This window comes from Taurulus bubalis, assembly GCF_910589615.1.
Source record: "Taurulus bubalis genome assembly, chromosome: 2".
Classification (NCBI taxonomy): Eukaryota; Metazoa; Chordata; class Actinopteri; order Perciformes; family Cottidae; genus Taurulus; species Taurulus bubalis.
Window position 1 is genome coordinate 32,525,483 of NC_136590.1, and position 247,809 is coordinate 32,773,291.

General features: G+C 39.7%; 3 protein-coding genes across 3 annotated transcripts in view; 2 read left to right on the forward strand and 1 right to left on the reverse strand.

The window, feature by feature from the left end:
* Nucleotides 1–1,179, forward strand: part of tmem135 (transmembrane protein 135) — a gene marked incomplete at both ends in the record, with an annotated part of 6,136 nt that extends 4,957 nt beyond the window's left edge. Inside the window, one exon of the mRNA XM_079237423.1 lies at nucleotides 1,044–1,179. Within this exon, the coding sequence (XP_079093549.1) occupies nucleotides 1,044–1,179 (136 nt within the window). The remainder of the gene's footprint in view (nucleotides 1–1,043) is intronic.
* Nucleotides 1,180–5,637: 4,458 nt separating this feature from the next.
* Nucleotides 5,638–19,821, forward strand: ltn1 (listerin E3 ubiquitin protein ligase 1; the record flags this gene model as incomplete). The annotated part of the gene is made up of 32 exons (XM_079234737.1): nucleotides 5,638–5,679; nucleotides 5,921–6,127; nucleotides 6,314–6,412; nucleotides 6,701–6,931; nucleotides 7,006–7,058; nucleotides 7,170–7,350; nucleotides 8,305–8,478; nucleotides 8,718–8,908; nucleotides 9,857–10,001; nucleotides 10,100–10,357; nucleotides 10,491–10,802; nucleotides 10,950–11,165; nucleotides 11,317–11,358; nucleotides 11,461–11,650; nucleotides 11,804–12,043; nucleotides 12,132–12,285; nucleotides 12,435–12,585; nucleotides 12,762–12,972; nucleotides 13,072–13,216; nucleotides 13,961–14,074; nucleotides 14,189–14,316; nucleotides 14,404–14,539; nucleotides 14,664–14,808; nucleotides 15,058–15,271; nucleotides 15,542–15,779; nucleotides 16,905–16,985; nucleotides 17,101–17,287; nucleotides 17,483–17,648; nucleotides 17,740–17,960; nucleotides 18,072–18,266; nucleotides 18,598–18,765; nucleotides 19,118–19,821. 32 exons carry the CDS (start codon nucleotides 5,638–5,640, stop codon nucleotides 19,178–19,180), a joined length of 5,298 nt encoding a protein of 1,765 aa, XP_079090863.1. The 3' UTR covers nucleotides 19,181–19,821.
* Nucleotides 19,822–54,079: 34,258 nt separating this feature from the next.
* LOC306753337 (cell adhesion molecule 2-like) lies at nucleotides 54,080–243,362 on the reverse strand (the record flags this gene model as incomplete). The annotated part of the gene is made up of 11 exons (XM_079237209.1): nucleotides 54,080–54,198; nucleotides 55,573–55,695; nucleotides 69,092–69,205; nucleotides 73,022–73,200; nucleotides 73,308–73,398; nucleotides 73,781–73,942; nucleotides 84,602–84,739; nucleotides 88,761–88,913; nucleotides 102,360–102,509; nucleotides 112,711–112,737; nucleotides 243,302–243,362. The coding sequence occupies 11 exons, from the start codon at nucleotides 243,360–243,362 to the stop codon at nucleotides 54,080–54,082; spliced, it is 1,317 nt and encodes a 438-aa protein (XP_079093335.1).
* Nucleotides 243,363–247,809: the final 4,447 nt, after the last annotated feature.

Here is a 247,809-nt window from a genome sequence, read left to right on the forward strand (position 1 = left end):
TCTACACCTTTTTAATGTGGATTGTTAATCCATGTTAATAGTAAATGGTGTCCATTGAAGCAATACATTCCTCAATGCCTACATGTACCAGTATGCATTAGGCACGAACTACTGACTCCAGACCAAACATGGTGTAGCTGATTACTGGTTGCGTCATTCATTCATAGTAACACAAACGCAGGCTCTCAAATCTGCCTACACTGACATTCATTGCCGTAGTTTCTGTTGGCATTGGAGGGCAGTTTGAGCAAAAGGCGCCACGGGCCGCTCAGGTTCTGAAGGGTCCCGCTGAACGTATCCTCCCAGCCGCAGCTCCAGTCTCTATCTGCTGCATTCCTTCGGCCATAAGACATAGAGCACATCGGCAACTAGTGGTGTAACAGACAGTTGATCTCTGATTCATTTTTTGGTGAGAAACTTGAATGATACAGTTGTTTTAAGGAGATGTTTTCATGGCAATATTAAATAAATATTAGAGAGGGAATTATGACCTATTCAACTTTAAAGCACTTGCTCTAAGCAGCTTGTAATACATCATTAAAACTACAAATGCCAAGATCTTTTTTTACCGAATTATTATGACTGTGTTTTTATGCAAATAATCGCAAAGGATGATGATGATAATAATGCAAAAGGATGACATTTAGTATTTTCGATGAATTTCACTGACTTTGGGGTGGTTGACATGATTTTTTGGGATGGTGGTTAAAAAAGAAATATGGAGGCTTGTATACCAGTTGCTAAAATGGTCTGTATCTACCGATATAGCTCATTGTCATCCGACCCGTGACTCAAAACCATGATACAATCTGAACTGATCTGAGTTTTGTGATCACTTGCACCTTTATCAGCAACAAACGGTAGACTGTTTTCGTACTATACTATAGAATGAAATATGGTTCAAAGTCTGCTATTTTTACCTTGAACAATGTCATAAAATTCTGCCTTTTTAACAGTCAATATAGTCCAACTATTTTCACCTTTTTAAGGTAATCTGTAAGTGAGAGTTGTATTTTTCAATAATTTTCTGTTTCTGCTCCTAGATTTGCTCTGATGAACCGACAGTTGCTAGACGTGTTTGGGACTCAAGCCTCCCGGGACTTTAAAGGCTTTGCTCCCCGACTGGACCCTCGTTACACCACGATGCTTCCACCAGGAGCCGACATCCAGCTCGGTTGAGTTGGGACCAGGAAGTGGGAGGGCCTTTCAGGGTCCCCTCAACAGGAAATGGACATGTTATGATGTTATTTCTGAGTAAAGTCAGGATTTTTCTGACTGTTATTACAGCTCAGAAGGAGGGATGTGGTGTTATGAGATGGGATGGAGGATGGTAGGCCTAAGCAGGGCGTCATGAGGTTCAAGTGTGGTCCTGCACAAGCACATTTAGTGACTGGGCTTGTATGAAAACAGGTAATCGATACAATGAATATAATGCATATAGAGGTATTTATTATGAATTACTAATTATTATTAATACTTATTATATTGTGTCCAAATGAAACACTTAAGAACTAATAATAATAATACATATTATTTATATTTTGTCAATTTTCCCATTTGCTTTTGGCAGGCTGACATTACCGGTTCTGTAAAATATGGAAGATAGTAAGGTCGATAACCTTATTGTTATTTGGATTGTTGCGCTCACAACAGGGCGAAACTCATTAATCTTTTTTAATTAGGAACCATGATACCTGATTTTGACTGACTTAATAAGAGAAATAATTTGGCCTCATTACTCCTTGACAATTTCTGAATGTGTACTGTTTAAATTCGTGTAAGTGATGATATATGTAATTATGTAGCCTGATCAAATATTTTATTATATTGCAGACAATGGGAGATGTATTTACATTGTGATCTATGATGTGAAACACAGGGGGGGGAGAGTCCCCATTTTTTAAAACTTATTTTTAAATGTTAGTTACCAAACCTCATGATAGTGTTTTTTTTACTCATTTACTGTTGATTAAGTGATGAAAATACCAATTTCACCTTGAAGACACATAAATAAGGCGTAAATATAGCTATGTAAACATTTGTAAATCACAGACTTCATTACAAGAAACCAGGTAATTGGGTGAAGGCAGGAAATCAGAATGTGTTTACAACACATGCTGCAAATCACTTATCTGATTACTCTCAAGCCTGCATTTACATTTATATATGTTTATTAAAAATTTAAAATCCGAAACATGAAGTCATATTAAGTTGTACGACTTGAAGAGAGGTTGATGGTGCCATTTTTCCATATTGTGTCCATACGTCTTAATTTTTACTAATGGTCTGCTTTTAACTGCAAACTAACTCATTTTAGACATTATTTTAGTTTTTAATTTAGTCTGTCTTAAATTATTTTGTTTACGTGAATGTACAGCGACAATGAATGCTCTTTCCATTACTGCACTGCCCTACTGTCACAGGGATTCTTCCTGAGCCCTCAAAGTTTGCTACATTATTGTAATCAGGAACTTGGTTTCTTTTCCACCTCTGGTTTACAGTCAAATACACATGTGCTGCCTTTCTAATGCAGAAACTGTTTCAATGTCATGAGAAAGGGTTTGAGCGGAGAATTGGCTTCTAAGTTTAGAAACATGTTCATTTACCACTGTACTACACTGTAGCCAAGATGTTGTAATGTGATCAATTACAATGCAAGGGAGACTAAATACCACAAAATATCTTGCCACCACAGGTTTTTAAACAGTTATTGCATTATTTAACCTGATCAATCCTTTACATTTCATTTTCTGGAGTTGTTTGGGTCCGAAAAGACTCATCTATACAGATAAATATTGAATATTCACTAATACAGGCCAAACACTTTTCAAATTCATTATCTGGTTCATGTGTTCATAAAATATAGAAATATTATGTTGACTGTTTGCATTTTAATTAAGATTCCATGGTGAACCCATATGGCTTAAAATCCACATTGATAACAAATTAGTTTACTGAGGAATTTGGGGCCACATTGAAGTGTTTCCTGAAGATAATGAAGAATCTCTCTGCAAATAAAAAGCATACAGCTCAATCCACGTTTGTTTTTTAATTTTCGTTGCTGAGAGATGATGGTATCTAACAAAAAAGATGTTTTGAATTCTGAATATGTTAAGTTCTCTGAAAAGTATGCATTACACCTTTTACTAAGTGATGGTCTGAGTGTTTCTGCAGTTAATGGAATCGTGGAACAGTTCTGTGGTTTATGTAAAATTGCTGTGCTCATCACAAATCCAACTATTGCATTGCACACCATTCATCATGACTTAATTATGTGAAAGAATTATATAACTACACTGTAGAATTGTTGCATCTTTTTGTGCACATCTCATATATGTGGTAGTTTATTTGAACAAAGTTTTAGCTTCTTATTCTATTCCTCAAACCAACCCAGCTTTAGACACACCTGACCTCCATAACAGAAGCCATGATTGTTCAGTGCAAAATTCATGTTTAGACCAAGAGGTGCTTAAAAATAATGCAATGTTAACTAAACATATTGTATGGCATATTACAAATCTCAGCAAATGTTTTTGATTTTTGCAAAAATAGTGTATATTAAAATATTTTTCAATCCAACTGCAGGAGTTGTTAGTTTTCTGTGCTGAGTTTTATCTCATCTCATTTTAATGTGAAGGAAATGGATCGATGAAGATCATTACCAGAGAGCGAACCTTTCTCTAGCTTGTGAAACGTAAAAGTCATCCGGCCTCACTTGATCATGAAATTAAACAATATGCTGAACGTCACCGTCGCCACTTTTCTTCACTTTGAGGGGAACCACTGGGATCGTGCTAGAAGATAACTTCATCCAATTCTAAAAACGAACATTTACCGGGAGCAGGAGACGAGATGTTAACTGCTAAGCTTTCGTGGGTTCCACAATGTGATTCCTTATGATTTTGGAAACCTTGCCAACACCTAACCATGAAAGTTATGTTTGCAGTGGTCATATGTCAACTTTGTATACAAGCTATATCCACAATTAGTGGCCAAGTTTCCATTAAATGTTCTGTGTGAGGTCAAAAGCGGTACAATCCCTATTTATAGACTCCTGACCTTTCCTCTAGTGCCACATCCGTAATTAATTGATTTGCAGTATTCATAGCAACACAATATGCATTTAGTTTAATTAATTCTGTGTTTGTTTTTTTAAAGTAAAATTTGCTAATATTTGAGAATTAGTAAATAACAACTTGAGTTAGCTGCCTTGTTGACATATTTTAGTCTAAAGTTCCTTTGTTAAAGGGAACAGTGTGTGAGATGTAGTTAGGCATATAGTGGTGAGGTTGCAGTTTGCAAGCAACAACATACTCTGTTCATACTCTTCCCTTTTTTCCAAGCATGTTTATGCTTTTAAAAACATATTGAATTCAAACACACCATTGGATGATTAATATTGTGTTTTAAAGGCTTGCATAACCCAGCAAGTTGAGACTCAGGGTGCAGGGTGAGGGTGCTAATGTTGGTGGTGTCTCCATTGCATACTCCTCTGATTCTTGTCCTGAAAGAGAGAGACAGAGGGAGAGGGAGAAAAAGATGGAGGAGAAAAGATTTGACAGAGGAAATTGCCTCGGGAAGTCTTTGTTACCCAAACTTAAATAATGAAACGTCATTAGTTGTGATCATAAATAGTGTTTACATCACTAGTTAAGCCTCTTGCATCACTGTTCCTCAACCCAGCCAATATCACTGCTCCTCCACCATTGGTCCTCCTGAGCCTGCAGCACTCCTGACATGCAGCATTACTGCAGTATGATCACATATAATGATGATATTTATTACATTTTCAGGATTACTTATACCCTTTTAGTATAATTCCTTTTATCATATAGAAGTATAATACACATGTTGTATGCATGTCTCCTTATTCCTGTCTTATTTGAAACATTTATGTTTTCAATCTCACAAAGGTCAACTCGGCTGACCTGCAGCATCACTGGTGCTCCACAGGTATGTTACTAATATACACTAACACGATTCCCAACACATTACATTAATAATATACATGGTTAATATGATGATTTATATAATACAGTTGTATCATAGTTTTTGTGTTTAGTATTATTCCCCAGTTTGTCTAGGATGATACATTTTTCAAAATTGCTGGCCTATTGTAAATTTACCTTGTGTTTTCAATCTCTTCGCTCTCCCATATCCATCAATCAAAAATCAGCTGAGCAACAACATAACACAAACAGGTATTAGTCAACAGATTCACAAAGCCCAAAATAACTTGCATTCAACAGGGTTATGTGAGCAGTGGCACCAGACAGAGACAGTGCAGCATGTACTTGTGCCATGGAGGAGTTATGGGGCAGAAAGAGAAGTGATGGAAAATTGTATAAACAGAAATATCAGCAAGGAATACAGAGTACAGAAGTAAAGGAAAATGATTAATATAGCTGGTTGACTTCTTGAGAGACACTGGTGTAATACAAAAGATATAGTATGCAGACAGTAATGGTCTGGATCCAGAAGGAGGCAGCAATGCAGCAAAACAGATGCCGGATGCCGTAAAACACCGAATGAAGAAGAAAAGCGAGGACGTCCTCATTTCCGTCTCTCCCGACCAGTGGCTTCTCGCTGTCATTTAAAAAGATAAAGAACTGATACTTTTAAGATTAATGCGAATCCATGGGGGGTAAGAATAAACAGCGAACTAAAGGAAATGTTCGGGTAAGTACTAACGTTTTTAACGTTAACGTCACAGTGTTAAAGTCACGTTGAGGTTTACGAGTGCTAGCAAACAAACACGAGCACGAGATTCTGTGAACTTTACGTTAACGTCAGTTAAGGATACGTGTAGCTCTGTTGTCCCAACTTTTGTGATTTTAACGTGTCGGCCTGGCTAACGTTTCTACTACTTCGGGATGTTATTTGTTCGTTTTTAAACCACGCGTTTCTCTCCCGCTACTAGCCGTCCAGTAGTGGCCGAGCTGCTGCGACTCTGACCCGGGAGGGTGGCGTCATCCCGGGGTTCGTGGGCTTCGACACAACGGTCACCTCGGAGCTGAGTTATGTCCCCGCTGTTCACGGCGCGGAGGAGATAGACAACCTGGTGGATGCAGATTTCCGCCTGGTGCTCAGGAAACTCTCGAAGAGGGATATTGTTACCAGACTGAAAGTAAGTTTAAACTAACCATATGGTCTTCCAATCACATGTAACAAACACATGTAATAACACAACGAAGATGGCTTCAACCAGCCACTTAAAATACCATGAGACACAGTGTACATGAAAAACAATCTCCCATTGGGTGTGTTGAAATTTGCTCCCGGTGTTGGTTTTGATGCTGGGTTCTCTTCTCAGGCGGTGCAGGACTTTGGGTCCATGTGTCAGGAACGGGATGCTGAAGAGGTGAAAGGGGTCCTGCCATACTGGCCAAGGATTTACTGCAAGATATCAGTGGTGAGCTGGTCGTTCACCGCACACTCGTGATATACCTGTTTGTATCAATGTCTTTTAACGATTCTGAAAGCAGTGCATCTTAATCACTTAAATAAACACTCCCGACTACCATCAATCATTTTTTAATAATCCCATACTGCCTAGCAAATGAAAGTTAAGTATGGGGAATATCTCTGCTGGAGCCACACTCAAATTAAGGTGGACATTTCTAGTGTGGCTTTAATGTGTTCAAGTGTTTACGGTTTATCTACATAAGGTAACTTTTATCTGCATCAATATGACTATTAGGACCATGATCGCCGGATCAGGGAGGCCACCCAGCAGGCTTTTGAGCAGCTGGTGCTGAAAGTGCGTCGCAGTTTGGCCCCCTTTCTGAAGAGCTTGATGGGCCACTGGATTCTGTCCCAGTGTGACACTTACACACCTGCAGCTTCTGCTGCATGCCAGGCCTTCCAGGCTGCTTTCTCATCCAGCAAACAGCCGGAGGCTCTCAGCTTCTGCAAGGACGATATCCTCAATGTGAGTGATGCAAGGGAGTTTGTTATCAACTGAACAAAATGTACCATTAAATTGTTTTTATTCTTATATTGCAGGTACTTCAAGATATTTTGTTAAAGGAGACAGCAGACACACTGAGTGATCCACAGTAAGTTAAAGTCATTATAGTCTCCGTGTTCATTCCTCTCACTGTGAAGGCACAACAATGATACAATCTGTCAGATCCTTTGCTGAGGCACTGGTTCCCCTTGTTCTCTAGATGTGTGACAGAGGAGGAGAGAGAAAGTAAATATGTGCGCATGCTGACCAGCTCTCTATTGGGGGTGAAGAGACTGCTCTCCCTGCTGCTCCAGAGTGACCGGACAGCCCTGGAGGAAAGACTAGCACATCTTCTCAACTCTGGGAAGTTCTGGAAGTACAGCAAACACAAGACACCACAGGTACTGATATTCAATATGACTCATAAACTCGTTAACTTGGTATATGTACGGTTTCAATCAACTAAAATAAGGCTGCTTCAACTTGAGTTTCATATATTCATCATAAGACCTTGAGTGTTTTTTTCATTTTAATAGACGGTTGTATTTTGTAGATTGTAAGCGATAATATGTGATTTCCCAAAAATACCTACCCAAATGACATAACCCAAATTAAATTAGCTATCAGGCTCTATAATTCCAAATGCCCTGAGGGCATTCAATATCTGAATTGGTCTTGGGTTTCAGGACATTTTCCACTATATGTTCCTAAAGCCAGGACTGAATTGGGGAAAAATAGTGCTTAAGTATGTTACTCCCTCTGCTTGGAATCGGTTGTAAAATTACCTGAATCTTCGTGAGCTGGTCTCTCTGGATGCATTTAATGGAATTTTAAATGACTTGGATGCAGGCACATCTGGCAGTAGATGTTTCAATTGATTGCTCCCTCTGCAACTTTGTTAATTGTGATAATGCGCGTCTGGGCCAGGATATATTTTGAATCTCCATGTAGCTCTCGCCTGGTTAAATAAAGGTCGGGCTGTACCTGCATTTTTGACTTTTTGGTAATTTGTTTTGGCAGGTATTTGATTTGAAAATTTGGTGTATATATATATATATATATATAGCTATTTTATTTTATTTTTTTAACCATCTGGTTTACATTCATTCATGCAACTCACAAAACCTTTTGGAAAATACTTCTTATTCATGGACAAATAAAAATACAAACAACAATACGATAGAATAACAATAATACGTTTTAATTGAACTGAAAGACACGTATGCAGCATTGTGCTGTCATTTTTGCAGAGAAAAGAAAAATGTGAAATTACATCTGTTTGTCCTGCCAAATGGCACCTGATATACATGCAATAATCTGTTTTGAATGGATAATCACTGTGTGCTTCTCCACAGGTGCGAGGGGCGTTTTTCGAGATGATGTGTGCTCTGTGTGAGTTCACTCCAGGACTAGTCCAGGCTGAAGCCGTCCGACTCTGCCCCGCTGTTCTCCTCAGCATTGAAGACACAGATCCTGTAGTGCTGCCTCCTGTGTGGGAGGCTGTTCTTCATGTCGTCTCTACGATCCCAGTAAGATTATGTTGAAAGGATGACCTCACAGTATTGCTACTCTCATTATATTGTTGTGGTGTCCTGGAATGTTGTTTACCTTTTTTATAGGCAGTGCGAGGAGTAGTAACGAGGAGTTATGTGAACCAGTATTAGTAGAGTCACAAATGTGTAAATACCAAAATAGATGTTTCTTTTTTTGTTGCGCCAATTTATAGTTTAATGGTATCTAATCTTTGATTTTCCTGCTCCTATTACAGGATTGCTGGACACATGTGAATGCCAAGAAGGGCTTCTTACCTAAACTTTGGACTCTACTAAAAGAGGGTGGCAAAGGCATGGCTAAAGCCCTGCACCCTAATCTAATGCCCCTCCTCAGCAAACTGCCCCAGCAGGTCACTGATCCGAATTTGGACTTCTACACCACCTTCTTCTCTTCAGTCATACAAGGGTAATTTATTTTTGTGTGCTGCTACAATGTCTTTCAAAAGTATTCACCTTTTTGGAGTTGTTCCTACTTTGTTGCATTACAACCTGAAATTGAAATGTTCTACTGTGCATGCATATGTATTCACCCCCTTTGCTCCTAAATAAGATCTGGTGCGACCAATTACCCTCAGAAGTCACATAGTTAGTGAAATGTAATCCAAATGTAAGTCGTTTTTTTTTTTTTTCTAACCCAATCCTGTACATAAGTACTGCAGAACTCTGTCCCTGATCTTGGTTTTCGTGTATCAAATAGCTTAGAGGTGTAGACTCTAGTGTATGAGGTCATGTGACAGGTCTTATGACACTAAGATTGCACACAATGCAATAATTAACTAATTATGTGACTTCTGAAGGCAATTGGTAGCACCAGATCTTATTTAGATGCTTATATTACATGTTCACGCACCACTTTTTAGTTTATAAAATCATTTTTTATTTTATGTCTCAAATTTAGACTATTTTGCACCTATTCCATGCAATCAATTCAAAGGCCTGGTTATAATGCAACAAAATGGAAGGAAAAAAAACAAGTGGGGTTAATTCATTTTTTAGGCACTTTATATGCGATTGGGCAGGATTATTATTCAATATTGCTATTTATCAGATTTCAAGGGAACATTGTGAAAATATGCTCAATTCTGTTGGAAAAATCTGATTCTCTGCAAATCTTTCACTATAATGAAAGTACATCCATCATTTGAAATCTTACTTTTTATTGATTAAAACACTATTTCCATGACAGTGGAACACAGTTTATTGCACTGAGCTCAGCTGTACTTTTAAATCTTTTGTATGTGATTTTGCATATATTTGTCACATCTTCAGATTTATTGTTATAAAAGAATACACTTGCTCTTATAAGTTACAAATCATCATTACTCATTAATCATCTCTATAACCTTTGTCTCAGTCTGTCTAGTGAGCGTGCTGTGACAAGTCCATCGGAAAGTGCAGTTATAGTGACTTCGGTTGTTGAGTGCTTGAGGTACTGCATACTGCACAATACCGAAGAGGAGGAACAGAAAAACATACGAACCATGCTTATTTCACAGCAGGTGGGATCACAGTCACACAGTTTCACATACTTTTACACTACATGTCAGATCTACTGAAGTCCTTATCTGTCTCACATTGTTTCGTTGTCTTTTTGTAGCTCTTGCCACTTCTAGAAAAGGCTCTTGGAAACCCCTCTCTTCAAAATGGTCCTCTTTTCCTTTTGGTCACTGAAATGCTTGTTTCCTGGGAGAAAAAGGCAGGCCTACATAGTGAAGCTGAAGCAAATGAGAGCAGGGATGTCTTTCAAGTGCTTCTGGCAGACGTCTGGGAGGGGCTTGGTCTCCTGTTTATGGGTTATGCTGACAATGAGGATGCAGAGCCACAGGCTTTAGAAGGAGTCGCCACATTGTTGCAGGTGAGTTTGGTTTAAGGAATCTCAGCAGCTCAATATGGTTGTCGGAGCCATTCATGTCTTTGAAAGTGGCCAAAGTGAAACAGAAAACACAATGCCTAAATAAATCTTTTCTCGCTTTCTCTTATGTGTCCAGGTAATGCGCAACCCTGAGAGGGTACAAAGAAAGCACGTCCAGAAGAAGAAATCTGTCAAGGTCTCTTTCTCTAAGCCAGAGAACAATGAGAAAACTGGAATTGAGGGTGAAGGTGTTGAGAGGCCAGCTCAGTTGATGTCGGAGCTGGTGACTGAGAAGGCGTTTGGGTCCCTACAGACCCAGCATTTCGAGGACGTAGTGTGTCAGCTGGCCCAACTGTGTCTGGTGCATGTGAATGAGAAAAACTCGGAGAGACATCTTGTTTTCCTCTCCCTTCTCCTGCAATCGTTCCACACACCCAGGGTCTTCAGTGTAAGTCATATTTGACAATTACAGATACAAGTGTATTTCAGTGTCGGTCATTTTGAGCCATGTTGTAATGGCCAAATGTGTGAAAAATCTGTACACTTGAAAGAATGACATGGAATTTACTTTTCCCCTCAACCGTTCTTGCGTTAGACATTGGTTGAATTGGAAGACAAAATAACAGACGGCAAGCAGAGGGATGAGGTGACTATGAAGAATCCAGCAATGCAGTTCCTGATGGAGCGGACGGTGGTGTGGCTGGCTGAGAAGGAGGGCGGAGACACTGAGCACTTGGTCGAGATGGTCTTCAGCTCACTCTACTGCTGCAGCCAGCAGGAGACCACCCGCATCCTCAATCATATCACCACGGTAACCTAAGATGCAGATGCCAGACCTTATGACCTGATGTTAATTCAAATCTTTCACATGCAGCGTGTGGATCGCTCTCGTGTCATAGCTTTAACTTTAATGTTGCTGCTGTTTCTTTTTTGACATCAATGGTCTTCCCTCTGGTTTTTAGATGGATTTACAGTGGAGAATTATCCTGCAAATAATTCAGAGGGTATGTTTCTTCTGTAAACAGATCAAAGTGTTTTCTTTACCTATACTTTAAAATACACATCGAGGTAGTTCTAAACATCTCTCTTACTATCTGTCATGTCAGGCATGTACAGATCCTGAGACGCTCATGAGCTGTCATGATTGGCTAAAAGGCTCCGTTCTTGGCGAGCAACTCCTGGGATTGACAGAGGAGCTGTGCAAGGTGGAAGGCAGCTCTAACAGTTCGACGTCTTCTACCAGCAACCACAGTTGGACACTTATCAGCTTGGTCCTCTCTCAGCACCACAACAATGGTGAACACAAACACACATGCACCAGCAATTTTTTTTTTCTTTTTCAGTGGAAAAGTACTTTTTCCCTCGACTATTGATGCACATAATTTAGGGATTTTACTGTTAGTCACCAGATTTGACATTCATTGTTTTTATCTGTATTTACTTGTGCAGGGCCTGTGATAGGGGAGGTGTACATGGAGAAGATCTTAGAGAGGCTCCATGCCACTCTCTCTGAGACCAAGAGTTTGTCAGATGCAGGCGACATGGAGCCACTCATCTGCTTCATTTGTGATGTGTCCTCCACATTCTTCTCTTCTGTGCAAGACTGTCTTCTGCATCTCTCTGCTGAGGAACTATTGCTCACTGTCTTCCAGCTCACTGCCCAAGATCAAACACACACACACCTGTCTGGTAGGTACTTGCACAGTGTACAAACACATATTCTTTTCAGGGAAGTTGAATAACAATGTTATTTCTTTTTTTATATTTTTCTCCAAAGACTCCCTTTTAGATAAGCTGAGGAAAGTGTGTGTAGCTGGGGTCCAGTCATTGGTTCAACACTCTGAATGTGAGGTCAAGGAAGATGGTTTCCTGCACAGTGCAGCCCTTTGGGTGACAAAGCAACTACTCACTATTTCTCTGGATATTAAAAGGTAACAAAACACCCTCTGTAATTTTCAGTAATCCCTTCCCAAAATGTGGGCCTGTACATTGTGTCTGAATCCATGCAACTATATCTTGAGAATCTGTCCCAAGGCTTTGTCGTGGGTTCTAGCTAACTCTTCTCGGTGTTGCGTTTTAGTTTGCAGGTTCTAATAGTGGCTGTCCAGAGCCTAGTGGAGACAATCATCTCTGTCTGCGATAAAGATTCCCCCCTCCTCGTCCAGTTCTTTACACAACTGACGCCCAGCCAGACAGAATGGACAAGAATAAGACGGGCCTTACCTCCTCAGGTGAGCCAGCCAATCCATCATCCTTATTTCAGGAAAATCCATTCGTAATTCAGACACTACTATACGTTTGTGATGCAGACCTTGCTGTGGAAGGATTCTGCTTTTGTTAGATTCTCCACTCAACTCTTGACATTAATTCATGCATGCATTGTTCTCCTTTTTCCTGTTCTCTGCAGTGGATGAAAACCCCTTTACTGTCCAGCCGTCACCAAGGAGTTTGTGAAAAACCTTCAATGGAAATCTGGAAGTTGAGGGTATCAGCCAGGCCACCAGCCCACCTATGTGCCTGTGCCCTGTTGGGGAGCGTGGCCCAGACTGTTGCATTCACATCTTGTGATGAAAAGGAGCCAGAATGTGCTTCACACTTGCCAAACTTGATGTACACAGGTACACAAACACTCACAGGAATTTAACTAAATGTCTCTGTAACTGTCAATCTACAATGCTGTTTTAATATGTTTGTATGTGAATGTTTTCCTGTGGCAGTTTCAGAACTGTTGTATGCACTGCAGTGGTGTAAAGAGATAGAGGACGTCCCTGCCTATCACAGCCTGCTGACGGACTCGGGGCTCTTAGGAGGACTACAGAGCCAGGTTCCAATGAAAGATCTGCTGGGGACACTCTACTCAAGGTGACCTACACACAAGTTCAACACATGAAAATATTTTTGCGTAAACAGATCTTTCATGGAGCCTCTTCAAAAGAAAAATAACTTGTTAAAGAAATGTAATCAGACATGAAAATCCCTCACCTTTCGGCGAAATTCGCCATTTTGAAACCAAAATAGGTAACCTACGTGAAACGTGTAGATCCGAAGAGTTTTTGTTTTTGGGAGGGGGTGTCAACTGTCCACTGTTTCTGAGATTGGTAGTGGGACATGGGAAAAAAACTGAGGTCGTGATCATCTTAGCAATAGAAGATCTTTGACGTGTCGAGTCTTTGCCAATCAGCTTTAAGATGTCTACAGCGGCTTCATTCCCCTCCCACCAGTTTTTTTTTTTTAATAGCAAGCTAGTCAGCGTTGTGTGTGTGTGTGTGTATATATATATGTATATGTATATGTATGTATATATATATATATATATATATGTATATGTATATGTATATGTATATATATATATATATATATATATATGTATATGTATATGTGTGTGTGTGTGTATGTAAGCATGCTTTAAAATATGGAATATTTAAATTTTTCTTACGGGAGAGCATGCCCCCGGACCCACCTAGAGGGGTAATATCCTTATCACCTTTTTCACCACTGACCCGTTTTCATGCCTGTGTAATGCATTACATAGCTTCTGAAAAAAATTAACTTTTCTAATTATTTGAAACGATATCCACTGAATATATGTGTATTGTTACCCTGTAGGTCAGTGGAGGATGGAGGTCTCTGGTCTCTGACTCTAGAGAACTATATCCACACCAATAACTTGGCAGCCACACACAGTGCAACCCTGAGGAAACTTTACGGCAGTGCAGACAGGTTAATCATTTATTTATTAATGTCATAAATGCTTTTAAAAGCAGTGACTTCACACTCATATACATGGCCACTCTCACCACTTTTGTATATTGAAAATTGTCTGTGTTCGGTCAGTTTGTTCCCAGTGTCTCAGAGCAAACTGAGCACACTCCAGGTGCTATGCCCTACCATGACCAAAGAGGACCGAGAGACTCTGGTTACTCTGGCAACTGCTGGAATAATCAACTGGCAAGAAAATGACAGTGAGAATACACCACACACGCACAGGCACATGCGCATATGTACATTTTGGATTTGAACCAAACGAATAGTTTTGATGTGTGTCACAGATGTGTATGGGTGTCTTGCGGTGCTGCTGTGCTGCCTGAAAGCCGACACACACGTAGAGGACGAGGTTTTGCAGGCTATCCTGGCCACCGTGATGGAGTGGAGGAGCAGCAAGGAGGATTGGTTCCTCTTTAGCAGGTAATGTAGTCTCATACACACATTTAAACATTGCCTTTTATGTTTATTTCATCTCTTGAAACACGGTCCAAGTTTCTATACTTTCTACTGATCTATCTACATCTGTCACATCCTGGTGTTTCAGTGATCTGTCGAAAGCAACTGCAGAACAGTTGAACCTCGCTGTGGAGATGATGCGTTTCCTGTCCTGGCTGGTGACCAATTGTCCGAGAGTTCTTGGGGGCAGCCAGTGGGATTTCTTGCTCTGCTCTATGTTAGCCTGGTTGGAGGTGAGACATTGATCGTACATATTGTGTCTTGGGACTTTGGGGTCAGAAACCATTGTTGGCTACAGAGTTTAGCCACAGTGTGGATGCTGTGTGGTTGAACTCTTGACCTCAGGTGTTTGAATTGTTAGTGCTCTCTATGCTACTTTGCTGACCCCAAATTATTCTTTATTTTTTTTTTGTTTCTTATTCACGGTTTGCATCCGGTGTCCTTCTCAATCTTCGACTTCATTTGCTTGCTTCCAATTTCAGACTGCCAGCGAAAATGTGAGCAGCTTATGGAACCCATGGGTGCAGTTGTTTGTGTGTGAGAATGCTGCAGTGATAGTAAAGCTGAACCAGTTCTTCACATCATCTTCTCTTGATGTGCGGGAGAAACTGCCGTCCGAACTGATTGGGGAATGGACAGACTTCTTTGTGGAAGGAATCAACAACTTGCTGTTTACTTTCCCTGTCAATATCATAGGTGCGTGTGTGGATTTTATTTGACGAGGTTAACTTATGACACAATCGCTGAGAAGCAAACTTGGAAAAGTCAAGCACCAAAATGTACTAAATACTTGCGTTTCAATTGGCGTATCACTAGGTAATATAGTAGTTACTAAATTATGAATATTTATGCATGTTTGACTATGTCCATAATCTGTAATAGGCATGGAGTTAAGGGAAATGTATACAAGCACTTTATGTAACAGCCCTGAGTTCACAAGTCATAGTTCTTCTTGTCTCAATGCAGATGCCTTCACTGAACCGGATGACCCTGTTTTCCCATTGGCGGTACTGCAGTCAGTTGGCGCAGCTCTGACATATGTGCCGGTGCAGCAGCTGAAACAGAACTCCCTGCCACCACGGTTCATAGCGGACCAGAAGACAAACCTGCCAGAGCCCCTCCAGACGCTCCTCAACACTTTCTGCCCTCTGCTGCTGTTTAAAGCCAGGCCTCTGCAGATCACTGTCTACCACATGTTAGAAAAGTAAGGCTTGTATTATTAGTGGGTGTGTCGGTGCGCAAATGTGGGTAAATTCTCCTTAAATTAACAGGGGAAAAAATATTTCTGCCAAAAGCTGACTGTATTATGACTAAAGTGGTACACCTATCCTGAGATATTTAAGGCCTTGCAGGACTTTAGGAATGATCTAGAGTTGGGCGATCGTTTCTTTTTTATTGCCAGGGGGTTTTAGTGCTGGCGTGACTTAGCGTCTTATGGAGCTTTGAAATAATAGAACCTCTCTGCAAGCAATACAGTTAAAATTACATGTTAAACATTTATGAGACTGTGTGAACATTTTATTTAGAATTTTTAAACAGTCAAAAAATCGATTTCATAGCAATGGGTCCCCCATTCAAACAAAGACTCCCTTTTTAAGTCTGTATGTGAGTGCTTGGTGCGACGGTATCATAGCAGCGTCATGTTCTGTTATTATCTATCTTAATATCACAATCCAAATCATATCCATAAACAGTGATGTACCAAATGGTTTCATTCATAATTGTGACATTTGATTTATCAATAGTAAATTACAGATTACAGATACAAATTTAAAAACAAAAATGTCACTGCTGACAAACAGTCTCCATCTGTATTAACAGGGCGGTCTAGCAGAAATCTTACAGCACCACAATTACATTTATTAAACAATAATAATACAATCATAATTTTACGTTTTATAAAATATGACCGAACATTAAAAGCTTCATTTGAAAACCTCAATAGAAGTTTTGAATGTTAAAAAAATGACATTCGATACAGTCCCTTGTATAATGACTAGACGGCATATGGAGAACAGAGTGGGATATGGCAAACTGATTTGTAGTTAAGGATTTCAAATTCACTCGTGTTGATTAACGGCCCAGTGGGCAGACATGCTGCTCCATCAGAAGAATCTCTAAATGCACAGGAGGGCACCGATCCTAGAGAGGAGTAATTTAGATAAAAGTGCCTTTTTAATATCAGCGAATGAATAACACTGATCGGCCATCTCTTCAATCGTTGATAGACGATCCGATCGCCAATCAACACACGCCTAGAATCATCCCCTCATGCTGCCAAGAGATATACAAGAAAATTTAACATGGTTGCTTTTTGTTGTCAATTCAGGGTCATGCCTCAGCTCCCCGAGTGTGATGGAGAAGGAAACAACAACAAGTCTGATGATGATGATAGTGATGAGCCATGTCTGTAAGTAAACTGAGGAATATGTATATTTATGTCACGTGAGTTCTTACAGTACCAGACTTAATGAAAGTTATATTTTGAAATGATTCTCACAGTTCTGTTTCATTTCCGTGTTCAGTTCTCCTCCCGCATCTCTGATGGCCATCCTGACGACCTGTGAGGAACTGTGTGACAGTATACTGGCAGGGGTTCAAGTGGGAGAGTTTGCAGTGGTCCAGCCTCTCAGTGTGGAGTACTCGTGCATCCTGGGGTACTTGCTGGCCTGGAAGCTGCTCCTCACGTTTTTTAAGTCCTCACCCTCCCATGTGAGTCATAATAATTCCTCAGATTATCTAGATATTTAGTCTGTTGTGTTATCTTTTTAAATTAGAATATATATTTTTTCTTTTTGTGTGTTTTTGACTTGAGTGTATGAGGTTATAGGCTAGCAAACACATTTATAGGAATGTGTGCTTTGAAATATTGTCACAGTATTGACTGTTCTTCTGATTTCTTTCTAGTTGCGCGCCCATTATGCCCAGTTTCTTCGGAAAAGCTGCTCCCTTAACAAGCTCCTCCTTTACCTCTTCAAACTGATGCCTGAGAACCCCACCTATCCCGGCCAGGGGCCAGAGACGAAGGAGACCAAAACCTTCTTTACAGAGAGCCAGTCTCTGGCTGTTCACAGTAAATAGCACTCGTACATACACAACATATATAATAGCTGTGAAATGTAATCAAGCTTAGATTTTCATCTCTGCATTTCTTTTGCCCGCAGACAGCGAGAGTGTTGAGTGGGAGCTCCCTCACCTGGCATGCAGTGTATACTATAGCACAGTGCAGGACCTGCCTGCAATGGTGAGGCTTTGGTGGAACAGCCAGGAGAAGAGAGTGAGCGCAGTTGTGGAGAGGTTCACTATTAAGTACGTCAGCCCTGTTCTCTCAGCCCAGGAAATCTCATCTGTCTACTCAAGCACTCAAGTGTTTGAAAGCATGACTGTAAGTTAACAAATACATTGCTCTGTGTGCATCGACAACATTTACTAGCTTAGGTTACTCAATGAACAATGGCAAAGGCAAACGGTGTATGTATTTCTCTTAATGTCGCAGGTGAAGGCCCGCTCAGCAGCTCGGGAGGTCATCGCTACCTATTCTGTGGATGAGATCTTCATTGAGTTGGTGATTCAGCTACCACAAAACTGCCCTCTGGGTTCTATCACTGTAGAGAGTGGCAGGCGCGTGGGAGTTGCTGTACAGCAGTGGAGGAACTGGATGCTGCAGCTGAGCACCTACCTCACACATCAGGTAAACACAAACGCACAATAGATATAAAAGCAAGACGTTGATGTTGTAAGTAGTGTCTGTTCTTCAACCTGAAGGCCTGTAGCTAGGTTACATCCCTCCCAGTGAAGTTCTCTTGATCAATACAGGCCAAAGAGTAGGTGCGGGGTAATAAATTACACCAAAATGTTAAAAAGTACTGGTGATATAAGCGATAATTTCAGAATTTTGCAACACTGTTGTCTTTAATACTTAATCCCTGGGGGCCATACATATTCTTTCTTTTTTGGGAATTAGCGAAGAAAAAGACAATAAAACAAATCCGAAATATATAAATGTGTGTTTGTTTGTTCAGAATGGCAGCATAATGGAAGGCCTGGCTCTGTGGAAGAACAACGTGGATAAGCGTTTCGAGGGAATAGAGGATTGTATGATCTGCTTCTCTGTTATCCACGGCTCCAACTACTCCCTACCCAAGAAGGGTTGCCGCACCTGCAAAAAGAAATTCCACTCTGCATGTTTGGTGAGACGTGTGTGTATGTATGTATGTATGTATGTATGTATGTATGTATGTATGTATGTATGTAATCAATTAAGAGAGAGACAAATAGCACTGTTAACTAACTGTAGTTTCTCTGTATATAAGGTAGTATTATGGCGCACTGATGTTCTTTATACTGGGATCTAATTGAAGGCATAATTCATAAATCCACAGCCCCACTACCAGTTGTGTCATACGCTTTTCTGTCTTACTTCTCACAACTACCATATACAATATAATGCACAACGACATATAGTTTAAAGCAAATGTGCTTTCTGACATCGTTTTGTTGTGGTTGGTTACACAAATCTATTTTTTTCTCTTCTTTCTACAGTACAAATGGTTCACATCCAGCAACAAGTCCACCTGTCCACTGTGCAGAGAAACATTCTTCTAACGCAGTGTGTTTACCACGGCTTAAAGGTTGACGGATTGTTTGTGATTTCATATAGAAGGTTAATAAGGTCTAATTTATTAGATCACAATATTCTTCTCGGATGCTTTCTCTGACTGAAATGGCATTATCTTGTTTCATGTGCTCAGTGGAAGTCTGAACTTAAGTACAGTTAAAAACTAGTGATAATTATATTTCAGTGACTTTAATGTCCATTTTCAGTAGGTAGGGTTGTTAAGATGTCGAGAGTTTGTTTATATCAGTGCTTTACTGTGAGCAAATAATTTTCCAATAATGAGCTTTAATCTTTTTGCAGACTTTTCCTTTGAAGGTGTGGAGAAGAGAACCAAAGCTGGCCAAAATTAGGAATTTTACAAATATAAAAAAAGATGGTCGAAATATTGCAATGCCCAGAAAAGGTTTTAAAATGATTTCCTAATATTTAGGAGTGTAAAGAGATCATGTCGGATTTGTGAAATTCCTTATACCATTATGGCATTGCGAGATCACAGAATGAAAAGCAGGAAAGGGAACTTCTTTATGGAGGGTTTTAATTTCAAAATGTCAATGCTTCCCCCGTGCCTGTATACAGCTGTAAATGATGCTGGAAAATAAATAAAATACCTCTGGATGGATGCTATTAACAGATGAAATTTGTCTTTGATGCAGCACTTAAAACAGGGGTCAAACTAAATATGCACAGAGAAAAAGTGCAAGCCACGTTCCACACAGAAATTGATATTTAAAGAACAAATGTGTTATTGAACTGTATGCTGGAACCTTCCTGCATACAAATAATTTTTTATACTGATCTGAATGTGATTGATTACAGCGAGTGTCAAAGCTTCATTGAAGTGTGTACTACCATGAATAATTATTATGGCTCATTACAAATTGACTAGTTTGTACTGACTTTGTTTGACAACACTAAAGGCTGATCTGGCAGCCCTGCAGGATCTTACAGTATCGAGAACAGAACAAAGTACAGTGCTTAGATTTTCCTTACGACTGAGTTGTGCAATACCAAACAATGCATATGCAAGGTTATATGAATGTGGCACTAAGACCACTTCTGCATATTTGTACTTTATGCATACAGACCTTTACTCTTGAATCCACAGTGTTTTATACATCTGGCCCCAGGTGTTTTGTTATGATCATGAGCCATTAAATATCTTTGCCTAAGGTAGCCTCTAATTTAAGTTGATGATCAAACTGCACTATGTCCAGTTTCCCAGGCTTTATTCTTTTAAGTATCAAGTTTAATGATCACAAAGAAACAAGAAGTGTACACACAGTTTAAAGGAAAAACCTATTGGGACTATTAAAGATTTAAACTGGGACCAGCTCTCCCTCTTAGCTATGAATGATGTGACTGTATGGAGGAATGTAAGTCAACAAATGTGACTCTTATGACAGGCTTTCACTTTATCTTGCATAACTTTATTCAAAGTCAACTCTAATGAAGCCCAAGTGCTTCCATGAACTGTTATGTTAACCGGAGCCTCCAATTACAGTTATATGATATTTTCATATAACCGTTACTGTAAATTAACCTGTGCTAGTTTCCAGGAAAAGACTGTAATTAGCCTCAGCCTGTGACCGCTGGCACCAGTCTGCTACGCTCATTTATCTTGGGTCCACCACCTCCTCACGTTGAATAATTTATCTGTTTAATTGGAGGCTTGCTCTCATCACAGTTCTTCCTATGGAATTAATTATGACAGATTAAGCATGATCAATGAATTAATCCCTATCATTTGGTCTGTCGTCTGTGTGTGTGTGCGCATTTGTAATTCATTATTCCGATCAAAATATATCAATATATACAGCCTGCATCCATCATCATCTGCCCTTGACCTTTTTAATGGCCATTGATCTGTTTGCCAAGCATACATATTTATACTGAAATCCCCATCTCGCACAAGTTTGAGACACACACACACACACACACACACACACACACACACACACACACACACACACACACACACACACACACACACACACACACACGGACAGCATCAAATCTTACTGCTCATTATCTGCTTGATTAAGCAGTGCTGCAAATGTTGTGCAGTACAGTACAGCGCTGTGTGCAGCCTATTCTTTTCATAATGTTGGTCAATCTTCACCAGAAGATGGCAGCATAAGCACAAGACATGATTGAGGAATACAACTACTATTTGAGGCGCTGTCTACGTATTAAACTGAAAGAAAGGGGATCCTTTTTCTGGTGGATTAAATTACCTACAAAATCAGATCTTTACTGTTGCATGTTCTGTCTTGTTGCCTGTCAGACAAAGGGTTTTTCAGTTCATCAAAAATAATTAATGGGGATTTTTAAAAGGGAATTAATAAGGGGTCCCACAGGGATTATTAATGTGCCATCTTTATTTACTCAAATGAATTTGATGAATAAATTCAGTCCCAATGCAGTCTAAACATTGATGACCCAGGACCATCAGCATACAAATAGTTTTCTAGGGATGGGTGCTACCAACGTGGTTGAAGTCATGGAAACATGCCTTTTTAGCATTCTGAAGATAGCTGAAAACAGATCATTAATATAAATAAATACACTCAAGCATACGGTTTTAGATTCCCTTTAGACTGGAAACTACTTTGCTATTATAATAAACTGAATTTGTTCATTAATAAAGAAGTTAACCTTGATTTATGTGCTTTGCAGCACTGAGCGTTTTGATCTGATGATGAATATAAAATGTCTTTTGTTTTAAGAGACAAAGAATATCAGATTACCTGTCTCCTTCCTTCATACTGAAAGTGCTTGAGATGCCGTCCAAACATTAGCATACTCTTACACTGACCCACTTGCATAAAACTGCTGTGATGGTACGAGCTAATTAGCAGCCAACCTGCCTTCAACCAGTCACTTCACCGGCCTTTCTGGCCTTCGATCTTGATTGGTGGAGGCTTGGTTACTTCATAATTAGCTAGGCCTAGTTAGCGCTCATTTAGCTCTCCCTGACCCATTTGTGAGCCTATTAACATTCCAAGCCATTTGTAGGAGGCTGGTCCCATCCCAGTCACGCCACTCCTCAACACCGCAGGCTCTGGAAATGTCTTTGAATTAGTCTGTGTGTGTGTGTATATATATATATATATATATATATATATATATATATATATATATATATAGAACAAGTCAGTCATATATATATATATATATATATATATATATATATATATATGACTGACTTGTTCTATATATATATATATATATATATATATATATATATATATATATATATATATATATATTGTACACGTACATGTTCCTGTCAGTGTGACTGATATTTATTCTATTGAAATGAATCCCACTCATTTTATCTGCCTCTATGTCCCTCCCCTCCTGCACCTCTCTCTCTCTCTCTCGCTCTCTCTCTGCCTCTCTGCCATCTTACCCATCATATAGCAAATCACACACAGCATACAATCAATATCTGAATTTGTTGAATGCAATCCTGGGAATTTATCAGGTTTGTTTGTCCTAAACCAAAGCAGAGGACTTTAAAATTCTATTGGGGCTATTTTCTCAACTGCACTCAGAAGCAAAATGATCAATTTTATTAACATTTGCCATTTTCATATAATTAAGGTAGTAAACTATGATTATTGACCTCAAACTATGGCCTCCTAGACATGCATTTGTATTAGTCATTAAGCCTGGAGAAGGCCGCCTGGTGTGCCACAGTTTAAATCTAATGTTATTACCCTGTCATCACGTACAGGCCTTTTATGGTTTTCTATTACCACTGCTGGGTTATAGCAGCAATGGAGGACACCAAATACCAGGTGGCTGAGTGTGCTGGTTTCAAATGACTGGCTATGATTCAGAACTACAGTTAGCAGACTAAAAGAGAACATTATATATTGTAAGACTATAGAAATGAAAAAGAACAAGTCAGTAAAGAATAGAATGCATGCAATATCATTTTGTGACAATGCGTGGTAACAGTTAACACAATAATTGAAACAGTGTCTAATGTTATTCATAAATGGTATTAGTAGGCAATATTATATTCATGGCAATTTAAAAATACATGTTATATTTTGATATAAACGTTTTATCAAAACAACTGTAAAGAGGCTAAATCCATGCAATGTTTTAGAATCAAGTTTTTACAAGTGTATTATAAAGGAACACTGTAGCAAATGAGTACGTTTTCTTTATTGTATAATTACCTGGAAATAAGAATAAGAATTGTGTTTTCGTTACCTTAGAATAAGAATTGTGTTTTCGTTACCTTAGAATAAGCCGTTTATATCAACATATGGAGTGGGTGCTCTTCAAGAAGCTGGCCGCCGTGTGTTTCTACAGGAGCCTAGAGCAGACAAACCAAATAAAGAATAATTCACATTTTTGCATCGCCCACCGCCGTTCTCCTACAAGCTCGGCACACGAAAGAAGTTTCAGTTGGTTGCAATCTACAACCTCACCGCTAGATGCCACCAAATCCTAAACACTTAAGTCCAGTTGAACCAACCATGATGAAAGTTATCAGCCAAAAGGGCAATGCACGGCAAAGGACTATTTAAGTATTCTGAAGCTCTGCCTAAGTTCACAGTCAAGCACCAGCAGCACAAGTCTGCCTACAAATAGCACTGGCAGTGTACTTTTTGTCCTAACCGAAAAACCTCTGCATGTAGCTTCAGTCAACCGACCCAAAAGTGGGGCCTTAGTCTTCAGAAATAAAAGCACATGAGAAGTGTAAAAGGAATCGGAGCATGACCATAACCCTTTAGATGCAACTAGGACAAATACACAAGTGGTACTTCCTGAATATTTTAGGTTGTGTGTGTGTGCGTATGTGTGAACATGAGCTAAATAGATGCAAGGAATAGTGGCAGTTCGGCTTTACACTTCAGCCAATTGCTCACTCTTTAGCGTTATTGTCATTAAAGTAGAGATCTACTGTGACCTACCGAGAGTTCACATACAGACCTCAATCACATCCCATTCCCTATAGTTAGAAAAACCCACAGGCATGCCCATATATTGTACAAATGCTCTATATATTATATTGTGATAGAGTCTAAGAAAATGGACTTCTATTCCCTGTGGCAAAATTTGATTTACTGTTCTATTTAAATGGCCACACTCTTTCAGAGAGGTTGGTGTTACCATAGCCGAGCCTGGGGGTGTTTAGATACATCATGCTGCAAAGCATCCATTTAACATACAATGCAGAAGGCACACAGAGTGGAGGAAAGCCCTGCACTTAGCACAACAAAATCATACTCTACATTTAAATCAGACATTTGGGTCCTGTTTTGATATTTTCATCTTTCATGAGAACGTTTCACATTCTCTTTTTACAGACAGAATTTTGAACGGTTGTTGTTCAGCCAAACTGCAAACTATCGAAGTCGGCCGTTTGCGTTTACCGCTTTGGTCCAGACTGAAATGATAATAAGCAAATTATTTTTGAACATCACTGTTGTGAGCATGTTAGAATGCTGACAGTAGGATTTCACTCATAGCACTGCAGCTCGCATGGCTGTAGAATACAGGTGGGAAGTATTCAGATATTTTATTCAAGTAAAAGTAGCAATACTACAGTGTAAACAAGTAAAAGTCCAGCACTTTAGTAGCACTTAAATGGCACTTACTTATAGCACTTTGTAGTTTTGCTTTCTTGAAGAAATTGTACTTTCTGTTCTGAGTTTGTACTCATGGTTGAATGCACTTATTGTAAGTCGCTTTGGATAAAAGCGTCAGCTAAATGAAATGTAATGTAAGTTATTATACAAAAGTATTATACATAAATCATCAAAATTAAACTATGCAAAATTCCCCATTTCAGAATTATATAACTGAATAATAATTACTGATGCATCAATGTATAAATCATTAAATCACAACTATGTTGCAGCTGGGCGGTAGTTTGTATTACTTAATTTACTGCTGGGTTGCTTGATTAAATTTTTTGGTTGATTTATATATTGTATTGATATGCAAAGTAACTTGTAACTAATGCTGTCAGATAATGTCATAGAGTAACAAGTACCTGCTCATTGTACTTGAGTACAATGCTTGAGTAAATGTACAGCACTGCTGTTGACTCTTGGTCTTTTTTATCTAAAAAAAGTTTTTCCAGTATCAGTCAAATAAAAAGTCATGAGGCTCAAACAAAACTCAGTAATGTTAACACCCTGACATCAAGGTTGTCTTGATATCTTTGCCAACATCATTCAGAGAGACACCTTTTTTTAGTTACTGGACTACCTGTCCCTCTCTGCTTCAGCTGTAGTATTTACTGCAGTGAGTATATCAAGATCTGATACAGGCCGGTTCTGCTTGTCCGCATCAATCATCGGAATGGCTCGGCTGATAAACAAGTGGTATGGCCCTGTGCAGTGCCACAAACTAAGTGCCACAGCATCAGATCCTTGAAGCTTTTACACAATTAGGTAAATCCTAATTGCCAATTACTTTGATTTGTAATCCTAAAGGTATTTAATGAGCTCATTTAATGGTACCATGGAGCATGATAGAGAATGGTAATTGGTTTTCATAAGAAATGTAAAAATCAAGGTGTGCTTGTGAGGTGGGTGGAGCCATTTTTAGCTATTACGAGAACATTTTTGATAAAAGAAGTTCCGGAAAGAATCTCAAAATCCCAGCTGTAGATAAAAATTAAAAAAAGATACAGATGGAGTTTTGAAGTGAGATGTTTTGGTTGCTGGCAGCTCTCTTAATGATCATCCCCTGATGATGATGTTTTATGTACATCCATGTTCAAGGGTAAAATTAAAAAGGTAAAAAAAAAAGGCGTTTCACTGCCCATGCAGCTTTTTACAGATGTAAAAGTGGATGTCTCACTCTGCAGTTCTAACAAGGTCAAAACTGTCAGGAAAGAGTGAGGCCAGGGAACTAATATACTCCAGGAGAAAGAGCCATCCTTCATACACACAGCAGACGGAGGACTCAAGGAGGGAGAGGAAGGAGGAACAGTGTGAGGCCGAGAAAAGAATGGAGATGAGTGAGCAGAAGGGGAGAAGGGAAGATTAGGACCAATCAGATGGGGAAGACGGAGAGAGGAGGCAACCAGATAATGTAGAACTGGAACAGGGAGTGGGGGAGGAAGAGCGGAGAGGAAAAGATAGAAGCTGCCTGCCCTACCCTAAAGCAGTGTTGATATGACAGTTGTCTGAGGCCAAATCAGAGGCCAACTCATTCCACTGATGAATGCCTCTGGCTTTACCAACCTTCACACTGAGGGATGCATGCACAACTACTTTCTCGCTCTTTTTCTGTATCTATGAGAACAACTTTTTTTGTCACACTTCCGTTTTAGATAAGTCATATCTGAGCTATCATTATGAATTCCCAACAAAAGGATTATTATTGGCTGATCTGAAACAAAATTAATTGCCTACTCAGCCTTTATCTCTTTTATCTCCTTTATGTGGCATGAGCGTGACTGGGCAATTGCTGGGACCAGTCAGCAGCACTCGTGCACTCACATGCCCTGCTTATCATTTGTTGCATGTATTCAGCTAATGGCCAATAAATAAAACAAATTAAGCTTATGATAATGGAATGATATTTTAACATCAATTACACCCCCCCTGCACAACTAGGACACTTTAGTATTTCACTGAGCCGGGAGCAAAGGGAGGAGGAGAAAGAGAGATACCTGAAACCAACGCTGCCAGTGGGCTAATACTCACGTTACATTATCTGTCTACATTATCTCACTGTGCAATGGAGCCATATCAAGTCAAGCAAAATAACAAGGTAATCAATTAAGTTAACCATGCAATTAAGTTAATTAATTGCTTGTATGCCCAGGAGTTTCCTGGGGCTTGTGCTGTGGACCACATTACTACACTGGCCAGTGATTAGATTACAGAGTTAGTAATGCCATTTCAGGCTCAAGTGTAAGAGTTGCACAGTGAAGTCCCACTGGTTGCTGTAAGCCTCTTTCCCAAAATGAACAGCACAATGCATACGACTACATCAGAAACATACATATACAGAAGCTGTTTGTAGTGACAAAGGCTCCAAAGGATTGAGATCCATTGTTATATAGACTTAAATCTCTTTTTGATAGAATCTTAATAAAAGGAAAGATCATATTACGGCGGTGTACTTGTCTTCTGAGGAGGATGTAAAGCAACGTTGCTTTGGCATCGAACAGAGGAATGCAGTAGATACTTTGCTTGCTGTGCACAGATAAACAGTTGATAGAGACAACACAGCAGGCTTTTCCGGTCCAACAATCCAAGAAGAGACATCAGTGCTGAGATGTTGTTTATTTCAGATACCATTCCCTTTCACGAGTCTCTGTATGAACTGTTAGTCTGTCTTAAAAGGCAATGGTCACACCGTGATAACATGGGGAACTCCCTTATTTATTTATATGGCCAGCATACTGACACTCGCAGGTAAGAAAATATATTTTCAAATAGTCAAATTGTCAGTGCAGTGCATAACAACAAAGGAAGAAAACACCTCTTAGGGCCCAGTTTCACATCAGAGACATGACACATTTTTACTGCCTGATTATGTGACATTGTCATGGTTACCTATCTTCAGCCACACATCCAAGCTGCGTAACTGCAACTTTAATTGTTCTTTTGGTATTGGCATATATTCAGTTTATATTTCATGTTTTAAACAAGGATGGATGCATAGGTCTAAAGTCTGAAGCCACATTTGTGTCTCAACTAAACTAAATCAAGTTTGTACGTGAGCTTTTGATAATAAAAAAAGGGGAAAACAAAGTAGCACATTTTGATGGGATAGAATATTGGTACATTTATCATGCATTTTTATGGTTTGTACTTGTTATTGTTTGTTGCACTTTTGTCAAATTGTGAGGACACAAGCGAGCTCGGTAAGCATCCGTCTCAATGATATTGCTGAATATGCTAATCAGAACTTAATTGGTGTTTCATAATTACTAAAACCGAAGTAAACAATCACCTCAAATCCCTCATCTGTTTGTCAATTCATCTCACTGGCATTTTAATTGACGACAAACTAAGTTTAGGTGTGCAGTTCTTTAAGCAGAAACCAACAACGAACGACTGAGCACACTGGCTTCACTCCAAAACACGCTGATGATACGTTGCAACCGTGCAACATACTTTTACACAAAAATAGGTTGTGTCCTTATAGTTATCATTATGTTTGTTTTCACTTGCTCAAGAGAACAGAAAATTGCACCCTTTATAAAACATATTTATCTTTTCACATTTTTCAGTGGATATTTTCCCTTTGGCCAGTATTTTAACTTACCACGTAACACACACACACACACACACACACACACACACACACACACACACACACACACACACACACACACACACACACACACACACACACACACACACACACACACACACGATCTGTCGTCATTCAGATGTGTCCTCTTCTGTTTGACTGCCAGGAACCTTGTGTTGTTTCTCCATGCATTATTGTAGATAAGAGACCTTGTCATTACTGTAATGTGCTGTTTGAGCACCGTGCCTCCACACTAGACATCTTGGTTTGATTTCACCAGAACAGAATGTGTCCATGTCCCTCTGTTCCATTTTCGCTTGTATTATAATGAACATGCTGACAGTCAAATTAGCACGGTGTTACTGTCGTAGCATGCTTCAGCGACATGGCTGCACAGCTGTCCCACTGTGATAGCACACCACACTCTGTTAGAGGATCACAGCACAGCCAATAAAACACACAGGATGTGTGTTGTGAAGTAAGCTGAATGAACCTTTATTTGGATTCCATTCTTGATCTTTTCTCGTACTTTTATTCCATTTTAGGTTTTTTGTTTTTGAGAGCCTCTTTTCAAGAAGAGTGTTTCATTGCCTTATTTTAGCCAAAAAAAAGATTAGACACAAACAATTTGACAAGTACAGAACATTTACAGGGATATCAGTGAGGACCACAGTTACATTTGTTTTAACACAGATTTAAATGGTTGTTTTCATGTCAGGTGCCATGTTGGTGGTGTTCAATAACACACATCCATGAATGTTATTTTGCACTGAGAAAACAACATTGAGTCCTTTTGTGGATATATACGCACGCGCGCGCACACACACACACACACACACACACACACACACACACACACACACACACACACACACACACACACACACACACACACACACACACAATATATTTAAGTCCTTGTATTGTAAGTGAGGGAAGTGGGAAAAACAGCTAATTTTAATAGAGACTCCCTGAGTAAGCTGGGGGAGTTCACCCATCACTCTAACACATGGCTCCTATTTTTACACACATACACACACTATACAGGACAGACCATACACTTTAATAGGCTCCCATGGGTTATAATGCTATTGTAGATTTCCAATGCGCAGACACAAAGATGTATACATACAAACACAGACACACTCACACATGCATGAATGTATGAACACAACCACAATCAGGTATTCCTTGCTCAGTTCTGCTTATGTATTACAAACACACCACTGTACAGTATCTAGATTCTAAACAACATTCTGTCAAACAATTTCCATATAACTGAATATAATCCTATAGTCTGTGATATAGTGATGTGAATTTTATTTCAGCAGTAAGAGTCTATTCAAAGAGAGCTTATAGGACGAGTATTTAAAGTGAGACTATATAACTCTTTTCCTTTGGTTTAGTCTGAGATAAATCAGTTAATAGAGCGCTTGAATGCAAATGGTCCCAAATTTTCTCCTTTTTAGGCACTTTATCTTGTCAAGTCAGCATGCACTTAGTGAGGCAATAAAAAGCAAGTTTGTTGTTTGCGTCTCCTTCATCCTCATCTGATTTATTACAAAATATATTTTTATGGAGGAAAACTGCGCCGCTGTTGGTAAAAGTTAAACAAGGACACCCTGAAAGCATGATTTTATGAGGTTGGAATGACACAATTATGTTGTTGTTGGTATCTTAACCTTCAACTTTATTTTGTAACTATATTTTGGAGATATTGTACGCATTGTGCTGTATCCAACATATAAGCTACTTTTGTGCTGTATCCAACATAAAAGGTACTTTTGTTTCCAATGTCATTTTAGACAAGTGCCACTGTGACCTTGTAGAGAATGACTGAGACATCTCTGACATGAACTCTAGCACAATGTGCACTGCACAGGCCTTGACTACATACAGTATGTATTTCACAATAAGTCATTAAGATTGACTGACATGGATGAATAGGACATGGATGAATCAGACATGGATCTTGCTCTACAGTATTGTATTTAGAGATAAAAGACCATTGTAAATGCTACCAACTGATGCACTGAATGCATGGCACAATACAGGATGAATGACCATATTTGCCAAAGCACATGCAATATTTCAACATATACATAAATACATACTCATTAGACATTATTCTAAGATGACCAAACTAAGCATAATAGTCCACAATCAAATTATAATGAAGTAAATGCATGAATGGCAGGCCAATGGCTCTGTTGGATCAATCCCCAATTGAACTGGAGCATGTGTTCAGTGGACCGTTGTGCCTCGGACATCCCATTGATCAAAACTAGGTCTATTATAGAAAGTATCACTTTAAAGGAAGTGTCTTTTGTATTGCTGATGTTGTAAAAATAGTACAAAGAAGCACATCTGTCTATCAGTTAATTATCACACCATACAAAGTATTTTTCAACATTGCAAATGGTCAAAAATGGCTTTATTAAGATTATAAGTTTGAAAGGGGAATAACAGCTGGAAATAATAAAGATGTGTTTTATGTTGAAGAACTTTCCTTTATTGGTGCTTTCCTCAAAGGTCACTTGTGGTCACTGGTGGATTTTAAAGGTCAGTGCCCAGAAGGATAATGTCTGTTAATTATATTTTAATTAGTTTTATTATGATGTTTGAGTGTTAATATTTTCCGTTTTCCAGTGAGAACATATAACACACTCTTGTCCTCTCATATGTTGTGCTAAAGCAAAAGCTACCAATACATGGCTTTCAAAATACATCAGCGTGTTCCTAACTTTAATGATGATTTAAGTTGTTTATTTCATTGTGTGCCCTTGCAGAACAGAAAGGTACTCCACTGCCCGTGTGTTCAAACAAATCAACTGCTTGCTGTGTATTATCAGGTATGTGTACCCACCATTAGGAAGTGTACCCATTTATATGCTCTTTCTCCAGTGACAATGATGGTTTACTGTGCCTATACAGTACAGTTCTATGTGCTACTACGACTAAGTTTTAATAGCAATTTTTTAGAGAGCAAAATAAGGTATCTGATATGACATGTGTTTAAAGAAAAGTGACCCCCAGGTTGTTACTGAAATAACTATATAGCACAAGTACAGATATCAGTGATGAGAAATATCAAATATAAACCCCCCCAGTATTCAATTATGTCTCTCTCCAAGGTGCTGAAACAGTCAAACCCAGTTTGTCTCTCTTTATATATTCTTTTATACATTTACATTTCCTGTGGATTGGCTCCGAGTTTTCTCTTTATGTACAGACTTAAAGAGGAAATCATCTCGGTGTTGGCTGTGATCTTGTACCATACTTCAAGCTTTACTTAAACAATTAGCTTTAGGTGTTTTTTTTATAGATTAGAAGAGGTCACAATTTCCTTCACCTCATTTTTGTACAATATTGTTGACCCCCCTCAGTGACCCGCCCTTGACCCACTCTAATTTGCATGTCCCTCAGATAGATGGATAGATGAGGTAATCATTTTTCTCTTCAACTTCTTTTATAGTCATCGGGAGGGTTATAAAACACATCTAAGACTTGCCTGCAGTCTCGTCATTAGTATTCATCTGACTGAAAGAAGTTTGGACTGCACGATTAAATGACTTCTCAGACTTTTTTTTGTTTTTTTAACAGAGAGTGCCCTGGAGCCAAAGGTTAGCAACACCTGCTATGGAGCATGATCCACTGGGGTGCCATGAACAGGGGAGCTCCTCCAAGAGCACTTCAACATGTTTTCAGATCCGTTTTTTATAAGAAAAGAAGCAGCACATCTTAACGTCAACATGGAGAATTATTACCGAAGAAAATACATTTACAGCTAGATGCTGTAAGAGTGTAGAAAATTGAGATAGCAATTTCACACAATTAGTATTGGGTTTTTGCACCAATACGTCATTACCCATTAATTTGATCTCTTAAGTACTACTTAATTACTATAATTACTCACATGAGACCATGTTCAAGATGGTTGACAATGTTCTTATAGTTGTGGTATTGTTAGTGCCAGTGTTTTATAATATCAAGATGGCATCTGCCGTAAACTTAGTTAAAACATGTTCTTTTTAGTTTTTCATTTGTCCCACCATCTGCGACTGTCGAGAAATAAAAAAATAATTTCCTTTGGTGTAGTTAGTCACTTCCTTAACAGTGTTGTGACTATTAAATATGAGTTGGCTGTATCAGACTTTCTAAAGTGTGGACAACTAGACGTTTAACATGTAATAAAAGGTCAGTGTTTTTCCAGATGGGGTGCTTGTAACACAGAGATAAGAGACTATTGACATCCTCACATTTTGTATTCAGCTGCCTTATGTGCTCTAGAGTTTATTCTACCTGTAATGAAGGACACCTAACTGTTGCAATGTTTACTAAATGCCTAACTTAAAAGTAACATATTTGTTGTAAATAAACACAGCCTTATACATACCTATTGGTGTTGATTTACCACAACCTGATGTATAAAGAAATACACCCATTTCACTATTTCTTTATAAATGTGCAGATTGTGTTTACTACACAATTTTTCACTAAACGTAATGATGTCAATCCCCAAAAATGATAGAATGGAAGTAGCCAATGCGTTGAATAGGTAATTACTAGACTGTGCAAAAAATCCAGCTCACTCTGATACATTTCACTTATTTGTTGATACAATGGCAGCTTTCAAGAAGAAGAACACAGAGCCAAACTCTAATGCTAATTTGACTGTATGGCAGTTCAAAACTTGTATCGCTCACACAGTTAAACAAGCATGAAGAAAATAGGGCATATTGCAGGTCTATATATGCAGATTTATATACTTATTTCAACTAAAATGTTGCCCTTCTGGTCTCTATTGATTTTAAGTAATGATATGCTTTTTGATTTACAAATGTGGTTGTACTGACACATTTACATTTTGATACCTCCCCTGCTCTGTGCATTGTGCAAGTTGATGTATGGACTTCACAACAATTACAAGCCTTCTACTTTGACATCCCATTTGCACTTTTTTTTTACTTTTTTAAAAAAAATTCAAAACTTGACGTCAGGGTCACTGCAGTTGCTGTAAATGTATCTTTTTGTACTTCACCTCACGTTCCCTCAGTATGGACATGAAAGTATAATTTACTAAAATAAATATAATTTTACAACAGTCTTTATGAGCTAATCAGAGCAAAGCTGAATATTGTAGCTGATAAGCACACACTGTGAGCATGCACACTCAAAGGTGCAAAGACACACACACACGCACACACACACACACACACACACGCACACACGCACACACACACACACACACACACACACACACACACACACACACACACACACACACACACACACACACACACACACTTAAGTCGCTGATCTAAACTGGGCCAGACAGGGCCTTGGAGGGAGAACGAAGCAGGACAGAAAGTACAGCAGCCACACGGAGAGGTGGAGGAGCCGGAGGGCTGGTGCTGGTGTGACTGGGGAAAAGGGAAGAAATAGGAATAAGGTGAAGAGTTATGGGAAAGAGAGACGTGAGTAGGGACACATAGAGGAGAATGTTTCTTCAAGCCCTTTTTGCTTAAAAATACAAGTTTCTTTCCCATCTCACTCTTTTCAAATGAATGCATTTATTCTCCCATTACATTTCTAGATACACTGTCATTGACAGTGACAATGCTGTTCCAAAGTTACGGTAATTCTTCTCACGTAGTCAAATATTTCACCTAAGCATGAAGTCATGGGCGTCTAATTTCTGTTAAGACTGTCATGTGTGCCCTGCTGAAAGTGTCCAAACACTGTTCGGCCTGTACGGGTACTAAAATATATTCTCAAAATTAAGAACAAGAAAATATTCTCGCCATTATGTACCCTGTATCCATTTCCAAACTCAGTATCTGATATTCAAACGTCAGCACCGACCGTTTTTCTTTTCTTACCTCTAAATCTTGCATTACTTTGTCTTCTCACATGGCTCTGAGCTTTGAATTGCTAAATCAAAGTCATGACTAGGCTTATGGCTGCATAGGGCACACAAGTCCTCTTGCCTTATGATGCTGAAGCATGTCTGCTTTCTTATAACGTTTGCAGTTTGGCTTCTAAACCAGAAGTGTATTACCGAAGTCAAACAAAAGGTCCAGCGCTGGGCCCTTTTTGGCCCATCTTAATGGCACATCTTTAATAAATATTTACAGGTGGCACAATGGGATATTAAAAAACATGACATGCTAAGATGGGTTTATGCCCATGGAGATAGAGATCTATGGAGAGTTAGAAAAGGGAGAGAGGGGAGACGATGAATGCAGGGCAGTCATTTGTTTGGTGATGGCAGGCCAACAGATGACTTTGGCAAGGACATGTTTGATAGATGTTTGTTCCACAGTCTGTAAGCGACAATGCAACAACCTTAAGGACAATATGGATCGTATGGAAGAGCATTGTTGAGGAACATCTCTAAGGATGTTTACTTGCAATTAAGACTTCTGTATATGTATTTATGCATATGTTTTTTAAGGATTCAGTTGAGAGTTAGGGTTAACTACAATGGTTACGAATAGGAGATTTCAACAAGGTACAGGAGTTATGTCATCAACATGGATTCAGCCTGGTTATGTAAAGCAAATATATAAATAATCCACTCTAAATTTACATTTGTTTTGCTTTCCTCAAGTGGACTAGTAGTTGAGGCTTTTTTGGAAATATCGCCTCGCAAGAACAATCAATACAGATAAGACAGTTCAGTCATGCATGCTAATTATAGTGTAACATAAATATGACATGGAACATATTCTCGGCTGAAAATACAATTAAAACAGAACTGTATGGCAGAACCATATGGCAAGCAAGCCTCAGGGGGCTTTCCACCTCTCCTGCAATGTATCTTAAAGGAATTGAAAAAGCTCACAAAGAGAAATACCTAATTTGCATACAGGGATGGAGGTCTCAGGTCAATAACTATCCTAACTATATGTAAGAGCAGCTCTTCTCTTATGCTGTTGCCTAGAAACATCTTTTCAATACAACTAGTCAAAGACATAAGATGAATAGTTCCAGATTCTAAATACAAAGTGAGAATGCAAAAAATGTCGTTGTATTTGAAATAAACCCAGACAGCAACACAGATTTTGAATCACCTGAGCATCATGATTACATTACATATTAACCTGTACTTGTTATTCTCTGTTATTCTCAAGTCCAAAAAAAGAAACAAATATCAACACACACTACTTTCAATTACTTTTCAATTGTGGTTTTGGTTGATAAGATATTTAGTATTGCATCAAATATGCTGTATGTAGAGAACAATGTCAATGGTATTATAACATCATTGTAAGGGATACAGTCACATTTCAAGAAGATGCGCTGAATTTCTTTAATTTCCTTAATTCTCTCAAACACAAAATCAATCAAACAAAGAGATAGTATAATTACTGCATTTGCACATTTTACATATACAACATTGATTGAAAAGGAACATAATCACAATTCTATCTGTTATCATGAGTCTCTCTCTCTCTCTCTCTCTCTCTCTCTCTCTCTCTCTGTGTGTGTGTGTGTGTGTGTGTGTGTGTGTGTGTGTGTGTGTGTGTGTGTGTGTGTCTTTTCTTTATGATGTTGTGGGAACAAAAGTCAATTCACACACTATGGGGATTCAACTCCCATTAGGTGAAACCTAATAGTGTTATGGTTAACATGTTATAACTCCATATATAACTTATAACTCCAGGATAATTAAGTTAATGCAATGTCGTCTTAACTAACAAAACTGTCTCCCTGTGTGTGTGTGTGTGTGTGTGTGTGTGTGTGTGTGTGTGTGTGTGTGTGTGTGTGTGTGTGTGTGTGTGTGTGTGTGTGTATGTGTGTGTATACAGCTTGAGGGAAGTAAGGTAGAAGCAGGAAACTGAAGACTCTTCAAAAATATTCAGTTTTCAAGCAAAGATTTGGGCTTTTTATTCTAAAGTAGCCGCAGTGTCTGCGGAGTGTGGTATGGACTTCAGTGCCAGGCTCCTGCAAACAAACACAAAGTTTGTTGATGCAGCAGCTTTTCCATATACACGATCACTACTGCAACAACACACCAAACCCGATGTCAAACTAGACCTTTAATGAGACACTAAATGTGCAGAGGTTGGCAGAGTGTAACGTTAATGGTATGCGTGATTCAGAGTTTTCCCTGTATGCCTGTCTTCCATCAGCAGCCTTGACTCAGAACTGGGACTAAGGATTTTAAACTATGGATTACTGGGCAGAATAGCTCCACTAAGGGCGTGACTTTGGTTGGCTGATTTAAAATGAAAATAAAGTATCTCTATACCACCTCTTAAAACACCCCACTCACAGTGCTCAATAGTTTATTGCGCTCCATATTGTCGCATAATCGCAACCAGCTATTGCCATGGTTTTTTAGCTTTGTGGTGCCATGTGGTATTTAATGGCACTTATTATGACCCTGCAGGATTCATTAAAATTAAGATGCAGCTCTGATTATGTTTAACATCTGCTTCATATTATGTGATGCCCTCCTAGGTCATAAAGCCCTGGGGATATTCTCTCCCTAGACGCTATGAAGACATTTGACCATTAGAGATTGATTAATTAAGTCTTTGCTTCACAACATCCTGGTTTTAAAAAAAAAACTAATTTTCATAATTGAGGATTTTAATATCCTGTCTACAGTTTTGTGCTGACAGGTGATGCATGCTTGTTCGGGTTCAAAGTCCAGGCTCTCCCCCTAGAGTTGTCTTTTATCTCCTCTATCATTTCTCTTTCCTCTGGAGCCCATAACTAAAGCAGTTTGAGTCTGTGGGCCACCAGCCAATCAGCATTTATGATACTTATTAGGTCCCGCTTTCACCTGATGGCATCTTGATTTTCATCCTCAAAAACATATAGCGTAATTTCAATAAGACATATAATGTATATAGTGTCATCGTTTAGAAGGTTGCACATACATCTACTCAGTATTCTTTGATTCGGGTATGAAGGGGCTGAATGACAGAACCAGCAATTTAAGCAAATCTGAGGGGAATTTCCCTCCCCAATAGGTTCCCTCTTGCAGTGGACGTCTCAGCTTGGCCATTAATCAAGTCATATCAGTGAATTGTCTCAAAAGTTTGCTGAAGCTAAATGCAACTCATCCATCACATTACTGAAAGGCTTCATATGTAAGCAATGGAGACATTTTTCTTCTCTTTCCCTTGTCAACTGTGGATATGATATGATCTATATGCAAAGTCAGGTTCTCCCCTTCACTTGATTAGTTTGTGAGGTCCTCCAGAAAGGGAGCAGTGGATGAAAGACAGCGGGTAGAAAACAGTGAAAGGTACAAGAGGAATGAAGGCGAGGGACTGGGCAGAAACAGAGAAAGAGAAAGGTGCAGAGGAGGGGAGAGACATGGAAGGAAAGACGGATGGAGGGGTAAGAGGGATATTGGGTTACTTGCAGATAACATCGCTGTGTGATCGATTCATGTGGAGACTAAATTGGGCTCGTGGGCTGAGAGGGAATCAGTCTAAGTCCTGAGTGACAGGCAAAGAGAGTGCTTATCAATGACTAGTGAAGGGAAATTGGACACCTCCTGAATGGCCTTGTGATAAAGCTGCTCATTTGTGTGGGTTTCTTGAACATACACAGTGTAGGAATCGATAATTCTTTGACATCAATTCAAAACACACCATTGCGTTCTTTGTCTAATCTGTGTTAGGCTGACATAGATATTAGTCTGACCATTACAGCTGCACTTTAAAAAATGAACAGCAGACTTACAGGTCCATGGAGCCTCTGGGTAGAATACTTTTACCTTGAGATTGAAGTCAAGATGTTTAGTCCAACATCTGTAACAAAGGCTTTCAACAAAGCTGGACGGTCGTCAAAGGTAAATATAGGTCAAGTTAAAGGAGTAGTTATAGTATAGTTTAGCTTATTTTATCTTATTATGAAACCACTCTCTTGTTTCCAGTAAGTATAAAGCTAGCACTACAGCAGCTCATTAGATTGGCTTAGCATACACACACACACACACACACACACACACACACACACACACACACACACACACACACACACACACACACACACACACACACACACACACACACACACACACACACACACACACAGAAGAGAGTAAAACTACACGTTGTTTTATGGGGGATTATACACTTGACTATATCTTGGCCGAGCACAGTAACATCTTGTCATCACTGTGATGTTGCCAAACAACCAGCAGGGACTCCACGAAGATACTGTGCCCACAAAGAAATCGCCCGCCACATGTTGTTGTTTTACATTGCATATTTTTGTGTGGATTAAACAAATGAGATGTGTGTTAAATGGTAAGCTTTAGAGGTGCTCATAGACAGAATACCTTTCATGCTAGCTGCTTGCCCTGTTTCCAGTCTTTATGCTAAGCTAAGCTAACAAACTGCTGGCTCTGGCTCAAACTGGATATTTATGAGAGTGTTATTGATTTTCTCATCTCACTCTCGGCAGGGAAGTGAAAAGGTGTATTTCCTAAATGTTGAACTATCCCTTTAATAAGGTGGGCGGGTGGTATGACAAGGTGACCCACAATTCACGATGGTTCTTCGTTGTCTCTTGAGCTAGAGCTCTTGTCCCCAATTTCACCTTGCTCCCCCTCTCTGTCTGTGCTCACTGGCCAACTAAACTGACTTTAAAAGCTCAGACCAGATGGCTAAAAAAAACAAAAAACGAATGGCTGTGCCTGTGGAAGTGTGTGTGTGTGTGTGTGTGTGTGTGTGTGTGTGTGTGTGTGTGTGTGTGTGTGTGTGTGTGTGTGTGTGTGTGTGTGTGTGTGTGTGTGCATGTGCAGTGACACATTCAGGGTTAAGAGGGACATTAGTGAAAAGTGATTTTGACACCCCATCAGGGAAAGAAATTCCTTAGTCCTTCACCTCGTTCATTCATCTCCATCTCTTTATCTCTCCTTCACTTATTCAATCTTGCCATTGCGCTCTATATTTTGCATGAGCATGTATTTAGTTCTCAAACAGGGTTATTTTAAAGTGCTGTCTGACATGTCTTTGTGCTGTGAAGTGAAATCAGCACTGGGATGAACATAAAGGACATAAGCACCTTCCTGTACTGAAAGGAGGAAAATGTGCCCCTTTCATTTTGAGTGAATGAATTTGTTATTTCTTTTAACTGAAACAAAAAACAAAAAAAATATTAAATTAGCAAATGACTTACTTCTTAGATCAAATGTTTACTAATGCTGTGCATATTATATGTGAAAAGGTAGGTTTTGTAGAGTAAATTATGCTTCAACTCTTTCTGAAAAAAAAAAAAGACAGCAGTTGCGACATTGTGACAAGTCAAGGCCCTCCTCAGCAAACTCACCAAATAAAGTTATTGTTTTGACTGGAGGGTTAAATGCAGATTTTAATAAATAGAGTTTCCTCCCCAAATGTTGCTGAACAGCAGAAACTGCCTTTGCGTCTCACTTGTAAACATCTCTGGGACCTTAACGGTTATATCTGCGTTGGTATGCCCGTATGCGTTCATGTTGAAAGCCATGCATAGTATACAAAGTAGATTTTGGTGTGACTAGAAGTATAATGGAAATTGATTTATCCTGCTAGACAAATATACAGCATAGATAAATGATAGAAAGATGAGAAGATTCATAGTGCATACTTTTCCCAAGGGAATTCACTTCTCTTCTATGTCACAGACATATTAATCACCTCCGGGAGGGAGAGTGACAGCGTGATAGTTTCATGAATTAATAAAGCCCTTGCTATACAACAAAGCCTTCCGGTTAATCCAAATAAGGTCATAATTCAGATGCATTTGTTTAAAAAAAGACACACATGTACTACACGACACACGCGCTCCAAAAGCAGCTACCACCGCTCTGTTGGAGCATTTTTTATTGAGGATATAGCAAACTGTTAATACTTATTATTCAGAAACAGTGGGGAGGTGTCGAGCTCAGCAGTCTGCCCATTTTTTAATAAACAGCACACTGCTGGGCTAAATAATAGCATCATGAATGTGTGTGTGTCTATCAGTGCATGAAAGAAACACAGAAAACACAGAAAAAGGTCAAGTGAGAACAAAATAATTTGTGTTTTTACGATTGTAAATTAAGTTTTTCATCATTTCATTCTAGCTTTTTCTTCCTAGTAGTACTAGCAAAATTAAAGATGCGTTAATATTTTTCAACATGAATCCAATTATGCAATTTATTTGTTTTTCTTTAAATAGTTCCCGCAGACTGCAAGGTACGGGGGAGAATGGAAATACTGAACAAAAAAAATATTGGGATTGACTCATACCAGAATCATCCATAATTTAATTACATTTTTTTTTTTTTACAAAATTATGAATTAATTAAAAGACTCGGCAGAAAAAATCAGCACTATGGAATGAGTTGCTATTGGCACAATTTAACAAAGATTATAGGGATTCTATATTGCAACATCCAGCGTAGAAATGCAATTAATTTCTTACAAATTAAGGAATTACATTTTGTTTTTATCATATAGATTTCTAAATAGCACAAATAAGTTAATTAATTTCTCAATACTGTTTGTTATTACACATAGAGCAAACATTTTGACTTTTTGTATACTTCAAACTGAATTTCTTTGAGTTTCTTTGAGTATTTTTTGTCAATAATCTCCCTCTCTTGGAATTAAATTTGGAAATCAAAGATGAGCAGAGAGGAATATAACTAACAAGAGTTCATTTGATGGCGACTGTATGACACGACAGCTAAGAGTCCAGACGGTTCTTTTCAGGGTTTGACAGCGATTTCTCCCAATATGTTAACATTAGCAATGATTTTTCAGCAATGGCAACAGCATAAAAGCTGGACTTCCACTTCCTCACTCACGAGCAGGGGGTCTCACGACAGCATTTAGTCAACTCATAGAGGATGTGACATGATAATCCCTTCTGGTCCACAGCATCTGCTTAATACTGACCCATGTCCTGATGCACTGGCAGCAGCGCCTGCCATAACATCTGTTCAAAGGTGACCCTGACCCCCATGTAGTACCTTGGTGTAAAGTCATACTTTTCTCTCGACATAGATCATTACCTCTGGCCAAACCACTGGGGGCAGTGTGTGTGGATTGAGAAGCATGTGGAGTCAAAGCTCAGTGAAAAAACATCTGGTTCATCGTGACCCTTTTGCCCCCGACCTCTGATAGAACTACAACTTTTTCTACCCTTTTTTCATTTTAACAGTTGGGTGGTGTGTGCCTGCTGGTTTCAAAGCTTGAATAATGAATTATTGTTATAATATAATGAGTTTTGGCACCAGTAGAGGGACTCTAAATGAGCTATATTTAACATTCTGAACATGAATATAGATAGCAGCAAACAACTATTTGTTCTGTAAAGATGGAGAAGTCAATTCAAGGAAGAAGTCACTCTCCCTCTGTGTGTGTTGTCATCAGAGCTTTCCCTTGCTTTTGTTGACACAGCCAGGCCGGCCGCGCATGCTTTTAGTGCATGTTGGTGCATGTGAGCGTGTCCCACCAGCTTGCTCACAGCCGCCACTCTGCACTGCACTCATACAGCGGCTACAGCTGACAATGTCTTCCTGACAGACAGCGTTGTCGCAAAAAAAAAAACGTGACACCCTCCGTTCATTTACCCCTCAGGTTAACACCGTTCGCTCTGTCAGCACTTTTGCAGTTGTTTGAACTGTTAGCTTTGTTTGCAACGTTAGCTGTGAGCCGCCGGCTCGCTTTCACAATGTTGAGAGATGTTGAGAAGCAATTTAAGTTCTCCTAATTTTGTACTTTGCACCTTCAAAAAAGTGTTTGAAGGTATAGGTCAGAATTTAAAAATCCTATGACATGAGGTCACAAATTTGTATTCACATGACACAAAAAGTGGTTTATCTATAGCTCCTGTGTCAATACTAGTTTTTCAGTTATTTCTTGTTCAAGTCAGAATTTAAAGAAAGAACTAACACAGCCAGTGTGGAATTATATATGATAACAAGGTAGGCAAAGTTCATATCATATGCTTGATTTCACTGAAAAGGATAACTTTGATGGTGTGCCCCTGCTTCTGACACGCACAGAAACCCACAAGGTGAAAACACTACATCCACACCACACCACACTGTGGCGGCTTGTAATAAAATAACACAACTCTTCAGCTATTTAATGAGGTACCACCATTCAGCCCACCCGAGCACATACACATTCTAACTGCCACAAAACTCTCATTTAACACTGTGCTTTCTCATCATTTGGAGCTGTGCCCTTTAAATGCACAGTCTGGAATGGACAAACCTGAGGCCTTTTATATCCTCCATTAGTTGTGCAGCGGAAATAAATTAGCAGTATCACTGCAACCACGGCAGCATCCAGCCAAAGACCGACTAATGATTTGCAATCCTCTATAAAGCTCACATTCCACCATGATATAGTCGTACCACCCGGGTATCTCACATAGAATGAGCTTCGTAGGCATTTGGACAGACAGTGATTGAACAAAATAATACAGTTTTTGGTGCTCTGCGCTGTCATTACTTTAGATGTGAAGCAGCACAGCTGCTTTTAGTTTCATGTCCACACTGTCAGCTTTGATGAATATGTTCTCCCACAGGAATTGAGCAGTTGGAAAACTTCTGCCACATTTGGTCAACTTTATAAATTACCAGTGCTCCAAAATCTGTGCAGATTATAATGATAAAATGATCAGATGATAGAATAAAAACAATGATGATTTAAAATACATTTATATGCTTTGATCTTTTACAATCTTGCTCAAATGTTTTTAAAGACGTCCATGCATTTAATTGATGCTATGACCATATAGATTGAGACAGGAAACACAGAAAGGTATTCACTCAATGTTATTTACTCAGTGGTAGAGCAGGGTTGTCCTTTAGAGGAGCTAGCTTTACTTGTCCATGTCGATGTATCCTTGGGCCTCCCGGTGTGTGAATGTGTGTGAATGTTAGTTAGAGTCCTGATGGGCAGCTGACTCCTTGCATCAACGCATCAGCATATGAATGGGTGAAGCGCTGGTTAAAGCACTTTGAGTGATCGGAAGACTAGAAAAACAAATTCATACTATGGTATGCCAGATTTAGTCATACTATGGTATGTATTAAAATTATTATAGTATAGGATGCCAAAAATGTCAATATAATTCATAGCATAGTATGTCATAAAAAAATGCCAAAGCAGAGACTTATACTATTAGTCTTTCATGAAAAAATGTTGGTAAAAAAATTATAAACAAATTATCGTATAGTACATAATAAAAGTAGCGATTAAAAGTCATAGTATAGTATGTCAATAAATGTAAGTATATATAGTATAATATACCATAAAATAATAATACAAATGTATAGTATAGTATGCCACAAAAATGTCACAGAATTATATGGAGCAAAATATCCTGACAATAAAAAATAAAAAAGCAATAATATAGTATGTCAAAAAAGTCATCAAAGTAAAAAAGTAGGTCTTCATGTTTTATAGTATATATATATAAAACAGTCATAGTATAATTCAATTCAATTTATTTTCGATAGCCCAAAATCGCAAATAAAAAATTTGCCTCAATCTGTACACATACAACATCATCTGTCCCGGTGTAACAGGTCATAGTATACCCCCAGTCCGGACTATTCCTATAATTCATATCCCTCAAGCCAGATTATACCCCCATGATATCAGTAGTGTTGAGTGATATACACAAGAATTACCTAATTTTTCAAAATGTTATTGGGGGTTCAGCTTTGTCAGGTAAATTAAGTGAGAAAGCTAACTGACTTAAATCTTAAAACTCTAAAACATAGACGTATTACTTAAAACCGAAAAAATATTAGACTTCCACAAAGATCAAAGATTCCTACGTCCTGAAACTTCAACTTCTAAGACTAGCACGTCCTTGCTACAATATAAATGTTCAAACACTGATAAAAACATCAGAACATCCACAAAGATCAAAGATTACTACCACACATCTCATGCCGTGTTCACACCGGACGCGGCGCGAATTATCGTGCTGCGTCCACCGTGGCAGTTTACTCGCGTGAGTGAAACGAGGGGGTTCACACCAAACGCGAAAAATTGCGTCGCGAAGGAGGCGTGGCTTAGCTTTGTCGCTTGTCTCTGTGACAAGCTCTGTGAGAGACAAGCGATGAAGCTTTCATTTCCGCTATCGACCATGGAATGAATAACCACTAGTTCTGCTTTATACTTGTTGTGGAAGTCCCAAACATGTCGGAACATGAAACGCCCTCGTATTTGGGTTCAAAACATCATCCGTAGCCGCACACAGCTCGGTGAATTTCACCGACTCCTCCAGGAACTGCGTCTCGCGTATCTCCGTAAAACGATACCGATTATGCCATCCACCATGGAAGTAACCACTAGTTCTGCTTTATACTTTTTGTGTAAATTCCACATATGTCGGAACATCAAACTCCATGGTGTCTGGGTTTATAATATTATCCGTAGTCCCACAACAGCGTCTCAATGAAGCCGCTGTCAGCGCTGGTTCTTTCGGAGCAGCAGCAGTTTCATTCAGAAACGGCAGGACGGAGGTGATGACGGGCGGAGCTTCTCAACGCTGATTCTCAACGCTGATTCTCAACGCTGATTCTCAACGCTGATTGGCTGCCGCAACTTTGCGTCACGCGATTTCTCCGCCAGAGTTGGGAGAATTCAACTCACGCGAATTCGCGCTGCGTCCTTCGCTTTGTTCGGCCCAGGTCAAGCGCTCTGTTTGCGCCGCCTCAAACGCGTCTATCTCGCCGCCCCGCGAATAAATCGTCAATTCACGTCGCGGTGCGTCTGTGGATTGACTTACAATCTGGTCGCGCCGCAAATTCGCTGGTTGCGTTGCACTGATCCGCAGAGCAATACACAAATTACAAGTTACACCGGGACCTCACATCGGCGCAGGAAAAACTCCCCCAAAAAAACCTTGGTTTGACAATGGTCGCAGAGATGTGGATGGAGTGATTGATGGTCGGCATGGTGACATTACACCTGCTTGCAGAGAAGAGACACGCAACCTTTAAACGACTGCGTTTCTGGAATGTATTTTATTTTGCTTTCACAGCACATGAAAGAGGTCTGTATTCACCGCATGTCTCCCTGACATTGGGTGATTGTAAAAAGTCTTAACTCAAGGTCACTTGGCCTGATCACCTCTGGTCTTTGGTCTGAACTTCAGAAAAGTCCAAGAGCTTCTTGTTTGAGGAACTCAGTGTGTTCGTGGGCTCATGTGGGGAAAATTCCTTCAAAGTAAAGCTTGTAGACATCAAAGCTTTTAGTGCAAAAACTCTCTCTGACGGCATCTTGCAGCACAGCAAACCGGCCATAGTATGTGTGTGTGTGTGTGTGTGTGTGTGTGTGTGTGAGGTTGTGGCTACACATGGTCAGCACAATTACAGAACATCAAAGACAACTAACATTTCTGCTGTCCTCCCGGTTCGATCCCTCTAAAGTGAATCGCCCTGCAGAGTAAACTTGGATCTGGCAACACAGGATATTGCAAAGGAGGGATGAAGAGGGAAATGAAGATGAGTTATGGGGTCTGTGTGGAGGGCAGGTGATATAATGGAGGAAAGCGATTAAGGGAAAGATTGGGATTGATGGAGGGATGGAACGAAATGGCTCTGACTGGAGGCCTGAAAGGAGGCAACCAGAGATGTGGGCAAGTGAATCCACATCATAAAGAAGAGGAAGGTATTTGCATATGGAGTGGCTGATATCTTCAAGACAGCTGCAGCTCTCACAGCTGGCAGACCGACAGCACTGGGCAGGTGTGAAGCTCGGCACATTCAGAAAGTGACACTTAACGAGGGATGTGTGTGTGCTCGTGTGTGTGGAGGGGGCACCATTCATCTTAAACAGCCCTTTGTGAAGCAGCCTTCAAAGATGGAGACAAACTGTATAAGTTATTTCTCTTTTTCCAGCACATTTATCTGCATCGTTCTTTCTAATTGCTGTTCCCTTTAAAAAAACCTTTCTCTTCGTTCTCTACTAAAGATAAACCAAAGTGCACCAAAGTGCTTTATTAAGATGCACGTTATTAAGAGTATGTGAAAACCTGATCTCAGTGCTTATTTCAGTGTCTTTTGAGTTCAGCTTTGTATCAAAATGTTGTACATGATCTTGTTTAATTGCTTGGCCAAGAGTTGGGATATTCCTCATTCTCACACAGTCTTACACTGACAAGCCTAAATGAATGCATCAATCAATATAGCAAATCAGCACGATTAAGGGGAATATGTCTTGTCATCTTCCTTTAAGTGAATATAACATTAATCTATCCTGATTTTTTGCTCTGGGTCATTTTTAATCATTTATCAGCAAATCACTCTGTGACCACAACAATTTGATCACAATATTATTTGACAAATGCAATATTTATCCCAGAAAGTAAATTAACCTAGAGCAAGAAAAGAAAAAAAGGTCTGAAAGCTTGTGTTTGGAGAAAGTCTAAACTTTAGGTATAGGGCTAAAGCTAGGGCTTTTGGTTTTCTCAGCAATTAGTTTGACATATCTTATTCATGCTATTGCTTTTGTTTTTTAAATGCTTAGGTAATATGGTTATGTGATATTACTGTACCATTTACTTTAACATTGCACTTTTACAGTGATATTCTAACAGTTACCTACTCTAATGCTTATAAAATATATTGCTGTGAAAGCAATGCATTCTGGGAGTCGTAACACTTGCTCCTATGATCCCGGTCAAGTGTTTCTTTTCACAGTAAATTTCTGCTGACAAATTACATGACATTTTGATTGCAATAAGTTACTGTATTTCTCCGATAAAGTTGAGATACTGTCACTTGTCCAGTATATTTTGATACAGTGGAGATGCTGTAAATTCCAGCCGGTAGTTTATCGTAATTTTACAGCAACAGGTTTTTCAACATTTAAGGTGTGCTTGGCCAAGAGGCATCATGTTGACAGTGTTGAATATAGGTGGGTTTGTGTTTGTGAGGGCTCAGTGGACTGTGTTACATCCTATTCATTCACTGCATTGCTTCAAATCTATTGTTGCCTGTCATCTCACCTGTCGTCGCCATCTGTCCTGTTATTTTTCTGCACCATCTCACAAAACTTGAATACTACAAACAGAGAACTTTCAGCTAATTTCAGAAAGTTGGGACATCATTTCCCTCAGGGAATGCAAACACTTGGCTACACAGTCTGCTTGGCATTATTTATGTCTAATATCCTTCAACTTCTCCATCCCAGTTCTCCAAACTGCTCTGATAGATTGAGTAGTAATTGAGTTTTTCCCTTACCCCTCACTTTTCATCAGCAGAAGAATCACACCTCAGCTGCAGAAATGCAACCCTCTCCTGGCTGCAGTTATTCCTGACAGGTGGGCTGATTGCAGCTGCTTTCTTCAGTCTAACAAGACGTCTTATTGACATTACTTATTCCCTCCCCCCCCCTCAGTCATCATCTTCTGACTCACTGAAACAGAAACCTCTCCCATCTGGTTCATTTCCACCTTCTCTTCGTCTCTCCCCTTTCATATTTTCATGTACCTCTTTATGTGCTCCATCTTTCCTCACATGTATGCACATCCACTCTTCGGATGCTGTTCGAGCAGAAATGATGGAAGTCACATGGTCATGATTTAGAGAATTTTCACACCTTTGCACACAATTTGCACACCGTAAATCTGACCACAAGTACTGAAGTGAATACATACAGACCCTATTATTGCACTAGATGTTTAGGGGATTTACTGTGATACATTTAAAACATGTAAAGCTGTAAGAAAATTAGATTGTAGATATGAGTGATGGTTAAGTCATGAAGTGAACATGGACTGAAACTTTCCCTTTTTTCCTTCAAGCTCCACACATTTCAGAGACCATTTTTTTTCAGCAACACTTTAATGTAATTCATCATAGGTTTTCTTTTTTTTTTTTCTTGCCTTGCTTTACAAGGGCAGATGTTTTTACTGTATATCCCAGGTAAAGCTGCTGAAGCCGGAGTATTACTAGTCGATGAATATAGGAAAGTACTGCTCAGACAACTAAAGGACTCCATTTGACAAACTGAATAATAACACCACCACCACCATCCAGACAGGGGACCTAAACATAACATGAATTATTCTTGTTAATGAAAATCCATAAACATGTGTCTGTGCATGTGTTTGCTTGTTTGTGTTTGCTTGTTTGAGTGTGTGTGCTTCCAAAGCAGCAGCATAGTGTATTATCACTGCTTATCTCTCAACTCAGAGATAGCAAGGTAAGAGGCTTCCAGAAGGAAAACAGTGATAAAAAAAACAACAACAACATAGAATCAGGCTCATACAGACACGTTTTGGCAACTATTTATTTAACAATTTTCATTTCATACATGAGAACGAACCTCTAAATTAAATGTAATAAATCCCACAGACAATGGGAGAAAAACACCTTCATTACTGTGCTATATAACGAATCAAGCCCTCTCAGTACAGCTTGATATGAAACCCCTTCTTCACCAAGGTACATCAGAAGCTAATTCAAAGTGTCTAGCTCTAATCCTGATCTTCACTGTGGAAATGTTGTATTTTGTGAGTGATAATGCGTTAAAACTCCTTACATCTGAGGACTGATATACATAAGGTTGTGTGTTGCTACATGGAAAACATTTTGATAGAGGGCAAAAGCATTGAACTGCTTACCATGAGCTAATATAAGATAACATTGTGTACAAACACAACTTCTATCATTCTTGAAACTTGTGAATATTTGCAGCATATTTATAAATGTCAGGATTTCAAGTCAGCGATCATATCAAAAATCTGTTTCCTAAGTCTAAAATCCCAATGACAGCAAGATGACAGAATTACTGAAGAATCACTGAATAACTTTATTAACATTGTGATCATTTTAAACTCAACAAACACATGGTGTCAGCATTCAGAGACTACAGTAGCAGAGTGAGAAGTCCCCATTTATAAACAGAAAAAAACTAAATGAAATAGATTCCTGAGATGCAAAACAAAAGAAAGACATATAATCATAAAAAAAGAAAAAAACATCTCTACATGTGATTGTGTCACTTGTTGTCGTCGCTGTGACAATTTGGAGACTAGGCTGATTGATTCTAGTTTCAATATTGCAGAGAAACAATGAAATGTGCTGAAACTGTACAGACACATGAAGGGTCAGAGGAGGAGAGATACGACTGGACCGGGCCCTGTCATGCTATTATCACTGCTGTTGTGAACAATACCTTTAAGTTAAAACACAATGTAAACCGATACAGTGAATGAAAAAATACAGATTATGACTCAAAGTGGCCATTACTTTCATATTCATCCCTTTTTTAATAAGGGCTTTAGAATTGGTATTTTTAAATTGATATGGGCATCTAATTTCCTGAAACGGGGGACAATTGCTTGCACAAACTTAAGCAAAAATTCATGCGTGTGTGCTCGACTGAATATGTTGTGACCAGGGTGTGCTCCTAGGGCAGTGCATTGTGGAGAAAAGCTGTAGCAGGATGAATACATAATGCAGAATCATCAGGGGGAGTTTGGACAAGCTTCAACAATCACCAATCACATAAGCTTGTCTCTGTTAAAAAAACAGACAGGCAGGAGGAGGGTAGAGAAGCAAACTGGTGGTGCAGCGCCCCAAATATGCATCCAAGGATCCTCTGATGTCCCTTTTTAAAGCTGAATTTAAATTTCAGGATCCACTGAAATCTTACTATATGATTGCACTTGAGCAACATCGACAGTAACTTGTAGAAGAATAAAATGTGTTTCTATTATTACTTCCTGTTGCCTAATACAGTGGAACACACACACGTACGATTAAAAGTCATGCATACATGATTTGTCACGCCAACATGAAAAATGTTCACACAATTGTGAGCAATTTCATGCCAAAGTTACTGCCTGATCTGCATCAATACGTAATGTCAGCTGCACCACTCCCACCGCCAGTCAAAGAAGTGGGTTTGTTAGGAGCCAGGAAATAAAGCAGAGGCAAATCAGTTAAATGGACTCGTGCCCAATGAACACGGCACAACAGCTATGTTAGCGCTCGTACTGTCTGGCCGCCAGGAAGAAATTAGAGGCCCATGATGGAGGGGATATTTAGCAAACTGGTATATGGAAAGCAAGGAGGCAACAAGTTTAAAGCTTAGTTTCAACCGACAAAGAAAAATAAATGTGAATAATAACCAACCCAATGATGTTGCTTCCTATGATAGTTGCTTCCATCATTGTAAAATAGTTCATGATGGTATGTGACAGGCTGTTAGATTAACAAATTAATTAAAAAAATCAGGTTTGGTCTAACCATCATAAAAAAAAGAAGCCAGATTAGCTCATTACTGCCATGTCAAAACAAATGTTTACATATGGTTTTCAGAAAGAAAAACAACAACAAAAATAAAACACATTTTACCCATTAATAAGAAATACCCATCAAATTAGTCCGAGTGCATAATTCAGGAAATGGTATCTGTTTAATTTCCAAACACCAACTGATCACTGCAGACCTGATTATTCATGAGTGTTCGTTTAATATAAAACAATCTGCTTCTCTGACTTCAGAATCAACAGATCCATTTGTCCGCTCTCTTATTTCTAAGATTGATACGCGGGCGTAAAGCAACAAAAAACAAAAGACTGACACCATATCATTGATGAAGACACAATGAAAATAACTAGATAAAAAAGTTAAAAAAATGAAGACATTACATCACTGTGATAAAAGTACAGAATGTGATACAGAAGCTTTCCAAAGAGCAGAGCCTTTAGTCTCGAGAGCTTTAGCCCGGAGCGTGGTGAAGGCGAACTTGGAGTGGTATATTGATTGAAGTGCTCTAAAATGACAAAATATGGAAACTGTGGCAAAGCTTTTGCATTTTAAAAACACATTTGAATGTAATATGCAGCCTAAAATCTACATCAGTGGTGATAGGTTTAATGATTCCCAACTTGTGATTCACGCCAGCAGTGCCGGAGACACATAGAGAAAGACCTTACTTGCTGACCTTATTTGCATAATGTTGTAAATTGGCCACTGAATTGGAGACAGCTGGGCCCACTATTTTATTGCCCTTGGTAATAATTTGCTTCCTCTTAGTAGATTAGTGCCTTGCCTTTTAAATCTTTAGTTTCAGAAGCCACATTGTTTATCGCTCTTTCACAGAGAGAGTAAATCAGCCAAATTCCTGCAAACTGATGAAAGACAAATGACATATATGAAGAGAAACCTTGTTCACAAGGTTATGTTTTTCTAAACATGTGTGAAACTTTAAATGCCTCCAACATGAAGGCAATGTATCCTTGAATGCTTTTCAATTCCAATTTGTATTTTAAGGATTTGGTGAAGACAGTTACACATTGTTTTCTATTTCTGTTTTGTTTTGTAATTTTTCTGTTTTTGTTAATCACATCTATTACAACACCGAATCCTTCCGATTTGTAGCACCCAAGAACACCCCACAAACACAAGAAGCCACTGCTCTCCAAAATTAAGTTACACACATACTTTCATTGTAGTTCTCTCTTAAATAACTTCAGTTCAAATAAATTAAAATATGAACCAAACAAAAACATGCTAATGTGGATTACCAAAGTTTAGTTTTCACCCATTATATACATGCCTTGTGCCAAAACAAAATACATTTGTTTAAAAGTTTTCCAATAAGGATTATGCAATGAAAAAGTAAAGCAAATAGATAACGTGGCTAATATACAAATTTGTAGGAATCCAGAATTTAACAGCAATTTTCACAATCAACCACATTTTAGCAGACACAATACACAGCAGGGAGATTTGAACCATTTAAACCAAAACTATTACAATATTTTTTAATAAAAACATTTTTTAGCTTACATTTTCAAAAAGATGCACTGAATTTCCCCCCCTAGAATGGAATCAAAGACAGCCGTGTCATCTTCCCACTACTCATTTGAATAGAAGAACCATTCCCAAGGCAATCTAATTGTTGGCAAAGGAACAGAGTTACTCATTCAGACATTTTTGTGCTTCTCTATTTGTCTTCAGTTTTTAGTTTTGGAAAGGAGCCCCCTGCAGATCTATGACCCGGCATTCACACACTATTTTAAATTTTTTCTTTTTTTGCTTGAAGACCCCATGAAATGGAAATCAAATATGTTCATGGCGAGCGACTCTGAAAAACTGAAAATAAGTAGAGCAGTTTGAGTTTTTGATATGTTGGTGAGACATACAATTTAACTGAACAGTTTGAAGCTTGTTAAACACAGATTTGGAGGAGAAAATATGAACAAAATAAATTGTTTTAGTCAAACTGTTGTTATCACTATTTGTATAATATGTGGATCTGATTGGATTTTTATCTATGAGCCAGGAACAAGAAGTGTTTCTACAATCCACTGTGAAAAGCTGCCAGGACCTCAAGAGGTAACCAACATAAGACAATTATAATGTAATTACTGTAAGATTGAGAAATAAATGAATTCAACAGTACATTTCTATATTCATACTGTAACTGTGTACTTATTTGACTAACTCTTAATGGTTCATTTTACATTTCACAGGGTCCTTAAGCCTTACAAATATTTGTGACAAACATAAAAAAAAATATTCAAAGAGAAAAGCTAAACTCATTTCAATACAATTTATACAGCTTTTAGAGCGAGGAGATTCATTCCTTCTGTACACCTGAATCCATTGTGTGAGTCACAAACTACTGTAAGCTGTCAAGAGGACACTGAAGGTGTTGGTGTTTCACTAAACTGCAGCCTCGACAGTGCAAGAATATACAGACAAAAGTACAGCAGATTTAGCAAATGGGTTTTATACAGTTGATTGAGTTTATTTGATGGAATGCTTCATCTAGCATCTGTGTGTATTATCTGTTTTAAACAATACCACACTACCCTTTATTACCCCTACCCTAATAATGAAAATCATATTACACACTTATCTGACAAACCTTGCTACAGTGTTACACAAAACCTTCTTCTTATCTTACAAGGGTCAACTGCTTAATTACAAGTCTATTTAGAGGGGATGGGGTTGGGGGAGGTGGATCTAAAAGTACCATATTCAGTGTGATAGACATGTATAAGGCGTAAACAGCAAAGATCATCATTAAAATAAAAAAGACGCAATGTATAATCAAAAGCTGTGAGCTAATCAATGAAATGATGGTCCAGTGAACCCATCTACAAAGCATTTACATTGCTACTGACAGACGATACATGAAGGCATTGACAGAAGTTCAATGGCGTCTGTATTTTTAGGCACCGTGTTGATGTGATATATGATATGTGTTTGTGAACGTGTGTGAACAAAGGGGATATCATGTGTTTGGATGCCTGCTAGGAGGGAAACAGGGAAGAAGATGCAGAAGGGCTCACTTAAGAAGCAGTCATGGTAGTTATACAGACTTCCAGGCATTCATGTCAAAGACGAGGAAAAATATGAGAAAGGGGACAACTTCGGCAGCAACAGCAAGCTGCCTGTGAAAACCGGCTGCCAAAAAAAGAAAGAAAGGAAGAAAGGACAATATGTAAAAGATAGAAAAAGGCAATAATAGGAAAACACTTAAGGAACTTCTCTGTCTGTGGACCGCCTGCGGGTTCTTTGTTGACACAGCGGGGGCAGTGGTCAACAGTGGAGAAGAAAAGGGGGAGACAGAGAGAGAAAGAGAAAAAGAGATACAGAGATCGAAAGAGGGGAAAGGAGAGAGCTGCACAGCTCCCTCTGCAGTCTAAATGAAGTACTCTTTCTTTTCTTCTGCGTGTGCATGGTTGCCCTCAGCGTTGATAATAGCTGTATCGGCGTCAGGCGCATCGTCCGCCCCTTTAGCCTCGTTTGTCAAGTACGTTCCTGAGGAAACAAAAAACAACTCTAGATCAAGAAAAACAAATATCGAGAGGCCCTGCATGGTATTTTACTGCCTCGGGCGAAAAACACATCTAATGACAACATCAGTAATGCTATATAATTCATATACATAATACATGATTAGAGGCCAGGAGAGCACAAAATGTGCAAATGTATCAGAGAGTAAGTGTGTAAAAAACCTGCATCGATAAAGAACTTTATTGTTCTCAATGATGGCAGATGAGGCTTCAATATGAGGGCAAATCAATATCAAAATCCGTCAAAAGCATCAATGAGATCCACACAAATGATTTCTGCGAGCGCTTTTACATCACTCTAAGAACAGTTTTATAATATAACATATAATAACCCAATGGGTCACATCAAAGAAACATGTCCATCAATGCTACCAATGTTTGCAGGACTTAAAGGGCACCTCCAAGGTTATTCAAAGGCGGTTTTCAAACTGAACCCTTTATTCTCACATTTTTGTATCCAAGTGAATAATGGGGACAACCCTTTTTGAAATTGTATTAAAAGAGAACACTATAACCGGCAGCTGTAAAACAAGCTGCGAGGGCAATTATGCAATGTTCTGTTACGTTACTTTTTTGACACCGACAGGATACGATTGTTTTCATAAGTGTCTGACAACGTTGTTTTCCCCTTACATTTTGCTAGACCCAGGTCTGTTTGTTATTGTGTCCAAATCCTGCTTAAGGAGAAGTCTCATTGTACAATTTTAATATCGGGAAGCAACAGGTCCCGCTCTTTACTGCATTTTTTTCCTTTTTGGGCTAATGTTCACAGCACCTACAGGAACACCACCAGTCACTTGAGCTTCGCGGCCTTGCAGCTCTTCAGCACTTTATTTGTGTACTCTGGCTCAAATAAATACAGGATGCCATTAAATCCACAGAGTCTAAATCATTTAAATATTCAGCCAGAACATTGAACATCTTTCAGATAACACTAAGCTACTCTTTCTGTACTCTCACGTTTCACCTGGCAAGATTTTAGAATGAGACTTCCCCTTGAGCAAGACTCTTTTTATAACGTCAGCCACTTGTGATAACAATCAGAGCCTGTCAGTGGCAGAAACAAGCTCTTATAGTGGATGTAAATGTCACTGGCAGCTTGCCGCAACTGGATTACATTGTAGCCTATGAGCGACTGCCATCTACAGTGTTCTCGCTCAAGACTCGACCAAATTCAGAAATTGTTGTCCCTATTAGTCAGTTAAACACAAACACATTGGAAAATAGGGTCTAGGTTGAAAGATACTGAAGTTACCCTTTAAGCCTTCAGTCACAGCAGGTATGTCACAGACTTTGATGTCTAATGGGAGAAGTAAGACATGCTCCACTGTGGTTTTACCTTTATGCCTGGCCAGGTATCTTCCCAGAACAATGATTAAACACAAGGTGACGAAGACCACCACGGCCACCACTCCTCCGATCAAGGCATGGTCAGTGCCGTGCTGCCCCAGAGCATTGGGATCTGAGGACAGACAGAGAAACAAAGAGAGCAGATGAAGGTGCCTGTTGGTGAGGCGATGGAGTGAGGGCAGAGGAACAGCAAGACAGACAATACAAAACAGAGCAAGGAGGAGAAAGAAGATTATTTCCACCTCGTTCCTGCTCTAATGAGCTGCTGTCATTCCTCCCTCCTTTCACATCATGCATTCGGAACAGAGCTGCCTAGCTCTCTGAGAATAATAAAATGTAGCGAGAGAGAGCATGAGAGACGGACACCACATTGACACAAAGAGCAGCTACAGGCAGACACGCATTCACCCTGAAAAATGAAGGAAAAAGAATGAAAGAGAAAAAATAAGTGAATAATTCAGGATCACCCCCACGGTGCTGCAGGAGTCCCCAACATGCAAACCAGGGCGGCAGTGGAATAGTAGTACACAGTAAATAAATCATCACACAAAAAATAAAAAGGAAAGATCAATCTTTTTTTGTGCCTTGGCGAGGAAGGATCGTTGATAGGAAAATGAATTGGGTGTTAGAGAGTTGCTACAGGTCCCTGGCTGTTGGAAAAACTGTGGAAATGATAGCAAAGTCATGAACAAATTCACGCTTCATGCAAAACCCATCAAAGGTTTCCCTCAATTTAAAAAAATAGCTTATTTCCTTTATTCACCTCAGCTCTCTTTTTCCCACAAAGCCTGGCTTGTAGGTTATTTAAGTTTAGAGTGAGGACATGGAACTGATGGTGTCCACTGTAGGCAAATGAAAAAAGTTGACAGTGACAGCGGTGGGGGATATGGGTAATGGGATATCCTGTATTATTCATATCAGTCCATGACACCTGAGAAATTAGCACTCATCTCATTATCCTCCTCCGAGTGCCAGGGCATGCCATATAGTGCCCTGTCACTCTGTGTATGTATGCGGGCTCATGATAGCTAAAATATGGCAATGTCAGAGCAGGGTAGCAGTGATAGAAAGGTGGTTTAGACATACAGCACACGTCTCATATAGACACTGTTTCTCTTCAGTATTCTCCTTTTCTTTCAGTGTCCGCCCATGTGGCCAAATTGAACAGCTGGCTTGCTCTCGCTCCATAACTCTCCATGGTCTGAGTGACCAGGCCGTCACACTTCACCGCCTCCCAGTGGACAAACACACACTCATACCAACACACACGCTGATACACACAGACGTGTGTGGCGTGGTTTCACTGTGCCACGGTTCTGCTTGGCCAGCGGAGCAGAGAGTAGAGGAATGTTCCCCTGGCACTGGCCAGCAGGCCGAGGACTCTGCGTTTAGTTACACACATGGTTGTGTCTCTTCACCTCTATCTGTCAGGACGGTGAGTGTTTTTTTTCTTTTTACCATCATACTGTCCTGCTTCTGCGCTTCAGTCCGGCTGTTACAACCCAGCAAGCACAAAGAAGCCATGGCAGTCGTATGTCTGCCTATAGAGTATGACACAGTTTGGCCATGCAATATGCTGGTGTCATGTCCAAGAGGTTGGGCTGTAGGTCAAACGCCTCGACACTTCCAGAGCCTCTTGTCTGGTCCAGCTGCTACAAGTCAGTTTGTATACACTCACAGATTGTCCACCACATTGCTGAGTACACTACTTATGACTCATGCTATTGCTCCTCGCAGCTCCAAAACCGCTAGAAGTAGAACATTTAGTTGTTTGCCACATACTGAGCTTAGGGATCAATGACTGGAAGGCGGATAAGGCTGCAGTAGTTGTTTGGGAAGTCTCTATGGATGTTTTTATGTTTTGTGATGCCATCCAAGACCTTTTCCAGATCTCAAAGAGTACTATTTATGGAAAACGTTGTATAAAGCCTTTTGTAGCTCCAGATAGAGCTGCTCACAGTGATGCCATTTGAGTCAGCGTCGGTTCGGGCTGAAGACTTCAAGTTTGAAAATTACGCTTACAGAGGTGATATAAGTGAGTTTACTCGACCTCTGCACTGTAGTTCTCTCCTCATTTCTCTGAGAGGCTAGCAGCTCAAGGCTACATTAGCTGTTGCTAGCATAACACTCCAGAATCTCTGACTGAACTGCCAGTGGTTGAGTTGAATCGTGAGTAATGGGTTAAGTTTGAACAAGGAGGAAGAATATTGAATGGAATTTATAAAAATGACGGTATCTCTGTTTTTGCTGCAGTCATATGCTAAATCGATTAAGGCATCTGTCAAGTCAAGTGGGGGAGAGCATTCGATACAGAAGGTTACATTTTCCGAGTAGTATTCCATCAACTGGATACTCATGAAGCAACAGAAGCTGATGGCATGAATTCATCACAACCTACACCATGTAAATACAAAACATGGTTCATCGATTGCGATCTTTTGTATTCTGGTCTAATCCACGTGGGAGAAAAATACAGCAAAGGCGTATAAAGACACACAAAAAATAAAAATGAAAGAATTGATGGACAGGAAAAGGCAAACATTTCAGTTAGAGCAAGAAGGACAAGGAAAGAAGACAAGGAGGAGAAGGATCTAGAGGGAGTGTCATACATTTAATGGCTCCAGAACACATTATCTTTTAATAAGGGCACATACATTCTTCTCTTTGCGATTTAATATGAGAGCGTGGAAGAGCAAACTCCTCTTTTAATATTTATAACACTCTCCTTGTCGCCTGGCCTTGCGAGCTGGGCTTGTTTAATAAATTAAAGGGGTTCAAGGCTTCTGTGAGCCACTGCTTGGCCGGACTGAACCAAAAATGTTGCTCTTAAACAGCCCCACTAACTTCTCATCTGATCTGTTTCGCCATTTGGGGTTACGGTGAAAGGGTATGTGATTGTGATACTGTGTGGGTTTTCAAGAGGACGTGTGAAGGCTGGAAATGGAAATATGGTGTCATATAATTGAGTAAGATTAAATTACATTCATCTGATAACAACATTTCTCAAACTATTGTGAAGCATGCTGCATATCAAAATATAAACATGTGTTTTAAGTCAAACTTAGAGAAGGGTTTACTGTTCATGACAAAACTATACAAACTATTTTAGTGCTAGATCGATATAAACAAGGTGGGATATGGATTTTGGAAATGATGTGCAAAGCAAAGGCGTGGGCTTGCATATGGACGTCATGGACCAATATTTAAGCAAACGTCAGCTCACTAGCACAATTATACATAGACCTGGTTTGAATGTTTATGATCAAGTGAATTAGCCTATGTGGTGGTGAAGTTAACAATAAGACAGAACCGTGGGATTTAGTTAGCTGTAGTTGTTATAGGATAGGTAGTTCTTATTTTCTTGAAATATTATGACTTTAATCTTGTAATTTTACAATTTTCTTTCTTCAAAATATTAGACTATCCTGTCTACAGGTGTTTTCGTTCAGCAGAAAAACATTAAACATTTTGATCTCCATGAGAATTAATATTTGAAAGCAATACAGAATGATTGAGAGCCTTATGCATTATGTTCCATTATATTTTAATATTTTGAATTCTCACCTGGTGCCTGAATTTAGTGGTTTCCTTTACATAAATAAAGACGTTCGTAAATTGATGCAGAAATATTCACCAAAATGCAGGAAATTCAGTACACATAAACCCACAAACCCCCACCCACACACACACACTTAATATGTGTCCCCGGCCATGTTTAAACCAAACCTACGCCCTTGGTGCAAAGGAGCATTATCAATTCAAGTGAAAGCTCAAATATTCCATCAAGAACTCAGCTAGAGAGAAATGATGAATCCATATAAAAAAATCTGCCGACCTCCTTCTTCTGTCAGGTCATCACTTGGCACACACCAAGCGGACTCTTTCGGTTCAGATTCCTGGGCTTTTGGTATTGGCCGATATTGAGTACCGATCTGATACCAGGGTTTAACTAGTACGCTATTTAAAATGAATAGGCAATTTAAAATGAATGGGATCAGGCTTTTATATGTAAGGCAATATCAAGCTTGAATTAAATATTGCTTTCATGACTTCAAATGTAACAAATGAACACATATATAAGAATTCACTGCATTAGGTACCAAAATGTTTGACTTGGTTGGTTTGATTATCTGAATCTTTCTTATGAATATACCATTAAAGTTGTCTATATTTGTTCTGTCTTCACGAGACATGAACAGCTTTATCTGGTCAGTATTGCCAGATTGCAGACTGACAACATGGAACATACTTCTAATCAAAACTGTTGTAATACATTAGTTTTACTAAAACATTTTAGGTTCAGCAAAGTATGCACAACTTGTACTGCTCTGCCTTTCATCTAAAGTCATCTATTAAATTAACAATCTCAATTTATCAGATTCAGCATCCTAGAAACATATCCACATGCAACTCAAATGGCCTTCGCTGCAGCTTAACATCTCTCTCTCTCTTGGTATTACTGGTATTATTTTTGAATATTCAAATTATTTTTTATGTCCTACAGGCATCTTTTTTCTTCTTCTTTTGGAATACTTCTCCTCTTTATCTTAGATAGATATAGCTCTGTGAATAAATGGTTTCAGTTGTCGGATCAATAAAACAACAGCTAGCTTAAGCATAGGCTTTGGAGCTGTCTGCGGTGTGGGTCAAGGACTCTGTGTGTGTGTGTGTGTGTGTGTGTGTGTGTGTGTGTGTGTGTGTGAGAGAGCACATCTTTTTTTTCTTCATAGTTTTGTGCAGTAAATTCATTGTTAATTTATTAATCCAATCATTATAATTACTCTAAAACACATAGTAATCTAAATGTGATTATATGATATTCATTTGTTTAATTGCGTGGGATAAACAATTTGTGTTCTTTTCTTGCTCTTGATCAATTGTCAGATGTTCTGTTACTTGAGAGAAGAGCAGCGATAAAAAACATTGGCAAATCCCGGAAATCAATTAGGTACTAACAAAATAAAAAGAAGTTGTCGATACAAACAAAAATAAATAAGAGGACATTCTTTTTTTTTACTTCCTGAAAAATTATTTTTAAAACCAGTTACTGTTTCATACAATACAGTCTGATTACCTGAAATAAACGGTGACCAAAAAACAAAAATAAAGAAAACGTTAACGGTTCGCCTCTAAAGGCTTTACACTCCATATTACATCATTATAGTGAAACATAAAGACACATATATTACTCTGCATCAAATCTACTGTAATAGTGGTAAGTTAAAGTTAGAGACAAAATAAAGAGGTGCCTGCAAACAGAATGAAAGTTAAGGGGTGACTGGTGGAAAGTGCCTGCAGACTTCACTTGTTCGATGAGTCAATTATGCCCAACTTTTTGTCTGAGACTGGAAATTCACCAATCTGCATCTAATGCTGGCTCTACTGCCAAGATGAAAGAGTCCCTGGAGGCTGGGGAGAGGGCTGAAAGACACATGTGCATACACTTCTGAATGCATGCAGCCATGCATGAGAAAGAGAGTCAGAAAGACAGAAAAGAGGCGACATAACCAAGACAAGTGTCTGTGTGTGTGTGTGTGTGTGTGTGTGTGTGTGTGTGTGTGTGTGTGTGTGTGTGTGTGTGTGTCCTGCACGTTATTGCTTGCTGGGTCAGAGTGGATTAATTAGATTCTGAAAACAAATTACTTCTGCTAATCATTCAATAAAGCCCACACATGGACTTGGACACTATCTTGAATATTCAACAACCTCCTTCTCTCTTCTCAGAATGAAAAGAAATTGTGGTCAGCAGGGTAACAGCAGGAAGTTATAAGCAAAGCAAGATAATTAATCATACGAATTCATTAAGTTGCATGCAATAATCAATTTATCAAAGCAGCTCTACGTTTCGGCAAAATCCATAACCTCATCAAAACAGCGAGGCAGGGAGATGACCAATGACACCAATGTTTCTAATTTGTGGTAACTTAATCATAAATATATTGCTTCTTCTTTTTTCAGATACATAAACTGCATCATGCTGATGGTTAGCTTGGAAGAATTGCACTGCGTGAGCCAACAGCAGAACAAGACCAGGAGAAAAGAACGAGCCCACACTGAAACGATGAGTGATCCTGGAGGAAGCAAGTTGCCACAACAAGCTCAACAACCCCCTGAGGGAAACAAGCAGAGAAGACTAAATACAACTTCATGTCAACAAATGAAAATTAGACTACCTTATCTGTGTGTGTGTGTTTCTCTGCGCATGCGTGTGTGTGCATGTGAGTGCCTCTTGAAAATTGCTGAATGTGTCCCCTGCCATTGAGATTTAATGAATAGAAGGGCTATTACAAGTAATTCATAACACTGGCCCCAGGATCTAATGATTGCTCTTTTTCCGTTCTACACTTTGTTCCAAATTGTTGCTATAATTCTTCCCCAAAGCGAGTGAAAGCGACAGGCCATCAATAATAATTGCCCAGCAATAAGTGGAAAGACCTTTGCATTATGTTTTAATTTCTCCTGCGCTCCTCAGCTTTATGGTGGGAAGGGTGGAGAGCGGAAGAGAAAATGGAGAGAAGATGGTCGGAAGTGCTCGATATTTAACCATTTCACCCCCTCAGGGATGCTGCAACCTGAACCCGGCCCTTTCTGGTTTAAGCACATAAACCAACCAGCTGCCCTGGACACTTGCCCTCAAGAATATATGTATTTAGCTCATCATATGGCCTAACCTGGACCCTCCATTTAAAACAAGATCAATAGCAATGAAATAAAGCAGCTACGACTCCCTCCGAGCAATGGAAATTGTCCCCTCTCTAATTTAATTTTCACAAAAGGTTTGTCCTCGGTCCACAGCAGGGAATAGGTGAAAGCGGGGTTAAAGGCATAAAACATTACCTGTGGAGTTCAACCTCCCCCTTTAATACCGTAATAATTTGAAACGGTAATAGTCACTGTAATTTCAACAGTCTGCCTAAAATTTATGTTATTAAGCATGTTATTCAAGGAATTTTAGTTATCTGTCTCATCATCTTCAGTTGATTTGGTTTTCAGTTTTCTTTTGAACTCAACTTTTTTTGCCATTTTTAAAATGTGAAAGATGTGCAATTTGGTAGTGGAAGATTTCAAATGACCTTATTAGCTTGTGTTTGATATTTAATGTTGGCATCACAGTTTGGATCGTTGTTTTATTCTGTATACTTGTACTGTCTGACCTTCCATTTGTACTGTAGCTTTTGTTTTGCAGCCTCTTGTGTTGAAAATCATTCAGAATAAATAAAGAGCTGAACGAAGGCAAACCTCTAAAATTCATGTTTTTGTAAAAATTTATTTAATGGGTTGTTCATTTCCAATGTTGATTCTCAAAAAGAAGAGGGTGTATCACAGGTATATAGCAATAAACTATTTTCAATCAAAAACACAACAATGTCCTCCCAGACAGCACCTTTGACTGAGACAAATGACCTGCTTCAAACTATATTTGACTTTTCTGATAGATATGCTACTGGCCTGTACCACATCATACTACACAAAGGATGTGTGTTCACCTGCCACTGCTTTCAACCCTCAAATATATGAAAATATCTTTAGAGGTAAATCAAAACATATTTTACATGTTGGAACTTATGGCACAAGTGTGACCATTATAAGGAAATCCCGAGGTGAAGTTATTACTGTCAGGTAACGTCAGATTAATGCTTTGAAGTTTGAGCAGTCTCGTCATAGATCAGCTGGCTCAAGTCCCAGTATGGCAAACAGGATACAAATGGTTCTGTTTTACTGTCTTATTTATATTATGCATCTTTTCGGCCAGTGCTCACTTTAAGACCAATCCCAACTTTTGAACCCTAACCAATCCCTTGCTCCACTCTTGATTCTCCTCGTAGTGTGCAGTCACTGATATCAACTTAAAAAGAGGAACATCTTTTTTTTATTTTAAACCATAAAGACCATGATAGTTATGGATGGCCTTAGTAACCTCCATTGGACCCCACGGACAGTTAAAGCCTCAGATAGCAACCAGCCCTCTGGAATCGATTTGAGACAATTTAGCAATATATTCCATGTTATAGTACATGCTTTGATTAAGGTTGTTGGTACAATGCTTTACTTCTATCTTCTGTTCCTATAAAGGAACAACAAATGGACCAAATAAAAGAGAACTCTTACTCGGCAAGGAGGTGAATGGGTAATATTTTCATTTTTCTGTCCTCTCCACAGGCAGAGACACTAGGCATGAATAATTGCTGTCTTCTCTGCAGTGGGCCCTTTTTCTGTGCCAATATCAGGCTACAGGGGCTGAGGTTGGCCACACGAATGCTGATTATGAGAAGCGAATAGTAAATATTTGAAACACCAAAGAAACCCTTGTGTATGATTCAACCTTTCAGCTACACAAGGTCAAAGCTAATTTGCAAGCCATGAAAGAGCATTTGGCAAATTTTAGAGAACTCAGTGGTGGTGGGGGGACGGACGTGTATGTGTGTGTGTGTTCGTGGGGAGGGGGTGTCTGATGACATTGCATAGACCTCTGATACTTAGCGAAAGAGTTATTATAGCCATTAAGGCTGGCTGGGCCATTGAAGCAGTGTGTGTGTGTGTGTGTGTGTGTGTTGGGCATACCTGTGGGCACTTCATTAATAAAGTGAATCACAGACTGCAGTTATGCATCAGTCCTGGCATTATACAGTGCGGATGAAAAAACAGAGGAATTTCTCGCATACCTTTACACTAGACCACAAAGGTCAACAACAGTTAGTGTTAAAGACTTGGATTATTCAAATTTAAATTACCATTTACAGACCTGAGTCTACAGTATGAAGTATTTATTCATTAATATTGCTGCAAGCATAAATAATGCTTCCATTGGTGCATTATTGTATTGGCCACTAATACTTACTGCCACTAAGTCAAGAAAAGTAGACAGATAATAAACTATGATTGTAAAATCATATTTTAAAATAACATCACATTTCATTTTCAGCTGACAAAATATAAAAAAAAAAAATGTACATGGGGAAAAACAGTTTTTAGTAATTTCTATGCAACAATGCTGTTTCTTTCTCACTCTGAGATTGTGCAGAATGATATATTGTTGGTGAATTAACGGGCTAATTTTGGCATACCTGAAAAGCACAAAAACAACGCTTATTGTATCTGGGCTTCAATCAGTCATTTTCCCCCTGGCCCTATATCCCCAAAACAGTTATACACAAGTAATGAGGTAGAATCACATGTTACATGTTAATTACAATTACAATTAAAGTTATTTTATTCTGGATAAATATAAACATCCAGTTTGTTGAAAGCCACCTTTGCCCCGGGGCCTAATGATCAGGCCTTATATGTATATTGTAGTCCAGCATCCTCACCTTGCTTTCCGATTGGTCTGTGGTTGTGGTTCTAGCCAACAGGGCGTATGAAGATCAAAGTATGACATACCTTATACCAATATAAATGCTGAACTTGGACTCTTTGCCCCATGTCTGGCAGTATTATGAAATCCATAGAAAACGTACCACATTTGAATGAAAAAGTCTATTTATTTTATTTCAAATTGTTGTAGTTAAAAACACATTAAGTATTAACTGTGTACTACCATCATCTTTCCAGAAACTGTGACTGTTTGAAAAGAAAAATCTGCCCAGCCATACATTTTTTGGCAAAGAGAAGTGAGCTAATATAACATATATATCTTTATAGCCTAATATTTGTAATTTCTCTCTTACTCATGTGTCCTGAAAAATCCCGTCTGTTGTCTTGCAACACAACAATAATACGACAGGAGCTCAAGTACAACTGAGGTGCTGACTCTGAAAGTCTGGGAGACAGAAGCTAAAATTATAGATTCAGCGTCCGCATATACGCAAGGGACCGTCAGATACATTTTGTCATCAAAGGGTGTACATGCAGGCTCTGTGCAATATCAATGGACTGCCAATTTGTTGTGACTGTGCGGTATGTGTGGATGGTGTCAGTGGTGTCTGCAGCTGTCAGTTAAAGAGTACGTTTGGGAGTATAATCAAGGCCTTAGCACACACTGAATATTCATAGTCAAATATTTTTATTTTTTATCTTACCACTCTGGCACTTATTTGACCCCCAAAGCCACATTTGCACACATGGTTTACTATATTCCCAACTAATTAAGTGTAATGATGGCTTAGAAATATTGTCATTCATTGTCATTTCTCCACCATTTAAATATCTCAAGGGAATTCAACTGAAGGTTTCAGTAACAGCATGCTTAAGCTGTATGTCTAAGGTGATGGAAAAAATAAGTCAGGTGGCTGCATCCACACAGAAATGAACTTGCCGACTGTAAATTAATTACGCCATTAAAATCATGAAAACCAATACACTGTACATCTACAGTCCCTCCTGTGACAAGATCCTGAATCTCTTTATTTGCTCATTTTGAACACCAACTGCTTATCTCTTTTCTGCTTCTCTGTTCTTCATTCAAACAGTTTCTTGTTGGAAGAAGCCTCCGTTGTGATGATCATGTGCTGATGAAGGGCAAGAGAGGAAAGATGTAACACTAGTATAAGAAAGACGGCAGAACAGAGAAAGGTGCAAAGGAGCTCATCAGATATAAAATATGCTAATAGTCTGCATAACATGCTGTGGTGCCGAACATACACTGTGTATTTCATCTGCACAGGAAGACAACTTTATTAAAAAGACAAAACGTCATGGGGCTGGTACAGCTCCACAGTTGTTTGCTTTCATCCAGAGCCTGTGAAAAGACCTGGTAATAAATCAAGTAGACACATGAAAGCAGATAGTGTAGTATCCTGTGACTGGGGACACAGTGAAGGAGTCTGATATTTAGATTCCCTGAAGATACACTAAGAGGCTCAGCTTCTCTTGTGTCTCTGCACTACACAAACCGACATCAGAGAAGAGTAGAGACATGCTGATGAGGAATATCCAACAAGATGTGGGGAGATGTGAGTCAAGAAGAGAAGAAGTGCTTGAGAGACAAGTGAACCAAAAGCTTCGATAGAAAGCAGCAGAGGAAAGGTAGAAAGGGACTCGAGACTCTTAAAGGAATTTAAAGATGGTAATTTAGCGAAAGCAGCAGTGAAACAAGGGAAAGTATTCTGAGTGAATGTGACTGTGAAGCATTATAAAGTTGAGAGGGAGAAAGTGAACAACATCTCTTGAAAACCGACTGAATGAAGCTGCTTAAGAGAACTGCAGAACAAAATACAGATAATTTAAGACAGTATTATGTATTAATACTATTTAGTTTTATTTCTATTTGGGATTGAATTCTTATGCTTTGCAAAACAAATACAGTGTTAATTATGTGTTAAAGATGTATAATCATATTGTAACAACTTTAAGAATCCAATGTATTACTTTAATGTCGCAGACTAGACAAACTGGAATTCAACAAAACAATTCTAATTTTTACTTTTTATTTTTTGTCCAATGATAAATTTGCTGGTATATCAAGGTATATTTTAAAATAAATAATGTAAAATCACATAATCTGTACATTCACGACGAATAGATGTTTGTATCATACAGATAAAATTCGGAGAAATTGATTCATAGAAAATATATCTTCCCAGAGGTTTGTGACATCCATTCCATCTGTCGATCTGTGATGCCAAAACTTCCCTTTCCCCAGCCACGTTCTCCAGCTCCTCCTCAAGGATTCTGGGGCTCTCAATATATGTATATTATGTCTGTCTGTCTGCTCCAAGGTCTTCTCCCAGTTGGTTGTACTAAAGCCTCCACAGAGGCATCTTGCCCAAACCAACCTGTGGCTCAGTGGTGAGCAGGGTCGTCCTTCAATCAGAGGTTAGGCGGTTCGATCCCCGGCCCCGCCAGCCCATGTCGATGTGTCCTTGAGCAAGACACTCAACCCTAAATTGCTCCTGTAGCTGTGCCTACGGTGTATGCATGGTTGATAATCCTGATGTCACCTTGCATGGTAGCTCCTCTCATCAATGGGTGAATGATGTAGTGTTAAAGTGCTTTGAGTGGTCGGAAGACTAGAAAAGCGCTTTACTGGACCATTTAAATGCACTAGTTCTGTTGGACATGCTGGGAATTGAAAGCAGGGACCTTGAACTCTGACCATCAACATATAACCAGGTCATCCTTGAGTCGGAGTGGACATTTGTGCCAAATTTGAAGATATTCCCTCCAGGCTTTCCTGAGATTTTGTGTTCACGAGAATGGACCAGACGAACGGACAACCCAAAAAAACATAATGCCTCCGGAGGCATACAAATGAGAACACCACCATCCATCTGTTATTCCATAGTTGCTGTCCCCAACCTCCAAGCAGGCATGTCAATCATGACAGCAGAATATTCAGAAATGTCAACACCTCAGAGTAAATTCCATCAATCTGTCACTTTATCACTGCAGGGCTTTTTGACCACCTCAGTGACCTACACCATAAGGAAGGGCAAGGCTTCCCTGAAGCCTTTCCACTGTGCCTCCACTGTGTTGGCAGCATTCTCAAGTTCCTCAATTTGTTCCTTTTATGACCCAAGCCAGTATTTCTATCCCCATTGAGAACATCTTTCTGGAGACCACCAGCGGGTTCATGGGTTACTGCAATGCAGGCACAAGGGACCTTCTGGCGAAGACTTATACACAGTGAGCCACTCAAATACCATGTCTTTAACCTTGTCCAAGACACAGCAGATATTCCTCTAGAGGTAAACTGTATGTAGCTAGTATCCCTCCATATTCTACAATAGCTTTAGCTTCTTCCTCAGCAGAAAAGTGATATTCAACCTCCAAGGACCTCACAGATTTTAAAGTTTAAATTGATGTCATCAGCCTCTGCAAGAACGAGAGGTGTTTGAAATTGGAGAAGTATTTTATGCCTCCCAGCATTTCATTCATATAATTGTTTACCTTATTCAAATTCTATATAATAATGCTTTAAGGTTTGTATCACACAAAAATAGATTCTCCAAGAACACCAACTAGCAGTAAGATGCCCACGTAGTGGCTGCTGTGTCATCTCTCTGAAAAAGTCCTTTTGAAGTCAGAAGTTTGAACAGCATTAGGAGTCATGATGAGACATCTCCAGTGGCCAGACATTTTCAGTTGGACATGACATTTGCTTCCTTGAGGTTTCAGGGCACAGCAGTACTGAAGTTTTTGAAAGGCCAAGGGAACAGTAGATTGTGTATTTGAACAGCTAGACTCTTTGTGAATACAACGACCTAGAGCGTCTTAGAGACTTTGGAAATCTGAATAATATACGTAATGTAAAAACACAAAACAGGTCAATTTCAATGGACATGCATGTCATTGTCTATCAAAAAGACACACAGTTTATGTTTACAATCCTAAAGGGAGAATAAAAAATAAAACAAGGGTGACAGGAAATACATTTTTCCCAGGAAGCATGTTTAGCATCAGATATTTTCCATGTCTCTGTGTGTTCATATGAGGCATGAACATGGTTGAGTCAGAGACATAGCTGAGAGAGAAGTAATAGGACAGAGGAGATATGAAAGTAAGAGGGAAGCGGGAATACACAGTGGCATGCTGAGGGAGCTGTGGATATGCGTGGGGTGGTACTGTACCTCTGTTGCCAGTGACTGTGGGGTCTGAGGCGTGGGCGCCTAATAGAGCGGTAGGATCTGGAGGGATGGAATGTAGGGGGGGAGTGGTGGATTTAGGCAGGGTGGTGGGGGCGTCTGGTGGGCGGGGATAGACAGACACAAATACACAAAACAATACAACAACAAAAAAATGAATTCACATGGGGACAGTTATATACTTTTAAAAAAAGCAACACAAACTGGTCAAAACATTTGATGATAATGGGAAGCAAAAAAGGCATGATTGTGAAACAATTCAAAGCATACAATAATGTGTTGATAACACTTTTTGAAATGCAATAATGAGATACTGTTGATGCAAAGGGATGTACTACGCGACATACATTAATTAAATTGTTTATCCTTTTTGTATGGCTTCTCAATTACCGGTACTTTCTTTGCTTTCATTGCCGTTATATTTAAGACATGGAGCTGAATGTCTCACATGTACTTTTACGTTGTACCTGTTAAGCATTAACTGTATAAAGAATCAAGAACAAGACAATTTCTTTAATTCCCCCCAGTTGTTCCTATGATACTGCTTTCACAAAAATGGAACAGAAGTAAGTTCACAAGTGAATTTGTGCCAATTTGTAGAAATTCCCTCCAGCGTTTTGTGAGATATTGCATTCACAAGAGTGGACCGAACGCATGGAAGGACATCCCAGAAACGTAATGCCTCAAGCCACGGCGACCGCTGGCGCAGAGGCATAATTGCCATATGAGTGATGCCATTTTATAGTTTTGTTAGGTTTACCTCAACTTTATATTTGTATCATCATTGTAATGTCATATATTCTGTCTTTAAATATGAGGGTAATTTCTGTAGCATGAGAACAGGATTAACTTTAAGTCATCTAACAAATAATCGTGCCAATGGTGCCAATGATCCAGGTTTGCAAGGAGGATTTTAGATGAAGGTAGCCAAGCCATCTTTACAATGCGAAGCTTTTTGACTTCTCACTACAGCATACTAGTAACAGTGCTTCATCCAAGGCAGTGTTTCTCACTTTCACATAATAAAGCAACAGGAAAAATGGGACTGAAACATTTTGTGACAAAGTTAATGAGGTTACACTACCACGCTGGCTTTAATGTTTGTGTCGCATTGCTTTTTACGATGAGCTTGAGGCTTTTAATTGGCAGAGGTACTCTTTCTCAGGGTCGACTGTCCTGCGTGTCTCAGTGACATTTCAGCCTTAGCGTGAATCACTAAGCAGCTAAGTGCATGTCTCTGGGAAAGAGGGTAGAGAGAAAACGTCTCCTCGTTGAAGCGGAACCATTAAAAAGGTATTTTCAAAGAATTATGGCAGCAATTGTGAAAGGCTAAAAGGTGTGGTAATCACTAATGAAGGGTGGGAACAGACTGTGTGCCATTTTAAAAGAACAGGTAATGAATAAGCCTCTTTGACCCTCTCATATCCCATTGTCTTTTTTTGCAGCATAGAATTTGTCAGTTTAATAACATCACAGCCATTATGTGCATTAGTTATTCTTGTTGTTACATTCAGCTGACATTTGAATGACTTGTTACATGCACACAGGCATTGTGTCTGTGTGCATGTCATGTAATAGGAAGTGCAATATAACTAAACACTTTTACGGCTTAAGTAATAAAGGCTCTGATATATCTATTTGAGTATACCAATAAAGTATCAAAAGAGGTAACAACATTCTTTTTGTATTTTACCTTGGCTGTTCTCAAATGGGAAGACAGTCCTCTTATCTGTATACAAATTCTGCTTGTGAACTTCACAACTCTCTTTGTTTTAATATAGCCTTCGCAAAAGATTTGAATGTGAAGGAAAATATATCAAATATATCAGATGGTGTTCATCAGTCCTGTAGTGCTGACCTGTTTTGTGGCTTTGAATGCAAATGTGGCACTTGTGACATGAAGTATTTCAATAAATATCTTAGTAACATAACTTCAAACATTATAATTACTGCATTTGGGATGGTTAAAAAAAAGTCTTTACACGGTAAATACAAAAGTTTGACTACATTTATATCATTACATTTGTCTTGTCACAGTAGCATCTGAATGAGTATGAAAACCCCAATACGTCTGTGACGACATAAGTCAAGTTTGAGTTGTATTACATTTAAATTGAACTTTTCCTTACCTGTAATTTACCCCTTTTAATTTTATTCTGCAGAGACCAGAGTGCTGCTAGCTGAAGATCAAGTTGTAAGCCATAAAAAAACCCTTGATTTAGAAAGATGTCATTATATTTCTCTGACATTTACATCCTTACTTTCATACATGGATCTAATAAAGCACTTGACTGTCCATGTCTTTAATTTGTGTAATGGCATGGCTAAAGTCAAGTTCTCAGTTCTAAGAGCTTCTTGTTGGAGAAATAATGAGTTTACATGTGTTATTTCTGTTTCGGATGGCCAGCAAGGGGCAACTTCACTGGTTACAGAAAGAAGTCAGTTTGTTTAGAAGATTTTAGACTAGAATTTTAGATTACCGTCCTTCTCCCTTGATTAATTATCTCAGTAAACATTTTCCCACTGAGTTTATGACCTCAATCGCTAGTTTCAAGTCTTCTTCAATACAGCATGATGTTCCTTTAGTAAATTACAGTCCCATTTAGAGTACAGTAGACGATCAGGCAGCTTATGCTTTTAGGGCATGGCTACCTTGTAATAGACAAATCTAAAAATATGGTCTGTGGTTAAGAAAAAACCTAGATGGCAATGGTCAAAATGCTAGACTTGCAGCTTCAAAATGGCCGTCCACAAACAAATTGGCAAAGTCATGGTGGCTACGACCTCTTCTTTTATACAGTCTCTGATATTACAAGATATTTCACTCTTACGAATAACTGACAATTCTTCAAAACAAATGCGAGAAGTGATACAACGAGAGATGCAAGAACATGCTATAGACAGGAATCCTTTTTTCCTAAAATGGATGTCCGCAGGATGCCAGCAATTCAAATTGCAAAAACAAGAAAAGGAAAACAATATGTAGGAGAGAATGGTTGGGGAGATGCGGGAAGCAGGGATTGCCTGGTCTGCAGTTGTAATACATGTTTCCCTTGCCTCGTATGTTGCACTCTCACCGGACAGTTAAAACAATTTTTACACGACAGTATATTTTATACATAGCGATTATTGGTCATATCAACAAGCGTCGATTTGCTTCTGATCTGATGTTTTTGTCGCTGATCTCTAAAATTTGTCAGCAAGTGCTAAATCAGGGCTAAAATCTTGTAGTGTAAACTCGGCATTAGTCGCTTCCTCCATCAGCTCCACATGTGGTTAGTTACAGCTGTACATCTATCAAGGACAAAGCATAGCTTTCCCTCATGTTCATCAGATTTGGAACTACAAGAGATGTGGCACTGCTCTGCCAATTTTTAAGCATTATTCCTTAATGCCAGGAGACGAATGGCTGAGAAGTAGTGAAGAAGAGCTATCTGTTTTCCCTCAGTGCTGTTATGCCCCACCTCCTCTGGCGTTACTAGGAATTACTTATCTTTGTAATGATGATATTTCTAACAACACAGCCCTAAATTCTGCCACCCTCACATATTTCTATCCTGTGTGTGTATGTGTGTCTGTGTGTGTAGCATCTGGGACGCAAGTTTATTTAAAGAAAAGGCATTGGTGGCATTTGTGTCCACACTGGCCACACTAATCACTCCTAGCACTGATACAGTATGCAGATCATGATGTATTATAATCCAGGTTTTTGCAATGGAGTTTGGAGCTAGTGTTCATACGTTCCCCTATTTTTGGAGCATTACTGGAGTCCAAGGCATCCTGCATTGCAGCTTTTTTCCTCATCCGTACGATGCTTCAAACGAGTAACTGATGAAGATGTCTCTCTGTTATTATCCCTTTGGAGTTGGTCACATGAAACACAATTACCCACATCAGCCTTTCCTTTAAACTCACCATAGACGTAGAGGACATATTCAGCACTGCTGGTCCCTAGGTGGTTGCCGGCTTCGCAGCGGTAGGTGCCATTGTCTGTCTTGTTGAGTGAAGTAAAGGTGAGCTCCCTCCCCTCTACAATCATCCTGTCCAGGTCAGGAAGTTCACCCCCGTCCTTTGTCCACATCACAGGATCTGGCCTGGGAGGTTAGAGGATGTGAAAGAGAAACAAGGTATGATTCTTTTTCTTGTCTGAAGTGTTATATATAATGCTGACGTAAACGTATACAGAGTTTGAGTGACTTACGAAGGGTTTCCTTTGGACACACACTCCAGCTTTAAGTACTGACCCTCCTGGGGGACTGCAAGGGAATGGATAATCTGCACACAAGGAGCATCTAGAACAGACAGAGAGGTTTGAAGTGAGAACTGACGATCAGGATTACATATATATATTAACATCATATTATTTAACTAAAATATTCAAAATCAATTAGCCAAAAAAGGGTTCATCCCCTTGAGTTAAATACATCCTATAATTTTCACAATATGATTGGAATATAACTATTTAGGACAGATTATTCAAGATTTAATGTAAAAAATTACTCCGATTTATCATATGTCATTATAATAATGATAAAGTATTACATCCTCTTTGCCAGCCAACAGGGTTCTACAGCTGTGAAAGCATTCTTAGTAACTTCCACTTTAATGTATCTTCTTATCCACACACTCAATGTGTATGTTTGAGTATGTGCATGTTTCAGTATGTACACTCACAGTGGACCTCCAGTACTTCAGTGGCTTGCTGTGGTGTCTGTTTAAGTGACACATGGTCCACTTTGCAGGTGTAGGCCACTCCATCATCATTTCTGTCCACGTGCAGCTGCAGAGAGCTCCGTACTGTAAATGTCTTCCCACTTGCATTCACCTCTTTGGCACCTTTGGAGAAAGTAGCATACTGTCACAAATGCAGCACATTTATCTTGCAAGGTGTGAGGGCCACACGTGAAGCCACATCCACAGCCACCACAGCCAGACTCTTCCAAGGTCTTCTATCCATATAGACAGGGGCCAATAATGCGATACAACAAGCACCTAAATGGAATTTTCACAGAATCCTTATAGAAAGAAACATGCACTTTATATTGATTTATTCATCACAGTTTTAGGGCATTTTGAATTCCTGTAAGAATTCTTCACGAGAAAAAGCTTTACACAAAAGACTGAATAAAAAACAAACAAATGATCAGATAAGAAGAAAAAATATCACACATCTCCCTTGATGCTGCATTGGCATCTCTAGAGCACACGACCCATTCTAGACTCTCACTACCAAAACCCACTTGCCTCACTTCTAGGCCAGGGGCTCTTTGAATGTAATGTGTATATGTACACCGTACGCCTTTTTAAACACCTCTGGCCCCAAGTACTATCTTTGCCTGGGGCTTTCTGAGCTTCACAGCTCCCACAAAATGTATACATCTCGCATAACAGTTTCCAGTTCCTCTCCCTCCAACCCAGTGATTCTCAACTGGTGGGACAGGCCTTTGGTGGGAAAAGCCGGCTCTGGTTTAGACTTGTTTTGCACTTGTCCCTCCATGTTTTCAGCAGTGTGTGTCAGGTTGGGTCAAAATATCCTGATATGGGGGAGACTCTGGGTTTTTAGGATAATTAAATTAAACAGCCTACTGAAAATAACATTTACAACTGATGGCGCTGCCTGCATGACAGGTAACAACTCGGGGGTCGTGAGGAGAATTGAGTGCTGCTTAATTTTCTGTAAAGCAAAAATGTTTTTCAGTATTTACCTACTGGTAATTACAAGACAAGTACATTGTGTATAATATGAATCCTTTTGAATTGCACTTTTTGTTTAATTTATTTAGAATTTGTGGAAAAGCTGCTCCTCAAGACAGTGACTTTTCCCATAGTAAAGTGTTTGCCATAGATTCAGTGAGTGTGTATTCTCAGTTAAAGTTAGGTCATTTGAGTCTTTTTGAAATACTTCTTAGTTGTTGGACTTGTTGAATGCTGTTGAGTCTGTTTAAAAATGGCTGAAGATTCTGAATTGTTATGTAAATTGTAATACCTCGTGTCCTGAAGATGCACTTTTTGTTTTTTTAATTAAAATGCAGCTTATTGAGGGAATAGTTCCCTCTCTAGCGTCATTAAATAAATTTGTGAAGTTGAGAATGTTCCTCGATTTGGGTCGCGGCTTGTCATTAAGGGGTGATGGTGGGTCCCGGAGCCAGACCAGTTGAGAACCACTGCTCCAACCCATTGTTAATGCGTACTAATTATTGGATGACTGGTGTAGCATCCAGAAGAACTTAGTCAAACAACTTCTCTCGTTCTCTGAATTTATTTTCCTTGATCACAAGTAGAGTAACAAATACTGCAATCGCGATAGCAGTGAGTCGTCCAGTCAACACGCAGATTGACCGTCCAAAAACACCCCAAACAGCCGGAAGTTTGGCTCTTTAATACAGTTTTCCGTCATGAACATCATTCTATTGGCTCTAACATTTCTAAGAGGAGGAGAATCGTGTGCTCATCTTTTCTCACAAGGCTGGAACGTGCAACGACCAGTCTGCTTCCCTAATGTCAATATACTGATAAACAGGTGTGAGTGTTGTAGTGCAGAGCGTGGAACCTTGAGGAACAGACAACCGGACTGTTCTCACAGAAACTTCTCACAGAAAGTATTTGTTAAACTGATCTCGCACAACCTGAACTCTAATAGACATAAGAATAATGAAATGCAGAATATCTACAGAATATAACGATTTATATTATCAATATCTACCTGACAACCAGTTCCAGCCTCATTGGGACAAAAATATTACCAGGGCTAATCAGATATTTAGTAATAACTTCAATCAGCCTTTCTGCAAAGAATCATTATACCAAGTCCTCTCTATCCGTACAACCAGCTTTCAGAGAGATCCCTGCCACACCTGCCTTGTAATACCATCCAAACAGCTGAGTTACCTCTCTATGTCCATTAACACCCCAATCATTGCCAAGGCATTGGAGAACTCCTCCAACCCAGCTTCCTAAAATGATCTACATGATATCCATAAATCTGGCTTGATCCTGAGCACATTATTCCACTTATTGCTTCATTTGCCATCCCCAATGATATGGCCTTAGATAAGCCAAATTTGTTTGATTAAAGTATCACGACCAACTCTCATGACACTAATCTTTGACCACCACGTTAATGTCCTTGTAATTTTATTGGCTCACAATAAATCATCATCACTGAAAGTAGTGACGTCTAGTAAGTAGAGAGGCCCTTTTAACAAGAAGGTCACAGAGTTGACTCCCTCACCGCTGACTTCCTCCGTCCCCATCAAACTGTCCTTGAGCTTGACACTTCGTACCTGGGCGCCCTGTGTCTAAAGGATCAGCGTTTCAACGCCAAACAGAATGACAGTCCAGTACTAGACTGATATTCTCTCTACAATCCCCAGAACACCTCATTATTGCTTGCTGTTTAACACCTTCCTAGTTGTTCAAAAAAGAATAACCCTCTGGATTTGGGAAAACCTCAAAGTCTAACAGTGATCCCGCACAAATTATAGCAGAGAACTTTAAGAACTGTAGCTGTGTTCAGGTACCAGACGACATTTGAGGATGCCAATTTTTTCACGAAGCCTCAGCCTACGCATATGACATGAATGTTCTCCTAAATTCTGAAACTGTTAAGTACGTGTTATGTAATAAAAATGACCAATCCTCCTCCAGACTACACACATGCCAACATTCACAACTCACCACCGCTAGATCTGATTTTACCTTCTAGCTGTAACTTAAGTGGTAATACGTAACCACCCCCAAGCAGGTATTTTTAACACGTTCTTCTCAATCACATCTGCTCAACCAGTCTTTTGGGTCTGGTTGGTCTGCTCCCATCATGCCAGCAGCCAGTATTTTAAACCATTTCTAGCCTGTTCATTCACACTCCTACAAGGTCTTTTTCATAAGAGGAAAAAAAGAATACTGTAATACTGAATCCAGCTGTCCAGGCTTATCTTTTCATTCAGGTGTTGCCCTGTTGTGGAAAAATGGCCCTTTTTCTTGACTCAAGAAAGCTTCAGTGTATGCTCTCTCTCTCTCTCTCTCTCTCTCTCTCTCTCTCTCTCTATCTCTCTCTCTCTCTCTCTCTCTCTCTCTCTCATATGCTGGCCACCTTTGTTTGTATCTCCTGAAGAGACTGTTTACGCTCCATATCCTTCTCTCTGCGCTCCTCTGCTCCACTTTCTAAGCATTACACCCCACTGTCTCCTCTCCCTCTTGATTCTGCCAATCAACCATTCTCCTCAGTCACTTCCCCCCCAACTGAGGCACTGAGCCCGCCTCCCCTAGAGATGAATGACTGACAGGTCTGCAGTGTTAGCAACATCCACCCAGACAACAAGAGAGAGAGGGAATGGCTTGATTTATTTCTCACAAAGAAGAAATAGAATGAGGCAAGAGAGTAAGAAAGAGTGGAGGCCTAGAGAGGTGGGACATCACATTTCTAATCCCCTGGCATGCTTTAGCAGTTGCAAACATTCTCTTACTATTTGTATTAGTTATTCCACGTCCTCATAGACTGCTTCTCCCTGCCTCTTTATCTCTTCATCAGTTAAACTTGTCTTTCTCCTTCTGTCTGCAGAAGGTTCCTCCCACAGATCTGTTTTGAAAGTAACCGTATTCTTCTTTTTGTTTGTTTCGTGTATTCTTCTGTGAAGAATAAAGTCACTCGATTTCAAAAATTCCTCTATATTTTTGTTTGTTTGAAGCTTAAAAAGTGTATAATAACTTTTTTTAAAGTATGTCAATTCAAAATACTTAAACTCAATGAATCATTCTGAATTGTGTAACTAAGCTAATGTTCCGTCTATACAAACTCCTCTAATTATTATTGTTAGTTGGCATTCAGCAAAAAAACAGGATTATTTCTAAAAAGATAGCTCATAATATTTTTATTCGAAACAGAAGCTCCTTTTCTGTATACTTACTTACTGTGTGATTATAGTGTCTAGACCCATTTACACTCTGAAAAGTCTTATGGCGCTTTGAATGGATTTTGATCGCATTTCTGAGATTCAGGGTAAGAATACTACAAAACGGGCTTGCACAAAGTTTGAGTTCATTAATATCATTATTCGGTCCGAACAGTTGTCTACCATGTTAAAATGTGCCAATCTGCATGCACTCCTGGCTTCTGCACTGTTGTGTGTGCACAGGTGTGTGTGTGTGTGTGTGTGTGTGTGTGTACATGTGTGTGTGTGAGAGAAGGTACTGTATAATTGGTCTATAAATATCTTATCACATTTTAAGTGCAGCTGACATCGAGCTGCCATTACAGGTCATGGTTGTCAATCATAAAAGTAATCTGGCCCATCTCCTACCACTGTAAAAATATATTATTTTGTGGAGTGGGGGGTGGGACTATTTAAAAATGCTGATAATTACAATATATCAAAGCTACTGAGTTACTTTATCTGTAGACGAATGTGATACATGCTGCAGTGTTTCTTTCAGTACTATCAAAAAGTATCAAAGATGGTTGTATTTTCCTTTGGAGCTTTTTTATATCATTTAGTTTTATGAATTATCAAGATTTAGAGTCTTTACTTACTTTAGGATAGAGGACACTTCCCTGTATAGCACATATGTAGTTATTTGATTAGAGTTCCTACAGTATATAAAAAGAGACAAAAATTCAGCTTGAATTATATTTATATTTTAACTGGCAAGCAAATATAATGTTTTGTAATCTTCTTTAAACTCTTGAGCCTATGTAATTATGTATATGCATGGTAAGTGTTACCAGCAGCCAACCCATGTGTATGATCTAACACTGCCTTCTCACAGTATACTGTAATTACATCTCTTGGCTATTTTGCAGCTTTCTCTGTCTCTTTAAACAGTTTATATATGTTGTCAAATACGAAAAAATGCACACCATCCTACTATATTCACCTGTGCAACCTCGCATCAACAAAAAAGCCTGCCAGTATTTGGGTGTGAGGTGGGTGCTGCTCAGAGCTCTGCATCGCTGGCGCGAGCCAACACATAGCGTTGGAGGATTAGAAATGGAAATGACAGGCGTAAAAAAGTGAGAATCTGACCCTTTTATGCCATTTCACAGGAGAGAGGCACGGCACAAGAAAAGAGAGGGGTGGGAGGGGGGGGGGGGGGCTGCTGGGGAAGCGGAAGAATCATCAACAACAGCAAGGGAGCTGACTAATCCTGGCAGCAGGGGTCCGAGGGCTGACTCAACATACCCTGAACTGCATCCCATCGGAGATTTAAAACAATTTGCCTGTGAATTGCCTGTGGGTGAGGGTGAGGATAAGCAAAAATATATAACAGTACAAAACACTCATTTAGATGCAATAGAATTCACAATGCAAACATAAAATAAAATGTTGCCAGATAACTACCTCGTCTGCGTGCTTTCATTTGTCTGTCAGCTGAGCTGCGCAGCAATAGCTATGGCTAAACTTTTAAGAGCACTAATACACAGCAGGCTCCAGCTCCAGTGAGGTGTGGAGATGATACATTGTACCATCCACCGTCTTCTCACATATTCTGGCTACCCGGCAGCGTTAGGGAGTCTGCTGGCTGAGCTGTCTTCCCAGTTTGACTCTGCACCTAACTGACGGGTGACTATGACCAGGGAGCACTTTTGAGATTCTATGGTATCAGTGCCTGGCAGACCCGTCATAATGTCCTTTTCTGACATGAAACTCTCTGAGCATTTACAGCTCAGCAATGTCTGCTGTGGAGACTGAAGGCAGGTTTTCTACGGCCCTCAAAAGGAGAGGTCAGATAGGTCTTGGTGCCTTGGCATTTAAAACTGGACAGGTGCTCCACCTCCAGGATGTTGCTCTTAATGGACATAGACAGTGGGGGTAGCAACCTGATCTTATCTTCTTTCTCCACAGTGCTCAAGTCTAACTCTGTTAACCCGATCACACATTCTTATGATGCCAGAGAAAGAGGATAAGTTAGGGACACCTCAACCTCGGCATATTAAATCAAGGTGAAACAAGTTTAAGGAGAAAGAAAAGACAGTAGAGGAGGTGTATGATATTCATGCTCAAGATATTTCTGCTCTTCATTTGACCTATCTTGTGGTTGAAAAGTTTGACAAAAACTATATCAATTAAAATTGTGACGCGGCTAAGAGATGTAAATAATATAAAACTAGAGAGCTTTACTTTAGCTGAACCCAGGCCTTGATGTTAATCAACATAGCAACAGCTTTCAACAGAACAGAAGTTGTGCTTGTGCGACACATGCATACAGGATATAGAGAGGGAATATGCATTTTTGTGTGTGTGAGATCTTTTATTCATGCCACTGTGACTTGCAGGAGCCATCTTGAAATTACATCTTTAATGGTCATTGATCCACCGTACCCCAGAGAGCTGGATAGTATAAATGCAGTCCCAACACAGACTTTTTAAGTAGTGTGCAGCGTTGTCGAACACTGTTGAAATGACTGAAAATATATTCCTCTTTTAAGTGGAAGATTACTTTCATTTCCTGAACTTAATTCTTATTTTAGTGTTCACAAAGTCACTAGCAGTGTCATCAACTTCAACATCCTCCTCTTTGAAATAAGCTCCCGGAGCTATTGCCTATTCACTCTCCTCGATAGTTCTTTCCATAGCAAACCTTAGAATAATTAATGGACAACTTATTCTGTTCTCACTCAAAGTAGTCAAGGACAATTACCCATCAATGAAGAAAGAGCCAGCACAATTGGAAAAGGTTGTTCAGTCACTATTCAACTCTTCAGTGTGCAGGCAGACTTGAGTGATAGCATACTGAAAAGTCAGCAGACGACCTAAAATAGTGAAAGTTATGTCTGCAGTAATAGTTTTCTTGTCCTTGACTAACAACTTTGACAACAGAATAGGGACATGACCGTGAGCGAATTTGAATCAGAGCTTTGTGTTTTCTTCCTTAAGCCCCGTTGGAATAGAGTTATCGCGTAACATGATGAAGCAATAACCTCTACAGTTTAGGTCAGGGAGTACGATAACACTAGTCCGATAGCGAACATCCCCACCCTTATTTGAAATAAATATTCATTTCATCTGCCTTGCTTGGTCTCCACACTGCTCCCTCTGGTTCAGTGGTGTGTAAACAAGTGCTACATGTGGTGATATTGGCAGAGGTCTCTCTGGGTTATGGTGTGTAACTGAGATAGAAATATATCATTACTGGGTGGGGACTGAGGGGATCTGAGGGACAAAGAGACTGAGAAATAAGAATATTGGATTCCGTTCCTCACACACAAGCTTATGTCCTTACATGCAGGCTGTCTGCTCCATCTGTCTGTTTTGCTCACACACATACATATATACACACACACACTTAGCATAGGGTGTCCGTTAACTTGCATGCGAATGGGTGATGGACCGCTCCAATGGCCCTGCCGGTAATATAATCTTCTCTATTCCCCCAGATCCCACACCAATATGTCACAATTGTCATTTATTCCCAGCATGGTTGCCCACAATCAGATGGCTTTTCACATTGAACACACCCTGATCCTGTCAGGATGATGAACACTTCAGTTGCACTCGTATACACCTTCACATGCAAACATACATTTTGTATTAACCTGCGTTTCTCTTTGTGTTTTCTTTCTTTCATATTTATTTATATTGTTCGTTTTAAATGTGGAAAAAAAAGTCACACCTTCCTATTAATACAAAACACTTGACCAAGTATTGGCAGAAAAGCATTAATGTGTGTAAAAGCATCAACTACATTCTGGAGAACTGATTGGTTCTTGAAACTAAATACATCCTGAATATGTCTGACAAATGCATCACACTGATTGACAAACTGCTAATTAAAAACAGACTCCTTCTTGTCACGAGAGGCAGGGTATTAATCAAGGGATCAATGTGTCCTTCACCTTTGAAACCAATATTTTTTATGGTGTAATAAAAAAGATAGTGGTGACATGGTTAGCCACTAAGGTGTGATGAGAGATTTGATCAGAGGTGATCAATTGGGGAATTAAAAAACAGATTGTGATTTTGTCTTTACTCTGTCAGGAGGCAAAGTGTGAGATTTTTTTTCTTTTAAGCGCAGAGGATGTTCTGAGGAAGTCTGAATAGGCGTGATGAGAGAAATTCAATATTATCTCTCAACTACAGTTAATCAAATGGAAAGACAGCATGATATCCGCTTGAAACTGTGTGCAAAACCAGCATTGATTTCGGCTTATCTGCTTGCTTATCTTGAACCCAGTAAACCCTAATGTGAGATAGCAGGCTGAGTTGTCTGGTCTTATGCCGGGGTAGAAAGGGTGTAGTGGCACACACCCAGAGAGCTTTTCAGTGAATTCAGCGAGGACCGAAACATCACCTTCGATTGAAATTCTTGACTAGTCCAATAGCAGATCTGACAAGCATCTTCTAATGTGAGATTTGTACCTAAAGTATCAAGGTTCTGCTCTCTGTTTTGTGACAATGTTACCAAAATGTCTTTGACAAAAAAAGAAAAATTACTTCACAATGTGGATGTTTTCATTACATATGTAAAAACTGCCATCTTTAAAATTAATTTTAACAATGTTAAAATATGCAGGACAGAATACATTTAAACAAAAGGGAAACACCTGAAGGCATTATTCGTGTCCTTTCTGGGCAAAGAACTACAACCTTGTCACAGTGAATAATATACTGATAGGAAATTGTACAAGACCCAAATTAAAGGGAGTAGTGTGCCAAGTTGAGGAGAGAATTACAGCATCTGACCTTAATGAGAAGGCGTATCCTCTTGAGACTACCTTCATTCCAAACCACTAAGGATATCTCTGACTACCTGTTAACTTTCTGTGGCAAATTGGAAGAACATTATGTCCTGCTAGGTTTCCATTTGCCTTACAGGGAGCTCTTCTTTCAGCAGTGGGCCACTGGGAGAAGCCATAATCACCCACAGAGACACAATAAGCCTGTAAGGAAAAATACTCACTCTGCTAATTAGTGTATATATTCTTCCATAAGCTTCATGTTCCTCAGAAGAGCAACAAGACACAATAAGAACTGTAAAGTGGAGTGACAAAGTACTGTAATATATATATACACACATTACATAAACATGGTGATTAGAAAATTTAAAACAACCAATATGCAACTTGAGGAACTACTCGTAAACGTATTTAATGAGCGAAATATTAATACAAGTATTGTTTATAGAACATACAAGTGTGAGGATTGTTATAGAGACTCAACTGTTCCGTTTCATAATAATAATAATAATAATAATACATAATCATATTTGTTTAAATAATTCAATGCAAATTTACATTTAGGATGTGCAACACCTGGCTACTTGTTATTCTCACTACTGAGTTTCAGTGATCTATTGGGCTTACTCAAAGACTTTGACAGTGCCTTTCCAAACCAGTATTGTTTATGGCAGTAATAAAAAAAATTAAATCTGTGATTCTCAATCCTCTCTCTTTGTTTACACATGCAGTCATTTAAATTAGAAAAGGCTGATTTGCATTTTGTTATCTGACTTCAATCTACTTTGTGAAGCAGCATGAAGACCTTTGTAAAAAAACTTCTGCCACTGTGCTGATGATCTGTGACGGTCCTCCCCGCTGGGTTTTGCATTTTATTTGATACAGAACCACATCTGTTTCTCTGTTCCTCAAAGAGCTCATCTCATCATTTCATGTCCCTATCTCTCATTTCTTCAATATTTGTTCTCATTCTCTCGCTCTCTCCCGTTCAAACAATTACAAAGCCAATGTACAACAGAGCAGGTCTGAGTAGAAATGAGGTGTGTATTCCAGTCAGTGTGATTTAGAACTGCTCTCTGATAACAAGGAAGGTAATGTATCGGTCTCAGGCCAAAGGACACTTGCTGAATCCGCTCTATTAGAAACAACTTGTTCAGAAAAATACTACACTGTTGAGACATCCGCTGCAGCAGTTTCATGATACCAGTTTTATGAAAAAGACTTTTGATGTATTCTCAAATACAAATTCATATTTTCTGGTACATTTGCTCTCTGTTGGTCTGAGCAAAGCTGAAATGTGATAATCAATAGTTTTTAGTGTCTGACAACACAGTGGAGATTGTGGGCTTAATGGAATGGTTTAACCGAAAAGGGAATCTATAGCATGGTACTGGAAATACACACACATTAACATCACATAATTATTAAATTAATATTTTTAAAACTACAGTAAGGAACTTAACTGCTTCATTAATCAAATGAACAATTACAAATATGTAGTCCAATTAATACGGAACAGCTTTGATTTTATTTCTAAATATAAAATTTGTCATGCTTTAGAATAACTATGGTGAAAACATTTAGGTCTGTCCTTGACCAAATACATTCTTAGTCGACTAACAGTCATACGATTTTGACGACTAAATGATTCAATGATTTCAGTTTCTTGGAAATAAGTAATTCGGCATGAAAAAAGGAAAAAAAGAAGCGACTTATCAACTAAAGTAAACGACTAGGAGGGGACAGCCCTAATGACATTACACATGTGCTTGTGTACCCAAAGCAGTGATGCAGATGTAAACGCAGGTGTAGATGTTACATACCTTTGACCTCCTTTTCATTCCTGAACCAGCGCAGGTCCGCAGCGGGCTTGCTGCCCTGAGTCATGCAGGTAAGAGTGATGTGGTCCCCCTCCATTGCAGGCTTCGTCAGGCCATCGATCTCTGGCTTCTCTGGCACACCTGAAGGATGGAACGGGAAATTACAGCGATGGAACTAATTCACACACAGCGGTATGTCATTATGCAACAATATTATTGTTATGCCTTATTGGAAATTCTGCGCTCCTGCAGACAGATTAGACAGCAGACTACCGAGCAGCATCCCTGAGCAGTGTCTTGCCCGATAATGCTTCAGGTAGGATTCTTTCAGACACAGTGGTCTCTCTAAGCACTTGACCATCTTCAAGGGTCAGTCACCAAAATTACAAATAAGCATATTTTTTACATACCGCTAGTTGTATCAACAAATGCATTTATGATTAAATCAGGTCATTATTTATAAGAGCACAACATTCTTCTTAGATTTAGCCTCTCAATTTTGCCCCAATCGCACCAGATTGCATTAAACTTTAAAATGTACGATTTATTTTTGCAAAAACTCAATTTGACACCAATGGTATCAAGTTGTGCAGATTTTCTTTGGCCAGGTTGTGAAATATCTATTTCTGCCTCAACGCAATTACACCACAGGTGAATAGGGTTTTGCTTGGTATGGTCACAGATTCGAACACTTTTCACTGCTATTTTCTACTATAGAAATAGTACTTAAATCATTAAATATCCAGCTAAATACCACAAGGTGTAAATTGACAAATTAGTTTTTGTTTGTGTGTGTGTGGATGTGAGTAAGCAAAGGCTTGTGGTCACAGAAGAGGCCACAAGGTTGTAAAGAAAATGTTAATTACTGGCCTTTCACATAATGAGTGTTTTAAGTGTATAGAGGCTGCCCTTCGAATGGTAATGAGCAATAAGTCTGCCTCAGGCTGAGAGTCTGAAAGGTCTGTCAGTCAATGCCATTGACTGACTCTGGCCTTGTCTGTCTCACCACCTCCAGTAAGGTTTATTACCAGACTCCTGTTTTCTGTTTACCATCCCAAACAGACTGCATACACAATCCTAACAATGGCGGCCGCTTGGTAAATACAAATCTTCCCTCCTCAACTAACTAAATCCTTGAAGTTTTTCTATGCACGTTTTTTGAATGCATAGGTTTCAAGTGTGTGAAGTGTCTCTACATCTAACTAAGTAATGCATGTATAAGTATGTGAATGATTAAGTGGCTTGACTCAGAAACGTGTTTGATGTTTTTTCCTCAAGATTGAAAGAGAACAGATCAAATACAATGTTAATTTTATACAGTCACGTTCCCCTTGGTTGGTTAGAGGCTGCTAATCCTTCTTTCTGTTTGTATGTGTGTGTAAATGTAAAGGGTCGCGGGTGTGTTTGTTTCTATGATCATTTGCGCATTTAATACCAAGTGCAAAAAGGTTCATTTCGTTAAGAAAAAAAAAGTCAGCTCCTATTACTACTAAGAAAAATAACTGAGGGCTAGCTGCACTTTGGTCCAGAAATACCAATTGGATGGATTGCCATGAAATCTTGTAGAGAAATTTATGGGTCCCCAATGGATGAATTCTAATGACTTTGGTGATTCCCTGACTTTCACTCGCGCCGCCATAAGATGTGAAATGTCTCTCTCACAGATGTGCCCCTCAGGATGAAATGTAATAATTTTGGTGACCCCTTAAAGGAGCAATATATGACATTCTGAACATTAATATAGCAGCGAACAACTATTTGCTGTCTAATGCTGCGTTCACACCAAAAGAGTTGCGAAATATTTGCGCGAGTAGATTACATGTCAATTCGGGCGAAAAGTTCGCCTGACGCTGAGTTGCGAAAGCCAATCAGTGTTGAGAAGCTCCGCCCGTCGTCACCGCCGCCCTGCCGTTGCTGAATCAAACTGCTGCTCGTCCACCTGAAGGAGCACTGGAGTATAAAGCAGAACTAGTGGTTATTTCAATGGTGAATGGCGGAAAAGGTAAGTGTTTTCACGGAGTAAAGCCACGGAAATAAGCCGTGCCCTCTTTCTGCAGCGAAAAAAGCAAATTAACCACATAAAGTCGAGCGAGTAAAGTCTGGCGAAAAAGCGTTGCGAAAATTCACAACTCTTTTGGTGTGAACGCAGCATAACGATATCGAGGACTAACGCCTACCTGAGCAGAGAAGGAAGTTTCTCTCCTTCTGAGTTTGTTGCAATTAGAGTTTCTCATTGCTTTGTTTATATATCTGGGCTGTGCATGCTTTTAGTGCATGTGAGTGTACCCCACTGATTAGCTGATGGCCGCCGCTCTGCACTGCTTTTTGATATGGCAATTACAACTGATAAAGCCCTAGATGACAGTTGCCCCTGGTGTTAGCTCTGTCAGCACCTTTGACGTTGTATGCGCTGTTAGCACGTTTGGCAGAGAATGTTGAGATCAATAGAAATGCTCCCAATCTCGTATTATGCACCTATTACCTTTACCTATATTATTTTCTTTATATATATAATATTTCCAGTGGTTTATTTTATAACCAAAACTAATGTCATTCCTATTAGCTTCAGCTGTTCTACATGTTTAGTTAAATTATGAAACGCTAGCATGCAAAGACAATTAACTAAAATGGTGAACATGATAAATTTTAACTATATCTGCAGAACGAGATCCTGTTAGCGTCATTGTGAGAGTGTTAGCATGTTAAGGAGTTAAATCAAAGCACTGCCTCATCAGTTACGTTATACCATTACTATTTTTATACACAAGAGTTCACATTTCATTATTTCATACTTCAAATCAATGTAATTTATTTTTGAATCATATTTATATTGTTTTAGACATTGTGTGTGTGCTAATAGATAAACACATTTATATTTATTCATAAATGTATGTTGAGAAGATCTGAATTTGAGGCTCATTTCCATTTAATATTCTGTCCAAATAATTTTCAATGTTTTCTTGTTTTCATTCCCAGCACACTGTACTGAAGCAGTGGCAGATAACCCAGGCCATTCACAGAACATTTTGTATGTTTAATAAATCTCCCTGTTTCCGGGCTTGCACCATTAACTATTGTTCAGTATTGCAAAATAATTTTCTCCATATCCTTATTGAGCAGTTCCTCTTAATGTCTCTAATTCTATGAATGCTTGTTAACACAGAGAGCCTGCTAATGGTCCTGGAGTGCACTAGGACATCTATTAACATTAGCGAAAACTAATTGGCAAGATAATAAGCTCAGTGGCAGGAAATGAGACAATGTTTGTGAGGGGCGATGATCACAACAGAAACATTACTAGAGGGCCCAACAGTATGTTTTTATTTGTCGGCAGAGGCTGGCATAAACAACAGACTATTTGTAACCACTGTCAATTAGTAATTTGTATTTGTCTTGAAGGGAAAAAAACAAAAGACATAACCATTAATTGTTTAAATTTAAATATTTACCAAAAAACATAACCAGAAAGTATTCAAAGCTTAACCTCCACCAAGTTTTGCACAATTGTCTAGAGGTGCTATTTTAGTAATAATGATTAGCACAGACACAAAATGTAATGCAGATAGTAAAATAAACCTGTGCCAGAGTTTCTTTTTCGTTTAAAAACTACTCAGTTTTCCCTTGGCCCATGGCCTAACTGTCCACCTAATTTCATTGAAACCTAACACGTTTGCACAAACTACAGCGATTGGCGATGCACTATACCTTCCATTACTGGGCCCATCTTATGTTTGGGTCTATCGTATAATTGAAAAGCACAGGGGAAATATTACAACAATAGAATGTCAATAAGCTTTTCAAAGTCGACAACATGCACAATATCACAAACAATAGCTTACGTAGACTTTAAGGCATTGCTGCCACAAGCAAAGTGAATAAGTGAGCCAAATAACTTTTTCTTTGCCCCTTTCTTCTTACTATCTAACAACTTTGCTTTCCCTAGAAATGTATAATCCATAGCTGAAAGCAACACCTGTGCTTCAAGATAATTATGGGAAATGTAGGACTTTCTTAACTATGGTGAACCAGGCTGGAAAGGTTGAGCTTAAAGAAGCTTGAGCTTTGTTATGACAGACTGATTCTAAGTAACAGTGAATTCATAAATTAACATTTCCATGAAGCAGGAATTAAATACTACACATAATATGACATTGGTACTTACCTAGAACCGTCATGTAGGCTTTGGCTGTTCTGACAGGCATGGTGAAGAGAGAACAGGTGTACATGCCTTCATCCGTCAGCGTGACATCACTGATGCTAATGGTCAACTCTGACCATGACGCATGCACCAGCTCAATCCTGTTGTCCCTTAAAGCTGGAGAGAGAGACAGACAGAGACGGAGAGGGAGTTAGTAAACATAACAAAATAGAAACTGTGTGGAACTATGAGGTATGCTAACCTGCTGTTGTATGATTGTATTGTTTTGTATGATGTGGATAGTGTTAAAAAAACAAAACAGTGCCATGTTAACCACACACATGAATCATATCCAAACATAATACTACAAACATGCATCTGAAAATTCAGATTTTGGCATTATTTACACACTCGGATATGCAATTTTTCTCAATTTTTGAAATGCTAAACTTGGTGGTATACTATGGATATTGGTAGTGCCAAAATATGTAAGGCTCATTCCCATTCTATACGTTGACATACAAATAGTACTTGAGGTAGCCAAACCAAGCTGTGGTGTGTAAGTGGTATATATATCAATAGATGTAAATGCATTTCAACTGTACTTCCTGTTGAATCGGAAAATGTACAGGTCGATGAACCTCTATATTGAAACACACAAATTATTTTGTGGTGGAAATTCTCGTAGATATTTTACTTATATGAAAATGTAATCTTCCAAAAGACATAACAGGAATGGAAATCAATATTGCAATAACAGGCTGGGAAAAAGGCCAAATGAGAATTTGGCAAGATGTGAGAGTTGAAATGGATTCGCTGAAATTGGATGGCTTGTTGAAAGATACTCCATGGTCTTCAAAGTAGACTTTATACTTCATGTCTGGGATACAGAGGGAGCAAGTTTTCAGAAATTGGTAATACCTTGAACATGACATGATTCATGCCCGTTGTATCCAACGGGGTGCATTGTGATATACAAAACCACCCAAAAGGCTGATTTCTACTTTAAAAAAACTATATGTGGATCGTTGAGTGCGATAAAAAGTGAATCCATTCTGTGTCTGTGGCCTTGGCTGCAGAAGAGATTTATGCAAGCCTTCCTTTTGCAAGTACAACACCTTTCTACAACCCATATTTAATAGGAACAGCTCTCCATCAAAGTGACTCAGAGAACACCTCATTCAAGTGCAGCGTGTGTGTGTGTGCGACTGTTTGGGTTCAGCAGAAAAGATTATTGGTGATAATTTTTGCACATTTGTTTATATTTTCTTTAACATGAGGCTACATGAAAGAATATTCTTATCTTATGGTAATTTGGGTAAAATCACATCAAAAGTAAAGCACGCTGGTTTTGTTAATACAAAGATTTGAAGGGTAAAGGCCATTAGACAGTCTGTTTGTAGAGCACTTTAAAGAGTGGCTGGCTGAATGGTGAGCAACAATAAAAGAGGCATCTAAAGAACTGAAACTGTATTTCAAAATCCTCAGGCTGTCAGTCAGTATTACAAAAAAAGTCTCTTTCCCAAAGTTTCCAAAACAATAATGTAACTTAAAAAAAAACAACTACAACACAAACCTTAATTAGTTTACTCTATATGAAACAACAATCTATACAAAAAATGTACCTACAAAGTAAATTACATTAACAGTCAATTAACTTTGAAATTAACTTTAAGTAACTTGCATGAATGAATGGTTTTGCCACAGGGCCCAGTCTTATAGATGTGTTTTACCCACGAATGGCTGTAATTTGTCCGTCACTGGTAAATGTCTATAACCCTTGAGGTGACTGTGAAGAAGGTGTTTGGCAGATCAGCTGCATTCGGTTTACAGAGTCTGTGCATGCATTGCTGCAATGATCATGGAACTGACAAATGTAGAGAAATATCAGCGAGCGAGCACACCACCTCGTGTCATTTGGTCTGCCAAGGGACGGATAGCTTTGCCGGCTCCACACTAAACACCTACACTAAATGGCAGTAGAGTTGTAATCAGTTTGGCTAAACGACAGCTGTTCTCTCTCGTTTATTATTGCATTTGTTCTGTCCCTGCTGTCCCTCACAACACCGGTTATCTCGACAGGCTGTGTACTGAGCCTGAGCAGGCATGACACGTTGATATGAGCACATGACATATCTTTAGGTTTGTCACTGGTGACAGTACATTCCTGTTTCTGTGTGTGTGTGTGTGTGTGTGTGTGTGTGTGTGTGTGTGTGTGTGTGTGTGTGTACAAGTACACATCGCCATCAATGCAAGACCAACAAATTAGATGTAGTTTAACGCACTGCCAGTTCAGTTAAAGGTGAGTCCTGTACTAAGAAGATAGTTATTTAATTCAGAATATATGCACACAGATATATAAACCTTGTCTCATCAAAGAATAAACTAAGACAAAGAATATATTTTTTGCACTGATTCTACACAAAGAATAGATTCTCTTTGCCTCCGTATTTCTTTCTGTCACTTTCTCTCCTTCCTCCTACCCCCACAGACCTCATTCTGTCGACTCAGGCAGCTCCACTAACCTGTGAATGTGTACGAGTTAAACAATGCTTCTTTTCAACTGCTGTCTTATTTGCTTTGGGCAAGGAAGTATGAGCAGGCGAATGTCAGAAAATACATCTACTGTGGTTGACTGGCTGGCTGTCGCGATGTAGCTCTACTTTCTTCCTTCCCTCTCTTCAACAGCCCATTCTGGGAAGTTGTTTGTGTGAGACTGAGGGGACTGGATAGATAGAGAGTTCTTTGACTTGTTGGTCTAGTTAAGCAAGGTAATGAGAACTCAAATGACCTCAAATGCTGTGATGACATTGCATCCGCATTTAAAATGAGAGAGCCAAATTTAAACAAAACTTGGCTGAACAACTGGATGGAAAAACTGGTAATATCAAATCTTCCTTTTATCACCTGTATGTTGATGAACACAGATTCTAAAATGATAATAGTCTGAATATTGTGATCATTCAAATTAGAATCTGGATTTAGTGTGTTGTTTCTAAAAATGTCGGGGGTTACAGGCGGAGATCAGGATAATCTAGATGCCAAAAAAGCAGGAACATCCTGATCCCCCTGGAAGGATGGATTTAAAAAAAGAAAACCCCTAAAAACATGAAAGGGGTGTTGCATAACCGTGAAATAGTGATATAACTGGTAACGATGCTATACAAAATATTTAATTTAAATAAAATTTAATTTAATTAATAAAACCATAAAAACAAAGTCTCACATTAATGGCTTTGTCTTTGAATTGTTAGAGTTTTAATAGTCTTAAAGCCTATTTGCACTTAGTTTACATTGGACATACACATTTTAATAAACTATTTAACACATCAAAACTAATATTTGGTCATGTGTACACTTGCAAGATTTTACAAATGTAGACTATACATCTGTTGGAGGTCTTAAAAAAACATGCAATAATAAGCAGTGAACACGCATGCACGCACGCACGCACGCACACACACACACACACACACACACACACACACACACACACACACACACACACACACACACACACACACACACACCTCTCCACCTCTTGTGAACCTCCCTCTTCTCTTTCTACGCCAGTGAAAGGTTGGATATCGACGGAGCGAGCAGACGAGAGGAATGTGTCCTTTGCTATTTGTCTGTGAAGGCACCGCAGCTGCCATCCATTAGACACTATGACTGCCGTCAGTCCTGAATGTCTTCATGGAGGATGTTATTGTCGAAAACAACAAAGGGTGGCAGACTTTTATTACACATACATTTTTGGCTCATTTAGCCTTTATCTGCATTTCTCCCTGTACGAAAAAGAGACAGAAAGCAAAGCAGCACTTGTCAGCATCAATGTTTGATTTGCTTCTGCAACAAATGGTCAATACATCTCTGCTGAAGTACACAGAGCATACAGCGTGTGTTGGGGAGAGAGAGACAGCAATAGAGTGGTCTTTCATACATTTGATTTCCTTAATCTCGGCAGAACAAATACACAGTACTTTGAGACGCAGTTTACCGACGCCGATGCAGGTTCATATTCAGAAACCCAGTGGAGGCAAGAAGATTGCTCATCTTATTATGAGGGCTTATGACCCTCGGCTCGGAGGCCGTGTTGAGGTTCCCCTGAATGAAGCCATGACCGATCAGATAATAGAGAGTAAACGGCTATAACACCGAAGTCACAAGGCTCTCTATTCCCAAACTACATATTCAGAAAGGCGCACAACAGAGAGGGGAAAAGTAATCTAAAAGAACTCGGTAAAGGATGAGAAGAAAGACGTATCTTTGAAAAGGAGAAGTGAGAGAGAGAATCCGCACGGAGAGAAGGTCAAACATGTTTCTTTTAAATTAAAAGTGACATTTTATTCCTGGGGGAAGATGTTACTTCAGCCGGTAAAACAGTCTTATTGAAAGTATGATGTTACATTCAATCATAATCTTTGAACCATTAATGAGTAAGAGGCTAATAAAATAAAAAAAATGTCTCAGGAAATTTCCACCAAACCATTTCTTCTCCCTTTTTTTTCCACAAAGAAGATGTCTGATTATATTTCTCTAAACATCCTGCTTTGCTTTTTGGTTTCCAATATTGCACAGAAAAACTGTGCTGTAACTATTTGACATCCCATGAATGCACCACGAGCACGGTAAAAAAAACAACAACACAAAAAACGACATAGTGGTGCATTCAGGGAATGCCTGGAATTCATTCTAATCACTATGCAAGATGCCTTAGGGCTCCACAAATGTCCACTTGGTTTTTGAGTCCCACAACAGCTCAAAGAGCAAAGAAACCAAACTACAGGTGTGGAAGTGCCTTTAGGCTCCAAAAACATTTTTCCAGCTCAACATGGGGAAACATATAATTATTATGATTATCACAAAAAATAGCTGATGGTTTTGTGACTCATCAGTATGTTGCCAGAGCCTCACTGAAATTGCTACACATCACTGTGTTGATATATGTGCATTATGGTGTTGACACACAGCACATTGGCTGCATACCGTGCAGTTTTCCACAGCTAGTCTCCATCATTAAAAGCAGCGGGTGAGTAAACAAAGCGTTTGCGGGCATGTGTATGGGTGGCAGGTAATTACATTTGAACATTAAGCATGCGGTTATAGTATAGGCATACAGAGTGCATGCATAAGCAAATAGTCATGACTCTAAACTCACTCACTTTACACCTATCATGTTTGCACATTTCACTTCGTCCTTTTATTTCCTTTACCTTTTCTCCCTCCTGCCCTCTCCTCTCCCGGGCTCTCCACTAACCTCCCCTCCCCCTCTCCCTGTCCCTTCGTCTATCCAGGGACAGTATGTATCCGTATAGAACCTCGGCAGGTGTTTGCTCATTCAAGTGACACACATTTATAATGAGAAAAGAGCACATTACAGAATATACATTCAGCTGCCTGTGTCTGGATGCGACTGTTCTCTTTTTTTTGTCAACACCCCATCTGGAGACTTGAGCTTGTCTGCTTATGTATGTATGTATGTGTGTGTGTGTGTGTGTGTGTGTGTGTGTGTGTGTGTGTGTGTGTGTGTGTGTGTGTGTGTGTGTGAGAGAGAGCGAGAGAGTGGGAGAAAGGCCACATAATGCAATGTTTATTGAATAGTTCAATGTATATTCTGTATCTCTGCCGTTCCTCAACCTCCATTACCTGTTATGCCTTTCCAAAGGCACACCAGCTTTTTAGAATGTAAAATGTGCCATACTCCATACACGGTAATTGGCTTGTGGAGATGTGGAGATTCCTGTGACAGAAATGATTTCCTTTCATCAGTTTCTACCTGCCATGCCAAGTTCAGTGGGACACCTCCACCAGCCCTGCTTCATTAAGTCCTTGTGAGAAGCAGGTCAGTGAGGAGACAGCTCTTGCCTATGAACCCTCTTGTGTTTTGCATAGCTATACATTTCCCCCTCTAGCAAGAACATTGGTCTTTTCTAGGATTCCCACTACAACTATCCTTCAAAAATGACTTTGAAATTTGGTCGAAAGACAGTGGACAGTGTTTGTAAAGCCACATTTTTGTTTCAATAAAAACAAATCCTGAATTCAATTATAAAATATGGTTTCTTTTCTTGGTGCTCCAGAACGTTCTTCCGAAAGAAAAAGCCACTAAGCCTCTGTGTACGACTAAGTGTGAGCTAATTATTCCCATTTGACTCAGGTATTTTTCTCCACCTCACAGATGATAAGTTGCTCTACTAATAAACGCAGTAATAACTGGATATATCGCTTCATTTGACAATGTAGTTTCTTTCTCACCCCAACCTGCTTTACAGTTGTACAGCAGAAGAAACAAAGCTGACACCGGTTTCTTTGTTCCACAGGCGGCACACACAGACAATGACTACGATATAGATTTCTGCTTAATTATCATACCTGACTGCAGCCTCCAAATATAATGCAAAGTAAGAATGTTTATAATGCAAAGTAAGAATTTTTAATCAAAAGCTAAATGTTGTACTCAAAACAGACATATGCAAAGAGGGGCGACAAAGAAAGCCGACGCAGAATGCTCAAGGTCAAAGCAAAGTTTGCCTGTGTCTTTCAGAGGTGATAACTGCGTCTGAAAGCTCTCGTAAAATGCCTCCTTAATTCCTCCCCTTTATCCCACCAAGGCCTATATGCCGTCTCCATTTCCCTCCTCTTCTTTTTCTCATGTTTTATGGTGCTTGTCTTGGGGAGAGGGGACTTGTTAGGGATCTTTGGAGATTTACAGTCAAGTTTTTTTCTATCAGAAAGAACACCGTATCAATCTTCAGGCCGATATGAAAGGATGTTTCATAGAGGCACTCTTCCAGGAATTAAATAATAAAAAAGACAGCTGTCTCAAAAGTTTAACTTTCCTGCTAAGATTACGTTTTGAGAGAAAGTTCTGCTATCTGTTTAATAAAAAGTCTGTCAAGCATTTCTTATTTTGTTATTTACTTTGGAAAACTTTTAAAAGCCTATCCCCTAAATTGCTCAGGCACAGATATTCTGAATGCATCAAAGCTTTCATGGGTGCATATTGGATAGGTGGAATGCTTGGCATTTCCCATGCACACTCGTATATGTGCACCTACATACACACTTAAACACACACTCCCACAACCACAAACAGCCAGCAAATTGATTCAGACAGCTGAATATTTGACATCTGAGGACGCGAATAGCTTTATATTTAGCAGCTTGGGGGCCTAAAACCGAGCAGTTGGCCGTTAACTGTTCACCCAGAACACTAATCTTAATGTTTAAACAGATTTAATAAATCTGCAGATGACACAGTCTAGGCAGAGATATCCACCACAGGTACACCCGGCAAGACTCGTACATCCAAAAGCTGCAGATACTTTATTGTGCTAATGAACCAATACATGTGACTCTGATTTCCTGATGTCAGTCAGTCAAGACTGAATAAAAAATGCAATCAAACTAAAAATAAACCCATGACCCACTGTCTTGTGTGTCACTGTTTTATCTTGCAGAGCACCAGATTCTCTTTGCTACGACAGAATGACCAGCACCTTGATGTAGTAACCCTTGACACCCCATCTGAGAAATATGTACAGAATGTTTCATTTCAATATCTGCCAATAGCTATGTCCGCTGCAGTAGCCACATTTTGGACATCGCTAAAATGCATTCGGATCTACCAAATGCTTGCTGAATAGGCAAATACTTTATAACACTTTTACATACAGGTAAACCACGACAAAGGGATCAAGAGCCATATGTTCTCACTCCCAAGGCGCAGAATCCTGGCTTGTTCAGTGCTCCTCGGCATCTGACACAGACACACTGTATGTGTACGTCTGTATGTGTGTATGTGGCACACCCACCTGCAGCAGTACGGGCAGGGTAAAAAGAGTACTGTGTAGGTTGGAAATGAAAATACTGATGTGGGTGTTTGGAAAAGAATTGGGATAAAAAAAGGGTTAGAAAATTGCAGTAACCGTGTTGAATAAATTATTTAAATGTCATACCTTAGTCACTGCTCACACATGATGAGTCCACTAATTAGGCCAGCAAATTTAGCCTGGAAAGTAATTACACATTGGGGTTTTTTCTCGTACGGGAATAACGAATACATTGTAATTATGCCTCGTTGCAAAATTTCTCCATCCAGGAAATAAAGCTATTATCAGTTCTTGAATTACAATGAAACCAAAAGAGTAATTTGTAAAGAGATATTAGCCTCTTTTGAATCTTATACGGGAGAGAATCCCTCTTGCCCAGTGCTCATCTCTCTCTCACTGTTGAAGCTTAAGTCCCTCAGTGGTAAGTGATGGAAAGGACAAAATTGGATACTTTCGGGACAATTACTTATTTGAAATTCAAACAACTCTTCACAGCCATAGGAGCACCTTCGAGAGGACGGAAGACAAGAGGAGTCTCTTTCATCTGACTAAACGTCTTAGAGGTGAGCCTCGGCTCTGACATTAAACAACAACAGCAGCAAAACCGGCACCACTCAAAGGATTGTAATGGAGTCAGTTGTCGCATTTGTCTTTGAAAAAACTAAATGTTTATGCTAATGCTCTGTGGCTGACTTTAATAGAAGATGTAACTGACACTCTTTGAAATGCAACATATGCACATGCGGGCATACAAAAAACAGACAACAAACATTATAGATTCTGCTGATTTTTTTGACAGTTGCCCACGTAAGTCTATGATATTAATCTATTCTGTATGACATCAATAAAAAAAAAAAAGTGTTATCTATGTCTATTTTTTTCAATAGACTGCAATAAATAAGATATTATATAGACCTATCATTTTCTTTGGAAACACGTCCTGAAATGTTTTCTTAGTATAAACTAAGAAAACCTTTCAGGACGTGTTTCCAAAGAAAACGTATAAAAACGTTTTAATTTTAATCACTTGAAATTGTATTGTGTTTATGTATGTTGCGTCAACCATAATCTTTAAAGAAGGTATATGTTGAACTGTGTAAAACATATTAATAATTACAAACAGAAAGATATATTTTTCAACTAATTGTAACAAAGCAAATTATGCAAAAAAAGGTTGTATTTTTCAGCAACTGCGCGCTTTCCTTCTTCTTCTTCTTCTTCTTCTTCTTCTTCTTCTTCTTCTTCTTCTTCTTCTTCTTCTTCTTTCCAACAGGCAGCAAGGACAGTTAATCTGAAACCTACTGTGCTCAAAGGCGTTTGCAGCTGAGACGTATTTCTTTTCTCACACTGCCAGTGGCACTTTGGAAACGCTCACCATTTCAGTGCTCCCATCAGCATGTGCATCTGAATTTGCCACATTCAGCAAGACAACTCCCAAAGCACACACACATTCACAACAATCCAAAACGACAACACAATTCTGGGGCCTCAGTAGTATCCTTTTGCTTTTCTCATAATAACAGATTTTTTGGCTTCTTTTTTATTTCCAATCCCAGAGTTCTGCACTGGAAATGCCATGAAATAGACCCCCAAGACCGAACACTGGTGTGATATGGAATGACCTGCAGAGAGCATCAACTGTTGAATTTGATGTCCAATGCAGCTTTTTACTGCTGCTCTTTCCGGTAAGAAAAAATGTGAATGCCCAAAAATGTAAATGCTGCATGCACTTACTTGTATGCAAAATACATACAAATATAGACACACACACACACACACACACACACACACACACACACACACACACACACACACACACACACACACACACACACACACACACACACACACACACACACACACACACACACACACACACACACACACACACACACACACAGTGTGCGGACACACAAATGCCAGGCAGCCCAGTGGGCAGACGGGTAATGGAAGAAGACTGTATAAATCCCATATGTGCTTAATCCAGACACTTACAAGAGAGTGTGATTCATTACACTCAACTAATACAGCTGAGAGACGCACAGGGCACAATCATTTCAGCAGGCATGAACCAACAAAATAACACCCATGAATCCTCTTTATGGAGACTTTACTGAAGAGGGTGTGGAAGGTCAGAAATAAAGCCTTTGTACTTATTAGACATTAAAACAGTGTGCATGCATTTGTTAGTGTCCGAGCCTGTGAATGTGTGGAAAGATAACAAGGGTTTGCATCCATTTAATAGAAGGAATTTCCAGTATATAAAGTGCTTTTCTGCAGATCACATTAATGGCAGGCCATTTTCTCTCAGTGGGGTGTGAGGTTGATGAGGCTGTTACACGTCCTATACTATAAAACCTTCTTTAGTATAATTTACTTCATACTAGTAAAAACAATATTAAGTCACAGTCATTTTTGCTTAATGTATGCTGTATTGTAAAATATTGCATCTAAATTCTCACGTTTAAACTACTTGTTTGCGTAAACACATTTTAACAAGTGAGTCTAATTTATTTTACATAATTTCAAGAGAAGCCAGTAATGCAGGGTCCACTAATATGGCTAATCTGTAAACATCTAACCTTTATTGTTGATATCTATGCGATACGAAGTTCAACTGTAGCTATTCTGGAACTGTTTGCAAGTGTGCTACTATATTATGATTTCTTCATTTTGGTCCATAACCCATCACACTACCTTCAAATAATACACGACCACATAGCTGAATTGGTGTAAAGACTGTGTGGAGTTTGCACGTTCTCTCCAGCAGAACCCACGGCAGCGTGGGTAGTGGGTTCCCTCGCCTTCACACAATGTCAGCTGGGATCAGCTCCAGCGTCCCCCGTGACCCTAAATAGGATAAGCGGTTCGGATAATGGAACGGACTGGAAGTCTGCTGCTTGTCACTGTTCATGTTGTGCCACAAAAAGTGAGATTATATGTAACCAATGTAATGCTCTCACACCATCAATTACACACAAGGCTATACTGTTGTATCATACAAGGCTCAGGTGATTTTGTTTGTTGTATTTCATGTAGGCTTTTCCCTCTGAGAACTGTCGCTATTGGGTTTATCCCTGCACATATGCAAAGCTATAACAATTGTTGTGCCCTGCACACGTTTGCTGTGTGGTCCTACTCCCATTTTGTCTTCAGTGTCCAACAGTCAACAAATAAAGATAACAAGAAAATGAATAACTCGTAAGCCGCTTGTCAATTCTGTGCTCACTTGCCAATGGAGGAGCTGCAGCAACGAGTGGAGGCCTTCACAGCGCTCAGTGTTTAAGGTGGCTGGGACGACAGTTGGGTAGACCGGCAGGATACCTTAACAGCAGGTTCTCCACATTTGCAGTCTGTCTCCATCCCCACAGTGACCAGGGGCGACTCTCTCCTTCTCCACATCATTTACCTGCCACCAAGGCACTTTTTCAAGACTTGCCAAGCATCATAAAAACATGGCAAAGGCTCACCGCTGCTCAAGTCGTACTGCAGCTGGTGCAGCTCAGTCATTCCCCTTTTTCACGAGTAACACATCCTTGTTTAAAACCTGCATTACTAAATGATCAGCCTCCTCTCATCCTTCAAAGTCAGTTAGTGGTGATATATCTCAGGACGCCTGGTATCAGACTCAACTGACACTGTCATGCGTTATCAGCACCACGGCCAGCACCAAGTGACCTTTGCCCTCTTTCGGTCTAGTCATCCTACTTTTCTATTAGAGAAGAGCAACCTTAAACCCAAATCCCTCATTTACAACTTAAGTTTGAACAAACTCCTTTCAGTTCGAAACCTTCATTATAGAGGGCACTCTCAAGACCTGGCTCTGTCAAAACAACATTGGGGCCTCCGTAGGTCATCTGATCACACTTAACGAGAGCTTTATCCTCATCCATGGCCCTCTTCAGACGAATGGCAGTGGCAGACATCTAGGCAGCAGCATCCTGGGCTTCCCTGTGCCCTTTCATCCGTTTCTATCTATTAGATGTATCCGAAACCCCCCTAAATCATTCAGTGTTCAATGTGCTAGATGGCAGATGACGAGTTGCCCAATCAGTCACTTCTAGGCGCCTCTAATCTGATCATCAACATACTTGACTCTTGTCTAAGCCTCTCCCTCGAACGGCCATTGTCCAATCCTTTGTTAGCAACTAGAAGTAGGCAGAGGAAGCTAGCAACATACACATAGCAAACAAAGATGGTTGAATATTAATTATAATTAATTTATAATATCCAGTATGTATGGATCAAGGTCATGATGTGCAAGCAATGTCCTGGAGAGCTTTAAACAAATGGAAAAAGCCGAATAAATTAGTTTTATATTAGATAATGAAAGGTATTGTGAGTCAAAACTAAACGTTAACTGTGCAGGATCATTGTTGTTCTTGTATACGTTTGTCCTTCACGTGAGTTGTCAAGAGATGGGGCACCTGGCACTGGTGAGCTTTTCCCTTGATTTATTGGCAATACTCTGCCGACAAATTATATTGTGAATGTATTTTTTTAAAGCATAGTCTAGTGCTTTTAGTCTATTTTTCTCTGATATTGGAAAAATATTATTCCAATAATATGCTCTTATCTCCGTTCAAATATCTCTCACTGATATTGTTGAATACCACATTGACATGCCAGTTGCGACAGCTTGACAGGCTTAGCAACAGTAACCAAGGGGGAGGGGCTTAGTGAAGGTCAATTGACATCCCCACTCTTCTGCAACGGCAGTGCTGTGTGAAGAGTGTGATATATTTGTCTGTTAACTGTGTCACAGTCAGTGCCTTCCCTGTCCTTTTTACGCGAGACATCGACAGTTTGTGAAGTGGTGCGTGTTGTCTTCTCGTGTAACTCTGCGTCACAGTGGGGCATCAGCTCCATCAGCTTCGGCCTAACCCAATAGCGACACCTCTCAGAATTGAATGTTAGATATGTACCTGTGCAGAGCACAAGGCCACAAAAAACAAATTCTCGACTGCGAAGGGATAAACCCAGAATCTGGCATTATGATATGTAACTCACTAATTTTCGCTGGATTTTTATTCATACTGCATTGTGTGTGCGAGAGGCAGTACGAGCTAAGTACTCCAGGGTTGCAGTGAAGGGCACTTGCACAGCGGGGTGAATGATTGACTTTGAGAGTGTGTGGGCTGTTTCTAATTTGATTTGAACAACAACATGAAAGTATTGAGTATGCAATTTTTAATTCAGATTCCAACCAAATCACACCAGGGTTTAACCATTTTGACTTCTCAAATATGCACAATAAACACTTCTGACACTAAAGTAAAATTGACTGCACACAAAAAAATTATAAACAATCAAGCCCTAAATTGTTCATGGCAGGTAATGTTCAAAGGTAACGACTAGGATCTCGGCAAAACAAGTCAAATAGAGAGCTGGCCATATTTGCTTTCCTTAACAGAAGGGTGTCTGTAAGGTTGACGGATGAAGTGAAAAAGAATTATGGTCATATACAATCCATCCCAAGAGGAAAGGTGTCTATCTTTTTCCTGTGCACTGTGAATGCACTTTCTGAGAAAACAGAGCATCAACGGGAAAACACAGACACATGAAATGTGGGACAGATGGTATGACACAACAAAAACAGCAGCTTATTCAACTGACAAACACGCAGGAACATGAGGGGTTGTTCAGGTTGCTCTCCAGCCTAAAAATAACCCCCACAGTTTTGTGTGTTTTGTGCATTTCTCAACCACCATAAACCTAACACAGGGAATACTATGTAAGACTGCATCTGTTGTGCAGCAGCTGCTGTCTGTCAATATTCAAAACTCACCTTTCTTGTCCCCAAAAAAGAGGGTCTGTTGTGCTGGGTTTGACCACTGGAGGGAGGTGTTGTCATTATACTCCACACGGCAGGTCATGTTCGCTGTCGCACCCTCTGTCACCGTCACATTCTGAACCAGTGGGTACTGACCACTGATGCCTGTAACATAACCCACAAGAGAAATGTGTAAAAAGAGATGAGGATGCATCAGCAAAGGGGGGAGATACAACGATAGACAGAGTTAAACAGATGGTACATGATTGCTTGATTTGTAAGGTTGCTTTGTTAATTACATTTGCTTAATACATTTCCGATAATCATATCAAATTAAAGCTAGAAAGTAATGTGATTTTAATCCAGTTGGTTCATAAGGATGTACATAAAATAAAGAAAGACTTGTCTGTCTCTGGAAGTCAACTCCTCACACTACAGGACAAAGAGAGGAAATCTAGTTTATGTCTTCGAAAAAGGCTTAACACCCTAATTAAAAAGCAAATGTTCAGCCAGGAAGGCCGGTCACTACTGTGTGCTAAATTGGACCCTAACATAGAACATACAGGGGGCATTTAGCCCGCGGTACCAAACCTCAGCTACACAGGGAAGACCAATTAAAAAACATTTTTAGTAGACTTGTGTGTGCATGTGTGGTGCTGTGTGCAATGCCTGCATCCAATGAGAGAAACAGAGTTATAATTTTGCATGTGAGTAGTCCAAGTACAGATAGTTCTCAGCACCATGGACAGGTCGCTATCACAAGCGGTTTGCCAATAGCTGCCAGTTTTCAGGACTCTGGACAGCTCACTGCTGTGCGTGTGTGTGTGTATGCTTTAGTGGGTGTGTACGCGTGTGTGTGCGTGTGTGAGGGAGGGAGGCTGTGAGCAAGTACATAATAATAACCATATATCTATCCCTGTCCCTATTCCCAGAGGACATGTTTTAAAGACTGTGTGACTAAAGGCTTAGGTAAGAAAGATTATTCATCCCCAGCTAACTCTCCCATCATAAACCACCGTTCTCCCCCGGGAAAGGATCAAGAGGCTGACAAAAAACATATATAAGGGAATAGAAAAGTAAGAAATATTTGGAATTGAGGAGTTTTTCAAATTCCATTCCGGTGTGATTCTGTTTGATACCTTCTCATTCAAAAGCCTGGTAATGTAGTAGAAGTCATTAAGCTGGCAATTTTGTGTTTTCCTTAATTTAGTTAATGACTGTACAGGTAAGTTAAACAAACCATCAAACAGTACTTGTCTGCAGGGTTAGCAGGTGAGGCAAACCCCATCCTTGATAGACCTGTGGTGGAGGACATGTTGAGAGGAAAGAGGATGAGGTAAAGGAGGAGGAGAGGTAGAGAGACGTAAGTCAAGGAGCACGGGTCATTTCCAGTGTTGATTAAGGCCTCCCGAGGTTAATCATGCATGTGAGAGATAGAGAGGGAAGAGCAGGGAAACGGGAGAAAAATGGATCGGAGCTATGGGAGACTAGGAATATGTTTTATTCATGAAGGTTTTGCATGACGCATGATCTGCCAACGATTTACCGTTCTCCTGCGCCAGCCCTCGTCCTCTTTATTACTTCCTCTCTTTAAATCACTTATTTTGTTCTAATTTGTTCTCGCACACGCAGTTAGGCAACATACAGCCCAGTGTGAAACTATTTATTTATTTTGTGCCAGCCGCAAAGGGAAATAATGGTTAACTGCGATGTATGACATAGTGTAAGATTCTCCTTCAATTACATTTTGCAGGAACACATCCACTGCAGTAATGAAGATGGAGACACTTTGGAGGTATGCTCGCGTGTTGTACTCACCCATGAATAAACAATCCGCTAGTTTATTCTTCAAATTATCTGCTTTTGACAAACAAGAAAACTTGAGATTTGGGTGATTTAATGTTACGGCAAAGTGTTTTTAATGCAAATCCAAATGAATGATAATATATTTAATAATTAATACAACAAAATAAATAGTGTTTGAATTTTACTGCAAGTAATACATATAAAAAAATATATTTTACATACAGTACTTACTGTGCATAGGTGTCCCACAAGAGACCCTGCAGGTTTACTTATCAGGACAGAAGCTACATTTTATAGCATATATTAAAGTTTCTTTTTACATTTCTTTCCTTTTTCTCCTCTCCACTTATACTAGTGCCGATACAAAGTTACAATGGTCCGGGGAGCCCTCTGCCTAAGCCCTTCGTCGGTGTCTAGTGAAACACATCCAGTGGGACTGAAAGGGCCAAAGGAGCCACAATGATGGTTATATTAGAACAGTGCAGTGTTCTGTGTGCCTAATTGGCCAATGGAGTAGGTTCTTCCATTCTCCCTGCTGGCCACCCAGACCTGATTTAAATGTATCTCCTGAGGGAAAGAGGCAGCTGTTCTCTCCTGATTTCCATGTCTAAATTTAGGTCCTTCCCTCACTTCACCTCCAAGCTTTCTCCTACTTTCAGTTTCTTGCTCTCTCTTTTCCAGTTCACATCCATTCCACTCAATTCCTTTCTCTGTGAAGCACGTTTCCTCCTCTGGTTGATCCCTGAAGGGTGGCATTTCCACTTTCTTTGTCTCTCATTTTCGTATTCTCGCTGTTTCCTGGTGCTCCCCAGTCTTTCAAATTTATCTTGATCCTACATCCTTTCTTGTGCTCAATTGGGCTATATCTCTCATGGAGAGTAGGGTCAGTTTAATTGCCCTCCACTTTGACTGACATGCTAAGGCTAAGCCAGGTCAACAACATCCTCAAGTGCATGACATTATGAAGTAATGACATAATGAAATTAGCTTTGCTTTATTTAGCTTGAGTTGGATATTAAATGTGTGCCACCCTAACTGTTTTATACTATAGAGAAAGGCAAGCCTGGATATATTTATGTTGAAGATTGCAACACGGGTTGCAGCTGCCTCTAAACAAGTAGAAAATCATTATTTCCTCTAGATTCTCACACTTTATCCTTCACACAGCTGTCTTCCTAGATGAGCTGAATCTTAAGATTTAATGGGACCATTCAGTACCCTCCAGTACCCACTGTATGCTCTGGCTAATAATCAAGGCTTGCCTCTCACCACACAAAGTAGTGTCTCCAATATTTCTCAAAAGACTAAACTAATACTACTATGCCAAACGTAGATGCCTGTGCGGCCAGTAGATATTCCCATGACACGAAGACACATTCAGACAGACAGTACCTGTTGCCAAAGCAAACTACCGGACAAATAACATTGATAAGAGTATCCCGGATGCTTCCTGTCCGCTTTCCGATGTGACCTTTTAAGCAAGAGTCTACTAACCTTTCTTATTTAGGCATTCAAGATGCGGAGAAAAAGAGAGAGATGCAGGGAGACAGACGGACAGCCTGGAGCTACTGACCTTTATACCAGGACTGGAGCTCAACTGAGCTGTAGAGCTATGATGTATGGGCTGGGAATACAGGATTCCAAAATGGATAGAGGCAGCAGTCCACAGTTCTGATTAGCCAATTCACCTTTTAAGCCAGTCGAACATAAATAACCTATAAATGCAGACTCTGGATTTCATCACTGTATATTTGAATTCAAAGGATCAGTCTTGTTTTCACAGTGCCATCATTTCTATTGGATATGAAAACCCTAAAGAAATCTCTGAGATCAGGAAACACTGGGATGTTGCGACAATGAAGCAAGAAACAATGAGGCAGAACAATAAGGCAGGTTGGAAACAAGTCGAAAGTGTACTTGTAGTGTTGGTAATACAACGTCATTGCAACCTAGGAAGTGTGTGCATGCAATACTGTAAGCACAGAAGGTAAAGTGTATACCAAAAAGTTGGTCTCGTATGCAAACAAGGAAATGTATTTCTGAACCAATTTGTCTTTAAGAACCAACTTGTAATACATTATCTTTAAAATTCTCAAGCTTGGTGAACATTATTATATTTGAACTATAACCACATGGCCTCATATGATATCTAATTCTAAATGTTTTTTTTATAAATGTTTTACTTGCAGGTAAAAAAAGAAAAAAGAGGTGTTATTTGTATCACAACAATCAAGTGATTAAAACAAACTCCAGTTGGTCACTGTTCAAAATGCATCCCACTCAGAAGATCATGAATGAGATAGGACAGCTTTGCCATGAGCGGTTTGAGTCTTTAAGGTTATGCAGGTGGCTACACAGCTGGATATACAAGCTTCTCAGGCTGAGCGATTATCAGAGTGTCAGGCAGCAGGGTGGCCCAGTGATTGGAGAGTTTGATCAGCTAAAGAGCTGGTGTGAGTTCATCAACCAGCCATGTATCCTGTCACAATGTCCTTGAGCAAGAACGTGTATCTACCAACCTTCTCACTGGTTTACAGCATCAAGAAAATGTTGAAACTGCAAATTAACCCGAACTTTCAGGCAGGTTTTTTATTTTTTTTCTGGCCGGAAAAAACTATTTTAACCGATAATATGGAACACAACATATTACTGGTAACTTCCTGGAATAGAAGCTGACATATCAGACAAGTGCATCATCACTCCCTGCTCTCGCTCGGGGACTCTCCCTCCCACTCTGACAATTTTCACACAAACTCCTTCCTTTTTCTCAGGAACATGCCATGCAAACAGACAGTCTTGTTGCTTTCTCTTTCACTGTGACCTTTTTCACGCCTTCTATCAACATTCATCCCAAATCCACGTTGAATCTCAAATGTGATTTATCAACATTTCATAACACTATTACACCTTCAAAATAAGCCTCCAGTGTTCACATGCATATTAAACTGCATGTTACTCTTCTGCAAGGCAGGATATTTTTCTACTGAAGGAATACAAACTCAATTAGAAGCATTAAGAGGTTTTGTTTGACAATACAGATACATTGACTTAATTTCAATGTATGAAAAATACTTGCAATATATCGAAGGATATATGTATTTTCAACAAAATCAAACAAGTTTTATTTTAATACTATCTGAATACCCATTAATGTAAAGCTCTGCTTCTAGTTCTTAAAACCGAAGTGATGGGACATTCTATTTCTCTGCTTTGTTTTGTTTGTGTTTCTGAGTGAACTGTATGCTAATTTCTGTGTGGTTGTGTATGTGTGTGTGTGTGTGTGTGTGTGTGTGTGTGTGTGTGTGTGTGTGTGTGTGTGTGTGCATGTGCGACACACATACACACACACAGAATCTCAACTTGCTCTTTTGACAGTGATAAGACTCCTGCTGTGAGCAAATTGAATACAACCCCTGCAGAGGGTGAAGCTACCTTTGTATTCAACACTGGGGTACAACCACCTCAGGACAGTCATTTCTGATCTGCAGATATGAAATTAATTATCCTTCACCAGAGAGGCTGGCTATGGCAGTGCTGGTGCTATTTACATACAGTAATTAGACTGGGCAGCTGTTAGGCTGCCATCACAAAGTTGACATCCAACTCAACAACTGAAGTCAGATCAATGAAATATCACATACTTCTCCACGGAGATAATAGGTATTGTTTAAGCGTGGCATGGGATGACCGAGAGAAGACAAATTGGCAGGAATTGAGAGCTGTCAGAGAGGAGAGTGACATCTTCTTGGTTTGCTTTTTAGATTGGGGGAGGATGTTTCCAGTCACATATACGGTGTGAAAGGTGTTAGCAGACAGTGATATGTTGATAACGAAACATCCTGGAAAAATGATAGCACTTCATTGTATGTACAAAGCACTACAGGAAACAAAAATACCAAAGCACAGAGCAGTTTCTTTCTTAAAAAAACCTGTATATCTTATTTATTAGGGTGTAAGTCATGATTCGGTTTATACGTGATTAAGGAGTCACATATATACAAGGGTGGGTGTGTATATATATAAATATATATACAAAAGCCCACACACTAATTTCAAATCAGTGACTAGACATGCTTCCGGACACCAATATTATCCTTGCCGTTGATTCAGCCACATCAATATAAACGTAAGAGATATAAACCTCTGCCCATTCTCTGCATGCAAGCTGCCTGAGTTCAAACATGCTCTGTCCGGTATGGTCAGGGATCTCACTCTCCTTTCTGAGCCAAGGGCAGACATCTCATGGTTCTATGAAAGAGGTAAACCTGGCCTTCATAAATACTTCATACACCGCTTTCTTCCAGCTGGCAAAAGAGAGCAGAAGAAGCTGAAAGCTAAGCCGAGTAAGGGTAAGGACAAAAGTACATATTTTGACAGATAAGTGAAAATGTGGAAGGAGGAACAACAGTAAACATCTAAGGCAAGAACAAAATGAATATTATCTTGAGTGCCTCTTTTAAGCCAAAGGGACCTGTTTCTCACGCTCTCTGTGATGTTAAGCAGACATGTGGGAAACATTAAAATGATGCTGCCCTGATTCATGCATTTCTTTGTGTCCTTGTATTTAACTTTTTGTACATAACCATGATCGTAATTGCTGCATGTATGTGTAGATAGTGTGTGGGTGTTTATATCACCACTGCTGGTTGAAAGTGTGCAGTGCAATATACACTAATAATTTTATTTTCAGTTCATCCTATTCAAATAGCAATCCCAGCCTCATCTGGTCCATTTTCAGCACGACAAGGACACAGAAGGCCAAGCTTTGGCTTCGTACAGTATATATAGGCTCAGCTATTCCTCTTTAAATATGGCAAAGCAATATTAGCAATCATACATACACTTGCTGGCTTAGTAGTTTTTGTTAAACAATATAATAAGTGCACATGGTCAGTCACGAGAAGGCATATGAAGGCATAGCATGCCACTTTTAACAACATTGCGCATGTCAAGTCTACGGATTTTACGCTTCAATTTAACATTCCCAACCCCTCACATACGTAGGTACCATCACAGTTTTAAACAAGTGGGTAAACAAAAGCCCTTGGTGATATTTATGTAACAAAACTACAAAAACTAGCTTAACTTCTTTTTTTTCTGTTTTGATGCTTTCATACAGGATGAGGGCAGAATGATCGCAGACTTGTGGCATTCATGAGGGAAATCAGACTAATCATTGCTGCCACCAAAAACTCCCCAATTCCCCAAATCAACATGCCATAGTGTGATTTTCTAATGTCTGGTGATGTGTTGACAGATACTGTTCATGCTTCTCGCCCCAGGGGAGATCGGCAAGAGTCAGTGAACAGAAAGTGCTGGTTTAAAAAACAGCTCTTATCATTTAGCTTGTGTGTCAAGCTGTAATGCTCCTTTTGCACAACGTTCAGTCAGGGCAGGGTTAACGCTGAAGATCTGGTCTCAAAGTGAAGCTCAGACTGGTCTCACCCAGCATGAGGACAGCTAAGTATATCATTTGAGGATTTATTTTTCATGACTATTTAAATATCGTCGATGTCCACAAACAAGGTCCATAAATTCTCCAGAACTTGCCTGAGAATCATCACCTTGCTAATAGCTCATTTGGCACAATTTGGATAATACAAATTTGCCAAAATGTATGCTAAAATATAAATATAACTATGGAGGGGGCTTAAGAACATTGCATTTCATGTTTACATCCCGCACAGCATTGTGTTCCAAAGCATAGCTAACTAACACATTTCTAGTTGACATTAATACACAAAAACATACATCTTAAAAAAAACTTAACAGCAATTTCTCTTTCCAGAAATCCAAGAAATTGTCTCAATTTTGTCTGATGGGGGACTCAGTGTCAGACTTTGAAAATCCCTGTTTGAAGTATTATTATTTCAGTATTTTTACTATACAGCCTTCAATTTGTATCAGGGACTCTACCTATGACACAATGACACAACACTGGCTCTAAGTTACAATGAGTATTACTACAATGAATAGCTTCACGTTCAAGACACAGGCACCTAGAAACGGTGTGTTTTGTGCACACACACACACACACACACACACACACACACACACACACACACACACAAGCACACATACACACACACACACACACACACACACACACACATCCTGTATCCCATATATGTGTGTTTAATTAGGTCCGTTTTCATGCTCATTTGCATCGCTGACAGTGATGTCAATATGTTGTCACATTTTCTTTATATATATATACACACACATATATATATATATATAAATATATATATATACACAGTATATATATATATATATATACACATCAATACACATACACATATATATATATATATATATATATATATATATATATATCGTGCCATATATATATATACATATATATATATATATATATATATATATATATATATATATATATATCTATATATATATATATATATATATATATATATATATATATATATATATATATATATATACATACATATATATACACACGCACACACTTAACCAGTCCGTCAGTCTTTCAGTCACATACATATCTCTCTCACATGGCCACAGGCTGATGAACTGTTGCTTTGACAGGAACTGAGCTTTTATCTGCTACTGATCAGCATAATTCTTACCTAGCTTGTTATGTTTTCCTACCAATAGCCTCATTATAATGTCGAAAGAGGCAGGAGGGAGACATGTGCTCGACTCTGAACTACACATCCTCTGTTCCCCTATTAAGAGAGCAATGGTTTCCTATACTGTCACAGTAAGATAGAAAAGAATGATCGCCAGGTAGGGAAGGCCTTCAAAGAACGAGACAGAGATCTTTCAGTCAAACACTGTGCATGCAGCTGGATGCTGGCCTGGAGGGATGCTTTAAATTAATTACGCATTCAGACGCAGCAGAACAACAAGGAAACCCTGCATAGTGAACTGTGACTGGAAACGTGATGTTGTTTCTGATACTTCCATTACTACTACTAAGGATGATGACAAGGAGGAAGAGAAGGGGGAGGAGGAGGAGGAGGAGGAGGAGGATGAAGAGGAGGAGGAGGAGGAGGAAGAGGAGGAGGAGGAGGAAAAAGGGAGGAGGAAAGGGTTTTTGAAGCGAGCAATATACCAAATATATCACTCCACAATGGGCAATCTTTTGAAAATGACAAACCTTGCTTCAAGCAGTTGAAATGCAGTATGATGGATTTACTGTTTATTTGTACAGAAGCACCAGTTTTCATCAAAGAAGACCACTGCAGTTTTTAAAAAAGCAGGCCAGCTCCCCACTATGATTTAGAATCTCCCTAATAAACGACCACTTATTTTATAAAAAAAGTGCTCATGAACAACAAACAACGGAACAGTGTGGTGCGTCTTGGCAGGGGAACACTTTTAACTCCGGTGGATGAGCATCTTCAGAAAGAGTATAGATTTTTCTGAATACAGAAAGTAACTTGAAAGAGCATAGACACAAGGATATGGATTTCGACTGGATTTTATATTTATTTTTTTTACAGATGGGCCACTTGATTCAGATCAAGGTGTTTCAGCAGGGTGTTTCTTTTATTTTTTTTCTCAATTGTCTATTATTTGCACACAAACACTTTTACATTTGGGCACATATATTTTCATCACACCTCATATTCTATAACATAACATGTATCTATATTAAAAATGTTGCATTTCACCAATCTTTTGATAACACAAGTTGATGTATACATCTCTGAGCAGATATCAATCCTCTCCTTTAACTCATCATCATATCTCTGCTCAGGAATGTGTGTTCAGGACCTGTGCTTCTGTAATCATTAGCCAAAGATGGTAACAAAGCAGAATGAGATCATAGTCATGGTTGACTAAATTCTTAGTTTTGAGAGGCATATTTACTGAAGCATACGGCTGAATTAAATCAGATTATCTCCTCTCACATAAACATTCCTCTCCTCTCTGCCTCTCTCTGATCTATAATCCGCTCTCTCATTGCCATCTTTCAGACACAGGGAAAGATGGGGAAGGTTTTGATAATGATCATTTACCGCCACTTCGCCAGTGCCTGGAACTGGTAAAGGGCAATAATACACAATGAAATACCTGATAATTAATCTTATGACCTCGGACAGTGCTCTTCAGAGTCCATGTGCTTAAATAATTTACTGGCAAATATGAAAGAAAATATCTATGAATACAAGATGAGCTTTATGCCGTAGTAGTGCGACCCTTTCTAAAGACATTCTGACCCAAAGCAAAATATTTGTCATGATTTCCACTGTTTGGAAGTGACAAGCAAACAATGCGTAGTGTTGATTAGTGTTTTTAATAAACACAGTAAAAAGGGTATGGAACCAAACAGCATTTTTGAAAGCTGAAATGGAAGTTGAAATGACTCAACCTTTAAAAATGTATCCGTGGCACATTAAAACCGGCCAAAAATATGTCTGTTATGGAAATAAGCAAACAGCACGATAAAAAGGGAATAAAAGCAAAGAAACAGAGATTTCTTTTCAAAATGAAAAAAAAGGGAATTCTGTTTAACTTTACTGATGGTAAGGCTGAGTATGAGGCAAAGCAGGGAAATGCAGCCACAACTCACCTCGGGCTTTGCCTTTTGAAGCCATCACTGAAGTACCCAAGTAGACAAGAGGAATTGGGTGGACAGCAAGAGAGGCAGATGCCAGAAAACAGCGAGGAAAAAGAACAGACAGAAGACAAAGCAACTGATTAGATAACTGGAGGGAAGAACAGCATGCCTGTATCTGTCGCGTAGATGCAGAAACAGCATTGTCTTTATCTCCAATGTCAATCACGAGTGCTGAAACTTGACAATTTCTCAACCCTGAAAGAGAATGTCCCGATTTAGCTCTTCAGCAAATTGAGATCTTACAGTGTGTGGCACCTTTTAATTAGTCGCATCACATCATCTGGATCATGCAAGGAAGTTTGTTGCTTTCTAATGAGCTTGCAAGGCCCATAAGGAGATGGGCATACTGTAGATATCATGTTGTTGATTAGAGAATGATGTGCTTCATTTGATTATTTTTTTGTGTAGAAATTACACACTTTATGAACATTTTACAGTTGATTATCTCATTTTCAGTTGATGCCTTTATGGGTCCAATTTTATGTGGACAAACAGAGAGTAATGATTTTTTCCCTGTGTGTGTGTGTGTTTGTGTTTGTGTGTGTGTGTGTGTGTGTGTGTGTGTGTGTGTGTGTGTGTGTGTGTGTGTGTGTGTGTGTGTGTGTGTGTGTGTGTGTGTGTGTGCTCATGCACACCCTGGTGCACAGTCATATAATCGGTTGTGATTGACAGCACTGTAATCAGAGAGGGGAAGTATAGACAGGACTGCTGTCTAGCAGAGAATATGATGATATGGGAAGGTTCAACGAACATATAGGCTGACATATAGCCATGTACAAAAACAAAGGGAACCACAACACGGACAACACAACCAACAACAGGAGTGTCACCTCAGAGACTTCCTGTCGGTAAAAACACAGAAGAGAGACAAATAAACAACATAGATTGTCTATTAGCGTGCATGTGTGTGTGTATTTGCGTGTGTATCCCAAGGGAATGGCTCTTATGCTTCACACACACTGCTTTGCCAAATTGATGGATCTATTGGAATGCCTCCAGTGAGCCTGATAAACCTGTACAGCTCTAGGAGACAGTGCCTGAAAAAGAATGAGAGGGAAAGAACAAAGAGAATATAACCGCAGGTGCAGATTCTGCAGGTTATAAAAATATCGTGCTTTCTCCTTCGATTACAGCAGGGGGGTCCCCAAACCTTTTCCTGTGAGGGCCACATAACTTTTCCCTTCTCTGATGGGGGCCAGGGTCAGTTTGTAACAGAAAAAGTGTGATGATCGCAGGGGTGCCTAAATGTAAACATTTATTGTTTTTCAGAAAGCCACACATAACCAAATATGAATAACCCTTTCCGGGATCTTCACAGAAAAAAATGTCAAATTCTTTCGTCTTCTGCTGCAGCTGGGCAAATACATTACCCCCGATTTCTTCAATGCGTGTGGTGATTGTACTCGCCAACTCACGACATTAAAGACATCTTTCTTCTCGGGACACACCTCTTTCGACAGCATTCAAACATTTCTTGACAAACTCTTCATCAGTGAAAGGTTTACCGCTGTTTGCTATCAGTTGAGCAACCCGAAAGCTTCAGCTGAGCTTGGCGTACAAATGTATTCTGCTGAGCTAACAGTCCACTTTTTAGCTTTGAGAGTTTGTCTGCTCGCATTTGGCCTTGCAAGTTATCATACTTGTCTTTGTGACGGGATTCATAGTGTCGGCGCAGATTGTATTCTTTGAATACCGCCACCGCCTCTTGACAGATGAGACGAACAGCCTTTTCTTTGCATTGAACAAAAAAATAATCGTTTGACCACTGCAGGTTAAATACCCTGCATTCTGAATCAATTCTTCTCTTACCTAACCTTTTTGCCATTATTCCGTTCTATTTGACAGGGGCTAGTCGAGGATTTGCGTGGCCAGAAAAAAATCATAATGCGTCTCTGGTATTGTTCACGGGGCCGGGCCAAATGTGGAGGCGGGCCATATCCGGGCCTTAGTTTGGGGACCACTGGGGACCACTGGATTACAGATTAATAAATCACTCTCCCTCTACATAACATACATATCATTTTCTATTTTGGCTGAAAAACATACTGTACGTAGGTTTAAATGAATTGGTAGAGAGGGAGCGATAAACTGGATAGTCTTTTGACTCTCACATACATATTGTTTTGTTTACATCTGTGAGCCATCAAATCTTGATAGCCAATTTTCAGTGGCTGATGGATATGATTATGTTTTCTTCGTACTATTTCACAGATCGCCAAGGAGCAAGATAGATAGAGTGAGCAAGTGAAAGAGAGAGGCTCATCATTTCCTGCGATGTGTTAGTGAATTCAAACTCAAAGCTAGTACAAGCAGTTTTTAAGTGGTTATGAAACAGTCCACATTGAATACTGATGCCTTTATATGACCTATATGAGAAAATATGATCATCAGCAAAAAGAAGGGCTGTTTATTTATAGTTATTTTTAATGCCCGTCACAGTCAGATTCCCTCACAAAATCAGACAAAACTATGTATGCCAGTGGTGGGTCGTCAGGTCCTGCTAAGCCTTCTCTGCTGGCCTAAACAGAATCACAAAGTTGAAATTAAAATGTTTAATATATATACATTTCTTTTCTAATTAAGCTTATAGCTATTTCATAATTTAATTGTTTTTCACAAATGCACTACATTTATTATAATAATTTTTCCCTATTGGCTTATTTTGTCATTGCACAGCTCCTGTGTTCCTCTGTTGCTCTGCTTCCAGCCTTCAGCCTGCTGCATGGCGCGGCGGCCGCTATTTAAGGATCTCCTCATATAATCACATTTCACTTCTGTTTCTCTATTGAATCACAAGCTGATTAAACTATATGAGAAGGCCTTCTGGACATTTTTTTCGCCATAAGGCCTGCATGACCATTAACGTGCGCTGTGATTGGTCAGTGTGTCAGTACACACTCAGTGGTACATGGCCACCTGTTACTGAAACTGAAGCGCACCGATAAACTGTACAACTGCGTCGCTCAACTTTTTTTTAAGGAGAGCAGATGGACTTTCTCTTTAACGAACAGCATCTGGTAAGTTTCCTGCTTTTTGTGTTTTTTTCATCTGCGGTGGCATTATGGGGTTGGGCTGGTCAGGACGCACAACATCACCGAGGCAAGGTTGGAGGCGTCCGACCGAGAGGCGCTGCGTAACTGTGTGTTGCTCGGCGGGGGTGTCCGCTGGTGGTTGAAGTGGCTTCGTGGGTCGGTCCACACTCCCGGTGTGAGCTCTCCCCGAGCCCAGAATGGCGCTGCATAAAAGCGCAGGGCTCTCAAGTTTTTAAGACAGGTAAGAGTGACATCTCTCTCTCTCTCTCTCTCTCTCTCCCCCCCGCCCCCGGAGGCGCGGCCGGGATTACATTTCACCCAGATACAACAGATACGTTTTTCTGATTGGCTATTCGTGTAGCCCATTTCTTTTTATTGATTGGCTGATGAGTCCAGGGGATTCGGGGGAAACGTGCTTGACTCCTCCATGGTGAGGGCAGCGCGACCAGGTCATGTTTGCGCGCTGCGGCACATTAAATAGCCCAGAGTTTTTTTTCAGCGTGAGAAATATGATGTGTGGCAGGAGGGCGTGACTTAAGACCGAAATGCGTGACAGTCACGCTCAATGCGTGACACTTGAGAGCCCTGAAAGCGCATTACTGAACAGGAGCGTCGGCTGTCTCAGATCACAAGTCGTCATTTAAGGTTCTCTTTCTTATAGAACAGGTCTACACCTTGTTCTGTTATTAAACAAACTAAAGGCCATATTTTATCGAACTTATCAACACAACAACATTTATGTCTCTACATGGTCGCGTTCAGTGTTGGGAGTAACGAGTTACAAAGTAACGGATTACAGCAACGATATTACTATTATAGGTAACGAAGTAAAGTAACACATTACACTCAAAATATTGGTAACTACACTACTTTACTAGACCTCAGGAACGTGCATTCCTGCGTTACCCAAGCCATTTTTACCAGTCCGAAAAGTTCTCTTTTAGTGGCGCGCGAGTCACACGACACTTCCTGCATGAACATGGAACATAGCGCTGCTGCTGCTACTGCCCGCGACCCCTCTGCCCAAGTCGGGTATCGAGCCTGGTCCCGCTACCTTCGGTGGTTTTCGGGGAGCTAGCGGAAGTTAATGGAGAGCTAGCGGAAGTTAGCGGGGAAGTGACGGAGCGCTAGCAGGAGCACCAGCCGGCTACAGCGGGGAGCTAACGGGGACTCTGACCAAGGTAGTAGCGGCTCGTAACCCAACGTTTATGGTAGATTGTTCATGCAGGAAGTGTTGTGTGACTCGCGCGATTATTATTATTGGAAATTATATTAGTTAATAATAATAAATTATTATTGAAAATTGAAAATAAAGTGATGAAACGGCCATGATGTTTGTCCATGTATCTTTGCAGTTAATTTGGACATTTGCTTAAAAAAATGGAAAGTAAAGCAACTAGAAGTGAAGTTACTTTTCAAATGCAGTAACTAGTAAAGTAATCTAATTACAATTTTCAGAAGTAACTAGTAACGTGTAACTAGTTACTTTTTCTGAGTAACTACCCCAACACTGGTCGCGTTAACACTTCTCCTCTGCTCTCTGTATCGCGCACAGCGGAATTCCGCCCCGATGCGCACAGACACGTGCGCGCACACACACACAGGTGAGTACTGAGCACACACAGCAGCGGACAGAGAGCGTTGAAAAATAAATGGTTACTGTACGCCGTTACAGTTTACACTTATGCGACTTTTCTGCTGCTGGATCGCTCAAAACAGAATACAGATCTCAGCTCAACGTTGAGCATGAATTGTATCAAATCTACAACAATTTAAAAAGATGTGTAGAGGAAAGCAGCTCACTGCAGCCACTAATACTGATAAAACCTGATGGCTCACATATCTGCACTCATTCTGTTTCGTTTGGCAAAAAAAATAATAGCTTATTGTTTTCCACAAAGAACTATTTAGTAGTAACTAAATATTAGTTATTTTTTGCACAGATAGAACTTTATTTTCATTGTTCTAAGTGATTTCAATTTTTGTTTTAATTGTCTGATGGAGCAATCTGATTTACTTGAAAGTAATTGCAATTTTCTTTATTCTGTTACTTATAAAAGCACATGGAGTCACAAAATGATGTTATTTACAGAAAAAGTTTGAGAACCACTGCTTTAAGTGTTTGTGTCGGTGTCATCGCCGCCGGGACCTGTGGATCCACGGTTTAGATTTTCACAGGCAAAGTTTCCCAATGAGTAGGCAGTTAAAACATAAGCTAATATACTTATTTTAAAATGTTATTTTCCACGTTATAGTTTGTGGTTTTGCTGATACTGACACAGAGACATAATCAGCAAGAGAAAAAAAAACATTACTACAAAGTAGTTGCATCTATCTTTCATCGCTTCCGAATCAAATGCACGCTACTAGCCAGATCAAGATCTCTACATCACCTCACGGGGCAAATTGGAGAGGAACGAAATGGGAAAACAAATATAAAAAGCTACACTAATCCTCTGTTACAAAGCTATGCATACGCACACACAAACAAACAGGCAAATGCCCCACCTTGCTGCTGTTTCACCGGTCAAGAGGGAGGGGGTCCGACACATCTCTACTAACACTGCCTTCTACATGAGACTGATGGCTTTGTGAAATATTCCCTCAGCAAAGTCTAACCTCACTCTAGTCCTGCCTTTCATCCCTGCTGTCAATGTATGAGTTCCCTGTCACAAGTGTGGCTCTGTGATCTCTCAATAAAGTCAATAACCATGAAAAAATAGACCTAATAGACCTAGTCCTAGAGATGAAAGATGGGGAAAAGAAAATACAATATATAGTTATAGTATACTATAGTATATATATATATATATATATATATATATATATATATATATATATATATATATATATATTAGTATATTATATATATATATATATATATATATATATATATATATATATATATATATATATATATATATACACTATAACTATAACTATATATATATATATATATACATATATATATATATATATATAGAGAGAGAGAGAGAGAGAGAGAGAGAGAGAGAGAGAGAGAGAGAGAGAGAGAGAGAGAGAGAAAGCAAGAACATAAGCAGCAAAGCGATGGGAGTCTTCTTCTGTGCACTTCCCGAGTATTACAGTTACCAGGCAACACAACAGTTTGGTAAGTCCTGGCAAGCTGAAATTGAACAAAAGACTTTTCATTCCACTCTCTCATTCCCCCATTTTGCCGTGCCATGAGCAGAGTATTCCAAATTGATTACACAATGGCCCCCTCTCACATGCTCTCCATTCTCCTGTTTGGATAGAATGCACTAAGGATACCTAAGAAGCTGCACCTGAATGGGATCAAATTCAGCTATTTTTTTCCAGAATGCGTTAGTTCAACCTGATGCCTTTTCTTTTGATTCCTCCTCTTCGATTGTCTCATGTCCAGTTAAGTGTTATTCCAAGATACCTCAAAGAAAGTCCAGGAGGAAAAAAAAAGTATTCAGTATAAAAACAAGTATTACAGAATTATGTCCACCATGTTTCTATGATGAGCAAGCAATGCTTTATTTTGTGAAATCAACATTCAATTGAATTCAATAATATATATATATATATATATATATATATATATATATATATATATATATATATATATATATATATATGTATATATATATATATATATATATTAAATCTATTTAAAGCTCCATCAAGCAATATTTTCGATGAAAAAAATACTTTCTATAATGTCAAAGTGAAGCACCTAGCACTGACCACACAAAGAATCAACACATCACTGTGTTTTTTTTTAATCTATTGGTTCATTGGACCGCTGTTCCAATAACTGTGGCCGGTGGACCAAACTGGGACCACATCAGGACTACAACAGTAGCAATATTGGATTTACTGTACAATCAGGTGGTGAAAGTTGCTCTGTTGGCTGTGCAATCAAGCAGTTGTTTTCTAACATTGTATATAAGTCTTTGTTGCTGTTAAATTGGAATCTATCTGCCCCTAGTGGTTAATAACCTGTTACATGGAGGTGAAGTTTAAAGTTTGATTTGCCCCTCTTCATAGGAACTTAGGACATTTCCACCTAAGGCCACTTAGTGTATACATGTTATATAATATATTTTATCATCACAAATACCTGGTGATTAATACCCTACATTTGAGATATATTTTTTTTTTCTTTATTTCATTTTGAGGAATAATTGTGGTATGAACATGAAGTAATAACCTCACTTGGAGCTACTGGCCTAAGTATTGTGCGTGTACAGTATGTAAACACATGCACTTATCCAAGAAAGTGACTGCATGGTGGTGGAACAGAACAACTGAGGTTGTTCCCTATCTGTCAGTGGGGTGCCGTCATAAATAAACTGTGTGATAGTTCATACAGACACCACCTACTGTGACACAAACAGACAGACACACATACACACATACACACACAGCAGTGATCATAGTATTCCCTCAGGGTATACATCTCCAGGGAAGACATGTGTTCAATTCCAACATCCTTCCTGCTTTCCTCTTCTTTTCCTTCTCTGTTCTTCTCCCTTCAACTTATGCTCATTCAGGAGTTTGTCTCATCTGCCTTTTTACTTCCCATTTTAACCCTTTCCTTTCCCGTATATTTCTCTCCCCCTTCTTTATTTCCTTCCCCCCTCGGGCTACGTTTTTTTACAGTGGCAGATATATTCAGAGTCTGACATGCAGTGAAAAGCCTATGGAGATCGATGTGTGCAGCATGGCTCTCTGAGCTGTCACATGGCATGATGGAGAGTTTAGCTTATCTTTCGAACAGAAGCAGCTGTTTTGCAATATGTTTGATGTACTCCAGGCCTTTGGAATACAACCAATATTCCACCGGTGAGCAGATTGCTGTAAAACCTTAACACCCTCTCTGTCACCTCATGACGTGGCTGTACATGGAGCCGTCGACCCACTCGTACACAAGAGCAAAACAACAGTGAGGAAAATATACATTGTGACACGTATTCACACAATAGTGACCGTTTTGATTTCAAGAGAAGCATCAGCAAAAATATGGCTCGGAATGAATAGAAGCAAATGTATTTAAATCGTATTTGATTAAGCACAGCTTTTGCTAAGGGCCGCAATTCATCTCAGGGTAATAAAGGAGATGGTAAACAGTGTTAATAGATGGAATCAAGCTTACTTAACTCAGCTTATTGCCACCATACTGCTCGCTTTATTAGATCTGTCTACCTCGTCCTTGTTTTCTCGCATTACAGGGAGGCACACATCTGTTTATTTTGTCATTTAATCTAGCATATTTGATTTCCACTCCTTAACACGATTACACGTACACACCCTGTCTGTGGTACAATCATCTGCTCATAAGCCAAATACCCATAAAACACACACGCATGCACAGCGGCACACATGTTGATAACGCTTACACGTTGACAACCTTTGTTCCATCAATACTAAAAATGGTCTACGGCAGTAGGGCTGCAACAACGAATCGATAAAAATCGAATATCAAAAGTGTTGGCAATGAATTTCATCATCGATTCGTTCTGTCGCGCGATTACTACGCCGGGCAATAAGTCGCGGAGAAAAAAAAAGAGCGGAGCAGAGCAACTGGCCGGCCAGCGTTTCCGAGATTGGAGTGAGACACGAGAAAAGCTGGGGTCATGATCTTCTCAAAAATAGAACATCTTTGACGAGTCGAGTGGCCAATCAGCGTCTTCATGTTCCTCAAACTTGTTTTTAATGGAAGCTACTAGTCAGCTTGCTATCACGTTAGCTAACGTGTTTGGGTTGTGTATTTTTGTTAAAGTTACTTTATGTTCCGTTACAGTTCACTCTTGCTTGTAAAAAAAACGTAACGTGATGAAACATGCCGTCACCCCCTGGTCTGGTTCAGTTCACGCTGTCACTCGTTAACGTTAAACCGGCACACCGGTGGATCTGGCTGCAGGTTTTTTTTTTTTTTACTCAAAGTAGAATGAAGCAAATCACGTAGTTGGGCTTAGCCAACAACGTGATGTCGTGGTCATAAGAGACCCAGAATGAAAGAGTTTAAGGAAGAGGACGCTCTATATGTAGCGGTACAGCTTCCCTCTGTCCCAGTATTTCATACATATTGATAAAGCAGGGTATGCTAAATGCAGCCTCTGGAGGGATAAATTACAGTAAAAAAGGCTCACATTTGGTAGATGTAAAGTATACATGTGTATGTTTTTAGTGTTAGTCCATTTTATTGTTTGTTTTTTATTGTTTTTTATTGTTTTTTTTACCTGTTTGTGCACTTTCTGAAGATGTTTTGCACTGTCACTTCTGTTTTTGAATAAAGGGTTGGAATTACCTTTTTTTTGATATATATTTTATTTATCCGATTCATCGATTAATCGAAAAAATTATCAACCGATTAATCGATTATTAAAATAATCGTTAGTTGCAGCCCTATACAGCAGTGTTTAGAGTTTCAGAGTGAACAGCTTCCACATATTTCTTTTTCATGCTGAAAATCTGGTGAATCACCATCACCAGACCATGTTTGAATGACACCAGGCAATCTGGACCCCACAGCATCTTCTTTAGTTTGCTATTTTCTGTTAGCATACATACTCATATATGAACATTACAGAGCAGAGGACTGGGGTCCGGATCCGACAACCAGTCGCCGTTGTCTCTAGACCTGGACCTATAACCGATAGATAATTGCTAATTATGACATTTTGACGAGACGCTTCTATTTGAACCATGCAGCTTTTCTAGCCTTTACGGGACTCGTTCCCTGGTCCAGAAAACACACCGACCAATTGCATTCGATGTTAAACATAACACGTAATAAAGACAGGGCCAGAAACCAAATAGTCTGAGAAGTACATGAGTCACAAGAGTAATGTCACATGGTATTCACCAAAAAGAGAAATGTGGACAACAAAACCAGAGCCTTTAACCAATAATGGACAGACTCTTGTTTGTTCATTGTTCCCACGTGTAGTTCAAAACCATCTCATATGTTCCGAGACTATTATTAAAAGCAGCAATCTGAAGTACAACTACGAGACAAAGCACACATCTTTTGAGGAAACATACCCACTCACATCCGAGATGAAGGCTCAGAAAAAACAACAACCTAAGAGCATATGATCAGAATCCTAACACAATCATTCACTTCCCAAGAATGATGTTAACAGAGAGAGGAACAGAGCTGGTTTCAATAACTAGCGATAGAGTCCCCGCATACAATTGTCTCTCTATTTAGAAGATGAGAATATATAATAGCGTGATTTCTTTGGGCGACAACACTTTACACCTGAACTAATTATATTTAAAGCTGCAGGACAATTCAGTTCAAGTAATTTTTCAAAAAATGGAATACATAGACATTTCTCAAAAACTTTCTGTTATGTATTTTCTTTCTATGCGGCCCTGATTTTACTTGAAACGAGAGAAGATCATTTATTTATTATTCAAGTATATATTATTCATAATTCATTCACTTTGAAAGCTGATAATAAATACTGTTGAACTCAATTGAACTTTCTTTATTTAAGTTGACAGTCAGTTGTTGACTACATACATACATTAATACAGCTGCTAGGCTAATTCAATATATATATGGGACTAAATCAGTAAATAGGGACTCTGAGTGTTTGTTTTACTTTGATAGAAATATTGAGGATATTTAATGGACACATTGGGGCACCACACCTGATGCACTGGCATCACTTTGAGCCTTGTTCTTTATGTTGCTGTAGATCAGGTGCAGAGAAGCGCACCCAGTTTATTGGCAATAAGTGTGCTTTTCCCGTCTTTGCATTCCCGTCTTTGCCTTTGGACATAATGTTGGTGTCCCATACTAAACTATGCGTTCACTGTAGTTTTCCTGGCTTAAGTTGGCAAACGTGCAATAATAAAAAAGACTAATTTAAATGCATAAATCAATAAACTAAACTAGAGAAAGAAGAAAAAAATAAGAAATCAGATGTTAAATAGTCAAAAGATGTTCTACTACATTTGATCTGTGCCCTCAGGCATTCAAGGACTCCCCGTGACTTTAAGAGGTTTACATCAGTCAGTGCAACACCATACCTCATGTTAAACAGGAAAAGGAGAAAAAGGTGCTTTGCATGGGGGAAGTTACACATTTAGGACCTAATAATTTTCTCCTTTATTCGTCCTATTTTCTTCTCTACTTTGTTCGGTTTCCTTTCAGATCTCAATGTACGGATTGCAATGATAATCTTAATGTTATGTTACTTTGAAGAAAGAAGTACAGGAATCACAGCTGAGACTGCTTCTCCTCTCTTGGCATCTGAGTGGTAATGGTTCCCTAATATATCAATGTTTCTGATGCAGGAGTGATGATAATGCACAGTCAGTAATTAATAATGACACGTCCAGTATGAATACAATAGAAAAGGCACTATCACTCATGCCCACCAAAGAGCATAAATATGTTAAACCAACTTAAACGTTTGTAACAGCTAACATGGCAGGAAGATCATTTTTGCTACGGCTATGTGCAAGCTAGCATATGCTAACCAAAAAGGAGTATTTATTTAGAATGGTGATTACACTGTTGGTCCTTACTGTGTTTTAACTGTATGGACATATGCCTCACAATTAGAGAAAAGTTTGTTCTGTGGTACGGTATGACATGTTCTCATCCATTTGTAAACCAATATCAATTTACAGCAAGTTTTAGCTAAGAAACACTTTAATACTTACATTAGTCTTGGCTCTGTTTCCATAAATTGAGAAAAAAATGTATCATTTCAGAACTGTCTTCTGTTCTAAAAAAGATCATGTAGTGCAGTCTTAATACCATCCACACCTATTGCATTAGGAAGCGGGCTCAGTGACGGTAGCCTGGTGGTATTAATGTCAGGACATTGTGCTTTACAGCTCCTCTGTCACTTGACTTCACAGCTGTTCTATAAGAAAGGTCAAAGCACAGCTACGCAAAAACACACACACCATATGTACACTGCTCACTACAACGACACATATTCTCGGGTATGCACACTCACACAGCAGACACAGTGTATACATCTAAACATGTCATTATACCATGCATACCTCACAGGTTTTTCACACCCACGCTGCAAATAAAGTATCACGCCTCCCCGCGCATGCAGCAGACCTCATCAGGAACATGTGGTACTATGCGGTGTGTACTGCACATAATCCTTTACTGATCCTTATCACCACAGTTAGAACAGATTCATATATAATGTTAATTTACTGCATTTGTGAGACAAATGGTGAGCTTGGCTTTAAATTGACTTGACCTGGTCTTGGACTTGAGGCCTCTATCAAGTTGGTCTTGACTACAGCCCTTGATGGAGCTCAGTTTTGAGTTTCTTCTGGCATCTGGGATGCCAAAATCTTTAATTTTTAACATCAAATATTTTGGCATCCCAGATGTCAATGGCTTCTTCAATGTAACTTGCATTAGGTATAGAAGCCCTCTAAAAAAAGCACAGAGCCATGGGTTTGTCAGCATACATCTGACAAAAAAGGAAATAAAAAGGAGAGTCAACATCAATTATGACCTTTGGGACTATTAAGCATTCTACATTTTCTTATTTTATAAGCGAATATTTTTTCCATTTGGCATGATGAATTCTTGATCAGAATGTTCTTATAAACTGACATGACAGGAGCACCAAATGTATCTCATTAATCCGTCCCAGACACCCTCTGGACTGTAGCTATGTCAGCACTCTATCGCAGAAATCTTCAATCCACTCTTCATCATGTTACGGTTGGTAATATAGTATGCATCGTTTTTATCTATCGTAGTGCAGTGGATGATATAAAAGAGAGAGAGGCGAAGATGAATAGGAACAGACGAGAGGAAAGAAGATAAAATGGTTGTGGGTTTGACTATGGTCATCTCATGAAAACTGCCCTTTGACCGCAAAAACAAATACGGGCACATGCATGCACATCGGCAAACACACACACACACACACACACACACACACACACACACACACACACACAGCCCATAAAATGTTGCCATTTAAAGCATTAAAGAAATTCCCCCTGGGCTCCTGAAGCACATTTCAATTTCCACAAAACACCCGGGGATATCGAAATCATGAATCTCCCCAACAAGAAAAGTCAGACCGGGAATTGCCATAGGATGATGGACACACACAAACGCATAGACGTGCACACACGTTCACGCACACACATACACACACATTGTCAAACAGGTACTGCCGTTAGATGATGGACAGTCCGGGTACAGCCTATAACTCAGCAGATGCTTTTTGTTTCCACTGCTTCTTCAAATGAATAGTTTAGAAGGTGAAGCTATATTGTGATAGATGCCTTAAGGGTAACAAATGGCTTCCTAGAGACAAAGCTTTGAAGTGGATGTGTATACCTGGTCACCAACCTGTAATCTACAGCCATTTGTCTCAGGGTGAAGGGACAGGAGATTTCCTAGGAAAACTTAGATAATACGTTCACCCTGTGCAGAGGTTAGATCCCTACATAACGAGGGGATATGTGGCAGTAAGCCCTTTTTTTTTATTCCAACATATGAAATGTCATATATTTATTAGTGCTTTTCTATTATGTGGCTTTATCCTTACTGTTAGTCTGAGATCGTGTTGAGAAGGGAAGCTTTTATCATCGGCGGAGAGGAATAAGGCGCTTGGAAAATGCCTCCTCCCCTTGATAGTGAGACTTTGATCAAAAATGTGTCATAGCATTTTGCTCAAGCTGAATTATTCAAAGGTCAGTGAACAAAGGCATGTTTGTGCTGTGTTGCATTACAAAGGCTGGAATGATGGTAAATTGCCAAAGTGTTCACTGTGTCTCTATAGGGAGCTGACCGGTGAGCTTCACCCTCGAGGGACCATTTGGCATCAAACAGCGCCAGCTCCCTGTGATTGTTACTGCCTCAGTCATCGCCGGGCTGTTACCTCCTATTTTCAAACCATCACCTTTATATCCCATTCTATTTAGGGCTTTTGGGGTTTCTGTGGATTTCCAGCAGGTCAAGAGGAGAATAGACTTCCGACAGGAAGAGCTGAAAGCTCGAGACCTGTGGGGCTTTGCACCCCTAATGAATGTTGCATGCATGTGCATGTGTGTGTGTTAAGAACTGTATATGAGTTTGTTCAGAAGCAAACAACTGTGGGGCCTCTTGCACATTAACATGTGTGTGTGGACTGCTGCAGTGCAAGTGGTCTTTTTGTAATGATGGCAATAGGCAATCTCAAGGGCATCTGTCTCAGTGGGCAGCTCAGTGGAGACCGCAGCTATGAAGGAAAATGGGAAGAAGAAAGGGCTCAAAGACACATGTTGATGTATCTTTCTTTCAAGTCCATGACTATAGCTTTATCTCCTTTGTCCCTACACCCGCAGCTTTCTTCTTCATTGGTGTTTATAGTGAGTGTTTTTTTTAACAATCAACAATATACACCATGTGCTGTTCTATCCATGGGCGGACCAGTGGAGAAGATGAGAGCAAGTTGAAGAGTGGAAGAAAAAAGCCAACAGGGGGCGAAGAGGTAGCGTAAAATAGCCAACCTTGCATGCTTGTCTGTGGCCTGTGTGTGCGTTAAAGCATTCATTCTACTTCAAAAGCTTGCATTATTCATCCAGTCGTTCTTGAGAAAAACCCAAGCAAGTGTGTGTGGGTGACTCACAGAAATACACAAAATATATCAACACACACAAGAGCGACCGGGACATGCAGTAGAGTTTCAAATGAAACGGCTGTGGTGAGAGGAGGTGAGCAGCACTGCAACACACAGGTTTCCCACGGGAATTACACTCCAGCTATCCAGGTCAGCCAGGACTCCTGCTCTGACGTTTCCTGCTATTCTTGTACACATACAAATCCTCAATAATAACTTCAACTTTAACCACCCATCAATCTGTCATTGGTGTGTGTGGTGCAAGTACATACATTAGTGCAGGATATTGTGTTCATTAGTGATTTGATGTAGAACAGCTGTGAGCCAGTCCTCTGGAGTAGGTGAAATACCTGATTATAGGCAAGTTCAGTGTTAAGTGTACTATTTCCTAATTGATTCACTCAAACTTAAAGTGGCAAATGCGTCTCCCTCAACATAAAAATGTATATCATTGTTTATACTTTGCATATATACTCATTGCAGTGATTCTATTAGTTTTATTTTACCTGTCCACTAATCTACATTACTGATGTAAGTCGGTACTTTGCAAGGTTTTCCTTTCCTTTCATCCCACTCCATCTATGCCTGTTTTGTGTGACCGTGTGGGTGTGCTTGCCTCCTGCCGGGCTAGCCTGGTGAGAGTCATGCCCGGTTGTTCTTGTAATGGGAGTTTGTTTGTAAGTAACCTGCCTGGTTAAATGTTGCATTTGTTTTTACACCACCCAACCAATCAGACATAACGAATGTTTAAAAAAAACATCATTCCCATTCAAAGTCATTCCCTAGACGTGTTCATTTTAGATTAATCTGATAGAAAAAGTCTGTTTTATTTATTAAAATATATATATATATATATATATATATATATATATATATACGTATATATATATATATATATATATATATATACGTATATATATATATATATATATACGTATATATATATATATACGTATATATATATATATATATATATATATATATATATATATATATATACGTATATATATATATATATATATATATACGTATATATATATATATATATAAAAAAAAATATATATATATATATACGTATATATATATATATATATATACGTATATATATACATACGTATATATATATATATATATATATATATATATATATATATATATATATATATATATATATATATATTCTGAAACAGGTCTTCATCAAAGATGTGATGAATGTAACAACCACTTGTGATATAAACAAATGTTACATGGGGCAGAATAAAGACCAATATCCTTGTGCTTTCAAAACAGATACAATAAAATAAATTAAAATATCAAGGCACTGACACACCTCACCTCACCCTGCTACTTTTCAAAGGCTGGAAAACATGAATAAATTCCATTTCATGCCTCAGCTTATATTTACAGAAGAACAAAGGAAAAACCATCTCCAATTACCAAAGACAAATTTGAACTCATCTGGGTCATTTTGAACAAATTGAACAGGAACTAATTCCTTCGGAGTGTTACAATTGAACAAAATAAATAAATTAAATGGTGACTTGTTTGCTTTCCCCCCCATCAAATTAAAGTTGACCTTAACATGCCCCCTTTTAAAGCGATCCACAGGCACAAGCCCATGGGAGCTTTGTAAGGACAGAGGGGGAGGTGGACACAGCTGTGCTACACTGTGATGCAGCCTCTGCAGGAGAATGCACATAACACAGCGTATTATTACAACAATAACTTCATATTCCTGTCAGTGTTACACCCCCAACCATGTTTCCTGTCTACGCTAGCTTTCATTTAAATCAACTCTCGCTCTCCTTTTTTTTATCTCCTTGTCTTTCTCACCCCTTACAAAGGTGTAAATTGGTTACAGATAATTGAGCATTACTATCTTGGGAGATAGCTGGCGCCATCTGTTAAATGTCCACCCACAACATCACGGTGCATCACACAATGCGCCCAAACTTTCCAATGCACCATGCTGCACATTTGTGTGGGCATACATGCACTGCTGTGTGTGCGGCTAGAAGCTGGAAGCTTTCCTTTTCCTTCAACCCATTGACCGTTAAAAAAACTGAGTAAAGGTACTACAACTCTTACGACTGAGTAGGAGGCACTTGATTTGTAAACCAGGTGAGCCAGTTACATTAGATGGAGACAATTTGTAGTTGTATGTATTAGGACAATATAACTGTAGACTATTCTATTATACAATAACGTATGAGAGAGGTGGACACCTCCTATTACACAAACAGATGCTACAGTACAACACAAGGAGCGAGTTCTGTATAAAAGTCATAATGCCATTTTTAGGGCTGTGCCTAATATCATGATTCTGATAATACTTTTGTTTTGTTTTATTCAAAGCACCTATTCAGTTTTTTTTTTAAAGAAACTTGAAATTACACATGTTATCATGTGATCCTCCTAAAAGGAAATCCCAGAACAGATTAGCAATATGTGATCAGATCATCAGATTAAATGAGCTCCCTTTGTATGTATTCAGGCTTGATGTATGCATCAAGCCTGAAGAGCAAATTAAATATTGTTTTGGAAAGGTTAACACCAACAAATATTGATTTAAGCAGATTATTTTGTTAAATAAAACAAATTCAGGTGATTTTTTTTAATTATTCGATTTTGTTTTGACTTTTTGACTTTGAAAGGCTTGGGATTAATTAGAAATGTTTGCCACATGAGTTGGAAACAATACCTCACAGCCACCACTGATCTAAAATCCTACAAAAAGTTTAATATTATTCATTCACTACCGAGCCTGTTTGTAACCGGTACAAGAGCAGAGGATATAAATGAGTGAGACATTTTAAAAGGCATGCCACATACAAAAACATAAACCTTTCAGTTAGAATCCAAATATCAACATTAGTAATAAAGCTTTGGAACTTTTCGGTACAGCCCTATACATTTTACTATAAATTAAGCTCTTAATTTAGCTTTAGCGAATAAAAATAAGATAATGTAAATATATAAAACCTTTCCCTACATCTCAGTTTGGCATCAAATTATTAAAATAATACAAGTCTAAACCTAGAGGGCTAGAAAGGAAAAATACATTACTATGGGTTTGGGTAATGGTCAAAAACTTACATACAAAACCAACTTTCTTTGGAGTTGCACCTTTGACTGGAACTTGCTGTCACAAGTTACCCAATAATTATGCTCCAATTATTGTCTAATGGATGGTATTGTTCATTGCTCGTAGAAGGTTTACATAAAAACTGAGCATCCACTGCATTCCATAAGATTCCCAACAAAACCCCAATTATTGGCCCGGGCTGGGTTATGATTGGTTATCCACACAAATAATGAGGAAGATTGTCTATGTGAATTTTTGAAAAGCCTTAATGGTCCGCTTTCTTTCTCCCTTTCTTTCTCTCTCGAACACACATGGCTGATTAGCAGTTGGCATTTTGTGTTGGCTATGCACTAAATGAGAGCAGCAACATTACCATCTCAAAGATGTTCTCCTTGCCCAGCTAATGGTCGGGACACAATGGCTGCTCAAACACTTGATGGATCAATGAAGGATTATGCCATTTGGCTTCATGCCTTTATGCTCCATTTGTGCATGTGCATGCCTGTGCATGTGTGGGTGTCTGAAACAGACAGACAGAGACATCCAGTATCCTGTAGGTGTGGACTCCTACGGACCTCTCAATCGGAGCAATAATGTCAAGGAGCTGCAATGTCATATCCATCAGAGCTGACTTTCTGTCAGGGCCAGACAAAGGTGTTGACACCTCAACACCACACAGTGAGTGAGGAGGCCATTCAAATGTCAGTTACTTGACACATGGCTATGCTCTCATAGATGAGTGGTAAGAGGCGATTGTCAGTTGGTAACTCAGGAAAAAGGCCACTGCATACATAATGCTCAAGAGGAACAATCCATTGAGATTTAATGAATGGAATGTGTTTTAATCCTCTGAGGCAAGTATTCAGTTGGTACAATCACACCTGTCAACTCTAGCGAATCAGCAGTTGGCGGCTATCGCTAAAGCGGCCTGGCCATCAGGAGACACATTCAGATTGCTCAGACAGGTGTGGTACTGTCAGACCTCACCACTGTTTGCATTATCCAGTAAAAGTTAGACAAGTTAGGTATATTGTTTAGAGAATTTAAATAAAACATGTCACACCTTACCTGCAGATTTTATACACTCATTTCACACAAATCATGGGATTATCAACGAAAGAAACAAAGCAATATCTGTATTTCATCACCACAAATGCATCAGGGGACATCTACACATATTTAATTAATAATTTGTGGACAATCAATATAACATCGTCCCAATAGGTGGTCAGAGTAAAATAGAAAAAAAGCACAACCTTATGCTGAATGGTGCTGGACCATCAGACTCACTTTCAATAGAGCTGTATTGTCAGTTAAATCACTATTTAATATAGTCAACTTAACCTAACAACAAACACATGGGAATGGCTATATGCAAATATATGTTTGGCCATGTTAATGAATAGCAATTAAATAGTTGACAATACATACAATTCATGTTTTTATTTGATGAAAACTTGAATCAAACTATTGGTTGATTGGTCAAAGAGAGGAATGAAATGAACAGGGGGTTTGTTTTTCCATCAGTAGGGGTTTTGTATCTTAGGATATCTCTGGGGCCTTTCAATTACCTAAAGACAAATAAACTGAGTTGGTCTGGACAAACTGGCAGGAACACAAGGGACCACAAACAAGATGACCTCTGATAAGAACTTATCTTTGGATCAAATGGGACAGCTCATACAGTAGTGCTCTCTGTTCAAAGAACTCAAATGATTTTCTCAACAGGTTAAATTTAGAGTAATAGTGAAGTGCAGCACTGCACCTTTTATGGCAACACAAAATAGCTGTTCCCTTTACTTCATAATGAATTCAGTACCAGCCAGACTGTCCAAAATGGGCTTAAAAATCACAACTGCAGTGAACTCATGAAAACAGCTAACTTCTTTGTCTCACCTTCATTGTTCATAGTTCAGAGAGTGGTGTGAAGTAAATCATTGAACCGAATGCTGAAACAATTTACTTCTGTCTGACAGTCTGAAAGAATGGTATCTCACTTTAAAGGATGTCTCTCAAATATATCAGCTCTCCTATAAAACTGACCCACAGCCTACCTAATGTCAAGCAATAGAGTTTGGTGTCTCATCCTTCCAAAACCATTGAAGTGACATCCCAATACAGTTTTATGTTAGCTCTAACGGTTGTATGCTAAAGGTATAAGAGACTCAAAGTCATACATTTGTAGATGTAGAGAAATGTCTTGAAACGTGATTCCAAGTAAACTTTCCTGAAACTTAGGATCCCAATTCCTCAGGCTTCAGACCGTCATAAAATTAGCACCATTGCTGTCACTGTCCTGCTATACTGGTCTGCTGCCTTTGAAACTGTCAACCAGCAATGGTCTTTATTGGCCTGAAGATCCATGACTCTGAGGGAGCTCTGTGCATGTAGAAGAGTACCTGAACATGAGCCTGACTTTACTGTAAGGTTCATCAGGCCCGTGTCCGATCTTACTTTGTCTTCACATGAAATTAATTGACTGTCAAGCTACGTTTGTGTGCTCTCCATGAATTCCAATGACACACGTAGGGACATTGACTGCCCAGGTCTTGTTATTTGTCTTCCTTCAAATAGTATAGCTCCCTTCATTCGAGGCTCTTGAAGTAATTTCTTCAGCTCCACCAGTGGCTCCAAGGCAATTGCATTCTTCCATCGTAAAATAAAATTAATGTTTCCAGAAAATATGTTATCCTGCCCCCACTTGAATCATATTCTCCAATATATTATTTCTCTGGTTCCTCATATTCTTTGATTTACTTCAACCTGCAAAGTTTCTTAATGTATTCATCTCTTCCTTATTGGGTCTTTTTAATTTAATAGTTCTGTCTCTTCTGTGTTCCTGTCCATCAGCACTTTCAACACAATTATTCTGATATTTTAAGATGACTTTATTTGTGCCCTACAGTTTCTGTAAGTCTCTCTTGTGGAGTATACTTTCCTAAAGTGTAATCCAGAAGTAATTTTATTTTGCATGTAGCATATTATAGCTTGGAAATGGACAAAATGCCCATTTTAACCATTACGTCATGGTAACCATAACTGTAATTTTACAGTTATTTTCTCAGGAAGAGAGACTGAATTTAGAATGCTTATGAAGATCACTGATTCATATACCGCAATTAAATTAATAGCGGCAAACTGAAAAAAAACAAATACAAATATTTTAAAATATTCAAGAGGGAAAGATGTAGCAATTCTTATATATAAAAACAACGACTTATCCTAACCTTCCAGAAATGTTGTGTATCCTAATATTATCAGATTATAATGCTCTTCCTCTCTCTATAACTTTCATGAACCCAGAACAATATAAAGCAGTTGGTTTGCTTAATCGAGATATAAAGGAGAAAAAAAGATGGATGGATGTGTATTTGTTTTGTTGTCATGCAGAGTATGTCTTAAAAATAACTACTTCTTTATATTTCCATAAATTACCAATTCAAGACACACACGGCACTCTAAGGAAAGAAAAGTGAATCAGCGTTTGATTTGATAGGCCAGGCATTAATAGGACACGGCATTAAGGAAGTGTTTGTGCAAAGCACATTTGTGAATAAGCAAGTGTGTGTGTAAAAAAACAAACCTTGTGCAGGCATGATGATCATGCAGATACATTTTGATACCTTATAATTCATGTGGTGTCAAATACAATAAAAAGTAATTGTGTGCAGATGGGAGGAAAATTCTAAATTCAGCTATAAATAATGGAAGTCTGTTTCAATTATCAGTGATGTAGATCTGACAAAAAACAACAAATACTGTGAACTATTCAGCTCACATGATTTTCTCTTTGGTTTTAATGGGGTCAAAAATGAATGAAGGCACACAGAAGGATTCACAAATGTATATTGTGATTTATATTTCAATGAAATCTACAAACACATTAATTTAAAAGCATTTGCAACCACAACAACATGTTTTATTATTCATTTTTGGAAATCCTTTCAAATCCATGTTTGTGAATTTCCATACATTTATTCAAAACAATATACATTTGTCATAAGAAAAATATTTCCAATCATATTTTTATGTGAATTTTGTTTAACTTTATATAATGATGCAAACATTTGTTTGCATTAAAAGATCAATGTAGAGTCATTCATATATACATATAACAATTTCACATTTGTGAATCCTTCTGTGTGCATTCATTAATAATGATCTGAACCCATAGGTTCTTCCTCACACATGTACACACACAAATATAAATGCTGTGAATATTACTTAACACAATCTCAATATTCCCCGGTTTGTGTGATAATATGGGGGCAGACTTTTGTTTTAAGCAAAGATCACAAGCAGAGATGATTATTATTATTTACACCAGTAGCTGCTAAAACCTATGTTGCAAAGATTAAAAACTGTTAGGACTAAACGCCCTTTAATATCTGCCATCTATGCTGCTGTTAAATAAACCCAGGTGAGCATTAAACGGCAAAAATCATCTTTTGACCTGAGAGAGGTGAACTTGGGCTGTTTGCCAAACCTAAATTACTGTTTTTAAGTAAGTCCAAATAGAAGAAAATGGGCAGAAAATCACGTGTTTAATGTGGTTAAATGTCTGACTTGTGTTGACATTTTCCTGCACTTAGCTAAATTGTCTTAGAATTAGCCAAATGACTTTATAAAACCAAGGAAACAAAGGGCAGAGCAAATTGCATCCAAATGAGCTGTGAAATAGAAACATGACAAACATTTTTGACATTTCTTTCATGGTGTGAAACACAAAGGGCAGGGAACAAACTGAGAACAGCATGTTCTTGTTATATTTTAAAAGACAAGGACTCATTGATAACCAGCTGTGCAATACAAAGTACCTTTGCAGTATGATTTAAAACAATTAATTATTTGCAAGTACAGGCAGATTTATTTAGTTAAATGGCTTGAAAAAATATAAATGTCATGTGAGGTAAATGAAGATAAGTTCAAGGAAGTGTTGGCTTTAGTGACAGTGTGTGAAAGTGAAAGTACAACTTAAGACAGTTAGCAACATTGGTGCATTTTGATGTGTTTAAAACATGAAACCCTAAATTTACACAAAATGAAAATGAAATATAAATATGCTCATAGGAAGTACCTCCATGCCGGTAACAATCAGTTACATTTCGCCAGCAGCTGACAATTTGATTTCACCATTAATTGACAGGGTAATATTTCCTCTCTAGACTTCAGAGAAATCAATTACACAAAGTTAGTGTCTTTTGTTTGCCCTTCTTCTTTCTCAGTCTTCTACACTTAGCATACACCCTGTGGTATAGATCCATTTATTATATTGACAACCAATTGCAATATCCACTAACTGCTCACATAACCGAAGGTCTATACAAAGGTGGACATTAAACTTTATTAAAAGTCATAATTTTTGTATGGATTTATTGAAACTAATCACCATATGCTGCCCTGCTCATTTCTTCACTTCCAGTTTGAACTGTATTAGTTCTTCCAGCATAGTGTCTGTAGTGCTTCCAGTACCACATCCATCAGTGACTGGGAGGATGACATTTGAAATCACCAATGAGGACATTTCTATTCATTTGTATTTTGTCTCTTGGTGAAGATGGCTTTGTTATGAGAAACTACAAAAGCAGCGAAGCACACCAGTACATCTGCTGGTCCGATTCGGCACACGGAAGAACATGTCGACAGTGACTTTGCAATTATTCTCACTGCCAAAGGGTAGACGAAGGTCCTCACAGAGACGTTGAAGGTATACATGACGTAAGAGCCTACCTTCAGGCAACAAATGAGTTCAATACATACTCTGTGTTGTTCAATATGGCCTTCACATCGTTCAGGGAGAACACAAGTCATTGTGGTTCTCCAGCACTGAACAGACAAACAGTGTAACTGTGGAGAGACAGACATTGACCGTCTACAAAGACATTTATAGTGCCGTCTTGAAAGAAGGACAACTGGAGGCCATGATCAAATATCTTTCCTTCTTTAATAGGATGTAGTAGCGTCCTACATCAGCACACTTCCATTTAGACCCATCAGCACACTTCCACTTAGACCCGCCTGTTAGTCTCACTTGGCTGCTCTTTCCTCCCCGAGGAGAAACTCCATGAGAGACAACACATTTATTTTGTGGAATACACATGTGCATGTGCATCCATGCAGGCCAAATGCACACACATGCACATACATCTGGACATGCATTTATCGCAGGAGAGGTAGATTCATGATCCCTCAACCCATTTCTGTCCATCACTGACATTGTTTGGTGTGTAATGCCAGATTGTGGTAAAATAAAATTGGATGATGTGCAGTGGCGCATACAAGGTAGATGTGGGGAACCACATCAGGTAAGCACTAAACTGTGCCAGCCAGATGGTTAGAAATTGTCAGAACATTTAATACATCTCAGTCAGGGAAATGCAAACAGCTTTCAGTGTTTAGGTTTTGTTTTGTAACCGGTGGTTAGCTGCTTTGGTTAGCTGCAAGTTACTGGCCAGAGATAAAGAGAACCTCGTGAGAAAACACAAAAAGGAAGAACCAACAACAAACAACCTCAAACGTTTTAGTCATTATTTTATCCGTTGCACAAAAAGTTCAATGCAGGATTGTCTGGAACATGCATTGTAAATGCAGAGAAAAATCCTGACTCTGAGTTGTATTGATTCAAGCGCTCTGTGTGTATGTGAATCCACCGGTGTGTGTGGAAATGTGATTGTTTATATTGTTACGAATGTGTGTGTGTGTATGTGTGTGCCCTCTGCATCGATCCCCCACTTTGTTCCAATTATCAGGGGTATGGGGCCTAATACTGCTATTCACACAAATGTTAGAGCAATAGAAGCAGCCACATCTGAGAATGGAGGCTTAGTGTAGGAGAGTGGGAGGAAGTGAGAGGAGGCAAAGGTAAAAGAAGCAGAGCCGAAGTCGAGGATAGAAAAGAACACGATATGATGCAATAAATACATGTATATTTCAGGTTATTTTCATGCACCTTTTTTTTAAAGATTGGACGACAGATTCTCCTATGCAGTGAATTGTCCCCACCTCACCTTTTTGGGTTAGTCACAAAAAAGGACCACATTGTATTGTTGTTGTGTAATTGTTGTGTATTTCCAAAGCATTTAGCCATTAAGTATTATAAATATATCTGTGTAAATTGTTAAATAAAAGTAAATTTGAACAATTCATGGGTGACAGAGCAACGATACAAATCCTTCCAGTCATTTGTAAATGTCTCAAAGCTGACTGATGACTTCAATTCGTTGTCTCCAGGTCATTGGCTACAGCCATATGACATGCCATTAATGAATGTCTAGGGTTATGATTCCATGATGATGGCATTTGTAATCACAGGTAGAGATAGTTGCAGTCACTGTTGTATTTCAAAACCCTGTGTTTTTAGTGCTCTTGCAGATTTTAGCTGAGAGAGCATTTAAGGGGACAAACTGTACCTGTATTTTCCAAAGAGAAACACCAATTATTAATAATGTAACACAACTAAGATTTTCTTTCCAGTCACTTCTAAATTCATAAAACAATACATTAGTTATGAATGCTTCTGTGCATGTATGCATGCTGCCTGGCCTTTTCTCTGGGATTACCACACCCACAGTGCAGATTAATATATTTAATTCAGCTATAGATTGTATTTTCTTATTCTCACTCTACACACACTCATGTCTGTATATTTGTCAGTGTACAGAGAGTGCAGCTTCTCAGTCATCAATTGTAACCCATAAACCCTGGGTTAGAGGTCATCATTGAGGAGATGAAAAAACAGCTATTGATCACCTTTAGTTATCTGAACAGATCCACATGCAGAGATATGGAGACTGAAATTCGTTATCACTTGGTGGCCCATAAGTAGTGTGCAACAATTGAAGGAAGGGGTATAGGAATATAGAAAGGGAGGACATAGGGGGAAATCTAATGCTAAGGAAAAGTAAAATGGGATGCATTTGTGTCAATTTGTCAGTGTATGCTTGCTAGTGTGGATGAAAACCTCTCCTGCGGTTTGAGCTGCATTGTTTGATTCCACTGATTCCACAGTAAGAGTCGCCAGGGGCTTGTTGCCAAGGTTCAGCCAATTGAATTAGGGATTTGTTGTTCCCTCCTCAGTCCAACCCTCCTGACCATTTCCTGTTTCTAGAGATCCCAGAGGACCCTTCCTCTCCTTTCAGCTGCAGACTGTAATTGTATTTAGGATGCCTGTGCAGAGCCCAATGGAATACAACACGAGGGGGGGGGGGGAGAGAGAGAGAGAGAGAGAGAGAGAGAGTTGAACGGATGACTAAACATGACGGTTGAAATCAAAAAAGGAAGAGAAAGAATGACGAAATTAGGAAATTTCTTAAAGATAGATGTCTGTAGAGGATAGGAGTGCCGGGGGTGCAGAGATAGACAGACTATCCACCCATCCAAATGGAACACAAGGTCATTGTTCTCATTAGGTTTCCAAGCCTGAATAACCTAGGATGGTTGGAGACAGTTTGGTGTAAGTACTGCAGTATCCATGCTATAAAGCAGGAACCTAATAGACTATTATCTCCAGAGACATTAGTGTGGTAGCAAAATGATTTCCTTCACCCTCCACACAATTTAGAAGCAACTGTGGTATTATATATCTTATTAACTATTACATTTCAAGACTACTATGGCATTATAGCAAAATAGCCCTGAGTATGCCATTAGGGCACATGCATTTTTATGTATCACCTTACGATCAAACAACCCATTTTAACATCAATAGGCGGATTAAGAGCAATTCATAAAAGACCTGCTCCTGTCTGTCTAGAAGTTTTGAAGATATTGGACGATGTGTAATATTGCTGGGTTAATAAATACAAGCGTGAAATAATTCACAACATGGGCACAATTATCAATGTCAATTTAATGAGAAGGAAATCTTGATATTAACAAAACAGCAGGTGTCATTCTTTCTAGGCCCTCTGGCACAAAAGGGTTTCCTTTACATTGATAATCAACTCATATTTAAATCCTGTTTTACAAACCCTTGTGATCCAAGATGACCCGTTTCCCCAAGAATGGCTACTGTGTTTACTGTGGAATAAGAGGATGAATAGAGCAATCAAATATAATAAGATGGATAGACTATACACAATTGGAGAATTACTATGGGCCAATAATATATTCATGTGCACATTCTCATTATAATTTAGCCAATAGCCTACAAATGTGTTTTGCTAATTGTGGCAATTATTTAGCTTGAGACGGACATAATCTAAAATTGTCTCGTCTGAAGAGAAGATGAATGTTTGTTTCAGATCTACTTCACTTCAATGTCTTTGACCTACATCAGATCAGGCCCATACGACCGAATTATGACCCCAGAAAATATTCATCTAATATTGAGAGAGACAATTAAGGAATTTATATCTGCGTATGTACACTGTTCGGGCGATGATGTCACTCACAAAATGTCTTTTCAAAGTAAAAAAAGATAAGAAAGCAACTGACACTTTTGAGCATAAATAATCATGTTCACTATGTTGTTGTACATCAGATAATTCTGAACGCTTACTAACTTAACGCTGTTGTCTGGTCTTGTTTGAGTGACATATCTGCCAGACAATGAGACTGAGTGAGTGCCTTTTGATTGGAGCACATTATTCAGTTCTGATTCAGACTGTCACCTTCCATCTACATCTGGAGAGGAGATCCAGCTTGACAGGCAAAAAGACAGAAGTTCACACTTGCAGAAATGATTTAATCAAAAGTGTAGCTTTCAACACAATCATGTATTGTACCACTATCACACATTTTCTCATACACGTTGGTTGACACCATATACTTTGTGACTCTTCACATTCAACAATTGCAGCTATGTTGCTGTCCATGGTCCCATTTCTATAAATATGTGTGTGTGTTCGATTCCCTCTGGCTTCACACCCTGGCCTACATCCAATGGGACCATAAAGCTATCTTTGGGGGTGCCCAACAGTTTTGTCTGACATGTGTTGGTCAGGCTATGTCCTTCTGTTGCACAACTTGGATCAAAGGGGGAAGCTACTCCACCCATCTGTGTCACATTTAATTTATCGCAGGCACGACAGGCCTTGCTTGTCTTGATGGCGAGGGCGTGACACAGATACTCACGTCTGCCACAAGCGAACACGCACACACACACACACACACAGCATAAATAAAGACAGAGATGCAATATGGCAGGAGATTACAGAAAGCTGATTCAGGTAAACTGATGATTAGCAAAGAGAAGAATCAGGCATCAACACAGAAGATGCAACAACCAAAGGTGAAAGCATATGGCATGAGATGACCTTCGACTCCTTCCTCCATTGCTCTAATCCCTTCTCTCTCTGCACTAAAGATGAGAGCCCTCCTTGGTCTTGCTTTGATGACCAGGTGCTGGGCAGGTGGTTTGGGTTGGCAGGAGGTAGCTCTGCATGTGTGTGCATGGGAGTGTGTGCATGTTTGTTTGTGTGAGTGTATGTGTATGTGGGTGCGATAAAGGAAAATCCATCCCCACAGTAATGAGAGAGGTGCCAACTGCTCTTCCATCTGGCATTGGGAAAAACTTTCTCTTTCTCTCTTTTCGCCCATACACTTCTTATCATCTGTTCATTTGCTTCTACTTCAGTATCATCCGTTTTGACATTTTCAGATGATGTAAACACTCGGCTGCCCACACACACTTCATCCTAGCCCAACACATTAAACCTGAGAAATTCAAGCTACACCTCCCACTGAATTTGAAATTGGTACACCGGCTACTTACAATTGGAGCCAATTGGCAAAAACATCTGGTTACGAAATAACTGCGGCTTAAATGTACTGTACTGTTCTTGGGAATTTGCTTTGCATGCCTCTGTCTTAAATATTCCTGACAAAAATCAAGAACAAATGTTTGTATTTGATAAGATTTTATGGGAGCAACCTGCATGTAAAAATGTCAAAACTTTCTTTGTCGAGGCAAAATAACTCAACTGATGACCAAATGCAATGGCAGGAATGTCTTGATGTTACAGAGTAATGATGATGGTAATGTAATAATAAGGATATTGAAGGTTAATGGATTATAGTAGCTAAACTAAGACTGCTTCTAAGTAGTATGGAGGCTTTCCCTTTCAGAGCATTGACTCCCTGCAGCTAACTGAAGGCTGGTTCATCTGCAGCAACTCATTTGACAAAAGCACTGCAGCAAAGCATCACCATGCATGCTGATGCGCTGGGATTACAGTACCCATTTGTGGAAATCTTGCATAAACAAAACCAAGCTGCTACGAACAAAATGCACCAATGTTGCTGAATCAGTATTGTTGGTTAAAATAAGGGACTCTGCCACACACTACACAACCTATAGAGGAACCAATATGTGCCCACCTCAATATACAGTTGGAAATATATTAAAAATGTCCTCCTTTTATGAACCCTGTAAACTGATTTGTCTTTTATTTATTTACAATGTATTTCCCTTTGTTAAGGAAATAACTGACATTTTGGCATTGGTTTATTTAATAAATAATTATATTTATAACCAACACAAAGGCTAGAGAAGACATTGGATTATAAACACGTCCCTCCTTATAATAACATTGTTTATATCCGTTAATTAGGGATGCATTATAATTTCTTTTAAAACATTACGTTAACTATAATTGGGGCAACGTGGTCCTCAAAATGATGTTCTAAATGTGTGACTTTCCATTTGTAAATATGATTGTGGAAAACTGTGGAAAAATGCACTAAAAAAAGAAAAGACAAAAAACTTGAGGGCTCTCATTTGGACCCCTACCCATCGTCTGCCATGTGTACAGCAAAATAAAGGAAATAGAAAGTGGCTTGAATACGTTGTCTTTGTGCACATAACTCAGCACTGCATTGTTCATAATTCGCAGAAAATGGCTCAAAGGTCAGGAATCCATAACCTTCAGTACTACAATATTTACTCAAAACACACACCCGCACTCTTGCTGCATGTCGCACACACACACACACACACACACACACACACACACACACACACACACAGGGGAGAAAGACAGGCAGAAAGACATGTTTGCATACAACACACATTAATTGACTTTCCAGCTTCTTCCCAGGCATTTTGATTGACAGGGGCCGCCAGGGGAGATGGGTAATGATGAGGCAGCTGGCAAATGGGCTGATGGGTAATGAGGGACCCGGGGCTGGCAGCCGATGGTTAGATGCTGAATTAAATAGTGTCTACTGTGTGCTAACCATACATTCAATATGCTATTCTCTAAATGTCAATACAGTGAAACCTGGAACATCAAACTTTCTTCCTCGGTCACTTGTCATATCATTGCATCATATGAATGGTTAATCAGCATCACGCTAGTCAAGCAGAATTTGTTTTTCTTTTATCTCTACACTGCTTGTTTGTAGCACATTCTAGAGTTATGCCAATCACTCCATATTCAAAACTGGATCCGCACAATAAGCTCCAATACTTGTAACTCAGAAAACCAACAGCTGTGGCAGTGCTGCAGCTGAGCGATGCAAATTGTACTCGCAGCACTTGTAAGGGATACTTGGTTTGCCTAATCAGTTTGCCTCTACCTATTTTTTTTTTGTCACGGAGTATGATGTGAGTTTTTAAAGCCACTTTTTACGAGTGGTGTTCAGGGCCATTTTAGTTTACTCTACATTATGTAGACTATGTCAACTCCAGCAGGATAGCAGGACAGCCCTGGATAAAGCCTTCAAAGCCGTAACATTTCTCTTGAGTATGGGGCATTATCTTTTAGCTGACTGCTACTGTGAACGTTCAGTATCTTCCAAGGGCCACTGCAATACAGAGTCAGCAGGTCAAGTACGAGCTTTACCATTTGGCAGTGTGTGCACCTGGATGTTTGGAGCGCTATGCATACCATATATGAGATGACAGTGGATGTTAAGATTATTGACTTTGGGCTTATACTCTACACTGCACAGATGGCTCTCTGTGAGCCTGTCTGTATATAAGAGTGCATACTTCAAATTTATGTATGAATGTGGACTCAAATTAACCCAATCTTTCAGAAGCATATACTGTTGTGCTGATCTGGGGTCAGAACAAAAACATACACATTCGTGTACTATAAATAATGTTATCATTGAATATATTTCATTTGTATGACAATTGTTAGTTGTTCTTATAAATCTATGTGAGCGTGACATACATAAAGACCCCCTTACATATAATGATTTTGAATCCGTGCCTACATTGGTTGGAATAAGTGCAGGTGGGAAACAGTTCCAGAGAGCAGAATGATAATTTACTGCTCTTCACAAGCTGGCCCCTTCCAACACTAAAGTAAGCCAGTTAAATTTGCAGCACAGGACTAATATTAGACCTTTTCATTGGCCTGAAATATATTGTGGGGAATGGTAAGATCTTATGAGGTACCACAAGGTGTATTTCTCCAGGCCTTGGGTAGTTAAAACAGAGAAAGTGGTGGTGGCTGTTTTTGCCTTGGTTGCTTGGAGACAGTGGCATACATTGTCCATTTGGGATGCCATTAGAATGATGTAGTATCAAGCTTTCTGCTGACAATAGCAGGGACCTTATATGTTCTCGGTTTATTATTGGCCATTACAGATATTTACTGCAGCCACCATCAGTGGCTTGACCCCTGAAAGCTTCCCACTAACCTCTAACTCCTTGCTAACCATGGCCCCGTCTCCACAGAACACCTCTTTTTTTAAGACACCACTGTTAAACAGATGCTCGAGTTGCTGCTGCTTTTCCTCTTAGTCTGTTCGCTCACACTGCGAGAATGACACTTTTTAATGAAAAGTTCTACAGTTTGAACTGCTAATGCTTGACACCCACCGCTTAGTTTTCAGCACTATCAAACATTTAGCAATGATTTGTTTCGTTGCTCATTTTCTTGCCCGTGCGTGCAACCTATCGGCACTTGCGCACAGCTTAAATAGCTTAAATAGGCTAGATATAATGAGCAAACAGATTTGTGTTTCTTTATATGCAGAGCTATTGGGTTAAAACAAATGCAGTCCTAATTCCCTGTTACTTAGTATAGAAATAGAAAAGGTCCAATTTTGATGTACTTAATCAATATCAAAGGAAAATCAGCTTGATCTCTTTCATCTCAAATCCAGAAGTTACATTTCCTGAAATAGTCTTTTCAAATGTATCAGTGACCCATTGTTGTCGTTATCTAAATTCTTACAGAGGAAGGAATTAAAGAAACACTCTCTGTTAATAGCTCATTCAGGAAAGCTTAACTCAACTGACAAGCGGCTCAGCATACACAATTAGGGATGTTAATAAATAATTTACACGTATTTGACTGATTAATGCTAACAGTTAAACAGTTAAAAGAACAATAAAAAATTTTCACTGACAAATACCGTGTCCACAGAATGCACTGCTATGTTCGCAGCTATGATGTTACTGTAAACTTCACAAAAATTCTCTCTCTCTCTCTCTCAACCGAACACTCACTAACGTTACACCAAATTTGCAATACGCTGGCAAAAACCCTGATAAGAGTATGCCAGGTAGACACACAGCTGACATTCTTGCAGCAAAAGTAATGCAGTGATGCAGTGGCACTCACTGGAAAAGTTGCTGCACGTGTCTACAACAGTGCACACAACATTGTTGCTGCAAACTCTCCTAAACGGGTGAAGTGCAGACTCAGTTGCCTGTTTTGCGCATTCACTGCTTTGCAAAAGTATTCAATCCACCTTCAGAAATCACATAGTTAGTAAAATAAAGTCCACTTGTGTGCAATCCAAGTGTCACATGAACTATCACATCATCTAACGGAGCACCAATAAATCTATTTTTACATAAAAATTTAAAAACATGTTTGGAGTCTCCCACGAGCCTTTGGCAAACTCCAAACTTATATTCTTATTTTATCTTTAAGCAATGTGTTTTCTGGCCACTCTTCAATAAAGCCCATCTCCGTGGAGTGTACGGCTTAAAAATACTTCAATCTCCTCTGTGGAGCTTTCCAGCACCTTCAGGGTTATCTTTGGTCTCTTCGTTGCCTCTCTGATTAATGTCCTCCTGGCCTGGTCCATGAATATTGGTGCTCTCTTTGCAAGTTTGTTGCAATGCCATATTCTTTCCAATTTGTTATAATGCTGCTCCGTTAGATCACGTGACAGATTACACACAGACTTCATGAGATTGTGTTTAGGGGCTTCATCATGACTGCATGGAAATCCAGTAAAACGGAAATTAAAGATTATTAAGAAAATACATGTAGCTTTAAGAACGGATTAGTAAAATAGTGCAGCATTTTGGTTACCAATAGAAATATGATGGAAAAAGACATTCAGTAACTGAATATAATGAGAATGATATGAAAGGTATCTACATATAAATGTCACATTAGATGCCAACAACTTTGGATTGAAAGTGAAATATAACAAATGCAACTTCTTTGATATTCCGTGAGATTATTATGATTTTTTTAATTTCCCTTCTGAGGACTGAATGTAATATTAGAAGCATCTCTAATGTCCAGTATCTCTCATGTTCAGCATATTTGCCTGCCAGGCAAATATTCTTTGATCAAGTGGGGGTAAACAGATGTGTTCAAGGGGAGTGGAAGCAAGTCAGATAGCAGACGTTTTTTCAGAGGACAGGAAATTGTGTGCTTACCTGTTGATGAAACGGCAGTCAGGTTATAGTCAGGCCAGCAGGGAGAGGAAATGAAAGACAAAAAAGAGAATACATGAGGATTATTGTTCACAAAACAGGCCAAGAGTAATGCAATTGTATGTTTTGCAAAATTAAAAGACCATTGCAATAAGATAAACAATGTCTACGATAATTTACTAATTAATTAATATTTATGACGACGTTATTGTTAAAGATGATAAGGCTATCTCTGCAGGGCTAAGATGTGTGTGTGTGTGTGTGTGTGTGTGTGTGTTTGTGTGTGTGTGTGTGTGTGTGTGTGTGTGTGTGTGTGTGTGTGTGTGTGTGTTTCTTGGCCCTGCAACAAATTAGTGATGATGGTAACCTATGCATGCGCCCAGCAAGGGACCTGGCTCTTTAGAGGCGAGCCTTGTGTGCATATGTGTGTGCATACGAAAGACGTGTAAACATATAAACAACATTTAAATCCCATCCTGCCTCTCATTAGAGCAACATTATGTGAAGCTCAGGATTGGAGCCCGGTGAGAAGAAGAGAAAAGCACACATCATCCTTCCCAGGGCTTAAATGCTGGGACACCGAACTGCAGTGACACCCCAGACTTGATTGGTTGCTTTCACTGGAGTGTGTCATAAGCCATGCAACAGCTGTTGTGCTGAAGTCCATTAGATTTTGGGGAATATTACATTTTAAATGAATTATGATGTGTAAATGACTCGCTGATCTCCCCAGGATTCAAGAGGAGAGGGAAGATAATCCACTCCGTCTCTCCCTTTCTTCTCGCTCTCTCCCTTTGTTTACACTAAGCTTTGCCCCTGGAGGAAGGATAAGAGGGTTTAGCGAGGGGTTGCTGTGTGTGATGTCACACACACACACACTCACACACATTCATTGAAGAGAATAAATGATTACGTTAGTAGACAGCAATTTTTTTTTTATCTGAAAATATAGCTTTGCAGGCATTTTTACTCCAGGTGAAGCCAATTAATAAACAAATTGTTATGTATACATCTTGTTGACAATAGCAAATCCTACTACCAAGTAATTATATCTGTGCTGATTTCTCTTCCGGTAAGCCAACCATCAACAACCATCTTGGCAGTGCACCTCAACTCCATTTCCTCTGGTAAGAAATAGTCTCACTTATCTGGTATTGCCATTTTGGCAGTGTGTGGCTTTTAAACCGGCATTAGTCCCTAGTGACAAGGTGTTAGGTGGTGTGTTTGAGTCTGTCAGAGTGCAGCTTTTGCACACAACAGACACAGAGTCAATACACCAGTTGTCATTATCAGTTGAGAGGAAAGAGGACCGATTGACTATCGACAAGGGTGGACAAATGAAATGAAGCCGGACATTACTTCCGAAACAACAGACGCTCACAGAACCAGTGGACACAGAACTTTAGATTGGAACCTTTATACTGCCGGACGGTCGCAATGTTTGCCTGTTTTCTCTGTGAGGAAGACGAGCTGACACAGAGACACACCGGCCAAAGGTGAACCCCCCCCAGCTCTCGTTAAGGACCCACTGCAGGGCAAACCCAAGGGGCTGGGGCGTGGCTAAAGCACACGTGGCTGAAACATAACTTTGAACCTGAAGCATGCTTAATAGCTGTCAAAACGTGTAAATCAACATTCAACATCAAAAGCAGTCTCTTGAAACAGGTCTTACTTCACCCCAGCCATAGTTTTGCATTATAAGCGAAAGAAAAAAATAACATTTGGACCTAACAATCAGGTTCATTATTGATTCATCTGACCAATCAATTAATGTTAGGTTTATAGAACATCAGAAAATAGTGACAATAATACTGATTTCCAATGATAGCATCTTTAACTTTCTCTCCTCCTGAAGAACAGTTCAAAATCTTAAAATATTTAATTTGAAATGGCATAAAACAAACAAAGGCAGAACATTAGTATGGCTGGACTAGGCAAATGTTATCTCCTTTAAATGTATTACATACATGTATTAAATAATATTATGAAAAGTGATGCCTTTTCAGGCGATTGACTCATTAATTAATTGAGACCGACTACAACATTAGCTGATGATTTTACTCCCACTGGATTATATGGAAAATGTTGGGCAGACATTCAGCCATTTAAAAATAGTGCAACAATTGGCTAAATTACAAATTATCTATTTAGTGGCTGAAGAAAAAACCTGATTGTTTTAAAACAGCAATTGTGGTGGGACCTGCACCTCATTAATATTAGAACGTGTCTGTACTTATGTTCTGAAATAGGGTACTAAACCTAAGTGAATATATGACATTCATTAAATAATGACTCCCATATTGATATTTTCAAACATCTGTTGTGTTTGCTCATCAGGCATAAAGTGGAAGTTTGGTATTGAGAGTAATCAATAGCTTTCTAATTAGAAATCAACCAGGGGACAGCTGTTAGTCACTTAAAAGGCAAATACAATATAACCACCAGATGCTTTAATGTGTATGTGAGTTTGGGTGAACATCTGTGTGTGCATTGTGTGGAAAGCAATGATTCAGTTTTGTTTGCTGATGTGTTGTTTTGCTTTTCCAGAATTATCCAATGTCTTAACTGCAGGTAGAACTTATCACCGGTAATAAAAAGGCTGCACATGACAGAGGCAAACACTGTTGTAGGTTCATTGTTTTGTTTTGTTGTTCAGCAGATGAGTAGAAAATAAAAATGGCTGAACTAAAGTAAATATATTGCCTCAAATTGTTTTTCTGCTCACTTGTGCGGCAGGTTCAGTGCAGTCAGTTGTGCAGGGAACACATGCTTATTGAGCAATAAATACATTCTTTACAAACTGATCCGAGTCACTGAGTCACTTCTTAGTGATGAATTACAATCAGAGCACTTTGGTACATGTTGCCACTCAAGCCTGAAGGTTTACAAGCGATGAGCTGGGTCTAATTCACTTAGGGGTAACATTCAACTTTTCAAAGTTAGAATGTCAGAATCGTATTAGATCCCTATGCACACAATTGGTAAACAATATGTTGGTCAACAACTTAGAATTTGGCGGATTATTTGTCTTTTTTTGTCAATCAAAACAGAACAAATGTTTCCAGATTGCAACATTAGTGTAACACCGAGGTAATGATAGTTCAGGAAATAAAGGAAAATTAAAAATGATCAAGTCCAAATTCTTCTGCTCAACTAAACTAGTCGTTTTATAGAAATGCGTTTGCTTTTGCACCAAAGCAGATGAACCGCAATATGAATAAACAAAAATAGTGAATGGAAATGAAACTATTTGTTGATAATTGATCATGAGATGATGGTCTGACTTGGTAATGAAAGACTAAAGCTGCATGCAAGGATATTTATAATGCATTTACTTATTTTCAATAATAATCCCAACTGTAATGATGAATAATACAGAGGAAGGGCAGTATGCGTATGAAATCATCACGAATGTAGCGTGGCAGCAGGAGTTGAACAGTACATTACATTATCTCCACAAATCAACCAATCAATCTTCCCTCTTTACATAACGAGAGCACGGAAAGCCATGGAGGCAATCTCTTACTATGAGGAAGACTGATTTCTTATATCTGACGTCAATGTGTGGGATGCTGCATCAAAATGTGTACCAACAAAGATTTCATGAGCACTTTTATATTCTTGGACTTGAGTTTGGTATACAGATGGCCTGCCTGTTGGGATTCTCATTCATGTTCGCTGTGACTTTCAAAAGAGTAATCTGTCAATATCTAAGCTAAACTAAAGAGGATCAATTGAATTCAAGATGTGTTGTTCCACATTTAAAATGAGATCAAATGGCACATTTTATATTCCGGTTTTCTCAAAATTGACTTTGTGTGGAATACCAGGTTTTACAACACTCAAACTGACAATTACACACATCATTCTTTTGAGATCTTAAAGATGATGAAATCCGTTTCAATTTGGACAGCACTTCCCTTTGTTCATCCTGCGGCTGTGTCCGTTGATTCTTCTCAGTTAACTACTCCTAATGGTTAATGGTTTGGATGAGTCCATTAATCCTCTGATTCATGCCCTTCTGTCTGGCAGCATCAAATCCAGCATCATTACCTCCCATTACAGCCAATGCTGACATTAGTAGCTGGTATAGAGCAGCTACCTAATCACATTAAGAGTTCACGTAATTATAATCCTAAAAGAGTTAATGCAATGGAGGCGTGGGGAAACATGATTTGCAATGATGAAGAATGCATACTGAAACTTTCCAAGTCGTTCATGAAATACAAAGAACAATTTGAATTTGTAAATATACAAAGGTTGGACTTGCCATCTTGTGATCCTGCTTTCCCACAAAAATCCAATAGCATAATAATACATTAATCCAAGTTTAAGAGATTTGAGAAGTGAGCCTTGACCACTTATTAGCTTGTTGCTAGTTTGTGTGAGAAAAACTGCACACACAAAAATGGCATTCAGGTCAAAGTGTTTCACTTTTTTTTTAAGATGCATAAATACTGAATGCCATCTGTGGAATCTGTTTCATGTACTTGACTTGGGGTGTCCACAAGAGTTGTTCCCTTTTCTTTCTGATTTAAAAACAACGAGTAAACCTTTATTTTGCCATTTCCTTTTTACTGCTTCTGCCACTTTAATAAGTGAGGGAGGATTTGTAAGGAGTGGTACATCGCATACACGTGAGCACACGCAGACCTGCCTGTAGGCTGGAAGAACTTGTACGGTAGTGTCGATTGTTTTCAGTGTATGACCTTTATTTATCTCAGCAGGTACAAAGCATGCAAGTGCACTTTCCTCTGAAGATAGACGTGAACTAAAATGTGCCTTCATACAGGAACATATGCTGAGACAGCTTTTCTTCCTCTCACACCTCTTGCGTCTGCACAAAATCTAAGTGACAACTTAAAAAGACCTGAGATGCAGAGTGAGGAAATGTTTTACCATATCCATTTGCACCATACAAATGTCAATCAAAAATAATCGAGGAATTTGATTTAAGGTTTGTTATAGATACAATTTCCTTTGAGATTCCAAGCTAAAAAGTAGCAATTCGTGGTGCTGTCGCGGTAAACAGGAAAGGGTTGGTAAAATTACATATTTAGACACAGCAGGGACTGCACCGCACCACATTACATTTAATCTTTTTCTTGAACACTTTTTGACTTGTGTGAGTGTGCATGGATCTGGTATATTTTCATTTCAGACATGCAGTCATTGATGTGCCTACAGCACAAAAGCTTTGTTGCAATATTTGAGAAGTGTTGCTGGTTTGGAAAAGTTCTCAAACTGAATTGTTGGGTTAAAGGGGAAAAATAAAAAATGTTGTCTCATTATTCACCTCCTACCCTGACAAGCACATGTTATGGACATGAAATCTATGACCACACACACTACCAGAGGTGCCCTGTGCTTACAGCACAGGGTGTGAAAGTGAGAAAGAGAGCTGTGTTGCTTCTTGCTGCTACTGCAGCCTTCCAGGCATGTGGTACCGCTGATGTGACAATGGATTTGAGATAGTGTGAGGCTGTGTGCGGCTTCTGGAGAGTGACTCGGCAAGATATTAATGAATGAACAAAGAAGAGACCAGTACACATCTCAAGCTGAAAAGAAACCAAGACATGCATTCACCTCTGTTCTTGTGCACAGTCTGTGTATGAATGGTTGAGTGTGAGAGACAAAAAAGGAAAAAAGAAAGAGGAAGATGGAGCGGCTCTGCCTGCAGTCCATTATCAGTTTCTATTTCCTCCCCATCTTTCTTCTCTTGTAGTACCATTTCTTCCAACTGGATTCTCTCTGGGGATGTGCTTTCACCTATATCGTCACTCTGTTTCACCCCAACCATACCGCTGTTTCCTCTCCATTTTCTCCCCTACCTCAGACAAGACAAGCATCTCAGTGCCTTGTCTGTTCAATATTTCATCACTGGTGAGAGGATGTTTTATTTACCATGCCCGGGACACCTGCAGTGACTCACTCACAACAGAGAGGCACCAAACAATACAGTAGCTGGGGAACAGAGGTCAAGAGGTTACAACTGGGAGATCCAAAGGAAGGAAAGATAACCACTGTGATGCCAGACGCGTTGTGCGTACAGTATATGTGTGTGTGTGTGTGTGTGCATGAGTCACAGTGGTCATACAGAGAGGTTGAAGCAAAACAACATCGCAATTAGCTGAACAGGAAAGGCTTTTAGAATCACATGGGAGTATGGGATAGGAAAGACGGATTATTGATGAGTGAACTTAAAAATACAACCCCACCTCCCACCCAAACAGAAATATCTGGAGTTTCCAATAGTATAAATTCCCACATTGCACTTCTCCCATCTCCTATCCATAAAACAGGCATCCAGTGTAGAGGAATATCAGTTCGTTATGTGAACACAGATGTGGAGCTGTAGTGTCTGCTAGTTGGGACTGATCAGTTGGAGCGTTTAGTGTCAGACAAACATGGACATTTCCAGTAATTGGCAGCATTTAAAGTAAATGGAACCTTTCTGACAAAGGAAGAGTGACTTTATTTCATTCTGTGAACTCACCATGTTTGTCACTATAGTTACAGCAGCTGAAAAGTGGCTGATTTGTACTGAACATAGACTTACACAGACAAAGTGTATCGATACACGAAGCAGCACATCAAATGTGATAAATTACTTTTACAATCTTAGTTTGAAGGCTGAAACAGCAATTTGCTAGGTCGAGAGGAGGAACAACCTTTTTCAACAGACATAACAGATTACTCTGAAAAGGTAAAGAGAGGACGAAGAGCAGGTAGACAGAGGGAAATACAGAGCAGGAGCGACAGATAGAGAATGGATGACCCCATTTTCTTGAGGATTATCTACTGTGCAAGTGGCTTTTCCTTCAGATTAAAATGTAAACAAAAGAGTAAACCAGCCATAAATATTACACGACTGGAAACAGCTTTCACTCAAATTGTCTGTCAGGTATTTATTAAAGATTCTGTTATATGATTAACATTAAGAAAGCAACATCTAAGCTTTTAATGTCGACCCATAACCCATGTTAATTTAAACATGGATAAAAAAAGAAAAAAAGAAAATTGTGCATTATTCTCCAAAAAAACATTTGCATTGATTGGATGAGGGTTACGTTTGTATACATGCTTGTATCTGATTATTTGCTGCACATTTTATTGTCATTCTTTTACAATTAAGTGTTTCTGTTTCTCTATCTCAAGGTGAAAGGACAGGCCGGAAATATCCGAAACAACAGGAAAAGCATTGCTTTTTATGATGATCTTTTCATAATTTTTGGCATGACCCTCTTATCTCTCCTTGAGGTACAAGAGGTACTGGGGCATTATGAAAACTTTAAAGCTTTATCATGGGTCAATCGCAAGGCCTCATGGCCCACGTTAGGGAGAAGATTTCATTTAGTGTTTAGAGCCCAACAAGAAAATACTTTTCTTGGTCACGTCTGGGTATCAAGGCCTTTGTGCTCTTTACCTGCCCAGACACACTCAAGCTAATTACGGAGCCTATTGAGTTGAAAGAGATGGAAGAACAAAACCTGTCTCGTCTGGCTTAAGACATTTATAAGCCACCAACGCTCAAAACACCAATGATAATATGTGGGCCAAAATTAAGCAGCAAGTATGTAGTTTATCAAGGACTAGAAAAGTTTGCAAAGTGCAGTGCACTTTAGAGAGACCCACAAGGTTTCTTACATTTTGTGGGGGAGTCACTAAAGTGATCTATTAATCAAGAAATCAACTCATGTTATTCAAATGAAGTATGTTTGCACTGTGAGGTGTAAATGGGGTGAGTGAATCCGTAAAAAAGTCCACCCTTTGATGCCGACATGCTGTAGTGGGGTGAAACTGTTTCATTGCTGTAATTCAGACATTGACATTGCATTGCATTTAATTATTTCTAAAATATGATAAAACACACTCATGATCCTGGGAAAATTACAAATAAAGGCACGTCTCTCAAAATAACCTGTTTCAAGTTCAGGCCTCTTCAGATTGGCTTAGCATCTTCTCCTCTTCATGACCTATTTTAAATAGCTGATAAACAGCGAGTCCAGCTCCAATGTGCAACTAGAAGCAAAGTGAAGCAAAAGCTGGTAATGAGATCAAAGTGGAGTGCTGTTTCCTCCCAGCTTGATTCATTCATGTCACCCAACAGCCTATGTGTGATATCTTTTCAAAGAGCTACCCACATGTCACAAATTAGCTAGTGACATGCCTCAAATAAGCCTTTGTTCTGCATTGAACCACACTGACTCTCAGTAATTGAGAGACTATGATGCAGGACTAGGGAAGTGATGAGTGTTACGCTAATACTCTACTTGTGAGACAGAGAGAGAGAGAGAGAGAGAGAGAGGAAATTCACATTATTGGTCTTAATCACTATGTACAAAATCATCATCACAGAGACAAGTCCAGTGTAAAAGCACACATTAAAAACGAATTAAGATGGTAATTAAAGAAAAACAAAACACAAAGAAGATTTTGAGTAATTCATACTTAAGAAATGCAAATAGCTCTTCCTTCACCTTAAAGTGCAATAAAGGAGAGCATAGGGCAGAGATAGAGAAGAGAGTGAGAAGCAGTAGGTCATAATTAAGCATTGTGCTCACGGAAAGGATCATTCTAGAATGTGTGACTCAAAGCAATTATTACAATAAAACGCATTCATACAGTATCACAATACGTATGTTATGTGGAAGAATGGATGTCCTGATCAAGTTTTTTTTTGCCCGGATAAGAAATGCCTTTAATAATGAGTCTGATACAATAATTATATTTACATAAACATGTATTACACTGGAATAAGCAGCTAAACAGCCTTCTAACTGTGGCCCATCTTCTTTTTCAAATGCTACTTGATCCAAACACGGAAGGTCCTGATTCAAATCTATAAAGCCGAGCAGCTGAAAATATTGACATGATAGGAATGAAAGTTAAACTGGGAGAACGCAACTCTTATTGATGTGAACTGACATGTTACAGGATGTATCATTCTGTTGGAGTTGTGAGAAACACTTTTTCTTGGCCTGCCATCAACATACTCGCGGCGTTAACGTTAATTAGCAGTGAAAGCGACAGTCAGCACCGGCTGGAATGAGAAGCTGCTTGCTGAATGTTTCCTAATACGAGAGAACAGATACCAGCTTTGTTACGATCAGAGTTTTGCGGATCCGTGTATTTTACCAACCCTATTCACCGAGCAACGTCAATCACGGATTTTTCACATTCACACACTATCTTTTTCAAAATACCTGCACATTGGAACCCACTGTTAAATGAGAGCAGCTACACTGTAGAGTTCAGCAGAGAAAATTATCTGATTCTGATCTGCTTTATTTTAGCTGATACGGATTGATCAAAACATGCAAAGATTTGCCCCGATTCCTATCCTTAGGCATGATTTGGGACATCCATCCTAAATGTTAAGAGAAAGTACATACATGCTTCAATATTACAGGCTTTGATGGCGCTCTTTCAGTGTATTTATTCCAAAAATAAAAGCAGTATCTTTGTTCTTTTCTGTTGTCTGTTGTCAGTCGTTTTGCATTCTCTTCAGTAAGACGACTGTTTTATTCCAACTGCAAAGACAGCATTGGAAAGCAAAGCACAAACCTTGAGGTAGTCTACTTTAGAAGGAGTTTGTGCACCGCCACGTACAGTAGAGACACAGCACAGGTCAACTCTGCATGAGCTACTCTCAGAAAAACAGAGATAAAGAATTCCAACAGCACACACAAAGAACATTTACTTTCAGATATGCAAGTAGAAAGCCAAGGATGCATAACAAAAATATAAAAATGTTTTCTACAAACACAAAAAAGAAGACAGTTGACCACTCTAGGAGGGTTATGCTAGATTGAACCTGTTTTATACATCATGCACTGGCTCCTGTTTAGAGTTAAACATGTTGCACCACACAGTTGACAGGCATCAGTTGAATTGAGCAGTGAGGAATTGCATAGTCTTGAACTCTTTGGGTGTCATGATGTCATGTCCTTAAAGTTTTGAATTGGACCAAGCTGTCTGAAAACTGCCAAGATACAGACAGTGGATGTGGCAGCTCGCCCTCTCTGTTCAGGAAGAGTTGCTCCAGTTTGATGCATGTGCTTTCCTCAATGTTTCTTTCAAACTATTATGTGAGCATAATGATGCTCGAGGCTGTGTTTGTATTCCTGCAGGTGTGTAAACTACTGAGTCCTGACCTGGGAGGGTTGCACTTCGATGCTGCATCGTGGATTTAGGGCCTGTTTACTGACATCGATGTACAATTTGGTGCCCTCCTAACTATTTTTTAACAAAATAGACAGTGTTACTACATTCATGATTTGGGACAAGGTAATTTGTGTACACCAGTGTTGCCTCAGCATGCCCATATATCTCATCAAAAAGAGAGGAGATGTGGAACAAGAGGCTGACCTTTCTGAACTCTGCAGTCGCTCTAAAAGAACAAGATAAACCTGACATCAAGCTGTACAGGAAACAAGTGCAAACTAGTGCAACCTTTTTGCTTGCACCATCCACTGGAACAAAAGCCGAGAGTAATCCAGACCTTACACCACCAGGTGGACAAAGTGTTGACAAAGAGCGCCTCACGACAGGGAACACAGTCACATCAAACAGGCTTTGGAATCCTGCTGTTACCCCGACTGGGCTTTTATCAAAACAACAACAATACCCAAAGCGAACAGCGGACCAACAGGGAAAATGGATCACAACATGAGACGGGGCTATTTTATCATCCTTTATAGAGGGGAAGGTGCGGTTGACGGGTGCAATTCACAGTTTCTCACTGTAGAAAGCATTAACACACATGTGCTGTGCCTTCTGCAATAATGGGAATACAAATCAATTCACAGCTAGGCGTTTTATGATACATAATGTTGTGTATACCTTAGCAATTAAGAAAAATTGGGTTCATTAATGACTCCTAACAGCCTCTTAAATGCATGTTCAGCATTGACAAGTCAATGACTCAGCAGCAGCATCTGCAGAACCAAAAACAAAGTACAAAGTGGATCGAAATGACGTATTCAAAGAGAGCGGAATCCAACATTATGCACATCTATGCATGCTTAGAGCATGTACAACATATTGATAATTTCTTTAATTCAGTAACAGCGCTTTGTTGTGGTGAACTCAAGGCATAAAAAGTGTAATGTATACATTATCTCAATAATAAACATCAGATTCAAGCCCTCAAAGCCAAAGTGCAGCGGACTGTATTTTTCCCGCTTTGTTCTGATTCAACATTTATGTAGAAATACATTTGTCATAGAGTTGGCAGATATATATATGTATATATATATATATATATATATATATCTCTGATAAAATAATATCTCTACTGAAAGCCTCTGTAGGCTATCATACGATAATTGAATGCTGCCATAAGATCTCGTGCTGTTCTTTTACCGGTGAAATGTGGTCTCCTGCTATTACTGCATAATTACCTTGATTGTTGCTCTGTTCATTTACAGTGAATGTAATAAAGTCAGGTAAATTGTGAAAGCATTAGCAAATAGGGTATAAGAAGATTCATACCAGCTCAAGAACTGAGAAGAAATGTAGGTAATTCTAAATCTGTTGAAATGATGAAGGGTCAAAGATTCAATTCAGCTGAACTGCTACAGCATGGTACGACCAACTGCTTATGCAGATTTATATTAGCTGTATAAACAGTATTATTGAGTCTGTTTTTGACTTCTTGCTCTTTTCCGACTTTTCCACTACATTTGAGCATTTATTCTTCTGGAAAGAAGAACTGCAGCCCCTTCCCCATTCAGTAGTTGGCTGACAAATGTGTTCATCAGTTGACAATATCCATTCAAATGAACCATGAATATTTATTTGATTTAATTTGATTGACTTGTGCGATCGCTATCATTCAGTTCAGTACCCAAAGTTATATCAAATGAAATTCAAAGAAAAACATGATCGTCCACCTATTCCTCCGCTCACTGTCGGGAACATATTGACTAACTTGTGCTGCACTTGCTTACTTGTACTGAGCTATTGAGAGGACATTTCCAACTAAACGCACACTCATTCATTCGTGACTGCATTCCATTGCTGCGACAGAGCCGGGCCGCTGGTTTGGAGTGGGATTTCCACAGGGCTGCAGGCAGGAGAGGGATGCTGTGAGAGGACTCACGGGGGCACAGAACCCCTAATGCACTTCCTTTTAAATATGAAGCTGCACATTAAGCTTTCATAGGCCTCCCACTGCTCCTCTTATCTGACAAACTGGCGAGCAGAGCTGCACGCACACACTTGAGTAAAGACAAACACACTCACACACCCAAATAGACCCTCACACGTACACAATGGACAAAGGCTGATTTATAAACGATGAAAGTGAACGGTCTAGACAGAACAGAGTCCAGTATTAACTAGTGCAAATGCACTCACAGATCCTGCAAATGTACGGCTTATTTGCTTTCTTCAAAATCAAAATGATGATACTGGAGTAATGAAATAAAACAGCACTCATATATTTGTGCTTTCAGAATTGCATGATCTGGACCCCCAATTCTCCCAAACATTAGAAGGCCAAGATGATTGTAAGATCCATCTTCCAAACCTTCTGAGGCTTAAGAGATGTTTTCCTCCTTAAGTATTGTAACCTAAGACATTAGACAATTATTTTTAAATCAAAGTGTGTAAGAGGGATTTTACAAACAGCCTTACGATGCTAAAATAATTCTGTCAGAAGAATCAACCCGGGAAAGTTTCCTCGGCAAAGGACTTTGAAAAGGCTACTGGTTTATTTTTCACCTGTTGCCTTCAGTCATACTTTCAGAAAAGGTGCTACTTATCTTTCCAAATAGTGGATATCTCATTTTGGAATGAGGTTCTTTTTCAGACTTTCAGAGAATTGAGGTCGTCTAGGAGAGTCAAATATTAAAAGCACTGAAAGGCCCTGCATTTTTTCACAATCCACATTCCATTTGTTTACAGACTGAAATAACATAGTGGCAGCATTCATTTCTTTTCAGTGGGCGATTTTCAGGGTCAGAGGTTCAGTCAGCTGAGTCCTCAGAATTCATAACTGCTTCACTAGCACGGCAAAGAAACCCTGGGGAATTTGAGGTATTGATTCAGAGACCAGCAAAAAGAGCAAGTAGACACACACACACACACACACACACACACACACACACACACACACACAGACACATAATATTGACGTCAATATTATTAAGAAGGAAAGGCAAGGAATTGAATTTCTGATCTTCCTAGAGAGAATGTGTTGATATTTACAGAAAGGTAGACTCTGTCTCAAATATGTTATTATATCTTACTATGTATATAAAACATTTAACTGAGAAGATTAAGTGGGATAAAAGCTAATCTAAAATGTATGTTTCCACTTAGCATTAGAAATAACAAAAATGAACATCTCTCAATGTCTTTTTATCTTTTGATTAAGAAAAAATAACAAATCATACACCGCAGAGTACATCAATTGTCTTCTAAAACGTAAAAATACTTTTTTTGCAGTTTGGAAGTGTATTGTGTGGCAGGGACAGTGTGTCATATGTGCACATGGGTGTCTACAGATGTGTGTATATTTCTACAGACAAGATAGCAAACGAGGGTGTATTCTCAGAGCTGACAGCATCCAAGCTAATCCTGTAATTCCTGACATGGAGATTGTGGCACGAACACACTGCTGCAGAGAGAACTGCCAGTACACCCCATGTCTCTCACTGCTTCTCACTAAGTCTCTGCATTCCTGTTTTATTCATGCTCCTTCTGGAGAGGGGAAACACAAGCTCAGTTGTCTGCGTGTCCACATGTGTGTATATTTGTGAGCTTACCGCATGTGCATGTTATGGTATGTGAGTGTTCACGTTCATGTGCTTTTTGAAAAAACCTTATTCGAAGAATACATCCTGCTTTTGAAAATGTACTGAATAATCAATGGTTAAAACCTTTGATGTGGATTCTGCAAAAGATTAACCTTTCTAAAAACCAAACCAACGTATGCACCCCTGCCACACATCGCCACCGCTGCCGCAGAAACACTTTCCCACAGCACAACCCAAGTTATCTGCGACAAATTACATTGCTTTAAGTAACACTTGTTTTAAGCAACCCAGCTGCCTTTTTTATTTTCATTTTGTAGTTCTACAGTTCTACGGTGATTGCTCTGGTGTTGCTACATCAGTTTGAAGGAGAAAAACAGAAAGACATACAGCAGAATGGCACTAAATCAGGGAGACAGAGAGACAGGGAAAAAAAGAGAAATGGAAAAAGACAGACAAAGATGCAGAAAAAGAGGAGAGGAGTCAGAGGGAGGTAGAGGGAGAGGAATGGAGAGAGAGAATGAGCAAGTGAGCAGGGAAAGGGTAGAGAGGTCCCTACTGAGCAGTGGCTGTTGAGTGAATTTATTTGAGCTGTGGCCTCTCAAGTGAATCCCCTGAATGGGAGTAAATAGACAGCAGGCCTTGCCTCACATCAGCTGGTGGATGTAAGAGAGGAGGAGGATGGCAACAATACAAGCGAGCTAACAGGTTTCCAAGCAGTGGAGACTTAACAACACGACACAAAAACAATATGCGTACTGAGCACATGGGCTCAGGGTTAGTTGGTTAGCCATTGGGGCATAGTCTCTGCTGTGTATCTTTACCAGCCCCTGAACATAACTCTTTTTTTGTTTTATTTGCCCACTGGAAATTCTTAATATATTTTTAATGCATCAGTATGTCTGCTTTGGACCATTTTTGTGCTACTTTTCATAACAACACAAGTTGTTTTATGTCATTAATTTCAAAATATACATTATTTTCTTCAGACACTTTTTCAGTGTTCTCTCATAGTTTAGGCATCAGTTATGTGACACAGCAAACATGCACTGCTGATTGCAAGCTTTTATACTTTTTTCACGATATTTCCAGGAAAGCATTTCTACGTGTTTGGATTTGGCTTAACAGATTTCGGTGTGAGGTATGCTCTGGTGAGAAGTTCCAGACACATCAGGCGAGCAGTTTAAATATGGAGTTCCAAGGCAATAACGATGTGCGATGGTTATTATGTCTCTCAATCAAGGAAGAGCAACTGACCTTATCATATGAAATGCAGTGGTGAGCATTGTTATTATCTACAGTAATGAACCTGAGAGCTGGATGGTAAACACAATCTACGGCCCTAACAAGCAGCATGTTTATAAATGGAAATATAACTCGTCATATAACTCGGGGGGAAGTTGACTCTGTCTAAAAGAGAATTTGCGGTTTAACAACAAGGTTTTCTTAGCAATATATTTATAACTTGGGCAGATGGAAATATATTTCTGTTCTGCGACCACCCAGCAGGCGCCAATCACTGTAAAATCTAAAACAAAAACACCACAGCAACCACACAGAACATCTAAGCAACTGGTTCTTTCGTGTTGATTTCCAGTGGCATGAAAATAAACAATTGACTGCTTCAAAGTTTGAAAGTTGAAATTTGCACAAATCAAAAATTCATATACGTTGGGAAATGGTTTGTGGAAATAAAAAAGGAGTTAATAGAATTAAACATGCTAATCCCAGAGGAGAATTAGAGGTGTTAATCAATAAATCTCTTTTAAGAAATAAGCATTGACGAGCTTTCTGTAACTGATTGTAATGCAAGACCACTACTGCACATACAGTAAGTAATGAAAAATGAAAAAGTAAATAGAGCCACAACATCAGGAAATGTACATGCTTACTCGAAGCCTATTGTAGATTGCTCTTTGTGTTTCTTCAGAGAGCAGTCAAAAGTGTTCATGCCCGAGTGTTTGTTTCTGTACATTTTGTTCTGGAGGTATTTTTCTAACGGCTGCCATGTTGTGCTCTCTAACCTATTGTCTCTCTGCACCTGCCGCCCTCACCATGTCTCTCTGTTCTTGTCTTCCCTCTGTATATAAACGCACTCTGTACAAGGTGTCTGTCCACGCCTCTGTGACTAAGTGACTGGCAGTGACAGGCGACAGCTCCCCACTTTTTGTGTGTGTGTGCGCGTGACTGAGTGTAACTAAGGAAGACTATGTGTGCGAGTCGCCCTGGCCTTAGTCTCACTTTTGCTCTGTCTGTCTCTATTCCTGCCTCCTTTCATCTGTCTACCGGTCAAGCAACATTCCAACATCCCTTCCCACAAAAATAAAATAAACTAAATGAAACAAAAAAAACACAAGTTGAATTGGTGGAGACAAATATGTTATGCCCACAAGTCCTCATTCTTTCACTCTTCATAACTGCATCTTTCAAGAAAAAGAAGAGACAAATATTGTGTGGTATTAGCTTGTATGCCATTGCTAAATCTGCGTGATCTGGGTCTTTACGTGCGTGTGCAATTTGTAACTAACTGCTTGAGTGATGACCGCTGGGCGACACCATAGTAGACAAAGAAAACAATCGAAATCCAATGAATATGTTATCTATCAGGAAATACAGTGTGTACTAAAAGCCTAGCTCAGTGCGTATATGCCTGTGTGTTTGTGTAAACACACTGTTTATGTCAGCGAGAGTCTGGTCCTGTGTCAACTGGCAGAGACAAGCATGGCATTAGGATTTTCAGATTTAGCTAATCTCAGAGCAGCCATTCATTCTATACTTGCCAGTTCAGCAGTACAGCGACACAGGGGAGCTCCGTAACTACCTTCTGAGATTCTGCATTCGTGGTGAATGTAAAACAGAGTTACACTGGATGTAGAGTAAAAGAGAGAGACATAATGAGTGTATGGGTGTGTCTATGTGTTTGTATTTCCCTGCTTTAGGGCAGTGTGTACCCTTGCTAGTGGACAGCGCCTTGTGTAGCCATCCCATCCATCTTCGTCAGAGTCATCGTCTCAGACAGCTGCTTCACAGCCCAACACTCACAGAAGACTCTGCTCACCCACCTGCTCTCGCAACACACTCACACTCTCTCACTCACACACACACACACACACACACACCGGCATAGAACAGCTTTTTGTTCGACAGCACCAATGCAACAGACCCGCTGAGCCAACAGACCTCTTCACCTCGTTCTCGCTCTTCTAATGTGCGAGCATCAGCGTGCTGCAGCATGTTGATCCAGAAGCCCTCTTGCTCATTTCTGCCATCACATTAGAGCTAAGTTGATGAATTATTTACACTCACTCACATTTCTTAACCTCATCTTAAAAACATATGCATGGGAGTCAAAATAAAGTGTATTTATTATGTCTTTAAAAAGTTCTCATTCACTCCCACACAGACATATGACATTTCCTAAACAAATACAGTAATAAAGAGACAACATGGAGCCTCTGTTTTTACTCCACCGTTATCTCGTACAGACTTAAGTATTTTGCTGAGCTAATGCTATAAAAAACAGGCTAATCTTGATTTAGATTTGCCTTAAATAGGCAATATGCACAAATTACTGTATGGGAAAAATATATTTGGAAAGCAAAAAGAGGTATCTATACACATCTGAGTGTGTATTTTGGAGGGAAAGTGAACTAACGCAAGATGGTGGGCACGCTATGTAACAGTTGTTGGATAAAGATTAGTGTGGGTCTCTAAGTGTTGAATAAAGAGATTGAATACAGAATAAAGACAGTGAGTGGATAAAGACCCAGCCGCAAGACGGGCAAACTGCGATTAGCCCACACTTAAAGGTCGCGGAGCTTTACAGGAAAGGGAGAATTCCTAGGAGGGAAAAATAACTTGAAGCCGGGAACATAATCCATGATAATCCATGTTTTTCTCTTGTTCAGCATGTGAATGTCATATAAAAAGCATATGTAAAAAACATTACATAATCTGAATGTAACCCCAGAGGCGGATCTGTTATTATGACTCTTGTTGGTGGCTGAACATAGATAGAAGTGAGTTAAAGCTCTCATTTTCTTTCTTTCACTGCCCATGCCATATACTTAAATCAGTATATTCTTGCTCTGGAATGTGAGATTATACAATTTTGTGATTGCAGAAATCTAGGCACACATAAGTGCTTTTCCCTCATGCAATACCAAAAAACTGCCAGATTAACATTTTCCCTCGCAGAGGTAGATCTGGCTTGCTCAGACAACTAATGACTGCTCCAGCAGATAGACTACTTGGGGTGGTAATACGGACAGCTTAGTCTGTCATTTTATAATACTGGACATTTATTTTTTTAAATAAATCTCTACGGCAAGGGAATTCAGTTTGCTAATTATCTAGGATTTTCCTCCATGTGCTGTTTTTTTAATAAATGCATCTTTAACCATCCCTGACATCTGCCGACACATTTCTTCCCATGCCTGCCTGGCTGCTCAGATTAACATTTTTGCCATCATTCCCATTTAGAATGTTTTTTTGTTTTTTTCCAAACAACACTCATTGCTCAAGGTAATGATAATGCAAGGGCATGTATTGGAAAGTTTAGTCAAGGCAGCTAATTATTTTTCACAAATTAGTTATACAGTCTCATTAACACAATCATGCCTTAATTGAAGTGATAATCTCATGTGTTGAATGTTTAGACAGATACAAAAAGGCATTTTGGTTTAATCAGTATCGCCGTTATTCATCAGCGTTTTCACCTTGCTCGATACTGTTTTAAATATGTCAAATCCGAAGTCATTCTTCATTAATACATTTGCAGCTCGACAATCCCGCAGTAAGCATTCTCTTTTAGACATTGGATGATAAAAGAAAAACCCGAGCATTATTAAAGAAGCTTGCTGCCTCGTCTCTTTTGCTCATTGGAAATGTTCTATATTTAGAAAACTTTAGATTACAATCTGTGCTCTGACTCCAACGGCCAACATGCAATGCTTCTGTTAGGCCAATTACTGAAATTGTAACAATAGTGTTAAGGATAGCTGCATGTGTAAAACAAGCATCAATCATACCAACGGTTTAATTAGGGCTTTTTAGATTTAGAAAAGCTGACCTCCATTTGGTCAATTACGGTTCATCTTCTTAAGTCACCGTGCTTGAATCCATCTTCCTCTCAAGTCTCATTAAAAGCAGTCAAGTGACATCGTATCATGTTTGAGAGACAGACTGACAGAGTCCCATCCATTCTAGTCAAAGATGATATAAGGCCAGAGCAACAGACTATTGCTACAGTTTTTAATCTTGTTTGCAATCTGCAGGCAATCATGAGACACTATTGATTTGAAAAATTGTTAAACATTGTACAACAACATTGTAAAACATTTGTGTGGTTGCTTTCTGAGATAGCATGTGTAGGGGTTGTGTCATGCGGATGATTACCTTGATCACAACAACATTGGTGTGATTACAATATAATTAAAAGTAATGTCCTTACTACAGTAGAGACTAGTGTTCAGAAAAGTTGCCATTTTGGGTCAAGCTGCTTATTGCATGATGGGAAGTTTATTCACTTTCATGTTCAACAGTTCAGTTATTATACTGCAAAAAATAATACAGTGATTAGGAAGTATTTGCTTAAATCACATCACAGTGCTAGGTGTTGCAAAGGGTGCCGGGGCAGAGAGAGTGGGAGATTGATAGACAGAGTGAAAACGAGAGAATTATGCCTCAGAAGAGATGAGAGGAACACAGTGTGTGCCCCGAGGACAGATGGGAAAGAGGATAGAGGAGAATAAGACTGGAAATCGGTTGAAGTGCAGCACAGGAGTGCTGAGCGTAGATAATTATACATTATGTATTCTAACGTAAAGAGTATTGAGTATGCACTTAGATGGCTATTGAAGAGTGTGAGAAAGGGACAGGAAAAGCATACGTGTTGGCAAGAGGGGGAGACATTCATGTACATTTTCCACAGACCATAATATGAGGGCATTGTGCTGTGTAATGCATTGCAATTAGTGGATGATGCATTTTGCTTTGACAGACAAACTATGCCTGTGACAAAATTGCCCATTGTGTGGGGACATATTGTCACACACATACACAAGCAACACCCTAAAACCCTCTCCACACACGCACACACACACACACACACACACACACACACACACACACACACACACACACACAGACATCCACACAGTGGGAAGCCCCCTGGTGGATCTAATTGGAGAGATTAGATGTTATCCTGTTATATCCCAACCAATTTCAGCCCATAGCCAAACGTAATGCCTGAGAATTCAGGGGTTACAGCAACCTCCACACATGCAGCATAGCTGTTCCCTTGGAAACAACAGCAAGACAGTCTATAACAACTTGTCTAATAAACTCTCTTTCTCTCTCCCTTCTTCTAACGTTCTCTCTTATTTCTTTAAACCTTTTCTCTATCACTTCCTTCTGTCCATCTAATTGCTTTCCATTAAATAATTTCATGCTATTATTCAATTAGTATTCGATTATTTTGCCCCTCAAAAGAAAGATCCTCTCCTGCACCCTGTAAAGTGCCCAGGGAGCAAGGTGGGCTTCATCATCTCGCTCAAACACATGAGGACAATAGGAACTGGTTATTGAACCACTCACATTGTGGTTGGGGTTTATGATCCTACTGACCCCATGAGCTACAAAAAAACAATATGCCATACACAGAAAGGCTATAATTTTACCATTAAATAATACATACATAGTTTAACACATGAGAACAAACACTAATTGAGTTGGGATTAGATTCATTTTCAGACACTTTGGAAATTCTGAAATATAAATAAATGAATATATGAAACAAAATAAAAACTGAAAAAGACTACAGCTAAACTAAATGTATTTGTAGGGTACCATACATCCTATTTCTGATGGGACAAATGTTCAGATAAATGAGATAAATGAGGACCGTATGTGTTTACAGAAGTATAAACTCCAGATGTGTGGGTGCATGAACTCCCACTCAGCAAGAGATGAGCTAAACATAGTCCCATGTGTGGTTATAATTTAATTTGTGCAGCTAACCTGGGAAAAAAGGAACCAAATTACTAGTTAAGATAACGTTTTCACCCTAATGCTCTTTACAATAGCAAAGGTTACAATACCATTGTGATACCACATGCACACATACAGCACTCATACAGACCGCCCTGCACTGCAGGATGGTGTTTGTTTACCCAACAGTTTAGATTAACCTTCAGATACACTTGCCACACTTCCGTGACCTGGTATAGGTGTCGATGCACCCTTACTCCTCCACATTCCCCCATGTCCCTGCAGATCTCACTTCTTGTTACCACTAATTTGTGTAATAATCTCCGGGTGAAGAACCGATTAATTGAAATGCAGTCAACATTCTAATGCTGAGTAAAACTGAAATGCTTTTAGCTCAACTGAGTCACATGAGAGATCATATTTTCATTACATTATCACATTCTGTTTTTAGCATGTTTTAAAGGTTTTTGAAATGCGCTGGCTTTTATTTTTTCAGATAATCCTAAAGACTGGCATGCTTCAACAGGAAAAGTTATTTTATTCTTTACATTAGATAATAAAGTTAGAAAGAAAAAACATATTTGTCATTTGAAAATAAAATAAACAACTACTTTGTTAAGGGTTCAGCCATTTCATAATTTAACCTAAATGGCTTCTTTTGGGCGCAATGGTAGGCAGGAACCCCTCAGGCTTTATCTTCACTGGAGCTCCACAGATGAATTTGTTCATTGTGTGACATAATCTGAACGTTTATTGTGAAACGTAAACCGTGATATTATATATATATATATATATATATTATTATATTATATTATGATAACAGTCACACCTCTACTTCAATCGCTTCCTGTCACCAGAACATAATATTCCCTGAACTCGGCCCATGGACTCATTTACTGACCATGACGCCATCTTATCATTAAAATCACAGCTCCTCCGCTTCGTCTCTCTCTTTTCGTTTTTCAATGCTCTCCCTTGATGGCTTGCAAAAGCCTGCCTGAAACATTCCTGATTGGCCAAGAACACACTGCTAACCCAGAGTTAACCCAGAGTAAACAAAGTCTGCCAATGAAGCTTGTTAGCGTCAAGCTGCTATCTCTGCAAGGTGCTCAAAGAAAGCGATCAGTTTTCTCCAACCTGCACCATTGGAAAACAGCACAGCAGAGCAACAACTGAACCAAACCTCTTCCCAGCCTGCCTCACAATAATAGACTGGATTGAACAAAGCAGCATGCCCCATCTCCCTTCATGGACCGGTAACTTTAGCATAACGAAACAGTGCACGGCGAGTGGACTGCTTACTTTTCTATCAATGAACATGCATTGATTTGGTTTAACATTATTCACTGGGCTTTACTGTTGTGATCTCTTTGTAATCACATTATTGGGTAGATGGCTTCTCCACACAGCTAAATTGATACTTTCACACGGACACATGGTGCAAAACAAACCCTTCTCTTTTCTAACCCGGCACCAATATCCTACAGTGATGACGTACATACTTTGAATTGGCCTGAAGTAGAGATACACATGCACAGAGGAAACTCAAAGCTCTTTCTCCATAGAGTTTTGTTCTGACCATGTGTGTCCATGCTGGTACCCTGCTCTGTTTAATGTTGACCAAGAGAGGACCTGCAGACCTCTGCGATTGAGAACTCTAAATGTTTGAGATCTCCAAAAAACGCTTAAACCTTTAGCTACTGATATGATCATGTTGTGGTTATTGATTGAATTATTAATCGGAGTTCCAATTTGATAATTAAGTGTATTTTATGAGACTACATTAATTGTTTACATTGTACATTAATAGTTTTCCCTTTCACAAAAAGGGTGGTAGCCCATTGTGAATGAATGTTAAACTCTGTTATGCTTCTAAAAAATATGGCAAGTCTTACTTCAACCAAGCTGCATGTGTACTATAATTTCAGTCCAACACTAGCAATGTAGGAGTGTTGAAATTAAATATTTTTTGCTAATAGATCTTAAGAGAAAATTTGGATGAAAGGAAGGGCCTGTTGACAGTGAAACAGCCTACTCAGTTCAAATGAAATTCAGTCTTTATTTTCAGCTGAAAGGAAATTGTCTGTAAATTGCAATAACTACAGACGTTAAGCCAAGTAACTGGAATATTAGTCAACAGTCTTTGTTTCAGTCATTCACAACCATAGTGGCTAAACTTTAATGGAAGAACAATTTCCATGATTCATTGCATACACTGGGCTCAGTTAAGTACACAATCAGCTGCCATGTCAATAAGTAGGACAACAAGCTACAAATAAAATAAAATAACATTTAATACAAATAAAATCTGAAAAATTACAGAATAAAACAATTGAAAGGCATTTCAGAAGAATTAGACTTATATTTATATCAAAAATAATCACCCATAAATATACTGATGTTAATTTTTATGAGTTTAGCTAAGCTATCGGACTGGCCTGTAATGAGGGCAAAAAGGCATAAAAATTCATCACCGTCATGGCAAATTCTATGATTACTATTGATGCTGCTCATCAGGGATCTCATTGCCTTGGCGAGAATGATTGGTTCTGTCTGGCAGGGAGTTCCATGTATGTGGCTGAAGCCTTCTGTTAGAGAGAGTGTGTGTGTGTGTGTGTGTGTGTGTGTGTGTGTGTGTGTGTGTGTGTCTGTGTGTGTGTGTGTGTGTGTGTGTGTGTGTGTGTGCGTGTGCGTGTGTGCATGCGTGCGTGCGTGCGTGCGCGTGCGTGCGTGTGTGTGTGTAGGAGGTGAGGGGGTGGGGACTGTTGGTGAGGTTGTCTTGTGATTAATACTATCTGATACTGCCTCTCCCTCCTCATCCCTTTCTTAGCCCAAGGTTAGTTGGAAATATCTTGTGCAATTTCCATAAGAATATTAGAACCATAATACACCACGGCACAATACTTAAAAATACAGCGCATGTTTTAAGTGCCCACATAGTAGAATATACAGCAATTTTTAAGGTTAAGTGATGGCAGTGAATTTAAAGAAGAGCCTAAAAAATTGTCATCTTGATACAGGACCTTACTTAAATTTGAACATCTCCCAGATCATTAAAGTACATTGTTGTAATGTATCATTGTCATTCAACCATAAGATAACATGCTTGGTTTTCAAATAGGATAATTTAAGCAATTGGACTACATTAATTTCAATATTCTTTTTCCTTTCTTCTTTCACAAAATAAGTATGGTGCACATACACATAAGCAGATGCACCACAAATAACCTCACGCACACTATCCACCATCAGCTGACATAATAGGGGTGGGGGAAAAAAATCGATACAGCATACTATCGCGATAGTTTGCGTGGCGATATTGTATCGATACAAGGGAGCCAAGTATCAATCTTTTATGTATTCAATTATGGGAGGCACGGAGAAAGAAATGAGAAATGCACCGTCCGCGTGTAAATCAAACGTCTGGACTTCCTGTCACTCGTAGCGTCGCTGCTCGCACAGCTGTTGCACGGCGCACAGGACAAAGTCTGTGACATGGCGTTGGTCAAATACGTAAAAAAAAAAGCATAAATCAAACGGGCTACGGGTACTCTCGTAGCGCTGGAAGTGGCCGGTGTTACGGATTAACAGGCGGCCGTGTTAACTGGTGACTTTCGCCCGAAAATCCGTGGCAGAAATGAAATCTCAAAGCGACAATTGACAGTTGAAAAAAGGTAATAAATCGCAATATATCGCAACACTCAATATATTGCAATACTCAATGTAGCGCATTATCGTGATAATATCGCAGTGTCGTGATAGTATCGTATCGGTACTCAAGTATCGTGATAATATCGTATCATGGGACCTCTGGTGATTCCCACCCCGATGACATAATAGGCTATATTTAACCCATTTGACCTTTGCGTTTGTGCACAAAAGTCTCAAGGTTAATTGCTATAGCATGTGTCAGTTCCAGGCCAATAAACTGTGACTAATAAACACTTGGGACGCAGAGATAATATCCGATAACTAAATATGGACCAGGTGTATGATAAAAGTGAAGATTTAGTTCGAGTTTTTGACAGATTTCATATACGGAGCTTGTTGCTACAGCCTGTCTTTGTTTTTGTTGCGCCAGACTGAGACTGCTGACATGTTCTTTAGGATCTGTATATGTTGCTATTTTAATATGTTCATGCTCATATTTCCTAATACAGCAAGCCTCATAATGATAAGTGAGAAACTATTGATGACAGACATAGTAAAAGCAGCGGATTTCTGTGCCCAACTATGAAAGTCTGTCACTATTGTTCATATCAAGAGTTCAGAAGAGCCTGAACAAACGCTTATACGCTCACAATACCAGCTAAAACACAAATTGTCATCCGAAAACAGAATCAAAAATGTAATCTTGGGAAAAGAAGTACAAATCTAAATGTAATATCCCACAATATGCTTCTGCTCACATTAATTACCCGGCAATTAAGTTGCCTGTCATCATCCATCATCTGTCACGCGGGGTAGTATTTTTTTCCCCCGCCACATTATGATGTAAATTAACGACACTTTAATCAATTAGCCCACTGATCCTTCTCAGTTGGTGCTTTAGATAATCAGAGATAATACGAATTATTAAAAAGCACAATGCACAACTGTCATCTTTGGCAGCAGGGACATTTTAATGTTCTCTCCGAGCTGATTTTTTTTTAGTTTTTCTTAATATTATCAAATGTCTACTCAAATTATCCTTCTGACTATCTGCCTGTAATCCCCATGTACACACATCTTTAAAAAAGTAGTGTGAGCCAGTGTTAATGACTTCTTTCCCCTGCACAAATACTTCTTAAACTCTTGACAGACTGCATGCAATGTCACGCTCAGTTACTGTGCAGAGAAAATTGAAGAGAAATACATTTTCCCCGAGATTTCAACTACGTTTGTCCCTCTTTTTCACTTCCCCTTTCTACCCCACATCCTCACAATCTCTATATTTCTGCATGATGACAGCTTGATTATGCAAACACTGTCGTAAAGACAAGAGGTTGAAAATAAATTGATATTAATAACTGTGATTTGGCTGGAAGCATCTTGCCCAGCTATTTTCACATTTGATTATATGTGTGACATTATTCAGGAAAAAGAACACTTGCTGAGTTGAGGAGGAAATCGGATTCAAAGCTAAAATTGCAGTTGCGCATGATAATCAGGGCTACTTTTTGCAGCAATTCACATCTGAACAATGATTTAAATGAATAGCCACCACTAGGGGATTGCCTTAGAATGGATTCACTGACATGCCACGCATTCAGACAGGCGTACAAAGGTAGCCAATTGAAGGAGGCCTGACTCTTGATCCCTATTAAAATGAACAATTACACGGTGGGGTAGTGTCCCTTAACTGGGTTGTAGTTTACTGGCATTTGAACCAGACGAGTGATCTGGCTGGTGGGTCATGATGTGTGCATCAAAGGAGCAGAGAGTAAGAAAGTCCTAACATAAATATTAAATAAAGCTAGCAGGAGATAAAGACAGACAGACCTTCCTGACCCTCCACTTGATGGTTTGTAGTCTGTCTAAACATTGTGTCTGGAGGTCTATTCAGGGTTGAGCTGCTACACTGTGACTAAGTTAATATGATGCATCATTATTTGTAGCCGAGGTTAAGCACCAATAATATTCTCAATGAAACAAGAATACAAGCAAAGGCAGCTTCAAACAGGCCCACATTGTCACACAATACAGTAGCCGACTACGAGCATTGAGAGAAAGACAGATTTCACACATATACACACGACAAGCTGTGTGAAATGAAAAGACTAATGATGAAACATGAACTCATACGAACAAAAGCCAAAACAAAGCCTCGCCAGGCAGGCAGGGCCTCAACATTGAGGCAAACAGGAGCTTTTGTGCACAACAAATAATTACGAAAACCGATGAGTTTAACAGCATGCTACACGTTTAAGGTATTTTACTTGAAATTAAGTGTGAATCACTACTAAAAAAATTAAATAACACAGAGGATAAGCATATCACTGCGGCTGCGGCACACATTTGCAAACTCACACACATACAGTATCTGCACAGCAGAGTGTAAATGAGAAGATAAGATGATAAATAATGGGAGAACAGAGGCGTCATTAATCTTTGCGGAGATGAGGTGTAGTAATTAAGGTTGCTGACACATGGCAGACTCCCGTAGGGAGGCTGTGACAGAGTTAGACAGGGGAACAGCGAGCCGCTCTGCCCGTGCCCAACACCCTCTTAGCGGGTGAACCGTGGCTGTCAGGCGGCTGACGCGTCGCCTCGGATCGGCTCTCCTCACCCTCTCATCCTCGTAATGAGTATGTGAATTCCTCCAACCCTTTTCCATAACCTATTTTACCATCTCCCCACCACTCTTGTGAACTTTCCAGTTATTCAGAAACAACAACAGCTTAACACAAAGTGGGGACATCTTTAAATATGCAGCACTAAACTACTTCTATGCTACGAGGCAATAAAAAGTAACCAGTGACACTTGACAGATGACATTATGAAGATGTATAAACTGCTCCCACGGATAAAGCCCAAAGTAATATATAAGAGGGATATATTATATGTATCCTGGCTGAAAGATTGACATTCTGTGGCATTATCTTTACTATAGCTCTCCACTTTCTCACCCCTTGAGTATTCCTTTGATAAGAATTACCTATTGCATAACAGAATAGTAGACAAAGCTTCGACACTTGTATTTGCTGCTCTGTAGCTTTTTAACTACACATGCATACATTTTCTCAAGTCTTGCTCTCACAAGTCTTGCTCTCACAACACTGCAAAGTACTCGTTCGTCTTAAGTGTTTATCGTCAAATTTGGGTTGGCTTCAGTCAGATGAGTGCTATTAGGCCAAAAGAACAGAACCATTTCTAGTATGAAGAAAGATTTACAGCTCTCATGTTTACGAGTATAACAAATCTGAACTCTGGATTATGACAAATCTACAGGCTTTTATTAGATGCCTTTTAGATGCTTTTTCAGAGTTCTTTCTCCATAGTCCCGGGTAAATGTGCCTCATTTTTTATTATTACTACATTTGTGAATTTGTATGCGGACATTCAATATAGAGGCTTCCATTAATGAATTCTAGCATTACCGTTACTTGTAAAATGACATACTAATACATATAAACATGTTTTCCTATTCTTGCACAATCCTATTTTTGTCATAGTTTGTTATAGCATACTACATATTATATATTTAGTACAAGCACACTTGTTGAATTGCAGTTAAAATTGTATTTGTCTGACTGGAAAGATCTAAGAAAAAGTTAAATTATATAAATATCCTTATCATAATAACAAAAACACCCATGGGCCCAATAATGGTCAGAAAGTCTCAAGTGAGTGTTGGACTACCGCCTAATAACTACACACTGCAGCGGAATTTGACAAACTGAAAAACAGATTTGTGGATTGAACATTGCTGTCACTGGGCGCTTGTGACTGACACATGAAATCAGTTTTGCACTACTTTCAAACTAAACAAGTGTGACTTGTTTGTTATTCACTGGATAAATGCACACTGTGCAACACAGCATCAAAAGGGCCTGCTGGAGTCCACTCAAACAGCAGAAATAATCTGCATGTTTTTACTGGCGCTACTTCGTGTTGATTGGCAAACGCTTTGCTTGAGTTATTCAGTGATGTTTGCTTGTCAGCATAGGGAATGTTGCATTTTTTGTTGTATCATCAAACTCGACACAACAAAAACAGTGGGGCTTTGTGGAGGTGCACTGCTGCAGAACATTTCAAATTCACTACAGCTCGGGCTACGCTTCCACTTCGTATCACACAAGTGTGTGAATTCATTGTAATGGTGCAGCTACGTTATAAATATGATAAAGCATTCACTCCGGTTATATTCAACCTGGGCCTTATTTTAGTTTTTTTCGCACAAGAATGATTGATTGTATTTATTAGTGCCTCATGATCTGAAGAAGGTTATTATCACCAATATTTCCTCTCACCGAGCCTTTTATGTTGCTATTGGTCACTCTGGTGCATCACGACTGCTGCTGGCTCAAAATGCTGCAGATAGACTTCTCACCGGCAGCCCAGTGCTGACCTCTCGTCACTGAATCCTATTGGCGAGCAGAACGTCTTACTGTTTGTTCCTATGGCATTTAGTGAGATTGCATCATACATCTCATATATTTTATCTCTCTTTATATCTCTCCCAGATCTCTAGGGTCGTCTGACTTAAAGCTTGTGGCCGCGGTCGAAACCGATACACAAGGCGGATATGCCTTTGCTGTTGTACCACCTATAGAGTCTGGGAAAATATTCCCTCTAAAAGTTGGAGGGACACTGCAAATTTAACTTTAAAGACGATCTCAAAACTCTTTTGTACCATTTCTGTAAGCTTGTGAGTGTTATGCTCCAAAACACAGCAATTGAACATTCACAACTGGTGTTCTATTGTCTACAACCCAGTATAATGTTAACGCGATCAAGTATATACCTGCTACCATTTGTACTGTTTGTGCTCTTTAACTTGTCCACTTAAATATTTCAGATCGGTTTCAAAGTTAATTCAATTTGAATCAAGTTAATACCACTGTTATACTTTTAGACAGAGGGTAATTTTATAAAAAAATCATATGAACTCAACTTGAGAGCATTTATATTTGTCAAGTAATTGATCTTAAAAGCTTTCAGAAAATGAACAGTAGCCGAGATTGGCAAAGTCTTAATGAATCCAGACATTTAATATTACCAGTCTAAAGCTGACTTTCAGTAAATGCTTAAAAACATTTGCATATCACTCTTAAATCTGCCCAAATCATATCAGTGTTACAGGACGCATGGGCTGACTAAACATTTGTATTGGAATATGTGCATTAAAGTGAGTGAAGTGACTGATTTATGACAGATTGACGTTATTCGTCCCAATCTTATCAGACTTTCTATTGGCCCAAAGCTAAGGTGGATGGGAGAAATAGACACAATGTCTACAATGAGAAATAGACACAATGTGTATTGGCACAAATGGTCCCAATTTGTAGATATGCACTTTTTAATAGTACCACACAATTTCATAATTTATAGCAAAACACGTTGTGGACCTCTTGGCAGAGTGCCATGAACTTTGTGTTCTCCACTTTGTGAATCACTGATTAACTCTTTCTACAGCATGCGTATTACTGATGTCACACACCGAAGTTATCTGTAACCTCCAAGCTGTTGATGTCGCATATATCCACCTGATGTAATGATATTCAGTAATAAAGTTGTTTTTGGTAAATTTCTTCAATGTGTGTATCTTTTCTGACATACCTTTGCCCCGAGGCCACAATACCTCAACGCCCACTCCACCCTGAGGTAACCACAAACAAAAGTACACGCCACAGATCTAATTTTTGGAGAATGTTCTACTTACGTTCTGAGGTGAAACATGACGAGTAACTAAAAGCAGAGGCTGCTGAATGTTATTGAGCAAATAACTCACAGCTTTCTACATTTTATAACCACAATGGATGCTGTGCTTCTGCTTGATGGGTCTCACACCTGACTCAAACTAATTTAAAACTGGGCAACTTTACCTGACATCCAGTAATTAAGGACCTTGTGAACCTTGTTCCCTTATCTTTATCTCGAATATGGGTTGGATGATTGCAGCCCATCTCATAAAATTGCAAACAGAGTAACTATGGTGAAGTATTGTTCAGGTCTTCCATCTGCATACATCAATTCTTCAACCATGAGAGGAATAACGCATGTCTTCTCTAAAAGTATATTCAATTCCATAAAGGATGCTTTTCTGTGCCATTCTCAATGCATGGAAAAGCGAGATGTGAGATGTGGTAGACAAAGGGAATGACAAAGTCAACAGAAGACCCAGTGAATGCTGATGACCTTGATACCTTGACAGCAGCCGCGCTTTGTTCTCCAAGCTGACAAAAAGAGGGTTATTTCCAAAGGTATGGAATGAGCGCACAAACACTCAATCATTCACAGTAAATTGAAATAAACTACTAGTGGGGTTTAAAGTAGATGCAAGAACAGTGCAAATACACGAGAAAATGATTGACCTGCATGGATGATCTGAACTTCAGATATAGGTGAACATCATGAACTGCAGACATTCTCTGGAAACAAGAATCTGCGAAATGCTGTCTAATGAGAACAGTCCTAATGTCCTGCTGAACATGTCACAATCCCCCTGCCCCACGTCACAAGTTTCATGCTCAGAGAAATCCAATCCATCATAATTACATGGATGTCTGCCCATATTGATCACATGTTAGTCAGGCAAGACTGTCAGTGAGCAGCGGAATTAAAATAGATGCGAGTACCAGGCATGAGCTCAGGGACTTCTACTCCACTTTGGCTGAGCAGCAGAGTCTAGGAGCCCGGAAGCGTCATGTTGATAGATCTCTTTCCTTATCTCTCTCTCTCCTTCACACACACAGTAACAATTTAATAGGACTGTATATGTAACCTGACATATAGTACACATGCTAGATATTGTACAAATTTGATGTATTTGTATATGCATGGAACTCCAGTGCAGTTCAACTGCATTAATACTATAAAAACCTAAACACAGAGCTGCCAGAGACAAATAAAACGGTTGAGCAGCCAAGTGTTTGAAAGTCATGAATTATATGTTATAAAATAGCCACTGAAATACAAAAGGAGAGATGGCTACTCCACCCACACACACACACACACACACACACACACACACACACACACACACACACACACACACACACACACACACACACACACACACACACACACACAGTATGACTATCCCAATGTTTCTCTCACTCTTATGTTGCTTTGTTCTTCTAAGATTAACAATAACACAAGCATGTGCATCATCCTAACTCCTCACACTGTCACACTTTTTCATATTTTTCTTAATCACCCAATTCATCATAATAATCATCAATCTGAAATCACATCTGCACTTTTGCCACACTCGGGCATCACACTTTTTTCCACATCTTTTTAGTTGGTCTTGGCATTATCCGGAATAGATTTTTATAGGTTTTTCATATTGTATTTCAATGTCTCTCTTCATTTTCATCTCATATTTGCTCCTCTGAATCATACCTTCCACCTAACTCCGTCATTCTCTGTGGAACAGCTGAAACCTTATTGGTCCCTAATGATTCTCTGCAATTCAGCCAATGTGCTTCTCCAAAATATAGAATATTCATTATACTATGAAATAGTATGGCAAAAATATTATTGTGCAAGTTCAAAACTATATATATATATATATATATATATATATATGTGTGTGTATATGTGTATATGCATTACTATGAACCTTTACAAGTAACGGAAAGGCTAGAATGCATTAATGTAAGCTCAACAAGAGCAAGGAGAAGGTTGCACAGTGACGGCAGAGAGAGGAGTGAGTGAGTAGAAAAACTGATAGATGGGGTTGTGAAGAAGAGGTGAGAAAACACACTGAGGGAAAGAACATCTGGAAATAATGTGTTTATGGGAATGAAGTGAATGTGAAGAAGGAGTAGATATGGAGGTAACAGAGGGCAGAGTGAGTCACGGTATACGTTCGGGAAAGAGGTACTGTAATTGGCGTAGCAAAGACAAACAAGAAGAATGAGATTGAGAGATGGGGATAAAACTATACTGTACATACCAAAAAAACACACACCTACAATGTGAGCAGTAAAATGAACCAAAGTTTGCAAGAGTTGAGCTTACAGCCATGTTCAGCTACACTGTGCTCATACATTAGCAGGCAGGAAGGAGGGACCTGGGATGTCTATGTTGTTCCCCAAATGGTAATGTGTTACCATCCAAACAAGCAGAAAGGCAAGAGCCAGCTGGCCAGCCATGACGGGATCATCACACCCAGCTTACACCTCAGCAGCATATTGAGGGCTGAGAGAGACAGACAAAGTGTAAATGCAGCAGGTGTATGCGTGATCACAACATCGCATGCTGGCCAAAGGACACACACGTCGGTGCATTCTGTTTGCACACACACATGCACACACACACACGCACACGCACACGCACACACGCACACACACGCAGAGAGAGACAGATGAGGAGAAACAGTCAAAATTAATACATTTGTGTTTTCAACATCTGTCAGATTTCAGCTCAGCGGGGAAGACAGCATTAGAAAGAATGGAGAACAGAAAGGGAGAAAAGAGAAGGAGGGAGGGAATAAGCAAGTGGAGTACGACTTGTCTCGGTCCATCTTTCATCTCCCGAGCAGTGGTCGGTTGCTCAGTCAGCATGGGTCAGGGAGAAAGAATAAAGACCTATTTTTTTTAAATTGCTACTTGGTAGGGGAAAGTGTTCTGCAGCAGTGTAGTAAAATCACATACGATTTTGGAACTAGATATCATGAAAAAAAATAGAAGTGGTGTGAAATTGAGAAAAATAAAGAGAACAGGAGCCGGGACTTGACAACGTTAAAGAACAAAGAGTGGATAAGAACAGAAAAGGCTGTGGATTCAGCACTCTCTTTTCTCTCCGGATAAAGCTGACATGATCTGGGTCGATACAAGGTCATTTGAATAAAGAATGGTTTGTGCAATAGGTCCACACATACTGTATATACTAAATATTAGTTATTTTTTGTACAGATATAACTTTATTTTCGTTGGTCTAAGTGATTGCAATAATAATAAATAAATGTCTGAAAGAGCAATCTGATTTACTTGAAAGTGATTGCAATTTTCTTTATGCTGTTACATATAAAAGCACAGATGGAGTCACAAAATGAAGTTATTTACTGAAAAAGTTTTAGAACCACTGCTTTAAGTGTTTGTGTCGGTGTCGTCGCCGCCCCCCCTGAAGCTGTAAACCTAGGGGAAACACTGATAGCATTTAAATAACACCTAAATATTATGTATATTGCCATGTAGGTCACTATTCACAAAACAAACTTCCCCTTCCATTTCTCCTTCTCTCCTGTGAAGATGTGTGAAGTTTAGTGAAGATTAGTTCACCTTAGATTAGTTCACCTTAAAAAAACTAAAACAAAAAACAACTACAGCGAATGCAGTCGATAAAATCACACACCCATGTGAATACTAAAATATATTGTTTGAAGTATGAAACCAGCAAATCCAAACATGAGCAGGTCATAAATTGGAGAAATGTCTTAATAAATATAATACAAAATAAAACAGGAAAAATCACAGAAAAAAAAGGAATGTCTCTTTTTTTATTTTCCTTCTTTTTTTAAAGTCCAGATGTTCCCTGCTGTTGAGTAAAATAAAGGTATAATTCACATCCTTTGTTCACTCACTCCCACGATGATGTATGCCATCGTCATGGCTACCTCCGCTCTACTTCCCAGTGAGAACAGAGCAGAAAGCTAGTCATGTACGTTCCCCCAGGGTGTGCATTTGCGTGTGCATTCATGTGTGTATCTATGCGCGTGAGAGTGGATGTTTTCTTGACCCCTATCCTACTTTTTGATCTCGCTCTCCGTCTTGTGTCCTTAAACTTCCCCCCGTCATTCACTTCTCCTCAGACTGCACTTTTATAATTCTGTTATTCAGATCATATCTGAAAAAAATGTGAACTCGATCCTGTGCATTATTAATCAATGAATGTTGCAATCAGAGAGAGAGAGAGAGAGAGAGAGAGAGAGAGAGAGAGAGAGAGACAACAACAAAAAAACTTTACTGTGTGTTGTTTTTCACCTGATGCTTTGGGGATCCACTACACACACACACACACACACACACACACACACACACACACACACACACACACACACACACACACACACACACACACACACACTCCAATGGGTAAGATTGCTTGGACACCTAAATGTCAAGGTCCCTCTCAGAGTTCAAAAACCATCTCTTTGTTTCTAAACCATTCTTCAAATGAATCCTGATAGAAGTCACTAATGCGATCAACCTTTTCGCCTCAATCCTAAACCTCCATTCTCGTGTGGGCGATGTGGACTCTGATGGAGCAGAGGACGTAACATCCCCCCTTAACGATTCATGAGACTGCGCTCAGATAAAAATCAATTGAAAAAACAATCCGCCCTTGTGCTGTTATGGTTGAGGACAATTGTTCAACTTTCGATCAGTTTTTGCCACCCGTAAGAGTTCCCTTAACTTCAACCATTATTTTACATCAAAGCCTGCTAAATGGTGCTCACAAGTGCCAATTTCTTGCTTCTCTGATCTCGAAGTGTCACAGGATACTTTGGACCCAAAGAGAGGGAGCACACGCAACGGGAGGCTGAACACAAATACCCGCCTGTTCCGTGTCATCGCTCTGTTTGAATGGAGTGTTTATTGGCACTCACTTGGTCCACAGTAAATCTTCCCAAGAGAGTCCCTGCCCCCTTCAGGTCAAACTCACATCAGTGCTGCCTTTGATCTGAGGTCAGTACCAAAGAAACTGGGCGACAGCGCTGCTTGTGTTAATGATGTCAGGACACTTCACAGGTATGTTTGTTATGTATAAAAAACTACAAATCTCAAGAGCCATGGCGTAGATGTGCAATTTAAACTAAACTCGGATGGAGTTTTATATCACATCAGAACATCAGGGAGTCATAGAATAGACAAACTAGTAAGATGGCACACTGAATTTATACTGTGACACCAACACCACATGAAAACATCACCTGAAGCCATGTGATATTATATGTTTAGATCTACTTCTGCAAAGAAATAAAGCTCAGCCAATTCTCTTGTCCGATGTATTGCAAGATCTGCGCCAATCTTCCTAGAGTTTTGGAGCGTCTATTTAATGTACAGTATGTGCGAGTTAGACAGAAAAGGGGGGAAGGCAAAACAATCTACAATAGTGTGTGCATGTGAGTAGTGTTTCTCATTAATGCATTTTTTTGTGCTGGTGGGTCTCACAATGATCTAATATAGAGGCTAGGCCCTCAATTTGTGGTGTTTCTCAAGCCTATATTTAACAGCAACAAAGCCAAGACCCCAGACCACGGTTCCCTCCCACTCAATCTAACTCCATTTTGCATCCACCAAAAGGCTACTTTTATCTCCAGCAATTCATCTGGGACACATATGAGAGCCTTTCTGGAAAACAAACAAATAGGCTCTGGAGCCCCTTTGGATATAAAAATCACAATAATTTCATATACAGAGAAATGAGGCAACCAAGCTCATTTGCACGACAACCTGTATAACGAAAAAAAGAAGCCAAACCAACCTTACACCACACAGCTCTGTGTTTCAAGATCAGAAATATATACTGAAATTCACCTTGGCAGTATAATCTTACAGGATATTTTTTTAATAATTTAACTATATAACGCAGATCTTTTGTTTGATTCAAGTCTTATCAAAAGGGTATCGTATAATAATATATTCCCTTTCCTTGAATCTTAATAAGCTGCTAGTTCTCTGTGTTGTAATTATTTTATTTGTGGCAAATAAATGTGATAGAAATGTTCATGCATTAATTCTACCTGACAATTTGTTCTTCTACTTTTACATCTTTATGATAGACATTCAAAACAAAAGCTATGCATAAATGCTGTGCTACTGGAATGTTTTGAGAACAATAAAGCTTAGGTGAACTGAATTAAACCGAAAGAGTTGGCAGGTGCAGGGTTTGGTGAGTCGGCAGAGTGCCGCAGTGTGTGTGTGTGACTGAGGGGATCCGATCTGTGACCTTTCAGAAACAGGTTAGGCCATCCTGCCACGTGTCATGACTCAAACAGGGGCCCAGACACCAGTAATGCTCACATTTGTGTTGGCTATTAGAGCAGCAAACAATGTAGCGTGGATTTCTGAGCCCTGTTATTGCTGGCTCCTTCCTGCAGCTTGAGGTTAACCTCAGAGAGACAACAGCAGACACACGGCCACATCCATACACACTGCACACAAACCTCTCCCTCCCCTCTTTGTCTGCCTTTCAGTCTCCTGAAAGACACACACAACGCCCTGCAGAGAAAATGGTAACTTCAGCTGCATACATATCTAGTCCAAAATAAACTGGGATTCAATAACAGTGTATAGATGCTAACAGATGTATGAGCTAGGAAGAAAAAGACACCACAGTGTGTGTTCATAAAATCTGTGGAAGTATCACAATCTCTCTTGATTTACATACTGATCTTAGCCCACAACAATTAATGAGCTGGTTTTAATTTGCACATTGACATATGAGCTTACTCAACTATTAAGTACAATTTACATTTCATTAAAACTGAGTGAGTTTGTCACTTTTGAGTTTGGACTACATACAACTTCAATGTATTGCTTTTTCGAACATCTCTGAAACAGTAAAGGCCAAATTACGATGGTTATTTAAAACTGTTTTTTTTAATTCAATTGGTGCCAACCCAGTCACAGATTTGGTTCTATTTGATGTGTTTCTTGGTGCTTTGGTGGAGCAGAGACGAGCCAACTGCTCCATTGGTTTAGGTCTTTCCAACAACCTGTGGGTTTGTGAAGTGTTTGCCTGTGTGTGTGTGTGTGTGTGTGTGTGTGTGTGTGTGTGTGTGTGTGTGTGTGTGTGTGTGTGTGTGTGCCCGCCCAATCAGAAGTGGCATCGAAAGCGATGCGGCAGCTCCTGGTGTCTGGAAAAGGGACCCTAAGCCAGTCCTGAGCCAATTTGGAGGTTGTTTATACCCCAAAATGTGGGAGATCACACAAAAAAGGAGGGAAGGAAGAGCAACTGGCACAGAGGGTGATGGGATTTGACAGCTTTCAAGTGTGTTAATTGTTTGCAGGATTATATTTTCTGTTCATGAAAACAAAACAGGTTATCTATGAATGCAAAGAGTAGAGCTCAGAAACAATGAGTTGAGGGGTAAGGAGACCGAAAGCCTCAAATGATTTTTTTCCCCCAACACACATATGAATGCTACACACGTCTATTCAAGCATTTACTTTAAGTCATGTGACAATCAAACAAGAACACTGGGCTATAGCACGTCATAAAAGCTTTACCACGAAGCCAGTTCCTGATCCCAGAAGGAAACACACACAATCAAGAAAATAAAAAGGGAGCTTTACGACCAATTTGGACGTGCTCTGTTAATGCATAGCAGATAGTCATTCTTTCTTTTTCCGTCTTTTATTGTTTTTTTTTTATTTTATGACGAGCCAAACCAGTAGTTCATGACTCAAGTAACCACTTAAGAGAAAACAGAAGGGTGGTCTCAATTGCAGTGGCATGTATCCCAGATGAGTAATGCCGCACTAATGCAGACCAGATGTATGTGTTTTGCTTCAGCATGGTTTTACTGCTGTAGAGCCTTTCTTTTTTGATGGTGGCTTTGCGTGCTGTACGCTCCAATCAAAGCACACAGAGATGGGACAACAGTTCCACTTTTGCTGAGGGTTCATTTGTTACTATTTCTGTAGTCGGCCTTACTCTGCATGATCAAACGTCGGAGTGCTTAATGTTTTACCAGAGAGAGCTGGTTGTCTGTGCACGCGTATGCCCGACTGTGTGTGTGTCTGTGTGTGTGGTGTGTGCATGCGCGTGTGTGTGCAAGCAAAATGTATCTATGTGTCTGTATAAAAAGAAGACAGAGGACATTGGGAGGGGCTGCACTGGTGCAGGACTGAAGGGTAGAATGAGGTTACAGAGGGCTTAAGTTCAGTCCAGCAGCATAGCTGCTTTATAGGAGGAGAGGGGAGGATGGTGAGAAGAAGCTCAAATACAAAGTACCGGTAGAAAGTAGAAAAAGTGCAAAAGAGGAAAAATGTACAAGAAAATCCTCTACAAATGCGTGCATGTGTTTAATTGTATGCATAAATGTACATGGCAGAGTCAGTTATGGGGAAGTGCTATTACAGTGAGTAAAGGTTTGATTAATTATCTTGATCTCATTCCCATAACCTCAGTCTAACAGAGGAGACAATGGGAAAAATTCTTCAGTGTTTCAGAATATTTTTGGATCAAATGTATTGCTGTTCAGTAAAGCCTGGAGATGTGCTGTAGTGTCCCCAGAGTATTGACGATTAATGTGGCTCCATGTGGAGTTTTAAGATGTGGGTCTTATTTACTAGGAGATGAAATAGTTACTTCTGTGTGCAATCACTTAATATGTGGAAATGTATGTAGTTTAGCGCTTAATTTATTAAGTGAGTTTATGCAAATCAGGTCAGGAGCAATTTTCCAATTTAAATACCTGAGGCACAACCATAGTCAACCGTCTCAGAGCAACAGTCAGCAAAGGAAAGAGGGTAAAGTGCCATTCCCTATTGTACCCAAGAGACCACCAGAGGCAACAAAAGAATAACTGATAATTAATACACATTATTAAAGTAAATGGAAAATAAAAACGCTTTACATATTAACAACAAATATGTTCAGTAATCTGTGTGCCCTATTACAAAGAAATATAATTAAGTCCAACACACATGCAACTCAAATTAGCATATGCAACTCAAATTAGCAGATTAGCACTCTTTACAAATGCATTAGTGCTGCCATGAGTTTGTGTCTCTGATTACATCATTGTCCTGATTCAAAGTTTAATGAGTTTTTACATGATGCCTCGAGCTAAAACAGAGCTGATATCAGAAAATAGAAGGCAGTGACTTGTAAGGGAGAACAGCACATACTGATGACATAAAAAATGGCCTTCAAAAAAGAAAATGTGTATCTTGTGCAATACTTAAGTGCCAGCAAATGTGTGCGACCACATGGTGCTTTTGAACGGATTTCAGTAGTCCACTTTGTGATTTAACCAATGGACCCCTTGGACACACAGGAGAGAACATGTTGCAGCCTGTGCTAAGTGGCATAATGTGTCAAGAAATGTCTTTTGGCAGAAATTGTAAAAGTATTTTTATTTGTTCCAAGAGCTGATTAGTATGGCATGTCTGAACTGACGAGACTAGCGCTGTTCAGGAGCTCACATAGTAGCTGCCACCTAGTGTTCAGCACTGTTTCAGATAAGTGTTGCCTTCTAACCATGTATTATCATAATAAAAATGAAAGCGTAGCTTTGGGTTGGTGTAACTACAAACCCCTGGACAACCTTTAATGTGCATTTTGAACAGAATCACTTTGATTTGCACCATATCACCAATGGCAAGAGCCTGTACAGTAGAAGTTTAGCTCCAGGAACAGGCAAATAGATCCTTTGAAACACAACAAGAAAGAACGGAATAGTGTAGTCAGTGTACTACTTATTCCTTGCTCTTGGCCAAATAACATTGGAAGTAACAGACATACAGGAAGGGCCTTTGAGGGTATACAAGGGTTTATTTGCTGGTGAGATGTCAAACTGTGCTGTAAAATATAGCTTGGTGATATCCCCTGGTTAACCCATGTACAAAGAACTGAAATGGACTCTCCCATTTCTAGTGGGAATGTATCTGAGATGGCTTTTGGCTAGAAAACCTGCCAGAACCGCTTAAAAAATAAAAACTTCCTGGCAATAACTGGACAGACCTGGTTTGAAATTTTTCATGGGAGCGAAGAGAAAGATGAACTACAGCTCGGCTTGCCTGAATAACAATGAGGTTCTTGAAAAAGTTTAAATTTAACGATGTACTCAAAAAGCTTCTAAAACAGACTTAAAGAAATGTCCACCTGTCATCACTGCACAAAGAAACACATGTTTTCTGTCACTCACAAATGCAGCACTTCAAAGAGGGTTTCACCACAAATGATTGACTCACCTGAAGAGACAGAGATAGAAAAGCAGAGAGAATGAAAAAAAGAAGAAAAGAAAAGCAATAGTTAGTACATTTATGCATCAAATTTCATATAATTTAATACGCAGTTTTTTCCCCTGTGGAATCAGTATTACTACATAGAAAAGATAATACTGTGTTCGTAACATTACAAATCCTTGTTTGTGCATTTCTATTCACACATAGCAGGAAGGTCATCGCCGCTTCATGATGGCGAGGAAAAAAGTAAAATGAAGGTGGATCAGAGTAGGGCTGCAACAACGAATCGATAAAATCGATAAAAATCGATTAGCAAAAGTGTTGGCAACGAATTTCATTATCGATTCGTTGTGCCGCGCGATTATTGCGGCAGTCATTAAGTCGCGGAGAAAAAAAAAAGAGCGGCGCAGAGTGTCTGAGATTGGAGTGAGAGACTGAGAAACGCTGAAGTCGTGATCTTAGCAAAAATAGAACATCTTGGATGTGACGTGTCGAGTCTTGGCCAACCAGCGTTAAGATGTCTACAGCGGCTTCATTTCCCTCAAACTTGTTGTTAATGGAAGCTAGTCAGCTTGCTATCACGTTAGCTAACGTGTTTGGGTTGTGTATTGTCGTTAAAGTTACGTTATGTTCCGTTACAGTTCAGTCTTGCTTGTAAAAAACAGTAAAGTGGTGAAACATGCCGTAACCCCCCGGTCTGGTTCAGTTCACGCTGTCACTCGTTAACGTTAAATCGGCACACCGGCGGATCTGGCTGCAGGTTGTTTTTTTACTGAAAGTAGACTGAATCAAATCACGTAGTTGGACTTAGCCAACAACATCATTTCGTGGTCGTAAGAGGCCCAGAATGAAATAGTTTAAGGAAGAGGACTCTATATGCAGCGCAGCTTGATGCAGAGCTGAGATGAGGTGGAGCTGAGCCTGGAGGTTTCGGTCAAAACAGACGTGAGAGGAGCAGTACAGCTTCCCACTGTCCCAGTGTTTTATACATATTGATAAAGCAGGGCATGCTAAAGCAGCCTCTACTCCAAGGAGATCACTTAGAGTAAAAAGGCAGATGTAAAGCATACATGTGTATGTTTTTAGTGTTAGTCCAATTTAATCTAATTTGTTCAATTAACAGCTCGGGGATGTTCAAGGAGCAACCTGTTTGTGCTTTCTGAACATGTTTTGCACTGTGAATTACCACTGTCACTTCTGTTTTTGAACAAAGGGTTGGAAATTAATGTTTTTTTGCTTTTTTATCCGATTCATCGATTAATCGAAAAAATAATCAACCGATTAATCGATTATTAAAATAATCGTTAGTTGCAGCCCTAGATCAGAGGCTATCCGTCTTTTCCAGCTGAGTGACTGATAGACATCACAGAGGCATGCGGCGGAGAGTGTGTTTTTATTAGGAAAGAAATGATCCATGTATCTACATTTCTGCATATGCATTTCCAAGAAGAGTGGGCGGCTGAGATCCTGGCATTTTGTGAAATGTTGAAACGCCGTTCAGTGTCAGTCATCATTGGCAGCTCCAAATTATGAAGGAGGCTCCGTTTTGTGCTTTTTTCAATTTAATTGTATTTGACTGTATGTGCAACTATTGATAACAGTATGTGCAATGGTACAAATGACAAGTCTAATAAATCCATTAGTGACGTTTCTTGAAAGCGTGGTTCCACTTGCTACTGTATCCAAATGGCTTATGTGTATGTGTGTGAGGGAAAAAGAGATGGGGAAAAAAAAAAAAGGTAAGCATGGACAGAGAGTGAGAGTGGAACGGCAATGAGCCCTGGTCTGAAGCCAAAAGCAAAGTACAGGCTCATCTGCTCCAATCAGACGAAAGCTAAACTAATGAGGCACAAAGAGGGAGCCTTAAGATACCTCACTATAGCTTTTGTGCCAACCGAGAGCCTGCACATTAGCTCGGGTCATTGACATAAAACCTAACATTAGGCAGTCAAACCTACCTCAGTGAACAAAGCAATCTTTAGCAGGTGGAAAATAGTAACTTTTCTTCAGTAAACACATTAAAGCCTCTGTGGATTGACTTAACGTCATCATGAGTCAAACACACAGTCACAGCGTGTCCTGCGCAACAAGCTAAGCTCTACCTGCTGCAGGAAGCTGAGCAGAGTGTCTGGAGGAGAGCATCCGGAGGTGTCCAGCTGCACTGACATGGTTAAGACGCACTAATGTGCTAATGGATGCTTCACCCATTGAGACGCATCTGGAACATGTGCTGACATGGTGAAAGTGTGTGTGTCTGAGTGTGTGTATGGGGGGATGTGTGTGCTCAAGTACTGTACGCCCAGCCCTATGGCTCAACACACATGCTCATCTTATGTGTAGCTGAACTCAAAGCACAGCAGCCAGTAAGAGAACAGCTCTGCTAGTGGAGCAGCATGAAATGTGCAGATATGGTTAAGGATCCAAAAATGTAAAATGTCAAGGGTAGGACCATTTTCATGCCAGCTTTATGATCCTCATTCATTCAGCCAAAGTAAATGACACACAGACACACGCACAACTCTGTCCACATTTGCCCTGCAGAACTAAATCCCTGGTTGTGTGCATTATACAACCTCAGAGCATATAGCCGGTTCCTGTTTTGTAAAACTTGACAATGAATATTTAGACAGGGCACGGAACTCAAACATTTAAGTGCCTCACTGCTGCCAAACACACTTAGAGCCTCATCTGCTCAAGTGAGACCAAAATATCTAAAGACATGTTTTTGTCAGAGCATAACCTCAGAGAAGCCTTGTAGACTGCTTGTGAATCCCCTCGAGGATAATGCTACACAGCTTCCAGACAGGAAGAAAACAAGTGTGTGTGTGTGTGTGTGTGTGTGTGTGTGTGTGTGTGTGTGTGTGTGTGTGTGTGTGTGTCTGTGTGTGTGTGTGTGTGTGTGTGTGTGTGTGTGCGTGTGTGTGTGTGTGTGTGTGTGTGTGTTAAATGAGAAGGAGAAAGAAAAACAATGACCAAAATTATAATTTGTTGTTATTGTTATCATACCAGCTCATATTTTATTGCCGGGACTACTCCTGCTTGGGAGTTTGCACATGTGTTTTTTATGATAGTCTTCTTTCACCAGGTAGGACGCTGTGCATTATAGTTTGGTTTACTGATTATGAGTCTGGGGTTCAGTTTGTTTTGGCCTCATGACCCACAAGAGAAGAAGTTAAGACCATTGGCTGTTTGTCAGGTCAAGTGTATCAACTGTTCATAATGAAGTGTGAGGAACATGCATCATATTATAAACACACACACACACACACACACACACACACACACACACACACACACACACACACACACACACACACACACACACACACACCCAAGAACACTGTCTTCTACTGTATAGCCCATTTAGAACAGAAGACTACTTGAAATCTTGAGATCTCCCTGTATGACAATGAAATTGTGATTTCTCACCCACTCTCTCCCATGTGTTGCTGTTAAATGCAGAGTGGAAGTAAACCTGCTAAATAGATGGCAACCTACCATAGGGAACCATACACTAACACATGACTTGTTAGAAGAATACAACTTTTCCTTCAGGCTTTTTTTTTTGGTCCATCATTCGGAAACGCCACACGGTACCTGTCAGTGTCTTCATGGCACATAATGCCCTTCTCCCTGAACCTAGAAGACATCCACAACTGTTTAGCCGCAATAAAGAAACTTACTTCGGCTATTCTCCAGTGTATTGGAGGAAGTAATTATTCTCTGTCAAACCTAACTCCAGGAATGTTGGCATTATATTTGATCCTCAAATGATCTTCAACTGTGAAACATAGCAGAAATCAGACCATTATTTTCGGCTTTTGATTTAAAACGTTTCATTCAACTCTTAATTTTTTTCCATTCTCGCCTTCTGCAATGCCCTTTTCCTTTGCCTTAGCCATAAAAAAAAATACCAATTAGCGTCATGGGCGGTGCCAATGTCAATGTCAAGCATTATCAGCTGTGCATCGGAACTAAGGGGTAATAATAACATGAATGAAGACTTGTACTGACAACGTTGGCGCTGTTAGCAAGGCTCTTCAAAATAAATAAATAATTCTGAATACTTTGAAATCGAAACAGCACTCTGCAACCATTTTTTTCCTGTATTTCAGTGGTCATTATTCTATCCTGAATTATATTTTAAGGATATCCGCAAAGCATTTGATTTTTACCTAAGGACTCCATTAGCTTATGTTGTAGAAGCGACTGCTCCAGGTATTCATCTGCTATTCCATTCAGCAATATAAACTGAAGGTCTACAGAGGGGGCCTCAGGTATCCATCATATTACATTTATTCATTTAGCATTTTTGGGATTTCATTATGCTACTGTTAGGATAGTTCATACTTCAAATAGGTGTGCTTTTCTACATTTGGAGGAAAAAGATTTGATGATAAATGCATTCCTGGTTTAGAAAATAACATCAATAAATAAAGATTATTAAGCTATTCATAGAATGACAACAGCAGGTTGAAAAGCAGTGTGCCACCATCCTACCTGGTTGAAACTGCAAGTATGTACCTCTGATTACATCCAGCAACAATGAATAATGAAGTGAGAGGTGTGACCTGTTGTACCTGTGAGCACACTCAACATTAATGTCACTGGAGTACACCTGTCCATGATAGATAGGTGTACCATGTGTAACAATAAAGCAGCACATACGCCATGCCAAATGCACTGATTTAAAATGCTGTGTGATGCCAGAAACGTCAGTACAAAAAAATGTTGAGCCAATGCTATTAACCCTGATATATTAATGGTGATCTTACTTATTGCACATTTAAGGTGATTGGCCGTCCTCTATATAATCTTGATTACAAATGGATGTTAAATGTTCTTGGTTGTGTTAGTATTAATTATGTAAATATTGGAGTGACAAATTCACAACATCTAATTACAGGGTACAACTTTGTTAAGGATTATCTGACCATTTGGGTTTGTTCAAATGATCAATATTGGAAAAAATCTATATAAAGTCTGCATATTTCTTATCTCATAACACTTCCCTTGCCCCTGCAGACATCCTGCATCCTATTATGTTAAATGTCATATTGTCTCATCGTCCACATGTCCTTGTTTTGAGCAAACTGATAGTGTGTACACAGTCGCAAAATCAACATTTAGAGTCAAATGTGAGTAATTTACTACCCAAGTGATACATGCAGGCCTACTTTGCCTTTTGACATGTCATTGGGTCATTACTGACTCTCATATAGATTATATTGTGCTTTTTTTCAACAACACATCTTTAGGCAAACAACCTGGATAACAGTAATTTCTACATCAGTGTGAGTGCTTCTGTGTGTGAGAACACGTGCATACTGTATGTTCAGCCATGTGCACATGCACTTGATAAAGACCCAGCAACATGTTGCACTGTGTCTTTTCTAATTTAGATCTCAGTGTCTGTGGAAGCAGCCTGAAAACCTCGGCTCTGTTTCAATTAACTCTGTCAGCAGCCAATGACTAAACTCGTTCAATTTCCACCCTTTTGTAGTTCCCTGAGTGTATCTCTGCTCCTCACCACAAAAGCCTCATCTCTTTTGCCCTGACACACAAGCACTGCAAAATAAATGAAACCTGGTTTGAAGTCAAAAGAAAAATTGAACAGCAAACCAAAGGTTTTGGTTTCTTTCAGATCATTTTTCTTGTTAAATGATCTGCTGGCACGGAGACATACAGTATCTAGTATTACAACATAAAGAAGAGCCACAGGTTGAGCAACAGAAATGCATTTTGGAGCCTTGACATGCACTCTAAAATGTTCTCTCTCACTTTCTGTCTTTTTTGTTGCACAAAAATGTGTTTAACCACAACAATTTGACAAGATATATCAAATCAAGGTAAAAGGGATGAACATAAAAAATGGTAAACATTCATACATAAATATATTTCCTTTTCCCCATGAAGGCCTCATTAATTTATTTTTTTCTGGTCTTGATATGTTTTAAACAGTATTTTCCAACGCCTTAAGGATTTGGATCTTATTTTAATCCGACTGTTCTGTGCAAAGAAAAACAGGAAGTTACACACTGATAAATCACGGGAATTCTGGGGTCATGTTGAGCAGACGAGACTTCAAATGTCACATGCATGGGTCGGATTAAGGTTAAAACCCTTCGAAGACTGCGCAACACCACTTACTCTCCTGTGCATCCTCAAACCGCCCTTTCTAAATCCATATTAAGGTAATTGCTGTTTGCTTTGTTTAGTGTATTTAACAGCACAGGCTCAAACTAAAAACTGGAAGACGTTGTCAGAATCCAAACTAAGCATGGGGATTAAAAAACACTTGCAGCTTTAAGAAAAAACTAAATTATTCTGTGGTGACATTGAGCAACAAAGGATTTTCAACAAAGCACACTTGTGGCCAATGCCGTAACGGAAACACATGAGGCCCCCTGCAGAATAACCCTGAGAGTTATTCTGCAGGGGGCCTCATGTTAAAAATTAAAAAACTGTCAAATAGCAAACTGTGAAGACCCATTCCCCCGATACTGGGGGAGCGTCTCAAGATTAAGTTTTCAAATAGTCGTATGAACCACAAATGAGTTCTAATACTTGTATTATTTTATATCATTTTTTTCAGAATTTTCTTGTGAAGAAAATGTATATTTAAAAAAAAAACTTTTATAACATATCTTGATCATAACTATGAACATCCAGCACGATCTAATAAAGAATGGCAGAACAATGCTTTTCGAGCGGTTTCCGACATGTTTAAAATGTGTGCTTCAAACCCTTACCAAGGTCTCACATACTAATACACCCTTTGTTAGAAAGAACAGAGCCTAAAGAACCCGAATATGCAATGAAACCACACAAAAACAAAGTTTCGGGGTCATTTGAAGGCTTTTCAAGGGAAAAACTGTGTTAATCGGTTAAAAAATGAAAAACGTCAAAGTTCTATAGGAAAACTGCATTTCCCAGAAGCCAGCCCGGGTGCATTCTCTTCAGTAAACTGCGCATGTGCCGTCTGAGGTTGATCAAAGATCGTCCATTTGACAGGGGAAATGCTGGACCCAGAAATGTAAAATAAAAAAATCTCCGACGGTTGACGGAATTTAAAGTTACTTATAGGTAGCTGGTAAGGATCTAGATTACGCCGTTCGACTCCTACATGCCCGCACGGTCACGGAGATGTGTTTATTATTTAAATCCGTTGTTTTAAAGGATAGTTACGAGCGATTTTGTGAAACGTTACTTGCGTCACGGAAAGTTGGAAAAAAAAAACAAACAAACTATATATTGCCACGTGAGGCCCCTTGTCCCCTGTGAGCCCCCCGGTGCGGGGGCTGCGGGGGTAATCTCTACGGGCCCGCTTGTGGCTGACTTAGCCAGTTCACATTTTAAACAAAAATGGCTGAGTGGAAGCCTGCACAGGCTGCATTAGGCACAGGCTTGCAACCGGGTACTGCGGACGAGGCGGTGAGTATAATGCCCAGACGCCATGCGCGGTTCTAAAAGGGTGGCCAGTTCCACCGCTACAATCTCATTCAGATGCCACCCAAAAGTTTATTTATATTTTATTTTAGAATCCTTTATTAGTCCCACAGTGGGGACATTTACATTTCTCTGCACTCTAACCCATTCTTAGTAATTAAGGAGCAGCAGCGTGCTGCTGTGAAGCGCCCAGGGAGAAACTGGGGGTTCAGTGTCTTGCTCAAGGAAACTTCGACATGCAAACTATAGACCAGTGATCGAACCAGCTACCAACCATTCCTGGTCGTTGTTTTGTCACAGCCCTCTGTATCGACGCACAAGGCACCATTTAGCGTCTGTGAGGGGCACCGGGCTATGAAGTAAAACCTGAAATCTAAAAGTTGTTGAAAAAAGGTTAACAATTTGCTGTCAAACTAGAAATTTGCTTAACATTTTGAGTTATTATTACACATTAGAATTATTATCAAAAAATTATAATATAATATATTATCAGGAAACAGAAAACGTTTAAAATCCTCACTTCAGACACACACAGCCGCGCATGTGAGGCACTTCAAACGGAAAATGTGTCTGCAAAATCAACGTGTTCATATTCTGTATTAAATCACTGCTGCACTGAATTAACTCAGGTCCAATTAAACCACACACACACACACACACACACACACACACACACACACACACACACACACATACACACACACACACACACACACACACACACATATTCTCTCTCACACACATAGCGATAGACATTTAAACAGGGCGGGGTTACTGACAACTGCACTAATATATTTCTAATGAGGCACCTGCCAGGCTGTAAAGCTGCTAATTCACTAGTAGATTCAGCTGAACAGCTAGACTCTCTTCAGCTCAGTGGGGGACACGGCCACATACTGAGAAAAAGAGGAAATTCATGGATCTTTTTTTTTACCTGTCAGATAGTAACACAGATAATAAAACAATAATTAGGTCAAATGAAAAACAGAAAATGTGATTTGTACTAAAGGGTACTTAAGCAACATGACCAGCATTACCTACCACAGAGAGCTACACGATGCAAACACAGTGCTCCTTCCACCAGTGTATACTGGCATAAAAACACTTCTAAACCACATTCAAATATGATCTGAATGCAGATATTCCACCCATATAAAAAAATCCTCTAAACCTCCAGCATTTACACACTTTTTTTTTTTTAAGTATCCTTTTGATGATGTCATTTTTCATGTATTTCATATGCAAAGCAGCGGAGCAGGTGGAGAGGTAACACAGTCAATAAAAGCATATGGCAAGTGCAGTCTGTATTTACTTTCTAGCTGAAATGAGAGAGAAAACATTATCTTTATTGGCTGGTTCTAAGGATGCATCAGATACCGCAACAGGTTAGTTTTACAGCTGTACAGAGACATCTTCATTATGAATGAGCAGTGGCGGGTGGGAGGAGCTCACATGGCACTTTTTTTAGTAAAGCTGTGTGGAAGGTTACGTGTGTGTGCGTGTGTCGTAATGTTTCAACCTTGTGAGAACTACTTTTCACAACTCTGAACATTTGCACCTGGATGACTCTGGCCGGCATCCAATCGCAATTTAAAGCAGACTGCAACCAGAGGTGATCTGGCAAACACGACCATATTCGCATTACATTGCATCTTATGGGCAGTTGCAGTATACCTTGTATTAATGGGCATTTTACTTTGCCATGGTAAAATATCCAAATACAGATCATATTATCGGGAGTAAACCATTTCACGTAAATTCCGCCTGGTCTGTTATAGCTGTACTAATATTTTGTTTTACCTTGAAGCCACCCCTTCTCACTTGCTGGACTTTTAAATCATGTATTTGTTTCTCCAATATGTTTGCGTACACGTCTGCACCACCTTGCTTGTATATTTTCCAGTCCAAGTACACTTGTGTACTTAAAGTCCAACTGATATTAGATCGCATTTTTTTCTGGACATGGACTGTAAGTACACTGAACGGCGATGGAGACCTTAGTGCGATCCAGCCAATCAAAGCAGTAAAGTCAGGGTTTTGTCATAGGCAGTGCAGAAGGTAACACAGTCTGTTGTACAAAGACTGTGCCAGACAGCAGGCTGCTGTCTGGCACAGTCTTTGTACAACAGACTTTGTACAACAACCACATTAGTTTCCCTGCTGAAGTTAGATGCTGTTGTGGTGCTTACTCTTCAATGGCCCTAACTACACTCTGTAAGTGTGTTTACTTTGTCTCTCATTCCCCTGCTAGAGCTCAGTCTGCCAGCTGCTGTCAATCAAACATGGGCACCGTCACGCCCTCCTGCTGTCAAAGAGAAGGAAAACAAGTATTTCTGATATTTCTCTAAAGCCCTTTTTTTCTCCATTTTAATAATAATACAAAATAGTTAACTGAAGACCGTGTGTGTGTGTGTGTGTGTGTGTGTGTGTGTGTGTGTGTGTGTGTGTGTGTGTGTGTGTGTGTCCACAGATAGACAGACATGAATATATACACCTGTCAAAGGACTGAAAGCCACTTTTGTGCTAGTTCATGCTACAGTCGATGTCTCCAGGACCACATTTTGTGTTGATGACACTGGCAGGTAATATTACATTTAAAAACACATTTATATGCTTTTTGACTCCAAAAAAAAATGTCTTCTGGTCCCTTTTGTCACATTGAAACTTGGATGATTATAAACAGCTTATTTGATAACATCACCAGAGGCATAAGTGTGAATTAAACATATTTGTCTAGAAGTCACTCTACGAGAGAGAGAGAGAGAGAGAGAGAGAGAGAGAGAGAGGAACAAGGGTAGAAGATGTGTTGCTGCACCCAGAAGAGTGAGGTGACAGCAGGTTGCTAAAAAATTGATGAGTAGTGAGGAGACATGTTTCACCTAAGACATTTCCTGCTGTGTTACATGTCCTCCATGATGGCTTCCTGTCATCAATATCATTACATCCTGCTGAGGTGAGTTGACAAAGGTATCTGGTCTGCGTACTACCCTGTACTGTGCCAAGACTCAGTGTGGATGGATCTGTAAAAGGGACCTGCGTGTTTGTGTGTTTGTGAAGGGCATGGGAGGATTTTATGAGGATAGTGCAGTGAATAATTCATTTCTAAATGTGCTTCTCCTTTTTATAATCCAATTGTAAATGCTTTGCTCCTATCTCAAGCGTACGGTGAGTAAGTCCATTTGATATTTTAAAATGCAACCTATGAACAACATTTACTTGAGCTGACGGGTCCATTTACCATACGTTCATCTACCTTTACCATCCACTCGAAAACTGGAACTCTCAACATCATAAATAATATTTAACACTGAAAAGGTGCCATGCTTTTTGACCACTTCTTTCAAAACATCATATCAACAGGTCCTCTGTGATGGAGCAAATCGTATTTCAGTGGTGGAGGGAAGGAGTGTTATTCAATACCATACCGATGTCCTGTCAAATGGCAGGATACTTGCCAATAACAAGACCCTTCTGGCTGGGAACCATTGAATCAAATTCTGATCTAATAGGTGAGACACAAACTTAATCACAGCTAAAGAAAAGAGCCTATTGAAGACCCTCAGTGGCTGGAGTGTGTGTAAAGAATTGATATTTGTGCCAGAGAATCAGATGTCTTATAATAGCGACAGCTGTGGGAGAAGTGATAGACATAAGCAATAACAAGGGTGTCATTTAAACAGGTGAAGGAAGAGGGTTCGACATCACACCAAAGGGAAAGGGAGGGTGTCATGGGAATAAAGGCAACATGTCCCTCAAGACTTAAACATCGGTAGATGCTATGTGGTTATGCAGTGTAAATTAACTTTATTCCACTGTGAGAAAAGTTTTTGTTTTAATATAGTGACTTAAAATTCCATTGCAACTATTCTGAACTGGGTGAGGTATGCACTTTTCTCACAGCGGAATGCATTTAATATAATACATAGAGAAACCTCAGAGACTGTGATCTAGCTGCACATCGTGTCTATTGTTTGCAGTAGTTGTTGCGCTGCCAGCTTGTTACTGCCCTGTAAACAAAAAGACACACTATATAGCCACACTATTCGGATATATTGCTGCAGTGCTTGTACAAGAAACCACTTCTTTAATGACGTGTAAAACAGCCAAGCTGAACCAAAAGTGAGGCAAAGAGCCGGTCAGGACGGGGTTTCTTGAAACTCTCATTTGCATTGAGTTCCTGTAGTGACAATGAAAGTGCATTAGAAAGAGAAGCCAGCGTCCTCCTCTACCAGCACTCCTATCATTTATATGGAGGGAAATTCAGTTCAGGATTTTAAGCCTGCTGAGTCCAAATAGTAGAGACTCAAAGTCTATATCCTACATCAAGCTGTCTCTTACAGTCACCATGGAAACAGTGATATTTTAAAGAAGAAAGAGGAAGATTGAACTCTTGTCCAGTGCAGATGGACCGACGGACAGATGGATCAAATTATTATCATACAGAATTCACGCAGTATGCATTTAATAAAACTAACACTTCACTATCCAAGTCATCACTTAGGAAATGCTCTTCAGTAAAACTTTCGATAAACTAAAGGATGGTGCAGCTACAGTTGGAACTCTAAAATGTCTACTACTGATTAGCTGCTGACACACAGATTTGATAGCAGCAGTCTTAAAATATGGCCTTTAAAATGCAATCTCTCAAACAATTTAACTGTATTTTCTATTTAGAAGAAATAGTTATTTGATGTGTCACATTTGAAGAAGCAGGTCCCATGTACTTGACATTTTGGACATGAAACTGAATATACAGTAGTAGTCTTACTGGATGTTCTCAGTTGTGTCTGGTATTAGTTAAATTAGCACACATTTGTTCTCTGAACTTTAACAGTCCAACAGCAAAGAAGATGTGGACAGATGGGGAACAATGATGCTGTATATTTATCTCAACACTGCCAGTATCTAAACACTGCCTTTGATGTGCTGTTATTTTGGGGTAACAATGTCCTGGTCGGTTACAAAAGCTCATCAGGAAAGTTTATTCTAATCATACACAATAACTCACCCTGTCAACTTTCCTCATAAATGTTGTTTTTGTTCATCAAAAGCAAGAATGACTTCATTTACATTTGAGTTATTGTGCTTGTGTTCTCATCCAAAGCAATTAAAATGAGTGCAGTGGAATTTACCAGTAAACAGGATGTAATGCAACAATCTTTTGTGCCATAAACTGTGGTGAGCTTCCAATCAAAAACCTCATTTAGATGTTGAAAACAATGATGTACCATCTTTCAAATGATTACCGACAGTAACATGAAGCCACACATCGTCAGGTACATCAGCAAGCAGCAACCTGAACTTTGTGTTAAAGTGCCAGCGTGTGTGACAATAATAAAGAATGGAGTTTGGTGTCTTGTTCATGGAGACTTTTTATGAATATCTGATCTCCCAAATACAGAAAACGATTTAAATCTTGAGTATTTTGAAGCAGTAACATGTATAACCACAATATTAGAAAATTCGTTATTATGACGTTGAAATGTATAATAAAAAGCACATAAGAACATGTTGAAGGAATGTAATTTGAAGATTGAGGTTTTGTTTTTACATTACACTTTACATTACCACTCAGTTCAATACAACTAACAAACTGGACTACAATTGGCAACCTTCTAGTCACAAGCTTCTTCAAGCTTTAGGTTCCATTATCCCAGAATGCAGCTCAGGACGGGGTTATCTAAATAGTAGTGGAGAAAGACGTGTAAAAAATATACATTATTATTATATTATTATATATAATATAATATATTATATATTGTGAGGAGTGTTTCCAACAGAATTGCAGGATTTGCTTCATTTAATCGTTCATTCATTAAATGTTATTGTTCGATTATTGCGCGACTACGCCCACAACTTCCGCTTTTTGGAATACCCCAAGCAGTTAAAATAAAATCATGTTTTGGGGGTTTTGTTTAGGATTTGTTTAGGATCTATGTTCATGCTTGGACAGCAGTAAAAGACAATTGTTGTTGTTTAATTTGACCATATTTGTTGCTTTCATGATATGTTCTGTATTGCCTTAATCTAATTACTGTATTTGTATGTAAACATAATCAGCATATTTTTGTTCTGTGTACTGAAATTTAAACTGTTTTCTCTGCACTAACATTCTTTTAATTAAATGAGAAAATAGTCAGTGCTTTTCATTTTGTCAAGTATTTAATTCACACAGCGGTTTACAAAAATAGGCTTTGCCATCCAGTTATTTCAGACAGACTATTGGTTCATTGAATTACCAGAAAACAAACTATATCATGATATAGATTGTTATCGATATTATTAAATATCAATTGATTGATATTGGTGAAAAGTATTTTGGCCATGTTTGTTAAATGGTCCGGCGCGATGACGGTCTATCTTTTTTAAGCTGTGAACATAATAATGCAACTCACCAAGCATGCATAAAGGAATTGACTGCATTGACTGAGGAAGAAACAACAGACTATTCAATTTGTGAGCTAAAACCATGTTTTATGACCGGCCACGTCTCTCCTGTAACGCCTGCACCACATGTTATTAACCCTGTTGCTTACAGCTGAAAAGCTAAAGCTGGTATTGATACGGGTATTGATTGATTATCCTTCTCTGCAGTTTACAGACAACATCAGTTATCTTCCCTCAGATATTTGTGGTATTTCCACTGCTCCCATGCAAACCTTTAAATCATGAAAGGCCTTATAGATAGTAGTTGTAAATGGTCACACCTCAAGGTTAGCTGGCCAGTGTTTGTTTCTGTGAGTCATCCATTAGTGTTTGGATTATTGGAAGTGGAGCAGTCGATTTGTAAATGGTGTTTACTTTCCCACACAATCATACATCTAAGTGACACATACTGCTAAATCCCTAATGTCTTCATCATTAAATACGTATAATGACACAACAGCTTTGTTGGCCATCATTCGATTTAGGAATTAATTAAAAGTGTGCTTATAAAAAAACACTATCAAATGCAATTTAAAGAGTTAAGAGTGTAAACACAGATAGAAAGGGCAGGGATGAACCCATGTTGTAAAACTGTAGGTCCTCTTGGCGATGATATATACACTGGCTTACAAACTGGCACCTGAAATGATCCTCCACTCACAGTCCACAGTGTGACGACAACCGTCTCACATCCATCGTGTCAGTATTCTCTAACAGGCCTTCAGCACCTGCAACCACCAATGTCATTTGTTGGGAAAAGAAATGTAAGAAGCACACTGAAACGCCAGATAAGGTCAGTGATTTGGAGACGGTGAGGTGAGGGCTTGAATCCTCAAGGGGAGTAATGTGTTTCATCATAACACTGAGTTTCAAAAGCTTCTTCTATTCTGTGTTCTCCTTTTTGGGTGCAAAAATAATACAAGTGCTTCATCTGGTAACATGACATGATCGGCTTAAAATTGAACATGATATCAAATGTACAATATTCTAATGAATAATTTGCTTACTAAAATTGCTATAAAATAAAATAAGATTTACGAAATGAGTACGGAGGAGTACACTGAATTCAGTGTCTAAGTGGGCTATGTTATGTAGCACAAAACTGCTCTTGAATCAGAAACTGACAGACAATTGACCTGGAAAACAGATAGAAATACATCAGCTTGCTACTTCAACGCTGCAACCTACTTTATGATAGGAATATACTGTGAGCAGTGTGTGTGTGTGTGTGTGTGTGTGTGTGTGTGTGTGTGTGTGTGTGTGTGTGTGTGTAGAGGCCAAATTCCATTTCAGAGTTGTGCCTTCCAAACGGTTTTCTGATTAAGGCATTAAATGAAAATTAACCCCCCAGCCACCATACATCTGGCTGCTTTACTTCAATGAATGTTGCAAATCTCAGAGTTCATTTTCTAATTTGCATATGAAAAGCATCACCTTCACTTTCCCGTCTCTCTACGTTGCACAAACCAAATTGTGATTCGGTAAACAAGGGAGAGAAAACATTTCAGTCGTGATATATGGCGCAGTTTGTGTCAACATCTGAATATCAATTTGTACACAAAACTTGAGTTGTCTGAAGTGGCCCAGCTCATTCAAACATTGGTGAACCTTCCATCGTATTATAAAGTTATGATGCATAGGCAGGCGACAGATAGTCATGGCACTCTATCATCTTGAATGACCCCTATGACCTTAGCACGATCATTCATCTCCTCAGTGGCTAACAAAATATGACGCTAAATGAGAATAGGAAAGCATTATCGACTGAAGACAACATAGCTGGTGTTTCGGTTTGATGAAAATTTGGCTTTTTGGGAGTAAACAATCATGCCTCACATGCCTACTGAGGCAGAAGGGAGGAAAAGAGCAACTTCTGTATGGCATTCACAAAGGCCCCAACTTGAATTACCATTTAAATGGGATTTTTTTGGGGGGAAGGGAAGGCGTCATAGAGAATGATAAATTACATTGTAAACAATGTCAAAACAGTTTAATGACACATATGAAATGAAAGTACACACCCTGTGCTTTCTTAGCTACTTAGTGATATAAAGAGTGGATTGAATACATAACGAGGCAGCCCGAGGAAAAAGGAGACTATGCAGACTTGTTTGGTCTCTAGCTGGGCCTGCACTTTTAATTGACTTGAATAAAAAACTCAATTAAAGCATTCTGGCCACCGGAGGGAGAGAGAGCAAGCGGCTGAGAGAGTGAGAGGAGGATATTAGGAAGGGAAGGAAGCAAAAAGAGGAGTGAATGAAGCATGAATGGGATGACGGAGTTATTGGGTCAGAATGGCACCTCAGGGGGGAATCAGGACAGCCGACAAGCCTATATACAGGCCCCTCTGTCTATGGGAATTACACCTCGCTGAGAGGTGGAAGAAAAGAGACCATAAAAAGAAAGGGGAAGAAGGTAAAGTGCTTTGTCAGTACCTTCTAAGGATTTTTATGCATTTATTGTCAACTATCCTGCGTTATTCCACTGAGGCCAACTGAGATACTGATTGAAGGTGAGGGGCATTGAATCAAGTGAAATCAGTAAGCAGTCCCACTCAGCTGAGGTGCTGATTTAGCTTCCACAGAAGAAGACAGACCTCGTACTAGGAGAGTATTAAAGTGAAGAACATGAATAGATAAGAAGGCAACAGAACAAATGGTGAGTGTGATGCAAGGAGAAAGAAACTGGAGATTCTTTGTAAAAAAAGAAACATCCTCAGCACCACACAGTGATACTGTCAGGCTGATAAACCATGACTGATTGTGGGTCTATTGGCAGAAAGGTGTTTGTGTGTGCACACATGCATATATATATATATATATATATATATATATATATATATATATATATATATATATATATATATATATATATAGCCATAGTGTGGTAGTAGTGGGGGTGTTGTGGAAGTGTGAGTCTTCCAGATATCCTGAAATCAGAAAACAACAGCTTCTTTGTCAGCCTACAGCAGTCAATGCATTGTTTGCGGACAGTGAGCCAATATTTCCACCTTTGTGTGTGTTTGCAAATGAGTGTGTGCATATGTGTGTGTGTGAACGGCAAGCTGTTGTTCCCATGGTTGTGTGTTATTGATTAGTCATCTCTGTGGGCAATAGGCGCTGTTATCAGGCCTGACATGGAGACAGACGGGGGTGGATGATGCATGGGACGGGAAAACAGTTCAGACGCAGAGATAATGGAGCTACACACTCACACACACACACACACACACACACACACACACACACACACACACACACGCACACGCACATGCACACGCACATGGACACGCACACACACACACACGCACATGCACACGCACACACACACACATTAGGACACACTAGCGCATGCTTCCACAGATTCTTGCACACACAATAGACCTGTTACACAACTGAACACAAATGTATTGACGGCGATAGATTTGTTTTCAGCACCATGAACAGCACTCTAAATCTTGAGCAATGCCCGTACATACTGCATATGCCTAATGATTATCTAGTGTAGCACCCAAAACTATAATCAGCCATTTATCATGGAAGTTAATTGTAGATGCCCTCAAGAATCACAGTATCTAACAATTTGATGTAAAATGAGTGCCTACTGTGACGACCAACCAAGTGCTTCTCACAACCACGACCCATGCACCCAGGGTCCTGGAACTCACCTATGAGAGGGAGAGACAAAGAGAAAGAGAGGGGGTCAGGGTCACATAAATAAACTGTGCCTACTGCAATGGTGTGTGTGTGTGTGTGTGTGTGTGTGTGTGTGTGTGTGTGTGTGTGTGTGTGTGTGTGTGTGTGTGTAATAATGTGACATATTGTGTGAATACAGTGTTGTTGCCTATGAAGACGATGCAATGCTACAATACTTGTAAACAGACACTGTGGCTAAACTACACACACACACACACACACGCACACACAAATACACAAATCAACACATTTATATTTACAATATTATACATCCAAATACAATCAAGTTAATAATCAACTGCTTACAACTTTGGTAAATTAAGCTGGGGAACAGGAGCTCATGGTAACTTCTTGTCTGAACTCAAATTGATTATTCTGTATGTTTTTAATAGCTAGAGTGAAAACAAATGTTGCATGTTTTTTACATGGATCTGAGTATCCATTGCATGTATCCCTTGCTTGTAATTATGTCACAACAACAGAGCATCGCTCGGCCATACCGATGAGCAGATTTTTAAATAGAAAACTTTGTGCATGGCCAAAATCCTTTTTTTTTTTCAAGATCGAAGATTGGGAGTGTTCCGATTGCCTCTCAAAAGCTATCAACATGTCGACAAGCTAGAGGCTTACAGCTAACAGTGCTAACAGTGCAAACTCTAAAAAATAACAGTGCTTATCTGAGGGTGAACTGTAGGGTGGGTGCTGCGCTTTCACGTTGACGCTTTAGCCATCAGCTCAGAGCAGTGCAGAGCTGCGACCACTAGCTAGTGGGGTGATCTCACGTGACAAATATGCCCTCTAGGCATGTGTGGCCGGCCCGGCTATGTCAACAAAGCAAGGAGAAGCTTGTGTAACAACACAAAGAGGCAGAGCAACTCTATTCTCTTCTCATTACGCCACTATATATTTACATCAGAAATAGTAGGTTGCTGCTCTAATATTGTTCAGAATTTTTCTTTCTGAGAGCTAAATAAGTTGTACGTAAACGTCAGCTGTGGAACTGGCTGTCCACGAGAGGCCAACCGTGAGCACACAGGGAATAGATTGTCATGGCCTGCACTCTACACTCCTGTCCTACTCCACAGGGAGAGGTAGACTCAGTTTTTTTCCAGTCAACCATGAAAATACACAGAGGTCAAGCTTCCCACCATGTCATCCACTCTCTCTGATGAGATGGACAGGGTTGGGTAAGACCACAGACAAGATACAGAGAAAGTGATCCATAAAAAGGATTTTCCATAGCAACTTTCGGTACAAAGTGGTAGAAACATGCTATGGATTGGGTGTTGACATACTGTCAAGGGTCAGCAATTCACTGGTGTTACTGTATGTAGAGAATAGTAAAATAATATTCCAAGAAGCATGGTTATACAATATAGTTGGTGGTCAATGATAATAAATAACAGACCTATTCATGTTGCACTTCATTAAAAATCCCTGCTTTTGAAAATGATAAACACACTGATGTGCAAAAACAAAAAATAACACATTAAGTCTCGACTAGACGTTGTGCTAATATGAAAGATATTAATCATCAGGAGAGAATTATCAGGAACATTACTTAGCCTTCTACAGTTGTTATTCACAATAATTTGTAAAGTAACAACTTGGAATAACAGGATAACAAACAAAACATGTTCTCTACCAATTAAACCAATACATCATGCTAGGAAACCATGTCTATTGTCTAATTTAAGGAGTACTTGTGAAAGACTTGTGAATTCAGTGAAAGCTCCATTAAAATAAACAGGAGAGCTGATTACATTATTCTGGCTGGCAAAGCGTTCCACATCTCTTGATGAAGGAGCTTCTTCATTGATCGATGCATCTGATAGAAAAGCGTGTTAATAATACAAGGTTGAGTTGAGGTAAGGCTAACCCCATTAAACAAACAAAAACAGAACAAATTACTCATCTTCCGCTGTGGTAAAAAAAAAAAAAAAAAAAGTATTTATTCTTAATATTTTACCCAAAGTAAAGTAGTAAAAATACAGCTACTATGAATGTGAAACTAATTATCGAATATTAATTAAGCTATTCATTTCAGGTATGTTTGCTTACAAAATAGCTTTGAAGACAGAATCATTATTTAAATACTATAAAATAATTTGCAGGTGGCAGCCAGTAAACATCTTAGAATCACAAAAAAAATACATTGTGTAGCATTAAGAACAGATCTCTCTTTGAATATTACATTATGAAGAACACAATTGAATTCAGGAAGCTATGTCTATGGGTCAAGTTGTCAGCCTGTTAGTCGGTGCCTGTGACATCTACAGCGCACCAGTGGAGCTCATCTTTTTCTCTAACTGGCCTAATAAACAGATGGCTGGCTTTCTGAACAGATATTAAAGTGAGCCTGGTCTTCGACGACAGCGAAATGAATAAAGACATCATCGAAAACCTGTCCTTATTGGACTGTAGGTGTGATATCTGTACATTGAAACAGGATAAAAACTCAACATACTGTATTCCCCTTTGTCTCAATACTATTGAGATAATGTGAGATTGTTTCTTTGCTTTAATCCGATACCTCAGTATGCTGTCACTGGCATCAAGCCTGCAGTCAAAACAGTACGTCCCCCACGTCTGGGAAAAAAACATATTTAGATATTTAAAAAAGGATTCACATCTCCCTGATTTTGGGCCGACTAAATGCATGATGGATCATCAGCACACAGAAAGCATCTTTCACTCCTCAGCTCCAACAGAGTTTGAGTGAATTTCCATCGCATTTTCTTCCAGGCAATACAGTGGAAATTAAACTAGTATGTCACCATGAATTGCATTAGACAGAAAGATTGTTAAGTAATAAAGAATATATAAGACATACAGGATTATTTAATGGCCAAAATGCCAAATTTAACTGTATTAGTTCAGGTACAATAGTCAGTGGAGTGGCCAAATACCTTGTCTGACCATCAGCCTGTTACTAAAATGTTTGTTATACATCATTGAATATCATTTCTGTTCATCCAATATGTAATCAATAGAACAACAGAGGACCTGATTGGATCTGCTGCCTATTGAATTCCCAATTTGCTTATTTATTTATCTGTGTCTCTCTTCAAATGCCAATTAAAGGAGAAGGCTGGATAGTGGCAGTGCTGTAACCTTTCTCTTTTTGGCAGGCTAGACAATCCTGCGAGGGGACACACAAACAGAGCACACACACACACACACACACACACACACACACACACACACACACACACACACACACACACACTCAAAGAGAGACAGACATATAACAGAAGAAAACGGTAAACAAAGAAGAAAGAGAGCTGTTTATGTTTGGGCATAAATATATACTTAAATGGGGACTGCTTGAGAATTCATCATGGACTGACACTGACCTGACCCTACTGTATCCCCTTATTATAGAAAAGAACAAACAAAAGCACCAGACCAAAAATGTAACAAAATGAGAACAACAGGAAAAAGCATTGTCAAAGTACAATGAAACAGAGAATTATGTAAGCACGTCATTTTATTTTTCACTGAAACGAAACATCATTGAAATAGAAAACTGTCCAAATCTCCATCTCTCTAAAAATAAATATATCTGGCAGTTCATGAATTAATCTGATTACATAAGCACGTTCATGTGCAAACACAGATACCACATTTTCTCGATGGCTAAATTAAGAGAATAATTAGTTATAATGGCGAGGAAGATGGAGAAAGATGTTGCATAACCCTGTTTTGAATCAAGCCGACAAATCAACAGGGAATCTGTTCATGCTGCTTAGTTTGCGCCAACCTCCCCAGATATTAATTACTCATGTTTTTGACCAGAAAAAAGGTGCTGCTCTCTGGGAGCTGTGTGTGTCTGTCTACGATGACATGAGGCAAACTGCTGAAATGACTTGACAGGGAAAACCGTGGCCACTGTATTCCTCTGTGAGATGTCTCTTGTTTTGTCATCTTTCATCCTATGTTTATTCTCACTTCTCATCCCTAACAAGGCATGAAGCGCACCAATGAGAGGTGATTTGAGTGACAGTTGAGGTCGGATGTACAAAGCGACAAAGAGCCATTCCACAGGGAGGACCCAGGTGCGGCAGGTCGTGGGCCAAGTCACCCCCGTGGACAGTAAACACTATGCCAATGCTGCCTGCCTAACAATAACCCTGAACCCTGACCATTACACCACACGAGGGTGACCCCGTGGCCATCAACAGCATGGATGCTAATGGGACAGACTGTGTTAGTCAAAACCCATTAGCAGGGGCAGCGAGGTCAAGAAGTCGCTTGGTCAAAGAAGTTGTTTTGTGTCTCTTCTTTTCTTGCACAGGTTGACACCAAAGTGTTTAGAGACCTCACAGTGAAGTGCTGCTGTTATTGTATAGGCGTAAATGGCTGAAAGTAAGGCCTATCCATAAAACCCACACCTTATTTTCTGTATGTGTGTGTTTGCACCTGCGTGAACGTGAGTGTATTGATTTTCCTTTCCACCTTTTTATTCATCTTTACTCCACTAGCATCCCTGTATTTTTCTATTTGTTTGTGGACATCTTCTCATAGTTCACTCTGATGGAAAATGTGATCTTGTCCTATCCCCTCACTTTCTTGCTTTTTCCATTCTTTTTTTTCTAATAGAAAATGCTGTTAGTATGTTTGTATGGGATGAGAGATGAAAATGATTCTGTGGATAGGGAGAGAGACGGCAATGGAAGGGAGGGAGTGGACGATAAAAAAATAGGAGGATAGAAAATCGATGAGAGATGAAATATATCAGAATTCCTGGAGCAAGGTCAAGAGGATATGATCTCTCACGACACACAGTTGTGCCTCACTGAGCCAGAGGGAGAAAGCAAGATGGAGAGAGCGGGGAGAGACGAAGACGGGGAGGATGAGGGAAAGAAGGAGTCACTAAGAAAGACAAACGAGGGCGGGGGCCAAGACAGACATACAACTTTTCTTGAGAGGAGCCATTGTCCATTTATCAAAAAACAGCATCCTTCTCAAAGCCTGCTTGTCCATAAGGGCACGAGTAGTGTTACCACAAGCAGTGGACATACTATGTGCTTATGCTGGCACAATAGGGTGCGGTACAAAATGTGGAAATGAATCTTCCTTCAGTCAACTTTCTTCCCACGCTAACTAATTCAGCATTAAGTAGCTAAAGGGGCTAGATCAGCAGACTGTGTCTCCACCCCAGCTCCAACTCCTGGTTCCATATGCACAGACTATTAGAGGCCCACTCTCACCTCCTACAGAGAGCAGGGCCAGATAACATCTGTCTCCAGCTACCTCCCTGCAAACACTCAACCAATTAAAGAGCCATTAGCACTCAAGCTTGGCGGGTGGTGTTTGGGTCACTATTCCTGTTTGTGTTTTTGCTTATTCTCTAGGTCAATGCAATCTTTCTTTGGCACATGCACTGGGATGTGTTATTTACACATGTATAAACATAAGCACAGCAGACAGACAAAAAATAAGATTTCTTTCCATGCAACCTTTGTTTTCCCTTTCCACCCACTTGGCCCCACCCCCGCCATGTATCATTCATCAGTCGCCCCAGTCTTCATCATACAATTTTAATTCATAATAGGGACAGAAGTAGGTCATTTGACAAACATGTCACATCTGCTCCAATCAAGGGTGCACCTCCTTTTAGCATCAATGTTTCATCCCTGCTTAACACAAGAACATTGGGATGAGGTAACAATCGGTTAGAGCTGTACGTGAAATGTATTGCGTTGACGTGCCGTTGGCATCGCACAGGTTCAACCTTGCTGAGGATGCAATTATTACAGACACAACTGTTGTGTCCTCAGGGCTCGTATTAGTGAAACATACAGTGTGTTGTGAAAGCAGATGCAAGGGCAATTGTCACAGAATGTGCACAGTTCTATACCAGGAAATACATAAATTCAGTACATCATAGCAACTTACAGCAGTATCATCATGACAAACAAAAGTGTTTTAGTCAAAGACCATGTCGGAGATTAGACTCAATATATGTGCTACATACAGCGTGTTTTCAAGCGTACCTGAGATGCAAATACTGTGCAGTGTTTGTTTTACACCACTTGAATGCTTGTCTTTCTTCAAGAGCACAGTTCACCTTCGACACTCACTTCCCTGAGTTTGTCAAAACATTGTTTTTCTTATAAAAGTCACTGCCCAATATCTTTTCCATTTGCAATTATTTGCATTCGTCACCCATCCTGGATCTGAGCACTTTTCCACTTTTTTACACAAAAATTAAAACTGAATGTGAAGAAAAAAATGCATCAACAAGACATTGTATACCAATGCAGAACTGGCATGTACAAAATGTCTAGAGGGCATTAGGTGTTGGAAAGTGAAATAAAGAGGCCAGATGAGAAGCAGACTCTCAGAGAGTGACCCAGGTGTCAGCTGCCCCCCACCCCCAGCCCCACCCCCGTGGAGTCCTCTGTCCCTCATCACTGACCCAGGGGGGGCAAAGTGTCTGCTGTCCCCAGAGTGCCCTGCAGGCCATGTCTGCTGCCCTGTGCTCCAGTCTGTCTGTCCACCAACTGGCAGAGCAACTGCTCAACACAATGGCGATGTGCACACCATACTGCACAATATCTCACAGTTAGATCAGTCATGGTCATTGTATGTGGCTTATACATTTGTAAAAAATATTTGTACATGGCATGTGATGCGTTAGAGATATGCATGAGGAAAATGCTTCTTTGAAATATTTTACGCATTATGATAATGCAGTAGATTTACATAACCAATAAAGCATGACAAAAACATGAAAACACCCTCGGGTCTGTCTTTATGGAGGTCTGGATATCGTCCTGAACATGTCACCATTCAATTGTTATAATTTAGTGTACATGTAGTAGAGTGAATTGTGTGTAGTACGCGCTGTAATATATTTGTATTCAAGTATATTTAGCAGTGCATTTCTGTGTGTTTCTCTCCTTTAAGTTCCCTGTGGAGAGATAATGCCTGTAGCCACTGAGCTTTGAACGCATCCAGCGCTGGAGACAACACGCTGACTTTCAAATCCCCATGTCCGACACGAGACTCGCTCTGCTTCCACACTGCTCACAGCCATTAATTTGTAGCCTAACACACTACAGTGACTTCGGCATGGATATATGAACTGAGTTTTAAATTGTCAAAGGAATTATCACTGCCTGTGTTTGCTCCACAACAAGGAACTTGTGGAATCGGCATATGAAACTGTCACCTGGCTGGGGAAGCTGACAGCCAGCCGAGCAGCTACTGCTTCGATTGAATTCACAAAGAACAGATGACTCTATAAATTCTGGATCATTTGCAACCTCTATCACCCCCGTCTTAAAGGTCTGATACATAACAAATATTGGCCTTATGATATTACAACGCAAACATGTCCATAACGTGTTGCAGCTGAGTGCAATTTGCAATTTTTTGCCGGTTAAGAGGTCAAACGTAATTTGTTTATTCGTTTTTATAATAACCTTGGTTTACATTTCTTCTTACACGTTTTTTTTATGTATTTTTTCATGACATGTAGGGAACATTATTAATTTCTTTTTTCATGACACAATTGTCATTGCATCCCGTCACCGCTTCCCAGAATGAATGAGTTTGAGCAGAGCATTACCAATGCCTTCGCCTGGCTACAATCACTGCTGCCGTGATCACTGGAAGGTCCGGGCGTGACACCTCTTTTGCCTCAGTCACCACCAACTCTCTGAAGACGCTAATCATTTCACTGCAACAGCATTCAGCAATCAGCACTGATTTTCGTCAAATTGGACAGTTTTTGCGCCAAATCTATGCATTCTACCTAATTTAAATACGAGCAAATAGCACAGAGGCACCAAGATGATATTTGTTTAGCAAGATAGTTATGGGTGCATTTCACATTTTGTGGGTGCTTTGAGTAATAAATGGTTTCTTCTAGTCATATTTGTGCAGGTTTGGTGGCCACAAGAAAGCTGCTCAATCCTTTTGTTAATTTCCTCCTGAGGGGGGGATGGGACTAGTTCAGCGTCAGAGCTCAGCGCTAATAGGCTCACAGATGGACACTAGGTTAAATAATGACCATATCCCCTAATGGAAGTAGGACATTGTTGTGTAGGGAAGCAAGTGCTGACTGCATTAAATGTTCACTTCAAATTAGAAATAGTGCAAAAATATAGGGACATTCTGTCCAATTGTATTTCTGATATGCATCGTCATTTTGTGCTCCTAGTTTGTGAACTGACAGTCATTGCAGAAACAAAAGAAGACTGCCATTCCCCTGCAGACTCTGAACATCTCTTCTGCAAACTATGGTGGAGAGGAGTGGAATGCTCAGACAACCTCTGTCTCTTCCACTTATTGTAACAAGTAGAATATTTATCCACGCCTCAGTGACCAACAGGAAAACATTGGAAGTCCGTCCCTCTCTCACTCTCTCTCTCTCACTCTCACGGATGCTTGCAGTAAACAAGATACGGCCCCTGCGTGCCACATCATTTCACATGTTCCTCTTAGAGGGTAAATGCATGCCTGGGTTAATTAAGTAAGCGTTTTTTAAAGTGGCCCTGTTGTGTTTCCTGTCTCGTAAAATATTTCCTACCGACAGCTTTAAATGCACAAAAAAAAATAACGCAATCGTGGGTTTACTTGAAGACAGAGACCAGGATTATGAATGCTAACGAGCCCAATCAACACTTAAAGTGTCTACATCTGCTTTTGCGGGTGTGTTCGCTATTGCTTTCTGTTTCTGCACCAACAGTTTGCAGTGCATTGTAAAATGGTTGATAAATTACTTAAACAATTATTACATGTATAAATGTATAATTACAACAACAATTACTCAACTAATCATTCATTATTAGCACGAATGCTTATACTAGTCACCATTGGGCCCTGCCGTATTTGAAAATGGGTTGTGTTGATGTTTACTGCAGTCATTTTCCATTATGATTTTGCATTTGCGTGCAACGGCGTACAGCAGCCCATCTCATGACATGATGGACCTGTCGGCTGCCCTCGCACTGTGTTGTCAAACAGCATCATGGACGTCAGATTCATTTGAGATACGCAAAGTGTTGATGCAGTTGTGTCTGTACCTGAACCAGCGGTCACGCCTGTCTGCTTTAAACGACAGGCCATGACAGAGGAAGCATGTTTTGCACTCACAATTAGCAACTGAGAATATTCAGGAGTTGATTATCTGGATTGAAGGAAAAGTTGAACGAGTGCATGTTTTGATTAGCCGGCCAACTTCCTGCACACCTTGAGCATCAACCCGTGTACAGGATGTTACAGAACAACCCGTTCAAAATCCTAGCAACATACTAACAACACATTCCTCCTCAAAATAAGATAAATCTAATCCCTTAGCGGCTCTCCTCTTTGTTCCCCTTTTAGTAGTGACAAGCCCAGACGGCGGAGGGAGGTGGATTGAGGAAGGGGAGCTGCCTGCCTGTGTCCTATTTGTAGCGGTTGCCAGACTCTATAAAATCCCCCTCTAGTTGTGTAGAATATGTCGCCCACCCACTGACAGCCTCTTCAGCTTGACACACTCTGCCTTGCCAGTGGGAGATAGTGGGATGAGATATGCAACCAAGCTGGATTAATCATGTTACACAGTTATGCATAGACCACAATCTCACTTACGGAACATATATATATGCATGAATCAAAAAGAAGAACCTTAGATAGTCAGCAGGTTTTCATGTTTTAAAATTGTAGAACTGGTATGACAATAGTTTTCTCCCGATAATGTTTCTAGAAGGACAATGTAGATTGATCTACATGAAGATTAGTTGCCATGTAGTTATTGCAAACATAAAAAGAGGATGTTGTGTGTGGCCCACCTTACTAAATCCACATTTATCACTGAACAGGGCTAAAATATCTTTGAAATTATGCCTGCTTGATTATTAATGAAGCCAATTAAATTTCAGGAGCCATCTTTTCGAGACCTGCAATGTATTCAACCTCTTAAAATGGTCTGCAAGTTAGGCATTAATATTCTTCAAGCACATGTTTTTATATTGAAAAAGAATTAAGTCTATTTAGAAAACCAAGTGAGTTAGAAACACAAATTAATGGGGAGAAAGTGACCATGAACATATAATGAATTTCAATTACCTGCCTTTGCTGTCTGAGCTGAGAAACTAGCTCCAATCACCCAATGATGAACACCCAGAAATGTGGAAACCCAGAAAATGAACAATTTGACTGCAAGATGATATTTACATAGGAAGCTTAGAAAAATGCAAGTAAGAGTGGGTTGAAAGATCAATTGCTCTCATTATAAACCCACAACGCTGATTATCACAGTAGATTCTAAACTTAGAATTGAACGTCCGTCCCACTTCTCTTTGACAGTGCCAAACGCACAGCATGCACAGAGTTGCAGCTTTCCCTCCTATGTACGTCACGTTCCTGTTGCTGTGTGACCCAATACAAAGAACTTCTCCTCATTGTTTACAACAGACACAACACACTGCTGCTGCACGTTCCCGACAGCACCGAGAGCTTAGCATGTGATTAGGGCTCACGGTGCCAGCAGTAGAAAGACAGTAAAACTTTTCGCCAGCCAAAGGGAAGTGCACTTCAAACGTGTTTCCTTTGAGTCACATAGCAACAGCAGCCGCCGTAGCCAGTGCTGGCTGAAAACATTTGCTAAAAAGGGGGTTACTGTCATGGGGGGGGGGACAAACCTGCCAAGGACAGTTGCTATGTTTTGCTTTCACTTAACATTTCCACACCATTCTGCAACCGCTTTGACCTCAACCCTTTGAGATCATATATATTCAAAGGATTCAGTAGTTGACTCTTTTCAAGTTTAACTTGTGTCCAATAGCTCAATTGTTACATCAGTTAAGGCAGCTGAACACATGCAACGGTGCAAGTAAAACAACTTCTATACAGAGCTTCCTTGATATCTTATCTTAGCCCTTTAAACAGCAGTGGAGGTGCACAGTGTCAGCTCATTGTCACTCTGTCAGCTACCCTAGTGTCCCACTCCATGTTAACATGCAAGTCCCTATCCAGTAGGCATTAACATGCAGGGCCAGCAGCCGTTAGGTGGGCCTGAGCAGAGCCCAAGGCAGGTGGCAGATAGTCAATGTGCATGCTCCTAAATCATTCATGTAGCTGGGTGGAGGGGTGGGGGTGTGTGTGTGTACTTGTGTGTGTACGTACTTGTGCGTGAGAAGAGAAAGTAGAGGCCTCTATTGATGTTACAATATAAGAATTGAACAAGTAAGAGCGCTGGATGAAATAGTATTGTATAGCCTTTGTGGGTTTCCAAAAGTGGATATAATTCATGTGTATATTCCTTATTACCATATGGGTCCCTTGGATGGCGCAAGAAAAAACATAATGTGGGAAAGGTAAAAGAGGACAGGAAGCCGGGTGTGGCGGGAAGGGATTGGGGCTAAATGGGATTGGAAAGATGAGAAGGAGGAGGGAAGGTGAAACTGACATTCTTGAGCAGGGGCAAGCCATGTGGGCGAGGTTTTGTTAATGAATTAGTATGCATGGCTGGTACCGCACAATGACCTCGAGCAAGGCGCTGAAACGCCATAGATACAAGACTGAAACTAACTCTAACACCACAAATTATTACCTTTTCATTATGGAAATTAGCCCTTCCTTCTCATTCCTCCCACTCTGTCTCTGTCTCGCGTCTCTCACCAGCTCTTTTTCTATTCCTCACATCTCCCTGCTCGCGCTGGTATATTGGAGGAAGAATGGTGTTGACTCTGAAAAGCAATTACCTGTCATTTACCTGTCTCTCTCTCTCCCTCTGATAATGAATTTCAAGTGAAAGGTGAAATAATTATCTATTCTCACACAAAATCAAAAGCTGTGGGAGGGGACAGCCCCTGTCACAATATGTGGCATGCCATAAGGAATTAAAGGATTCTCAGTGAACACATACGCCCACGTGCAGTACAAACACACACACACACACACATACAGTACAAAGTTGTTCTTTGAACTGCGTTTGTATCAAGAATACTCAGCCTTAGCTGAGACTGTGACAGCAAGTTAACTTTGTGCAACCCGATGGCCCGTGTGATCTGAAAGTTCAGGTTTAGATCTGGTAGCGACGCTCCTCTAGATGTGCATTTACTGGAGCTGTGATGAACTGATCGCCTGTGACTTCAAACAATGTGAGACAGCAAGATGGCCATTTTACTGGTTTTCAAGACACTGGGTCAGTTTATACTTCAACATGCTGGGATTTTTCAGAGGGCTTTGAAATGAATTGAGTGCAGCAGGTGGACATATTGTGACTAACAAAATAGATAATGCCTCCAAAGCTTTACAATCTATGGTTGACACAATTGATGATGTTTTGTGTGCTAGGATACTATATTTAGAAGGGGAATGCTCTCTTAAACCACTACTGAATAATTTAAATATGGATTCATTTGGGAAAAAGAAAAACCTTAACAGGAAAACAAAGGAGAGGAGAAGCGCGAAACGCCATATAGTTTAAACAGCAAGCATCCAATTGTGTTGGTGCAAACAGAGGTTTTAAGGGGAATCGATGTGGATGCTTTAGGTTTCCAGAGGGGATCAGCAAAAACAGCAAAAACAAACAAAAATCGACACAGGGAAAATAGTGTTGATATACAGCAGGCTTGCTGTGGTGGTGGATATATAATGAATGAGTGTCATCTGTCAGACCATCCCTAAAAAGAAATGTGATTTTGTGACATTATCTAGTGCATCTTTACCCAGTCCTTCATGACTTTCATTGCCCGATTTTGTTTTAACTAACTGACTTTACTGAATAAAACAGCAGGGACCCCATACCAATTGCCCCATAAAAACTCCAATTTGCACCCCAAACAAGACACAGTCTATCCAGAGTAGACAGGCCAGTTTGAAGCTAGTGGACAACATATATAGACTGCTTTATACTGTGATTGTTTCTTCGCAAGTGGGAAACGTTGAAGCCTTTTTATTAAAAGAGGTCAGACAGTCAAAAGGGGGAACATTAAAACAAACACACAGTATCTTGAGAAAAACTACCTAACAACTCGATTGTTTGTTTCCAGCTTATCAGATTTCTGGCCTGGCGTCATGTTGAGCCACAGATCAATGACAAATATGTAAACATGAGACCGCCGGATATATCACAACTGCTCAGTCAACTTTGTTTCATTGCTCTGATGATGGTTCAAAACACAATTATGGTCAAAGAAAACTCTCATTTTTCTTCTTGTCTTTACCCCTTTTTTCAGTCAGTCAGTTTGGTCATGTGACTGTGCGTGTGTTCTTGCTGTGTACAGTCAGTTTGCTTGTGTGTGCGTGTGTCTGTGTTTAATATGGGATGTTGCAGAAGCTTCCACAGCAGGCAGTTGTTCAACGTGAAAATAGAATGGGGAGATAGGGAGGGGAGCGGAAACTGAAGAGGAGGGCACAGATGAAGAGGAGCAGAAGAAACAGCAGGAAGACTAAATAGGAAATGGGAGGTGAGAAGTGGGTGAGTGTAGGGAAAAGATGGTCTTGCTTGTTAAAGGTTCCTCACTGTTGCACCTTCAGGGGAACAGCTTTTAGCAGCGGGCAACAAAAGGGCTTTAAAATGAAACGCCAACAGCCTCCGCTAATGAGACGAAAGAAATATTGGTGATATAAAAGGAATGAATGAAAACATATAAGGACAAAGCCAGACAGCAAAGTATGAACCGATGAAAGACCATGTGAATCTTTAGTCTAATCCTATCCATCCATTTCGACACAGATGATCTTTAAATATCTTCACGTCCATATATTATCTGTTTTCCGTGTCTGTGTCTGTGTGCGCATATGTGAATGTGAATGTGTGTATGGTTTACTTATGGACCAGCGCATGATGCCTTTGTCGATATCCAATCACCGTGAAAAACTACACTCTGTGAACTAAAAGCGAACCCCAGGGAGGGTCAGACATTTATCTGTGCCTAACAGGCTTCCCCACTGTTGGCTGGGACACACACACAAAAACACATACTCAAATATAATTGTAATATTAAAAAAAATAATTAACACTTTTCAAATGGATAAAATATGTAGACTGTCATGTAATAGCTTGGTTCCCACCCGTTATTGCTGCTTGTATCATTGTCCGAAGGGCGTGCCCGTACAGAGTGGACTAGAGAATTGGCAGTTCGACCCCCAGTCCATGCCGTTGTGTCCTTGGACAAGACAATTAAGGTACACAAATGATATCACCAAATTGCTGCGGCCTGCGGTCTGAATGTTAGTTAGAGTCTTGATGGGCAGGTGGCACCTTGCATAGTAGCCCCTGCCATCAGTGTATGTAGTCCATGTTTACCTACGAGGCCGGCGGCTCGATCCCTGGCTCCTGCTGTCTGCATGTCCAAGTATCCGGAGCTCGATATGGTCGTAAGCATCCAGCAGCAAAAGTGACTGACCCACTGCAGAGAGCGCGTTGGACTCAGTCTGCCCTCCCCCACTGCCTCTCGGAGCCCTGTTCGCTTGTTTATTAGTATTCTCGCATGTCCAAATTGCACCAATTTCATCACGGCACTCCCTTGGGTCCCCAGCAATATACCCGACGAGAGTGAAGTAGAACAGAAGAGCGGTTCTCTCGATATGCAAAGAACATGCCCACATACATAACCAGACGGGCAATGATTCCTTGCTTTATAGTGAGATGAAAAATATGAAAATTCACATTCTTCACTCTCTCTGTCCCTCTTTCGTTCATTCTTCTGGCATCGGTTTGTGTACAATATGCTGGATATGGCAGTATGAAATTACATTTACTAGGTGTCTTTTAATAGTCCAAACACCTGGCGCTTTGCAGCAACACATTTAATTGACTAGTTTTATGTTTACTTCCACTCACAATCAGCAAACTCATAAAGGCACATATGAAGAGAAACTAATGAGAAACAGCAGAAGATTTGATTTGTATATCAAACATTATATGTTGCTTTTCAGTCTATTTGGCCCCAAACAGTAGCAGCGCCAAAAACACAGTGCAATAGTGCAACATAGACAGAGAATAATGGATAGAGCAATAGAGACAGAGAATGCAATCCACAGATAAAGGGGAGGTGCATGCTGGAATCTCAACACCTGATCCACAAGCGAGCTAGTGAGAGGAAGGCTCTTTGATCTCAGGAGAACAGCTTGGTTTGTGGAAAGCTGATTGGAGACAAATCCGTATTGTAAACACCCTCGAGCACACACACAAACATGCACACATAGCAGACATACTGTATGATATCATTTCTCTTTGAACAACAATGAACCTTGATACTGAAAATATGAAATGTACATCGTATCAATCATGAGATAGTTGGCGTGTCTCTACCTCGTAAACACAGAGCATTCTCAGTCATGCTGGAGACCACACGGACACATTATTTTTGCAGGAGTTACTGTTTATCTGGGTGAAAAAAAGGCAAGGGTGCCTGTTACTCTAGTTTAAGGATGCCACGAGATTCGGGTATTGACGTTAACCGTGATATTTTTTCAAGAGAAATATTTCTTTTATTTAAATAATCTAAATTTGGTAATTTTGTGTAGGCCTTTTGAATCATGCTTTCGTACAATTATAGTGACAGCCTCGCTCTCCGCTTCCCTACACTCTTACTTTGAGTATAATTAATTTGCTATAAAAAAAAAGAGACAAAACGCACAATAAGCTGAGTTATAGATGTATTTGATGAGGTTATCTTTTGGGGGGGCTATAGAGAGTGTGAGAATAGCATTATCATGAAATCTTTTCACTACGATAATCAAATAGTGAAAATCAGTTGAAAGTATTTACATTTTTATTTAAAAAACTGAATAATTTCTCTCTCAACATCTTCTTTCTCATGCCCTACTTCTCTAAAAATTAATGTTATGCAAATGCTCACTAACGCTAATGTATGAAGGCTGGCACAGGCCTCATTTGCATATGGCAGTACACTCAGCTAGTGAAACGGTGTGACATGCTGACCCTGGTCAGGTTGCCAGGGGAACAACCCTCCCCACGCCCCACTCCCACACACAAAGACACAAAAACGGAGAACCACAACAGCACACACTATTACTACAACATTGACTCCAACGATGTTGGTCGCTTCTGATGAGCTGAATTAATTCCCAATTCAAGGTTCATGACTATATCTTGAGAGCCATGCTAAGTTTGCCCCTTGACTACACAGACATCCCATGGTGAACATGGTCCTGTGATCCAGCAGGCACAAAATGACAGTGGTAATGGGCTGCTTTTGTGTCCATTACTGCCACTTAGCTCTGCTTTTGAAATGGAAATAGTTAGATTACTGACAACAATGGGCGCATCCCTCTTTTGGTTAATTTTACAATAGAATGACGAAGCTTCTCTTTCTCTCGCTGCAATCTAAATAAAGACATATTTTCATGTTTGGAATTACCGCTGTTCTTTTCCTCGTGACACTTAGACACACACACACATAAACACACATATGCAGCTCAGTGCGAGACAAACAAAGACACATGAAAGCATGGTCGGGCAAGCAGCATCGTTTATATGTATGGGGCATGCTTTCAGGCAAACCCTCACACACTATCCGTTTTTCTGAAGAGAACAATGGCTGACAGGGATGGATGTTCTGGATTCTAGCTGCTTAAGGATTATGTGAATGGGTCTTCTCAGCACATGATAAGCCAATAAGACTTCTTCTTGGACAGCACATTTGGGCTGCCGAAATGCGACTTTCAGGAATCCGCTTCCTGTCAGAGCATCTATGCATATATCAAACATGACACTTAAAAAGAAAACTGCTGAGAAAACAAAGATGCAAAGTAAAAATGTGGTCAGGCTGGTTGCATGGGTAGAACTGCTCAGATTCAGAAGCCACAACACCAGGTGCTACAGCTTCTGTTGATGAAAGCCACCACAAACACTTTTCCTGACAGTCTGACATTTCTCTACAGTATTATATTTTCTCCCATGTATTATCTGAACCCATGTCAGACATTCATACAATCCTTTCACTCTCACATCCTTTCTGTTTCTCTTCCATTACCTGGCGCAATCTTCCCCTCCATTATGCTTTGCTCATGGCAAAGATTCAATTTAATGATCGTGTCTACATTGAGACTGATTTGACTCGACACCTAGCAGGCTTGAGATTGATCTGATGATATGATATTTTTTTCATATCCCCTTTATGAAAGAATCATATGAGCATAAAGTCTATTTGGTGACATTTTGGCATAAAAAAAACAAACGTTACTATTAGACACGGAAGTGGGCATTTAAAGTAGGACTGCAATTAACGATTATTTTAATAATCGATTGATTATTGATTATTTTTTCGATTAATCGATGAATCGAATGAAAAAAAAATAAAGCGTTCATTTCCAACCCTTTATTCAAAAACAGAAGTGACAGTGCAAAACATCTTCAGAAAGTGCACAAACAGGTTGCTCCCTGAACATCCCTGAGCTGTTAATTAAAACAATAAAATGGACTAACACTAAAAACATACACATATATGCTTTACATCTGCCAAATGTGAGCCCTTTTTACTGTAATTGATCCCTCCAGAGGCTGCATTTAGCATACCCTGCTTTATCAATATGTATGAAATACTGGGACAGAGGGAAGCTGTACTGCTACATATAGAGTCCTCTTCCTTAAACTCTTTCATTCTGGGTCTCGTATGACCACGACATCACGTTGTTGGCTAAGCCCAACTACGTGATTTGCTTCATTCTACTTTGAGTAATAAAAAAAAACCTGCAGCCAGATCCACCGGTGTGCCGGTTTAACGTTAACGAGTGACAGCGTGAACTGAACCAGACCAGGGGGTGACGGCATGTTTCATCACATTACGTTTTTTTTACAAGCAAGACTGAACTGTAACGGAACATAAAGTAACTTTAACAACAATACACAACCCAAACACGTTAGCTAACGTGATAGCAAGCTGACTAGTAGCTTCTATTAAAAACAAGTTTGAGGAACATGAAGACGCTGATTGGCCAAGACTCGACTCGTCAAAGATCTTCTATTTTTGAGAAGATCACAACCTCAGCTTTTCTCGTGTCTCACTCCAATCTCAGAAACGCTGGCCGGCCAGTTGCTCTGCTCCTCTCTTTTTTTTTCTCCGCGACGTATTGCCCGGCGTAATAATCGCGCGACACAACGAATCGATAATGAAATTCGTTGCCAACACTTTTGATAATCGATTTTTATCGATTTTATCGATTCGTTGTTGCAGCCCTAATTTAAAGAAATATCTATTTGCAGTCTTGCTGCCTTTCTAAACATGGCACGTTGCATGATGAAAGAGTTATTATTAGTACATTCATTATTTTCTTTAAAACAGGAACTGTATACAATTAATATATAGCACAATATACATCACAATACTAATTATCATCTGTTATCCCTGGGCATGTAATACAATGTTATAGTAAGTCATAGTAATATGAGAAAAACAGTAATATATGTAAGATTATAAAATGCATCTCTATCCCTAAGATATTAGCTTGTCACATTAAAACGTTTAGAATAGCTGCATTGAGCGTTGTATTCAAATATAATCATTTGGAATAGCGAGTTCAAAAATGTTTCCCAAAAAGTTTCGGCACAATTAAAGCAATTTAAAAAGAGCAAAGCAGCAGGATGAGCTTTAAGTATTGCATTACTCCAAGCAGCCACTAAATAAAAGGCCTAATTGAGACACACAGTTACACAATGCTCCTGAGCAAGAAGTGGAGAAGGAATTGCCCCGTTGGCAGAGACGATAATGAGAGAGACAGGAGGAAAACATCTGAAACTCAACACATTTGTAAATCGCCAACACAAAACAGTGAAACATCAAGACTCCATTTGATTTGCATTAGTGCTTCATAAGGTGCAGTAGATAAAGAAAACAACTTGCCACCTCCAAACGTTGATGCTCGCAATAGTACTGTGTTTATATTACATTATTGTATTGATTGAAGGTCGCACAAATGAATAGCTAAATAAAGATATGTAATTCATATCAGCCCATGCATCACTTCATGCATCAACAAGCCGCCCAGCTGCAACAATAACGAATGCATCAAAACATTGAATCCATGATTTCCCGCAAGCTGGAATTGTATGCGCAATCTCCATGTCAACCGTATTTTCCCATATCATTCAGCCCTATTCTCGTTGAATACTTGCAAAAGGCAAATATGATAGTGTTGGATTGCAAAATATGTTATGCTAGTGTTTACATAAGAACACATACTGTATGGTAGAATAGCTTAATTTGAAATAATAAATAGAACTATAGTATAATAAATAGATCTTCTTTATATCTACTAGATGTCTGTAAATGTGGTATACCACAAGATGTCTGCCATGTTAGAGCTTCACATTGATCTTCAATGGTATATCTGATCATAATGTATGCATCACCTGTTATTAAACAGGATTGATATACAGTCTCTTTGATCCTGTTTGGGCCTGTTAGGCAACATGTGATGGATTAAGCTAAACTTTATTTCTAAATTCCAAAACACACTTTACGTTGAAGAACACAGCTTGGAATGGCTGTGTCTCCTTTAAGCTGTGTTGTGTTATAAGCAGGTAAACTCAACCAGCTACCTTTGTATTCCACACACACACACACACACACACACACACACACACACACACACACACACACCTATTGTTTGAGAGTGAGCGACTGGCGTTTACCCCGAGCCTTTTTGCAGTCCGATCTTGTAACAGCTGTTCACAATCTTTCTACTTGACTTGAAGCCCTGTCGTTATGTAATTATATACATTTGGGTATGCATAAAATATGTATTAATATTGTGAAATTGATGGTATATTTTGTTCATATATGTGTTGAAAATTAAGGTGAAGGGCCTCGATTTACGATTTGCAGTGGCCAAGTGCAGTCCAAAGGCCTATCTTGCCCTTCATCAGTGCGGATGCCCCTAAGTCCTCATCCTACACCCCATGTAAATGAATTTCACAGATTCATTAGACCTAGTGACCAAGGTTAATCAGCCCATCATTTGGAAAAGAAAAATCATCCCAATTAAGATGGACTTCAGCTTCACTTCCTCCTTAGACGCTTGAGAAAGCACAGAAAACATTGCACTTTCAAACTTTCAAACAGACATTAGAAACCATTGGAAACTGTTTTTTTTTAGTGCCTAAATCTAGACTGAAAGATGTTGATGGCAGCTTTAATTTAGTTATCTGATTAGGCTCCAGGGAACACACTAATTTACAGTTATAATGGGTATGGCTGGAGGCATTGGTTTGGGTATAACACTCAAGTGTTTCTGTGCTGAATGGAGCATCCATTTATTTGTCGTATGTCTAATTCAAGACTGCAGCATACGCACTTTTTCCATTCTTTCACCCCTATTTCTTGTTTATGAGTTTTCTTTCATTAGAGTGGCTTTTTAATTACTGTTCCCTCGGTCTTTATAGTCTTGTTTTTTTCTCTCTCTCTCTTTTTTATCAAAGTACTTATTTGATAGTTTTATAAATTGCACCAGTGGCTGTGTGGTAAGCAGATTAATAGCAGAGTAATGTCATTAAAATGGTAATAGCTAGACTTGGGCGAGATGCTGAAAACAATAATACTCCACTTGATTAATGACACTCGAAAGCATGAGCATGCATGATAAATGCACACACACAGCAACACACACACACTACCATAGTCATTTTACTTTTATAAAACAGTTTGAAGTAATTTTGTGCACTTATTTGTTGGTGAATACACAAAGACAACAATATTTCCACTGGTATGATATTTCATGTCTTTCCCCAATAAATGAAATGGTAAATAGACTGCTATAAACCTTTTATCAAAAGCACTGTATGTTTATATACACACTGATGTAGCAAACTACCATACAGAGTGCTGGCCCATGTGGAGCAATGTGGGGTTCAGTGTCTTACACTTTGCAAATGGCATTACACAGTATTATTGTGGACGTTATTTAAATTAAATCTAGAGCTCTCAGACTTCCATGAGCAACCATTTCCAACCACAAAGACAAAGAGTGGCTGTAAAAAACAAAGACAGAGAGAGAGAGAATAAAGAGTTGGGAGAGGTTTGGAAAATGACTGACTTCTGCCCTCTTTTGGTTTCCCACATAAGTTTGCTCAATAACAATAACTGTAGAGAATAAAACAAATTGTCAAGAAGGAGCTGTATGAAAGCAACGGCTAACACACAATGCTACTTCTCTCCACATAGCAAGGGCTAGCCAGCAGCTGCACCCATATGCATATGTGTGAGCGTCTTCACTGTTGACTCCAACGATGATTCACTGTGACTGTGTATATAGTATAGTTGCTGGTGGGGAGCGGTTGGCAAATGGTCAAATAATGATCAGCGGTGACACAAACAGAGTATTTCAGGGTTTGAATTCAATGTTTGTTTCAGCCTCCCAGTATGCAAACAAATCCACACAACCAGGCCGAATGTCTAAATCTAGCTCCTGGTTGTACTGCACGAGATACAGCACAACACCCGGTTGGCCAAGCTTGCACACACACTGATGTGCCCGTTCTATACCACTATACTCTCTGACACACATTTAGGATGACTTTGTATCATTTAATTTACTGACATATCAAAATGTATCGGGGGACTTTACAAAATACAAGTATTTCAAAAGGCAACTGAAAATTAAGTCAAATTCGCTCTGGCATAAATGTTTCATGCATGCATGCACACAAACACACACCTCTGGGCCAGTCTCCAGGAGGTAGTTGAGGCCTTTCAGCCAGAGCGGCGTCAGGGGAACCTAGTCTCTGATCATTTAACAGGCCTGGCCCCTAATAGACAGCACTCGCTTCGTCAGCCTGTCAGGGGGCCAAAGCTGACCCTGCTGAGCCATTTTGGCTCTCGCTGGCTGCATGCTGAGAGGCTGAGAAAAACAGCAAATCCAGAGCCTCAAAACGTCTGTCTCTGTCACTGCTAGTCATTATTTAACCATTCACTACCAGTTTCCACATCACCAAGACACATAAGCAACACCCTCAGCCACACAAATCAGAGACAGAATAAGAGAGGAGCGAAGTTAAATCCATTAGATTTCTGCTAGTACTGCGACATTTATTTACATATCCTGTGTAACAGTGTTTTTTTATTGATTGGAGACATAGACACATAAACAAACATAAACCAAGACATAACACAAATCCTGTGAGCTGGCATTCTGTTACTTTGCACTATACTGTGCCGTGGGCTAGCAGTCATGCTGCATTTGAGGCAAAACTAAAATAGAATGTGACGAAAAGAAAGCCACACAATGCCAGCCTCCAAACCACAACTGTGCCTGTAGCAAGGGAGAATGGCAGCATGTCTGAGCGCTTACACGCATGCACACACACACAATAAAAAAATAATGAGAACAGAGAGAAGAAGGGCGTATAGAGTGCGAAGCAACATCAGCAAACACCCCCTCAGCATGCCATACAAGTTACACATGACCTTGACTAAAGGTGTGTGTGTGTGTGTGTGTGTGTGTGTGTGTGTGTGTGTGTGTGTGTGTGTGTGTGTGTGTGTGTGTGTGTGTGTGTGTCACATTCTGTGAGAAAAACACACTGATTACATCTCACCTGCATGTGACACTGACACGGGCTGAGATCAGAGAGACACCAGCAGACAATGTATGGAGAACTATGTTTTGTTGGTTGTATCAGAAAAATCACTTCTGTGAGGCAGGTTGCTTGGTGACTGATTTTCTCTCCATCATTCAGCGAAGGTAATATCCATCCAGCTTCAGACTCAAATGATTCTAAATCAACTGTAATGATCTTCTTCCATGTAAGCACCTGTTATGTGACAGGCTGCTGTCGGCACCAGTAAGCAACATGCACAAGGCTAAAAGCCAGGTCATCTCAGAGGGAGGAGAAGGGGAGAAGACAGGTAGTGAGTGCAGTGCCGGAAAAGAGAATCAGCTTCCTGTCTTTCCAATCGAAAATAATGGAATTTTTGAGAGTGGGTGGGGATATTTGTATTATTATTATTTGTATTGATTAATTATAAATTATAAAATCTGATGCAAGGACTGCCGATGTGTAACTGTAAAAGACAAGCCATTTTTTGAATATATAATCATATATAATGCGTTTTAAAAATAATATGTATTTATATGTACTTCATCATAAAATATAATATATCAAAAAATATTGCAGGGCATGTTACTATTTCCAGCTCCTTCAGAATGCACATGAATACATCATTAAATGCACAATCATTTAGAGTTATAACGGCTGAATCCGGTATTGGCAGTGCATGCTTCTGCTGATGGCAGTTGCCTGCACTGACACGAACAATGTATGGAAAAGTAAACACGGTGCAGCTTTCAAGCGCTTCGCCCAGACACACTGGACCAAAGCAGACGTGATAAAACCCCAAACCCATCCAAATGACAATCGGACATACGGGCTGTTCATCTCCTGCTTTGCTAGATCAACACAGATTGGACTAATGTATCACCATAATCCTCACAACACTGAATCCGAACTGCTGCCTCATCCAACAGCAAAATGATTTCTCTGCGGCATGTGGGAAATTGTCACACTTTGATTTTCACTAACTGAGTCAGGTTTATCTTGGCATGGTTTGTCAACAGTAAAGAAGCTCACAGCAACCTGTTCTGAATATGAAATCATACTCAGTGAGTTTTACTGTTAATGCCTCACTGCTACAGATGGTTTATGCAGAGAAATACAAGGGGGGGATATTTGAGGGAAAAGGTTCTGAAGGATGGTGTGGGTGTATTCATTACAGTGAACCGCAGAAGCAAGTTTCTAATGAATGCTGATGTGCGTTTTTTTTGTGCCAATGCTGATGTGTAGGTGGGAGTGGGAGTGTGCGATAACTGAGGAGCAGGGGTACACTTTGGGCCATTGCATAATAACTAGGTTTCTATGGGGCAGCAAACTCTCTCTCTCTCTCACACACACACACACACACACACACACACACACACACACACACACACACACACACACACACACACACACACTTTCAAAGGGGCCCTTGTTACTCATGCATGACCAGGCCATAATGCACTTCTGCGCTTTCACTCACCGTTGGCAGGACAACAGAATTACTGAGAAAAGCATTTGGGAAAGCGGGATTTGCCAAGACTGTGGGAACAGCCAGATTCCTTCTTATACCACAAAAGATGGTGAAAGAGCAACACTCCCCTTCCCTAACACACATTTGGAGGAGTAAAAGTATTATCCTTTATTGTATCACCTTCTGTCTCAGAGCCGTATGCAGCAGTGAAACTATTTTTTCACTTGGATTACATGCTAAACAGGAGCACAAAAAAAAGGTTGAAATGAAAACATTAGGGAAAGATGAAGCTGCATTTTTTAGAATGGAACGATGTGGAAAAATGTGGCACCTGCAAGTCATACATTTTGAGCAGTTAATAAATGCTTGTGTGTGTGTGTCAGGGTGTGCGTCAGGGTGTGCGTGTGTATGGACGCCAGTATCCAACTCTGGCTGAGCATTGATCGATCTGGCTCCCGACAAAGAAGATGTGAGCAGACAACTAATGGAAGAGCTAGCCTCAATTAGCCCACTGACTGATGGGAAATGTGATTTCATTTAGTTGTTGCTACAGACACTGTAAACAAGTCATGTTTCCCCTCTGGGAGACTGAGCAAACAGAAACAATGCGCACACACACACACACACACACACACACACACACACACACACACACACACACACACACACACAGACTAAGGCAGATGTGAGAATCCTTGCATCTGTTCAGCAGCTTACAATATGTGATCATTGTCCGTTGTGAAACTTTTTTAATGCGACTTCATTTTGTTCAATGTGTCTACATCACCTGTGGCACGGCGTCCAACTTGGCACACGATAGTGCCTCTGTTCATTCAATAGCATCGCTTTCATGCGGGTACAAAAGTGAAAATAATAGTGACACCTTCTTTTTTTGTTTTCCTCAAACTTTGGTTCTTGCTAACACATCGTCCCGGTTTAATCAACACAAGGAAAGAAGACACCACAGAACCTGTGACCAAGCCTCGTTATAAACAGGATGTCACAGAAATGGTCACATCCTTTTAGATCCAATGTGCTTGTTCGGATTTATTCATACGTGTTTGGAAAAATATATTCATGTGGAAATGTGCATGTATGTCTGTGAAACACTTTGCTGCTCGTTTTGTTTGGTGTTCTATAAATAAGCCTTTTTATTATCAATCACACAAGCTATGTTTTTAGATTAAACTTTAATTGCACAACATGAGACTAATAGCCAACAATTGAGTGCTAAGTAATTACAATTACGCAGAGAAATAGGATTTTATACAAAACGAGCCAATCAGTTCTTTGATGTGGTGACAGCCAGGCGTTATGCCCTGGGTCATGCAGTCGTTGGAGAGCAACTGTGGTGCCTGGCTCTAAAAGCTGTCAAGCCGCGTTGACAACGTGTGCATGACGACAGAGCAAGTCGGGATCAAGTCGTGCCCAAATCAAACCAGCATGCATTGTGCTGTGATCGGCGGTGATCGATTCTGTGCAGGGCTGAGTCATCTCAAACAAGCCTATTGGGCGAATCGTGTGGCGGGCCGGGAGGTCAATGACCTTAGCTTAAAAATAAATAGGCAGCGAAATCTAGCGGAGGAGGTTGTTTGACACACTCAAGGTAATTTAAAGGACATTTAAAATCTGTTTAAAACAGGATTTTTTTTGTTTTTATGTATAGATAGCAGTCGCGGAATTATTGATACACGGTCGTTGAAAAAGATTAGCGCGATAGTAAGCTATTTGATATGTTTGCACAGCCCGATAGTCAGCTGTCTTTTGGTGTTGTAATTATTCAGTCTCAACCAATTAGATTTCTCCACACCTGCTCTTAACGACTCATCTTACTGCTGTAACGAGATGTCTGTACGGTGTTGCTCCCGACATACTACATTCATCAATAGGCAGATACAACTCCGGGTCACGTTCCACACGCTCCTCAGGAAATCCTATACCAAGTCAAAGCCATTAACCCTTCAACTACAGGAATAGGTTGCATCCGAAAGATACATCCACATTTATTTCACCACTCTTGACACTATTAGGGGAATTCAAATGCTATACACTAAACATTATACAGGGCAAGACGCAGACATGTTGAGGTCAGAAATGATCGCTGCATATTAACTTCCTTTTGATGCACATGACCTTTATGCAGCTGCATTGCCCCAGCAGTGATATAAAGCTGAAAGTCTCACTTCATCCAGAGATAGAACGTCAGAGAGAGAGAGAGGAAGCAAGTGTAAAGGACACAGAGAATGAAACGAGAGGAACGTAGCTTGCTGGTGTAACAGATTCATCAGTACAGCCTGGGTGCATTCTGATGGAAACAGAGCACTGTACGCATCATTCTGAAAAGAGGAAATTATATGTCATGGTCTATAAAGCACCCACTTTCTATATTTCAGAGACAGCGTCCTTGTGGCCTAGATCATTGTACGGTGGATGTAGAACCCTCAGTTATGATGACAAAGCTCCTTTTAAGACATTTAGTCTCTCTGCTGAAGCTACCTGCAGAAGATCAAGCTACTTTCGGGATAGAGTTTCCCAAATTCCACTCACACTCATTTAACCAGCACAGAGACAAGAAATAGAACCGAAGCAACATAATGACATGGCAGACCGTCACAACCGTCTAGTCTCAATCCTGCCTATTTCATATTTTGAAAACTTGCTGAGAACATGACTACTTCATAGGAGGAGGTGTTATAAGTGTGAGAGAGTTATGATCAATTCATGTTGATATGAGGGCTTGCTGAGATTAGAATTGTCACCATGCACCATGACTCTGATGGTGGAAGATTATTTGCTTAAAATATATTTCAAAACATCAGCTGCACAGTAGATCCACAATATAGTCCTTTGTTACAGATCACTCAAAGATTTAAAAATGCTGAACACAGCTGCAGGTTCTTTGGCCTGCATGTTTGTGACAGTAAAAGTGAAAAATACTTGGAATCAGGAACAAACGGGACATTATCAAGGAGTGAAAAAGATCAGGAGCAACAGAAGTAGTCAATTTGAATGGGTAAGCTGGGAGAAAAATCAACTTGTTGCATCTGTACCTTTTATTTGGCACAAGACTAAAATATTGTCAAACTGAGTTTTTTACTCTGGATGACTATTCATCCCTTTTATTAGATTTTAGTGTATTTCTTCCTGGGCCAAACATCCTTTTCAACACTTTCTTATTCAAATCCCAACAAGCACAGAACCATCTATAACCTATGCAGTGACCATGTCATGTATCTATCAAAGAAGTCTTGACCTTCTATAAGTAACCTCAAAGCAGACAATTCATGTGGGTAAATTCCAACTGTTTGTTTCTGTCCTAATATTGTATCTAACAGCTATTATTAATCGTATAGATAAATTACTACTGTGCCTCACTCCCTTGCTCAGAATATACAGTAGCCATTAACATATCTAATTGTACAACATGTGCCTTAGTATCTGAATACCAAGTTATTGTAGTGACAGCCAAGATTAAGTGGAGATATATTTGACCAAATTGAATACAAGAAAATATGCAATCAGTATCCACAGTTAACTTCACTGCTGCAGTGAAACTTTTTTTTTATTTTATGTATGACAAGGACATCAACATAACTGTCTCCAAACTTCACTGCCTCTTTAATTTGGTCACAGGATCTGCATTTGCATTGGTATGCAGTTTCCGCTATACCACAAAACTCAGTAGTGCTTGTTAAAACACTTTTCATATCTATGCAAGTGCAATGAATGGTGTCTGACAAGGGCGCTTGTCTGCCAATTGGAGTATTCTCATAGAGGAAGCACCCTGCCGGGATGAAAGCCCCGGGTGACGCTGGTGAGTGAGGTATCGGGGGTAAGAGAGGAATGAAACATCCAGATAGGAAAGAGAGTGTGGAGGAGTGCAAGGAGAAACATAAAGATGAAGGGGAAAAAAAAAACATATAAACCATGTTATTACATTCTTTGAGATGCTCAAAGAGCAACATTAAATGGACCCTATAAACATGCCTCTTCATTTTTCTCTGTGATTGTCCCTGCATACATAATGAATGGTTAAAAACCATGATTGTGCATACTAGACATATTTGTGAGCTTGTGTGTGTGTGAGTTTGTGTGTTTTGAGCACCATATTGTCAAGGCTCATTTCCTGAATATCTCACGCATGTTTTTTTGGCTCTGCTTTTGTCTCACCCCCCCCTGCACTGTCTTTAATCTATTTAAATTTTTTGGAATTCTCCGGGTTAATCTGTCTCTGCTCCAGTTCCTGTCAGTATGGTGGAGACGCTGATGTGATATAGGAATGCCTCTATTCTCCCCGATTGATCCCGTTAGCATCACAACCTTCTAATTTTCCTATCCCTCTCACCCTCAACCTATTTATGACCTACGCACACACATACCCAATGTTTCGTGGTTAGCCTCATCCCTGCCTCATCTCATCTCATCCCAGTGAAGCTTTACAGGCGCGTTGGCACAGCAGTGGCCTGGAACATGTTACTCAGGATGCCAGCCGAGCCACAGGCTCAAGATATATACGCGCCTAACATTTCAAAACAACCTATCCCCGTTCCCTGTTGCTTTTCCTGCTTTCTCTTTCCTGTTATCTCTTCTATCAACGGTGGTCTCCTTTGAATGTCAAGTACCCATTGGATATCAGGAGCACTGCTGGGACTTCAGGGATTATGCTATTAGTTTTCTAATCAAGCTGGAAAGGGATGAAAGCCCTGCAAGCAGTTCAAGTCGCATTTCTGTTTGGTATAGCGGCATACTTTAAAAGGCCTAATTTGATACAAATTAGCAAATAAATGCCTACTTAGTTGCTTCACAAGTACATTCAGTCTGTATTTCTTGATTTATTCTTAATGTATAGACGTAATGCACCATAATGTCAGCGATTTGGCTTCATTTAAAGTGGGAAAGAGTCATTGATTTAAAAATGTCATACATCTATGGGAGGGACAGACCTACATATGCAGTGATATCTCTTTGGGGACTTAATGAACCCAAAAGTGTGAGAAACAAGTTTTGGAATCAACATATTCCATCACTCCAACAGCACGGCAGAACCATGTATTTATGAGAGATTAGAGTAAGACTGCAATTCATCAATTTCATGATTATCCTTTACTGATCAATTTGATTCAAGTAGAGCTGCACTATGTGGGACATGAAAGCACATCAAGACTAGTGCTGACCTTGATGTCATAAAAATATATCAAAAGCACAGCCTTTCATTAAAGATTTTGGATAAGAAAACCCATGGCATCACTATATATATTGTCATGTGGATATGAGCATGAAATTATTTTTATTTTATACTATGGTCAAATTATCTATTGCTGCCATGTGCAATACGATACGTATAGCTGAGTATCGCATTGCACTACCATAGTGTGTGAACATGGAAATGGCTCATATCAAAACAGGAAATGTCAGACAGACTGGAGGCCACTATTTCTGGATTCTGCACTGCACTTTTCTTAGAATCAAATTTTGCCTATTCTTAATAAAAGCTATCAGATTTATCAGAAACTCCAAATGTATCTCTGACATTACCTCGGCTCCGTGACCATAATGCCCATGGGGGTGAAAGGTGGCTCCAGGATTATGTCATGTGAAGGTCACCTCCTCTCAAACAGGCTGAGCTAGGGCCATCTGTATTAAATAACTACTACAGCCTAAAGATATGACTCCTTTATGGCTCACTTTTAATAAGGTCAGGATTAGGGTGACTAGTGCATTACGACAAGGGTTTAGGATCAGCGCTGAGTCCTGGAGAGTAGTCTACCATTTACCAGCTCAGTGAAACTGTGGTTAACACTGTCTCATTATTGCTGCTATGCCGGGAGATTTTGGGCCGATCTTTTCAGTAATAGCTTGTGTCTGCAGCACTGTATGTGTATGCCTTTTTTAGTGTGTGTGTGTGTGTGTGTGTGTGTGTGTGTGTGTGTGTGTGTGTGGAAGCGAGCGTTGGAAGGTAACCACTGGTGTGAGGATTTGCGCGTCAGCCGTTATGATTTAATATTTGCCATGCTGATATCTCCATTCACCATTTCGCTGTCCCTTCTCTTCCACTTCCCATCTCAACTATAGAGTAGCATGATAATGTTGCACTGAGGGTGCTTCTCAGAGGATTAGCAGAGATTAGCATTAGCTGGTCCATTTGATCTGGATACACATATTGCAACATTAGCATGTCGGCAAACTAGTCTGAGATTGTAGCCATAGCATGACTTTTCAAAGGGAGAGAAAGAAGCAGTGAGAGAAGGACATATAAAGTTGCAGCTTTAAAAAGACAATATTAGAAAAGACCATCAGTGTCACTTAGATCAAGATAATCTAAAAAAAAATAACAAAAGGAAGTCACTTAATGCAGCTGCATAAATGGGTTTAATAGCGATTGTTACATAAGTCTTTTACTTGTGATTCATACGTTTAATTGTTTGACCTTTGTATTCTACATTTTGTGTAGTTCACTTTATGCAAAGACAGTCTTTTACTCCTTTTATCAAGATATGAAACAACCAGGCGATATACAAGAATGCTACCAGGAGCAGTGACACATTTCTAAAGAAAATGTCTTGAAAAATTCTCCAGTAAGAAAGGCTGCTATTACTAAAATGTCAAACAATCTAAAAATAAATGACTGCTGCCAAATGCTGAAACATGCAGCCAGGCTACAGCGGAAATCCAATCCATCAAAACTAATCCAGCTGTGCTAAACGCACTTCCCAGGTGGGCAATAGATTTACATTTAAAATTGTAAATTGCCATGGCAGTAAGGCTTTGACTGGCACTGTAAAAGTTATGAAGCATAGAAATGAAGCATCAAGCATGCAAACTGACAAGGCTACATTAAAATTGTTTCAAAACAAACAAGCACTGCACACATCACATATTTAAAATGTTTATGTTAAGCTTATGAATGCACAATGTTGGCATCACTCACGACTAATGAGTCTAACTGGATTTTAACTACGTGAGGAGTTTGACTTTCTTCAGCCAGTGGAAGCTTTTGACTTGTGTAAAGGAGAGTGATGGACTGAGTAATTGAGTGCACTGTGAAACACACACTAATGAGGAAGATAAAGGAGGAATAGAGCAAACTGTGTTTCCCATTTCTAATGATAAGAGATGAGAAGAAACAGAGAGGGAGTGCAGGAAAAGGAGACCATTCTGTTTTTCGAAAGAATGCATCTGCTGTATGTCTAACTTGTCTCGTCGTTTTTACTAAGCACAATGCTTGCTCTACCCAACCGGAGCAAAGTGAGAGAACAGCAAATAGCTTTAAGATAGGCGGTGAAATTACCCGTAATTGGGGGCCATTTAAAAACATAATAACTTCTTTGTTTCCTCAGCAGGAGGTTCAGAGCTGGGGACGCTTTTTGATTAGAAGTGGAGATGAGTTAGCTATAAAACTACTGAGCCAAACCGTAGCCAGACGCATGCATGCAGTGTGTGTGTGTGTGTGTGTGTGTGTGTGTGTGTGTGTGTGTGTGTGTGTGTGTGTGTCAAAATACAAAATATTAATAATTCTGCAGGTGGCATGATTATTCAAGTCCAGCGACAGTCCAACAGGGACCAATAGAGAATATCACACAAACTAACACGTGAAACAGCGAGAACAAGCAAACAAGCTTGTAAAATCTCAAACCATCAATGCTAAAAAACAACTTACAAAAATTCAAATGGAGCATGAAAATATGTATTAAAATCCAGCTGGAAACATGCCACGGCATCTTCAACAAAGATGTGTATGCGGTTGCAAATTGTCACCGTTCCACTGAGTAGGATAGTGGAAGTGAGCTCAGGGGTGTGTGCCACTTAGGGTGGGGGGAATAATGTTGTGTAGCAAATAATGGATTTGCAATGTGGCAAACAGAGACAGATGGTGGAGGCTATGTGTTTGCTAGCTTGGGCACACACATACACACTGTGTGGAGAAGAAATCCCTAAGGCACATTATGCATGCTGCCGCTCGCTCACCCAAGCCAAGAGTCTCAGTTCATTTGGTTTTTAACTGTTATAAATTGTCTTACTTGACTCCTTCTTCCCTCCCCTCTACCACAGGCCTGGAGCAATCTCGACACAGAAAGCCACCAGACACCAAACTTAGAACTAATATAGGATATTGAAATTGTCCTTAGAAGCCGGATCCATAGTGGTAGATAAACATAGACATAAAGTCGTCATGCAGCGAGGAATGAAGACACTTGGAGGAATAACATTGCAAGGACACATCAATAATATCGTACTTCTTTATTTAAGTAGAAAAATGTAAAAAATAAAAGATTGTCTGTCAGGAAAAAAAGGGACTATGAGCACGGCATGAAAGAAACCTCCTCTGAAAGCCCACTTCACATGTCACTCGAGGTGATGGTCAAAGCTTTCACTGCATTATGCTCGGTGTGTGTTTATGCGTGTCTGTTAACAGGGGTATGAGTGTGAAACCTTTTCAATTGGATGATATTTCACACACAGAAACCTGTACACACACACACACACACACACACACACACACACACACACACACACACACACACACACAGTCAACCACAATGGAAGGTCAAGCTCAATTTGAGTTTAAGACAACATCAGAGGATTTTAAAAACTGAATTAAGATGTGGGAGGACCCTCAAGCTGATGATTAGACAAAGGACAAGAAAGTGACTTCTGGCGATACTATAAATACAAAACCTACACACTCGAGTGTGCATGCACACACACACACACACACACACACACACACACACACACACACACACACACAAACATAGGCACACACAGAAAGTCAATTAACATGAACATGTGTCTTTGGGGAATTATATTTCAATTAGCTTTAGCTACTTCTAGGCTTCCTCTGAGACCGCGACGCTAAAACAAGTGCACAGATCTGCATTTGTGGATGCAGTGAATCCTGCTTTTAAATTAGTATCATGACATAATTCCATATCTATTGTTTAAGTACAAGTTAAGCGATTAAGCACTAAATGAATACTTTGCACGATATTAAAGAACTGTGACGTTAAAAACGGCTTATGCGGATAGAGTCATCGCAGTTGCATTCTGAAGCCGATTTGAAAAGAAAATCATGGCAATGACAAATGAATATGTATGAGTATCCATTAGAAATGTGTAACAGCCACCAGGAGGAAATTAGCACTGTTATTAAAGAGGGATGTCATTTTCAGGATTACTTTATGGAAGTGGTGACTTGGAAAAATATGAATAGGGACCGATGGGCACCGATGGGATTTTCTGTGGATATAGGTTCATTTCCTGTCCATGAACTGACTGGACATTCCTGTTGATGAACCTTCGGTTATATATAAATAGTTGGGGGTTTTTCAGCGTCAGTAAAGAAGAGATGTGTTGGTATGTTCCCATCTCGTCCCCAAACCGTAGGGCCTGGAGATAGAGGCATCTTTCTCTTCCTTCTCCATTCTGCCCTACCCTTCCTGAAAACCTTGATTTGACTAAAAAAAGATGTGTTTGTGTGTGGACACAGGGAAAGTCATCTCTGAATCTGGATCATAAAGATGTCAGCAGTAAAGTTAAAAAAAGGCATGTTTAATCCAGCAAATTCAGTCCCTGAAAACAAATCCCGTCTGTCTTTTCCTCACTGTTGTCTTGACACTGTACATGTATATTTGTACCCGTGTGTGTTTTTGGTGTAGACACATGGCGTGAGAATGATACTGTACACAATATGAGCTGCCTTTGCTTTGGCTGCATACATTTGTGTCAAGAATAGAAACAGAGTCCCCAAACAGTATCAGAGTTGGGGCAGAAGAGCTCAGGGACTCGGCAGAGTCACGGCTGTCCGTATCTTTATCTCCGTTTGAAGAAAATGATTACTGTAACATGTACTAGCAAGTCTCCAGACTCTGGCCCTCAGGGAGTTGTATGAAAAGAAGCTGTCAGATGAAAGGGCACACAAAATAAAAAGAACATTATCTCGGCTAAGAGTTGTTAAGAGGACTGGTAGAGCACTGAAAGCGCATGTTAAATGTCCTCCCTTCGTTTGTTTGCTTACTTGCAAGTTTGTATGCAGTATGGATGAGCCTTGAACCTTCCTTTATCTTTTCCTGGTTGGAGGGAAAGATTATAAACACCCTCTGTTTGGGGAGTTTTAATCCAAAAGGTGATTGTGTTTGTGTGTCTTAATTCCAGAGTGTTTGAGATTAGTGACACATGGCTGGTCAAAGACTGGAGACTTCAGATTAGCCACTCGCTAATCCTTTGGCATTCAATGCTAATACAGACATCACATATGCACGCACGCGTACACACAGGCTGATGCACTCACACTCAATAACACACTCTATGGCTTTCCCAATGTGTGTGCTTGTGCGTAACTCGTATGGCTAGATTATATCTGATCGCTGAAGTCGGACTCAAACAAAAGAAGCCAAACATCAGAGAAGTTTGCTCGTCGATCAAGGTGCACCAGAGACGTTGACCAAAAAAAGAACCCTTATTTCTCTATGAATATGACGCATTACATCAAATCAGTGTCAACTCACCATGTACTGTATACAAGTGAACACCTACGCAACATCCAGCATTCTTTTTGAACTGTAATTGTATTGTATTTTATAATCACAAAAGTCCCACCTTGACAAATGCACATTAGTTCATATTCCGTCTAGAATACATAAATAGCTTTGGGTTAACCTTGAAGAAAAGCCCCATCAGCTGATATGCTAGCTGAGCTTGCACACTTCCTCCACCTACTGGGAGGTCTATTTGGGGTGCAAACTATCTGTCTGCTGCCGCCGCCGTTGCAGCCAAATCCACTTGTGGGCTCGTATTCTCCTCGTTCTCCATGGGAGGCTGTATTTCATCTCTCCCTTCTCTCGCTTAGGGCTGGCTTTAGAATTACACTCCGCCTAAGAAACATGAAACACAGCCTTGATGCCAAATTAAAAATCTAAATTTACTCTACATTGATTCTCTGCGAAAATGTTAATTAGCGGATTAGAAACCTGTTCATGACATCTTCTCTATCTGTAACCGGGAAGCTACCTCACTTCATCACCATAATGGGATTCTGTACCTTTCACTGTGGCTAAAATAATAAACTATGGATTAGAATTACTTATCTTATAAATGTGACATGTAGATATATTTTGCAACCACTCGTGATGGTGCATCATTGCCATTTAGTAAAGCGAGTAACTGCTTTAAAGCTCTGGTAATGTGTGTGGGCCAACACAATGGGGAGACCTGGAGACCTGCAAGTCATGTATGAAACATCAGCAGCTAATTCAATTCAATTCAGTTTATTTTGTATAGCCCAACATCACAAATACAAGCTTGCCTTGGAGGGCTTTACAATCTGTACACATGACATCCCTGTCCCGGGACCTCACATCGGATCAGGAAAATATGTTCCCCGAGTCTTCATATCAGTGTGTTCACACAAAAATGGTAAATTGAATATTTCCTTAGTTCATTTACTGCTGTTCATTATCTTTTGAGGGGAATGCTTGGCTAAATCTTTCTCACCTATCCATATCTAACACTACTGGACTGGTATTGTAAATGGCGCATCCCATTTTGCAGGCTTATAAAAGCCTCGGAGATTTCCACACACAGGCTGCTTTGGGAGCTGAGCTGTGCACATCGGAGTACATTTGCATGAAGCTTAAAACGTTTCACTCCTCCGTGGTGTCTTGCAGGGTTGCTTTTTTGCCACTTGTGAATCTCTACCATCTGCGACTACATGTGTATTAAAGCTTAACAATTACTGGCCTCCTGCCTCATTTCATCCCTATGTCTAAACACGCTGTACGAGCGTCTGTATTAAACTTGTCATAGCTGCACAATACAAAGCAAAACCTGCACCAAATATGTGTACCAATATGAGAAAGAGTTAGAACAGGTGGCAGGTTCACTGGAAGTGTTTCTGGGGCCGTTCTGGAGAGGCACATTTCTGCTCTGCCACGGAGAACCTGTGAGCTCTGAATCCAACCACGTTCCCCTCCAGCCTCCTTCTTTCTGTTTTAACTTTTTAACACCTGGACTAACAAAAGACTGGCTTTGATCATGGGAAATCCCTTGGCAGAGCAGCAATGAATCCACAGTGGAGTGAGCTCTGTGTGTGTGTGTGTGTGTGTGTGTGTGTGTGTGTGTGTGTGTGTGTGTGTGTGTGTGTGTGTGTGTGTGTGTGTGTGTGTGTGTGTGTGTGTGTGTGTGTGTGTGTGTGTGTCACATTGAGCCAGGGCGGCTCTACTGAGGATTCTCAGCATTGAAGCTTCATGGCATCGGTTTAAGGTACGGCGCTCCTCAAATGTTCTACCTGTCAAACCGTGTCCATGAAAATGAACACACTCGCAAACACACAGAAGTGGGAGGAGGGTGAGTGCAACTGAGCAAGAAAGAGAGAACATCTTGTTTCTCTCGTGTAATCAGTGGCTCTGCAAACACAACACACACACAAGGCCGCTTGTTATCAGAAGCTTTCCCACGCTGCCGTGGCACAAAGCTCCACACCAGGACGGGAGGATGAAGCGAGGGAGGAATGGACGGAAGTACAGAGAGATGGAGGGTCAGCCTTCAGCAGCTTAGACTCACTGCGGGGATAAACACATCCCTCAGTGGGGGTTTGTATTTAGGCTAGCAAGATCAGAGTTCAAAAACAGAAAGACTACCAGGAAACAGGCAGAGCAGCGGAGATAAACGGCCATCTACACAGCAAACAACCAGTGCACATATCACAGACTTTAGCTGGGGTGCTTGAACATTCCTCCTCCACACCTCTCCTCCCACATCACTCTTACATCAACTCCTCTATTCTAGAACATCTCCCTCTTTCTCTCTCGCTCTCTTGCCTCCATCTCCCCTCGCCTGCTGCTCAGCCCCGAGCTCTTACGTAAGAGGCACATTTGCATAACAGGCGGTTTTCTCTGGCTCCGGCATGGGCACATGAGACACACTGGATAATATGTTAACAACTCGGGCTGTTGGTAAACAACAACCTCCATCACAACACTTCACGTTCACACTATATAGCGCGCAGGTCTTGTCTGTGACAGAGATTCAGTGTGTCTGCATCTCTTGATGCCAGCTGGCACCGGGCCAGAGGGGCTGAAACAGCTGTCATTTACCGAGCGCATGGATACGGCTTCGGCGAGATAGACTTCATTCAGGAGGGGGCTGACCTGCCTGCTGTGTGGAACCTATACAATAATAAGTCTTGCACCGCGAGATGACTGTTCAAATCAAGCAGCCTAGCATTATCCTCTTCAGAGTTAGGGAGAGAGGGGAGGGGAGAGAGAGAGAGAGGGAGACTGATGTGAGGGTGTGTGGTGGGGAGCCACACATGAAGCGAGCCTGACATGCACTCTGCTGTAACCGCCACCGTTATGTCTTTACTTAGGCCTCTTCAGACACGAGCTAAACAAACACGGCACACATTTGCAGGAATATTAAGCAAACACACACGCAGGAACACCGACACACTAGTAATGAGTGTGACACCCTTATGAGAATAAAGAGCAAAATAAAGGCCCTGTTATGCCAATAATAGTGCACGCTGTAAAATATACCAGATACCCTAAGATACCTCATTACATATCAATTCATTAAGTCAAGAATGGCCTTAATCATGTCTGGTTATTGAGGAAGGATTGCTCTCTCTCTCTCTCTTTCTCTCTCTCACTCTCATGTGTGTGTGCACACACACACACACACTTCAAAGAGACAACAACAAATGATCAAGGGAATCAAGCACAATTGATCTGTCATTTAGGATTTCTCATTTACTTGTGTGGAAAACAGCAGTTAAAGTCAAGACTTTCATGTTGATGAATCTGTTCTGATATATTAAATGCCTTAAATGCATCTTCATATGATTTGAGTGGGATAAAGTGGACTTTATATGACAAAACTGAAGCTCAGCGTGGCATATGTGGCCCTGCTGTTCGTCTGACAGTTGTTTTGGATTAAATCAATCACCCTCCAATTCAAGATGTGTTCCCTTTTCAACTTCTCACATAAATACATCTTACTTTATTTCCTTGCTTGTATTTCCATTCAGTACCTGACACTGTATTTAAGAAAGCCTGGTATGAATAAAACACTTTCTAATGATTTCTAATTACAATATAATAATCATAATAACCAACATCATAACCATCAAATGATTGTAGCCCAAGAATTCACTTTCCATGGAGTGCATTGGCCCGAACCTACTTAGTTGTTACCCACACATCTGTCTAAGACACTCAGAAAACACAATTATAAACATAAAGGAACCTAAAGAAGTTGTATAGTGGCAGTGTTTGAGCAAAGGTTTTTTAATATTTATATATCTATTCGAGTTCCACTTTAATACACATAAAATACATTCAAACGTCTTACAAACAGGCCAGCGCAAGCAACTGACTGTGACCTTGACCCCCAATGTCACCTTTTTCTGGTGTTTACAGTCGGGTCCTCCATCGGGTAAACACTTTTGAGAGCTGTTGACCGTAAATCAGAAATCGAAATCAGATAAAATATTCACATTGATTGATCTAAATTGAGTTCAGTCGTTGATACTCATCTTAAAACGTGAGCAAATATCCCTACAGTGTTGTGAATATTGGCAATATGAGGCGTTAATGGTTAATCTGAGAGGAAGATACACCTCAGGCCCGTGCACCTGTTCCTCCAACTCATTTGAGGTTATTGGCAAACACCGTCTTTAAAACTGCACACACCCAGCTCACTAGACTGTGCGCACTAGCAACAGACACCGCACCTGCACGGAAAAAACAGAAGTCAAAATCCGAAAAGAAAACAACAGATATCTGGAATCAAAATTCTCTGCATGACTGCGATCAGCTCCATCAAACTGTTCGGTGCGTAAAACGTTGCCAGTGTCTGTGTGACTCATCCAAGTGCTGCAAGTCAAAAACAACCGCGGGGTTGGTTACTTCATGATGAGGTGTGTCTTCCTCGCGGGCTCTTCTTCTTCCTCTTCTTCTTCTTCTTCTTCTTCTTCTTCTTCTTCTTCTTCTTATTATTATTTTTTCATTGCAACTCACGCACAGGACACAATTGCAGACGCATCAGGCTATGGCTGCAGTCTGTCGTGTACAATTATGAAAATAAGACTCCCCGCATTCCTAAACATTGTTACTGGACAAGCTCTCTCTCTCTCTCTCTCCCTCTCTCTCTATCTCTCTCTCTCTCTCTTCTAGTCTCACATCACGCACGTTTCGAGAGAGAGAGAGAGAGAGCGAGAGAGCTCCCCATCCTTCTGCCAGGACCCGCGTGTGACCGTCCTCCTGCCCCTTTACCCTGCCCTGTTGTTGGCCTGTAACATGCGCGCGGAGCCTCCACAAACATACAACAACAAAAGAAGCACGGACACAAAGCACACGCAGCACTCGCCTCGGACTCACCTTTCAGAAGAATCCCATAAATAGTGTAGAGGGTGAAAATCAAATGACTCTTGAGATTCATCCTGTCTCGGCAGTTTCTTCGCACTCGCCTCCCGCGCTAACTTCTCCTCGTTCCTCCCCGCTGGACCTCGACGCGGACCGGACGGCTTCGTCAGCTATCCAGGTGGACTTGGGAGTGAGTCTTTTGTGCGTCTCTGGGAAACGGGGCTGACACAACAGACTTCACGACCCCGAAAGCCTGTGTTGCTTGTGAAAAGGTGTCTCTATACTCTTCAAAAGCAACGTCGCGGGATGCAGCGGCGGTAAAGTAGAGGCTCGGTTCGCAGGAGTGAACAACGCAGCCGTCCTCCGGTCACAGAGTATAGATGCTGCCGCGGCTGTACTACTGTCTGCCCCGCTCTCGGTCTGCTGTGGCGCACAAAGTCCACAGCGCAGGGGAGCACGAGTGGATTGTTTGAGTCCCGCCCACACAGCTTTGACGGACATGGAGAGTGAACCAATCACGAAGACCTGAGGTTTACCGAGGTGGGGGCGGGGGCAGGGATGAGGGGGCGGGGGGAGGCGGGGGCTCCGGCGCCCGAGACGCGCTGCAAAAAATATCAATTTCAACTCGCTGAGTGTTTAAAAGTCTGGGATGAGATAAAATGGGATGAGTTTACACCTTTCATACAGTCTATGGTTTACACCCCTTTCCATAAATAAATAAAAATATTGTCCCATTTATTGGCATAAGTGTGAGTGATATTCCTAAACTGAACTGGAAAAATGTATTTGTACCTTTTATTTTGATCTCTTTCCTATTTTGTACTACAACTGCTGCACAACCATTTCCTTCCAAATAGTGAAAGAGTTATCATATCTCATATTGTTTAATTTATTCTAGTTATATCTTATTTGTTTGTAGAATAACGAAAATACAAATAGCTTTAAAAAAAACATAAAGATGCATCTTCATACATAGCCACTAACACACGCCTACATTTACAACAAAATAAAACGTGTGGAGAGGTAAGAAGCGGAAAAGAATTCTCTCCTAATAACAGTGTGCATATTAAAGCTGGGAATCTCTGCAGCATCAAGTGGTACAGAAAATATGAGTGAGTTGTCAGCAACCACAAAACTTAAAAATGCTTCAGCTATTTGAGTGTGATTTTAGTGCTTGAAATTATGGTGAGAAATCCATTGTTCACAGGTTCTCAAATAGACGTTGTCCTTGTCAGCCACACAAGGGTAAAACCAGAGAGACAAGCTGCATCATCTTTTGCAGTGTACACGTAGAATGGGCTCAGAATTCAAAACAGAGAAAGAGCATGCAAACGTGCTTCTGGGTGTGAGCTGTCCTTACACATGAACTGGGTACCTTATATGTTGCATTGCTTGCTGCTCTGTTGATAGTGATGATCCAGGTTACAGGGCTGTGAAGTATTAAGGTTGACAACTGCCTGAGCTTTGAAAATTGTCTTGCGGAGGACAATCAGAGAGGTGGAGAGGTGAGGTGGAATGTGATGGGACAAGACGGTGTAAAGGTGTAGGGGACAGGAGGTGGAAGCAGTCTAGAGCCCTTTGGATAAAGCTGTTAAGAATGAAAGAGAGAGAGAGAGAGAGAGAGAGAGAGAGAGAGAGAGAGAGAGAGAGAGAGTTCCACAGTACAGGGAGTTGATGAGTCAGCGATGTAGCAGAGGGGTGTACAGTTCATGAAACTGAGAACAGGGGGGTAGAATAGCATTTGGATATTTTGTATAAACACATGTACCGTGGAAACAAATATAGAAATGTATTTATCACAAAATCATATAAATGTATCGCAAACAGTGTTAACAGCGATAACAGTGAAACTGTAAGTGCAGTAGAAGAACAGAGTGGCGAACATGAGCAAGCCAAGAAGGCTCACTCTCATAATACAATATGCAGATAAAAAAGTATACGCTCCGAGGAAGAGCCCTGGGCTTTGAAGCACATTTTAAATAGTGGCCAAACAGTGGAATTACAACTCGATGCTATTGGACAACATTGGGAACGAGATATTGTTTATATCCATGGCACGACCAGATTCTAGTAGTTATTAATCTATCAAAATCTATGTAAACAAAGCACAGAGATGCTCGGATTACAACACACAGAGAGGAAGACTGAAGTCGTTCACTGCTCATGTTGCCATGACTATATATATTTACATCTTTATCTTGGCATGAGCGCTTTGAATATCGTACAGAGAACCTTTCAGCACTTTGATACATTCTGGTTGTTAGATCAGAGAGAAGGGGCTATACAGTACAAACTGCTTTGTGATGCCACATGAACTTAAGAGGAAGATGATTATAATGAGCATATGTGAGGGTATAATTGAATAACATAGAGCGGAAGAGCCCACGAAACTGCTTTGAACTATGTAATTATTGTACGTATGGAATGTAAGGCATCATAAGACTAATCCCTGAGGGGCATCAGAAGCTCTGCAATCAGAGGCTTTATGAATTAATAAGGTGTTGTTTGTAAAAAAAAATGTTGGCCAAGTATAGTGATTGAGACGCAGAATTAGTTATAAATCTATCAAAATTGTTTATGTAATAACATGTATTTGGTAATCACATACTGTATCACAGTATGTCTAATCTTGCATGTCACATTTCTGGGGCAGAGGCACGGGGTCTCTCTGAGATTGCATCTTTAGCTTGATTGTTAGATGGCTTCTAAAAGCAGCCTATGCATTATTTATAAAATTAACTTTGCTCATTAGAAGTTGCCTTCCTATGCTAATAACAACCCAACTTCAATTCAGTCACACAACTAAAGCTGGTTAGCAGGAAGAGTTTCCCCAACATAAACTTGCATACCGCAAGTAACTTTTTCAGTTCAAAAAGTTTGACTCACATTGATTTGAAAATGATGACACGGAGTAAAGTTATTTTATTCATCATAACTCACAACCTGCCTTGACTCTCAGCTGTCATTAATTTTCTTCCTCTGCACGATGGTACTTAAACTCAGATCCTGTTGTGCCGCCTTATACATGCACACACACACACACACGCACACACACACACTTGTTAAGTTGTCCCTAGTTTTCCGTAAATGATCCAATTGTGGACAGCGTGCTATAAATAAACTTGACCTTACTCGACCTGCTGATCTCATTTTGGGTCAATTCACTTTAAGAGGGGGTGCTGCACACCTTGTAATGGCTCATTTCACACTCCCAAAATTGGTGTGTGCCATCACTAGAGGCATAGCAAGGCACCACTGGGTCCTCTCTAAAAAAAACGCTTGGATCCAGGGGAGAGGCCAGCCAGTGAACTGATAGAAACAGCACATTTGAGTTTCCGCCTCACCTGGGATTGTCCAGATGGCAGATAGACCAGTCTCTCTTTTCCTCTCGCTGTCACACACACGTACTGTACACACACACACACACACACACACACACACACACACACACACACACACACACACACACACACACACACACACACACACTCATTAATGCACATCCACCTCTCAGAGTTTCAAGTAACCACCACCTGCTCCTGGCTGAGACCATTGTTCATTGGTCCACCTAATGTAGGCTGACACACGTTGCCAAGCTGAGGGCCGAGCACTTTGGCTTGGATGGAACAAGGCGGGGCATGACAGAAATCACCTCAGATTTTATATTGAAATGTTATTTCATCCATGTATGCGTGCATGTTTGTATGTGCATGTGTTGAATTAAATTACCTACTTTGTCAATTATGTACAAAGCCATCCACAATAACAAATCTGAACTTGATAAATAAATACTAATAAAATATAAGATTCAATATTTATTTTAAGAAAAAAATGTAAAGAAAAAAAATCATACAGGCATGTCATTAAATGCTTTGAAAAAATGGTATTATTTGTATCAGAAAAAGAGAAGATTGTGTTATTTATATGTGTGTCTGTTTGTGAAACATGCTCAAATTCAGTTTTAATATGGAGATGCAACTGAACGGCGAGACTGGTAAGAAAAAACAGATTAGAATTTTACACATTATGTCTCCTTCACACCTTTCCTGGACGCATGACATCTCTTAATAACATACAGTTTAGAAGTTTGTGGTGTGACAGCTGGAAGCGTGTGGGTGTTGTTGCCAGGATTTGGGGGGTTTGGAGTGCTCTATATTCTGCAGCACTCTCCTGCCATCCATTTTTCATTCTCCTGTTGCCTGCGTTTGACTATCTACTTCAAGCAAAAAAGAATCACCTGCTAGATCAGTTGGTGATCTGGAACAGCTAATGAGCATGAAATGACCAACTGATATCAAATCAGAGCTATTTAAAAACTGCTGGAGCTCATTACATTATGTGTGAACATTGATTTTAGCGAAGATTATTCGTGCAGTTTGGCATTAAATGCCTGTGAAGACACAAACCATGTAAATTAGTATGCATGCCAAAGATGGAAAATTATATTCAGTCAGGACAGAGCAGGAAAAAAACACATTGATAAGCTGTGCTCCTGCGCAGGTGGCAGAGGAAGGAAATGAGAT